This window comes from Serinus canaria, chromosome 3, assembly GCF_022539315.1.
Source record: "Serinus canaria isolate serCan28SL12 chromosome 3, serCan2020, whole genome shotgun sequence".
Classification (NCBI taxonomy): domain Eukaryota; kingdom Metazoa; phylum Chordata; class Aves; order Passeriformes; family Fringillidae; genus Serinus; species Serinus canaria.
In genome coordinates, this window is record NC_066316.1 from 40,844,574 (window position 1) to 41,132,931 (window position 288,358).

Here is a 288,358-nt window from a genome sequence, read left to right on the forward strand (position 1 = left end):
CCAATGAAAACACCCAGGAATTCCTTCATGTCAAACATTTGCCCACATGTTGGATCATCAGGTACAGACTTCTGACAAAAATTGCAGATACTAAAGAGTGGGAAAAGCAGTGGTTGAGTAATGATGTAGGCTTTGGATGAGGATAGTCCTACCCTTTCCTGCAGGTTTCACACAGATATTTCTTGGGAGTCATGAACTCAAACTCCTAAAAGTTCAGTTCTGCAGTGAGAGTGATAAAACGATATATAAGAATTCTCTATCAAGCCAGTGTCTCTCTTGGACATCATTTCTTATTCTGTTGCTACTATACTCCAATGTCTTTCTCTTAAAGAAATGCCATTATCTGTCCCCCACGTGTGACACCTATCACATGATGTCCTTCCTGCCTTCATCTCTTGTCTAGTACCCAAATGTCCTTCTATCTCCTGACCAGCACAACTTTCCCCTACTCCTGACTCCCCTGACCTGATCTTCAAAGTAACTCCCAAATTACTTTCTCAGCATTTCCAAGTAAAACTGCTTGCTCTTTAAATTGAATTTTGATATTTTATTCTAAAAATGGAGATGCAAAACTGCTTCTAAATTATAGTTTTTTGTATGAGTTGAGGATATAATATGCAAGATGTGCTCTTTCCAACTTTATAAACAACCTTCCCAAGTTTTTTCTCTCAACATTTCAAAGAATATATCTCTGGGACAACCTTAAAACCAGAAAATTTGAATTGAGAGTATTAGCTTAGGAAAAACTTAAAAGCTAACAAAAAGACAGTCAAATGGCCTCAGTGCTGAAAAGTTGATATCTACACTGCCTGTGACATTTCTATCACGTATATAGCAGTTGTTACTGGATCCCTTGGGATAATCCACAAGTATCAGATTATCTACACTACCAAATATTAAGCAAACAGAAGAGATTTATGTCAGTAGGAAATAGAAGTTGACACTCACTGTGTAGGAATGTTCCTAGGAAGGGAGGATCAAGGAATTTTTCCTAGTCAGACCATGATCTGTTGAGTGATTATTCTAATAAGAAATTTCTCTCTAAATCTTTGCCTGGTCCAAAAGGTTGAAGTTAAGAATGGCTGGGGCAAAAAGACCTGACAGAACCAACCCAAAAAACTGATAAAAACATCCTTGCATTCTGTACTGATTAAAAATTAATTTGGACTTTATTTTAGACACAAACTGAACTGGCATCAATACAAGTCTTAAAGCATGAAAGAAAATCCAAGGTAAATACACTGCTCATATTTCAAGCAGGCAACATGAAGAGAAAAAGTTATCCTCATTGTATTCACCTCCAGAAGTAGAAGGAGTCTTGCAGGAAAACTTAGATATCCGAGAAAATTGGCATTCACATTTCACAAAGTCACAGAAAACTGCTCACTAAGTGAAGCTGATCCTTTATATTGTTCAGGAACATTTTGCATGCCTGACATTTTTTTCTTGTCAGTTCTATGTATTCAGTTTACATAAAAATGCTCAGCTACAAGTAAAATCTCCAGGTGAAATGTCTGATGTTTCTTGCACCACAACCAGAAGATTTTGTTTTGTTGGTTCTTTCACCCATGAGACTTGGGAAGTCTCAAATGGTCGCTACTAAATTGTATCCTAGACACCAACACGAAAAGAATTTCTCAACTTAAATGGACAGCCATAAGTAACTCCTCATTAGAACTGCTTTTGGCAGGGAGTGGGAAGAGGTCACTAAGCTCTACATCAAACTGGGAAGTCATGCCAGGAAAACATGCATTTCTGTAGTTGACACAGCAGTGTGCACTGTCTCAGCATTATGGTGTATGGAATAAATTCTGATGTCCCTACTCAGTTTTAATAATTCTTTAGTCAAAAATGTCACAGAATGAAACAGGAACAGTGCCAGAATAAAGACTGAGTTACAGCTGGGATTGACAGTGGTTTACTGTTTCAAAGATGACTATTCCAAATACTCCAAAATTCACATATAACCCTGGCTCTTTGGAAAATTGTTGGACTCCTGAGGCTGAAAGTAGGGTTTGTGTCCCAGGTCCAAGGTTATTTAAGCAACTGATTCCAAAGTGCCCCCCTCCTGTACCCATGGAACAGCACACAAAGCCACATGATCCTTCATTTTCTATGTACAACTGAGCCTCAAACTTTGGCTCAACCTTTCTCAAAAAAGAACCAAGACCTTTTGGATATGTGTCAAGCACATAATAGCCATGGCCTTTTAGGCAAAGAGGCAGTGGGAAGGAGTTCACATAAAAAATTTCTCAAGGTTTAAGGTGGAAGTTCAAAGCCAGCCAGGCAAATGAGCCGAAAGAAGCTACACATTAATGTCGAGGCTTTGTTTGTCTTGAGTAGCAAAGGAGCTCCACACATGGACTGACTCAGTGTCTGTGGGGCTCAAAGAAACAGGTAACCTAACTTCGGGTTTGGTGTCTCTGGAGAGCCTGCAGGATTCCTGCTACCTGCCAATGGGTGCGTTCTGGGAAGTTTCCCATGGTCACATACAACTGTACAGAATGTGCATGCATCTGTCCACTGAGCCATGGGATATCCAGTCTAGGCAATGACAGAAATGAGTCATTGCCATTGCCTGCTTTCTGGCCCGCAAGCTTTAGTTCTTTTCCAAGAAAATGAAAAACTGAGAATACATGAGGTCATAAGGAAGGGCCTAGAATTTGCATGGATGCTGTTTGAAACATGAATTACATTAAATCATATTTTGAGTTTGAAGGGACCCACTCAGATCATCAAAGTTCAACTCCTGGCCCTGCACAGGACAGCCCCAAGAATCACTCCATGTCCTCGAGAGCACTGCCCAAACAGTTCTTGAGTTCTGTCAAGCTGATGCTGTGACCACTTCCCTGGGGAGCTGTTCCACTGCCCAACCACCCTCTGGGTGAAGAACATTTTCCTAACAGCCATCCTAAACCTTCTCTGAAACAACTTCAGGCCATTCCTTTGGGTCCTGTCACTTGTCACCACAGAGAAAAGATCAGTGTCTGCCCCTCCCCTTCCCCTCACAAGGGAGTTCTGCAAAGAGGTCTCCCCTCGGTCTCTTCTTCTCCAGGCTGAAAAGACCAAGTGACGTCAGTCACTCCTCAAGGCCCTTCACCATCTTCATTGCCCTCTTTGAGACACTGAAATAGTTTAATGTCTTTCTTACATTGTGGTGCCCAAAACTGCACAAAATATTCGAGGTGAGACTGCCCCAGTGCAGGGCAGAGCAGAGCAGGACAATCCCCTCTCTTGCCCAGCTGCTGATGCTGTGCCTGATGTCCCCCAGGTCAGGGTTGGCCCTGCTGGCTGCCAGGGCACTGCTGGCTCATGTCCAACTTGCCATCAACCAGAACCCCCAGGGCCCTGCAGGTACCCTTCAGGATTGTGCAGGGTTGCTCTCCAACCTCTCATTCCCCAGTCTGCACATACGGCTAGGATTGCCCCATTCCAGGTGCAGAATCCATCACTTCCCCTGTTAAAATGCATACATCTGGTATGTGCATGCAGAGCTGAAAGCTTGGAGCACACAAAGATGTCAGAATGTAGCTATAACCCAATGCATATAAAATCAATTTTGCATTTCTGGGCATAAAACACTTTTTCAAAGTGTTTGAAGATCTATATATAGTTTCTAGTTTTAGAATTGCTTTCCAAGGAAATTAACACTGATGTACTAGCTAGGATTATCCTGGCACACTTCCTGACAAACAGAACTGAATATAAACAAGGCACAAGTCACTAAGTTGCGTGGTCAAGGGATCCATCATACAGATCCTGTAGAAAACACTCTTCATAACTCTTCCAGATGCTTCTCAGATGTTTTCTTGGGTTGTACAGTGAAAGAGGGTGCTACAGAGACAAAGAGAATAGAGTAGGTACATTAATTACATTTCTTTGTTTTCTAGAGTTGAAGTTTCTGTTACATAGGGTATCTTTTGTGCTCTAAGCTCTTTAATAACAAAGCTCAGAGAATTTTTATTTAATATAGTTAAGATCACAAAATTTTGATACTATATCTGTTCTGAGTGTTTTTAGAAGTGTCTTAAAGGAAATTTGATATTCTAAGAAAACATATCATTTGTCTCTGAGTTCTAACCAGTCAGACAGCCACTGAGGAACTCCCATGGCTTTTTCAAGTCCATGTAATTTAAAAATGACAAACCATGGAAAGTCAAAAGTCCGCAAATAGTGTGAGTACATCAGTCACCTGGTTGTTATGTAATGCATATTTTAATTGAGAAAAAATGTTATTGATATTTATCATAAATATATGTTTAAACATTGTGGTTAGCCAACTGTGAAAAATATCTCCATCAGCTATTTCCTTTCTCTGTCATGGTTTGCAAAAAGTCTTCTGGAATATTTTAGACGAGAAATATGAAACTACTTTTTTGCATATTCCATTAGGACTATTTCCTCAGTCCAAGAAAGTGATGGACGATAACTTGAGCAGGGAGTAGACTCATCTAGTCAAATGTTCATTGGCTTGTGTCAGAAATCTTGAGCAAAATCTTGAAAATTCTGCAGAAAAAAATACAGATGCATATCTGAAAAAAATCTACTGGGGAAGGAATTAAAGGTGTGAAGCATTCTCTTTGTATATAGGGGTTCTTTGGCTGATGTAACAGTACAAGCAATTTTTTTCCTTGACTAGCTTTTTGGATTTGGCCCAAAGAAGTCTTTACTGACATGCAGTGATTGATGCTGTACATGGCAAGAGTAAAATTCCCTTCACTTTCTCTTCTCTGTCTGCATGAGTGATGACTGTAATGACTCTCTCTGTTCTTTTGTTCCCTCCTTGAATTGCTCCTTGCCGTTGCTGTTGCTTTGCACCTGATTTTTCAAAATAAAATCTTCTCTTTAGCACTCAAAACTAGCAAAAGAAATCATCTGAGGTTGGCTTAGTGGTTTCCAGAACAAACCAGTCCTCATAGGCTGTGTGTTGTTGGCTTGCTTTATTCTCTTACTTGTTTAATGTATTCAATTACTTCTGATTCCTTTTCTTCTCTCAGTTCTACATCTCATGGTGGTGGATCTAATAAAACTTTGAAGTTAAATAAAATAATGCTTTTGGACCTGTTCAGCTTCTTCTTATTCTCATTAAACACCTCTGGGAAGAGTCTGAGAAGTTAGTTGTTTGACGATAAGAGGAATTTCCTTCTGGAAAAATGACAGTATGCAGAAATGACACTTGCAGCTTCTTAGTTCTCCCCAGATGAGATCCTTCTCACAGTAACGTGAAGGGCAGGGTTTCCAGATGTCACTGTCTCCAAGGGAAATGAGAACTTCCGTTTACATGACCCATAAAATATGTTTCACTTCAGTGCACTCTACTATGCCAGGAGTGCAGTACGGCAGCAGTCCTGTATCCCATAGCCTTAGGGGATGACAAAATATAGGACTACAAAGGAAATCTGTGGTGGGTGAAGTACAGTTCAGTGGTTCAATTCATGTTATGTTGAATCTCAGCATTTGAAATCAATTGAGGAGAGACTGATTATATTTAAACCCTGGATGCCCTTTCCAAGAAGAAAACAAAATGGTTCATTAGAAAAAAAAGCCAAACAAACACCTGTGCTCTCTGAATCTAGCAAATAAGTGCTCCTTCATATCCTTAATACAGCCAATGAAAGATATGTGACTGCCATCTACTACATGACCTGAAAAAAGCACCACTTGTGTTCTGGATAAGTTCAGCTAAAGCTGTCTACACTAACTTAAATGTCAAGTGAGGCAAATGCACATTCAAGTGCTATATTTTGCTGAAAAAAATATTGTAAATACAAGCCAGCATTTTTTGTTCTATTCACTGAATTTGCAAACAGGAGAAGGAGAATTTTCCCATTTAAAACCTTGAGTACAACATAATTTGTCTTTTCTCTAGTGACTGTGTCAAGGCTGGGTCAGTTTACTACAACTGAGGAATGAACCTGATGTGCATTACAGAAAAATTACAGAAAGATTTCTTTTTTAAAAGCAGTACACATTTTCAGTTGATGCCATTGGATCTCCATATTCCACTTAGAACGATGGATTTATTCAGCAAACCCCTCTGAGCCCATTTTGAGAGTTAGCTCACAAATGTGGTCTTTAGAGGGCAGATTTTCTTTGCTTCCTGCCCAGATTCAGGAGTCGTTTGGTCACTTAACAAAAGGCTTCCTGGCTTTTGAAAAGTCTGGGGGTTTAGATGTGTCCAAAACTAATTTTGCTTTCTTTTTGGTTCAGACACTGAAATTAGATTGAAACCATGATGCTGGCATGCACTTTCATAATGAATCTTGAGACCCCTCAGGGACACGAACAGGAACCAACAGTTATTGATGTATGAACCAGCATGCTGTAGGTGCAGGGCCTGGGTAACTGTAGTGCTTTCTATGATACTGGATACAGTTACCTCTGTTATTTCCAGCTGTTTGTCCAAGTTTTGTGCACAGAATAATTTTAAAGGCTATATGGAGCTGTGGAAAGTACATTAAGAAAGCAGCAACTCCTTAAGTACCTTCCCTGCCTATGCATTAATACAAAGACCACTGCAATACCTTCCTCCATTTCCCTTCCTTCATTTGCTCTTAGTTCTATCTGTATTTGCCACATTGCCCTGTGCATGATTAACATCCAAATCTTATTTTTTCTAAACATAACAAGGGAAAATGTTATAGGTTGGGGCTGCTATTTGAGGAAGAATTAAAGAAGCTTGCTGAGAATTGCATCAGTTTTCAGAAGCTTGCAAAGGGGGAGGAATATGCAGGAGAGATGCAAGGATCGAAGTTATGAGTGAGAGACCAAACATGAGACCAAACCAAACATGAGACCAAACATGTGAGGAAGGTACGGAGTCTAGGTCATTCTTCACTAGCAACAGAAATTTCCCTGTTTTTTTCCCTGAAGAAGCTGTTCTGTTAGTGCAGCGCTAAGATTCAGCTGTTTGTGATCTAGGACCCTTGGCAGCCAGTTAGAGAGGCTGATGCTGGCATTCCTCAGTAGCGATGATGGTGACTGAAAGGAAAGGTGAGTTACAAACTTCTCCTTATATAATTGCAAGATTTGCAGCACAAAAGCCATCAGGTCATCTCTTCAGATTGAATTCAGCACAAACAGCATGTGATGCTTGCTTAAAGTGATGATCTACAGAAGAAATAAAATAAAATATAGGCAGAAAAGGAAAGGTTGAGAAGTTGGAGAGCCAAAATTGCAGAGAGGAGAAAAAAAAAGTAAGGCACTAGAAATGGGAAAAACCCATAAATAAAATAGGTGCTATTGAAAGATTTATTTACTATGCATTATTCAAGACATATTTCTCTGGCCTACTGGAAAAGCAATGTCATTTTTGGATGGCAGTGATGTTCTACCTGAGTCAACCTGGTATGTACCATAACCCATATTTTGAGAAATGCCATGTCAGGAAGTAAAGACTTCATTTATGTAGACATGGAAAGTAAACCCCATAAACCCCATTCTTTCCACTCATATTTTTGCAGAGTGGAATAAGGCTCCCTGTATCTTACCATCTCAGCCAGATAAACATTCATGTTATTTCAGAGACCTAAACAGAACGCAATCTCCTTATGGGCTATTTGCCATACTGTCTGACCATACAATCCAAATAAGCCACAAACCCCAAACAGTGTAAAAATAGAGAAAAGGATTCAGTGGAAGAGAGTGAAATAAGTAACTGTATTCTATTGTGAAGAATTATCAGAGTTTCTAATTACTTAGTTTCTCAGCATGGTGCTAGTGATTTTATTATGCTACAAAAGAAACATTCTGCCAGTTGAAGAACCTGGCTGATGTTTTAATAATAACATGGTAGCAGCATTTTCTATAAATTTTAGTGGAAAGACAGAGGAAAAATGTAAATCAATCTTTCCACTTAGATCTAGAAAGGTGCACTTACAGAGGTCTTCCAGTTCTAGGTATGACAACAGACAGACATAGTCGTTACTGTCATAATAGCAAATGTGACTAGGGCTAAAAAAGTTTTTTAAGCAAATTAAGTAGTCATTATAAACCACCTTAAATTTCCCCACAGATAAAAGTAACACACCAGTTTGGTTTTTCCAGACAAAAGAGATTCAGTTTCTGAGGCTCTGAGTAAGAGGGGAGAGAGACTCTTATCTCTTCTTTTCCTTCTGCTCTTCAGTGGTTTGTGGGGGAACAGAAAATAGCAGCATCAATGGGAAGGGAGTAGTAGCTCTTTCTGAGAACATTTCCATACTGTACATGGCCAATGAATGAAGCAACTCAATAGAATGAATCAAAATGCTTTAAAGAGATGCAGGACTCTCCCCCACAACTACTCTAGATTATGCTGAGTAGCAGTTATGCAGAGGGTAAGTACTTTGTCTTCTATAAAATATTTTTTCTTAAAAATGTTTGCCCAGCCCGAAAATGAGACAGAGCATGAGTGATAGAGTTTTTGTGTCTGTATGCATGCATGCATGCATATAGAATGAAAAACAAATAAATAAAAATTAATTGAGGCCTACTTGTGGGATTTGTTATTGGTTAGGAAAAAAAAAAGGAGTAAAAAATGCATTCCCTATGCTTGGAAAAGATAATTTAATGCATCTTTTCACAGCAATAACTGCATAGATCAAATACCCACATAGATCAGGGGCATTACACATTGTTAAAATGTCAGATGTACCATGCCTGTGGCTTCCCTCATGTGTCTACCAAGAAATAGCAGGAACATGAATGGTGTCAAGTATTTCCATTTTGAAAACTAAATTTTGGAGAGAAAAAAAATAAAGATTTCTTGCACAACTTTAATATGTCTTAGGGAAAAAATTCTCTTGAAACCACAGGCTTTTTTCCTCTCAGAAACCTTTTACTAAAAGTAATAATGATGAAAAAAAGAACATTCCTAAGTCTGGAAAAAAACATTTAACCTTTCTAAACATAAATCATCGTGTCCCCCCGTTTCATTTCTCTAGCACAGAGCACCTGCTTTTGCTTCATCCGGCTCTGGCTGCATATTAAATCTCCTAACTTTTCCTAGAGAAGGAATGTGTCTTCTCTGCAAACTGCCCTGCAGTCAGCACTTGGTTTGCAAGAGAAACCTAATCTCTGAGAGCCCTCAGAGAGCAAACCAATTTCCCAAATCACATAGGTCTAAGTAGTGGAATTGCTTTAAAATCCAAGTTATTTTTGTGTTTGATTTGACTGGGCTTCTTACTCTAAGTTGCATTGAGGAGCCTCCTCACCCCCTCACTGTGAGCTTGCTTTTAAATAATTTGCAAAATGGGAACATGCTGATATCATCAATAACATATTTGTGTTGCCCATAAGTTTGATAAATCTTGTTATACCTGTAGCTCTGTGCCATCTATAAAATGTCTGCATGCAGGTTAAAGGTGCTTTTTTTTTGAGTTACTCCTCCAAAATAGCTGAATATGTCTTCTGCTTGAACATCACAAATGTTCTCACCTTCCATACTCGGCAGATAAGCTGCAGACCCCACACCTTTCCAGTCCATATGTTTTCCAGAGAGGAAGATATGGCAACAAACACAGCGCCTGGAAAGTAGAATTTGCTCTTTTTTCCTTGTTCTTCATGAAAATCTCCTCATGCATTTCTCCAGTGCTTCTTTTTTTTTTTTTTTTTTTAAGTATTTAATTACAGAAAGGTGGCACACACCAGCTGTATTTGTGTACCCTTGTGTACACACAATTTCATTGTTAAAAGCAAGGGCAGACAGCACAACTGTCTCCCTCCTCCTTCAGTTTTGTAATGGACATTTTTCTTTTGTACTGTCCACTTCTCCAGCCACTCTTCAACATGACTGCAGTGCTCCATCCCAGCATGGCATGCTAGCAAAACATGGAGTGCAGATGCCCCAGCATGAACAATATTTCATGTTCTTGGGTATAAAGTTAGTATTAGTGACACAGTAGACTGCAATAACTTTGAGTGATGTTTCTGTATGTTTAATTCTACTACATCTCCGTCTTCTGCCCCATTTTTTCCTCCCACGTTATATTCCATTTCAGGAAAGCATATAAGCCAATAAATAAAAAAACTTAATAGATTTTTTGTTTTCAACAAGTTTACCCATGTGCAGGAAACTTAACATGTGCCCAAGCACTTAGGTAAAGCTGCCTTAATGGCAAAATCATAATTACTGTCAAAAGCTCTGTGTTCAACTTAGAAGTGTGTAGTTTTAATTGTGATTCTTTTACTTGAGGATTAACATTTTATAGGGAAAAAGACAAATATCTGTGAAATCTCTAAATACACTTCACGTCTGCCCACCAATAGAAAACCAGAGTTTGATTGAGAAAATTCTGTGAAGTGGGTTTTTCTTTGCTTCTAACCTATCAAATTACTGCTATATAAGGTAGGCAAGCCCTGGCAGCTCAGCACATCCATCCGTCAACTTTTGTCCACTGCTCTGTAGCATTAAGATACATTTTCCTGTCAGATTTGCATCTGCTGAGTCAGATGCATCATGCCAATGCCAAATGATACTGAGGTCAGGGGAAGGCCTGTAGAAAATGCAAACTGATCAAAAATACCAAGAACATATAGTGACTGATATCTTTGAGCAGGTAAAGGAGCACACACTCCTGTAGGTCACTACTGTTTACTCGAAATTAAAGTTCCAAGAAAACTCCTTGTTCTGTTTGTCATTTTGTTTGTGACACTGTTCAGTGTGTTGGTGCTAAAGTTTCCTGATGTATATAAAAAGGGGAGAAACTGGACCAGCTAAAGTTAATAAGAGAGCTGCCAAGCTGCTTTGCATTTTAGTACAGCTAGGAATTCAAGGTATGTTCATAATGTGAAAGCAAAATAACTTCCAAAGCTGATAGTGCTCTTCTAATGTTACAATTTAAAAGGCATAAGCCAAATCACATGTTCTTTGTTGCTTTTTATCAGTAGTGTGAAAAAAGAAATGGCTAAAATCAAAAAGAAGATTAAAGGCATCTGACTGAATTCTTTTGTCATTTGCTTTCTGTAATGTGTGTGCTTCATCAAGCCTCAGGCTCAAGGGTGTTCATTTAGATCATACTGTATATTGTTCTTTATTCTGTCTGAACTTTAGTTCTCATTTTCTGCAAACTAGTAACAATGATGTTATTACACATTTTCTTGTGCTTTTATGTACAGATTGCATAAAATTTTCTGATATATTCCTCTATTTCAGTTGGTGACATAATAATCTCATCCCATACTCACTTTATAGGCCTAGTAGTTGAAACAGCAGATTAAGATTTTTCATACTGTAAGGTCTTCTCAGTCTTATTTATCATGAGCGTTTTCAAGGAAAGAAAGAAGGAGAAAACAAGCTTCTGTTTGATCTTTTCCCCAGACATACTTTTTTCCCAAATGGACTTGAAATGTTTTATGACCATTGTGTCAGCCCATCACTTTGCTTAGTGGGTAATTAAGTCATTACAATGACACATTATTTTACCATACAACAGGCAAAAATGCCTGCCTTCTGTCAGGAAACTGTGAAAGGCCAGATGTTTCTAAGAGTTCAAGCAGAATCACAGAGTTATCACTAATCACAGGGCTTCTTTGTGTAGAAAGTGAACCCATGAAGTCAATGTTAAACTTCCTACACAGTTAACACAAATCCATAAAGTAAACTATGGCTTATCTTTTGAACTTAAACTGACAGAACTTAAAGCTAGGCAGAGATCAGAAGTATCTGTGGCTTTCATGTCTCTCCCATCAGGTCTGTGTACTGCTATTTCCCTGAAACATACATATCCAATGAAAAATCAATTCTGGGTACACAATTTCAGCCCAAGGACTGAGGACACAGGATACAGTTTGCATGCCAGCTTTATGCTTTTAAGCCAACAGTGTGCCAGCTGTGGGAGACAGATGATATTCATGTTGGCATAAAGCTTGAATGACTTAGACAGAAACAGTTGATTCAATGTTAAACTTGGAAGGACAAAATTAACAGACTGGAAGTTTTTTGATTAATTTAAATCAGAAAAATGAACACATACTAGGTTATTGCTTTGTGTCCTGTGGTCTCAGCACTTATTAATTAGAAACCCCAGAGGCAGCTTATTGCTGGCCAGAAAGCTTGTGAATTCTAAAGAGAGCAAGGAACATCTGAGCTTTGGAGCAGTGATTGCTTACCACCTAGGATTCCAACACTGATCTACCCTTCGTGCTCCTATTTAATTAATTTTTACTGTAAGTGGTTCATTATGATGTTGGGCAAAGAACATCGAGGATGCATCATAGTGAAATATCATTAAAAGGATTGGTTTCTACCTAGTTAACAGATATATGCCTTTACACTAGGAAAACAATTCACTCTAGATCTTCAAGTGATTTGGTTTGAATTCTGCAGAATTTATAAAGCAAACTAACAACTACATTGTGATAAGCAAATATTTTCAATATATGTATGTATCAGGAGAAGAGGAGAGAAGGGATGCTTTTAAAACATCTGCTTCTCGAAAAGGTTCAAAGTTCCAAGCCAGAGCACAAAAATAGTTGCTCAGAAACCATTTCTCTTCAAACATGCTTATGTAGTTACAAATGTACAGTATTTCCATATGATGAAAAAATATTTATTGCTTTGTTTTATGCAGTAAATATTTCCATGTGGACCAAAATATTAAATTTCCAAACATACAAATGAGTCAATCAGCTGTAATTAATTAAAAAAAAATGCAGGATGTTAAAGTTATTTTTCTCAATTGTGTTGTTTCTGTTGCTTAGCAGAAGGAAGAGATATTTTGCTTTCACTTGGGTAATGTGAAAATTACAGTGGCATCTGGTTTGCAGTAACTTCTCTAATTTAAGGTTGAAGAGTGTTTTTCAGTATATCAATTGCTGGCCTTAGTTGCAAAGTAAGGTATGTTGGTAGGCAAGAGCTTTTGGATGACAGCTGCCTTTGGGTATGAACGCAGCAAGAACTGCTAGTCAGTGCTACCCACAGGGAAAATGTCTTTTCCCTAGCAGCTGGATTACTGTTTCTGATTTCTGACCAAATCTTAGAGTCCTGTAATCTAGCAGTAGGTGCCTGTGGGGGAGCTCAGATTTTGTCTTCTCATGTGGTAGGACGTGCCCCGGTGACAGACATTAGATAGGAGCAGGAGCTGTGAATTCTGAGTGCTCCTAGGGAGCTCAGAAACTTACCTTCACTTCTTTCCTTTTACGTGTTATACACTGGACACAACAGCAAGGCAGTGAATTTTGCTTTCCCCACAGATGATTTCACTGGTGACATCTCCGTCTTGTTGCTCCTTCATCTACATTGTCATCTTCCTGTTAGTATCAGCAATGGGTGGCTGGTTCTGCAAGGCTTTTAGCAAGGCTGGAGCGGGAAGCTGAGGATGAAGCAGGGCCTGCACTGCACAGGGGCCAGAAGCTTTGGGCAGCGCTTAGAAAGAAAACAGAAAGATGCACAGGTTTGTCACCTCCAGGCTCCTCTGTCCCTCAGAACGAGATGCCAGGTTTTCCTTCATGTACACATAGCCTGGCTGAAGGTGGTGTCTTAACAGTGGAAAGACAAAGTCAGCAAATCAGTAGCAGATTTAGATGAGCCAAGAGCGCAGGAACTTTGCATGGCTGGTGACCTTTTCCTTTCCATGCCCACTTGGCGGCAACTTGGCAAGGCCTTGCAGATGGAGCTTGGCCACAGACCACTGCCTGAGGAACTGTGCCCACAGCACTCAGCTTCAAGAAATGGCCTGCCTTGCCCCTCGTACCAAAATTTGTCTCACTCTTGGCCAAGAAAATGCCTCACATATCTAATGGAATTCTAGAAGCAGTGATACCATACATGTTCTTGTTGATAGAGGCACTGCTAGACTGTCTCTATCAAGAGTTCAAGGAGTCCTTCTCAGGACTTGTCCTGAGTACACCCCTACCCCTTTGTTCTGTTGCAAAGGAAGAGCTGGAGAGCAGGGGCTGGCCCCCTTTCCTTGGGGCTGCCTTGGATGTGGCTCCCATCCTCCTGCTTAGTTTTCCAGCATGCAGCCATGTCTGTCTCTCATCTCCCTCACTGAGCCCAATCTCAATCATGACTGGCAGGCCCTGTCCTGGCCCATCCTCAGCCCACCACCATCCCCAGAGAGGCATCAATGCCCCCAGCTCTCCTGCTCCTTGCTGGGGGGAAAGATGGGCTCTGGCTGCTAAGCCCTGCCCCAGAGGTCTCCCATGGGGAGTCCCCCCCCTTCCCAGGAAGTCCCTGCCCCAGTTGTCCTCTCTTACTCAGCTGTGCTTCTGCTTTGGCTCCAGCACTTATCTAGTCTCTTACTGTTGATTTTCAGAGCATTTTTCCTGGCAACCATTATCATTCTGCCATGCAGTATCAATTAGTGCATTACCATTGTTCTAAAGAAAACAACAGCAATATGTATTCATCTTTGTAAGGATATACCTGTAAGGAAAGATATACAAACCCAAAAATGATCACAGATTACATTGACAGTGCCACAGATAACACTGTGGTTGCCAGAGAGTATTTTTGAGGTGTGATTTCTCATGGTTCTCAGCAGATAAATGACAAGTGGATCTTGACTGGGCTGAGAAAAGGAAGAGTGTTTCTCACTCAGAAAAGGAAGAGTGTTTACTGCTTACAAAGCACACTTTGTTCACTGTGTCCATTGCACTGGGTCATTGTTCGAATTAGGTGAGCAGGAATGTAAGACTGGCCTAAAAGCTGTTTAGTCAGATTGGAAAAAATGCACATAATGATGAATATTAACCACACATATCTGGGAAGTTTTTTCAGCATCTGCAGGCTACTTGAATTACAGGCTTTTGAGAAACTTGTGGTCCTCCCGTGATGCTTCCAAAACATTCCAGGCAATGTTTGTGTTTATAATTTATTGCAAGATTTAAAAGCAGCTACAGATTCAGGTCAACTATCTTGGAATCCTATAACAGCACAGAAGGACTTAGGAAAGCATAATTGATGTCCCACCATCAGCATCACGAGTTTCAATGTTGTTCAAGGACTTTGCAGGCCTAACATGGGACATAGTTCCAAGATTGTATCCCTGAAGGTTTTTGCTCCTGCTGCTACACAAACCTGTGGACAGTTAAACCTGACTCTCCAAAACTCCCTAGGTATGTCACATTCTCCTGAGGAAGTGTGGAAGGTTGTCAAGGTGCATCAGTGCCTAAATCAGGGGGACCAGAATTAAAGTAATAGAAGTTTCTTTGTCTAAAAATATTAAGAACCATAAGGACTCAACTCTGTTGCACACATCACAAATACCTGGAAGCTACTTGAAATAGCCAAAACTGTGACTATTTTAAAACCAAACCCTTTTATATAATGCCATGGGTATTAAAAAAAAGAGGAAACAAATGAAAAACAATTAAAAAGCCAAGGCACAGTATGTAAAAGCTATGGTTTTACTCTCTTCCAATATATATAAGGACGGAAATCCTACACCAAGCAATGTTTGGAACTGTTATTTTCTATGTAAAATAAAAAGAAAGAAAAAAAAATTGAAAATAATATTAAACAACAGAAAGCAGAGAGAATAAAGCAAAGGAACTTTTTGTCCTGTCTCACAGAACATGTCACAAAAACAGTTGTAATGTCTCATGCAGCACATAAAAGGGAGTTGTATTTTAGAGTTCAAGAAAACAAGGGTAATGGTTTTCTTTGTATAAGATTCTTGCATAGAATGTATGTGAATAAAAAAAAATTATAAAATTGAATTCTTATCCTACTTGCTCAACTGATCTGAAGACAGTGTGGAAGTTCTTTCTAATGAAGCTAGTGACTTTATTAGAAAGCTGAGTAATTTCCCAACATTCCTTTTTATTGCTGCTAATGAACTATTCACAAAATAGAAGACAAAATACATTGTATTTTCTCTATGACCTTAACAAATTCTGAACAGGTATTGACAACCACACAAATCTTTCACTTAGGAAAAGATGATTGTTTTAATGCCAGTTAATGTAGACTGAGAAAGTGAAATTTATCTCCTGACTTAACTGTAAAAGTGAATGCTTACACCACTTACATTCAGGAGATAAGGAGTGACACCTCCAAATGGTAACTGATCTCACTTATTTTGGGCATCAAACTCGGGACAGAATGAATCATACTCTGGAGTTATTTGTCTGCTGCACTGACCGTATGGACAGCCTATACAAGTAGATTTGGGTAGATATTTATTTTCAAATGGCTAAAGTCACATTCAACTAATCCCATCCCAAATCAATCCTATCAATTTTATTTGGCATCAAATTAGGATCATGCAAGTGATCCTAAAACAGGATCTATATAAAGTTTCAATATACTTAGAACACACATTTTTTTCTTTACCAAAACTGAAATGAAAGGCTTCTCTAAGTTGCTACCAAGACAAAGTCAAAGAAAATAAGTTATGAGAGGTCTTTGTTGATTTCAGACTAATTTTATTCAAATGCTATTTCAAGCTTTTCATGCTGTTCTGAATTTTTCCCCTTGTAATTTTTTGTCTTAACTTCTTCTACCCTCTCTGAGTACCATCCTTTCATACATTCCTTTCTGGGCTGTCCTTTCTAGTTGAATCATATTTGAATGTCTGCCCCCTCTTCAGCTACTCCTCTCTTCAAGGATCTTAAATTCTACTTAAAGTCACTCCAGTGGCTTCTAACCTAACAGCTCTGAGTCCTATGTGTGTCCCATATTATATTTGCTTACTGTACTGAAAAATACATGTTTTACCACCCTGGGAAAGATTACTGAAAGAGTTTATAAGTCTATAAGAGTAGTGAACTGATTTTCCAGTAGCAATCCATGGAGTTTCTATAAAAGAGAGTATGAAAAGAGTTCTTTTAAGATTTATTTTTCTTTAGGAACTATGAAATAGAAATTAAAAGAAGCCAAACCCAAATGAAAAGACATAACATAGAAATTTGAAATGCATTTTTCCTCTTAGGTCTAGCTCAGGAAAAGGAACAAACTGGGGTTCTTCAATATTGTACACACATTTTCTGTTATGCAGACATCAGTGTGAATTTGAATGTCTTTAGGAACCTGCAAACCCTCCTTGAGGTCAATAAATGATTCATGTCCTGCATTTACATACTGCATGTCCCTGCACATCCATACATTTACAGTGGAGTGAATGCTTTCATCTGTGTTTTTATTAATGCTAAGCACAAGTTGCTCTGACCTCTTCAGGGATTGCCATGTGATTAAGATAATGAATGTATCATTCACAATTATTTTTTGGTTAGAAGGAGAAGAAATTTTGTTCCACAATAACTGGTTGATAGATTTGATTTGCATGTTTGACTTGTGGTCATTTTAGAAAACATTACAGACATATGAAGGCTCCTGGTAGTTGCTAGTTAGCTGGAAAGCCTTAGGCACAAGTGAGCTGGTGTCACAAAGAACTGGAAAGACATCTCAAATGGTACTAGGCACAGATAACCAAATTTGTTTCTTGTAATTTTTCAATCCACTAATCTGTGACAGATGTCAGCTACACTGCTTCATTTTGCTGTCAGCCAAGATAAATATTTTTGGGATGAGCTTCACAGAACAGGGTAATGGAAAATTGTTTGGAGATATTATGAAACTAAAGAATAAAAGATGATTAAACAAATCCCGAGCCTTTGTAATGTGTTCAAGGATAAGATCCAAAAAAAAAGTATGTAAGCATACAAATTATCATTGATGTTCCTAACTCCAAGATAAAGAAACAAACACCCTCTCTAGCTTCCTGAGGTTCCTAAAGGCCAGAAATGCCTATGTTTTCTTCACAGATTTTCCTTAAGTACCTCAATTAGTGCTGCTTTCCCTGTGCAAAAGGGATGCCCTCTTTGCCTGGGCTGAGCATGGAAGCAGCTGTCCCATGGCAGGGAGTATGGCACACTGGCAAAGTGACCTTGTGCACCCAACATGCAAGGACTCAAAGAAATCTGGGGATAAAGATAGGGGACTGGAGGGAGGAGCTGTAGCCATGGTCATTTTGACCAAAAAACATGACTGCACTTAGTCCAGCTGATCATTTTTAAAGTGGAACAGCATAAACAAGTAAAATTAATGTAATCATAAAGTAACATCTCATGACTGCCATGTGAAGAATGGGAGGAAGCTGATAATGTGTGGATCTTCTTTTAATGTGCAGTGACGCAAAGCAAATACTTACTTGACATGTTACTAATAATGATTGCATTTTGCAATACTGATCTGGCTTTGAAGAATTTTTCCTGAATATATTTTGGCCTAAGCGTATCAGCTGGTATATCATTTATTTTCTTTGGCTCTCTAGTGATGCTGTCAATTACATCATTGTGGAGCTTGGACTATATTATGCTGATGAAATTGAATATTAGGGCACTAAGTGCATTGGCTTAGTATTTGATGTGCCCACCCCCTCATCTGCTCTTAGGGAAATGGTTATGAGGCATGACAGAAGTACCAGCAGTAAATAAAAAACAATGGTGATTTATCTGACCCCTTTAATGCTAAAGAAATTGAAAAAATAAAACCTTATTATTAAAATGAAGGTATTCTCATACCTGCATAGAACTTTTCTTTTGCTTTAATCATTAGTTTTTGCATTTGTCCTGCTTCCATTTGATAGGATGTGGCACTTTTTGCATTTACAAATGGAAATAATTTAAATCATGGTTTTGCAAACCTTCCTTTTCAAAGCAGAAGAGCAGATATTTCTGGTGATATCCTCGGCACTGATATTTTCTCATGCCATGTTCAAAATGACACTTCCAAGACTTCCAGAAATGTTGATAATTCCTATGTGAAAAAAAGTATGTTTGTGTTTCAGTATTTAATTCCTTTTATTTTCTAATTTTCTTGCTTATGTCTGTCTACTTTTGAAATTTTAGTCTTGATCATAGCCAGTTAACCAGGAACAACAAGAAGAATTCTATGCCAAAGAAAGATAAATTAGATATAGAAGAGTTTAATGAACAAAATCATATTAATCACCCTGTTGGCTGAGGAGGTGTCGGATTTTCTGCAGGTATTAGCACAGAGGAGAATCCCAAGGAGAAATTTACAGGAAAGCAATGATTTGACTTTTAGGGAGGTCCTTCCATAGAAAAGCAGTAACATGAAAAAGCAGGAAGAATTAACACAGTGTTGGAAATAGCAGGTGACAAGGCCGGGGCTCATTAGAAGCAGGAATAAAATTTTCCAGCAACAAATCAAAAATGGCAAGAGGTTATTTTGACAGTGTCAAAAATGACATCCAAAATAGAGATTGGCTGTGAAGGGCCTGAAAAGGGAATATGCTTGGGCTACAGCTGTTGGAATGCAGAAACAGAAACCAGTAAAGGGATTCCAACAGAAAGAGAACTTTCAGTGTTTAAGAAAATGTGGATTTGCAATAGTTGTCCTGGAGCAGCATTAATAAGAAAAAATTCTATTTGTCGAGATGGGAAAAAAAAAAAGATGTATTAGTTTAGGTGGGAAATAAAGTTTTTATTTGAGGGGAGGAAAGCTTGTAAAAGAGACATATCTTTGAAAAGCAGAAAGAAACTGCAAAGTTTAGATACAGTGTGGGTAGAAGGAACCAAGAAACAGTCTGAATAACAATAGCACACTATCTGCATGCCCCAGTAACCAGCAGTTTCCCCATGGTGTCCACAGGCTGTGCAAGAGCCAGAGGGAGAGGTTGGAGTGTAGAGGGAGAGGTTGGAGTGTCTGACTGGCTCCCTGCTTCTTTAACACTTTTATTCTTGTCCACTCTTCTATTTTAAGAACTTGACAGAATTTATTAGATTAAAATCTGATGTTTGAGAGACAGCAAGAAAGGTATAGCTTTATAAGAATTATATAAGTTAAATGGTTTTACTTCTATTTTCTGAAAACCCAAAGGTATATGTTTAATGAAAGTTAGAAAATATATTACCCTGGAAATACTTTTATACTAAAACAATAAATGGCAAGGAAATAGAAGAGTTATTTTATGGCAATATTCATCAAAATAAAATGTTACATAATTTTGGTTTTATTGTCTGATCATTCCAAACCCATTAATCTCCTGTTCTGCTGCTAAATACAATTACTGTCTGACTAGAAGTAATTCGAACAAAATGTTCTGATAAATGTCTACTAATCATGTCCAGAAATCCCACAACATTCCAGAGAGTTATTTTCATAATGTAGGTGAAAATGTCATGTGTTCTTCAGTGTATTCTTATCATCTTGTCTCACACAGTCACCTCCTCCATTTGTGGCCTGCAGGAGAACTCTTTTGTGCCAGATCTCACCTGCTTTCCTGTGCAGGTGTCCTTTAACCTGGTAAGCCCATTGCCAATGCTCAGATCATGAACATAGAGTGCTATACCTAAATTTAAAGCTATGTCTTGTGGTGCAGGACATTTCAGAACATGTGTTAAGCCTACTTATAAACCTGAATCTCCAAGCTCCTGGAAAGGCTTTTGAGTTTAAGTCCAGTATTTTAGCTCACTTTCTAAGTCAGTGTAAGAAAAATATCACCCATTACTGCTTTCCTCTTTCAGTAGCATCTTTTCAATAGTTTATCAAGATAAAACATAAAAGACTGATTTATTTGACAATGAAAATTATTTTCCCCAGAGCTGCTTTGGAGTGCCAGACAGCTGCAACCTTGGAGCTACATCCTAGCCCCAAATGTTGCCTATGAAGAAGAAAAATTGGCCTCCTGAACCAGCCTAAGCCTGAAACAAATTTATGCCAGGACAATCAGCATAATATCCTTTACAATGTTCAGATTCAGTGCTTTGAATACCACTTGCCACATTTCTATCACTATATAAAAAATAAAATGAAAAAGTCAAAAAGGACACATCAGGGAATACCTCTAATTCAGGCATGGAATATTCAGAGGCATCCATGTGTCTTCTGTGTCCAGCCAAACTGCAACTGTACATAGGGATCAGGAATGCCCCTGGATAACTTAAAGCTTAAGAAATCAATCTATAGTTGCTTCTTACATTGATTTGTGAATTTACTTGTGAACAAACTGTTCTGAGACTGCTATTATTTTGAAGGAATGTAGAAAACATTTATGTGATTTCTATTCCTTAAGGGTGATACTGAGTGAGATTCTAAAGCTAAGGACAAAAATTAGTTTGAGTAATTTTGAGTTCTACATGTATTAAGTCTTTTTTACTTTAATATATATTATATACAGAATTTTGGGGTATTTACACTCTTAAATATTAAAGTCTACTATGGATTCCCATTTCAATTAGCCAAGCAGCAGTGAATCTAAATCTAAAGACTAACATATTTGGGTGGCTGATGCCAACCATAATGAAATAAAAGTCATTTTGCCAGGAAGGGATAAAAATCAAGGACTCCTTGGTCCAAAACAATGCCAGAATGACACTTTTGCTTTAAACCAAGGGTAGTTCAGCCCACAGTCCTGTCTCCAGCAATGGCCATCAGCCAGCAAGCAGGCAAGAGTAAGAACAAGCCAACCATATTTTCCAGCTCCCTCTGATACTTTCCAGGCCACCAGCGAGGGTCACATCATTGGCTTCTTTACCCAAATGTCAAGGTGCATGTTTAGGAACTGTCAGTGGATATATCTCTCAAATATGTATTCTGTGTCCCCCCTGGTCTCAGGTAACTTTTTCACAAAGGCTGTGTGATTTAGCAGGGTTCCACAGGTCTGTTGTCTGCTCTGTGAAGAAGACCTGTCCCCTCCTATTCATTTTAGATCAGCAGCATGCACGTAGTTTCAGATCTCCCCCCTTGGAGTGGAAAAGGGACACAGTTGTCTGTCCATCCACGCTCTATAAAGCTGTTCATGGTTTTTTAAATCACAGTTTCTCCCAAATTTGCCAGATTTGAAGAGACTGAACTTAAATTTTTTATCCTCAAACAGTTGCTATCCCTTACCTTTCATCATAGCATAATTCAAGTTGCAGGTGACTTTTAGATGTCTTTGGGTGCAAAATCCTGCTCAAGAGAGTCACCTTCAGTGTTAGGCTCAAGTTGTCCTTTTGGTACCTCCAGCAGTGGAGTTTCCACAGTTTCTCTGTGCAACCTTGTGACCCTATTACAACATTCCCCACTCTGTCATACCCACTTCGAGGAGAGCACTGAAACCTCACAGCGAGTTCAGGATGCACTGTAAAATTACAGTAGCACAATGAGATTCTTTACCTTGTTCTTTTTTCCCCTGCTGAGTACTCACAACAGCTGAGGTACTTCTCTCTTTGTTTCTGCTACTCCAGAGAGCTGCTTTGACACTTCCATTATACCACATTCTGAAGAAGGAAGTTCAAGTCTGTCAGAGCCTACTTGTGGCTGCTGCAAGGGGCAAGTTCTGACCTGGTACTTAACATGTGGGATTGACCTAAACAGCTGTGTCTGCCCAAAGTTGTGGTGACCTCTCAGAGTTCTCAAGCATTACCCTGCACTCAGGAGAGAGATTAGCTCCTCAGCAAGTGATTTACTCTACCTGCACCATTGACAGATCTCTCGTCACACATGTTCAATTGCTTTCTGGGCCTCCCTGTTGATTTCTAGGAGATCCTGGTCACACCATTTTTTAAAACAAAATAGCAGGTGGGGAAAAAAAAAAAAAAAAAAACCCAATCAAAAATAATTCCTAAACTAGGACCACCTACTTAATTGTGGATAAATCCAAGGCAGCATACAACTACTGAAAAATTCCCAACAATCTCTTACTCAGAAACTTTACTTTCACCATGTTTAGTGTGGACCCACTAACAAAGATGTACAGGCATTGTGAGAAGAAGCTGTGATTAAAATTGTGTAATGATGTGGTATGTCTAGCATGAGGGAGGGAAAAATATGGCATAGGAAAGTTACAGAAGCCATAGTCTCCAAGCATCTGGCCAGTTTGCTATTCTGCATTCTCTAAGAATGAGCTGAGTATTTTCCATTTTTAAAATGTTAAGTCTACAAGTTAATTGAGTCAGCTACTTTCAAGTACCGTAAAGAAAAATTAATAATTTTGCTTTACGGTACTTGAAAGTAGCTTCATATTTCAACTCACAGTAGAAATCAGGGTGTTAAATATCCATGTAAGCTTAAGTGTCATTCAGCTACTAAAAGTTTCAACCAACTTGCTGCCACTTACTTCACAAAAAATTTACAGTTAATAATAACATGGTATGTAGATTTATGGTGTGATAATTTATCTAGGTCTCAACTCCCAAATAACTAGCAGCTATTGTCAACTGTGCACAAAGGAAAATTCTCCATACAAGTATTTTTAATGCAATTTCACAGACTGAATCATCTGTTTTACAACCTCAGCTTTCTATGGCTGGAAATCTGTTCTACAATTGGCTTTTCTTAATTATTCTGTTGTTTAAAATGCTGAATCTTGTATAATTGCATGTTCACTCATATGTGGATGCCTAGTAGGAAAACAGTGACTAGTTCTGAATTTGATCACAGTCTTGACTCATTAAGGTTGTTCCAGCTCTCAGCCATCATTTTGTTTACATTGCAGACACAAGCTGAATCTGGTAGACCAAGTCTTTGGACAACTTTTCAACTGGAATGCATTTGGATGCTTCACCAACCAAACACAGCATATCCTGCAAATCCCACAGTGGGCATTTATTAAGGGATTTACTTAATTCACTAATCATTTTCTGCTATAAAGTCGCTTTGTGTCAGCTCTAATGAATGCTTTTAAGAAACTGCTATTTTAGCAAAGCAGAAACAGAATTAAAAGGACTTAGTTTCTGTGTTAAAAGTAGGTTAAAAAAAGGAATTGACTAATTTTACTAAAAGCATCAAGCTGGAGGCTCTGGGAAGGAATTCCAGAAATATTTTTACCGTGCTGCATTCATTATTAAAAATCCTTAATTAAGAATTTCTAGCCTTGGTTAGAAATTGGTTATTTCTCATTTGCAAATCTTTTGGGGTGCCAATTTTCAGATGGTACTTTCATTAAATAGCTCTAGACCCTATGGTATGTTTCCCTATAGGCTTTTTTAAAATTTATTTGTTATGGAAATATTTTGGGGATAGTTTACTTAAGGTTTTGTGGATAATCATTGGTGAGTTGCAGTAGTGCCACCTATGGAAAATCAGGAAAATATCAGAAGAAAGCTATAGTGACTAAGCTTAAGCATGTCCATTCAGGACAATGACATTTTAGACACCTTGAGAGACAGTATTTGGATTTGTGTAAGAAAACAGAAAATAAAGCTCTACTCTCTTCCAGCGAGGGAAAAAGAAAAGGGGAGAATAGAGTCAAAAATATTCAAAGCTAAGTACAAGGAAGAACTAATAATGCTCTTCAACTGAGATGCAAGAAAAAGACTAAACTGCACTCAATCAGTATTGTCAGTATTGTGTAGGGACTGTGCTTCTGGGAATGACACCTGGATCCAGCCCCTGGGCTTCAGTGACTTGGTTGGGTGAGTCTGTGCATTTGTGTTGAGAATGCACAAATGTCCTTCACCACTTCAAAGTAAAAGAGCTTCCTCCAAAGTTTTTTTTCTTTGTCCAGTTAATTACAATTAGCTAGGAAAAACACTCCTTCATCAAGCTAGGAGAATGAAGAGTGCTGCAAACGAGTGGTGTCAAGTTATATTTGCATGAGGCCCAGGAAAAGTCAAGCACACAGAAATGAGCATGAGCTCTCCTAGCATTAAGATCTGGCATGCTCAGTCTGCTTTTGTTTTTAAAAACAGAGCTCAACTAATAAATGCCATGGGAAGTTGCTTTCTTTGCAGCCACTAAATACATATTGGGAACTGAGCTTCATCTTTCAGAGAAGACAGCATTGCTTTGAAAAAAGAAGAAGGAACACCTAATCCTTAGTGGTCTAGACAACAGCATCTTTACACATATGCTGCGCTTTATTCGCAGCATTCCCTGGTCTTCTTCCAAGAAATGTAATTTCATGAAGATTCATCTCAGAAGACTAGCTACCCCCTTCCCCCATGCTTTCCATATGGCATTTTCTGGGCTGCCTGGGATATGTAAGTGCAAACAAAACACAAATATAAAGCTCTGTGTGGCCTCACTGGCATTTTTCTTCGCTCTTAGTTGAAAGTGCTCATAGGTGCAGCTAGCTGAAATAATATTCTTACAGGATGAGCATTTACTTTGGGGGAATAACAGTGAAATTGTGGCAAAAGTTAACTTATTCAGCTTTCAATTTAGAAGCTTTTCCAAAGAAAGTATGAAAAATCTCTGCATACTCAAATACTGTCATAAAAAGAAGGTTGAAAGGGACCCCTAAGCATTATCTTTTCCAATTCTTCCTGCTAAAGCAGAGCTTCCTACAACCAGTTGCCCAGCACCAAGGATGAAGACTGTACCACCTCTCTGGGCAGCCTGTGTCAGCACTCAGTCACACCTAAAGTGAAAAAGTTTTTCCTGACATTCTCCTTTTTCTTAATCTTATTTTTCTCCTAAGAAGAGGCCATTACTGATACTGAGCTAATTTTTGTGGCCAAAAATCCTAAATCCTAATCCTAACTCTGTAGGATCAAAGTCTTCACAGTAGGCGGAATTTAAAAGTGCTTATGGATTTCTAACAAATTTGAGGTCAATTAAAGTCACAAGTTAAACATATTATCTGGATCTTGAAGATATATTGTCTCTGACAGGGCAATTAATAATTTTTTCTTTACTGTATTTTTCCAGGGAAGTAGAATTTATTGCTTTATTTGCATAAATGTTGGAGGAAACCACCAAAAATGACAAAGGCGCTACAGAGAATCTCTTCCTGGATCCCCAGGTAAAGTTAACAAAGTTTTCTCAGTGTATTTTGGTGCATTTCAATTTATGTAAGTAAGTAAGTAAACTATTTAATCAGTTTTTCTAATCTCAATAAATTTGTCTCTAAGAAGAATGGGAATTTGGGGGCATTTTTAGGTAAGCTAGGGTTTCATAGTCCTAGATGCATGTGGAAGTCAAGGCATGCAGTGTACTGTAATCCTTCAAGAAACTTCTTATTTAAGAAGACATTTTATTATTAACAAAATGTGTTTGATTTGTGGACCTTGAACAGATGCACACTTTTCAGAACTTAATAAATGATACAGACTCTGGTTTTTTTAAATGCTCTTCCACCCACTGTCATGTTCAGAGAAGACTGCAACAAATGACATACCTTTCCTTTATGGTTCCCTGAGTCATGGTCTGTCAAAACAAAGGCTAAAAACATTCCTCAGCTGAAGATTTTTTTTTTTTTTTGAGACTGCTGAAGTCCCTCTGATTTTCCTTAAGACTCAAATGTAGTAATGTAGGAAGAAAGAAGTGCACATTCAGCAAGGAGTAGATTCTCTAGGCCAGCATCAACTCCTTGATTTGGATGTAGAAATGAAGGAAATGGCATACAGCTAGCAAGGCAATTGACTAAAAATTAACCACAAGTTTACTGGAAGATCTTCTTCTTTAGAGAAGCTGAAGCCATTGAACATTTTCCTCAGGAAATGAAAAGTTGATGCCTTTGCTTTAGCAAATATGCTATTTGTAGGCATGAAACTATGAGTGTGTACAGGAACTATGGCAAAGACATCTGGCATAAAAGATTTTCTAGGACTAGTCATATACATATCCTGTAGCATGGGCAACTAGTGCAATTAATTTTAACCAAATGTTAATGAATGACTCTGACTGACAGGTGCACACAGCTGGGATAAAACTGGCTGGATGGCTGGGCCCAGAGAGTGGTGCTGAATGGTGCCTCGTGGAGTTGGTGGGCAGTCTCCAGCAGGGTTAGGCAGGGCTCAGTACTGAGCCAGTCCTTTTCAGTATATTCATTGATGACCTGGATGAGGACATCCAGTGCACCCCATAACTTTGCAGACAACACTAAATTAGGTGGGAGTGTTGATCTGCAGGACAGTAGGAAGGCTCTGCAGAGGGATCTGGGATTGATGGGCTGAGGAGAATTGTATGATGTTTAACAAGGTAGGTGTTGAGTCCTACACTTTGGCCACAACAACCCCAGGCAGTGCTACAGGCTTGGGACAGAATGGCTAAAAAGCTGTCTGGTGGAAAAGGACCTGGTGGTGCTGGTTGACAGAAGCTGAGCATGAGCCAGCATGTGCCCAGATGGCCAAGAAGGCCATTGGTATCCTGGCTTCTATCAAAAATAGAGTCCAGCAGGACCAGGGCAGTGATTGCTCCCTTTACTGAGCACTGGTGAGGCCACACTTTAAGTATTTTGTGTCCACCTCTGAGCCCCTCAGTTCAGGAAGGACACTGAAGGAGGTGCTGGAGCGTGTCCAGAGAAGGGCAAGAGAGCTGGTGAAGCATTTAGAGAGGGAGTCATCTGAGGAGTGGCTGAGGGAGCTGGGGTTGTTTAGAGCTTCAGGAGGCTCAGGGGAGATCTTGTCACTCTCTACAATGGCCTGAAAGGTCGTAGGGGGCTGCCCTTTTCTACCAGGCACAAAAAGGTAGGACAAGCTCAGCCTCAAGCTAAGCCAGGGGAGGGTCAAGCTGAGAAGAAATTCAGGAAGAGTTTCTTCATGGAAGGGGTGAAGTCCATTTTAAGCATTGGAACAGGCTGCCCAGTGAAGTGGTGGAGTCACCATCCCTGGAAGTGTCCAAGAAACAGCTGAACGTGGCGCTGTGGTTTAGTTGACAAGGTGGTGATTGGATTGAAAGGATGGAATCGATGGCCTCTTTTCTAACTTAAATGATTCTGTGGTTCAGATGTTTCACCACAGTTTTGAGCATCTTAGAAGACTGAATGATTAGAGCAGGGTAAACCTGAGGGCTAAAGAAGGCTGCTAAAAGCCTTCAAAGCCTATAGCTTCAGTTTCTGATTCATCTGTATCACTTGGTGGGGAAAATACTGCTGCTACCTGTCCTGAGCATAGCTCCCACCTGCATCCTGCCCTCACTCATTTTTGGGTCTTTGATCCAGCATTTCTAGATGCATTAGAAGAAAATAGTATTGCTGCTGAGTATGAACCCTGAATTCTCCAGAACCTCTGCGTCACAATCATTTAAGAATGCTAAGTGGCAATCAAGGGGAAAAAAAAAAAAATCAGTGCTACAGGTCAAAAAAAGCATTTGGAAAAGCGTGCTATGTAGTGTTCTAAAATGATTAACTTTAGGTTTCTCGTTTTTCAATTAAATGTTTGCACTGATATTGCTGCTGAGAGCATCAACAAAGCTTTAGCCTTTTAAATCTGTTCTTCTTTAAATCTGTTGTTTAATTTGTGGAACAGAATCTTCCTCAGCCTTAATGAATCACCCTGATATGGGGAGCAACTTTGTCATTTTGGATCACTATAATTTAACTCACTCCAGAATGTGGCAGATAATATGAAGACGTAACCCAGTCCAAACCAAGATACCTTTAAACAGTCTCAAAATCACAGAATCACAGAATCAACTGTGTTGGAAAAGACCTTTGAGATCATCGAGTCCAACCTGTGACCTACCATTACTTTATAAGCCAAACCATGGCACTGAGCACCTCACCAAGTCTTTTTTTAAACACCTCCAGGGACAGTGACTCAACTACCTCTCTGGGCAGCCAATTCCAATGCTGGGCCACTCTTTCTATGAAGAATGTTTTTCTAATATCCAGCCTGACTTTCCTCTGGTGCAGCTTGAGGCTGTGTCCTCCTGTCCTGTCACTGGTCACCTGGGAGAAGGCACCAACCCCCACCTGACTACAGCCACATCTCAGGCAGCTGTGGAGAGTGACAAGGTCTCCTCTGAGTCTCCTTTTGTCCAGGCTAAACAACCCCAGCTCCCTCACTCCCAGCCCCAGTCACTTTGTAGGGCTTGCCTGTAAATACCAAAAAACGGTAAGTTTTGGGAGAAACATAATTCATAACTCACTTCAAGTGTCATTCTTTGCAGAAAATATTACTAGGAGAGGCCAAGGCCAGGAGATCTGTGCCTGGTGCACAGTCCTGGGCTGTCCTAACATAAGCACAGAGAGCAGAGGGAGTCACATTCCCTGCAGTACCCCAAAAGTGAGTGTCCTTTGAACAGCCCAGCCTTATCATGAAGTGAGACCTAAATGTGTTTAAAACATAAAAGCCTAGCAAAGCAGGTAATGAAAGAGAGACTAGTGAAGGAACAGGCAAGGGCTGTTATCACAGGGAATGAGTGTCTAGGAAGTGAGGAGCCAGCAAAAAGTATTCTGCTTGAATCCAAATTTCAATAGAGGACATGATTCAAGTACCAAAGGTTCTCAATATGCAGGACTTGTTTTTATTAGGATCAGGGTCTCTATACTACTCCAATTTGGCTGCCTCAACACTGCCTTTGATTTTGTGTCAGAAAAGCAGTTTCCCTCCAAACATTTTTTTCTCCAGCTGCAAACTAAGGCTGCTGATTTAATTTTTCCAGAGGTGGCATATCTTCTTAGTCAATCATATGAACTGCTATTTCAACAGATATTTTTGAGGACAAAATGCACCCTGTACTGCCTGTCTGTAGGAAAATGTCAAAATATCATGGAAAAAATTAAAGTTAAATCATAGAGCTTATAAAATCAAAGTCCAAAGACTTATACAGGGGAAGGGGGTGGAGGGGGGAAGAGAAGGGGGAGACAAGGGAGTAGGGGAGTGAACTCACAGGATTTTTGTGTCTGCTGAGCTACAGAAGCAGAAAACATGAAAAGGAGCTTTATCATGCTGCACAAAACAGACAGTTCCTAAAGCAGTGTAAGATGAGAACAAAGGTAGCAGCAGCCTCATGGCCCTGCACTTCAGACAGAAGTGCAATGAAGTTTGGCAGGAAACTGAGGCACTTTCCTCTTAATGCCTAACAGAAGTGATCTCTGGCTGCTTCCAGAAAGCCTTCTGAGGGACTCTCAGTAGCTTCATGAAATGCATCAACAGCTTTCAATGTTGGACTGCACTGCAAGTCCAATTTATTTTTAGCTAGTAGTTACTTTCTTTGCCTTACATTCTTTTTATAAATGAAGTTACATGGAGGTACAGTCACTGACACCCTTTTGAGTGTTAGTGCTACTACAGAAACCAGCCCATATATTTCTAATCATATAACTGCTTTACATTAAATGGATGTGTACTTTTAACACCAGACTTCCCTAGCATCTAAAAAAATAAAATTCTATAGTAACGAACAAAAGAAAAGACCAGAATTCAAAAATTTCCTTGTTTTAATATTTTGGTTTTAATCTTATTTATAAAAATGAAACTAGAAAAAAATCTAAATTCCACCACATGAAGAAATAATCTAGATTTATTAATACACAGGCAGGTATAGACACAACTGTGCAATTCTTGACTATAAACTTCTCCTTTGCAAACATGTGCAATTGCTAATGTGCATATAAGCAAGTGGCTGCATATTTTCCCATCTGTTTCCAAGCAAAATGAATATCTCCTAATAGTACATGCTGTGCAAGTTTTGCAACCTCTATACAATTTTAATTTCCCTCACTTACACACAGTAAACATAATTACTGTCAACACATGTGGATTTGCCAGTATATATTATGCATCTACCTGAAAATTCTAAGAAAAATTTTCTTATAAATGTCATGAATCTCAAAGCAAAAACCAATAAAAGCTGGATACAAAAAAACCTTAAAAAATAAGTTGTTGCTTCTAAATAAGCAAATCTAACCAGTACACTTTTAAAGTATAAGAACAATCCTGTGATACCAAAATAGCATATATTTAATCTGTCAGACACTGATGGAGACTGCTGACACAATACTTAGATTATGGCTATGGACAGTTTCTTTTTTATTTCCTGTAGACTATGCAATTATGAAGATATTAAATTTCAAAAATATTTGCTGCCATGAGGATGTCTCTCTCCCACTGTTCCTTTGGCAAACCAGAAGTGGCAGAAAGAAAAGAGCTTGCTGGCAGTATAAGTGCAATCTTCATTTGTAGAAGAATAATTTGGAACATTTGCCACATGTGAAAGGCAACACTTAGAGGCGAATCAGTGATGAGTTGAATCATGTTCTTCATTGGACTGATTTAAACCAGCAGAATTTCTGTTTGCTGTAATGAAGCTACTCCCTCCTCACACCAGTGGGGTTGATTGCTGCAGTGGATGTAGATGTGTAGATGTAGTGGGTGCAAAGTGTAGATAAAGTAGCAGTCAGTAGTCTCTGCATCAGCCCAACATTTCTCTTTGGGATAGGGCACATGGAAACCTGGCTAGTTTTGATTATGAGACTTCATCTACTAAGTCATGGCAAAGGTTCAGAGCATGGCTGTGCTGCCTGGCAGCAAAGGGAAAAAGGAAAAAAGGAGTAATCATGCCAAAGTAAAGAGTAATTACTCACAACTTTTTAGTTTCTAATGCAAGGCTCAGCTTCTGCAGCTGTCTCTTAAGCAGCCCTCTCTATTGTCAGAAAACCTTAATAAGCAACTGAGAGCAGCAGATTTTATCAGTTTCTACCATTTTGCTAAGGATATGTTAAAACCCCAAATATACAATTTGAATGCTTCCAGCGGATATATTCATCCAAATGTTAATCTTAACTGGTTATAGTCAAGAAACTGCTGAAATCTAGATAAATAACGAAAGGACAGATAATTCCAGTACCGTAACTGTTCTGATTCAAGAAGAATTCTTCTTGTATTTTCTTTAGCCAGAAAAGTCTCCATTTGAAAATTTATAACCTTCTTTCTCTCTTTCTTTCACTGCATTCACTGCATGTGGCCAATCCCTTATTCATCAGAATATCCAACAGACTGCAAGAGTGCCAACACTTGGCCAGTACTTACAGAGAGGCAAAAATATGATCAGCTAGTGTGACAACAATTGTAGACACACACACAAAAAAAAAAAAAAAAAAAAAAAAGAAGAATCTTGTAAAACACAATGAAAAGGACCTCAGGCTTTCTATTCCTCTGCCTTGAGGCAGGATGAACAATTTAGCAACAAGGCTATAGTGTAGTACCAACTTTCATACACAAGGCTTAATGCATCAAAAGTGTGTGCAAAGGTCTGGGGTTTTGCTGAATTTTTTAAGTTTAAGGCTAGGAAACCAACTGAGCAGTTTTAAAAAGGTATTTGGTGGCAGTACAATTCCAAAAGAACCAAAGGACAGGAATTGAATCAACACTGTGGTCAGAACTGAAAAGAGGCAGTTCAGTTAAAAATCACAGGAAAAGGTTAAGGGATAAAAGAACTGATTGTGAGAGATAAGAAACATCCAATAAATTTGTCTTGCAGAAGGAAAATTGACAAATGCCTTGTTTGTAGCAGGTGTGGAATCCTGTATGAAGCGAGCATATGAAGCAGAAGAATATAGTGTAGGAGAGGAGGCAGTGACAGAAAAACAATGTCTGATGACTGAGGTCAGCCAAGTGCAATTGAGAAAGAAGCTGCAGCAGCTCTGGTTTTAGCAACTAGAACAAAGCACCAAGGAATTCTCAACTCTTCTTGCTTTCAGCTTCAAACTTTCCATCTTTTAAAAGCTGCTTTCACCAAACATTAGACTCAGCTCAAGGCCAGCAGAAAGTGATACAATGAAATTTGATACGCTCTGATTTTATGCCTAAGACTGAACTGCTCAATTTCCCTTGAATTTTGTGACTCTCAAACATGATATAAGGAATGGATAGTGTTTAGACTGAGTGTCTGCAAAGGAAACTAGATGCCATAGACAATATTGCTGGTAATGCTTTCTGGTGCTAAAACAACTCCTCCTGCACACCCTGCTCTCCTGGGATATGCTATCCCCAAGAATGGAATTTTATAAAACAGAACTTTGATCTATGTTGTATCTGACATTATTCCAATTACCTTGCCAAGTTCCAAGTGTGGGTAAACACAGTGTTGACCTTTACCCTCAGAGCTTCTGCTGGAATAAGATTTCTTTACTTCTTGTCATATGAAGTATTTTATGAGGAAATGCATATGTAAAACAGTAGAAATGATAAGTTTTATATAGCATATATTTATCCAGAGCAGGAGAGATATAATTCTGACCCTAAAGTATTTTTTTAAATACAAATATTCCCTTTAAATAGATAGTCAGACATTAAATTAAAAACAGTGTAAAGATTTCCACTAACTTTCCTGAGCACAGGATCAAACTTAAATACTGGCCATGTGGCAAATAACATGCTGAACATGCTATGTACTCACTACTTAAGATTTAATTGGATTTTAGTTTTCTATTCAACTATTATCTGGAGATTTCCTCCACAACTGAGTCATACTGATAAAAAGCTGTCTACTGGATTTAAGGGCAGTCATCCGTTGCTGTTTATGCACAGTGCTTTAATTTTATGTGGATGTTTTATGGATTACAGAAACACAAATAACACTTGATTAAACAAATTCAAATAATATGGAGGGTCAATGGATAACGACAGTTGAAATAATATGCAACCTCATATGCTGAGTGAGGATATGACAGTGAGAATCAGAAACAGTTACTGTAATGTGTATAATGAAAGAATCAACTTAGAGACCACTTGGATATAGGCTTGTTTTCCACTTCACACCAGTGAAATATTTCCTGAGAGGAGGAGTGGGAGAGGAGTGGGAGGAGAAGCTAATATGTCAGCAGTTCAATTCACTCAGTTTCGAACACTACCACCACTGCCACACCATATGCTACAGTCCAAAATCAGAGTGAATTTTGCTACTCTGTACTGGTAAACCACTGAAAGAAATGGGAACCCAGAGAGTGCTGTGAAATTTGTCACATCTCCCAGGTCTCACACAGCAGTGTGTTAATATTATTCTTGATTGTTACTAACCCCCTCTACAAAACTTTCAGCTCTCTCATCCTACCCTACTTCCAGTATCAATATGAACACATTAAGGAGGCTGCATGGATGTAGGAAAAGGTTAAGCTGGAGGAACAGACAAGTGAGAGTAGTCAGTGCCTTTGGGAGAAGAAGTGGAATTGGTATAACTTTTGGTCACTTAAATATTCAAGCACTGTAATGCTAACTACCAGATAGCTCTTGTGTCCCCAACATAAGAAGAGCATGGAACTGCTGGAGCAGCTCCAGAGGAGGCCACGAAGTTGATAAGAGGGCTGAAGCACCTCCCCTGAAAAGACAGGCTGAGTAAGTTGGGTCTGTACAGCCTGGAGAAGGGAAGGTTGTGTCGAGACCTCACTGCAGCCCTCCAGGATCTGATGGGAGATAGAGGGAAGCTGCAGAGGCACTCTTCATCATAAACCAGAGGGACAAGGAGTAATGGGTATAAGATGAGTGAGGGGAAATTTAGGCACCAGAACAGGATGCCCAGGGAAGCTGAAGATGCCCCAGCCCTGGCAGTGTTGAAGGCGAGGTTGGGTGAGGCCTTGAGCAACCTGGTCTAATGGGAGGTGTCCCTGCCCATCAGAGGAGGGGTTGGGACCAAGTGATCTTTATGGTCCATTCCAGCCCCTTAGCATTCTCTGATTCTGTCACAAGATGTGGTGATTCCCTACTCACCTACAGTTGTAACACATGAGAAACATTTTTTCTCCACACTGACACTAAGAGCTGTGCTGGCCATGAGGCTCCAGAGGCAGGAGTAACTCTGATTACCGATGTAGTTATAGCCAGGTGCCACAGACATGCCCCCAGCAAGATACTTACTTGGGTTTGAATTTTTGGGATTCTTTTTTGTTAATATACATACAGCCTCCTACCCTGAGCCTCATCCCAGAGAGGAAATAATTGACATTCTCTTGCCAATGGTGGCCGATTTTCAAAAGCATGAGCGAGGGAGAGGGAGTGTTTTGAAGCTGTCTTCAATTGTGGTGCTTGATCCAGTTGCTTCTGTTCAAAGAACTATAAAAAGAATAACATAAGATGTTCCAGAATTTTTCCAGGCTAGACATTGCAATAAAAGGCAATTTCACAGGTAATAGAAATATCAGCCAGGGGATTTCAGAGCTGGAGTACCCATATTTCCCTTCCCTCTGTTTAGCTGCATAGAGCAAACCTTTCTTCTCTTGAAACTCAGGGATAAAGTATGAAAATCTTCATAACCACTGGTAACAATGGTTTACAGAGCTGCTTACATTAAAAAAAAAAAAAAATAAAGGAGCAAATTATTCAGCAAACCCTTCAGGACAGCCTTGAATATTGCCTTCTCCAGATTTCAGGGCTGGTTGAACTTAGGAGCTGTTCTTTCCTTCAAACACTGCTAGTGAAACTCCTTGCCTAAGGGCGGGGAAAAGTTTTCACTTATTTTTACAATAGGGATTTAGAGGTGTGCCTGATGTGATGAAACTGCCAATTTTAGGCAGAAGTGCCCTTAATCTGGCAAGAATTGTGCAAAATTTCTCTGCATGAAGCAGAAACCTAACACCTCTCTCCTGACCTCTTCAATGCCCCTCTGACCCTGTTCCCCAGGCGTTCCTGAGGAGACAGCCAGCCATGATGTATTATGTGCCTTTGCAAAGGACCAGATTGATGTGACCACCAAAGGAATGTTTCCTCTGCTGGAAGAACTGTGTTTCACTAGAGATTTTGTGTTCTTTTTCAAGTAGTTTTTCAGGCATTATTATCATCATTAGCATTTCATGAATGTTCTACATGTTCAAATATGCACCATATTTATTACTTTCTGGCTGAGGTTATTTTGAATTCTTTGAATTTCCTGCAGTATTTCATCTACTCATTATAAAAAGGCAGATACATGTTTCCCCTGTCTAGTATGTATAGGAAAATCCTAAAGTTATTTCCCCAGAGCAAAAGATTCTTCATTCATGGGATAAAACACCGGTAGAAAAGTGTAAGTGTTTGTTCAGTCTGTCAAAAACTTGTAAAATATGCTCACTAGAAACTGTGTTATTCTTACATTAAGATATATGCCACTGTCATTACTCTGGAGAAACCAACTCATGAGACTCACTCTGTTCCATTCCTCCACATAAACATCTAAAAATTTAAGTAACTAAAAATGTTTCAAATTATTTTTTAAGCAAAAGTTTTCAGGGTTTCTCTTTACAAAAAAAAAAAAAAAAAAAAAAAGGTAAAAAAAAAGAGCACAAACTCAATTTTCATCTGTGCGTACATTAAGGATTAGCACAGGCATACTCCACCCTCATCTGGCTCACACACGAGTGCTTTGATTCTCAGTTTACATTAGATATAGCTAGAATTGAAGGTGGGGCTGCAAATCTGGCCCCAGCCAGCAGCACAAATCTTTCTTCTTGTGCTTTTCTAACTTTGAAATTTGAACAACTTCATGTATTTTTCCTTTACTTTTACATACATGCAGTTTTGTGCTTAAAGGAAGAAAAGAAGCTTGTGCAATTAAGGTGTGTTTGAGGAGAACTTGATACTTTCCATCAGTACTAAAGATCTGGCAAAGATGGCATCCTTCAGCCAATTTGTAAGTCATTGCAGCTGGTTTGATTTAGAGCCCTCCAGAGGAAGACTCTAAAGACTTACAAGGAGATTCTGCCTCCTTGAAAGAGGGCATGGGAACAAACTGAAGGAACTGGAACACACTGACCTCCACAAATATCCATTCCTATTCAAGAACAAAAGAAAAAGGAATTATGACAGCCACTCTCTGAAGCTAGCAACTGAGCATTAAGAAGAATTAATTCTTGACTTTATTTTTTTGACAAAGAATCTGTAAATCTCAAAGAGGAAAGGAAACCCATAAATAAGAAACAAAGGTGTCACCAGAGTAACCTTCCCATAATTGTCCTGTTGCTGGAGAAAAAAAATGCAAACTTAGAAGTTAAGCTAGGAAAGAAAAAAAGAGTCTTAAGTGAATACTGTGAACCTGGGGTTTTATCCACTTACTTCTAACATTTTTTAAGTGTTTTAAAATGTTATTCTCTGTGCCTACAGCGTGGTCTGTCAGGTGGAATACATGCACATTAGCATTTTGTTTTTGTGCACTCCTGTAAGATTTCTAGGTGCCATAGATAGAAAGAACAGGCACAAAGCCTTTCAATTTCCTCCGTTGCAGCCTTTTCCCCAGCTCCACCATATAAATGACCAGCACCATAAGTAGAAATGGTCATAAATTGGAAGTGATGGCATATGAATATTTCAGGGAAAGCTGATTGGAAAAGGACGTTTTCCTTCTAAAAATGTGCATACCTTTGGTCGTTTGGAACAACACTTTTTTTTGGCATACCACATTAGACATTTTGGTTTTCATTATACTTTTCACTGAAACTAGAAACAGCTGCTGTCTGATGTCAGCTGGTATATGTGGTAGTAGTGTGGGTGGAGAAAGAGATTTCTTTTTCCTTACAAGAAAGACACAACTATGGAAAGTATGAGGTTAAGGAAAAGTGTTAGCAGGTGATATAAAACATTTACATAGAGAACATAGATCCAAATTGCCTCTGAATGATTGCAGTTATCACATCTTTAAAGTACAAGGGTTAGATAACCACAACAGTGATTAGTAGAGAAAAAGAATCTATTTTCTTTGAAATAATAATCCCCAGGGAAGGATGCTTGGCAAACATTCTTTTGGGCTGTGACAACCAACACTTGCCCCTCTGAGACATTCCTAAGCCACTGTGTGGAATAGGAGAATAAAAGCAGCAAGGGCCTAGCTGTCCATTACTCCCTTGTAATTATACCTTTGGCTTTTTCATTTCTCTTCTCAAACCAGGACTATTTTTAGAAGTGCCACTTAGTTATTTTGAAGCATTTTTGAGCACAGCACCACAACACAAGACTACCTTGAGTTAGTTAATCCTATATAATGTTTCTCCAGAGGCTTCCTGAAATTCATAAGTGGAAGTTCACCAATCTAAGCAGAAGCAGGCAGGATGCCTTCCAAACACCTACTCCTCAGTTCCTATGTCCACATGTGCAAGTTCACTGCTTACTCTTGCTCCCACTACAAGAACTCTAAGGGACAGTGCAGTAAAACCAAAGAAAGGGTGGCCTTTTTTCACACAATGTTTAATTATTCTGTGGAACTGTTGCAAAGGTTACATGAGTTCAAAGTTGACTAAACTAATGAAAGAAAAAACTGAAATACAAAGGCTCCATGTACAAGGAGAAAGTTTGTAAGCCATAAGCTCTTAGGTCCTATAAGAAGGACATGGGATATAAAGGAAAGGTATGACTATATTTATTTTTATACTCTTCACTGCACATTCCTCCTTATGGTCTTATGTTATTGAACATAGACACAGGTTCTGAAAAGGTCTGTGTAGACCAGCACAGGAACAGGCAACTGGGACAGCTGCTCTAACAACGTCTAAGAACCCAAATTTTCAACCACACTTTTTAAAGAAGGGTGAATGTTTGAGATGAGAGAGCTGATGGATACTCTTTCTTTCTTTGCCTTTGGAAGGGTAGGCTGCCTTTTCACTTCTCCATGGCCTTGGCAGGCAGACCTCGGTCCCTTTATGCAAGGCAGCCTTGCAGGACAGACTAGTCTGGGGCTTTTTTAATGCTAATTGGAATCAAATGTTACATGGATGGAGACACAGGAAATTTACAGCTCTTCTATGGAAGTGTCAGCATAGTTTTTTTGATGTTGTCTGTTCTTTTGCTGAGTCCATCCAAGGATTGAAGCAGACTGGCTCTAACTCCCAGTCTCAGAGCACCTGGTTTCAGAGCATTTAAAGCTGGTCAAAAGAGGTTTCCTGCAGTGACTCCTGGATACTTTACAAGACACAAGAGTGCTGCTCTCTGGATTGGCTATGAGGACATGTTCCTCTCACGAGAACCTAAAGAAAACAAGTTGCTATTTCTCTGTTTTGAACAGCAGAAGAAGTCCAGCTCCTGCTGGGACCGGAGTCGTGCATTCCAGGCTGTTACAATCCCTGTAGGATCATTCATTCCTCTAAAGTACTTAGCCCTTGGGTACCTGCACCATGGTCCCACGGAGATCCACAAGAGCCTTGACATGAAATGGCATTATTCCCATTGGGGGTAGCTGAGTTCAACCAGGATCACCCCAGGCTTGTGGCCTCTCTCTCTCTGTTGTTTCAGTGCCAGGAGACAATGTAAGGAGAGCAGGGACATGATGCTCTGTCCCAGCCTGCAGGCAGCCATGCACCACAAGGTGGGCAGTGAAATACATTGGGTAGCCCAGATTGGCCTTGGGGAAAGAGCATGAAGGACTGCAGACACCCAGCCCCTGGGCAACCTTGCCTCCTGCATTTTGCCAAGAGCTATGAAAATCATAAGGCAGGACATTGACTTTGTGTAGAGCTACCAACATGGCTATGAGGTCTGTGGGAAGCAAGCAAATGGCATCTCCATGAGCTCTTAAGAAAATCTAGGTGATTGTACAGCCTCAGTTCAACAGCTGTATATCTCACAAATATTTGTATATTTATTCTAGTTCACTTTCCATTAAGGAAAAGCAGCCTTCCTTTAATCTGTAGCCTATGATTTCTCTTGCTGTGCCCTCCTGAAGTTAACATACAACTGCAAGCCAGTGACTAAAGACTAAGTAGAAACTAATTTCAGGGTTTGGCTCATGATGGTTTAAAGAAGTCACACCTGGAGTGGGACTTTGGGTGCCAAAATTTTATCCTAGAGAAAATTTTTACAGCCAAGAATGAAACCCTTGAAAATGAGAAGAGAGGGGAATGTTATAATGGAAATGCTGGCATAACTTCAACTACTGTGGAGCAGCCCAAGAAGCTGATGAGGCCGAGAGTTAAAAGAAAATCTGCCAACTTTCACTCTGCTCAAATAAGGTAAGCCATGCTAAAACGTTTGACTGCTTCAAAAAAAGAAAAAAAGAAGTTGCCTTCACCTCTTCAGAAAACTGCCAGCTGTAAAAAAACAATCCAAAATAATGCAAATACACTTTCAATTAAACTCTGCTTTGTTTTCTTTGCACCACATGATTTTTCTGCTTGGTAAAACGGGATGTGGGAAACTACCTTAAAAATGAATTTGACTAATCCGGGCTTGAAATTTGGGCTCTACCTATCCAGAAAAAGGCAGCACAGTCTGGACCAGTCCCCAACAATAGAGTGGCGACAGGCTAAATATAACCACACTCAGAGCCCCAGAACTGGCACCTAACACCAGGGGCTTACAATAACACTGAAGCTGCTGCTGCTCCAGCAACAGCCGAGGCAAGGGCAGGGAAAGCTCTATTTGTTTTTCAGCCGGGACTTCATTCTTCACTCAGCTGTTTGCTATTAGGACTGGAGCAGTAGCAGTGAGAAATTCATTGCTGCTTGCTCTCTGAATCCCGACACAGTAACAGCACAGATCCAGCTAGCCAAATCCACAAAGGATCAAGGGAAGGGGAAAAAGAGAGCAACAAACTGCTGTGTGCTTGTCGTCGCGCTTTTACAGCACCTTTCATCCCCAAGGAACCCATTTATTGAGGGCCAGACTCTGCCCCATTCCTGCAGAGATGGGTATTAGCAAGTGCTGGAAGCGGGACAAGGAATTTCCTCTCACTCTTCTCCTCCACCCTGCTGGAGGAACCGATGTGACAGAGAGGTATTCTCACCAGCACGGGAGCTGCTTTGTGCCTGCAGCTGCACTTGTGCTCTGCCTCTTGCCAGAGTCTCTCCCCTGCCTGTCTGGGGTTAAATGGTAGGGAAACAAGGGTGTTCCTGGCACGGTGTTGCACCTCTCTGCTGCTTAGAAGGGCACAAAATCAAGCACTAACTTGGTTAAACTTATCCTGACGCTCTGGGCTCTATCAGACAAATTTCTGCTTGTACTGAGAGAGGTGTAAATTGAGGTGGATATCACTGTAGACATTTTTGATATCTTGTTTTGGAGGAATAAAAGAAAAATTGGGTTCATCTTACCAAAACATCTCTATAATTATCAGTGCAGTGATTAACACCACTCCCCAGTGCTGTGGTTGGAGGCTCTGCTGTGCTGTTATTTAGTGAAGAGCACAGACTCCAAAAGGCTTACACAGGCTGGGTGAAAAACAGAGACTCCTTTCCAACGCAACTGCTCCAAAGTTTTTGCTGCTTGGGAAAGCTGCAATTGCTGTCTGGGACAATGCTTTGGTGCAGTAGGTGAGAGCTACCAAAGTGAATTGCTGTTTTTCAGAGCTGGCTGTCTGGCAGCTGCAGAGAGCAGAGCTCTCAGCTTTCCGCAGAGAGTTCTGGAGGAGGAGCCTTGCCTTGGGGTCCCTGGGTACAAAGGGTGATTTCTGCTAGTCCTGCTGTAAAGCACTGCAGCTGAAGGACGGCTGCTGGATGCAGACAGTGCGGGTGAGAGTTCATGCCTAGAAGCTGGTCACAGCAGTGGAGCTGATTGCTTTCATTCTTCTGCAGTCTATTTATGTTTGAAAATAAAAATGGTATGTAAGAACACAGGCTCTTTTCTGCCAGTATAGCTGCTTCCCCCTTCTGGGGACTCCATGAGGTCTGGCTTGTGAGCTAAGTGATAAGATTCCCAGGACTGGGAATTTTGTTTTGCATTGTCCTGTTGATAATGATCTCATGTGCAACAACAAATCACTCCCTGACCTCAGCATAACAAACTGAATGCTGAACTTGAGACGTGGGTTCTGAGACTGTCTGCCTGCTTTCTCCTGCTGCCCTGAAGTAAAAGGGTGTTTCCTGGGCAGCCTGCAAACTCCAGTATCTGCTGCCAATGGTCACCTGTGAGCCCATCCCTCCCAGCCATGCTTTCTGATTAGAGGGAGAGAGTCAAGCACATCCCCGTAGACTGACAAACTTGATATGAACGAATTCTTGAGTACCTTAAAAAGCAGAAGCCACAAGAACCCAGGCAGTAAATGACTGCTTCTATTAAGAGAAAATCTGTATTGCTCACTAAGAAACAAAGTCATCACTAGATCTGTGTCAGTATACACAACCAGGGCTTACTGTAAAGAGCACACATGCAGTTTAAGGAGTATTAACAGAATATTGATATTCATATTCAACACACATGGGAGAGAACTCCATGTGCTCTGCCACATTACCTTAAGACAGGTCTTATGCTTGCACTGAAATCTGAACTGCCCACGAAATCAAACTGTGCATGCTACATGTTGGCTTGCATCCTAGCCCAGTTCTGGATGGATCTAGCTGTTTTAGCCGGTGAGGAGAATCAGGTGGGGACCAGCTTCAGCTTGAGCTTTTCCTTAAGAGGCAAGAGAGATTTTTCATTGATACAAAAGAGTCAGGGAAAAAAAAAACAGATTCACAGCTGTGAAAACATGAGTCAGACACCTCTCAGGAGGTGGGGTGTTCCTCTTTGTTTCTAACCTTTGGAACACCATGTTTACTTCTTCTTCTTCTTCTTCCTCCTCTTCTTTGTAAGCATCTGCCAACGATGTAGCTGTTCAGGGCTGGCTGTTCTCAGAAGCACACCCAGTGCGTACAGGAAAACTACTACACCCCACTAGACTAATTGAAACCATTTGCAAGGAGTATCTGGAAAGTAATTAAGAAATGCATGGCTGTTCACAGGCTGATACTACATTGCATTGGCAGACAGGGACTCCACTTGCACCAGAAAACTCCAGTTGCACATGTGCTGAAGAGCCAGGGCTGCTCTCCTGACCTGCCAACAAACAAGCCCTGAGCTGTGTCTAACCCCTGAAGCTCCCCGGTGGAAAGGACTCGTGTCAGCCTGGGTTGTGACACCCTTATTCCCTGCAAAGAAAAAAATGACCTGAGCAGTGAGGAAGAGGAGCAGAAGAGAGCCCACAGCCTGTGTCACACTCCATGTACAGCATTACTGCAATAACACAGTGAACAGGAGCCCTAAGTAATTGGTTTTTCCATCACTATCAAAAACAGTTCCATTTTAATTTCTGCTGACAAGCCCACCGTGCCTCTGCCAGCTCTGTGGAGTTCAGACCATCCGACACTCTTTTAATGCTAACACCTGCCCCAAGACCTGTGTGAATTTTTGGCAGGTATGAAAACTCACAACAATGGATGATGGCCAGATGACCTAGAACTTTCTTCATGTGGAGTCACCTTTTTTTTACCCTGAACACCTGAATTTCTCAATACTGAATTAGCCTTTCAGCAGACTTTTATTCTCTTTTATTCCAAAAGTATCCATTTCACCCCAGAGAAATAACTGGAGGTTACTGTGCTGAGAAGGCACAGCTGGTATGATCCTCATTAATCTTGAGGCAGTGTGGTGTATGCCTAGCATAATTTTGGCACTGTGAAAGAAGGAAATAAAATCCTTTCTTCAGAAGCTGTGAACACCTGGGGCTCTCCACGGGTTGCTATAGAAGCACAGCCCACCTTAGCTGTACAGTTACAGACAGAGCATCATGTAAGTCATCTGGACTTTCTGCAGGGAATAAATTGAGAATATTGATTGATCTGCTGGCTGGTATGTCTTCCCTGGTCCTCAGCTGGTTCTGTATGGCACCTAAAAGTCTTCCATGAAGGATCTGCCTAGCTTAAAAATTATTTACCCCATGAAATGAGCTGCAAACATGGAAGACAGAGCTGTGCTTTGGCAATCAGGTAACAGAGTTCTTGTTCAATCCTCTGAGCTAGGGAGGTTTATTTGCTTACTCTTCCAGTGTGCCTCTTCAAGAGCAGGAGCACACAATGCAAATAATGCTAACTATAGCAGTCAAAATGCTGCTAGACTGGTTTAGCCCTCAAGGTGAAATCCAGCAGCAGCCCCCCGGAGTGTGCTACTCTGTGTTGTACAGACATTACCTCAAAAAATGTTAGAAAATTGATGGCCCATGGGGAAATAAAAAGTAAAGCTGATAAATTAATGTATAATTTGAACTAAGGTAATGAATTTCAACAAAACAAAAAGGAAAAACTCCAGAGCAGCCTTATCTGCATCACTCTGAGACTCTTTCAATTGTTCCAGGCCTCAGGCACGTATTCCTTGGCCACACTACAAAGGGTCAGCAATGTTTTGGCTCCCAAAACAAATCAGCTGATGTATCCATAGCATAGAATGATGTCTTAGCATCCGAAAATCTGCACAGCTTTGGGTATGCTTAGCTTGCTGGGCACCAGGATCCTTGCTTCTGAATGAGAAGAGCCACATGTTATTCTTGCTGTGACAGTTCTACCAGATCATAGCCTTTTATTCTGAATTAAGGAACATTCCTTTCATGTCACAAATCTTGGTGCTTATTTCAAGCCTTACAGACAGAGGGTATAAATTTATTTTATCCACAAAGCTTCTTGTCCTAATAGTTGCAGAGAAAGGCTGAAGAATTTGATGTAGTTAAAACTTAAAGTTCAAAAGACAAAAGGGCAGTAAGCAAACCCAAGGGAGTTTATTTGAAGTTTAAGGTTTTTAGGCCACTGATGTCATTCTGGGGAAGCTCCACTTGAACCAGGGAAAGCAGGATGTGTGCATGTCTGGGATTGGAGGTCATGAAGCAGCAATCCACAGCAGAGCATCACTCTCAAGATGCCCCTCCCTGCTGCCAGGGACTCCCATGGCAGCACAGCAACCACACACAGCCCAGGCAAGGCTTGTCAGGGCCAGCAAACAGCCCAGCAGCAGGGCTCCCCTCTGCCTCCTGCTGCTAGAGCACAGACAGAGGAGCAAGAAGGAACCACCTCCCCCTGAAGGAAGCAGCTGCAATGCCTACAGAGGTGTGAACAGGGTTTGGGGAATGAGTGCTCACTCCCCAGGCCAGGTACACTTCCAGGAAAAGCTGCATCTGGAAAAGTCTTTACTAGCACGGCGTGTTTGTTCACAGCATTATTAAGACTGAAGGCCAGATGAAGTCTCTAGTTCTGGGGGCATTAGCTTGAATTCAGTTAAGGGAAAAAGCTGTCCTTTCCATTCTGAAAAGAAACTGATGCCAGCTCTGCTGTAGCACTAGGGGAAGGTAATTTACAGTGTTCTTCCCTGCATGGCACTGTCAGCAAGAGAGGGCATCTTAGAGGGTCCCTAAGGAAAGCTGCTGCATGAGGAATCCCAACCAGCAGAAGAAAAACAGGACACAGATAGTGCTTTATTCCAGGGTAGCACCCACCTGGTTCCTACTGCTGGGGAAGCCACCTCATCCACCTGAAACCTGCCCAGCCCACAGGCTGTGTTGAATGCAGGTCACTTCAAGTATTGCTAGGCCATGATGTCAGCTCCCCTAAATATGGGTCTCTTCATGTAGTGCTCTCTGTGCTTGGACTGAGAATGGCCATGGATTCACAGCCATGGAGCTAAAATATGAGCCTGACTGAGGAAGAAGAATAAATGCAGTTTTTTGCATTTATTCTTCTTCCTCAGTCAGGCTCATATTTTAGCTCCATGGCTGTGGAGCATGCTGATAGATGAGCAAGACGACCAGGCCACCAAGGAGGGAGCTGATGCTCATTCCTTGGTTTCCAACAAAGGATCAATAGGAAAAAAAAAAAAATTACCTCTCTCCATTGTCTCCTTTGTTCCCCTATCTGGATCCTATGGAGACCCAGGTTTTCTCACTTGCTAAGGGCTTAAAAAGATGCTGCAGATCCAGTGCCTTGAGTTATATGTTTGGAGTGTTTGGAGGGGGAAATACTTCATGCTCCCTTTCAGTCCTTGGGGACAGATGTTTCCTATTTGATGGTTCCCTTTTAGTCTACACATATGTAATGTCTCCAGCTCTCTCTCTTCTAAGTTGAATTCATTCTCAGTTCCACAAAGAAAATCTGGGAGAAGTCCTTGGCTCACCGACCTCTCAACAGGAGAATGTGGAATTAGAAGACATCTAATAAGTGCTTGTAAGAGCCCATACTGCATTATTTCCTGTAGCCAGAATGTGAGGATTATATCAGGGTTCTCAGCACCTTTCTTGGCCACAAACACCCTCAGATGCTTGTTTGTCCTCTTTTAGAGTTGTCAGATCTTAAAGTTGGAAAACCTTTTGGAAATTTCTCTTTCAAATTTCAGTCTGGGATGACAGAAACCTACTCCCTTCTCCCAGACTCCTCCATCCATGCAGAGAGAACGTTTAAGCTGCTCAGACTCCAGCCAGACCCTTTTGTGGATTCAGCTGTGTGCTGCCCCACCACAGGCAAAGCCTTCCTGGAGCCTGTCTCCATCCAAGCCCCCAGGAGCCTCTGCCAGGCTATTCTGCAGTGCCATCTAGTGAGGCAGGCACGGTTCCACAAAGCTCCCCGCTGAGCCCAGGCACGTCAATCACTCCTACACTTTTTAGTTTTTCACTAAGGATTCTCTTCAGGCCATGATACAAGCTGAGGTTGCAGAGAGGATGGATCTGAGGAGCAAGAGGACTGGAGGCATGGCGGGAAAGGACATGGAAACACAGCTAAGAACGGTGTGGGGACCATGTTATGGGTCTGTGCTCTGGGAGGGAGGATGAAGAGAAAGGGATTAAATTAGCAGAAAGGCTGAATGAAGGAAAGTAAAACTGAAAATGGCGGTGATAGATGATACAGTGAGGAAACAGGAGATAAAAACAGTGTAAACACTTATATCTGCTGTGGCTGCCCTGGGAAGTTATGATGGGAAAATGGGAATGACCAGACCTGAACAGAGCACTGAGAAGCTGGGAGAAGCTGGTATCAGACTGGGACAGGTGGAGATTTGTGGAGATTTACCGAGGATGGAGCAAGTGACAAAGGTAAGTGACAAATGATGACCATGCATGTGTGTCCATGTTCTGGTTTTCCATTTGATTATTTAAAGATTCAGGAAACTGAATGTATAGGTGCAAAGTGCAAGCATGCAGAAACCTTACATTACTTTATTAATCTGTAATCTAAACCCTATCTTATACTGTAGATCCAGCTCCAAGCTCTCCAAAATTGGTAACAGTTGGAGAGGGTTACCCATGCCTCCTAATTCCCAACATGCCCTTAAATGAAGAGATATTCTCCTTTGAGAGAAGGCAAGAGGGTGCAGTAGGGGAATTGTCTGTAGAGGACTAAGCCTGCCTTTTTTGATAGTCAGGAGATGTAAGGAGACAGTGAGCTCATGGCCAGGGCAGATGAATGATGCCACAGAGCCAGACTCATCTCTTCCTTTCCCCAGTGTGCCTGGGGGACACATCCAGACTTTTCAGCCAGACTTTTCTCAGGTGGGGCTCAATGTGTGATCTTTGCTTTGGGGTTCCAGACTGGAGGTCTGTGGATGTGGTTTGCAGGAAGGCAGAGACATAGAGCTATAAATAACGTCATGAAGAATTCCCACGCTGAATCACTGCTCGAGACTACACCATAAAGCCATCCTCTCTGGAGGGCACCCATGTGCCAAGAAAACCAGCAGCTGCACAATGGCAGTTTCTGGCTTTCTTATGTTGCCAAACAATTTCCACACACCCAAGCACAGCTCTACTTTTTCAGAAGGTAGATGTGCCTGTGGTCTGACTGCCATGGTTTTTCGTGTAGTTTTATGGGGCTAGGAGTCAAAGTACTAATAAATGTAGCAGCATGTAAACTGATCTTTTAATAAAACTGCAGTTATTGGGAGGAAAAAAAAATCTTTTTCAGATTTCAGAGCAGTCTGTGTTGCATTTTCCATTTTGCTTGGACAGAAATTTGAGGTGGTGGCTGCACTGAGGAAGAAGAAAACAGCCCCTTACAGCCCTTAACTCTATCTCCAAACACCTGAAAGAATACCACAATCACTCTCTGTTTTCAGTTCAGTAAGGAAAGGAACTTCATGTACTTCTAAGCAGCAAAAGGAAAAACAAATGTGAAAGGGAGAAAAGCCACAATAAACTCATGGGGTATTTTCCATCCTGTGGGGCTGGCTTTTCAGTATTTGCATTACATAATATACAGCTACTAGAATTACTGTGTCCTAATCCAGAGAAGCTTCCGGAAACAAAATTATTTAGTGGCCAGGCATGCATTCTGACCCTACCATTTGAAACACAAGCTAATAATATAGAAGTTTATTCTACCCAAGGGTATGTTTATCCATCCTACTTGAAATTTATTCTCCTGTGTGATAGATTTCATCTTGATGGGCATGTTTGGAGAGCCTTTCTTCCTAGGATAATTGGACAATTTTGGTTGGGGGGAATAGAGACATTTGAAAAGAATCCTAACATAGTATAAAAAAACTCCAGAGATCTGGCTACAAAAAGTTGAGGCCTAAGGAAATGAGCAAAACTCAGAAAGAAGAGATGAAATCATCAGTCTGCAGCGAGCGAGAGGCCAGGCTGTGTAGGCTGTGGTTGCCACTGAGAGAGCCATGGTCGATGTAGCTGCCCCTTGCTCCTGAAACACACAAGGCTCAACAGCACTGGCCATTTGTGATGCTGGAGCTCACCACACTTCCCTCCCATTTTCCCAAGGAACTCTTCCCATGGAGCTTTAAAGACCTTCCCATGAAACCTCTAGGGCTTGCAATGCCTTTCCAGCTGACACAGCATCCAGCACAGCTTGAAACACACGGCCAGTGGCCTTTGCTATTGCAACTTAACTCCTGAGCCTCAGACATCACTCCCCACCCACGCCCGAGGCCAAGCTGGGACAGCTAGGGCAGCCAGGGCAGCTAGGTTTACACAACAGTGGAGATTCCCTGCTGCCTTCACATTCCTCTCTCCTGACTGCCTGCAATGAAGGTCCAAGGCGACATATTTACCACTTCCCAAATATCAAACCAATTTGTCCACAATTTATAGCAATGAAAAGATGCATTCATTTACCCTATTTGGCCATACAAATGTACATTTTTTTTCTCAGAAATGTCTTGGGGTCTTTTTCTCACAAATTACTAGTAAACTGTTATGTACTACGGGCCAAAACCCGAGGCATTATGTGGACAAATTCTACCAGAAAATCAGGGATCAGGCTGGACTGCATCACCAAGCTGCTACATTGTTGTGAAAACCTATTTTAAAATGTCCGTATTAAGAAGCCCATGTTCAGAAGAGGAGAGGAGTCCTTCATTTTAAGAAGCCCATGTTCAGAAGAGGACAACTCAGCAAGAGTTTCCTTTTATGCTGAGTCTGATTCAGACTGACTCTTCATGGCAGCACAGGGAATGTCAGAGTGCCTATTCACACACATCTCTTGCTGATCCATAAAGGATTGGGTCCCCAAATCACAGTGATCAGAGCCAAGTCACAAGAAAAAAAAGCACCATTACAGTGGGGGAAGACAGAGAGGAAGCAGGGAGAGGTAATGGGCAGCTCAAGGTGGAGTGTATGGGGGGTCAGTTCCTCCTTGCTTTGTAGAAACAATGCAGGAAGGAAGCTGGAGGCGATATTGGAGCTCTTTCTGTGCCAAAGTGACGAGCTTCCTTAGCCTGGTATAAGGGCCTGTAATAACAGTGCTTCCCAGCTATTGATGGGTTATGGCTTTGGGGATCTGAAACTAAAAACCAATTTTTTCTTGGTGTAAAAACTATCAGTGGCTCTCTGCTTTTTCCTGAAAAGTTCAAAGAAAAATCCCTGTTTGCAAGATTTAAAATAGGTGGTCTTTACCCAGACATCTGTTTCTACTTATGACAAAATGACATCAGGGGAAAGGATACTTTCTTTGCACATTCTTTAAATCTAACCCCCATTCCTCCTACCCCAAAGCCCACTTGGGCTGGTTTCAGCCTTGCAAAGAGATTTCCTGACTGTCTCAGGAGCAGACAGCTACTACAGAGCAACTAATAAAGTGTGTAAGGCTCAAGTTTGGGAATTTCATGTTTGTGGTGCCAGCAGCCCAAAACATCCCTAGACTAGGAGGTCACCTGGTCTCTGTGTATCCAAGTAATGTCCTTCTTGACGGCTTTGTCTGTTTATCAGGAAGAAATGCGACCTGGCCTCTGATTTATCTTTCCAGAGCACCAAAGCACGGCTCAGAAGCCAGCAGAATTGCAAGAGGATGGTATTCAAACCTTTATTCACCACAAACTGCCCACAAGCAAAGTTAGAAACCCTCAAGTGTCAAAATCTACAGCTGAAGAGTAACTTAGCTCTCTTAGTTGAGTAACTTAGTTGGATTCAAAGATTCCCAGAACCAGTTTAGCACCAAGAATAAAAATAGCAGTTTTAAATTCAATAAAAAAGAAAATCTGATCACAAAGTGGGATTTTATCAAGCTAATCTCATATCAATAAAAAGCTTTTTGCTAAGATCACCTGTTGCACAAGGAGTCAAATCCCTCAAAGTCTGAGAACATTAGCTGACAAAAGCAGTATCAGTGCAAGAATTTTATCAACTACATAGAAAAGAAAATTTGAGACAGACAGTAGTTTTATTACATGATGATTTGTATCTCAGCATCACGTTGCTATTTTCTGGATGATTTATACTGTCCTAGGAAAACTCTGGTGTGCAAAGTGTTCAATCAGAAGACAGGACTGCAGTCATTTCTCTGAGCCTAGCATAAACAAAGGTGTTCTCTGCCAAGTGGACATAACCAGGCAAGGTCTTTGACATTCCTACTGCAACAAGTAATTATTATTTCAGCTTTAGATATGACAATAGCTGTCTTGTCTCCTTACACAAGAAAGAGCCATCACTGACTTTGTTAGGTATGGAAGGGAGCACTTCATCCTTCAGAGAAGAACAACTTACTAGATGTGGTTTAGCCCACATGCCTCAGAGTTTGGCCAGCACAACAGCGTGTTCATGTTTAACCCCATGATGAGAATGGGGTTAAACATGATCCTCAATGCAATAAATTTGTTTTAAAGCAAAATTTTCTACCTACTGAAGCCTCACCTTGGGTTCCTACTCTCAGGGAAGTAAGGGGGAATTCATCCTAACATCATTGGAGCAGGAAAGCTCTGTTTCTGTCCAAGAACCACTATGTGTTTTCTGGGAATAGAAAAATGTACCACAGTTTGTATTTTGCCTGATCTACAACTTGAAATATTGTCAAATATTGAGAATTATTTCAAGTTACTAGGACAGATAAAAGATAAAAGTTAAAATGTGTTTTAGGTCTTAGCCAGCTTTTAACTGCTGGCTATGACACTTGTCTTCCCCAAAGCTATTTATGCCCCCTATGGAGAACTTGGTGCTGCCCATGAACTGAAAATATATGGAGGGTCACATGGATTTGGGATGTAGTTCAATTAGGCATCTTTCACATTTCATTAGAAATGTCATTAGTTTATTCAGCAGGTATTTGTTAATCAAAGAAAGGAGATCACCCTCCAAAAGAAATAGAGCAATCTCCATTTTCTTACACCCATTTTTAACATTCCCCAGGTTAGAAAGCAGAACATCACAATACTGCTGCTATTAAAAGAAGAAACATCAGGTCACCAAGTTATCTAATAACCAGAGGCACTGATAACTGTTCCTCACTGAGACATTCTGCATATCTGACCAACTGGTGCTCTGATCCCAGCTTCAAAAAGCATCCTTTGACAACAGCAGATCCTTAACCCATCCCATCTCTATGCAATGCAGAAGTTTGAGCCTCAGCAAAGTAAAAAAAGCTGGTCTACCAAAAAAGTCCCTCTTGCAATATGAAAAATAGATAACAATTCTTGGGAATAAAATGTTTCCTTTCAACAGATGTGGGCAAAACTATCCAAGCATGTTTTCCTGGAAAGATAGAATTTGCATCAGCCCAATGGCATGGTATTCTGCAATTTGCCAAAGAAAAGATGTTTCATCAGAAACAAACCATCTTCACCCTCCACATGCCAGGTATTACTCATATCTTGAAAACTCACACTTCTCTTTCTTTTCTCCTTTCAGGGAAAAAGAAAAAAAAAAAAAAAGCAAAACCAGGAGCCCAGACCCAAGAAGAAAATATGGCAGAAAGCAGCAGCCATGTGCACGATGAATGATGAAGAAGATCACCCCCTTCAAAGAGGCGTGAGCGAGCAAGTGCTGCTGTGCCTGCTTTGACAGCTCACTTGCGAGGCTCCTCAGTGTTCCTCTTCCCTCCCAGCAGCCAGTGCATGGCCTGGGCCCAGGACCTCCCCCAGGAAGAAGAGATAAGAAGAAGTGCAAAAAGGGAGGAGGAGGCTGTTCCTTTGCTGAGGGCAGAGAGATTTGTCTGACAGCGCTGCAGCCCAGCCGGCTCAGTGGGCCAGCAGGAAGCTCCCACAAGTAGCCCATGGTCCTGCATGCCCAGGGGAGTGCAGGACAGCCTGTGTCCTCCTGCCATGCAGAGAAGCAACAACCTCATTTTATGAATGCCACCACTGCTATGAAGACAGGGTCTGCCTCTGAAGTGCAGATTTATCCCTGCCTGTAAAGTTGCATGGCATAATTACAATTTCTAGACTAGGTGTGAATTTAAATATTTACCTATTACCATGGTAAAACTATCACTCTGGAGGATCTTCTTCACTTTTTCTCACATGTATGATCACTTGTCACAAATGTGAATGTCAGTGTGTCAGAGGGACTTGAGCATGGAGAAGAAATTCAAAGCCAGAATACTTTAAATTCACACACCTCTCTCTAGCAAAATGCAAACCCTGGTGAATGCACAGCTCCAAGTCCCTTATACTTAGTCCTGCACTGTTACACCCAAAAAAACCCCACACCTCAGTGGGTGCTCTGCAAATGTCACCTGTGAAGGGAACACCACAAGTCCGACTGCAGAACGCAGGATTTTTGCTACTTACCTGCTACAACTCACTTTTCTGTGCCAGTCTGCCTGAGATTTAGACCCAGGCATCTGCTGTGTGTTTCCCTGGTAAGGACTGAGTTTGATCTCTCTGGGGCAGAGATGTGGTGCACAAAGGAGCCACTGCCTCGTTGCTTGGTGATAATTTTTCATGAGATTTTTCGTGTGTATGTGTGAGTGTGTGTGAGAGAGAGAGAAAGTGTGTGTATGAGTGTGTGTGAGCGTGTATGAGTGTGTGTGTGTGAGTGTGTGAGTGTGTGTGAGAGAGAGAGAAAGTGTAAGTGTGTATGAGTGTGTGTGTGTGAGTGTGTCTGTTTCTCTTTGAATCCTTTCAACTGGTGTTTCTTACATCACCCCCCTGGGATGACAGCAAACATTCTTCTCACATGACTGGTGCCTTGTACTTTCTGCAGCTCTCTGGTGCCATATTTTTTTTTTTTTTTTAGGACTTTAGCCCTTCCCCATCCTTTTCCATCCCATTACAAAGGAGAGTAAAGGTTCACTGGCTGGATTTCCAAAAGGGCGGACAAATTTATTACCACTAATAATATTTTCAGCTACAAAATTAAATCAGCTGAGCAGCCAAAGCTTCTGACTGAGGTAGGAGGATCCCACGTTTGGGACTGTGCTTTTGCTCTGTGTAACACATCAGCAGTCCCCAGTCAGAGCTCAGTCTCCTCTGGCCAAGAACTCGGGAGGAGGAGCATGCAGATGGCTCTGCAGGCTGGCTCCTCGCAGGCATTTAGGGCTCCCCTGACACCTGAGAGCCCAGAAGGGACAGGGAGGGCAAGGCAAGAGGGAAAGAACAGTGTGGGAGAAACAAATCTCAGTTCCCTCGACACAATGAGCAACAAGGATGGAGGAAAGTTGGAGCATCTGAAGGAACGAGCAGCTGTGTTGGCTCAGGGTGCGAACAGGCTGACACTTGTGGCAGGAATGGTTTCCAGAGTGACACGTGGCTGTGGTGTCACAGCATGCTGCTGCCCTGCTTTGTTCATCACGTCTTTCTTTGCTCCCCCTGCAACACTGAGTACTGGCAGCTGCTGACAGATGAGGAAGGTTTCCTGCAATGGCAAAAATGTCTTATGTTCCTCTCCCACTCTCCCTCATCCATCACACCCACTTTTCCTCAGGGTGCAGCTCACCAACACTCAAGTTTCCCTGATCTCCGTCTGCTCCCAAAAAAGTTTCTTGTTTTTGGGAGCAAGTCAGTGGTCACAACCAGTCCCACAGACAGCTCCAGCTGTGAAGTTGTGGCACAGGAGCGATGGGGTAGTGCCAAGGGATCATCTTATGTTGTCTCTATATCAGAGGAAAACTTAACACATGACAACAGCTGAGGTGTGAATTTCTGGCCAAGCATGCCTTGTCTTGCCACACCATTGATTCTGGCAGGATTTTAACCTTATGGAAAATGTTTTAATAAATGTCATTCATTGGATTTTTTTAATGTATTTTTTTTTAAATTATGCTTATTCTATGGGCACACAAAATTTTTAAATAAAACCTTTGCAAAGTTAGGCAGCACCTTACTGGTCCATTACAGAATGTAGGGTATTGTTGCTGTCTAATGAAATGTACCCTGCAATGGTTCATCTCTTAGGTGAAAAAGAAGATTTAAGCCAAAGCACATTCACAGTGAGATTCAGGGTTATATTAATTTCTTTCTTGCCAGATTTTGAAAGTATTTAAAGCCAGCTATAGATCAAAATTTTTAATGGCAACACTATAGTTTCTTTAATGCTCCTGGAAGAAGATAGGAGTTATGCTAAATCCAGAGTATCTGTACCAATTTTGAATTGATTCCAACTTCTGCACATCTTGAGAGTCTATCTATTTAGAGATGAGTAACATTCATAGTTTAATTGTAGACATTTGCTATTAATGTTAGTCTGTTTCTGCTTATGACTCAGGGTACTTTGCTGCCAGAACAGAGTGAAACACCCCAAAAGGCAGTGACAATGAGAGCATTTATTGCATTGAGAAGGTAAGGGAGGGGAGGGAAATGGTAAACTCATTTTGTGAAGTTATGGCTATTGATTATGAGTAACTTTATTGTTTGTCTCACTGCATCACCTTGCTGGAATCTCTGCTGAGCTCCATGTGAGAGATGGCCCATGACCTTGGGAGCCTTCCCACCCCAGGCAGGCACAGAGTTCCGCTAGGGGAGACATGCAAGCCCTGGGAAGGACTGAGCTCCTGTGGGGCTCAGCCAGGACAGTGGGGTCTAGTCAGGAGCCCCAGCTCACTCCAGGGGCACACAGACACTGCTCACAGTGATGAGTCTCTGTGATCTCCCACAGGCTGCTTCAGGGGAAAGTGGCCCTGAAAGGAAGAGGAGCTCCTCCCACCCAGGCTGATACATCTCAGAAGCAAAAGAAGGTAAAAAGAATGGAGCCTCCTGTTCCTGCTGTAAGCCTAATCACCCTCCTTAAAAGACTCTCATTCTCTCATTTCCTTGTTGGGGACAATTGCAGATCTGTGTCTGCAGTTAAGCATGAATGAAAAATGAAAATAAAACTGTTGAAAATAAAACATCAACAAGTAATGTCTCCTTTTCTGGCCACACCTCATTTCCAGGAGTAGGATCTCTCTAGCAAGCAGCAAAACATTACAGAAATCAGGAGGAGCAAAGGAAACTCAATTCTACCTTTTAGCATCAGTGTGGATGGCCTGACACTCTGTTCCCTCTTCCTCTGAGGCAGGATTTGTTTTATTCATCCCTAGGGCAAGGGCACAGCACAGCCAAGTGCAGCAAGAGAGCTATTGGATGTTGAGTCCTAGCAGGATTTCTACAGTGTCTACAGTCTGTTTTCCCCATCACAAACAGTGATTTCTTCCTTCACGTCCTGAAATAAAAAATCTGCCCCCAAACCTACACAACAAAAGCTGCCTTCTGTGCCTTCTTTCTCATTTGCTTTCCACACTGGCCTTTATAGACTTGGAACCTCGATCTCTCCTTCAAGCCTCATGGAATGCCAGGTAGTGACTCAGAGGAATTTCTTCAGCTCAAGTAATTCTAATCTTAATATATATATATATATATATATATATATATATATATATATATATAAAAGATAAACTATATATATATATATATATAAAAGATAAACTAATAGGTTCAAAGAAATGCCAAAATATAGCAGAGAATCATTCTGATATTACTGAAATATAGGCAAATAAAGCAAGTAAATGTGTCCATTTGACTGGAATGGCTTGTGGGTTACACAACCTCCAAAGGATTGGCCTGAGGATTTCCACGTGTTTGTTTCACTGAGTCATGAGTGTATCAGGCTCCCTGGGAAAGGCCAGCCAAAGGAGATTGCTCCTGTCTTCCCTTCTTCTTCATTCCATCGATCACAAACAATTCCCGTATGTGTTCTTAAATGGTACAAAACAACAGGAATTGGATCAGGTTCACAGGGCGAGCACCAACATCCCATAATTCTCACTGCTGTCTTTCCTGTCAAGTTCATTGTCTTCTGTTTCTATTTATATGACTTTTTTTTTTTTTTTTTTTGCCTGAATCACTCCTTGCATTGATCCAGAGATTTGGTACATATAAATTAGAGGCCTCAGAGACAGAAGGAAATACAAAATATATTTTTATATTTTATTTTTTTTCTGCAGAATATTAAAAAACAACAACAAAAACCCCAAACGAACACAAAACCAAAACAAAACAAAATTTTAAAAACCTCCTTTTCAAAAGAGTGGTAAATTTACAAATAAATCCTGTCCACATCTTTTACATGATTTGTGTTCTCAGAGTGCACCAGGAAAGGCAAGGCTGCGTACTGTAACACTGTCATCCTTGAAGTTAGGTTTTGCACATGTCAGACCCTTATGGTTGCTGGGACAGAGGGCATCTTGCAACCAAACTGCAGCTCATGGCTCAATATGCCTTCACCAAAATCCTGCTGAAAATTATTTGGTCACAGAGATCATGTGAACATCTCTTTCCTTCCAACTTCTAGATCTCACTGAGAGAAACAGCATTATTTATTAAATGCTTATGTTATATGGATTATCTAGAACACCTGTTAGTTGAGGTTTTATTAAAAAAAAAAAAAAACAACAAAAAAAACCCAGTTAAAAAAAAAAAAACCTTCACGTTGCAATCTGCCTGCAGTTCAAAATTTAGGCCTGCAAGTCTATGCTTGAAACCTGTGAGCATGAGAACACAATGTTTGGGTACTTCTACAGGTAAAGAACTAAAGGCTGACAGGTGAACAGAAATAAGCAGTTGAGAACATCCTCTGCACATGTTTTTAAATAGATATAACAACAGTTCATAGGCTGTAAATTACTTTATGCTACAAAATGCACATGCACATGATTTATTTGCTTTATGATCAGCACTGTTTTTAATTGGAAATTTACAGTACAAAATTAGAGTGGCTAAAAAGATATCATAGAAATTTTTGTGAAAGACTCAATCTTTCCTGATCAAAAACCTTTTCTACTGAAACTTCATTAACTGGTCTCAGCCTTTGACCCAACTTAGTCTTAACTCTCTGTCTGATGTGCCTTAAATTTGGAAGAGGCTGCAAAGAACTCAATATAGCTGCTTTCTCCGTTTCTACTCTGGAAGAAAATAAAATAGCATGTAAGGTGTTTACACCGTGTGATGCCAACACAATGCTGCACTTGTCAGCTCCTCTCAGAAGAGCACAGCCAGCCTCCTTTAGTGCCAAGGCTGTCAGCAGCAGCAGCACGGAGAGTCTGGCTGTGCTGTGACTCCCACAAGGCTCATGGCAAGGCTCACCTGTGGTCTCCACCCTCTGACATGCCAGGACTCACACCTGGACAGTGGTTCTCCTGCAGAAAATGAATTACATCTTTCCCAAACCTCCTGTTGCAAAGTCAGCCAGGGCAAGATTGAACACTCAGTCCAGCCTTGGGAATGCAAGTCCTTTTGCTTTCAGTCCCAGTAAGGGACTGTAAGTTCAGTAAGGTAGGAGGTGACATGCCTGTCTATATCCCCCATTCTAAAGCAGATGACACCTCCCACTTTGAGGATGTGAGGCTGGAATTTTGAGGACAATTGACTCTGTTGCACACCATCATTGCAGGCATTGCATGGCTCTTGTGATTCAGTGGGAGAGTTTCTTAAGCCACTGCTGAGAGTGGAGGTTGGTCCCTGTGTCTCTGCACAGCAAACAATGTGGGCTGTCCAAAGTAACAGCACTGTTCAGTCCTGTCCTAAAGATTTTTCTACACTGCTTTGTTTCAACTCTCCTTGAGCTGCAGCAGCTGCATTTGCCTCATCACAACATGCTTTTTCACTTCATGTGGTGAATCCTAAAATCTGCAGGGTCAGGGTACACACCATAAAGACAGACACATCCATCTGTCCTGCATAAATAATTCCCAATTCAGATGCAACTCCTTATTCGAGGAGTTCAGCTCTATTTCCACTTCCACAGAGCATCTCCTGGTGGAAAAAAAGCAACCACCCCAGACCCACTTGATTTATTTTTATCACAGCTTGTACAGAGCCACAGATCTGTCAGGTATCCCTTTTCTGAGGAGAGAATAGAGATGGCACAAGCCCACAGTTTTTACAGCAACAAACCCTAAGCCCACAAAGTCTGGATGAGAAAGAACTCTTGTTTTCTAGCAAGAGTTCCAGAGACAGGCTTGCAAGCTGAATGATCAGCTTGCAAGCCTGTCTCTGGTTATCTGGTTACTTTTCTGGTTATCTCCACAGCAAAAAAAAAAAAAAAAGTAGAAATAATCTTCATTCTTCATTGCACACATGCATGCAATGCAAGCAGAGGTCAGCTCTGGCACCTGATGTGTTTTCAGAACTGCAGAAGCAGTCCCTCAGGACCTCTTCTACTTGGCAGGCAATATCTTTTTCCTGCATGAATAAAACCAGATACAAACATGGGACTTGTGGTTATTGCAAAGGAGAAACCATGTACCACATAGGTTGGTCAAGATCCACTCACCTGGGGTTCTGACTTAGCTTCAAATGGGTTTTCCCCTTCTTGACTGGGAAAATGAAACATCATAAATCACTCCTGAAATACTCTTCTCACAAGATTTCTGACCCATTCCTGAAAGCTCCAGAAATTGGATGGTTCAAATAAAGCTGAGCATTCAATTTTGTACCTCCCAGTCATGGAATTTTGCCCCTCCAGCACTGACCATTGTATGGTCACATTAAATTAACTCCACTTCAGTGGTGGTATTTGCAAGCTGAGCAGTAAAAATGAGGTTTTAGGTTGGAAACAACAGGAAATTTCCCTCCAACCATATGCAGATGAAACCTGATTATTTTGTACAAACTCTCTTGAAGGCTTTAAAAGTGCTTTTCCACTTTTTATTTTAGAAAATATTTCTTCTACTCATAAAAAAGAAATTATTTTAATTAATTTTTCAGCAAACTCTGGATTCAAAGATATTAGAATGGAATTAGGCAGTATGAAAGAAATCTGTACTATGCTCATTTCAGAAATGTACAATGATAGAGTAAAAAATGGCAATATTTTTAATGTGGAGCATTTGGACAATTAGCCAAAGGAAGCACTACAATACTATGTTTGACAGAAGGCACTAAACTTCTGTGCCACTTCTAGGTCTTCAAATGCTTTCTTTAGATGCAGAACAGCTTCCAAATATAGATTTAAAGTGTTCATCCCAGATTAACTGAGAAGGAAAATGTGAACAGTAGATATCCCTCCTGAGACTGCCCTAACCTACTCAGCAATCTGTAGCACAGAAAGAAGCTCGTGCTGGTCTCTGAGCAGCCTTTGGCACATTCCCTGCAGAGAGCCTCTGTACCAGCTACACTCACATTGCCCAAGGCAGGAGAGCTTCAAGGGACAGGATCTTCCAGCTTTGCTATTTTCCTGGAAAACACAAACTGCTATTTTTACTTTTACCATAGATGAACAAACAAAACAAGTTGCATCCCACATTGAACTAAAACCAACCTATGGTTTCTTCCTGAATTTCTTCAGCTGAATCTGATTTGTGTCCTGCTAATATTATGAAATCTTTTTGATTTTGGATGTCCTAATATTATGAAATCTTTTTGATTTTGGATGTCCAGGATGCCTTTCATCCCATAACCTGTGGTTGTGTGCTGTGGAGGATCAGCCAACAGCAATAGCCATAATGTCTCACTCTTCAAGGAACAGCACAAACATACCCAAACCCCCTCCCCCCAAATTCTCCTTGCAGAAGATGCAGCTGGACATTCCTGATGCATATGATTTGTCAGGAAGACTGAGGTATCTAGAAAAATAAGCCAAAGCTTGGATATTTCAGAAATATTTCAGAAAAAAAAATCTCTTTTGACATTATTTCATTATGTTCTGCAAATGGGAGATTTAAGGATGCAGGAAACTTAAATTTTGCCTTTTCTTCTTCCATCTCTTACAAAACCAAAGCAAACAAATATAGGAAGGGCTCTGTGACCCAGGAAGGGTTAGGATGTAAACATCCACAGGTTCTGTACTGTGAAGTGTATTCTAGCTCGTTCATGGCCTGGAAAACAAACACACTTGACCACAGTAGTGCTCAGCAGCTGGTTGTTGGATTAGAGCTGCACAGCTGAAAGCCTACAGTTAAAAAAGTGTTATCTATAACACAGTGGTAAACAGAAGGATTTGCTATAAATTTCTGAGTAGCTGAAAGGTCAAGGAGGAAATACAGGAACAATGGGAGACAATAAAAATGTTAACTTGGTTATTTACTTTGTTAAGTCAGCTAGGAAAGTTTGAACTAGACATGTTGGTCATTTCTCACTATAAGGCACATCCGATTGTGTTAAGGAGTTCTCAGTTTTAAAAGCACAATATGTATGAGAAAAAATGCTTCCTTAGATTTTCTAGAGAGAATTCCTCCTGAGGAACCCTCTAGAACTGGTGACCATGTCCAGTGCATTTGTGTCTGCTTAGGGTTGGGCTCACCTCAAAACCATGGGTATCCAAGCGAAGTTATTTAGTTATCGATACAACTCCCACGGGCAATAGAGACTGCTAGACATCTTCCCAGAATAATTAATTTCACTGCTTTTAGGCATCTATCTCTGTCCAAAAAACTCACAAGATGATTTTGAGAGCCATCAATATAATCAGGTGCTCAACATCTGCTTCAGGGCACGGAGCCCTTAAATATTCACTAGTCCCAGCCTGGATGCCCTGCACACTCCCTTTGAGCAGGGTGGAGGGAAATAGCAGAAGGCTTGGTGCAGAGTGAACATGAAGTCTAAGAGAACTTATATGACAGACTAATATGAGTGTTTGTAGAGGTTTTTCTGTAAGCTTAAATAGCATTTTTTTATACAAAGCAATCTCATTGCAATCCACACAAACTGATCATGTTGTTTGTGTTGTCCCCATAAGAGAGCCAAAAACCACCCCTCTCTAACACAAAAAAAAACAAAATAGAAAAAGCATAGGATTATTATTATTATTATTATTATCTGATTTGCTGATTTGTTTGGCTGTTTCAAATTAAAAGATCATGAAAATACACTACAAGAAAACTGTACAAGAACTGACACATCAACATCATAGAAATATGTAAAAGTGAATGCACATTGTATACCTACAGACTTTTAAAGACTCTCTGTGTTTGTAAAGCTCACTCAGAGGTATTTCAGTAGGTGAAATGTAGAGGCATCCAGTACACTATATTCAGCTTAACTCACTTATGGAAAAATCCTTTGGAATGTAATGAGTGAAGCCCAAAAAGTGCAATAGAAATATTATCCAACATCCCTCCTATACAATTATTCAAATTGACTTTTGAATTCTGTAGGAAGACTATCACTCCATTAAAATCTATCATATTTTTTTCCATAAGGACCACGTGCCAAAGTCCTTATAGCTATTCCTGCCTTCTCCTCCAGAAAAAAAATAAACCCTCTCCAACAAAACCTGTTACCCTCTATATATCCACTTTCTAATAATTGATTGGTACTAGGAAAGAGAGAGCTTTCCTTTTCTTTGGACTTAAAGGGGTTTGGAAAGAGACCCCCTGCCATCCATCCAAGAGGGCTCAGTGATGTGAGGAAGGAGACCACTAACACACGAGTGCTCTGTAACACTGGAAGGGAGACCCCCTTTTACACTGAATTAACGCCTGGAAAATCTGCTCCCCTTATGCTTTTTCCATGTGATTTGCTGGAGCTCATTCTTGCTCCATTGCTGTGAAGGCCAGGACATATCCCCTGGCAGTTTTTAAAACTTTTATAAACTGGAAAGTATTTTGCTGGCTTGAACTTAGCTTGACTAGAATCTGTGAAAGATGCTGCTGTTATTGTTGGGGTTTTAGTTGAGTTTGGACATGTTATTCATTCCTGTTAAATGGGCTGATTGAGTTTCTCTTAAAGCTTTGTTATTTACCTCAGGATGCCAATTAATTAATTTCCCAAGTGCTTTCTTTTACTTCATGCCTTTGCTTCATTCCTGCGTGTGCAGAAACTTTCTGTGGGGAACAGGGGAAAAATTTATTGTTCCAGCTTGGTTTCCAATTTGTTATTTTAGTCGAGGTGAGAAGGCAAATCTATAGTGTTTCAAATGCCTGCAAGGTGAGAGGGAGATGGGTGTTCTGGTGCCAAGAGAGCAAGACTTTTTGCTGAGGAGAGTCTAATGTGTCTTAACTACAGCTGCATTTTCAGCATCCTTGAAATCTGAGGAAGCCAGTTGGGGATCCTCAATGTTTCAGGTGGAAAAAACCCTCTTGGTTTGGGATTAGAATTTTCATGTTTTAAATGTTAGTCCAGTGGCACATCAAAGTGTTTTTTCCTAACATGAAAATCTGTGCCTCCCGGCAGTTTCATTGGCTGAAACACTGACTTGAAATCCTGGAAATGGCTGTGTGTGTATGTGTCTGTACAGAGAGCACAGGTGAAGATGAGACATTCTAAACAATCCTTCCATTTTGCATAAAAATCGTGTAGAGTTCTAAAAATGGGAAAAAAGTTGAGATCATTTACCATTCAGTGCAGTCAAAAGTTTGCTAGCAATTCATTCACTTACTTACTTGGCTCCTTGCCTACAAAATTCACTGTGGAATGACTTAAACAAAGAATTTCATGGAAATAGGAACCCAAGTCAAGACTATATTCCTGTGCTGCTGAGGAAATATATCTTGAGTGAAGTGAACATAATATTTAGTGTGCCTGGAATGGAGTTTTAGAGCTATAGTTTTAAACTGGTGATTTGTGTACTTTGAACTATACACTGGAAATAATACCAACTGCTGGCTTGGGTGAGATCAAATCTTGGGATGGCTTTTGTCTCAATGGCTTGTTCTCATAATAGAGGGAAAATTATCAAGTCTAAAGGCAATAACAGTGGAAAACCATTTGGGGATCATAAGTAAGTCTCCTTAAACCAAATCCAAAGTTTACTGAAAGCCATAAAAGATTGGAAAACCTCTGCTTGGGGATTTGTATTTATCTGCCTGCTTATATTCTTATCATAAATGCCCCATTTCACTTTAGATACAAGAATGTGAAATACCATGGCTAGACCCTATCATCAGCATTAATAAAGACTTGATGGCATGAAAAAAGTGAACAAACATGTAACACACAATATGTAAATGTTATCAGTGCTGAATTTACTTTAAATCAGCTAAGGAAGGGTCACTGGGACCTCAGGAGGTCATCACACGGCAGAGCAAACAGAGGGGTGCAGCCCCCATCCCAGGGCACCCTTGGTCCCTGTCAGAGTGGAAATACCAACCTGCTCTTGAGCAACCCCAATGTGATTGTCAGCCACCCCGTGGTCTTCTGCTGGCTCTTCAGAGCATCCAGGAAGTGTTCCAGGCTCCATACTGATGATCAAGTGCTCTCCCACTGTCTTCCATCCTCTGCTGTCCAGCACAAAGGCGCAATATGCACATGGCATCAGCAAAGGACCTCAGGAATGATGCATGCAGGAAGAAGTTTTGGGGAGGTCATTTTAGTCTGTGTCAAAAAGTAGAGGGTGTGAAGGAGCCACGGCTTGGAGAAAAAGAGATTGCAACCATACTCTTCAAATGTGACATTTCAAAACAATCCTGGACCCGAGTTCCATGATTCTGATCTCTGGTCTCATAAAAACATAGAAAAGGTAATGTGAATCATGATGGAATATTTTCAGGCCTGGCCTGAAATAGCTCATATGATTCCAGTGTAGCTGGAATCCTTCTCAAATAAGCAAATGTGCTCAGCTCTGCATACAGCACACAGGTGGCCAACCCACAGGGCATGGTCAGATAGGCAGGAATACTGGGGTGTCTGTGAGGAGAGAAGGGACTCCTTGTATCAGCTGAATTTCTGTATGGGTAAACAGACCTTGCCAAGCAACATAAAGTAACTAATGAGCCATAGTTCAGTGAGAATCTGTGGCAAAATGACATTACCTCTGGCTTCAGTTTTTGTTGTGAAATTATAAAAAGTAAATGAATTTGTGTAGTTTAATTTCAGTACCTTTGCTCTGGGCAGAAATTAACTCCTCCTCTGCTGCATAGACTTTGCTCCCCTTTGATAGTGCAATTCTCACTCATTTTTTATCCTGTCTATAACTGGAATTAACTAACACAGTGCTCCTGACAACTGTCTCACCACATTGAAAAGAGAGCAGAAATTCAGGTGGAGGTGGAGAACAGAGTTCAGTATTGGCACCAAAATATGCTGCAGAGTTGGTGCAGTAGTTGTTTATGGTTGGCTTTTGGCACAGAGGGCAGGACAGAGGGTTGGTCTTCGTCTGTTCTCTTCACCAGGAATCACCCTGGGAATTGTAGGTACAGCACACTGCCTTAAAATGGTCTGTGCATCCTATTGGCAATAAAACAATCTGTGCTTCACAGTCAGTGTATTTATTTATTGCAAGGAAAAGTGCAGCCATGTGCAGCATTCCCTGATGCTGGCGCACGGGCTCTGGCAGACCGCTCACGTTCTCTCTGTGCTATGTCATCCACAGGACAGAAGAGAAGCCCTGCTGAGATCTGAGGTTATTGATAGACATCTCAGAGATCATTTTTTGGAGAGTGACTAGATTCTCAGCCAGAAAAAGGGTGAATCATGTCTTCACTAACATAATTCTGAGTAACAGAACAAATTCCTCAAGGACGAGCTTCATTTTTCACAGAAGCAACTAAAAACAGCAGCATGTACCTGGTATTTAACAGTTTCTTAAAATAACCCTGCCATAAGGAGGTGGCAAACACAGTCTGGTTCTCAGTGTTTACTCCCAGTTCTGACCAAAAATGCCTCTATAGGCAAGCTGCACAGAGACCAAAACCCATGAAGAGCCTGTAAATTGTTATAACAGGGGAAAAGTGGCAGCTAACACTAAGATTCTATTTTAAATAACAGCACTTCAAGAAAAAATGTTTTTAAAGTGGCTTTTAAAATTCTGATCCTTTTCCATGGTCAAGAAAGCTGTAAAAGTGAAATTTACTTTTCAGGCACCCTAAATAAAAGAATAAAGCAGATGGCATTAGTGAGTCACAGGTGCTAGAAAAGAAAAAGGAGCAGACTCCATGAACAGAGTAACCCAGCTAAATCCCAGCATGAGGACTATTCAAAAACTTGCCATCCTCCTGTGATGGCTCTGCTCAAAAGAGGACCACAAAGCAGTGGTCATATAATGTTCCCATGACATCATGGATTGCAACACCAAATTTAAGTTTGCATTTCCTCAACACCGGAGGGATATGTTGCACAGCAACTCCAAAACACACACTTGACTATTCAAAGATGCTTTGCATCAAGGCAAAGCTACCCCAGACCCAGGGCTTCACAGCAGGTCTCCAGCCTCCCAGGCCCTCAGCACAGTCACCTTCAAATCTGTGCACAACCTCCTCTAAAGGGCTTGAAACATTGGCCATTCCAAACACACATTTTTTCCAGCTTCCTCTGGGTTCTGAATCCCTCTCTTATGAAATCACCCATCCATGAATGGAGCCCATTCTCATCACAACCTTAGTGATGGGCTCCTATTAGCATTCATCTCCCAAATCCAATTAACATTGCTTGTCCAGGTGAAAACCCCAGACCTACAATTTCCCCATAAGTCTAAATTGGCTGTCAGACACAACTTTGTCAACTGCCTCTCTATTTAAAAGAAAATAATAGCATTTATTCATCAGTTACCCAACACTCAATAAATACTCTGCTGCTTGATTTATTTTTAAGAATAAATTGAGGGGAGTTATGAGGCAATTGACTGCCAAATGCAAAATACCCATCCCAAGGGCACCTCCTGAGTTTGAAACACTAGCTAGCACTCAATTCAAGCAAAATTTCGTTATGTTTCTGAGCTCCTAACTGATTCCCACAACTCTGTCACTTTAGGAAATAATCACCTCTGCACCTAAATCAACATTTTTAGACACACCAGTCAAGATGGCAGTGTTGAAAGGGAGGAAGCAAGGACCATCTAGAGCTTTTTCTGGTCTCCTGCAGAGTTGCAGAAGATGCTGTTGGCCTTGTAACTCCTTCCAGATGACAAAAAGATTAGAGTAGAGTCAGATGGCTCACAGTTCCATTGTCTCTCTTATCCACTGTGCTGGATTGTTCTGCAGACATGGAGTTAAGTGTTGGTGATGGATGTCACCAGCACCAAGATCCTTGTCTTCTCAAATATAAGCATTTTGTTAATGAAAACCAGCAGCTAGAGAGCCAAGGATGAGGGAACAGATATAAGGTTTCTTGCTCGAAACTTTGTTGCTAATCTACCACTTTTCCTATAATTTGCAGAAAAATTAAGGTTGACTTTGAGGTCGTTGTTTAAGGTTTTTCCAGGGTTCACTAACTGCCTCCTAGAAAGGATCTGAGTGAAGCAATATGGCCAAGCACCTTTCCTGTCAACACTGGGTTAGGCCGGATTTAAAGGCATTCAGGCCCCATGGCTGTGTTCTGGAGAAGCTCCTTTTTCCCCATTCTTGTCACTTCATTCATTCTCAAAGGCACCCTGTGACTGCCTGAGATGAAGAACTCACCCCTTCCCTTGGTGGTTTTCCTTGGGTACTGATAAAAACATATGACTACAGATTCCTGTTATCTTTTGTTGTATGGATTAAATACAAATGCAATATTTGCTTTGCCCCAGACATGAAGGTATTCAAATTATGCAACCAAGACCCATTTTTTGATGATCTAAACAGCTAAAGTAGTTTAAATGATGCCATATGAATAATTTCTCTATCTCTTCAGTTGTTTCTGGTATTCTCTTTTACCTGTGCTCTCTAATGTTTTTCATCTTTTTTTGGTTGACAGCAGCATTGAATCTTCAGTATCTGACAAGTTCAAAGTAAAATCCCTGTGCTACACTTCTAGGTCTCCCCAGCTGTGTTCCTGTTTCACGTTGCAAGTTAATCATTAGCTGTAAGCCTGCTGTGTGTTCTGCAACTTCCAAGTTCTCCTTTTTGCACAAGACCACCAGTTTTGATCCACCGGCAGATTTTATCCACTTTATATTTTCTCCTCCATGTTATGGAGACACTGAAGATTGCCAGCCAAACAATGGCTCAATGCAGAGTGCCTTCTTAAATAATTAATTTGACAATAATTCTCCAGTGATTGATTTTTCAATGATTTTTATGAGATTCATCTCACACACAGTCCTGAATCTATTTAAAACGCATTCCATCTTGCACAGTTAACTTCAAATACCTTGCCAGACTCAGCAAATTACTTTACAAAATCTAAATACGCTCCATCATGCAAATATTTTGCTTTGGTCATTAGCAACTGTATCAAAGATGTATGTAACTTCTGTTTAATAATAACATTCCATGCATTCAGAATCATGCTATCACAATTTATAGCTTTGTATTTTTAACCATCATTTGATACCTGTATCAATTTCACTATTATTTTATCCAAGACCTAATTTAGATCAAGTATTTTGTTTGTCTGAACACTGTGTAGCACTTTTCTGAAATATTGGCAGAACATTAGCACACTTCAGTTTTCTGAAATGTTCTCAGTTTTCAAAGATTTATTTAAAATTAGTATCAGAAGGACAAAGACATTCTCAGCTTTAGAATTTCAGGACAGAAATCAGCTGTGTCTGGTGGTATAAGAATGCAATGGAAATATCTTGAATTCTTTCTATTTTCTCCTCTTACAATTCCACTTAATGATACTGTTCATCTTTAATTGATTCTGTAAGTTTGCTACCACGGGTTTAAACCAGAGACATCCTTTCTTTTCTGACAGGCCAAGTAAGCCATGTAATCAACACAAATCTCTTCAGGGACTACATCTCATTTCTAATGGTACCCTCCTGCTCACCAACATTGAGCTCATCTCCCAGGGGAGCTGTGTACAGGAGAATGTTCCACTGTTTTCACGGTCTTAAGGGTTCAAAGTGAAGGGCTTCAGGATGGCAAAGTTGCATTTTTACTTCTCGCTCTGTCAACATGGAAGCTCTTTGTACATAATTGTTAATGCAAGTCCTCATCATGATCCAGATGAGGCACAAGTCCAACGTGAGCTGTTCACCCTCTGCAGCTCTTGTATTTCCCTGGCTGACCTATTTTTGTTGAGGGCTTTATAGAAAGGAGGATTTCTTTCAAGCTCTGAAATTCTTCATCTAATAGTGATAGGAAAGAATGGCTCTGAGGATCAGAGTACCAGTCTACTTATTTTATTTATGTTTTCCTGTATTCTTTTTGAATGCAACATAAGATTTTAAGCAACATCAGTCTGGCTTTTAAGCCTAATTTTAAGCCTAAATTGTTGGTTATATAGTATGGCTCATCCAAGAGCATTAAATAGACCTTGGTTCAAAACTCAGACCTCTAAAAATCATCATTTTTATCAGTATAATTTTGTTAACTTAAAAGGTGCTGCTCCACACAGGACTTGGCATGTGAGATCTGCATATGCTTTCAGTCACTAAAGCAAAACAATAAAACCCAACCTCCTCCTGAAAGCAAGCATGCATTTCCAACTGTCTAGATGGAGAGAAAGAGCAAAGATGTTTCAGAATGGAAAGAAAATTTCCAAAGAGGAGGGAATCCTCTCAGATGTCTGTTACAGAGAAATCCACTAACCAGCACCAACTGTGTCCCTGTAAGGAAAGAGCCAGCTGCTCCAAGGGAATACAACAATATGTGAGCAGAGGGTGCTGGGCAGCCAGCTTGTCTGGAAGCACTTGGAAAAATGCAGGGAGGAAACCAAGAGAGACAAAATAATAATCATGATGAAAAAGTGATAAAAGATGGGGGGAAATTATTCACACTGTAAACTGCTGTAATTCAAAGCAGCATTTGCAAAGCCAAATGGTGAGGGTGGTGATTACCACAGTAAAGATCCTGTCTTGTACTGACTGGATCCCTGCTGCCCTTTCCCTTGAGTGTCTCCATTTGGCTCTGCAATGGTCCCACCCAGCTATGAAAAAAACTGATGCCATCTTCTTTTAGCCCCAAAACAAGTTGTCCTTAATGCAAATGCATACCCCTACAGGAAACTTGGGTGTTACCAATGACCTGCAAACTTCAACCTCTGGATTAAATAGCCAGTCAGTGCAGGTCTGCCTAATTTAATACAGTGGCCAAACAAGCCCAAAGCATGCCTTCACAGATCTCATTTAGCTCTCTTGGAAGTCGTATGGCCTCACAAACCCCCCTCCACCTACAGCTGCCTGTCCTATGCTTTGAAAAAACCAACATTTCTCTGTCTCCCTTGCCTTTTTGCCCCTCTTTGGGTCCCCTTGGATTTCTCTTCTCAATTCCCACTCCTGTTCTTGCATGTCCCAAGCAGAATTGGCCTTTCTTCTAAGAAAGCAGCCCCTGGAGACTAGTGGGGATGACACCTTCACCCCCTCCATCACCTCTGGTACTGCTGCTTGCCAGTGGCCCCTTCCCTTCTCTCAGTGCCCTTTTTCCTGGCTCCGAGCCTGTGCGTGGCTCTGGGAAGGATCTGGTAGGCACAGAGAGCAGCTTGACAGAGCAAAGTCAGTCACCTCTAGCTTTTGGCTGTAGATGCTCTGCATGAGCAAAGACAGAGTTTCTTTGTTTCAGGAGCTGAGGACTTGGCAGACAAGATAAAACGTCTCAGATAAAGGACTTGTGTCAGTCCCCATTTGGCTGTTTATGGTACTTCTGAATGTTTTGGCAAACATAAGCCCTCTCCTCAGGACCTGGAAAGCAGCTCCTTTACTTTGTAGTACAACCTGCTTTGTTTCCACAGGTTGCCAGTGACCTAATCAGGGTGCAGGCTAGTATAAATCTCTGACCTGGCCAGCACATCACTGCAGCCTGCCAGGTAGATGTCTTCACTTCATACGCAGCTTTCTGTCTTAGCAGCAGAGCATTTTACCCTGAAATGAGATTTTACCCGGTGAGCTGGAAAGTTCTGGGCAAATTGATCTGCTGCTTCACCTGCAGCCTTGCTTTTAGTGTCAGAGCCAAAACTCTGAGCTGGATTTCTGTCTATCTGATAGCTCTTAATTCAGATGATAGCCCAGAAGACATATTGCAATGCTCTGGTGGGTCAGCATGATTGATTTCCACTGAGAACAAAGCATACCTTTCCATACTTTCTAGATGATCAAATGTTTGCATTTACTCAGTTTGATTAACAGCTGCAGCCACGCTCAGCCAAGCTCAGCTTAGAAAAATGACACAACGTGTCCTGTTTACAGCTTTAGCTGAACGGGGGCAGGAAAGATAAAAGATTTCATTTATGAACTACTGATACGTTGCCTAAACCTGGCTCAGGAAGCAAAATATCAACAGCTGTGGAGCATGGGATTTTTAATTCCTGGACAAACCGTCCTGGTTGTTTTCCCAATGACATGGCCAGCTCACAGCCCTGCAGCTGAGAAAGCTCTGAAGTGAGGCAGCTCTGACTCGGGAGTCGGTTGGAGGGAGAATAATGAATCCAAGATTCTCCCCAGCCTCTAATACAGGTGTGTTATGTAAATGAAACAGCTCTGCACCTCCACTTACACCTCTGTGGAGGGAGTTGACTGCTGCACTGAGGGAAAGTAAAGCATTTCATTCATTCTCCAGAGCATTCTGAAGGCAGGTAACTTGAAGCATCAGATTAACAGGAACATCCTTAGAGCTTAAGAACAAGATTTGAAAAAAATAAGGCCTTAATCAGAAACTGTTGAGCATAACTGTTGAGCTAAAATATTGATTTTGTAAACTCTGGGATTTTTAATACTGATGTTTCTTCCTGTACAGTTAGCAACAGACTAACATGGAAGCATGACACTTATTGATTCCAGCTAAAATCCAAATGTAAATCAGACAGGAAGACCTCTAAGACAGAACAATTATCTGCTAAGAGTTAAACTTACTGAAATTTAATTTTTCAACCAATCTAAGGACTAGGTTGTATCAAACAGCTGCAGGTGGCTCAATTTAAAAGTATCTGTACCATTCACATATTCAAACATACTGTTTATTTACACACATCAGTAGTGCAAAATAAAAAAAAAATATTACAATTCCTATGTTTAGATAGAATTAACAATTAACAAAACAGAGACAAGACTTGCATACAAATTATTGTGCAAATCTTGCTAATCCAACTTTGATTTGAAAAAATGCAGCGCTGATTTCACACTGTGCTGCAGCTGTTAAACATGCCTGGAGAGATGGCAATCTGCAGTGGGAAGGAGAAAGGTGACTCCAGGAATTGGGTACAGTGTCCTGCAGCCAGGACTCTGGTACAGCCACCCAGGCAGTGATTTCTGCCCTAAGGGGGAGCTTGGCACACTGCTCCCTCTTGGCAGGAGATTTCAGTACCTCTGTGCTCTAAGAGCAGGTTTGCCAGACCCTGGCTGCCATCACTCCCATCCAGGAGAGACATTCCTCCTTCTCTGCCCCCAAGGGCCTCAGAGGACCTGCCTGCACTTCTGTATCAACCATATCACTGCTCCCTCTGTGCCCCTCCACTCTGGTGGAAAACAGCAGAGCCCACACATCTGCACCAGGGGCCAGGCCCCTACAGAGCTGCCAAAGGAAGAGGAAGCACGGAAGGAGAACTGTGGGGACCATCAGCAGCCTTCGTAGCTCAGCAAATCAAAGGTTTCCAGGTTGCCAAGCAGGTCTAACAGGAATTATTAAAAAACGTCATGACACACAACAAAGGTAGCAAGAAGAGAGGAGAGTCCAAGAAAAGTGAAATAAAAAAGTCCTTGAGAAGAAGCCAAAACAGTAAGAGGATGGAGGTTCAAACAGTCTGTGTCTGACACCAACAGTATTTCTGAGGATTTGTACAAATCAAGGCAAGATATAATTGCCCCATCTTTTATTTATTATCTTATGAGGGAATTAAATATCAGAAGAAAAGCACCATGCAAAACAGGATGAAAAAAAATTCATTTTCAACATTGCTGCAATATGTCATTATTTCATCCTTCTATTTGGCTTCTTAGATTATCAATGCAACCCAGAGTTCAAAGTTACCAATATGTGTAATTTTGCTAATAAAAATCCTAAACACAGCTGGCAGTAATGCCTTCAGATGAAGGGGGGAAAAAATCCCATTAGAGTCCTCATATTTACGCATGTGTCTCTGTTCTTGAAGAGATGTTGCCAGAGAACGCAACCGGGGCATGGTGAGTCAATAATCTTTTATATTCACATGGTGTCCTTTGGGACTGTGTACGTTCTAGCACAAAGCCATATGTGATGTGATCCTGGAGAATGAGCATTTAATCGTTACTATTATATATGGCCATGATTTTGTTTTGATAGATCAACTGAGCATTGTTTGCATAGCAAGCACCATGGAGTCTACATTCCAAGCCAAGTGGCTAAACAGAGCAGTACTGTTTCCCATATGCTACATGAACTTCATTATCACCCTCCACATTTGGAACTGGAAGTTACATTCTTTTTTTTTTTTTTTTTTTTGTATGCATTATGCTTTTTTGGCATTTCATATTTAAATCTTCACAAAGAACGTCATGGCGAAAAACTTTAGGAGGGTGTCTTCTTTTGAGGACAGAGTCTTTAGAAACAAAATATTCTCCCAAGCAGAGCCCCACTGCTCCAGCAAGGAACAAGACAAGAATTTCCAGATTGCAAGACCAATCCATTGTGCTTTGCCTGTACTTTAGGGCAAATCTCACGTGACTTGGGATATCCAACAGACATCCCACAAATCTGTCACAGCCTTATCCCAACTAACATTGCAGACAGAGACCCTGCAGGCCAGCAGGGCAATGTGTCAGTGCTGTGGCTGGTTTGTCCCAAAGGCTTTGGCTCTCTGTTGCATGGAGCACGGCAATGGGCTGAGCAAGCCCTGTGAATCCCCTGTGGTCTGTGATCCCTGGGGAGAAAACAGGGAGAGGATTCCAGAATAACATAAGAGACAGGTTTTGAATTGCAAGCAATTGACTTTAAAACTGCAGTTGGGTTCAGGGAAAGCCTCTCCCACTTCCAGCTTCATTCAGTGAAACCAAGTCCATACAATTTGAAGCTGTGGTTCTGCTATTGAATTTAAGCCACTGGAATACAAAGTGATCTGCCAGGTCTAGCAGCTGTGCAGGGGGTTTCACTGAGAAATTATAATTCTCATAGCCTGGAGATCCCATGCAGTTGCTGTGCATTAGGATGCATCTTCAATTTACTACTTTCACTGGGATTTTGCCAGTCAGTCCAGTCGTAACCGCATCTTCTAACTGAAACCTTCATCAAAATGATAAATGGTTTAACAGAAAATGATTTATGGGACAAAAATATAAAAACCAAAATCTCTTATTCTTCTGGAAATACGCATTGGAAGTGAGAATGAGCTGATGAGTGTAGTCTATTCCCAGCCTAGAAATCCAGGATTTCAGACTATCAAAGAGAACTCTAGTAGATAGAAAAGCAAATAACTTTTTTTTTCTTAAACTGCATAAGGGCCAGCAGATTTTTATTCTTTGAAAGAGTGGAATAGTAAGACATTTTTCTAGGCAGGATTTGTAAACACATCCTGTCAGAGCAAATAAGCACTCTAGTTCTTAGCCCCTTCAAATCCTGTACATTTCTGGAGTTTGCTGATACAGGAGGGTGAACTAGCTCCTGTGGAAATTTTTCATGGAGACAATTTCCCATGAGAAAAGGAAGAGGACTGGCTGTTGTTCTGTCATTTCAGCCCAGCTATACTTTGGACTCCTGGTTTCTCTCTACATGTCCTGGCAAAGGATGTATTTGAGGTCTTCAACCTTTCTCTTTTTGCTCAGGCTCTCCAAGTAGGTGCCAGGGATCTGGAGGCCTTTGGATTTTGCAGGTGGCAGAGGCTACTCCAAGGTGAGTAAGCAGCCTCAGCAGGTCTCCAAGCTTTTCTCCCTGACCACAAGGGCCAGCCCCAGGGCCAAGCAGTGGACTCCCTGGTGAGCTCCTTCCCCATGCAGTAGTTTTGATTTTCAGACTTCCAGGCTCTGCTGTCCTTGCACTGCTCAGGAATAAGAGTAGTTGTTCACTGTCTCCTAGGGCTTACCTGGGACTGTGGGGATCCCCTTCCCAGGCATCTGTCTGGTCATCTAACCATCTTCCTATGATCCCTCCTGTTATGAACAGCAAGGATATGGAGGCAGCCAGCCTGTCTGCCTACAAACCAGACAGGAGGAGCAAGTAGAGCAGAACTTCATTTTTTTCTTTCATGAAGCAAAATTTCCTGGAAATCCCCTCATGTTTGGAAATAAACCCCAAAGTCTGCCCTTTGACATTTTGTCCCCATTTAGAACAAAGCCCTTTTAACAATACAAGCCCTTTTCCTGAGAAGAGCTTCTCATTTTGTCAGCATCATGGATGGAGCTATTTGTTAATTCAGTTTCAGATGGGAGCCAGAGATATATTCGCTCTCCCTCTGAAATGTGCACACAAAGGAAGGGCAAGGGAAACAGGAGCTAAATGTGACTGGAGCTTTGAATTTCTGCTCTTTTCCTTAAGGAAAAAATCCCAAGGATAAGTTTTGAAGCCACAGGCATTGCATTTGAGTCTTTTTTTACTCAAAGTAAAGGACTCTAGAAGAGGTTTTTTTGCAGTGAATGGCAAATTGCAAAAGCAGAGGCAGACAAGCATCTAGCTTATTAAGGGTCAAGAGAACCAGGAAACCTCAGAATGTCTTTTTCTAACATTGCATTTGAATCCAAAATTTTATATTAGGAAGTTTTTCCAACTGAATATCAGCAAAGGAGTTAGAATAGGGAGGAAATGTCTGTAACAACTAATTTCATTTTGTTTATCATTTTTATAGAAATATCTGTTTCCTATTACACTGAAGGTCAATTTCATGGGGAGAACTCTGCAGTGTGTTACCTGATGCCAGGGTCCTATGAGCCTGGATTCAGTAACATCAGCAAAAAATCCTTTCTGTTTTGCCAATAGCTTTTGCTATCACATTTGGCCTTGATAGCATTTGGCCTTGATAAAATTAGTCACTTAACGAGGTTTATTTTCTAAATATTATTTCTTCTGCTCCATTTAGAGAAGATACAGGCAGTTTATGTACGTAGGGAATCTTTTAGAAAGTTGGCAATTGAAGCTCTTGTATCTTTCACATAATTTGCAACCTACTGGAAAAAGGAATTTGGAAAAAGCATTACAGGAGGAAACCTCACCCTTCTTACAGGTTTCCCTTTGGGAGAAAGTTATTTCCCTTCCTAATTATATTTTATATGTGTCTTCTTAAGTAATGTATTACCTACACAATAAATATGAAATTCATAGGGCTATTGCTAGGTGTTAGCTACCGTTGTCATTTATTAAGTTTAAAATGTTTTTCCAGTCTGTCTGCCAAAAGACTGTGAAGGATGATGATGGTCTGTGTATATTATGGCATATATAATGGGTGTGCAACTTCATTATCCTTAGTGGATGTACCCACTTGGAAGAAAAATGTCTTAAATCTCCAGTCTCCTCCACCCAAACTATGTTTCTTTCACATCATCTTTACAGTTTTTATTATAATCACTGGATGTTAGATTATTCTGCCTTTTCTTAGCATGCAAAACATTTTAAAAGGTGCTTAAAAGTGAGATGATAAAGATGATTTGTATTAAGTTATCAACTGTCAATCTGGAAAGTACAAATACATAAATAATTCTATAGAAGAATAATAAAAGTGCTTGTCTCTTGAATGAAACATGAAATTACTTTTTTACCAGTGTCTTATTACACAATTTTGTTTCCTTTCAGTGCAGCTTACTATCCTGAGATTAAAAAGCAAACAATCAAACAAAAAATGCAGTGAATGAAAAACCCTTTGGATGTGTGAACTATAAAGGTAATTTTCATTTACTGAATACCATAGCTACACATCATTCTTCACTTGAATATATTCACTGTTATGACTTCATGGGTGGGAGCAAAAAAAGGATAATGGGTAAAATTAAATGTTCCACTGTGACAGACCACTGATCACAATGGTTTCAACTAGAGAAGGGGAAAAAAAGCTCCTTGCAAATGTGTTTTTCACAGCCCAGGATCACACAGGGTGGAAGGCCTTTCATTCATTTTTTTTCAGCTATTATTTCCTTTCCTCAAGATGTCTTTTTCTCTACGATTGTGGAGAGTGTGTTTTATATTCATCAGGTCAAGTTCGCCCCTGGTGCAACCCTAGCCGAATGTGTGGCATTGGGCCAGGAACAATTTCAGCCTCTGGTGTCCTTTTCTGGGGGATTGTTTCTACCTGAAACCAGCATCCTCCCCCGAGGCCTGGCTTTGGGGTTGGTTATTCAGCGTGCACAGACGTGAGGCAATGCCTCCTGCCAGGGATTGGCAGCTGCCTGCGAGCCCTGTCTGCAGGCGGGTAAAACGAGACACTTCTGGGCGCTGTGGGAGAGTAAACTGCACACAGACATCACTCTCTGCCTAAATGAGAGCTTAAATGGTAAATTTAGGAGCAGGTGTTGCTCTGGGAAAGTAAAAAGCAGTTCATCCAGGCGTTTTGGCAGATCTCTGAGCAGCAGCATGGAAGCAGAGCAGCAACTACACTACTCTGTGGTTACTTTTCACAGCTCACATTACAAGACATCTCTAGGATAAGTTTGCCCTTACAGACCCCACAGACAAATGGGAAGTACTCAAACAATATCCCAGTGAACCCTTAATTTGAGCCTGTATTTATGGTCTTGCTGTCTTTTCTTATTTACTGGGTCCCTGAGGCTTGAAACAACGGAATGCATCAGGAAGATCTGTGCCTAAGTTTGCTCCCTGTAATTGTCCCAAGCAGAAAGATGCTGGGTGATGCTGGTAGATGACTAGAAGTCTTCTTTCATGTAGAGACTTAAAAAATGTTGGATTAGGACTTTAAGCCTAATGAGACTCAGACCTTTGAACTCCTGAAGGTGCAGAAAAATCAGGTTAACTTTGCTTTGTTTTTATTCCTATTAATTGCCACATGAAGAACCTGAAACATTGCAGAAATTGCTTACCTCACATAGCTCTCATTTCTCCTTTGCTTCAAGAAAATTGCATAATTCTTTTATTCTCCTAATTCAACTGCTCAGAGACATATTATGCAATAATATCTAAGCTCCCTATCCTTGACACAGCTGATAAGAAAAACAGGAGCCAGGAACCTCCAGTAGATCCAGTAGGCTCCTGCAGTGGCACAATGTAACCTTTACATGGAAGCTGCATAAAACATCAGAAAATGTTGTCTTGAAGATGGTAATAGTAATAGTTTGGGGTTTTTTTGCTATTCCTCCTAAAAGATCATAATTTGCTGAGGCTGAATCAACACAGCCAAGCAGAAGCAGTTATTGCTGCCTCACAACAATGACTTTGGAGGGAAGTAAAGTCAGAGATTTAATTCACCTTAATTCTATCAGTGCTAATGAGGAACCTCTCTTTGAAAATGTCTGGAGAGATTCAGAGTAAAACAATCATGAAGGCATTTTGGCCAATGTAGCTGGTCCTTTTCCAGCTGTGTTGCCTTTCTCACAGTAGGAATGCTGTAACTGGTTGTCCTGAGAGGTGATAAATGCCCCAACCCTGGAAACACCCAAGATGAGGCTGTGTGGGGCTCTGAAAAACCTAATACAGTTGAAGATATTCTTGCTCATGGTTGGAGGGCTGGTCAAAGTGCCCTTTAAAGGTTCTCTTCAATACTAACCATTCTATGATTTGTATGAAACTCCTAGAACCTAAAAGGAGAGTGAGACCAACAGTTTCAAAGCCCATGCCTTCAGATAAAACCAAAGTGTCAGCACATAAATGTGTGAAGGTTGTTTTTTTAACAGCACAGGGCTAATGCCTCTACACAAAGTCCAGATGAGTGAAGGAAGAGGAGATTTGCACCATGAAATAATAAAGCAACAATGACACACGTTGTTGTCCTCAGCAACATCAATAGAGCTGAAGTGCCCTGCCTTCACTTTGGGGACAGTAATTTCAGGTAATTATTCACTAAATATCTTCTCTCATGAGAATGAGCCATGTAGAGCGGGTGAAATAAAAAGAATACCTTCTCTGGCAGTGAATATATAACCTAGGAGCCAAATCAGCAGGCAATCCACTTTCTCTATCCTCTGGAATCATTACTGACCTGATTAACAGAAAATAGTAATATAAAAACCGAAAGGCTGGAGGCAGTTTGGAGGGCAGGATCAGAATGCAATGTGATGGTGGCCAGTTGGAAAATTTAGCTGAAATGAAGGATTCAGCAAACCCAGGGCATGGATGTGAGTCAGTCATGCCACATATCTGTGGACAAACTCAATAGCACAGTGGAATGCCAAATTATGAGTGCCATATTTAAGAGGCACCAAGCCATGCCTTTGCTCTACACTGCACTGGCTCAGCACAAACTGGTGTAAACTTCTGAGAGCACTGCTCTGCCAGAAAGAGGGACATGGGACTATTAGGTGTTCAAAATACAGCAAAAATTAACAGAAGTCTAGAGAACATGACCTTTGAAGACAGATTGAATGACCTGGCTTTGTCTAAAGTAGAAAAGGGAAGTCTGAGGGGAGACATGATAACAACTGTCAAGTATGTAGAGAGTTGCTAAAACAAGAAGGTAATGAATTATCCTCTCTACTTAATGGATTAAGACAGAGAAAAAGGGGTTTAAATTGCACCAAGGGGATTTCTCCCCTGGGGAGTCTGTGAAATCTCGGTCACCAGAGGTTTTGAGGAGCAGTTTAGACAAACATCTTTTGTGAATGATTCAGAAGTAAATGCTTTGGGCCATTGGGTTGGTCTTTGGAGATGACTTCCCAGGGTGCCTTCTGTGACTGGATGACAGAAACAAACTAATTGTCACATTATTTTACAACACCTTTGTACTTAGGAATATATTTTCATCCAGCAAAACTAAACCAAAGAAGTCAAAAACTCTCTCTTGTTTGGACAGAAGGGAATGTGAGCTCATTTGTATACATTACCTAAGACAGAAGAAATGTTTCATTGTGGTTCATTTCATTTCAGACACAACATAAAACTAATCTGGAAGGTCTTAATCTGGGAATGGAATGTATATTGCTTTGCTAATTCAAATTCATCATAGCTATAAATCTAATTTATGCCTCATCACTTACTCTGGTTCAGTATCTTCCTTTAACAACATTTAGTTTTCATGAAAATATATACATGAAAGACATTCAGTTTAACACCGATTTTTGAATGAAGGTGGGTTTTTAGTTAAAGACACTATACTCACATCAAACATAAAGATTTATCATAAACCAGCTAACACAGGACATCAGTGACTTCTGCAGGTCTTCACAGGTATATTCAGCTTTTAGACTCTATACCATTTTGTCACCAAAAATTTGTAATTAACGCAAGCATACTGTTCCCCCTTCAAAGTTATTAAAATACCTGAGACAGAGTCCACTCCTAGCCACACCTTTTTCACAAAAAAAGAATAATTACTCTGGCTTTAACAAAGTGCAGGATTCTGACGAGCAGAATTTGGCTTAAGTAATCATGGGAATGCTGGTGTGTAAAAGTTCAATGTAGACAATAGGATGAAAAGCAGTATCTCCCAGAACAACAACTTACATTGTCCTTAAAAGAAATTTCACTTTCAAACCTGCAAGGATTTCAGGGAAAATCTTATTTTAGTCTTTCATTTCTGTTGCTCTATGCTTTTGGACGGCCACTCATGCATTGAAGCAAGGCATTCTAAATTAGATTTTAACAGAAACTACCTACCACTTCATTTTTAGTTATTAGGCATGTGCCAATTTTTTTAAAACGGTTTTATGGATTTTTATTGATATTTTCTCTTTCTGCAATAAAATAACATGAGACAAATATATCTATTAATTTTTTTAAAGGGAAAATAAAAGCAACAACACAGTTCTGAAAAGATAACTTGGTATGATTAAATGAAAAAATAATGGAAGAAAGACTACAATAAGTGCTGCCGACTACCTCCAGATATTCCAGGGTTATATAACTTTGTATCTAAATGCAAACATCATGTATAATGGAAAGCAATATAATCTTGGAGAATACATCCAAAAAAGCACTTCTTGCATGGTGAAATAGAAAAGTCCAAGAGAAAACAAAGTTCATGGGCTTGCTCTTCCCCTCCTCCTGACGGTGCAACCCAAGCTTGCTTGTATATTTGAGTTATACAGAATACTCAGTAGTACCTGATGTTTTGCAAACTTCTTAATCCCAAACAGTTTTTTACAGCATCTGCTTTAGAACAGTCCTGGCCACCCTGCTGTGCCTTCTGACCTTTGCAGCACCAGGAAAAAAAACTGCTGTGCATTTTAAGAATTCTGTGGCATTTGGTAGATGTTCAGTTGGGAATGTCCCCCACATAACAGCACACAGAAAGTCACAAAAACACCACTCCTTTCCCCAGCATATAGGACATTCAAGGACAGATGACACAGCAGACATTTAATGAAACTAGACTATTCTTCTGCCAGCTGTTTTCTTCACATATTGCTACATATTCCTTCAAAGCAAGACTTTCCATTTTCTTAAGCTGTTTGGGAATTATATTATAATCACTTTTTTCCCCTAAAAGCAGTCTGAAAGCATACTCAAAATTCCTTGAAATTACATATTAATTATTTACACTTGCAGCTGTTTGTGTCAAGGTCTTTAGCTGGAACATGCTATGCACCTTAGCTAACCAGGAATCTTTCCTATGTGCTCTTGGGACTTTCTAATTTCAAATAGCTTTGTCTTTAGAACAGAAAAGGAACATGTAAACTGTCAGGTGTGCCTGTAAAAAAAACCAAAAATACAGATGGTGCTTCTCTGGATACACCCTCATGACTTTAGCTCTTTACTAATTAAATACACCCTCCTGTGTTCTTCTATCAAAGATCTCTCAGAAGGATTATGATTATGAAAATTCTAGTGATTATGAAAATTCTAAATATTATAAAATGGTAACACCATCCACAACAGTTTTTTTCTCCTGCCATTAGAAGATCTTCTTTCAAGCACTTAACTTTGCCAGACATGAAGTGTGTCAGCTAAAGTTTTCCATTCTCAAAACCACAAGCATTCAAGCATTTATGAAGAGTCCGGGGGGGATTTTTTTTCTTTCTTAAGATGGAAAAAAATGACAGTGAATTTCCATTTGAAAAATTCTAGTGCCTGTGTGGTAGGACAGATTCTCTGTCTAACCTGAGGGAAAAAGGGGTTAACAAATTCCTGGGCTGTGGAAGAGCTGCACATCTGTAAGGCCTGAACAGATGAATGTCTCTATTCAGCATGGATTGATGATGCTGTGGCCACAGCCAAAATGCCCCAAAGAGTTTTATATCCAGAAAAAGTCCTTGATTGATAAAAGTAACCAGAAAGCAGCATACAGCTGAGTCTCACTATAAGGAAAGAGAGGTAATACCATACATTCGGAAGAAGAGTTCCTCCTTCAGAGATCAAACTAGCCCAAAGATCAAGAGGGGTTTTGAGGATACACACTGTCTGACTGGGTAATAACAGCAGTTAGTTCTGGAAGGTAAGAGATCTGGAAAATGGAAGTATTTCCCTTTTATTTCAGTCCAGTGGGGATTGCGAGTGCCTCCATGCTTGCAGCAAGAATTTCTGTGTGTCCTCTACCTTAAACCTGAGAATCATTCTTCTGTCAATAAAATGTGGTGCTTTTAAAAAAAATAGTCATAATTACAAGTCACACCTCTAGGAGACATTTCAACCTTGCTGAAGAGTCAGTCACTACTGAGTAGTGACCCATGGCTCAGAAACACTTAACTGGCAAATACAGCTATGGGCTATCTTCTGTATTTGATAGTGACTCTTGATGTGGAATCCACAGAATGCTGATGAGAAAATTAGCTAAATTAAATTTGAAAAAGACTATCCTGAGGATTCCTTTGGTGAAAATTAAAATTAAAATCTTGCAGATAATTTGTGAGTGCAGCATACCAACATTTAGCCACAACACAGAGGATGATTTCTTGCTTAATCTGATTTTGAACTAAAAAAGTATTTAAAAGTATTGAAGTGGGTTATTTCATGTTTTCTTTGATCATACAAAACCTGATTCTGATATTCAGAGTTCTTCTGAGTATGATCTGGGTGCACTACACTCCTATAGTCCTTGATGAGACCACTGTGTTCTAGAGAATAGGAGAATACCTGGATACAGTGTATCCTACCACTGTATGGCTTTGCTTGGCAAAAAATTATTAAATACTTTACAAAATAATGCTTGATGGAAACTAAACAGATTCTAGAAATAACATGATCTACTTATACTTAATATTATATGCATAAATTAAGGACAGCTAATAAAACATTCTTTACAGTACTGAAAATGATCTGGCTTTACAGATTGGTGTTAAAGTGGAGGTAGGGTAATAACTCCAAATTTTCTTCTTTTTTTTTTTTAAGTAATCTGATTAATAAAATCTATTCTGGGAAATTTAACTTTGAAAAGGCAGCACAATTTTGAAAGGAAAATAAAAACTCCATCTCCTTTCACCAGTCACTTACAGGCTCTCTACTCTTATCCAAACTCAATGAAGAGTGAGACTGGCCAACCCAAAGAAAAAAAAAAGTTATCTAAAAACTGTTTTCTAAGAGCAAGACAAGTAACTTAGGAAGAAAACAAGAAATGAACTTTTTTTACTGATAATTTTATTTTCATATTATTTTAACATTTTTGAAAATATTTAACAGTTATTTAAAAGACAGAAATAATTTCTTTTAAAGAGAAGATATTTGTAACATATTCCCTAAAAAATTTACAGCATGTGGTATAAATAGTAAACCAGCAAAATTCTAATGCCAAACAACAACCATGCTGATTCCAGTAACCCCAAAGAAGTATAACAGAAGGACTCTCATGGCATTTCAGAAAGACACACAATCCTTCTTTCCGTCAGGTTAATTTAAAAATTTGTCACAAACAGATCTAGCTTTAAAAATGGAACACTTGTTATTTTTCTTGAATTTTCAGTCTAGACTAAAGTGGTCCTTGTCTAGCAAAGCACTACAGAATGCACCTAACTATAAGAACCCGAGAAGACCTTTGAAAGCCACCTCTGTGGTGATTTTCTGGAATGAAGTCAGAATGAGTAGTCCCCTCCTTTTTGTGATCCTTCACCCTTATTTTTGCAACAAAGGTAACCGACTGTACAGCAAAAAAACCTTTGAGAACAGCTTGAGGAACTTCCTGAAAATAATATCAGAAGAAAACTGTAGTTTAAAAGGGAATATTATGCCACTTGCTTCTGGCCAGTTAGCAGTCTCCTTTCTCTCAGCAAGTCATTATTCTCAGAGTACCACGGCCAAAGCTCCACAGGCTGGCGAGTATCAGGGTAGGAACAATCGCAGTTTGCCATCCAAGGTGGCTGTGGTGAGCTGCAGTTCAAAAGAAAAGAACATGTGGCTTTAATGAAGATCATTCCAGTAAGCAGTTTGCTTTAGAGCAACAAACCAAATGAAGATCATTAAGATGATATTTAAATTACTTCTTTGTTAAGAGGTCCAGGATTCATTTAAAAAAAAATAAAACCACCATAGACTCTTCTCAACCAAGCTAATCTGAAAATTCCATTTCACTTAGATTTTTCTTTTCCAACTATTTTCAAATTAGTGTCAACATCCGCTAACACATCAACAGTCTGTAAAACTGAAGCATATGTTAAAACCACATAGAAAGTCAAACAGACTTCACTGTGTATGACTCAAGAAGAGAATATGGAAGAAATAAGAAAACGAGCTGGAATAAATGAAGATGGAAAATACTGTGAATTAAATCAGGCATACCAACAAATACAGTGTTCTGATTTTTATTGGTGTTAAGTGTAGAGTAATAATTTCCTTTGTAAGAAAGTATGTTGAAAAATTTTATGAAGAGGCAAGTCTTGAAAATACTCATAAAGAGCCTTCAGCTGCATTAGCTTTCTTTCACCAGGCTGAGATCTTAATTATAAAATAAGAGGCAATACTATTTTCTGCACTTGCACCTACAAACAAGCACTTGAAAACCTGGTGTATCTCAGAAAAAAAGGGACAATCAACAAATTACACCACTTATTAGTCATTAAAAATTCAAGGTGTTTAGGCCTTGCATATTAGTATTTACAGTTATTTCTCACTAGTGATAAAAAGTCTGAAGGGTGGGAACCAAACAGGCCACTCATGCTCTGACCAGTTCATTTGGTTGACTTTTTGCATCCTCATTTTTCTTGATCTGCTCTTTCATTGATACATTGACTCATTTGTTTTATTCCTCTGCATAAAGGAACTCTGGGGTCAATAAATTATCTTATTGGATTTGCATTCCCTCCTTCAATATCTCCAATGATCAATTTTTCCAGTCTCTCATAACCGGTATATCCCAAAGCAATGACTTATATTCCCTTATTTTTCTTTTTCTAGTTCTCACTTAAGTAACCTGAAAGTACAGAATATCCAGAACCATCCAATCTAATTTCTCCAACTCTACTTTTTACAGCTAAGATAACAACATACTTCCAAAGACTTCTAATATATCTGTATCTACCTCTGCAACTTACTATTGTGGGGTTTTTTAACCCCAGACAGCAACTAAGCACCACACAGCTGCTTGCTTACTCACTCCAGCTCAAGGGGGCCGGGGCAGAGAATCAGAAGAATAAAAGTGAGAAAGTTTATGGGTTGAAATAAAGACAGTTTAATGGGACAGATAAGGAAGAAAATGAGAATGATGTTAATGATAACAATAGCGATGAAAGAATTATAATGTACAACACAAGTGATCACAACCCTCACCACTCACTGACCAATGGCTAGATACTTTGCAAGCAGATGCACTAAGCCAGCCTTCCCTTCAGTTTATATACACTGAGCATGACATCATATGGTATAGAATAAGCCTTTGGCCACTTTGAGTCATCTGTCCTGGCTGTGTCCCTCACAACTTCCTCTGCCCTTCCAGCCTTCTTGCTGGCAGTGCAGGAGAGGCTGAAAAAATCCTTGACTTGGTGTAAACATTACTTGGCAACAACTAAAACATCAGTGTGTTATCAACATTATTCTCATACTAAATCCAAAACACATCACCTACTAGGAAGAAAATTAACTCTTTCTCTGCCAAAACCAGGACATACTGGAAAGATGATATAAATGTAAAATACCTAAGTAATGTGTCCTTTCTAAATTTTTGTAGCCATTTGTTGTGTGCATGAAAAAAAAAAAAAAGAAAATGGTTTTATTATTATTTATTGTTATCAAAAGAAAACTAACGTAACCTGAAAAAATCAGAGATAATTCTATTCTATAAGAGGAGATAATATAGAAACCCTGTTTAGCTTTCCGTTTAAAATAAAATAATTTTAAATGAAATGAAATTTTACAAGACCTACGGAGGTCATCTTGTCTACCTTTCTGCTATAGGTGCAACTACTTAAAACATTAGATGAGCTTAGCTATGGCTTTGTCTGGCTAAATCTTGAAAAATTTCAATGAAATTTTACAATTCGTTCCAGTGTTTCAGTAGCTTCTTATTTGTCTTTCAATTTTTTTTCCCTAATGTCCAACCTCAACCTCAAAAACTGCAATGCGTGGTCAATCCTTCTGGGATGTCCTCTGACAGTACTGAAACACAGCTTGGCTTTCACCTGCTAAATGTACTCTCTACACTGCTATTACATTCTGCTTCCAGGGACCTTCTGTTTTCATTTACCATAAAAAATTGTCACCCTGATTTTGTAAAACTTTGTAAGCCTTCTGATGTTTATATTCTCTCAACAAACTTTCTCACACACAATTCTGTAAATAACCTATGTTTTGCATTCTTTCATGGAGGTGGAGAGAATTGATGGACCCTTGGTCTGTCCAGTGGCATTGGAGAGGTGGCACTGTCACCCTCCAATCCACTGTCACCTTTGGAAAACTATAAATGTTGGAGTCAGAAAATAAAGGTGCTCTTTTTTGTTCCCCTCAAGAGCAGCAGTGTCTGTGTCATCATTTCGTGCCTTATCGTGACAAAAAATTATCTATTTACTCCAATTAGCCACCTCCACACTTTTGGTAGCACCAAATCCATCACTGAATTGTTGGCTGAACTAAAAATGCCCACCTCCTGGCTTTAAGATCCCTTGTTGTTGGTCATATGCTCTAAACTGCTGTCTCTCAAGTCCTTCTCCTTCCTTTCCCCTTTCTCTTACTTTTTAATCCTGTTTTCCTTGGCTGTTGATAAAATGAAGTCAGTCTTTGACTGCACCATTCTCCTGAAAAGTGTTACACTCAATATCTTGCCATGAACAAAAGAAATATACCTATATACAGAGCCAGTAGTCTTTATTTAGCTCAACCAATGGTTCAAAAGCCTAACAAAAATAAACCAATTATTCGACAGTTAACACTCATAAAACAAAAAAAAAGCCTAATCATTGAAGAAAGACTTCATAAGAAATAGAGGGTTTGATGGGGTCAATTAGTCATTAGCATCCTGAATTCTTTCAGTGTTATTGATTATTTTTGTCCTTAGAATGAGTTTTTTATTGGGTTATATGTTTAGACATTATATGAGTTAATTTAAACTAGCTCTGCTCTACTTCAATAGAATGAAAGTCTGTTTGCACACTGAGTTCATTTTCTAGTTTGATGTCAGAGACAGGCCCAAAATGCATCCTCACTAAGGATACAGCAATGAGAAGTGAAGTGGGATAAGTAGGGACAACTGAGAGATTCAAAAGCACATCTCTGATTCAAACTAAATTGCTAATACACTCTCACAGGGCATCCAGTTTAGCCTTCAGATATTAGAATAAATCCCTATGCCTGACTGCTGAAAAAGCATATTCACTTATGTAAGTGGCATACTTCATAGAATCACAGAATATGCTGAGTTGGAAGGGTCTCACATGGGTAATTGAGTTCAGCTCCTGGTCCTGCACTATCCCCAAGAGTCAAACTATGTGTCCAAGAGCATTGTCCAAATGCCTCTTGAACTCTGCCAGATTTGTGTTCAAGCAATATAGAAATTTTAGTTAATTGTGTAATAGCAATATAATAACAGGAGAAAGCTAATTGCAATTTGTACTAACACGGATAATAAGTTACTAAAAATCTAGCTTGTAGGACTCTTGAAATTCCTGACTTATCACACTTATGAGCTATTAAAATTGATTAATACTGTACTCAACTGTATTTAGAATCCATAAAAATCTCAATAAGATTCCTTTTAAAAGTTTAACTCATGCCAATATTACATTTCCAAATAATGCAAGCATGTTACTTCATTCAAACCCCTCAGCTCCCAAACATGCTGCTCCAAAACTGTGTTTTACGTTATACTTGAAATCTCTGTAGTAGTTAAGTCAATATACTACCCATCATTAAAAAGGAACAAAAAAAATAAAACCAAACCAAACTCCCAAACTAATTATGTCTTTCTATTATGTATTCAAATCTTGGCATCAGTCCTGTGAATAATTTGACACCTATGTAAAGGCTTCCTATGGGACAAACACTAGAACATGATGGAATATTATGAAAGTGTAGACTATTTTCTATATCAATAGACATATATGAGGGAAGAAAAGACCTTCAAGAAAGACAGAGGACAAGACTGAAGTTCTGTGCATTTTGAGCTTTTAACAAAAAAAATTCAAGCTTTTAAAATTACCTATGACATTTGGCACCAGAATGGGGAGGAAAACAAGTACTTGAACACAGTTCTCTTTTACTTCATGGTCTGTACAACATATAAAAGTTTATTGGATATTTAAGCTCAACCAGTGACATGCAGTGTTAGAAAGCTGTGAGTTAACAGTATGATTTTCAAGACATTGTCTACTGCATTACCTTTCATATTAACACAACTACCTTTGGTTGGAGGGAAATTTGTTTCTGTAGTGATACCACACCAAAAAACCCCAAAGACCATGCTGCAAATTAGATACCTGGATTTTCGTCAGCCACAACACAAACAGTTGAATTTGTATAGAAATTCATTAAACTAATAATTTGTTTTAATATTTCACACAACACACATATGTATATATGTGTATGTATACAGGGAAGGCTTCAAGACATTCCATACTTCAGGAAATAACAAGAATCAAAGCAAAGAATCAAAGATGGGAATATAGTTTTTAGGAGGTTAGTATTTTCAGCTTTCATTATTCAAACTATTTTGTGGAAATAAGAGGCCACAAATAGAACCAATGCTCTTGAATTTTGCAATTGTTTCACAACCAGCAACAAGCAAGAGCAACAGGAAAAGGGGACATTATGGAATTGGATTTCACTATATTTTTCCTGTTCAGAAAGTGGAGTCTAAAGCAACACAGAATTCATCACTTTTACTCCTGAAGATCTATAGTGCATGAAGGCTTTACCAACTCTGATTTTGTAGTTTAAGCCAAGAACAGAAGACATGTAAGTAGCACTTTGGAAAGGTTTGTTTTCTTGAAAGATGAGTGTTTAATTTGACAGCTGCACTCTTAAGCATTCAATCAGCTAGATCCAAGCCACGTTTTTGCAGACAGAAGACAGAAACATTTTTTCTTAAGATAACTCTCCTACTGCAGAAATGAGAATTGAGGAGAAAATAGAAAAAACAGGTTGAGAGCTTCTTACCATAATTCCTTGAGGTGTATCACACACACATAACAATACAGGGGTAAGTGCAGGTAGTGTCACTCAAGCTGAGAACTTCAGTTTTTATAGCACCTGTAGACAACATGCTCACATTTTCCCTCCCATTATGCTCAGTGCATGGATAGGGTTGATCAGTTTTAGTGTCTCTAGTTCCTGAATTTGATGTGCTTTGCATATCTGAGGTGGCTTGCCTATCCAGAGGGACTCAGTATCTGAGGCCACCATGAATAAGACATTAAACAGCTGATAAAGGACCCACTGATGATGTTTATATAGAGATGCTCTAGGTAGGCTTTTTGCCCTAAAGAGGGGAAAGTTTTTTCTAGAATTGATAGGAAGGAGAGTTTAATGGAAAGACAAATTATTCAACAGATTTTAGTTCTAAGAGGAAAACAATGACTCAAAGTTAGTAAGCTGAGGCTGTAGGAAAGATAAGGAATAAAAACATTTTTCCCGACAACCTATATGTGCAGAACCCCATCAAAAGAATTATGAAAATGTAAATGATCCACCATATCCAGTATTGTCACTAGTCACACAAAAAAAATGAACAGATACATTTAAAGATAACTAGGCATAAAAATATTCGATTCTTCCCATACAGGACTGGAATTTCAGCCTCTTCAGGACCCATTATTGTTGAGGTTTATTCATTTGCCTCTCTTCTATGCTGTCTTTATGGAAAAGCATAACTCCACTGCCAGCAAGGTGCAGTCTGTGTTGCTTGTACACTTTGTAGGCATGTACTGCAGTGCCTCCCCTGATTACCCTTCTGCCACCAAGTCTGTGATAAGCCTGACCGGTCACCCAGGGCCACCTTCACTCAGTGCTGTCCACACTGTTTTCCCACTTTAGTTTTGAAACCTTTTGTCTTCCCTTAAGACTCAGATTAAGTTCATCTCTTCTGGACACATATTCCTAGAACCTCCTGGGAAGTTTCGCTAATGCATAATACTTTTAAAAGTATTACCTACTTCAGCACCTGCATTTCTTTGCTCTCAGACTTTAATAAATATTATTTATGTGCTTATTAAAGCAAAATTCGCATCTATTTCATTTAACGTGACATTTTTATAGGCAAGTAAAACTAGTAACTCCCAATAATTCTTTTGATGTGTTAAAATTACTCGATGAACTTGTTCTTGGACTCTTCACTACATCTACGTAAGATCCATTTCAAATAATGTTCACAAATCTGGAAATACTGAGTTTGGTTGTGGAGGGTGTTTTTTGGGTTTTCTGGGTTTTGTTTTGGTTTGGTTTTGGGGGTTTTTTGTTTTGTTTTGTTTTTTTGTTGCTGATGTTTTTTTGCTTGCTTTTTTCTTTTCTTAATCCCTAAGCACTCTAGATTTCCTCCATGTTATCATATTGGGTTTTTTTCTTAACCTAAATAACTAGGAAAAAAAATTACCAGTAAAATACTTTTTCTTTCTAGTAGATAAACTGAGTTGCCTGCTGAACATTTGTTTAAAAGGCAGTAAATGTCTTACTGCATTTCTCAGGTCTAAAACTAAGAAACTACAGACATAAAAGTTCATGAGGAAGAACTGTAACTGGGAAGATCAAAACCCAGTAAGATGGAATAACTTTTTAAATCTTTTCCTAGGCTGAAGTACAGAGAAGAGGAAAAAAACCACATCAATATTGATAAAAGTATTCAAGACAAAAAAGGAGAAGAAACTTCAAAACAAGACCGAGCCATTTATGTCTAATTCCTGCTCCCATCTGAGGTTCAGGCAACTTCTGTCTTTTTCATTCATAAATGCATTCAGCTTTATTTAAATTAATAAACAGGCCCCCATATCTAAAGTAGGGATTTTTTTCCCTTGGCAAAACTCCAACTGATTTCTTGGGGGCCAGGACTGTAATTAAGATCTTTAGTTTACAGTATGCATATGTAAGCCACTTCATCAGTTCTGACTTCTCTTATCAGATGCACAGAAGTCTGACACTTACTTCAGATTACTTAATTATACTTCTACTAAATTAATTCACAAATTTACTATCAAATAGGAGTTTTGAGGTATTTTGACTTGTTTGAAAAACAGAGCTGATGTGGGTCCAGAACACAAAGGAAACATATCTCAGACACCAAAATCTTACAGCAAGGACATTCCTAGTTTCTGCAGTCTTCAATATTTTATTCCAGAATTCTACACAGTCCCCACACCCTGAGGACGCACACCAAGGGAGAACCCATCTTGTGTCCAGTCCCAAATTACAAAATAATCCACACTGGTTCTTACATCAGAAGTAAAATGTCAATGTGTCTGACTGTAGCACAGCAATACTTCCTGCCCTGGGAATCCACACACAGCTAATTCATGGACAAGGGAAAAACTTAGTCTAGAGCAAGGGCTTCTGAAGGCCACTGACAAAGTAGCACATTACTACCAATGCTTGAGACACAGTTGCTGCGGACAACATAAGAATAATCAAAATTGCTTCACTCATCATGTAATAACTGATGAGTGATTTTGAGGTTTTGCTCATCCATGATGCAATTTGTGACATACTATTCTTCACGTATTATTTCTCAAATTGACAAATACCTGGCTGCCTTGTACATAGAAGTTTGGCCTTCCTTGGCAAAGGCTAAATTGTGCTTGCATCAAGCTTACTGGAGTCAATAAGAAATACCATTTCTTGAGGCCAGTAGAGCATTTCTTGAAATGCAATGTTCAAAACTTATTACAGTGTCCCATGCAGTGATTCAGCGCGATTGATGTAGATTGAATAAACTACAAAAATTGATTGATGTCTGACATTTATATGTTCCCATCCCTCATTCAATGCACTTAGTGAAAAACTTGGCAACAAATAGTATGACTTCATGTGCCAATTATGCCTGTATTCCAAGAAATGGGTTTCTAATTTACCTTAATTAGAGGCATCATGCTGATCACCTGAAGCTATTCCAATCTTATTTCAGATAAAAAAATTTCTATTCCTAGGTCTCATTACCACTGCTAATTCTTCTTTGGCTTCCAATTTTCTTTTCCTTACATCAACATCAATAAGCAATTAAAAACATATCATGAACATTTCTTTTGCTTATAGGTAAAATCATGCCATAAATTACCAATGCATGTTTATATAGGCATTTACATATGAGTTCAAATCCATACACATACATAGAGTTTATTGTTGCTTTCTTCAAGCTTTAAAAGTTGGCCATGTATTAGTTGTGTTTCAGTTAAAGAACTGGTTGTGCTTCAGATAAAAAGTACCTCAGAGCCTTTCTTACTGAACCCAAAAAGGTTCAGAAATATGCATTAAACAAGAGTGATATGTTAATATTACTATGTCTTTATAAATACACATCAATTTACATATAAAAACACACAACACCATTTAAAATACAGCTGGCTTGCCTCAGGATATTACACTGAGGAAGCTTAAAATGTCTTACTTCACTGATTCATATACATATAAACTGTAGAAGAAATAAACCTATTCATTGTTAGTCTAACCCAACCTAAAATTTTACAATTTGCTATAAATTTACAGTATCTAAACAGCCTGTAAGCACTCATATCTGGAATTTATTTCCTTTGAGAGTTCATACTCAGAGTCGGCACTTCTTTGTTTTCTGATAAAAAAGCTGAACTGTTTCAATGTTCCTGGATGAAGCCATGCTCCCACTGGAATTGACAGGAAAGTCACCAGCAACTACAAAGAACTGGAAATGATTTCTAGGGTTTTGTGGTTTATACCACCAACAAAGATTATGACTTCTGCTTTAGGTATTCATCTTGACTGCTTCTTCTGTTTTGTAGCCATAAAAAGAGACTCACGGAGCTTTAAAATCCTGTGGAGATAGAGATGTGAAATAGGAATCCCACAAGAATATTTTCAATTGTAAGAATAAAGAAAGACTAAGGAGCAGATTCTCATCCCTAACCAGATTTAAACTGGATAATTCTACCAGTTTCCATGTTGTAACTCCTCTTTTTCATTGCTTTGATTTGTATCATAGTCAGTTACATCTCAGCTGCAAATGGTCCTTCTACCAAAAAATTCCCCCATGGAATTCATTCTTTAGATGGTCACCTCAGCTGTCCATAAAACAGCATAAGAAAAGTAAGCACCCCAAAAAGGAATCCAGACCAGCACACAGAGTAGGAAAATGTTTGCCAACAGAGACAATAGAGGAATAATGAAATGAAAGAAATGTCTTAACTTCCATCCTTTCCCAGACATTTGGCTCTCTACCCAGGATGAGGCAGTGGGAGGCTCACTTTGCTCAGGATTCATGGTCTAGAATATGTTCCTGAAAATGGTTTTTATGGCCTGCGTTGCTGTATCTATTGCCTGATTACTGCAATTCATATCGCATTTTTTTTTCCTTTTAGCTTCTGAAGGTTTTATTTAATATTCACTTCATATATATAGATATTTATGAGTGTGTCTGTGTCTGTGTATGCCTATACATTTCAAACTGCTAACACTTTTAGACCAGGACATGCATGGTTTTGGGTACTACTAAAGAACTGATGCTTCACAAGAGGAGCTGACACTAGGAAGGAACCCTCCAGGATAGGTTATGGCATGTAGCCACAGTTATGTGCAGGAGTTGGCAGCATCATTCATTTCCAGATGAACTAAATAAAAACCTGCACTGACATTTCACCATGAAGTAAGCATAGGACATGGAATGGAAAGAGTACCCTAAATCAAGAAATGTTTATCTGTTTCATATATAATCAAGATCCATTCTGCAATTAAAAGTCTTTCTATTCCAAAACTTCCAACTAGAAGTCTGTTCCAGGTCCTAACTCATTGATTACTAAGCAGGAAATTAGCAAAGAGATTTTAAGTTTTTCCATCGTTGTTGTTTGTCTAGGAATACTTTTTGAAAGTTTCATGCATGAACTAGAGAATTCTACTGAGAATTCCACATTATTTCAGGATTTCGGGCAATTCTCTTTTCTCCATATTTCTCTATCTCAGGTTCTGTGCAGCAGATACAACTTTGCACAGTCAAAAAGTTGCTAATCTGGCTTCTGATTTTTTCAGTCACATATCCACTTTTAACGTGGGTCATTGTAATAAAAGGGTTGTCATAATTACAGCTTATTGAAGGCCATCTTGCAGTCAGATTGCTGTCCATTTGCCCAGAGAGATTGTGGAGCCTCCATTCTGGCAGATATACAAAAGCTGACTGGACGTGGGTCTGAACAACCTGCTGCAGATGGCTCAGCTTGAGCAGAGGGGTTGGACTGGAGGGCCAACAGCAGCCTCTTCCAGTCTCAACCTTTCTGTGATTTTGTGATATTAGATTGGTGAAGCAGGGATCTGAAGATACTGCATGATGAAAAACAACAAAGAGCACTGTGCAGTTATTTGGTTCAATCATTACATGAGAAACAAAGTGGCAGAACAAGCCAAACTTGCATAGATTAAAGAAAAATCCAATTAAATTTACAATATGCATAATTAGTGGTACTTTTAATGTAGAAAACACTTGTACTCTATCATTACAATGGCAACTTTTGAAAGTCTGCAAAAAATACTCTTGGAAATCATATGGCTGGACAAATGATCAGGAACATTTTCCAGATCATTTGTTTTACTGATGGGTTTGAAACAACTTAAATGCAATCTCAGACATTCTTCAAAAGCCTGCCATAATCTCTGAGGCTACTAATGTTTGCATGACATCATTGACATTACAATCCTGTCTCTTCACTCAGTAACTAAATAAACTGAGGAAAACATGAAAAAGAGTTTTTACTAGCATCCCACTCAGGTGTATAATTTCAAATTCCACTTCAAAATCAGGACATTAGCTCACAGGAAAATACACTAAAATCCAAAATTCTTCCATGCAAACCTAGCCACACAAGCATAATCAGGAATTCCTCTTCAAAGAAGTAGTTTTACATCCCTAATTACCCTTGAAACACCAAATGAATAGATTTTTCTTTCTAAAACCGAAGCTTGTATCAGAATTTAACAGCCTCACATTTCTTCTTTTATTATTCCACACTCAAATGACTGAACATGTTTACTCAGAGTATACTGTGGGTTTTTTTTACCAAAACCCAGATATTCTCATGGAATTTCCATATTTAAAATAGTCACTTCATTATGAAATGACGTATCACAAAAGACAGACAATTATAAAAGGAGTAAGCCTTTTGTATGAAAGTATTTCTATTACTTCTTGCTTTCAACATTTTCGAAACAAAATGCAAGAGCAAAAGGAAATTCTCAATATTATTTATCTTGAATAGTGTTGTTTCTATCCCCATATGATATTGACAAAATTTCTCCAGGTGGCATAAAGTCTGTGTAACAAAAGCTTTGAGAAATAACAACTTATTTTTTTTTAATTAGGTGTTAAGTACTGATCACAGAGCCCAAAGCAGCATAATGAAGTCATTTGTGCCTGGCAGATCTAGACCCAGTTTAAAGTAACTGCAGGTGGATGTATTTCTTCAGTGTACCTACATATACAGTTTAAATTGACACCATCATTTGAAATATTTTGAAATAAAATGTATCAGATTGGTTGCTAAAAGAAAGGGGTAGAAAATCAGACATATCATTAAAACATTTAGCAATTACCACAGTGGCTAGAGGCATCCTAAATTTTGCTCAGTTTTAGTTTACTTCTCAGTTAACAATTTAAATAAAGAAAATAAACAATTAGTTACAAATCTTTTTTTATGCTTATACTGAAAAATTTACCACTGAGATGTAGTGAGTTTATCTAAATACATTTTTTTAAAATACCATAAATGCAAATTTTTAAAGAACATTAAATTAATGGAAATGCTAAAAACACTCAGTTCTGCCCTACCCTAAAAATTATAGTATGATCATTTTATGTAAGTTAAATTCTATAAAGCCTCCTAATATTTACTAATGACATTTAGGAAATGTATTCTGAAACTTATTAAAGCAAAAATACAATGACTGAATAAAAATAATTCCAGATGTCTATTAATATTGCCTAAAATGGTAGAAAACAACGAAATTTGTATTTACATCTTCCATAAATATATGTATGAAACAAAGTTTACCTGAGATTAAAATTCAATTCTTATACATGAACCTCAGAATTCTACCTTCGTAAGCACAGTAATAGAAATGTAACTTCACAAAAGATCATTGCACTAGTATTATATTATCACTTTCCCAAAGAATAAAACAGATCCCACTTTGTCAAAAATACTTCTGGAAACAACTACTGAAAGTAATTCTTAAGATGAACTTTGAAGAAGAGGGGAAGCCAAATGTGTTTTCCATATATAATGAACTACAGTTGCTGGCAGCCAAACCCCATAAAACATAATAAGATGTCACCACCAGAAGTACCTTCCCACTGCTTAGTGACACATTACAACTGTCTGTGCATGAAGGAGACCAGGTGACTCATTAGCAGCAGTGTCAGTGTGCCCTTATAGCCCCCACAGGCTCTATTCTGACTCATGGGCTATTGTCACTTGAAATCCAACACACGAAAAAGCTTGGCTAAGTCCTAAATCTGAGTGCTTTCCTGCCTTAAAATGGGAAAGCTCTCTCGTCAAAAAGTGGAAGATGATTTGTAACAGTGCAGGCAGCTAAAAAGCATCTACAAGTGTCTACAGCAGGATCAGCTGCATGACATGAATTTTCCATTCATGATCACCACAGCACATAAAATCATCTTGAGGAGAAGGCCGTAATTCATTTCACTTTAGCCATTCAGCAGATGGTTATTTTAAAATTTTTCAGAGTCTTAATATTTTGAGATTATAATTGTTGACATTAGTAATTACAAGAAGTGGGCCAAGATGCAAAGTTTTAATGGCAAAATAAGGCTCAACTGTGGACATATAAATGTAGATGCCTTGCTAAATGGAACTTCTCAAAGAGAATAAAAGATCTGGTAAAGCACTCAGGATATCACAAGAGAGAAAGACAGAGAATTTACATGTGTTATGCAGGCAAGATATTTTTAAAAGTATTCTTTTCTTGAACTCATAAATATATACCAAATTTCATAATATAATACAGAATATGAAAAAAATTATCTCTAGTCCTGTTTTGATCATATTTAATTTCATAAAGAAACTTTTAAGATTATTGAAATTTTGTGCAGCTTCACCTTTAAATCTTTTGAATCTCTATTTAAGTCTCATTAAATCATTATTTAAATCTGTATTTAAGTCTCATCTGTATTTAAATTTCATTAAGTCTTAATGACTAAGACTTAAATATGTCTCTCCAATAGTATCGTGTTCCTGTGAAAAATATTTGATGAGGGTGTACATATTTTTTCATCTTGCAGTTTTACAAAGAGTATGTCATCGCATCTGGAATACTCTTCATTTCTCCACCAACAGATACAAGGAACAAGAGAGGGAAAATGTGAACTGATTTCACTTTTCACTTTCCATATTAACTTTATTTAATTAGGAAGTTTAATCTTTAAGGTAGCTGAAATAAACTTGGCAGAGGTGCAATTTTAAGATTCTTCACCATTGCAATTTTATCATGCAACAGTAGGCTCTACATGTGGAATTATTTATTTCATAATACAAAGATTATTTATAAACAATTATTTAGTGTTGCTTGATGCCATTTGGGAAATGAGGATCATATCTGAAATTCCTACAAATGATAAAATTTGATTTTTATCAGTTCCTCATTAAGCTGGAACTTTTTGGACAGCATATATAATTCATCACAACGAAAAGTTGAAATGAAAAATTTTTTGTAACATTGCAAAACATTTTTTAAAAAATCATGTTTTAATTTATTTTCTAGTATGTCATTTCTAGTATGCAGATTCCTATTTATGTTTTTGACTATAATCCTATAAAATATGGAAAGCACTAAATATGCACCAATATAAATATTTCCCCTAGCTAGCAAGTCACACAGAGAACACACATTTTCAATAATCTAATTTCCAGAGCATTGAATATTTACCAATTTCTGTTAACTTTTCAAAATTGCAAATATGGAGAAATGTTCTGCAGGAAAAAATGCAACACCACATTGCAATTTGGAACAAAACCAACCACTAAAATAATATACACTCACAAAACACTCAGAACACGAACAGAAAACTAACCAGAATTAGTTTCCTCGAACTTCTTAGCTCACAAAGGAAAAACAGTAGAGAATTAATAGCTGTCTTAAAATGTGCTTTTCCTAAGTGCATGATTTGTACAGCCAAATGAGAACTTTAAATGTAGCAAGTCAAGTAACAAGCTCATATAGCGTTCTCTACCTCAAATATACATTTAAAAACATTTGCATTAGTAACCCAGGGGTGATTAGACTGTATACATCAAATTTAACCAATTTTTTAAAACAACTGTAAGTCTTCTAAGGAGAAGTCTGCTATTTATATCATCATAGAAACAAAAATGAAGAACTTGAAGGCATGAAATTTAGGGTTATCCCTCAGTCAACAGAGAAACAAGGCAGGTTCATAGAGTTTAGCATAGAGCAGGAGTCTCACTTATGTGAGCTCAGAAGCAATGTAGCCAGGTTAGTCTGGTGTGACCTTCCAGGGAGTTAGTAAGGTTGACAAGCGGCATTAACTCATTTACAGTGCTGGAATAAAAGTTTAACTGTCCCAGACCACAAGCCTGATGAGAATGATCAGCATTCTATCATTCTCTGATGAGAATGTTAGAATGCTGATGAGTTTAAGCCTAGTGTGACTAAAGCAAGGCTGGATCCTTTGTGCACACCTACATAAATATTACAGAGCCACACAATCACAGAATGGGTCAGGCAGGAAATGACCACAATAGGACATCTGGTCCAACCTCCCTGCTCAAGCAGTGTCATCCTAGAGCACGTGGCACAGACTGTGTCCAGATGGTTCTTGAACATCTCCAGTGAGGGAGACTCCACAACTTCTCTGGACAATCTGTTCCAGTGCTTGGTCATCTGCACAGTAATTAAGTTCTTTGTCATGTCCAGGTGTAATTTCCTGTGCATTCAGTTTCTGACCATTGCCTCTTGATCTGTTGGTTGGCACCAGCAAGCAGAGCCTGGTTCCATCCTCTTGCCACCCTCCCTTCAGATACTTATAGACGCTAATGGGGTCCCCTCTGAGTCCTCTCTTCTCAAGGCTGAACAGGCCCAGGTGTCTCAGCCTTTCCCCATAAGTGGATGCTCCAATCCCTTAATCATCTCTGTAGTCCTCTGCTGCATCTGTTCCAGGAGCTCCATGTCTCTCCTGTCCTGAGAAGCCCAGAACAGGACACAGCACTCCAGATGTGCCCCAACAGGGCTGAGTAGAGGGGCAGGATCGACTTGGTGGCAATGCTCTTCCTAGTGCATCCCAGGATAGCACTGGCCTTCTTGGCCACAAGGCCACTGCTGGTTCATGGACAGCATGATTGCACCAGGAGCCCTTCTCCACAGAGCTGCTTCCCAGCGGGCTGGCCCCAGCCTGTGCTGGTGCAAGTGGTTACGCCTCTTGAGGTGCAGGACCAGGACCCTGCACTTGCCCTGGTTTAATTTCGGAAGGTTCCTCTCTGCCCATCTCTCCAAACTGTTGAGGTCCTTCTGAAGGTCTGCACAGCCCTCTGGGGTATTGGTCACTCCTCCCTACTTTGTGTCATCAGTGAACTTTCTGAGGAGGCATCTGCTCCTCCATCCAAGTCATTAATCCAAGAGTGGACCCAGTATTGAATCTTGGGGGACACCAATAGTGACAGGCCTTCAGCTACAGCCTGTGCTGGCGATTATGACACTTTGGGATCTGCCATTCAGCCAGCTTTCAATCCACCTCACTATCCACTCATCCAGGCCACAATTTCTGAGTTTGCTTACAAGGATGTTTTTAGACACAGCGTCAAAGCCTTGCTGAAGTCAAGGTAGACAATATCTACCACTGCTCTCCACTCATACATCCAGGTCGGTGTTTAATCACAGAATCACATGCAGGTCAAGCATGATCTACCTTTAACAAATCCATGATCTACCTTTAACAAATCCATGCGGACGGCTCCTGATCATCTTCTTGTCATCAATGTGGGCAGAGATGGCCTCCAGAATGAGGTGTTTCAGCACCTTTTAAGGGATTGAGCTGTGGTTGGCTGGCTGGTACTTCCCTGGGTTCTCCTTCTCTCCGTTTTTGAACACTTGGGTGATGCTTTCTTCCACTCCTCAAGAAGTGCTCCTCTCCTGACCTCCATGACCTCTCAAAAATGTTTGTGAGTAGCCTTGCTATGGCGTTCACCAGGTCTCTCAGCACTTGTGGATGCATCCTGCCAGGGCCCATGGACTTGAGGATGTTAAATTTACCTAGCTGTTCTCTAATCCAATCTTCCTTGATCGAGGAAAAGTTTTCAAACATTCCTTTACCCCAAACTCCTGAGTCAGGAGGGATGGGGTTGGGGTGTCTCTCCCTACTCTAGTACTGAGGCTAAAGGGAAGTCATATATCAGTAATTTTAAAGTGGAGCAGTCTGCACAGACATTCAGCCTGAGCACACATGTGCCATCAAGCATCGAAGACTACAGATATCCATGAGGTTTCCCTGTCCAACTATTTCAATATAAACGAAAAGATGAAGAGAGGGCCCCACCTTCTTGGTTACAAACCCAACTTTTCTCTTTCAACAAGGGCCAAAGAATAGGAATGCAGCTGTGAATACAGATAACAATTTCCTAAGAATTTCTCTCCCACCATCCCTCTGGTTTTTGGAGAAATAATCTTTTCAACCAGGAGATTTTCACTGCATACTCATCCTCTGGATGGCCTAAGGCTTTATCATTCCTAGCCTATACAATTACACAAATTCAGAGATATTAGAAAAACATATTCACTTCAGCAGTTGCATAATTTTCTATAAAAGCACCTATCTATCTTCAGACTGTATATACACACATCACTAGCTTAGACACACTTCCAGAATTTACTTGGGAGTTCCTTTGGATTGAGCTGATCTCTTGCTGCTGAAAATTCTCTCCAGCACCTTCACAGCAGATATGCACAAAGCTGGCACTACTTTGGAGAGGGATATAGTGAAAGACTCAAGAGCAATCATTTCAGGAAAAGTAAAAAATATGCAGCAGATCTTTTTAAAAAACCTGAGTCTATGTATTTTTCTAGGAAAGATGATGATTACCAAAAGGTCATTTTTATTAAAAGAAGATACTACAGACATAAAAGGTTCACAGCAAGTTGATACCCCTTGCTGTGATACAGTCTCTAGAGGGAGAAAGCAGCAATTGCTCAAAATTACAGATGTCACTATATGAAAAAAATCGATAATCTTCCACAAGACACTGATGCCAAGAGCATCTTCACACAGTTTACAGAATTCCTCGTGTCAAATGGGGAACAAATGGTTCTTCTGGGATTGAAATGCATCTGATTACATTCAGCATTGGAATGCCAGTCCTCTTTACTATGTATTTTCAGTTTCCTTCACATTATTAATTATGTGTCAAGTAAACTTGCTTTAACCCTCAGAGTCATACAATATTTCTTTGAGCAGATTTCCAAAGTTTGCATCAAATTCATTCCAATCCATGAAACAGATAAGCAGCCCTGAAATCATGACATCTCAACCACGCTGATGAGGTAATTTTCTTCAAAAAATAATGCCTTGCTTTCCTCTAGATTTACTGAAGGAAACATCTTGACAAAACAGAAACAAAAGGACTGTATTAGAGCTTCAGATAATGACAAAAGATAGAACCAAAAAGGAATCCTAAACTGGTTCTGGAGAAGAAAAAGTAGCATCTTCCTATAAGTGCTCCTGTTAGCAGAAGAGATAACAATAGAGGAAAAATGCAAAAGGGTTGATTATGGTTGAAGCCATGGCTAGCAGCAGAAGCTCCTGGCATCAGATGTTTCAGGGGAAGCAGAGCTCTGTACTTTTTCTTTCCTTTATACTCCTCTGAATGGTTGACACATAATATACAGAAGCACTGGGGTTCCATCCAAGCTATTAAGAACTTCCTGAGCAGCCATGCAGAAGGTGAGAATGCCTGGACCAACTAATCCTTGAAATCTAAAACCAAACTTTCTACTAAAACCACCCACATTTTTCTCAGTAACTAAATAAGAATCCAAAAAATGAACATACATGAGCTCCTAAAGAGACAAACAGTAGAGAGAATGTAATTTTTTCCTGATACTTCTGCCTAATTCTGATTATGAATACCCAAATGCTGAGCTGTGTGTGTTCCTTCTTTAAAGAGTGGAAGTAGGCTCCCAAACCAGAAGTACAGGTGAAGCTCAGTCCATTCATTTAGGAGACAACAGGAGATCAACAGTGAAATGTCAAGACAGGCAACAAAATCAAGACCCAGGAACTAATGTGGAAGATTAACATGCAGAATATGAATAAGATACTACATCAAAAGAAATTTGCCTCTGATGGAGAGTTAAGAAGAGATGTGGTACATTCTCTAAGACTTTCAAAAAGTAAACAATGGAAAATTAGGGACATACCCTGTGCTATTGCAGAGATTATAAAAGCCTGGGGTCTTATTTGCTGCCAAAGTTTGCAGGTCAGTTTTTAATTTTATCCTTACATATCTAAACCTGTCAAGTGAGTTGGCAGATACAAAAATGTGCATGAAAACTTACGAAAATCAGTTCCACTCCCCTATATGAAATATTTGTACAGAAAATAACTTCAAAAATCTTTCTTCAGACTTTCAAGATGTTAACATTTGCTTGCATAGGTTCTGAGAAAAATCCTATTATATATGCACCTTTCCACAAGAAGCTGTTAGTGTATTTGTGTTACCCATTTATTATGTTATATAACGTCCTGACTGTGGCTTTAGGTATTACTCCAGTAGGCTTTGCTACTTTTTGTTATCATTTCATGACAGCCTCCAGACACGACACTGCTCCAAATAAAACAGATGGCTGTTTCCACTAATGTCAGTCAGAGCAAGGTCCATTGTTTCAGTCCTGCACTTTGAGCACACAAAACACAAAACCACACTTGCTTGTATTTTAAAATCACTGTCAAATTAAGTACAACTACAATGACTAACCTTTAAACAAAGTTCTGTATTTAGAAGTAGATCCTGTCTCCAAATATCAAAGTTTTTCAGCATACTATATAATATCCTAGTTAGGCCAATCAAACCCCAAGTTCTTGGCCTGAAAAGCAGACTCCATAGCCAAATAAAATAGCACTCAGGATCTGTTACAAACATTTCATGAAAAATTGTCAAACCCAGCATTTTCAGTCCTGTGACTATATTTTATATCATAAAGGACTAAAATTCTAATTAATTTGGCTATTTTCCAGTTTTTCTCTAAATTTTAACAAGTATTTTAAAATGGTTCTGGTATAAATTAACAATATGCTATATCTTTTAAAAATAAAATACTTACTAAAACTATTTCCTTCCCAGAATAATGGGATTTAAAAATATATTTCCATAAGCCTGGAAAACTGCATCCACTCACAAAAGTATGTGTGACCCTACAATCACTATTAGTCCATCCTTATGTGCAGTGATCAAGAAAATTCTTTGTATCTTACATGCAAACAACAACAGGAGAATCCACTGATGCATAAGAGAAATTTTCTCCCACACAACTATCTGAGTACATTTTTTTTCTGTTTAATTAATTTTCTATTTCTTATTTTTATATCATTATTGTTATCATGTTAATATTCAATTTTTAATCAAATATTATTTATTATTCTTTTGAAATGTATTAAGTTTCTACTGTCATTGTCTTGCAAATACAAGGCATATCTCTTTTTATTCACCTCATATTTACTGATTTTTTAAAATATTTTTTCATTACCCTTTCTTGTGTTAAGAATTTTTCATCTTATAAAAGTAAATGTTCATTCTACCCTTTCCCGCAACTTTAAAGCTTTGCACTAGAATTGTGTAGGAATACACAATTTTTTCTTGGTTTTTTCTTTCCTTCTGGATTCTATTCCACTTCAACTTCTTTTTTGTTATGTTTTGTGAGTTTAATTGTATATAACTATTTTACATAATGGTTTAGTTGTCTGGTGGGATAAATTTCTATTACTTCTTTTGAAGATTAATTTTTACTCAAGTCCCTGTCCAACATAAAAGCTTGTGATCTTGGTATTTTTTTCTCTGTAAGAAATCTTACTCTTTTGCCTGAGTAAGATTTCTCCTTTAGGTCATAGACCCATCAAAAACAGAGAGAAATCTTATTATATTTTTACCTAGTAGATGTATTTCCTTCAGGAAAAAAAGAATTTTCAAAATGGAAAAAAATAGTCTCCTCTTCTTTTTTTCAAGTGCCAATACAAAGTCAAGACCATGAAACTGTCAAGGTTTGACAGGCATGCCAGTGCTAATGTGTCACCTTCCAAAGGTACCTTTTGAATAAGCACAAGCAACCAGATTAATAATATGTTCCATATATAAATACAGGGCAGGATGGTGCAATTAGTCTTCTGGAAATCTACTATTCCATATGGGAGAACATAAAGTATAACTGTTTTCTCATGTAAAAATCTAAACACCAATGGCATAAGTTCAAACTAGTAAGAATTGTATACATAAATAAAATCCTTTGCCTTGGTTCTTATTTCATTTGAAAAAGTCAGAACTTTAAGTAGTTGTAAGACTGATGGGTCGCTTTGAAACAGCATATCCTTGGGCTGCCATCATGCCTATAAAATTTAGTCCGTAAGGAATATTATATTGCCCTACACAGCTGATATAGAATTCTTTTTGAGAGACTCAAACTGAGGTATGTTAAAATTGAGAGGAAAGCATTCTAAAGACTCAAAGAAGACAACTCTCCTCTATTCTCATCTCCAAAAGCATGTTTTACAGCACTTTGCAAGAAGATATGCACTACCCACGATTAAATAAAAAAATTTGCAAAGATCTATCTGCATTTTTTCATAAAAGGTTATCTTTTACACATTTATGAGTACAGATCTCAGAGACAAGTTCTACAGAAGATAAAATATGGGCTAACAAGAATTGCAGTTGAAGTACCCTTGCCATAATGACAGTTCAGGTTTGTTTATTATGTATGTAGATGAAGGAGTGACCTGGCTAACTGTGCTGCTTCAGCCGAGCAGATGAATTGAAAGGGCTTACCTATAGGAATGGTCAGCAAGCACTTCAGTAAAGAATATGAGAATTTTCTTTCTTTGCTTTTGGTGAGGTTACTACCTTGGTTAAATAATGCTTCTTTTCTAGCATGAAATTTCATGGTTTAAATCACTACAGTTTCTTTCCTAATCATCCCTATTTCTCCACAGTATTTTCTACTTTCCTCTTAGTTTTCTTTTCCTCTACTGCAGTGCTTCCTTGCCAGTTGAGATATTCTTCTTCTCCTTCCCTTGCCTCAGAGGCCCAGTCTCACACATTAACTTACTTCCTTTATTGTCTCCATTACTTATTAACATATCAATGTCATCTGACTCTTCCTAGCTCCAGTGTAAACACTCTTTAGTTTCTGTGTCCCTGAAAGTCCTCCTGTTGTCCACATTTGTTTCTCCAGTTACAGATCATCTCTCATTTACTTAATAAAAAACCATGAACTGTTTAGAGTCAGGTTTGGTAAGGATTTTTTTGCAGTCCTCTTGTCTAACATACCTTTTGCCCTTGAATTTCACTGAAACAATTCCTGATATTCTTTCCAATGATCTATTCCTAGACATAACTGACAGTAAATGTGTCATCTGTACTTGCTTCCATCTATCAAGCTGCCTTCAATACAGCTAGATCTCTCTTGGATTCCATGTTTCTTCTCTGTCCTGATTATCTTTTATCAGTCCCTCAGAAGAGCATTCTTATCTCCCAGTAAGTTCCCCAATCACATTTCACAGGGGTCTTCTTATGTTTCTTTTTCCCCTACTTACATATTAATTTTAAATAAGGTCAAGCCACTATTTCTCTAAGCAGAACTCAGAGTTAAACCTCTCTTCCAGACCAATTTCCATGCCAGTCTAATGATTCATCAGTATTTCAACTCCAACAAGATTAGAACAAGGATCCTTATTTCTCTTTCACTGCAATTTTTGCTCAAACTTTCTCCATCATTGTAGACAGTAACTTGTCACTGGGACAGGTAACTTGGTATCTGCAACTTAAATGCCCTTTTACATCATCACCTCTAGACCATATCTCAAGGATATGGTCTTCCACATTATTTTAATCAGCTAAAACATTTATCTAGATCTAGGACTCATTGCAACCATGTCATTTTACCTCATCTGGTTAATTGCTTGAATCCTTCATTTTTTTCACCATTGTCACTGCTTGATTCAAAACAAAACTGACAATGCACAACCTTCCCTTCCTTTTTTTCACTGCAAGCTAAGAATTTTCACTACTAAATTTTCAAAGTTTGTTCCTGCATCAAGCTTTGAGCACCTTGCTTACAGGAGCACAAATCATCTGTGTCAGATATAAATGCAACAAATCATTCCTTAGCCTGCCATTACATTCAAAACAAACAGCTGTGGAATGCTGCAAAGTGTTAATTAGTACTACATAATGTATTTTTACTTGCATAGATAGATATCTGAAATTCAAAACGCAATTAATAGGTATCATGGTAAAACTAAAAAGATGATGCTTGAGTGCAAAAGAAAATTTCTTCCAAAGAGTTTATAAATGTAATAGTCTTTGGGGTTACCTGTCAGGGCAGTATAAAGTAGGAGAACATGAGGTATACTGTTAGTCTTTGAAAGTATTAAATCTTGAAGGTTATTAGGAGAAAATGTCCATGTTTGATAAAGTTTTTTTTCACAGAATGACCAAAGCCTCCATACAAACTTACAGAGAAATTCTTACATATTTACTCTGAGCAACATAAAGTAGAATCAATTGGAGGCAAGTGGAGGAAAATAACTGCGATTTAAAAATTTAAAGAGACAAATATTATTCTTTCATAATAATACAATTCTTAAAATTGAAAATATTTATTATCTTCAAGACATTTAATGTATAGTTATATATAATCCATAGTCTTTATATCTCTCAGTTAAAAAAAGAGGACCATATTGCATCAGCAATAATAATATTACTTGCATACCTTCAAAAAATAGCCCAAAATGGGCATTCAATAACAATTGCTAATGCCAAACACAGATTAAGGTTCTTTGGAATGTGAAGATTTAGCTTTGGGCATGCTGAGTATGGGACAGATGTGAAATTCCAATACTCACAATTGCCCACACATTGACCATAGAATTACTCCACAGCAGGAGACCATCTATAACAAGTGAGGGTAAGCAATCTCTGAGTGCTGTCACAAGCAGACACACAAAGAATGTTCATGAATTAATTTTTTAAAAAAATGTATATATTCTTACCTTGTTGCAAATTCTCTGGCTCATCTGCTGGAGGTTTAGAAAATTTCCTAGTGCTTGTCCAAAAGAAATACATCCTTAAAAAATGTCTAGAATTCTGCAAAAATAGATATTTCTGTCCGCTTTATTTTCCTTCTGGGTTCATGTGGGTTTTTTTTTTTCCCTTGCTACATCTTTCTTACCTACATTTATTCACTGTCATCCTTCCTTTCCACTTCCATCCTGTTCCACTTCTGACTCTGCACCATGCAGTTTCCAACAGTTTCCATGCACAGTTTCCTTACAGATCCAAAGCTATGCAGAAGCCTAGATGGTGGCTGTATTTCTGGCAACATCAGTGCTCTGTCAATAATCCTGACAAGCATGCAACACTTGACAAAGATCAATTTCTTAAGAAAGCTGGCAACTCAAAAGTTTTCCATTATCATAATTTCTGCATAGAAAATCATTAAAAAACAAACTAGCAAAGATGGAAGTAGCAGTTTGGTTTTGCTGCAAATACTTTTCTGATTGATCTTGTTCTGTTACTTGATATAAGGCAAGGAACAAAATTAGACAGTGCTCATAACATCGGGCTACCACTCATTATTCATTCTCAGAATCCACAGTCCTTTAATATGAGACAGGGACACATGAGTTACTCTGCAAATATTTCACTTTCTGAAATTTTAGTTTGCATGAAATATTTTGAAAACCAACTACTGAGCTGGCAGATGTCATCAACAGACCCTGAAAGAGTTACAATATTGCAGATTTGTATCACTGGCAAGTGATTTTCAATATGGACAGTTATAATCAGGAGCTGTATTGTTAACTAAGTCAATATATACTTTTCTTTTTAAACTGTATTTGGGAGCATTTGTATTGACTTACAAAGGTAAGCCAAAAATGACATTTCATCATTGCTGAATTTCCAATGCAAAGTAATATTACACAGTGTCCAGCTGAGACACTCACCAATAAGAAACTCCTTGAAATTGCAGTAGGGAAGCTTGGATAAGGACACATGGATATTAAAAAGGGTTGTCAACAGCCCCACAAGATTTAGTTATCCACACATGGTATCAGATCTAGCTGTGCAAAAAATATTTTTTCAGCTGTACTGAGAGGAAAAGACTGCTGCCTAATTTGACTCTCATTTAGAAATGTGAAAGCACAAAAAGATCATTAATTTGCTTTCATTTACTTATATTCCACAAAAGAATTCTTTGCCATTATCTATCAGAAAAAAAAAGGGGTTTATTTTGCTGGAAAATTTAATAACTAATTTAAAATATCTGCATTTCTTTAATAGTATGAGGAAATCAATGTCTTCAATGACAAGTGATGATATTTATAGTGTAACAATTATAAGCAGACTATAATAGCAGACACAAATGGTTCAAGGTACTGAATACTAGTTAGACCTGAAGCTTTCTTCAGAATAAGATGGCAAATTATAGATTTTTCTGATGATCTCTACAAGTGTGTGTGCATATAGAAAGTCTTACTTGCTCATGTACCAAACAACAGTGATGTGGATTCAAAATCAAAAAGGGATAGTTTACTCTTTCATCAGCACTAATATACCATCCAAGAAATCAACCTCAGCACTAATATACCATCCAAGAAATCAACCTCCTGCAAGGTAATAGTTGGTTTCAGATTCACACTATGAATTTTGGAAATTAATTAAACAAAGAACTGATTTTTCTAAATTCTTTATCAAGCAAACTTGCAATAAAATCAAATACGCTTTCAAATTTTAGCTTGAAAATTCAATGATCAATGTTGACCTAGAAACAACCTTTCAGATTGTAGCCTCATCAACTACAGTTTTCTGAACAGCAAATGACAGCAAAAAAAAAAAAAAAAAGAACCCTACTTGCAGCTAAAAGAAAGACTTAAGAAAAAATGGAAGCATGTTACAGATTTCAATAACTAAATAGGCTAGTATATATTCTTGCATAACTAACTTTAAAAATTACCACTAGCTCCCTTCTAACTGCCTTAAGGCCACTTTGTGTTTCAGAATTAATCAATAATAATGCAGTGTACTTTCTTGTTTCTTACTTTGTGATCCCTTTTTCCCCCACCAAAAAATTGAGCAGTGTAGACTCTTGTCAGGTTTACTGAAAATATACAGCATAATGCAGTAGAGAATTGCAACAGTGTCTTCTCATAAACCAATAAAAGATACTTCATGAAAACACTAGATCCTTGCTAAGATTGTAGCAGATATTTAATATTACTGAAACATTTTTCAAGACAGACAAGAGCAAGCACACAAAAAGTGCAAATAATGTATTTTTGTTCAGTTATTACTTTAAAAATATGAAAACACTTTTTCTTGAAAGCTGAGAAAACGTGTTAATAATTTGCCCAAAAAGAAAAAAGTCAGAAATTAGTAAACAAATGACACTGTAAAATGAAAACATCCACAAAACTCTAGTATGATTCAGCCCTAATAGCTGTTTATAGCAACATGTTTTTCTGTTTTTTCTTCATTTGTTTTCACTTAAAACTTTTTTTTTTTCTGTTTCTGGATTGACATTTTATAAAAAGAAAGACATAGACTGCATTTAATGAAGAATAAACATATAGCACCCAGACTAATGAAAAGAAAAAAAAATGGCTACTTTGCTCATTTATCATGGCTAGATTTCAATTTGCCATCTCTGACATAAATATATTAACATAAACCACTAAGAACTGATCAGTGCACTGGCACACGAGGAATACATTGAAATCACGAGGAATAGAAGAGATTTTTAAACAAAGGAGCTGCACTACTGGAAGAGTCCTTCTTAAGAAAGAGTCAACTAAAAGAAACTCTCTTCTAATGAGAAGGTAACCAAGGTGATGCACTTCCATACTAGAAAAACATAATTCAAATCAACAGTTCCATGCAGCCTTTTGGCACACAAATTTCTTTCAACTTCAAAGTCTGGAAAAATTCTGAGGTTTGTCAATAGAGAAGCACAAGGGTGCAACTGTATACAGTATTGTGAAGTAAAACTGCGTTCTTTCAGTAGAATACAACTATACCAATTAATGTAAAGAGTTTATCTATTTCTAAAGATATTGCAAGATGTGAAATCAAATATTCAGATCTTTCACTACTTTATCATAATCCATGAGCCACACCTGCCTCCATAATTATAAACCAAGTTGTAAACTCTGATTTTCTTCACTAAAATATAAAAACCCAGTTTATGAAAGTATGCCTAAAAGTGAGACTGTGACCCATGAGTCTGTTTCATGTGGAGTTATTACGTATGCAGTATCTTCTTTTGTTATAATATCTCCTTCCCAAATGAGTGGCTGTCACAAGGCTAGCCGTGCTTAGCAGAGTTAAGAATACACCTGAGCACGAGCTCACACATGAGCAGTACACTCATTCAAGCTATGGTATCTTCCAGAAACTGTCCCTTGCAGGAAACTCTTGGTCCACCCATGACACATCCTATTTAGGAGCTATTTGTTACTGATGGACTCTCCCAGACTGCAAATGTATTATGACCACCCATTGGTGGTTTGCTTGAGGAATACAACTCAAGCCATTCAACAACAGTGAGAGTCTCCATAAGTTGACTTGAAGCTAAAATACTGAATAAAAGTTCATTCTAACAAATGGTAACTAAATAACTGACTTAAGAGCAGCTTCCAATTCCATCTTCAGAAAGGATCTGTAAGCTAGAAGCCTAAATCACTTGAGTGTTTTTATATCCTGCTATTTAGTCCATGAGCCAACATCCATTGCAGATACCTTACACTCTTTGTTTGAAGGCCTGGAAAAGTACAAAAACTTCTGATTCATTAATATGGGCCGCATGTTTTTGCAATCTACTTGCATTTCCAGACTCCAATATCTCTATTAATAAAGAGCCACCATTGTCTTTGGAGCATCTGTCATGAGCATTGCTGTAAGGTCCAACTACACTGCAACAGAATATTGTTCCCACCAAATACTGTATAACTCTCAGTCTACTTTGCTGTTCTCTTAGTTTTAACTGTAGCAGAATTTATGTTTACTTTTAGATCTTTCCAATTCTTAAATCTAGAAGCTTGTAACTTAGAAGCATGGTGGAAAAGAAAATGAAAGGATGCACATTGGACATGGTTTGAATATCATCCACTAATGACCTGTAACTTAAATTCAGCTCTTAGGAAGCCATACATTCTACATCTTGACTATAACTGATGGACCCTCTCATTTGTTCTCCTTCTGAACCATGAAGGCCTTACTTTGTGTCCATCAGGCACAAAATATAAAGCATTTAACAAATCAAATCATGTCAGAAATAAAGGTATACATGGCTAAGTTGAAAGGCACTTTTCCATCTAATATATAATTCCCTACTAAATTAAATTAAGTGATTTTCAATACTGTTTTTTATACTCAACTTATTGGCACAACTTCTTTGAAACCATTGCATGTTAAAACTCCCAAAATAACTCAATGGAACAGGAAGGGTTTACAGAAGTGGGACCTTTAAAACTATGACAGTTTTTCACTTCAGCTGTAAGCACTAAGGCAGGCTGGCCAGCTGTACTGATGTCAATCAAATGGACTTCAGATCTGATATAATATAGTTTGTTTACAAAACTTTTCATTGAAATAAATTAAAATCTCTGTCTTCTTTAAAGTTTCCCACATAGCATTATAAGTTAACAGAAAACCTCTTCCTCTTCTAGCATAAGTCTTATCTATATAATTTAACAAATATTTAACAATTGTTTTCTTTAACTTGCTCCTGGAGATCAGTCTTTTCTCCTTCAGACTTCATCACTTTCTCTTTTTTTTTTTTTGCATTTCTTTCTTAAATAGAGGCCAAAAATGCTAGCTCTAGGTAATTGTATTACCTCTCTTGACATGCCAACAGAAGATAATATGACTCATTTCACTGTACAAAACTCCATCACGTCAGTCAATTTTAATACAGTGGTTACATATTAAGGATATTTTCCTTGAAGTTTAATAATTATTTTTCTTTTTAAAATAACATATGTGTAAGATTTTAGCCATTCTAATACACATCACAGCTCCATAAGACACAACCTGATTTAGACAACAAGGAGTTTTATTAATCCAGCATTACTTCCTTTTCATAAAGGTTTTATTTTCCTCTGGATGGTACTCATACTCTGTGGCTGAGAGATTTATAATATCTATATGTGCCTGGATAATACAGCCTGGTACTCAAAACGTATTTTGTTTATTAATTATTCCACCCTATATCTGTATGTCTACAGAAAGCAAGTTCATTTTATTCCTCGGTAATCCACCTTTTCTGGAAAATATTTTTCAGATAGCCAATTCAAAAGACAAACCATGGTCTTACATGACATATTGCATACTTAAATATTTTCAAGGGAAAATTATATGCTGTTTAAAAATAATAAAGGTCCATAACTCACACTTGAAGAAAAAGGGGAATCATATTTACCTTTGTGTCTTGAAATATAGCACTTAACTTTCATGAAGGACCTTATTATTTATAAGATATTTTAAAACTCTGCATCCATATTTAAAGTAAAAGTAACAGGAGCTGTTCAAGTCATGGGATAGCAATGCTTGCATAACACTTGGTAAGTCAGCAGGAAAACTAGCTAAACATGCCAGGCTAGCAGCTTCCCAATGGAGAGTGTATCATATTCTGCAGTGCAAACAAAACATTTTGAAGTTGAGTCATTCATGGACAGAATTTGTTCCAACCTTGAAATACAGCGTAAGTCTGAAGTTTGGAAAGAGAAGGCACTTGAAGTAAAAAACACTTCTTTCAGTAAGTATCATAGCTGCTTACATAAATTATTGATGGAAAAAACTACATTTCGGAGGAGATGCCTCTAGCTGGAACATAAGCAAAACTTTTAGATCACATCTAGATTACAAGCAAAATAAAAGATAGCCCATGTTCTTATTTCATCTTAAAAAAACATTATTCTGCAAGACAAATAAGGGATTTCAGAAATCCTTATGAATTCTGTAATGAACTACAGCTTGGGTGTCCCTCATTAGGTACTTTTTTATCCTTATGATGAGGACTAAAGGTATTTCTCTAAAACCACCCTATGAAAAAATGATTTTTCAATACTTTGTTTGTAACTATACCTTTTTGGCATGACAGGCATTTATAGGAATCTATTGTTATAACTGATGTATTCCTTTGGACTTTTGGACTGCTTCTCAAACAAAACAAAAAAATTTCTCAATTTTGTATCAAACTTCATATTAAAACAGTCATGAAGATAGAATGGAAGGAATTCAACTTCTAGTTAGAATCACAGGAGAAAATGTAACATGCTCCAGATACAATAAAATGCTGCCATGTATAGTGTGAATTTTAGTTTAAAGTACATCTTCTTGGAAGTTCTCAAGATTTTCCTGATGGTTCTGTGTATTACTCCTAAGGAATTCTAACTCTTATTCTAATTCTAACTCCTAAGGATTTTCTAATTCTAAGAAATATGTACCCTTGAAAGGGTAGCATTTATGACATACTCTTTGTATAAATTGTAATCTTGCTCTATGCCTTTTCTTAGAATAATAGCTCTACAATTTCTGTTTCATTTTTTTATTATCATACTATTTATTATATTTGGCATCATATACTTATTTGAAAAATTCTTTAATATAGAAAGGTTAGCTAAAATCTGATAACTGGAATCAGATGTTGCTTTTAACTACTAGAGACTTCTCATCCTCAGTGTTCTGTCCAAAGTCAAAGTGGGTTATTACATTTCAATTACTCTGCTCTACAAAGTCTCCTATCCTACACTCATCATGCTATCTCAAACCTAGAATTTTAATTGTAAAAAGCAACATCTCACCTTGCAATGGCATGTGTCACATTTCAGTGTGATCTATTTTAAACCAGTGAAGACCATCTGGTTTCTTTGCAGGCCAGCTTCTGAGACAGAGTTAATGAAGGACTCAAACTGCCTACACAGGATCAGCATCTGTACAAGGAATCCCTTGCCTAAAACAAAAGGTTTAATACCATACATAATTTTTCACTGCCTCCAGTAGGCTAGACTGTACAGAACTAGGGAAAAAAATGGTATGAAAAGGCTGGCCTTCAAAACTTTTGAACTGCCATAGATAATAAGGAATAATTGTCCCCATGGAGTCCATTGCTCATCCTGGGAAATATGGTATCAGCATATCAATAATTTTTCTTTCAACATTTTTATTGATGAGGAACATTTTCATATTGATAGTAGATCTACTAATTTTCACCTTATCTATGAAGTTTCTGAACACTAAAATATCTCCAGCAAATTTCAACATTCTGAAAGGCTCCCCATTTTTTTTTTCAAATGCTTAAAATGATAAAAAGCCCAAAACACAAACAGACAAAACACTTAAAGATGAGTGAAAACAGAACGACATAATGGAAGATAAAGAAGAAAGAAGTTCCTTAAATCTTTAGATGATCCATAGAGTTTATGTCTGAGAAAGCCATACTTGACAAACTTGTGTTACAACTCAGGATACTTCCTATCTCCTAATTAAAATGCAAGGTCTAGTCCTAATAAATACTGTTGAATTTATGGCCATGAGTTTTGAATATATACTGTGCGACCATAGCTGACTCTTTCTTGACTGTAAACAAGGAGAAAAAATCTATTTCTGCTGAATGTACACATTTATAATTTGAGATTTAAAACTTCATCAGCTTTTGGATACACTAATAAAAAGTCTTTGCCAGAAATTTATCTTGGCATAGCAGTGAGAAATAAGATTCAGATTTCACTAGCCAGTTTTTAAGACCTGTGTTAGTAAAACTTGCACAACAAAGTAATTTTATTTTCCACTTGCTTCAAAATTTCATATTTAATTAAATTGCTAAATTTGAAAGTAGAGAAAACCATGTGTTATAAATGTATTAAAAAAACTGTTTTCTTTAATCAGAGTCAAATGTCTGTAGAAGTAAAACAGCCAGCTTTTTTAAAAACATTTTCCTTGCACTATTAATTCAATGTAGAATTTCACAGATTTCACATTTTATCAGAAAAGTGCTTCTTTCATTAATTTTAAGTGCATTTTTCATTTGTCTAGGTTTAATGAATATGGTACACATAGATGACGAATATATACACCTATTCCGACAAATCTGGGTAGAGCACAATTCCAGATATTTCTTTAGGATTTAGCTATCCTTATCATTTCTCAAAGTCTCTGAATCAGAGCAATTGTATTTCCCTTGACCAAGTTAAGTAATTTTCTAAATGGATGCTTGAGTTTCAACTTGTTAATAAGCAGAAGGCTTCACTTTGTCCCAAAAATTCTAGATAAAAAGATAGTCCTATCTTTAAGCATTTTTGATACAAAAATAATTCCTTCACTAGAAAGACACAAGATAGAGACCTCATGAGAGCAAAGTCTATAGAGTCATGCCAAAAGAAAAACTGGCTTGAGAAATAATTTTTATCTTATATAAAGTTTTACTCAGTAATCCATAATAATGAATAAATAGATTTTAACACATTATTGGGATTCAGAAAAGACTATTAAATGATGGGATTTGACATGTTTGCATTAGCTGTAAGAAAACTTGAATAATCTGAATATTGTGAGACAGTTTTAATTCTCATGAGCATTGGCTCTGAAACAGATTCAGAAAGACAAAAGAAAATAAATAAAAATCTTGTTTACACTTGTAATCTTTGTGATGTGTCCTTGAAAGTGGTTTTGGAGCTGAAAACCCCAGGCATTTCAGGAAAATGATAGCCTCATCTTTATTCAGCTCATGTTTAGTACAGGAAATAGAATAAAATTGAATAATTATGTTATGTTATGCCTGGAGTTATGCCTAAGAAGCTCTGACCCAGTTTGAGGCATCCATAGAGCAGCTATCTGCAGTGTGGGTCCCAGGCCCACCAAGCAAACGAGGCCAAGAGTGGGCACACCCACAGCATTGCTCAGACAGGACTGCAGGGCCCAGGATGAGCTAAGACACATCCCCTGGGTCCTTGGCAGGGCATTGTGTGGTTAGAGGCTCCAGAGAATGCCAGTTCCAGCCAAAGGAGGCCTACACTCTCTCAATCCTGGCTGGAGCAGCCCTGTACCACTCATGAGCTTTCCTTTAGACAATGATGGCTGATCACTTTGAAGAAGAGCATTGGGCCAATGCTCTGATGAGCACTGCTGTTCTCAAGCTCTCTTGTTTTAGCTTTTTTTACCCCAGAGAACAGGTCAGGCATTTCTAAAACTGATTACAAGGAAAAAAAAAATTCCACAGGGAAATGAACAGGTATTGGTATTGCTCACCTCAAAAACATTTGAAACCATTTCATTCAGGACTACACCCTACGTCAGACTGAGCACTTTGTCTTTGAGCCTTGCAAGTGTCAGAGATGCAGGGGTTTGACACCCCATGGAAACCCAGCTGAACTTGATGAACACAAATTTTAAAAAACCACACTTCCCACATGCTTTTTGCAAATTTTTTCAGTCCTTCAAATCATCACACAACATCTCATGCCCATCAGAAGGTTCATGCCTTCTTCCTACAAAGGGACACAGCCAACGCCTAAGCTGGAACATGATTAGCTATCCAGTCCGTTCTACTACTGCAGGGCTGGCAAGAAATACGAGAGATTTCCTCAGAATGTACTGCTAGGGAAAGGAGGAGATAGAAACAATGAAATTCAAATTTAAATTTGAATTAGAAATTGAATTAGAATTAGAATTAGAATAATTAGAATTAGAATTAGAATTAGAATTAGAATTAGAATTAGAATTAGAATTAGAATTAGAATTAGAATTAGAATTAGAATTAGAATTAGAATTAGAATTAGAATTAAATAGAACAGAACAGAATTAAAATGGAAGAGACTCACAAGGATCATCTAATCCAATTTCCTGATCACTTCAGGGCTGACCAAAAATTAAAGCATGATATTCAAGCTTGATATTCAAGCATGGTGTGTTGACAGTTGTTCCTGTGTTTTACCACTCTCTCTGTAAAGAAATGTTTCATCACATCAACTCTAAACCTCCTCTAATGGATGTATCCTTGAGCCGTTCCCACACGTCCTGTCACTGGACACTAGGGAAAAGAGATCAGCACCTTCATGTTCCCTCCTCATGAAGCTGTTGAGAGCAATGAGGTCACTGCTCAGCCTCTTTTCTCCAAACTAAACAAGCTCAAAGTCCTTAGGTGCTCCTCAGAGGGTTTGAAGACCTGTTATGATGGAGTGACTGCAATGGTCCACAAGGGAAAACTGACTGTTGTCATCTACCTGGGCTTGTGTCAAGGCCTTTGACATCCTTTGACACTGATGGCATCCTTATCTCTCAACTAGAGAGATATGGATTTGAAGGGTGGATTTGAAGGTTGGATAAGGATTTGGCTGGATGCTAGCAGGTCAAGGAATGTGATTCTTCACCTTCACTCTGCTCTCAAGGAAGCCTAACCTGAGATAATGCATCAAGCTCTTGGGTCCTCAGCAGAAGAAAGATGTGGACCTGTTGGAGTACGTCTGCAAAATGATCAGAGGACTGGAGCACCTCTAACCTGGTCTTATTGTTGGCAACCCTGTCCATGGCAGAGTGATTGGGAATAAGTTGTATTTAATGTACCTTCTACCCCAGGACATTCTATGATTCAGGTTAAAGAATCACAGGCATATTATGTTGACATTTTAAAAGAGTCTTCATAATTGTTGCTTTTCTTTCACCAGATCTAGCTTCTCTCTGCAATGAACAGTTTTGATCATTCCTTACCTGGTCACAGAAGAAAAAGGCAGTGGCAGAGTCAATGTGATTTGCCCCAGATGTTAGCAGAGGAGCAGAAACAAAGGCATTAACTGTTGGAATAAGTCCAAGATTTGTGTTTGTTTCTCATATGGCATGGCATGGCATAGCATTGTATGATATATCAGCAGGGAAGTTATCAATTTCTTTCAAGAAATCTTCTTACATGAGCAAGTGACTAGGTGGAGAGAATACAAGTACAATTCTGCAGAAAAACCATGTCACAGTGTCTCAGCACGTACAGTATTCCAGACAGAAACATTGTGAAAGATTTATGAAAAAGCATCAATTAACCAGTCCCTTGAGGTGACAAAATTATCATTTTAATGCATGTATTACCATAATTTTTAAATATTTCAAACACTACTCTTCAGAAGCAGAGCAACTAGTGGTGATTGCAGATGTTGAATATTTCTATGAGATAAGAGAAAGGGGCACAGAATCCCATTATCAACATGTATATTCCCTGCCTACCCCACCACACAGCACAGCCCTGAAAGCAAGAAGGCAAAGCAAAAGTCCCCCCAGTTGCCAGATCAGCTCACAGGGAAAACTTGTTAAGGAATGCAGAATCAAGCACTTCTGAGTCTGCTGTACTTTATGAAGTGGACTGGAAGAAGAGAGGCACAAAAGGCAGCTTTAGAGAATTTCTGCTTCGTACTCTTCTCCCTTTATGCTGAACACAATTCAGATAGAGCCAGGAGCTGGGCCAAGATATTTGGTGTGGCTATATCATCAGTCAGCTGGAATCATTTTATGTTGCTATTTTAATTTAAGACAGAAGTTGAGTCTGTTTTTCTTTTCATATTTAATCTGTTAGCTAAGACTTAGCTCTTCCTTTTCCAAATGCTCATTTAGAATGCAGCTCATTCCACATTTCATTTTGGTTGTACTATATCTAAATATATTTTAATGGCTGCTCTCTGATTTGTTATATATCCATTATACATTTGTATCATGACTGCCAATTAATTTGGCTTTAAATTTCTCAAAGACTGTAAGAAGGGAGAATCTTCCTGGAATGCACATGCCTGAATTGTAATTGAAATGGAGGAAGAAGCTTTGTACCTGTTCTACATGAAAAGCCCATGAAACTTTAGAACTGGAACTTCCCGCAAAATGGTTTCTAGTATCCACAAATGCTCAACTGCATTCTATGAATACTGTCTGTTGAGTGAGTTAAATACATCACTTTTCAAGAAAGAGAAAGAAGATACCTTGACAGCTTCCTAAAGTGACAGCTTCCATAAGATAATTAAATTGCAAATTCTATTTCTTTATGAAAAATGTAGCTGAACACACTCCTAACCATTAGTCCTTTAGTTCTTCCTGTCTGGCAAATCTTCCCCGCTTCATCTCCTCCAGACAGAGGAGGAGACTGTATTCAAAGTATACTTCACAGAATACTTTTTTACATGCCCCTTCATGGAGTGTGAAAAGCAGATGCTCACTTGCTCATCCCCTTTCAATATTGTATTATTTGCTCTTACAAGACAGTTGTGTAGTGTATAAAGGGAGCAAGTGAGGTTTATCTCATCTGGAAGCTTCCCTTTATTTCCTTTGAAAAGATGGGTTTTTTTCTGAGACACTGAACTCACCAATTCTCAGAACTGTTAAGAGCAACCTCCAGTTCCCAGCAGCTCTGAAAACCAGGTCACAGGCATCTCACTTTTCCTATCTCTTTCTGAAACAAGGCTTAACTAGAAGTTCAGAAACTATAATTCTTAACCTTGCAGCTTTCATCTCTTACTTAGGGCTTTCATTCCCTCCCTCTAGGCACTCTCTTCATCTCTCCAACATCATCACTTCACTCCACACATATGTTCTTCTCCTCCAGTTCTTAGTCTCCACCATTCTCTCTTCACTCTCTATCTGACAGTTTCCAAGAAGCTGTCTGTTCTCCAAATTATCCTTATGACTACAATTAGTGCCTTTCCCTCCTGCTCCCAGCCAATCCTCTCTCTTTCCAGTCCATAGGGAAGCCTGTCTAGATACTTGGTAAAAAAAACTCACACTGAACAGCAGAGTAACCAATTGTTCCCTACCAGCCCTTTCAGCCTAGCAGTGCCATTCAATAAAGTATCGACCCTTGTAAGAAGTACCATAAATATTTTATAACAAATATGCTATGAATTGAGATGCTTGCCTCTGCAAGCATATTTATCTAAAATCATGTGGTGTACAGCTGTTTTTTACTGGCAACACACTTAAAATGCATGGAGTATTCAATGATTGAATTGAATTATATTATCCTTTCTAGCTTATAGAAAGCTCTTTCTTTCTCTTTAAAAATCTGTCATGCTTCTTCATACGTTTTTCATATTTATTTGCAAGAATTTTTTGATATAAACAAATTTTTGCACTAAACAACATAAACTCATATTTTAATATATTGATACACAACATTATTGGAGTTTGTTAGAAACTTCTAAAGAAATTATCTTTCTGCTGTAAACAGTGACATACATGTTCAGTGATAAATCAATTTTGAATTCTCAGGTATTGGAATAAATTCAGTCAGACTATCTGCTGTGTCACAGTAGTAGCCTAGTCATCCTCAGGCTCAACAACCCTTGTAGCAGGAGAATGGAACAGCCCAAAGCTCTGTGCTCTTTTCTGTCAAAGGAGATTCAGGATGGCAAGGGCCAAGATCTGCAAATATAACCACTGGCTTAAAGGCAGCAGCCAAACAGGACACTGTAGGAAACCAAATCACTGAGAATTTTCCAAAGCTGGGTAGAGCTGAAGATCCTCTTTTCCCCCAAGGTACTTAGACTGGCACTTATCTGCTTTGACTCAATTTCTAAATCCATTTAACTGCTGAAAGTTTGAAAGTTGAATGGTTATGCATTTCTCCAAACCTGAAGACTATCTCAAGATTTTTAACATGTGGTAGGCTTGTATACAACACAGTTGTATCAGTCACTGACTGCTAATAACTTTTTAAAGCATCATCTTACATTAAAAAAAACCCAAGTTTAATTCATGTCACAATGATTTGCTTTGTTTGCTCAACAATACTCCAGGTAATTGCTATATATATACTGTTACTTTTTGAAAATATTTTTTACCCCAGTTTCTATGTCTCAAAAGCCTTAGAGTATTTCAGAATAAGAAAGGGCACATGCAGCTGCCTTGAACTGCTTTACATGAGTATCTTGGTACCATTTACAACTTGATCTGTAAAAACCAATGAAAGATTAGGACAAATTGCCTTAACTGCTATCCCTTCCTTTTTTTAATAATTCCATCACAATAAATTTGTACATTTGAGGATTAAAAAGAGAGGAACATTTTAATGATGGTGAATAAAAATAAAATATTTATCAAATTTAATCAGACTGATACTTCAGTAATTTGAACAAAAAATTAAACAGGTATGTTTGGTAAATTTAGGAAATTTCCACTCCCTGTCTTCATTCACTTCACTGAGATTAACCAAATGTGAGTACACAGATTTGGCTAACAGTTCAAGAAGACAAGGACAGAAAGACATTCATCCTCAGAAAAAGTCAGCAGGAGGCTCTATTTTTTTTTTTCTTTTTTTAATGCAACTGTCTCCTTTGGCTGAATGTTGGTAAAGGAAATATCTTCTCATGACTGCAGACATAAACTGCAGTACAGTCTTTATCAAAGACAGTCTTCCTACAAAGACTGCATTACTCCTAAACTGTATAAGAAATATTTAACAAAAGAGAACAGGTTTGTGAAATGAGCAGAGAGTTTGAGAATTGGTATCAAGACTCATGAGAACATGCTGGCTTCTCTTTAAATAGGAAGAACATTAAATAGTCTCTCTCTTTCTTGGTCATCTCTGATTTGCCCCTCAATTTTAATTATACTCTGTTTCAGAAGGTTCTTAGTGAGGCCAGTTTACCAGCTGTGTGGACTCAGCTCATCAAAAGCATGAAACTGCCTCCAAATTTATCATTGTGGTGCTAGCAATGCACACTGATCTCAAAGTCCTGGTTCAGTCATGAAAAAATAACTTCCATTACAGCATATACCAATATTCAACTTCACAAAACCAGCAGATGAGAATAGTGTCCCCATTTGCTTTTATCCTGCTTCAAAATCACAGAGATTACTTATTGTTTCCATATTTGGAACATAAGACTCAGGCCTTTTTTAATTTAGACTAAGTGTGTTATAGTTAATAACTACAGTTACTATAGTTAAACACTACAATAACTCTTAATGTATACTCTCTAAAATAGATTGAAATGCTACTAATGGTTCTGGTAAGATAAATATTCTTCCCTACATAAGTTTTGAACAATGAGTGAAAACCAGGAATTGACAATAAGGAGCCAAAACTGAGAAATCATCTTGAAAATTAAGATAAATGCAAATTTTCTAGCTTATTCCCCTTCTCCAGCTTTCATAGCAATAATTTTATAATTATTTCAGAGTACCATATGATGAAAGCAACAATGCCTCCTATAATAATATCATATCCATCCAGGGTTTTTCCATCTTTTCTGGAAGAACACTTATGCAAGTGAGAGTTATAAGAATGGTTGGAATAAGCTACCTCATGGACAGGTGCTGGGCAAGCAACAACTGAACTGGAGCACTGACAGAACACCACACTTTTGGCTGCATGTTTCCACAGCAAAAGACTTAGTTATAATGTCTGAATTTCACTCATCAGCCACTTTCTTTTTTCATCCATTTTGTTTTCTCCTGCTATTTCATTTCCTTTGAATGCAATGGGGCTTTATCCAGTGGCTGTTCAGAATCCAATATAAATCTTAATTCCGTTAATTCAAACATCAGATGAAACAACAATAGATTCAATTTTAAATCCCTAAGCAGTAGTAGAAGTGTATACAAAAATCTTCCAGTATTGGAAACTCTGACTGCCTAAAACAAAGTCTTTCTTTCAAGGCATGGAATTATTCTTTTCTGATTAATTTATGGTTTTCTTATTTTCTACTCTACAGGCTTATCATTTCATTGCTTATCATTGCATTCCTAGTGCCTTGGAATGGAATTTCATGCTAAATTCTAATTTTTTGGTTTGGCTTTTGTTTCTGTAACTCCCCCAAAAATAATTACTTAGAAAGCATTTTGGAGTGCATATCATGCAGAATTATTTGGGTAATCAAATTTACATTTCATCTTTATATTTGTAGCAGTTTAACACATTCCTTGCTATTTAGTAAAGTGTTTCTGATAAAACTATCTTCAAAATCTTTCCCCACAAGAATATCTATGGGGAAAGCCATCAGCTGGTTCAAGACCACAGGCCTGGTTTCTCAGGAAAGAGCTCTTCAAGAAAATGGTTTGTGGCTCTTGAACTTCAGATTTGGCTCTAGCTATAGCACTTAATTGACTGTGTAATGTTTGAGAAAATTCAGTATTAAAGAGTTTGTGCCCCAAGGCACACTCTCATACCAGTCTGGCTTGGCGCCACAGCCAAAGCTTATTTTACACCATGTGTAGATTCTGTCCCCCTGATTAACAAATTATTTTCCTGTACTTAATTATTTCCAAGGCTTGATTCACACTACTACTGCAGTTGAGCCTCTGGACTTTTGAAAATTGAACTCTAATCAGACATTTTCCATCAAAATGCATTCCAGCAGCTGGACCATAGATCAGAATTCTGCAAGACTACAGTCAGCTCTATTCTTATAGTATACCTTTTTTGCAGAAATGTGTTCAGTGCTAAACCTTGTACTACTCTTAATTTGGGTGTAAAGTTTAATAAATCATACCATTTGGTTGAATATAACATTGCTGAATCCAAAGACCAGAAATATTTAATGTTCACCCTAAGACAGCAATCAACAATTTTTCAGTTCAAACAATATATATATATAAGGAAGAAAACTTACAGAAATTCTAAAATCACAGAAGTGCTAGCATCTATATTTACAAATGGAAGGAGATATATAAATGTTACAATACTCCTACAAGTAAAGGAATTATATTTACTCCATAAGTATCTTTAATAACAAGTACAGTCAGAGGTGAGGAGGCAGTGAAGCAAACAGAAGCTACTGTCCACTCTTACATAAATATATATAGTGACCATTGTTGTGTCTCTAAAGTAAGGAACAAAAAAGTAGAAAGCATAAGGCTCCAATGCAAATTCACTATATGAAAACAAAGAGGGTAAATCCATAGGATTTACCTTCTGTAAAAACAGCATACAATGAATTCACATGTTAAACTAGCTGCAGGGAAGCTTGGGTGTCAAAATAAAACTTAGAAAACAAACCTCTTTCTATATATTGCTGCACGGCAATTAAACCATTACACTGAAATGTAATGAAACATAATACAATGACCACTAAACAAATAAAAATTGTTACTGCATAATGCCTAACTTCTTTGAAGTACTTTTCACCTATAGATATCTAAAAGGCAAAGCACAACAGTAATATTTTTTCAAAATATTGTGATAAAGCTATTTCAATAGTTATTCTGACACAGCAGACTTGAAATAATGTTGCTTTTTAAATCTTTCAGGCCTTTGAGTCATTTTATATGCTTTCATTACAAAGAGGAAAAAAAGCAATGGCTTACCTGTGGAGATGAGGGATTAAAACTGACGTTGATTACAGATTCTGTGTGTCTCCCCAGTTTTTGTAAAAAAGTGCTTGAACGCATTTCATATATGTAAGCCTAAAAAACAATGAGTTGGTATTTTCAGTATCAAAAAAAACCCCACATTCTTGAAGCATTAAGTTATAGTATAGGGACACTAAATATATAGCCTACAAAGAAGTTAGAAAATTTTAATTATTTGAGTTATCTAATTTAGAAAGGTATTAGATTCCACTTAAAAGAAAGGATTTAAATTCCAAAGAACAAAATTTAAAATGTGTTTTTAAAGGGTAATTTTTTTACCTGCTTTCTGAAGTACACCTAATGTTTTGTTATTTATTGGGGAAAGAGTGCATTATTCTTTCTAAATACTTTTTTTTTTTACTTAATTTAAGCATTTGCTAAGTTATCACCCAAATTATAGAAATCAAATCTAAGATAGTGATGATTTTCATGTCTGTTTAGGTCTTATACTGCCCAGCGTGTATCCTTGGAAAGCCAAGGATACACGCTGGGCAGTATAAGATAATAATAAATACCTACTTTATTCCTTTAACTCTGCCTAGTCATTGTTCCAGGTCAGTTTTTTAGGCTTCAGTTCCCTTTTATGGAAGGAGGAACAGAGAAGAGGCAAAGTCAATGACAGCAAGAATCAAGAGCACAAAATGCTCTGATTCAGAAAGAAACATGTTCCATCTTTTAACCAAGAGAACATATCACAGAGAGGCACGGTTAGTGAAGTTGAAATTTTTCCATCATAATCTAGTGGTTTACAGAACTTTGCCAGAATTATCCAGTAAAAATTAGTTTTCCATTCCAGGTCCTCAGTTTAATTTGGGAAGGACCATGTTCATTTTTGGCTTAATCTTTATGTCCCTGTTCCACTCTGTAAAATAGATGTGATAATATTTCATTATTTTTTGAACAAAACTCCAAAGTTTGTTAAACCTAGGTATTCTGGTAATTTATTCTCTTCCACACAGTTTCTAAATCAACCATTTGGCTCATTCCTTTCTTTCAAAAATGCTGTGAAGCAGTCGTGCAGCTTAATTATAATCTAGCGAGAGTGTATTTGGTGCTGTAGTCACACTTCTCAGCCTAAAAAGCATCCAAACCTTGCCTTCTACCTTTCAAGAGATATGGGAAAGCCCTTTCCTCTGACCTTTACCACAAAGACTCTATGCTCAAATTGAACAGCTGCTAGGCAAAACACGCAGAACGCGGCAGGGAACACGCCCTGCCCATTGCACGTCACTCTTACAAACCCATCCTAATGGAGCTACTGCTGAACGTCTTTCCAATAGTGTATTCCTAGCCCCGTAAATCTTAAATATTTAGGTGTTATGGTTCAACAGCAAAAGGGGCAGAGTCTCTAGCTACATGCAAAAATAGTTTATTACTTTGTGGTAGGTATCATCTCTTCCAATAACTGAAGGGAAAAGTAATGTTAATTTTCTGAGTAATTTTGACATGCAAGACAATAAAATCTGATTTAAAGAAAATCATCATATAAAAATGAATAAAGCCAGCTTCTGTTTAAGTAGCTGTAGCCATAGATATTTAAACTAGCCAGTGAAAGTCTAAATTCTGAGAATAAAAATTAGCTTGGTTAAAGATTGAAAGTACATTTATTTTTAACTTCAAAAGTTTAAAAACAAAATAAAATATAAACCCCAAAGAGAACTGTATTTTAACAGAACTAACACTCATAATAAGAGAAGTAACTCCAGTATAAACATTCTTCTGCTACAGTCTGCCATCATTTTAGTTTTGCTGTTATTTTCTGATGTAATCCAAATGGTTTTTCTATTCTATACTTACTAGATTATTTTAGCATAGTCTTCTCTACAGAAAAAGAGGAAATAACAGTAACTGAATAATAAATGATACCATTAACACTAGCCACAGAAGAATAAAAAAAGCTTGAAAATATGAAATCAATGACAGAGGAAGAACAGATTTTCAGCAAACCAAATGGAATGAAAAAGAAAACAAAACAGTCTAGGAAGCACTCAGCAATACCCAAAATGAACATGTGCATATAGTGTTTTAGACTTTAGCCAAAGTCAATCCCCTTTTTTTATATTAAGACGAATTTTGTCTAATAAAAATACTGATTCAGTAGATATTGGTATTTCCTTTCCAATTCTTGCTGAGGGTCAGCCAAAAGTAAAAATAATTTACCTGTACCAACAGCTTCCAAAGAAGTTTCCTGGACCCATAACCACATACTTACTTGTATTTCCTTTCACTAGACATTTGAAGAACATTTGGAGTAGTCAGTTTTCAGTAACCCAGAGTGTGACAGTGTATTTAGTGCCTTACAAGTATACACAAGCTTCTGCTTCCTTCCCTAGACTTGTACCAAGAGACAGAGAAGAAGGGCAAAGGCCCTTTCTTGAGTGGAGGAATTTGTATCCAAATGGAAAATTACTTAATTCTACTGCTTTGGTAGACAGAGTGTGCTAGATAAATTGATGCTTTATCTGCAGACTTTCACTGTAAATTCTTTCCTCTGTTTTCTCACACCCTAACTTCAAAGGAAACTTGTTCCCATCTCTTTCCCATTGCCCTCTAGTCCAACCCATGGCCATAAACACTTGTGTCAAACTACTTAGATTCCTACAGTGTCCTGGGGTAGGAAAGAGGGGGAAGCAAATCATAAGCACTTGACTAATAACAGAAGAATTCTCCTTGTTATCAGCTTTTGTACAGGGATCAGAAAAGCAACACCAGTTTCAAGGAAAACGCTTTGTTCCTGCTGTGGCTTTAAGCTGAAGCATGTATTTTACAAACAGATCCCAGGAAAAGAACACAGCTAACAAACAAACAGAAAGACATTGATATCTAAGATACCTAATTTGGCCCTACACAAATAGAGATATTTTCCTCACATGTTTTGCATGGATTGGCCAATGCCATCACTTTTCTGTGACTATTTTTCCTAATATTTCAAATGAGCTACAGAAGACAGAAATGTTAAAATCCCTTGATAGAGGGATAGAGTCCCTTGATCATCTAACATGTTTTTGTAAAAGACATCTGCCTTATTAATAGTGCATTATTGGCCATTTGCTTCCATCAGTGCCAAACTTGATGCATAATCCCACAGTACATGATAAAAGTGTTTGACTTGCACTCAATCACTCCCTATTTACACTGGGGCACATATTCCACTGAACCATGCATTCTTCCTCAATTTCAAGCTAAAAAAGCTCCTGAACTACTTACACTAAAGAAAAATAACAATTAACCTGAAGCAGACACCAAGCATGGAATTTTTCAGCCCAAAATGTTCTTACTTATAAGCAACTGAAAACAGAATTATAGTGGAAAGTGTTAGACTACTTAACTGTAGGGATTGGTGCCAAATCCACACATAATAAAATAGATTTCCCAAGTATCCTAAGCATTGATTAATGCTCTTCAGTTCCAAGATATCTTATACACTTACCACATGGTAGCATGGAAAGTCTAATCAAGCCTGGCACCAAAATGCTGAGTACAGTACACCCTCTCAGGGTCCCTTTCCCTTTTAATGACTTGTATGGAGGCTGTCTTTCTGGTAGTCACAGGAAACTTCCCACTACTGCAAGATCCCAGTTTCCATATGATTTCCTTTGACATAACTAAAAAAATGAGTGACAGTGAACATTATTAATGTTCTTTATTATTAAAATAGTTAATATTACACCCATCAGTCATCTTTCAAAATGCATGGGATATTTTTCAAATGTATCAATCTTCTGCCAGTTATAGCTAACACATTTAAATTTTCCTTGCTAAAAAAAATTACATAAACCATATCTGACTTCCCTCTCTAAGCCACCCTTCTATGAAGCTTCCAAATTGTAATTTTTGCCAATTCAGTTCCTATTTAATTTGCTAATTTTAAGGCCGCATGTAAATTATTGTCTTTATTTGTTTTAATATGAAATTTATGTAGAACCATGCAGCATGGAATTTAGTTTCCCTTTACTTTTATAACATACATAGTGTTGTCAGAGTACAGAATTACAATTTGAAGATTTTATTCTAAGAATTCATGTCTCACTGTGAAGCAGCATAGCTGTATCACACCCACTTTGGCTCTTTTCTGACTTTTCTGTGCTATGATTCTCCTCCATATTAACAGTACAGAGGAGTTGCAGGAATTGCATTTCCTGTTTGTGTGTTGGTGTTGACTGTTTGACAGATGCTGCACAGGATCTTCAACCAGATTCTTGTACCAGATGTACCACTGATACCAAAAATTCGACTACTGTCAAGAATTGAGACCAAGAGGTACACATATAGAAAACACAAGCCCTGAGGATATAAAACTATATATATCCACTTTTAGCACCTCACTGCTGTATGCATTCCAAAATTAACATTGGGTATTCATATCTACTTCAGCTTCCTGTTTTGTCTACAGTTGAACATGGGGTATTATCTTTTATAAAATTAGTTTTCTTTAGCAAAAAGGCTAATTTCTCACACTTCCTCCTATCTCTCAAAAGCATTAGCAAAATTCAATGTTAACACAGTAACAAATTACAGAATCATGAAATACAGTTTGAAAAAAAAAATTGTTCAGTAGTAGTTAAATAACAATACATCTATAGCCATCAGAAAATCATCCTCCACCTCCCTCAGCTGCTAATCTGGTTTTGTGGTGGTCAGGTCTGAGGTGTACTGGCCTAGATAAGCAATAGCCTGAAATGTCCATAAAGCACACAAGAACAATTAATGTGCTACAAAGGCCAAGATTTCCAGTCATCTTCAGAGATACACCCAAAGAGACACTGAAGTAACAGCATACCCGAAGTCATGACTGTAATGTCAAGAAAGCAATATTTATCTGTTCTCTTCTAGGATAATGGGCCTAACAGCCAACCATGTTACCAAGGAATCCAAAACACCTCAGGTTCAAGACTAAAACAAAACTGTGCGCCTCTTTGGAAAGGGGCAGATTTTCTCCATCAACAGCTGGCAGAGAGGCTTTTTCAGCCTGTCATTCATTCTCTGCTATGGATTTTGTTCTGCCAAGCCATGTCAGTCCTGCCTTCTCTACAGTAAACACTACTAATGCTGCTTTCTCCAGATGTTTCCTGTTAAAGCCTATCTTAGTTAAACAGTATGGACACATAAGATAAAACTTGAGTAATATATAATTGGAATACCAGTCACACTGAAAACCAAAATACTTCAGATAGTTGCTACCACTGCTTCATACAATACATTCTGTTCTGCAAGCCCTGTGCTATGAAGTGTACACCAAGACAACAAATACAATACAAAACCAATAGCATACATAATTTTCCGGTAAATAAAATATCCTCTTTTCTCCAAATAAAGTAATAAAGAATACTTTATCATGTATCAAATATACCTAATTTAAACCTTAGTGATGCCTCCAAGATACACTCCCAAGAGATGGAACAAAGCATTCTAGACTATTAACTAGTCCTATCTCATCCATTTACATACAACTACATCAGAATATTTTTGCCAACTCCCTCATTAGTACTCTTTTACCTAACATTATTAATACCTAAAAAGTTCTAATGAAATGGGCTATTAAAGGGAGAAAATTGACCACACAATTTTATCATTCACATTTGGAGTTTCTTAAGGTGTTTCTTCTTTGGTATCTAGATAATTTTACGTCATTTTTAACCTAATCAATGCAATTTTAAAGCTTATCACACCACATACACATAAGGATGGAAGTATTTTATATAAAGAAGATCAAAGCAGCTGGTCACAACAGTAACAAACTGAGACAGGCCTCATCTAAAGTCCTAAAGACAAGAGGAGAGAAGAAAGATACCATTGCTAATCTTGATTTTATAAGTCAGAACTGAGCCACAGAAAGACTAAGGTTGCTAATAACATATTTATGGGGGTTGAGAAATACAATCTTCTTGGCAATGATTACATTAGGAAGTAGTGCGGTGCAAGAGGAGTAGATGTACAGAATAAAAGAGTGCTGGCAGCCCAATTCCCAAATGTATTTTTCCGGTAATAAAGCATTATAGTATATTGCTCAGCAGCACTGCTATTTTATTTGGAATATCAATCTCTGTAGCTACTTAAGGTGTCAACTATAAACAAATTCTACAGTTTGTGTTATGCCTGATGCAGAATCTTGTATGTGAAAATAACTCAGTCTGCAAAGAATATCAGGTCTGGGTTTACATCCAGCCACCACTCACAGGTTTGCAAAACTCTTTGGATTGGCCCCCAGACCAGCATCACTTTCCAGCATCAGTTGCATAATGAGAACTTACTCTAAAACCAATTTTGCATGAAGGTTAATATTCAGGGACTCACAAGTGGTTATTAAATTGATGTTCTGTATAAGAACCAAATTGCTTTAGCCTGTCTCCTGCTACTCCATTCAATGAAGATGCCCTAAGGGCTACTGCTTCAAGCTTTAGTGCCTTCACAGTTGGAAGGCATAAATTTAATCTTGGATTTAGAATGTGTTTCAACGACAGTGTTGTAAGCAAAATCCTAGGCTTTGTTGAAAAGTGTAAAAAAAACAAAAGGGAAGAGAATGTTATACATTGCCATTTATTTTTTGTTATTCATGCAGCAACCTGCTATGCTGAAAAACTTCTGGGTTTGTCATATGGGTCAGTCTGTGTGAGCTGTGAACACAGGCTTTGAGATTTGGCATGGACAGAGAGTTTTATGTTAGAAAATCCAATTGCAGCACTGGGGTCAAAATGCGCCTCATAGAGTCTACAGTTCAAAGAGAGCTAGCAAGAATGAGTCTGAAAGCAATTAAAGAGACAAATATTTATTTCTTCATTCCCTATTTCATTTCTGGAAACTTGGAATTTATTCAGAGAGCCCTAAGGTCTTCAAAGACAAAAAATTAAGTGGTTAATTAGACATAAAGTAAAACAGCTAACTAGAACTACATAACACAGAAAGAAAATGAGTTCTTTTTACTTGTCTTTTTACATTAAGATTGCTTTAGTCAACAAATTTTTAGGTAAACAGTTTTGTATGCAGTCATGCAAAATGGAAATCTAAATCCAATTAAGGTATATTAAGGTCCAGCTCCCTTGATAATATTAATATTCAGAAACCTGAGACTGTCCACTTGTAAAATGGTTAGAAATTACAATAATATGCATATTCAGTTAAGCAAAAGTCAACTTAATTCACTTGTAACCTTAGGCTATTTAGGATGCAGAGAAGATTTGACATTTAAAGTGTTAACATTTTATATTTTCTAGTCACAACTAATTACAGACAGCACAATCACAGTCCAAAACAAGGATTCTGGTTACCTGCTTATAAGACTCTCAGATCCTACACAGGTCTTTGTAAAGGTTCTCTTAAGGAAGCTGGAGTAATCAATTAGGGAAACACTCTCAACCCCAATTTACAGTATCTACAAATCTCACACTAACATGTGCTAGAGCAATTCAAATAAAACCATGTGGCTACTTCAGCCACACAGAAGCTACACTAAGCTCTTATATAAAACAGGTCATACACCCTCAAAGGAGAAAAAAAGGCAGACACAATTTTCATCTCTTTTTTTACAGTAACATATTTTGGGTCACTGTTTCTATGTCCTGTAGGAATGTGATTTTGCTATAAATCACTGTAGACAAAATATTTCTCTTTGTCAAATACTTCAGATATTATGAAATACAAAAAGCACTTTAGGGTCAATGTCTCCCAATTGTATTTCAATTATGCCTCTTTTGGTTTTAAAATCAATCACATTTGTTATCCACGGTGCAAGAATTGCACTTGATAAAGTAAATTCCAAGATGACTGAAGATGTAGTTGCTTCTCAATGGAAAGATACATAACCTATTTCCAGAATGCTATTTTTGAAGATAACACTTTGTATCCACACTACTGATTTTTTTATGCAGCTTATTCCAATAGACATTCATTCATATAACCCTCAGAAATATGTGACTCCTTGACACTATTAAAACTGTCCCAGTCGCACATTAAGCCTTCTGTCAGGATGCTATTAGTTGAAAAATATGAATGGACTATTCAGTGCAGTATTCAATTTACTGTTTCAAAGGAAAGCACAAAAGTATTTCCAGCCTCAACACTTCAAAGGGAAGCTTCCTAAAAAATGCCCCAAAACTGCATTTTGTCCTAACAGTACAGTATAAGCAAGAGTCCAAAACTTGACTCAGTTTTCCTGAGGGGACAAGAAGAACAATGAAAATTCTCTACAAACATAGGATGGAAATTATGCAAAATTCCAACCCAGGAGCCACACTAAAAAGTATTGACTGGCACTGTGCCCACCAGGGACCACATGTCAACTGGAGCAGGATGCATGCCAGCTATTCAGCTTCCTTTGATGACCCACCACGTGCCAAGAATTTGGAGTTAGGACAAAATCAAGTTGTCTTTCTTTTCTTGAATCAGCACTAATTCCAAACAAGTACTTTAGTGCAAAAGAGAAGACAAAAAGGTTTTGTGAGTGCATCTATTTTTATACAATTCAAAAGCAACTTAAATTAGTAGCCTCAAATAAATATATATCATATATATCATGATCTGAGATGAGTATTAGATGCATTTCATCACAGGCAAAGCAAAAAGTCCTTCTTTTGTATTGCAAGTTACATTTTGAAATGCTTTTTACCAGAAACTTGAAAAATATGTTTTATCATGAAAATGTCAAGAACACAACACCTATTGCCAAACATCCAGCAATCTGCCAATAAAATCTCTAACCTTCACACATTATTTGAGCCAGTATTTCAAAACTAGCCAGAAGAGTAAATTCCTCTTCTGAATTTGAAGTTGACCAGAAATTCTGTGTCATGTTCTGATGATTAACCTAGAAATACCTAAAATAAATTTCAACAGCATTTCTACCCAGCTGTTTTGAAAGGATGTGTTTGCAATGAACCCAACCTCGGTCCAGTTTCAAAGGCCTATAGTACAAGTTAGCAATCTTCCATCTCTTCACAAACAGCAAGAGAAACATTCTGCTAACATTGCAGGCATCACTGAATTAAAATTAGTTAAAACTCAAATAGGTATTTATGCATGTTTACTCAGGATTCATCCCTAAATAATTAAACTTTATTGACATTGATTCAGAAGAGAACCTGTCTGGGGAGAAAACACACACACAAAGGGCGCCGAAAGTACTAATTCCAGTTGAATGACTTCTCATTTTTTATTCAGCTGATTGGCTCATTGGTTCATGGCTTTCTAGCCATACTAAAAGATTCATCACCCTGTATTTGGGAGCTTCAGTAAATTAATTTCTATTTGCTGCAGAGTTCCTACTGGTCAGATATATACACAACACATAAAGCTGTGCTACAGGGAACAACATTCTCCTCATCTTTGATGGCACATGACAATTCAGAGTCAAATATTGTGGAAACTTATAGAAACAATCTTTTAACAATTACTTTGAGTGCTAAGATTTAGCTGCTCTGGGATTTTTCACAGACAAAATAATCATGAATCATATGTAACTGCTACATGTAAATGAACTATATAGAAGTATTATAGATTCCAGTAATACACATTGAGATGAATCCTAGAATCCTCTGAAAAGACTCATAGATACAATATGAGTCATTCCTGTAGTTTAAAAGGAAAAATAAGCAAAAACTACTTACGTATTTGTCATCTGACCCACTGGCTATAAAGCGTCCACAGGGAGACACTGCAATTCCACACGGATAGCAGCGGCTACTGTGCCCTTCAAAACGACGTTCACACCTACAGAGAAGTTTCAGTGTTATTAACACCACCTAAAAATTACCTCTTTTACTGCCATTTTCATGAAATCCTCCTGGTATCATGTTTTTCTTAGTCTACAAATTAACTATGGCAAATCCCCAAATAACATTTTAAATATATCGGCAATAGGATTGTGTCAAAACTGGAAGACACTAAAGAAAGAACATTAATGTCTAAAAATCAAATAAACAGACAAAACTGCCCCAGGACAATGACCAAACCTATGCTTTGGCCTGTTTTTGTTTACAGATTTAGAAACAACATTTCTAATTGGAAAGAAGGAGCTGTGATGCCTATCGGTTAGCTAAGGGGAAGGCATTGTGAAAGTCTGCTCCATGAAGATTTATAAATCTCCCTCAAGTTATTTATATCAAATGATGTCGCAGTATGTGGAATAAATAATTATTGCTTGCTTTTCTCACACCCAAATCTGAATATTTCACCTTTGTTGCCTATTTATATTTCTATTCCATACATTAATTTATTGGTATATGGTAAGTCAAGAAAGACAATATCCAGTCATTCCAAATGGAAAAATCTCTCTCTCTCTAGCTCTCTCTCTCTGTGTTCTATAACTGTAGATAACTTCTTACCTATCTGTAGGAATGGATTTAAAATTAATGCAAGGAATTCATTTCTTACTTTTCATGGTAATATTGCAAGAAGCATTGTAGAGTAAGTTTTAAATAGCTGAGAACACTTGTGCCATTTGCAAATAATAATGTTTTTCATGAGTTGAAGAATAATATCCACCTAAAAACACCACATGGTTGTAAAGAACCATGATAGCTTTGCAGTCAGCACAAAACTGTTCAAAAATATTATTTAGTGTTTTCCTTAATATTAAAGGAAATTTAAAACAAGTTTCAACACCATTCAGACCTGTGATTTACATATGCATACCTCATTTCAGAAGTTTATTTTTATACCTTTGAGGATTAATTTTAAAACAGACTTATAATTACCTATATTCTTCTTTTTTCTGTATTATGAATACTGTCAACCTACCCTTCTGACAAAACAAATTCACATACTTCACCATAATGCAGATGTCTTTTATTCTTTTTTTTAAATTATGCTAGGTCCAGGAACAAATTTGAAATAGTAAAATCTCCTGCCAGCTCCTGTGATATATATGTTTTCCTGGCCAGTGAAATCACAGAAACTAAGTAAATTTAGTTGATGGAACCTATGTGCAGAAATCTCTAAATTTTTATACCACATTGTTCTGTTGTTGACACACATGTATGTGTAAGAATGCACTAAATGCCAAGCTGGTTTCATTTACCCAGGTGAAACAGACATACTTAAACAAAAACACTACTTGGTGACTGATCTAATTGTTAATCACTTCTTTAAGCATAAAAGAGACACGTTTGAATGCATGAAAATACATCATTTATAGAGCCTAACTCTGAACTTTACTGTATTCTGTATAACAAAACAATTGATATTAACAGACCTTTTGAGCATATAGTAACCAGACACTTAATTTCAGACAAATTCTATCCTGAAACTGCTAAAATAACCCAACTGAAGAGAACACTATTGTTCAAGAGAAGCAACTTATGAAGATAGCCAATTACTGTGACTAAGATGTAAGAACATTTTTCAACTTCTTTTTTCACAAGAATATTCCGAGACTTTCAGTATGTGTTTTTTTCACATATGGTCTATTGAATAACCTGCCTCTGTTCAAGCTTCCTATTTACAGCAAAGGAAAATACTAACCACCTCAGTCTCCTCAGCATTTCCCTCCTCAGTTAGGCATTCACATACCATTATTCATTGTGTAGAGTAAACTTCTCCTACAACTTAGCCTCGAGTCCCAGTTGTACTGTTTTCAAATTTCAGGGAGATGGGTTTTTTTCTGAGTGCCTTTTCATAAAGAATTTGAGGAAAAAATTGTCTTTAACCTTATACTTGTGAGATAAAACAGTATAATGTGAAAGAAATTTCTTCATGAGAAAAATAAACAAAATTCGTATCCATTGTCCCTTCCAAAGGTGTCTCCAGGTTCACCATTCTTCCTTAAGTAGAGCACTGGTCATCAGGACTACTTTTAAATGTTTAAGACCTCATTGTCAGGGCCTGTAAAAGGTAATTTCCTCAATGGGGTCTTCACAGAAGAGACTCCTAATAAAACACTGCAAAAGACATCCTTCCAAAAGAAACATCTCTGTGACCAATAACTCTAATATTTCACCTATAAATAAATAGATGCATTAAAGAAGCAACAGGATTCCAAGGTTTTCACTGATCTTTTCTCTGCTATACCACAGCAGTATAAAGCAATGTCTCAGTCATAGGATAGTGCCCTTTTCCTTGTGCTAGTGCAGCCACAGTAATAACCATTATCCTGGATTCTATTTTCTTAATTGTTTTCTTGCTCAACTTTTCCGTTATACCAGGATATATGTTCCATTACAAGTTCAGCTACTTCCCCAACCTCTTAAAATCCTACACACATTTAAAAAAAAAATGATTGCAATTAAACTTTCCACAGAATTAAGTGGAAATTTTATTACTCAATCTATTAATTCCAGATATCTACAGGTATCACAGCAATGGGAAAAAAAGTGGACAAAAAAACCATAGCATAATTAGATAGATACTATATGTATGATTTTAACATTTTACAGATTGTCTTCTTTCAGGCTTTTTTTTTTGCTTTTTTTTTTTTTTAAGCAGCAACAGGTGGTGATCCAAATTATTTTGGATATTGCAGGCTTTACGTGGCCAGCTGGCATGCTCTCCAGCCTCCAAAGAGTGCTTTTCTGGTCAGAGCTTTTCAGGAGTTACCATGACAAACATCTGGTAATTGCATGGGACAGCAAACAGCCAAGTTTTCCCTATGTTCTTGATTGTACATCTTTTAGTCTACATTCCAAAATATGTATCTTTTTATGTTGCAAAAAAAAATTGAATAGTATTAGAAAAAAAGTACAATTTTTTTTTTCTGTCTTTGGAAGAGAAAGATAGTGTGATGTGTGTTTCTTTATAAATAAGATAATACTCTCAAAAAGAAGTCTATTTCATTCTACTTGATGCATTAGAAAAAACCCAAAACTGCAAAGAAAAGTTTGTGTTTTGGGTTTTTTTTAAACCACTTTAATTTGTATCATCACTTTGTGCCAGTGCTCTGGTATTTGTTCACAGACTCTTCAGTACCAGCAAATCTACTGAGGCTCTGCAAAATGTGAGTATAACTTGACAGCAGGAGTAGCAGCTACCTTAGATGTATTGAACACGTGGGTTTCATTTCAGTGAAACACCAAACCCTTCACATAGGAGCTCACAAAGTTTTCAACATAGCATGCAGCAGGGACCACATCCCTGTGTTCCCCATCCTCTATACTTTCATGTATCTCCAGTCTCAGTCTTGGAGGAACTCCAGACACTCTTTTATCCCTCAAAATCTGGATAACTAGACTCAAAAGCTACAAGGGAAAAAAAAAATATGACAAATCGTGGGATCCTCATGTTCAGAAGAAACCAAGAAGTAACCAAATTCTGAGTATGTATATAATTGTATCTTGCTTAGGATTATGTCAAGCAGCTAGTTCACAGTGAAGATGCAAACTGAAAAGTATCTCAAAATTCAAATTACATGTCTGACTCTAAGGTCTCAAAGTGCAAATGTGAGAAAAAGTATGAGATAAATTCCCTGTGGCTGTGGGAATTCTGCTAAAATGTGTTGCCAGAAGAGGTTATGATCTAGTGGCACAGCATCATAACACTATTTGGAGATTTTGCCTTAATGTCTAATACTATCTTCATACAACTGGTAGATTCTTTCAGAGGCTGAAGGAAGGTGAAACTGATTTTCTGTGGGATAATACATCAAAGCATTATTGTGCAGCTGAGTATTCTGCTGAAGCAATTCAGTATGTGCAAATAGTTCAATATTCCTCAAGTCTTCACTGTGGTCCAATAAGCACCCACTGCCTTTTTTTGGTTTTTTTTTCAGGAGGTGAAAAATGGCTGTTTCAGCAGCAACCAGCATAGTTCTACAGCTGAACTTCCATTTCTCAGCTGATCAGAGTGAGTCAGGCAGCTCCTGCCACCATAGGTGTTAGTGGATTGGGTGTTGGGAGCTCTTCCTAATACCTTGTCCCTGCTTTTCTTATTACCTACAACAGTAATCTAGCACCTACTAAATCTACCTCCTCACACTACCATAGCAGCATCCCAAACTTCCAAATTGGGCTGTATTGACTTTTCCCTGCTCCCTACATTTCTGGGTAGGTAATAAGCATAGCACATCTGACAGCATAGCACAACTGTCCCTGTACTGCCTTCAAAATTAATTTTCAATTTCAGCTGTGATTGTACATCTTGCTCTCTTAGTCAATATCACATCAGCTCCCCCAGCAAACTTCCCCTACCCTACCTTTTCTGTGGAAAGTAAAGAAAATATGCTATTTTCATAGAATCACAAAGTGACATTATGGTTGGGATTGTTAAACAACTTTGGAGGTCATCTTATCCAACCTCACTGCTCATACAGAGCAAGTGAGGCTTCACCAATGCTAAACAGAGGGGAGGTATCACCTCCCACAACCTGCTGGCAACACTGTTCCTGATACAGGATAAGCCTTTTTTGCCTCAAGGCAAATTTCTGGCTCATTCATGTTCACCATGGTCTCCTTTTCTGCAAATCTGTTTTCCACCTAGTTGCCCCCCTCAGCATATATTGGTGCCTAGGGGTTGTATTTGGTGCCAAGAGGACTTCGCACTTCCCCTTGCTGAACTTCATATGGCTTCTGCCAGATCATTTCTACAGACTTCTACAGCCTGAAGCAAAGAGCAGAGTTCGTGGGTGGGATTCCAAGGCTGGTCAGGGCAATTAAGGCAGTGAGGGTCCTCACAGTGCAGCTGGTAACTTGATTAAAAATGCATTTGAAAATCTGATGTCAAGCCAGGTCACACGATTATTGACACAAAGAAGGATGAAACTTCATTGCATGATGACTTTAGCCATTATTTACTGATGAGCAGGGAAGGTCCACATCAGTGCCTAAAAGCTTTATAGGGGATCTGAAATCTGCCTCAGGGAAGAAAATTTTACACTCCTTCACATTCTAAAACCTCTCTTGAGGATGAGGATTCCTTGGAATGACCCATACAAGAGAAGCTGCAGAAAACTGGATACACCATTTTTCTCATTATCATCCAGTCATAAAGAAATCTGTTTCCACATAACTTTGCTAGTGAATGTGAGCTAGTGCTACTAAGTGTTTAGTAAATATTCTGAATGCATTTAATGAAGTGAAGGGTGCAACTCTATGAATTTATAGTTTTCTCCTAACAGAACGATGAAAGAAATTTCCTTTCTTCTGGACATTTCAAGCACAGAATTATCTAATCTACAAGTGGTAGGAAGTGAGAAATTGAAAGGATTCAGACTGGTAAAGAAGAATTAAAAACTGTCATATAAAATTTAATTGATGTATGAACATATTAAAGCAGCTGGTATTTAGTCTAGTCTGATACTTCCTGTTGTTATGAGTTTACTGTGTAAGGGAATTGAATGTTCATTAATTCCTAAGTTTCTACATTCTTTCTATGCATTGGTTTTACAGCACTAGGATATCTAAGTACATCTCACTGCCCTATATGTTCATGAGCATAACCACTAAACACAGACGGGACTGGCAGACAAGGAGGTTTAGTGTATTGGAATTATCTGATATATCTGGTGTCTGCGGCTTAAAGGACTCAGCAATTGTGGCATTCTAATCCAGACTTTTCTGAGATATTAAATTTAATTGGTGGAGATAACAGGTGTGGCTGAGTATAAATCAATGCTAGATTCCTGACTTCAATAAGAGTAGCAATGTCTCCAAAATACATTCAATACACAGAGCAGTGTGAGAAAAGATGGTAAAATTTCTTGTGTCTAACAGATGAATGAGTCTACAAGGTTTCATCACAAAGAACTCAACTCCTTCAAAAATGTTAGAATGTATTAATTTTTTGTACCTCCTGATCATTAAATGCTTTTTTGAGCCTTTTTTGGGAATCCTGAACCCGGTGCCTATAATGTCCATCCAATTCAGATTTCCACAGCATCTCAGCCTAACTCTTGTGTTTACTGCTTTCATCTTGGACACAAGAGAAAGTAGTTTTACTTGTTTTTCAATAAGTCATTCTTTTAGACAATATAGACTTAAATTGCTCTTCAAAATATATTGGAAGTTGGTCAAAGGTCATTATCTTACTCTAAATCATGTATTCATATGGTCTCATAGTTCATTATTCTAACCTGGAAGAAGAGTAGCAATAATTTTCTTCCTCCAAGAAAAACTATTTTCCTTGCTTCTTTATTCCTAAGTCTGTTTTGTAGATCATCTGGAGCTTTTCTTAGCTTTAGTTATAAATGAGGAGAATGCAGGAGAATTATAAAAAATATTCAAAATCTTCAGATGAAACTTTACAAATCCATGCATTTCAAAGCAAATGGAGCAGGAATCTGAGTAAATCCAAAAGCCACTAGCAGTGTCCAAGATTCCCTCATTTATTGGCAAGATGACCTGGCTGTGTGAGGTTGGCTGACAACATCAGAAAGTTAAAATGTCTCTTCTTGTACCACCTTCAGAGGAACCCATGAGACGTTCTGGCACTCTCTGAAGGAATCTTGGAATGCCTCCAGATCATCAATAGTGAAAGAGACAGACAAATTCACAGCTTTATCCAGAAAAGATGATGAAAATTGAAGTTGCAAAATAATTTCACCAAATTCAAGAACATAAGAAAAGTTAAGTGAATTTTAACTGGAAAAATTGTAGTTTGATAACAGAGGCTGGATAGCAAAATTCTTGTTGAACTCAAAGCAAAAATACCAATATATTCAAAACTTATAAAGCTGTAGGCCAGGCTAACCTGTTTGAAGGTTTAATCTCTGCAGATCAAAAAAGAACCAGAGCATCCTGCTATGATTCCTCAGCCAATTGTGAGAAAAGGAATGCATATCATATGAAAAGGAACCATCATCAAAGAAACTGAATAAAAAACACCTAACAGTCCAAGGGAATTGTGCAGTTATTCTGCAAATTATTTCCCATGCTTTCAACAGCAGCTTTGAAGAGCACTGTGCTGAAGGGATTTTTCCCCCTTATTTAATCAAAATGTTGTACTTTACAGAATTTTTAATAAAGTAACAATGGACAGATTCTCAAGGGCAACAAACAGATTAAAGAAAAACAAAACAGTTTTCACTGTGGACATCTAGGGAAAATATTTAGAACAAAATCAGCAAACAATAAAGTGGAGATCTTGGACTTAGTGTTACTATCCACAACACTGCAAACAATATAAATGAGAAGGTGGACTTACCTTTGCTATATTGCAAGAACACTGGACAAAGATTTCACTAAACAAACCCTATTCTGACAAACCCAAAGGAAAAACAAAGGCAGGTCATTCCAGAGAGACTGGAAACAGTTGTTGATGCACCAACTTTACAAATCAACAACTTTAAGAGATTAAAGGTACTGGCCCACCATAAGGTTGTGTAGGAACTAATCTCTCCTGTAAGTACTCAAGAGTGCAAGGGATGGAGTGGATTTGATTGGACAAAACCTATGAACAAAAAAAAAAGCAAAAGTGTTCAGTCTGTGTAACTATAGTAGACCTAACACTTCAGCAGAGACTTGTTCCAAGTTCAAACAGACCTTTCCAAACCTAGACATTTAAAATTTATTTATGTGAAAAACACCTGGTGAACACATAGGAAAAATTGAACAGTTTTACTCCTTTTGAGAACTCAGGAACCAATTTTAAAATATAGAAGACTCAGTCATTGGTCTGAGCAATGGCAGAAAATTTAATTTTAAAAAATGTCATTTGTTTTTCTTTTTTTTCTTAAAAATTGCTAACAAGTGAAAAACAATTATTTATATTTTTCTATTTCTTCTCCACAAGCGTTAATACCACTATCACTGTGTAATGTGTAAAAAAACACAAACATATGCATAGTACCTCACAAGCACCCTTAAAATATCTGTCATTAAGGACGTGAATACTTTTTTGAAGCTTGGCTAATAGAACACAGTGGACACTAGAATACACTGACCTAGCCAAATTAAATATACAGCAAGAACATACATAAATTTGCTCCTTCTACTCAAGACATATTCATTTAATTGATTGCCCAGATTTTACACTTTAACTATTTTACCATTCACTGACTTTTCTTATATTAGTATTTAGAAACAAAGAGACAGATAAGTGATCTGTGAAAAGCTTTCTACTTTTTCATTACTCTTCAGCAACACTGAGCAGCTTATTAGAAAAACATAAGAAGGTAACATATTCCAACCCAGCAGTCTCTAGTTTCATTACTTTCTGGCACTGAGTGAAAGTAAAACAGCAATGATTTTGAAAAGAACACATATGCCCCCTATAGATTCAATGTAGTCTACCACAGAAAGATGGAAATAAATGAAAGGCTCATTAAGCATTGCCCAAATAGAAAATTCAGTACTAGAAAAATGATATGACATCTTTCCATAGATATGTTTACATACACAGAAAGCAAATAGAAAATTATTCTTTGAAGCTTAAACATCCTCCTGCCCAATCCCCTTTTCTTTTAAACATAATTCTTTTGGCCTCCACAACAGAGCTTGCCCAGGTATTACTTTTCCTGAGCAATGTTCCTTCCTTGATGTTCTATTCATTTGTCCCAAGGCTTTCCCAAAATTGAAAGGTGTTTAGAAACAGTGTAGCATTTAATTCTGAGTTTATGGTAATGTATCATGAAAAATTACAGCACTACATACATGATTTTAAAAATATTGTTGCAATTGGCTTATATTTTAAAAGACAGATCATAGATTTTACTTCTTTTAGCAGTAATGGCATGCTCTTTTGGAAATACCATTAGCATTCAGTTCATGGCAGCATTTTATATATATATATATATATATATATATATATATATATATGATTAGATCTACAAATGTGGATAAACATAGGTGATAAATCCCGAATATTTAATGGCTTCCACATAACTAACTATAATTGAGGAATGAGCACTTTGTTTGGTCTCTAAAAACTAGTAAACTTCAATTAACCTGTAGTTCAGATTCCATATCAAAATTTCTACTGGTATATGAGAGCAAGTATGAATTCTGAATAAAGATAAAGCATAGCTTTTTATTCCAAGGTACCTAATGCATTCTTACCTCAGTGTTCTTAAATCCCACAGTTTGATGCCATCACCTGCAGCTGTGGTCAGGAAAAAGTTGTAAGCTTCAGGTTGTTGAGTGCTGAAGGATGATCCCTGTAAAACAATAAATCAGTTTCAGGTAACTATTCTCATGGCATTAATTATTTATAGAGTCATAGAATATCCTGAGATGGAAGAGATCCATAGGAATCATTGAGTCCAACTCCCTGCTCCTTGCAGAATTATACCACGTGATTAGGAGCATTGTGCAGATGCTCCTTGAACTCTGACAAGCTTGGTGTGGGGACCACTTCCCTGGGTAATCCAGTCCAGTGCCCAACCACCTTCTCAGTGAATAATTTAGTCCATCTAAGAAATAGACAATAAATATTTGTTAAATTATGTGAAAAAAGCTTGTCTGCACACATGCAAAGGAGCAAAGAGGAAGAGCAGGCAAAGAGCATGTAGAGGAAGTCCAATAACCCAGTCAGAGAAATGGAGCTCGGCCTTGGCTCCTCCTAGTGCTGTCCCAGGACAGCCATGAGCCCTTTGGTCCAGGGGTGATACCCACCAGGACAGTCAGTGAGACAGATTATCTCACAGACTGAGGGGGATTACTAAAATCAGGGTATGGGATCCATCATGTGAAGCAGGAGATCTTTTTGAGATTGCACAAGACATTAGAGGATATTTAGGGAAGAAAACAAGGGCAGTGAAAGGGAGGGAGCAAAGGTTACTTCAACAATTAATTATAAGACATTGTTAGCCCTGGGCTAAGTCTCCAATTTCCATTTACTTCAGTAGCAATTGCATTCATTCATCACAAGACTAATTTTGGCTTCAGACTTTTAAATAATTAAATCCAGTTTTAAACCTCTGATATTTTAACATCCACATTGGCAAATCCCAGCCTTTTTGCTGGCTAAAAACTTCTTTCTCCAGGGAACCAAATTGAAACAGTTAAAACACTTTCTTTTCTTTCTTCACCATTCACTTTCTTGATTTGGCTGAATACATCACAGAAACCTCAAGGTAATTTCCTGCAATCAGTATTTGACTGCCAGGAATCTCCTATTCATTATGAGAGCTGGTGCATAGCTTGCTCTAAGAGATGAATTAAAATGTACTATACAACACATTTCTCAACAAAGTCTACACATTCACACATTAGTTCTGTATAAAAGAAGAGTAATGCAAAAGACAAAGACAGCAGTAGTCGAAAGGACAGTATTAATTAAAAGTTACTGAGCACCCTTTTTTGTGCTTTTGAAATATTCACTCAACAACCCTTGATTCAGCTGGCACTGGTCACAAGAGTCCAAAACAAAAAGTTCTACATACACATACACATTTACTTTGTGTATTACTCCTTTACTATAGAATACACAGAATACAGGAAAAAACTAAATGTAAGAAGTGCAATCCATTTGTTCCTTCTCTGCCCTGAAATTTGTCAGCAATATACTTTATTAATACATATGCTTGTATCTTCAAACTACATTTGCTACTGAATATTGATATAAAAGAAAATAAAATATATACTAGTTGGGATAATATGCAAGCTGAATTTTATTTATCACTTTGTGTCTTTATAGCCCATCAATTTATGATAATCTATCATTTATGAGAATCTGATGCAAAAAGTAGCAAAATTCCACACACTCTTGAAACTATGCTTTCATTCTAATGGACAAATCCCTTTCTTCTGCCCCATCAGCCTCCTCATTCACCACTCTAATCCCTTCTCAGCTTCTCTCAAGATTAACTTACAATTACATTGCAACCTTCACATAAGATTTGGCCTCAAGGAGGATATGGGTCTACAGAATCTCGCTTTCCTTCACTAATTCCTTGTGAGCACCATTGATGTCATCCAAGGAGTGCAGGCGGCTTATGCTAAAGGCATTGATCAATAGACGTATCAGAAAGCACTCAGTACCTTCTGGGGATCTCATACTTTTGCCAACATTGTAACTATGTTTAGGAAAAAGTTAACTGACTGAATCTTCAGAGTTACCCATTTCATTTCTCAGTCTTCACATCAAGTAGACTTCCTAACTAATGGACCAATGGAATTTTGAAACAAAAGGGTCTGAACAGAAAATTAAAAATTTTGCTGTTTCTGTGAAAATGAGTGTACTCTATAACTGTGCTAGCAGAACATAATACCCTCCAAATATTTGTGGGTCACAATAACAGTTTTCTGTTCAAAGAATTTGTTTTGCACCAATACAAATATATATACTGCAATCACAAATAAGTATTTAGTCCACACAATGAGACAAGGAATAGTCCAAAGGAAAGCCTTCCTAAATTTTGGGGTGTAGGCACTGGATCTTCAGCATGAACTGTTTCTTTCCACAGGTTTGTTTCCATTGAATCATGTCTCATCATTAGAGAATCTTAGATTCCAGTGTGTTCCATACTTAAAGGAAGTAAGTCTTACTTACATTTTTGTAAGTCTAATTTGCTCTAATAACTTTAAACTATCCAATGCAATAAAATAGTTGAGGTGTAATTTTCCTATTGAATTATCTAAAGTACTAGTTTTATTTAACTGAAAAAAAATAGAGAACCTTGATGTACAATTGTCCCCCAAAATGGTCAGTTTTCTTTACTACATACCACATACATCTAGGGTATTTTCCCAAGTGAGTACTTGCCCACAGCTTTTGAGTTTTCTTGATTAAATAACCTGAAGGCACTAAGCTGACCCAGCAAAAAGAAAAGCCAGAACTTTAAGCCTATATGTATTACAAACAGTACTGAAATAGTTAGCACAATTTTAAGTGTTTTACCAGATCACATCTATAAGGAAAACCCACAAAGAGTTCTATGACAGTAATAACAAGGACTGTTTTAAACCCACAGAAGCAAGGACTTTCCAACTGGGAATGAAGCGTCACACTCAACCAGATCTAACACAGCAGGCATTCCAGAACATATGCTACCATAAAAACTACAAACACTCAAATCAGTCTTCAAGGAAAAAAAATGAAGAGCAAGGATGAGGGGTTTTAAGTCATCTATTCTATTGCAGTACTGAGAAACATTTTTTTTTTGGTTGCTGTTTCCAAATTTTCAGAATAAATCACACAGTGTCAGACTGAGCTTCAGAAGAGAACACTTACATAAGGAAAAATTCCTGTTGAACTACAGTATTACAGTCTAGCACAAGTAAGGCAAAAGATAATAAACACTTCTCTAATAGCAAGATCATTCAATCAGTCTTACTGCTCCGTCCTTTACACTGGAGAACAAATGAAATCTGTATGGACCTATCACACAGACTCATGTTCTTACCCATCCTCCCTAACATATAAAAATTTACCAATTACTAGAAATGCTAATTTTAGCCTCTGATTTCTGTGTTGATGACGCTGTAGTGGTACTACAAATAAAATTCAATAAAGTATATACCTTATTTTGGCAGATCTGATGGACTGATCTAACATGAGCTTCCTGTATCACTGCTGTGCTGCAGCCTGCATTGAGGTCAAAAACTTCCAATGCTCGGTTGCTGCCAGCTGTAAGTACAATATCTGTACAGTTCTCTGTGTTAAAGTTAAACTTATCAAAAGGAACAAAAGCATATAGACAGATAAAAATACAGATAAATAAACATAAATATAAACTCTGTTGTATTTATTGCTCTATGAGCAACACAAAAAATCTTACAGCACTAAAAATTTATGTCTAAGGATGAAGTTCAACATCACAAAAAATTACAAGTTTTTTACTGCAATAGAAAAGGAGTAGTAAATCATCAAACGCTACTTACTTTAGCTGATGTTCATGTCATTAAATCCAAAGAACTACAAAGAAAATAAGAAATACAAAGGATACAAGAATAGAATTCATTTACTGCTGAAAGGCTGGTAATCTCCATTGCTGAAGTCATGGGAAATTTCTGTACCAGTTTGCAAACACTCCTCTGTTTGTATCTGCAAAGAATATCAAATCAACACTTGTGTTAATGAAATTAGTTATGGTTTGTAAACTCCCACTGGAACCACAAATCAAAATGCTTTCTTTCAATATTAAAAATTAAAGTGACAGATCTTTTGCCTTATTGTTGAACTCTGTTAAAAACTTGGTAACCAAACTCATTTGGATGAAAAAAACCCATGATATTCATATACAGAAGACTGATTTTCCATCAACATGAAACACTAAAATAATCCTTATGCATACTGAAAATGTTGAAGAGATTAAAGTCTGTCAAGTATCTATGTTCGGAAAGCAGATATGCCACTGGTTTCAGTGTAGCATTTAATGTGCTGATGATAGGGCAATCAGGAAGAAAATGAGGAAAAAACAGTGAGGAAAGAATGAAAATAGTGAGGAAAGAATAATTTCCATTTAGACAGGAGGAGATCTAGGGACTGATCACACAGTACCAAAGAAATTTTGCTTCCCAACAAACACAAAACTATTTAGGTTCCTGTGGGTTACCTGCCAGCTCCATGCAGAGGTGGCAAACATGCCAAAACTTCTAAAATGGCTTCAGACTTTTTTATTAGACAACACAAAACTGTATAGTCATTCAATATAATTAGAAATTTCTGTTTACTGAAATATGACCGCATAGGCAACATGGATCTATTCTTACAGTAAACAGAAAACAAAACTCCATGGATATGGCTATGTGGGGCAAGAAGAGTGTGATTTTCATAGAAGTCACCTAAGGAATACAGAGTCAATAACAACTGTACTGGGTCTGGTTGGGGTGGAGTTAATTTTCTTCATATGGCTTGTATGGCGCTTTGGACTTGAGATCAAAACAGTATTGATAACACACCAGGTTTTTAGCCATTGCTGGACACTGTCTGCACAGTGTTAAAGTAATTCCTATGTAACTGTTAATATTATACTTGCATTTTAGCACATCTGTCTAATGAAAGCGCAAAAGTCCATGCATGACGTGCTGTAGGAATCCTTACTGTTTCTTTCCAACAATGCTAAAAGTTTGCAAAACTGAGATCATTTGACAAAAGCAATATGGTTATCAGCCAGATCTGTTCAAAAGGAAAATGCTTAGTGACTTGGTTTTTGCCTTTCATTGTTATTCTCTAACAATGATCTGCTGATCTTTTCAGATGGACATCAGAACCACTTTATTAGTGATGGTGAAGCAGAAGATAATGTACAATGAATTGCTATTTAATCCAAGAATCTTTTGTAGTTTCCACAAGTACTTTATTCAAATAAACCAAAAAAATAAACTGCCCTAGACTTCAAGGGCAAATTATTTATCTCTATTTTTGGGTAAATCTACCCAAGCTAACTTTTAATAAGCTGACTGATAAAATAGGTTCAATTTATGAAGGCAGTATGAAGTTTCCTCTGGTCCAATTTACCCTACTGAAAGAAGTTGATTAAAACAGTTAAGTTTTTCCCAAATGCAAGAACAATTGTTTGAATTGGCTGAAGTACCTTGCTTCTACACTGCAGACTGCTACACAGACAAATACCTCACAGGGCATGGAACGGGTAAAATTTCACATAGAAAGCAAATCAACCAACAGTAAACTGAAATTCATGAAATACAAGTTATGAGAAAAGTGAACCAAAGTAACGGAGGGAGGGGGATATAGAAGAGTACCCATTATTAAAAAAAAAAAAAAGTAATTTTATCATGTTAAAGAAAATTTTTGACACAATGCATTTGGTGCTTGTCCTATATATCTTCAATTCAAAGTGCAACTCATTTAAAATTCAGGCAGGTATTATGGACACACTGAGCTGGACACTACATTCATTCTGGTCTCTTAGAAATTGAAGTTTATGTTTTAGCAATTTGGGTTACCTTTTTACTGGTTTATTAATATCCCCATAAACTAAGAATTAACAAGTAAAACAAACTAGGTAAGCAGATTATGGAAGAAAACTATTACATAATTCTGTCTGACCATTAAACATTTCAGTGAAGTTCCACATACCAGGTTCAGGCCTCAATCCAGGAAAGCACTCCTATTCCTAAACATATTTAAGCTTGTGCTTAGTACATTTTTCTGTGCAGCAGCAAAACTATAAAGGAAATAGAGGAAGAAAATAGACCAGCTTTTCCCATCTAAGGATGCAATCCAATACTGTCTAATATCATCAACAGACAGAACACACCATTCACAATATCAAGACTTCAGTGTTGTAGCCCTAATCCTTTTTGTTCTTCCATTCAAAACAAAGATCTTTTGGAAGTAGCTTTTACTATTTATTCAGCTTTTTATCTTCTGTACATTTTTTCCCCCTCAGCTCACCTCACCACACACAAAATCCCAGATCAAGCTTTACAAGAACTTTCACTGGCCTGGTAATGAACTCACCGTTTTAGGTCATCCTTGGTCGTGTCTAGATGGAAACTTAAGAGATGAAATTCAGCTCCACAACACAATAATATAAATGTATCTATAAAATAAAACTGTGCAAAGCATACAGTCTTCTGGAACTTCTCTTTACCCTAAAACATAATGGAATTTGTTAAGAATGGATTCAAACATAAATATTTTTTGTCTGAGATTCCTCATGTTAAGGCAGAATCTCCTTCTCATCCTGATCATGGGCCAGGAGGTTAAACTCTACATAGTGGCCCTTCCTATTTTTGACATATATTACTTTCAAAAAAAATATTTCATTCTGCTTAAATTAGCTGGCAGTATATCTGTAGTCAATTGAATCTAATACAATCTAGCTTCATACTCTGAACTTCTTTTTGAATTAGGGAATGGACTAAAGTCAAGCAAAGCTGAGCCAATAAAAATACTACAAACAGATCAGACAATAAAACCCAGACTTCCAGACATGTCCACTAGGATTTTTTTTTAACAAGGTTGATTTTTTCTTTTCCTAAATTATCATGAGAAAAACCTAATTTGGAGTCAATGGAGATCACCCAGATCATTATATGGGAGTGGGAGTCACCACTCAGTAGCTCTAGAAATTGGTTCTTTCTACAAAGCTTTTAAAACAGAAATAGATGAAAGTGCAAAACAGTGTTCTCTGTGTCCAAATGAATGGAAGTTTCCAGTTACCAGAATTAGGGCAGGTTCCTTATTGCAGACTGACCAGACCCTTAAAGTTCTGTCTTCTGATGCAGAAACTAACCACTTCCTGTCATGACTCCAGCCAACAGAGTTAACTGCACCATCATGACCTAATAAAGTAATAATGTCTTGCATTAATAAATTTCTCGAGAGTTACTTGTATTGTTTTAATATAATTATACACATTTAAATACATTCTAAGCACAGTTTTCAAATGGTTGGGTTAAAACTGGCAACAGTAAACCAGTTATTGAAATTTTCTTCCACCAAAAAACACAGGAAAATATCTCTCATTAATCAACAGACAAAGATAATTCCAACTCTAATTTTTCAAAGTTATTGGGAGAGCACTTTCAAGAAATATCCTTGAAATTAAATTTCAGCAAAGATTCAGTATTGGAAAAAAAATCTGAGTATTATATTATAATGAAATTTTATATTAAACCTGGTCTGGAAACCCCTTAAGACATAAAAAACAGTTGAAATAGTTTGGGGTTTTTTTATTAACCTTTTATTACTGAGCTAGCTATTTTTGGCATATAAATAAAATGAGCATGCCACTTCAATGGCTTGTTAAAAACAAGATTGTAAAGTTACAAAGAAAGAACTTTAAAAGCCAGAAACAATAGTCAAAAGCTAAAATTATTAATTTGATCCAACATTATGTTGAAGCTGATTAAAAAGATCAAAAAAGAACATGTCAATCAAGTTTTACAGACTTTGATGCATGTTATTGCAATTTGTCAGATGAAGTCTGATGAATTTCATCTAGCCTTAAAACATTCCAAGTTCTTATGCTGCCCTCTTGTGCACATTTTATCTTTACTCAACGTAAATTTTATATTAAAAAATATTTTCCTTGAAATTACAGGAAGGCTATTAAATATATCACAGCAATTGAGATATTTCATTCTGTATACATATGTCTACAAAAAGTCTTATAAATTATATATTTTAATTCCCAGTTACCAAACAGCTGTAGAGTTTTCACCAGAATACTGCACAGGTACTGCACAAATACAGATGTAAGTATTATTCTTATTTTGTTCACAACAGAAAGATTTGTTAAAAGGCTTTGATTTTCTAAAAATATTTGGAAGCCTTGAATAATCTGCATTAAAGAAAAAAAACACACAAAACCAATCAAACAAACAAAAAAGCAAAAAAAAAAAAAGAAAAGAAAACCACAACAGAATATACAAAACATTTTTCCAAAGTAGTAAGGAACCTGAGAAACTTTAGGAAAATGTGAGGTTTGGAAAATTGGAAGAGCCACGCAAAAAGCCTAAGAATCTCTGCTCTCCAGGCCCCACAGTCCCAAAGCACAATGAAGAAGATGCCAGCTGGCTTGAAAGAGCCCAGTAAAATTCAAAACAGGCATTACTCAGGGTTCCCCAGCCCTGGAGCACATTGAGAAGAATAGCAGCTGGTTTTGTAAAAAGACTTCTTCAGAAAGGCCATGTTGGTTGTAACTCTTTACAGCTGCACTTCACTACAGGACACAGACACCTGAAGAAGAATGCAGAACCACTTAAAACTGTAACTGAACCCTTCAGGGAACAAGACTGAATAAATTAGGCTAACAGCAAAACTGCTGTTATACCATTCCTCTGATGCTGCCTTGCCATGACTTTTGATAGGCAGCAATATTCAGATGTTAATACTGCCTTGAAAATGAAATTTTTTAGTAGAATAGATACAATTTTCATTCTTGATAAAAAGAAAATTTTACATTGCCATTGATTGCAGCTCTAAGTAAGAATAATGCATCATGGTTATCACATATGTTATGACAGTACTAAAACAAGAACATCAAAAGCAGAAAGTAAACAGGGGACTGCACGGTAACCTGAACAACACAGAAAAACAACGTGAATGAAACAAACAATGGTTTGTGGTTCCTAATCCCATGCATTACTTTACTTGGCAGTTCAACATTTATGTTGCTTTTGGAAAGAACTGCATACATGTTAGAATGTGGTTTACAGAGCTTTTCAGAGTTGTGCATTATTAAAAAAAAAAAAAAAAGACATAAAGGATTAAAGGCATCAATGAAGTAAGTCAGTGAAAAACTTAAGAACTTGCTAATGTAGGAAAAAAGACTCTGTCCACAAGGCATATTTTCATCAATTTCCTCACACAAGAAGGATAATGTCAGTAATGTTGCCTCCTTAATGTCACTTCTTACACTAAATATAAAGAAACTTACTCAAAAAGAAAAACTGTTTCCACAAATCAGTTTTCAGAGTTATTTACTGAGAAATAATTCTCTAAATTATCTTTAAGAAATCTGGTTTTAATACTTGTTTAGGTCAAATAGTAAAAAACATTTATTTTCCAATATGAGCTTTCAGATAAAATTCACGTAGCAGGACAGATTTAAAGTCATACCATTTACAGGTATTAAAAATTTAATAGCTTGTTCCTGTAGAAATTTAGACATAATCTGGTGTTGAAGACTCCTTTAAAAGCATACATGTTTACACATGCATACACTTCTGTAGTTTTGGATTTCTTCTTAGGAATAGTCCCTCTTTGTTTAAATGGTTACTCTCCAGAAGTCTGGAGTTGCAAAGCAAATACATCTTTTTCCAAGTCATCACAGTCAATTTTTAGCTAATAAGATATCAGAACATACTGCTACAATATACACACACATTATTATTGCAATATATTGCCTTTATTTTTTTCTCTTTTATCATTGTTTTACATATTATACATCATTATGAAGATTTAAGTATATATCATCATAGATTGCTTTTTACCCCACAAAAAATTGAGAAATGGGAACACCTGGTAGTCACTTTAATTCTAAGACAAAATTAAGCAATCAGAGAAATAAATTTTACATCTTGAACCATCAGTATTTCCTCTCTCTTGCTATCAGGGTGATGTAAGTGGAATCCATGCCATTTTAGATCAAAGTCAACCATCAACTCAACTGACATCTTTTATAATATAATTCATAAATTTACCTGAAAAAACATTATGCACATCAGTGAGATTGGAATTGAATATCAGCACAGTTTTGTCAGCCTGGCCACAAGCCAGCAGCTCTCCATCCCCTACAAAGAAGAGTATTTAATGATTTACATCTGAAAGCAAAAAGCAGCTAATATGCTGCCTCTTTTAATCATAAAAATCATGTATGTCACTACAACAAAACAAAACCCAGATATTCATTTCATATGTTTAACACTAATTTTTATGAACATCACAAATTAGTGTTGCAGAATTTGGTAGGATTTTGTAGGCAAATTCATTTCTTGTCCTGACATATTCTCTAAATAACGAAATTTTTTAACTCAGAAAAAAATCTGAAATTTTTGCTAAACTGGGGTTATTTAAGCCTGTGTGTGCATGCATGGGTGTGGGAGAGACAAAGAGAAAAAGAGAGAAAGATGTTTCTTCCTCAAACTAAAAGAAGATTTATACTTAAAACGTACTAGCAAAACTCTCTCTGGAACAGAGATGGCTGGAATATATTTTAGCAAAGTTACTGATTGCATCTAATTGCTTTTATTTCCTGAGGATGAAAGTTGTTCTTGTCCTCAAAACACTTACATATATTTAAGTTTTTAAATATTTTGAAAATATTTTGCCTTGCAGGGTGTACATTGACATAATTATATATGTGGTAGAATGCTGGATTGCTAATCTAGGAAGTGCTTTCTGCTTAATCATATTTACATTGGAACTGACTAAACCTACTGCAAGAGTCATTTATCCAAAGCAGTTAGGAAAAATTCCTCTTTGGATCACACAGGAGAATTCCTTTTTTAATATTTCAATTTACATTAATTGAATAATAGTTATATGAGAAATATGAGTATTTTGAAACAGAACTTCAGTATCTAATACACCCTAATGAAACTAAGTAAATGTGATAGAAAATAAATTCCTTAGTGAAAGAACTCTTAATTTTCAAGTAGTAGTGGGAAAGTCAAAGAATAAATTCAAAAGAAAACAAGACACAAAATCAGAAATGGAATCCTGTTGCATATGTAGCAATGGTTTGCATGGTTTTGCAAGATAAAAAATTATGATCAAACATAATTTGATGTGGTGTTGCCAGAAAGTTTTCTTTGAATTTATCCACACTAAATCCCCAATCTTTAGAAGCTATGCTACACAAATTTCAGATTTCGTTCTGCACACTGACACGGCTGCACTTTTTATAAAGCCTGTACTTACCAGAATATTGAACACAAAAAATTGAGGTTGGTTTACAAGTAACAGATATCTCTTTCTCATATTTGATTGGAGGATAACTTTCCAATGGATACTCTTTATTTTTACTTCAAAAAAGGAAAAAAAAGAAACAATTACATCTTCATTTCAGTTATTAAATAAATGTGCCTTTGAAATTATTATAAACATCTTTATATAAATATTTGCTGGAAAAAATATGTCAAATCCAATGTGAGAGCCAGATTAATTTTAAATTGTTATATTTAAGCTACTCCTACCAGTAAGAGTTGTGAATTCACAAGATCAAGAATTAGCATAAAAAATAATTTCTTAAGTTACAAAAGTATTTAAAGAATGTAAACTCTACCTTGTTTACAAAGACCTTGCAGCAAAATGCAATATTAACTTTAAAAAAAGCAATTTGAATAAAAACCCACACAAAATTTAAAATACTAAGTAGCTTAACCTATGTAAAACAGTGCTAAACCAAAGTTGAAATTATCTGAAGTATTCACTTAAAGACTTCCTATGTGTGCAATGTTTACAAAAACTTAGTCTTGAGCTATTAAGTGGGTTTCTTAAAACTTTACAGCTCTTTTTAAATGAGAAAAATTATGGCATCAATCACTCTTTACCTTCAGGTTTGTATTAAAGCAAAGACTATATAATAGTAAATAAAAAAAATGTGTGCAATATTGAACATTTCATTCCTCAATTAACATGAAAATCCCAGCTTTAGAAAAACATTTGCTCTTTGTGACCAGTGATAAAAATTCTACTGGTCAGTTTGTATTATTACATATTCTCTGTTTAAATCCATTGGAGTAAGTTTGCATTGACTTTAGGTAACAAGATTTTAGGGGCAAATGAGGGACATGATCTGAAATCACTTCTCCTGGTGCCACATTCAGTTATTTATTGGACTAGAACTGCAGCTTAAGAACATGTTGGGACTTAGCTTCCAACCATATTTAGCACCTGTTCTTCCTACCAACACAAATCCAAGAAAACAGATATGCATATTTTCTTTTATATGAAGCACTCAAGTCTAATTCACAGTCTGCTAAACTAAATCACTTGCTGAAGTGATAAATTTTATATCAAAATTACCAAGCCTTAGTTCTAGTTGCAACCCTCACTAAAAATGACAGAAGCGTTTTAAATTTGTTTAATTTGGTTTAATTTGTCCCTCTTTTAACAGTCATTAGATGACCTACCATTTACAACTGGTCTTCCACTTTGATGCCTCTTTTTTTTTCAGGTTAGCATTTGGAGCAAACATGGCCATTCTATGAGAGACAAAACATACACTTTCATATGAAATACTAAACCTTGCATGGGAGAAACAGCTTTTTCAAACAAAAGCAATCCTATTTCCTTCTTACTATTCATGTCTGTGGGTAACGTCAATAGATAAGAGAATGTAGACTTTGATGACAATATAAGTGTCAAATATTCTAATGCCTGAGTTTGAACATTGATTTCTGTGAGTTTTTTGTTGAATAGCACATTCTGAAGGTCAAAATTCATACAAATAAAGTTCTCAAACAATACTTTCTGCAAGCTGAAAAAACAAGAGTCTAGTCAGATGAAAGAATCAGGATGCCAAATATGGATTTCAAAAGGAAGCTGGACAAGGACCAGAAGCTGTGAAGATTTTGGTTTACAATATGTTTTTTAAATTCTTTTGTTTGATAGCATCATAGCTATTTTTCATGGGTGATTAATTTCACAATCATGAGACTACATAGTTATGTGAAAAAGTATCACCCACCAATAAGACAGGGAAAGTAGTAATATTTCAACTGACCGTGGTGCTGCTGTATATCCTGATGACTTAATTTTACTATGGAAAACCAATGGTTTATCCTTCACTGTGTTCTTCACTCCTGTAGGAAAATAATTTAATTTACCTTAAAAATTTTTTAACATTATACTTTTACAGTGAAAGTAGATAGTTTTGCACAATATAAATACTTGATGTTTCCTTATGTTACAAAACACATAAATGACCAATCACCCTAAAATAATGGTTACTGAGAAAAGGAGAGATAAATGAACTGTTACATTGTACAACAACCCAATTCCAATTACATGAATAAGTAGGAACTTCTTCAAACTTTGAGGTTGCAAGAATACTGTTCTGAATCACTTTTTTCACCATTCATTTCAGTTAGAAAATGTGTCTTCTAACTGCCTCTGCTTCGACTTTGTATGCATTAGCTATAATGCATTCACAGCCTATATTTGGAATAAGGAATGGATCTAAAGATCCTTAACCAGCTGACTGGTGGGTACCTATAAGTATTTGTGTTCCTACACAGCTCAGGTGATGGGTAATGTCTACATGCCCAGTGCTGTACTAGGAAGCCCAGTGGGCACCCCTCACCTCCAAACTGAGTATTTAATACCAATAGAAACAAACTAAACAAATAAATGTTGTAATGGGGGAAATTTTGTTGATATTCAAAGGAAAAAACCCAGATACATTGGGACACATTTACCTATGTGAGGGTAGAAGTCCCATCAAATGCCACTAACTATCCTTTATCTTAATGCAGCAATGAGGCACAAAAAAGGCCCTTCCTTAGAAGCCCCCAGTACCACACACCTTAAGAGACCAAAGAATTTTATTACAGCACTTTTCTATCTGATCATGAGATGTCAACAAAGGCAGCACAACTGTCAATGCTGGCTGTCCAAGGCAGCCTGGAATTCTAGATAACACTCTGTAGATGCATTCTGAAAATACCAGAAAACCTTAGAGATATAACCTTTGACATTCTAACAGGCACAATACATGCAAATGGTAAGGATGAAAACACTTTTTTTTGATATTTTTTGAGCTTTATTGTTGTTCACAAAAAAAAAAGTTACAAGTTCATCAATGGCAACTGGACGTCAGATCCCTTTTTTTAAGCGGTAGAATATTGAGACAAAAATTAACTTCCTAAACATCCAGTATTGGCAGAAGATTATTCAGAATAACAAAATATAGCAAAACATCTGTTTGGTATATTTCATAACTAAAGTTAAGTAAGAAATGACAAATTATACAGAAAAAAATTGTTGCATGCTATGGAAAAAGAACGTCTTACAAAAATGTAAACCTTTGACACTCTAACACTTTTAAAATTCACAGAATATTATCAGACAATGGTTTTTGAAAAGAGAAAAATGCTTAGAACTAAAATTTTAACTTTTAATAATTACTTGTGTACAATTTGAAATTTTAACAGAAGTCTAAAATTCTTCCTACTGAAGTAAAAATATAATGCAATATATATTTAAAATAAAAATTAATTTACTGATTGTATTAGGCCAGCTGGAAGTCAGCTACTGTTATTAAAAATATAACTTTATTAATTAATTTCAGAATTGGTTTATACTTACCAAGTGTTTTACTGGAAGGTTCTTTCATGCTCTTCTTTAAACCTTTACACAATGGAGAATTTGCCAATAAAGTACCCCTTTAAAATGATGCACAAAAAAAATTGATCAATGCAATGAACAAAAATGTCAGATTAGAAAAAGGTGCCAAAACTCCTTTTTAGTTATTTGCCTGCACGTGTGTGTGTACACGTGCAACAGCAATGAGATTTTAACAAAAACAAGTTTGGCACAGTGGATCAGCTAACATCTCAGAAACCCAGCAGCACAGACAAGTCTTGGCCCTGACTCAATTCACAGACCATTGCTTTTACGTGCTGGATTCCAGTTTTGTGAATATTAATTGCAGATTTTATTTTAAGCACTGAAATGTGCATTTCAGTGTATATTTCAGGGTTTTTTTCATCTTCAAAATGACAGCATTTTCTCATAAATCATTTCTAGGGACATTAAGGACAAGAAAGTAATAACCAGCAGGGATTAACCAAGGGGAAGTCATGCTTGATCAGTTTGATAAACTTCTGTGATAAAATGAGTGGCTTGGCAGGTGGGGGGAGAGCAGATGAGGATATTGTCGACTTTGACTTCAGTAAGATTTTCCACATTGTCTCCCATAAGAACCTCACAGAAAAGCTGATGAACTGTGGTCTGGAGGAGAACACACTGAGCTGGATTGAAAACCAGATGAACAACCAGGCCCAGACTGTGATGATCAATGTCTAGTTGGAAAGCAGTAACTAGTGGAGTAACCCAGAGGCTATAACTCCATTCCATATGATTCCATGGGTATAATAATTCCATTGAGCATCTGCATTAATAATCTGGATAAGAGAGCAGAGTGACTCTCACCACGTTTGCTGATGACTCAAAGCTGAGAGGAGTGTCTTAAAGAGAAGGTTGTGCTGTAATCAAGGGAGACATTTCTTGTCTGTATAAATGGGCTGACAGCAACCTTGTGGAGCTCAACAATGTGAAAAGCAAAGTCCTGCAGCACAGGAGGAACAAGCCCATGCAGTACAGGCTGTAAAACAGACTCTAGAGCCAGGCTCTGTACCCCAAATCCAGCAGCAGGACAAGAGGCAATACACAAAAAAATGAAACACGGGAGGTTCTCTCTGATCGCTAGGAAACATTTATTTACTGTGAAGGTGACTGAGCACTGGCACAGGCTGCCAAGAAAGGTTGTGGCAACTCCCCCCATTGACATATTCTAAAGCTGTTTGGACATTGTGATGGGCAAATGACTCCAACTGGCTCTGCTTGAGTGGGGTGGTTGGACAAGATGACCCGAAGAGATGCCTTCCAAACTCAACCATTCTGTGATTCTGTGATTTCTCCCTCTCAATACAAGTAAAGCAGGATAAGAAAAGAAGTAAAATCAAACCATGTCAACAAGCAGCGCTGCAGAAAACCATGTGACACACTGTAGTGCCAGATAAACAAATCCATCATCCAACATGGAGAGAAAACATTTAATAATTCTCTACCTGGCAATAACGGATAGATTTTTCTCATTTCCACATGGGAAAAAATCACTGTGCTGAGTTCTCATCAATGCAGCAAGGTTAACTTCCAACACAGCAATCATATCTTCAAACATCGAGGCAATCAAGCATAAAACCTGCAGCAATCACTGTAAATTAACACTCCATTTCCTTAATAATTTAAGTTCCAAACATAATACATTTATAATGAAAAATAAAATCAATTTCTTAAATTTATAAAAATTAATCAAAAATATCCATGGGTTTAGTCATGAATAGCATTAAGTGGTAGAGTGCTTAAAGCTATCCTTCAAAAATATGCCTATGCTGCTTAAATGTGTTTTAACAAACTTACATATGTAACAGTGATAGAAATTCCAACACCACCTACACTGGAGACAATTCTGCAGTAAGAGTTGTGAGAAGAAGTACACATGGAAGAAAGATTGGCTTCAACATGATAAGAACGTGCTAAGAGCTTACTTTAAACAAAATCCTCTTCTAAAGCAGAAGACTTCTATGTTAAATACGTAGCCTAGATTGAGCTTACATCTGTAGGAAAACTGCAATATCAAAAATGGAGTATACAGATAAGAATGCCTTCAATTTTCTTGAAATCACTTTTAGTGACTTTCAGCAGTAATTTTCTCTCAACCCAAATACTTTTGACAGCTCCTTTAGAAGGATTCAGAAGTAGCATATCCTAATTTTTTTTTTAGAAACAAGTTATAACAATGTTTATATGTTTTTTCCCCTTAGAAGATTTCCTCTGCTTCTTCAGTGGTGATTCTTCACATTCAGGGTACACCCTGAACACTGTAAAAATTCACCTTGTCCTCATTAATCACTTTAGACTGCATATAACCCATGATAGCTTCAAAATAGCAGATTCCATAATGAAGAATCAACCCTCTTCAAAGAAATTACTGTGCAAATCATATTAAATAACACACCTGTTAGAAAAATGTGTAACTATTTATTGAAAATAACTGTAACTGTTAATATTTATTAAAGCAACATTTACTGTATACTCACCTTTCCATTAGCTGCCTTCCTTGTTAATGCACATGATCTGGCAATCCGAATGCTGAGGTCACTGTAATCTTTACCAAGAAGATCAAAAGTGCTATAAAATAATACCTGCATTTCACAAGAAAAAACCCTATCTCTAAGACACACACAAAAAAATCACTCATACTAATTTGACATGACCCTAATCCATTGTCTTCAGAGTATATACTTCTATTTTACCCTCAAATTATAATGGAGTAGAATTACTTGTATTTAACACTTGTATTTAACACTTATGAACTGCAAAATTGAATAAAAATTCATGGCTACCAACTACACAGATCTAGCACCAATGTGTCTTCTGAGAAAAGCCACCAGGGCCAGGAAAACATACAAAAACTATTAGGAAAAAAACATTTTTAAAAAACATTTGGTTTCTATTGTATTCTGCTATTTCACAACCTAATTCTTACATTATTTATGTCAGATAACAAAAGCAATCACATTACCATGTAATCATGTATCTTTTAAACATACCTTTGTAAGATAAAAGAGCTTCTAACTCAAAGTTTGCCAAATTAATTATTAACAAGCCAGTAGAGGTTCCAATCCAAAAATATCTAGTATTCTGGGAAGAATATCTATTAAAACAAGGAGAAAAATATCTCTGAGTAGGATAAAGAAACTTTTCTTACTACCATAAAACAAACAAAATCAGGTTTTTTAATTCTCATTGCCCAGTCCCTGTTCAGCAATAATAAAGCGCACATAGAAAAAACACACTAAATTTAAAGCTTTTTTTTCCCCCAATTTGTGTCTCAAAGTTTCAAGCAAAATTGGTGAAGTTTTGAAAACTGGAGAGCAGTTTTCACAATCCTTGAGCAGAACACAATCCTTGATTCATGTCAGTGCTTCTTGGCACATCCAAAACTGCACAGGAAATACTTTTCTTCAAAAAAAAGAAGAAACTTCAGACGTTTACTGTGGTTTGTAAGAGTTGGGAGATGCTGTGAAAGCATTGCATACACAAAAAGAAAATTCAAACCAAGAGACAAATCCACTCATAGTTTACTTTAACCTCTCTTATAGGAACACCCAAAACACAGGGAAATTCACTGTATGTTTTTACATAATTAAAGTACAAGAAAAAAGGCAGCACAAACTGAAGGGGAAAAAAACTCAGGCAAGTCTGGAATGTCTGTCTCAGCCGGTGCTTAGTGGCAACACTATTGCATCTGGGTAATGAAATCCAGCTTCTGCAAGCACCACAGAGTAAACCAAGGGATTTGTTAATTTCAGTTAGCAGCCTCACAGAAGAAATATATTATCAAGTGTAAGATAAAATTATAACAAAATAACAGTTGTCATTCTCAAAAAAAAAAAAAAAAAACAAAAAAATTTTTAATGTCACAATAAACAAAAATTGGCATCAAAATTTTAATAATTTTTTCAAATAGGAGTCAGTAGACTTATTAGTTTGATTTAAAATCAGACCACAAGAGTTGAAGTAAGGATATGGAAAAAATATGAAGCTGTAATTTTATTTAAAAAAAAATACTAAATGTATACAGTAAATCTATACAGTAAAATCTCCTAAGAAGCAGGCTGGAATAGACAGTTTCATTTCTGGTTTATGATACTTTTACATGATATGAATAAATTTATTTGTGGTTTGCACTACTTTCATTACAGCAGTAACAGACTGATTTATTTTGTAAATTCTTTGAATTATGTACAAAGTGTCACCATCAAGTTATTATGAACACTACAAAGTAATATATCCAGGAAGCTTAACTCACTCCAACTTTAAAATAATAGAATCCATTGTGATGAGATTGTTCAGTGTCAAAAAGGTTAGGAAAGTGGGAGATGCCTAATTCTGGACATTAGTGTTCCAAAAATGTTTCATTGTTGCTTTTCATTGCAGGCAGGAAAAGCAGTGCATCAGGGATTGCTCAATTGTTCAGACAAATCTGAAGCACCTTCTAAAACCAACACACTCTTTTTAAAAAATAAACAAAAAAGAATTTTTATAAACACAAACCTCTCAACCCAAAATACAATGGAACTTAATTAATAGTAAGAATTTAATGGCCATGGTTGTTTATAAGCAGAACAAAACCTTCAACTGTGATATCTGAAAGAACAAATAGACCTTAGATTTACATTGTGTAGCAGTAACAGGTGGGAATGGAAAAGAGATGTTATCTCAATCCAGAAAATTATTTCAGATAATCTATTACTGTGGATCCATTTCAGGCAACCATGTCCCAAAAGGGGATTGAAAAATAAATGAGATTGAGTTTCAGAAATTTCCAAAGGCAAATGTTAAAAATGTTACACAAAACAGACTTCCACAAGGTACAATCTATTTTATCCAGAAGGGCAGAGGTAACTTGTTCATGAGCTGTAATTTTCTGTCCAAGGAGAGACAGGAGAGTGGCTGGTACTGGATTATCAGAGTGAAAAACATACTAAAATCCTGTATATGAAAAGGGAGCAATTCAGACTAGAAGCAGAATTGAATGAGTCAGTTCCTGGAACACCTTCACTAGGGACATGGTGGATTCTTTATTGCCAGAAAACTTGCCATCTTTAAAGACGTGCTGTTGTTCAAATCAAACTTACAACTGTGATGAAGGCAAAGCTTTGATGCTTTGAGAGTGGTATTATACAAGCAATAAGACAGACTGTAATAATTCATCATCTGATCTTCAAGTGCTGTCACTGCACTAAAATATGGCTGATATTTTAGTGCATCTTAAATATCACTACTGCCCTTCTATCAATGGTGGTACTTCTAAATATGCAGACATCATGAAAATAACTGTCAATAATTACTTAAATTAACGTAAAGACAACCAAAATTGTCCAGTACTGCTGGATACTTTTCTTCTTTGTTCATCAAAAGTTATTTATAAATCTAACAAGAGATTAATCAGTTCCATCTGAATAATCAACCACAGAGCAAAGGTTAGGACAAGAGTTTTCTAAAACATGGTGTGGCTGAGAAATTTATACAGGTGACAATCACAAATTACAACATAAACAGGTTGTGTTTTGAGACAGATCTTGTGGGAGTGTCCTGAACAGATCTCAAGGTGCCTGATAATATGGTTAAACTTCTCTTCAGAAAAGAAATTGAATGTAAGAATTAGTTCTACCTGGCTAACCAATTCCATGGGAATGAGTAAAAACATCATATTCTGAAACATCCGTCTCTCTGACAGAAGTTTGAGTGGAGCAGGTTATGTAGTTCAAATATTATTCAAACTTGGAAGACATACTGACAGTCACACAGTGGCTGCATCAGATATTTCTTTAGGAAAGCAAACTCAAAAAAATTTTGATTTATTAATTTCTTTTTAACTCATCTTCCCTGATCAGCTGGTATCAATAGATGTTACATGGATATTCTCAATGACATTTTTATAGAATTATTTTTCAGAATAAAACCCAGTTTTAACTTTGTATCTGCTTGTGCACATTATCATCCTAAGAGTAGGCCACTAAAACTTGAAGATCACTAAAAATGTTATTTGATTTTCCTATTGCATTTTTCATAAAATACAAATCTGCAGTGAAAATAATCCAAGAACCAATAAGAACTCCAAGAAATAAATTTGACTCAAATACTAGGTGATATTTCAAAGGACTTACATGTTTTCTTCATGATGGAAACACAAAAATACAAATCTGCAGTGAAAATAATCCAAGAACCAATAAGAACTCCAAGAAATAAATTTGACTCAAATACTAGGTGATATTTCAAAGGACTTACATGTTTTCTTCATGATGGAAACACACAAAAAAGTCACAATGCTCAATTAAGAGGATAGGCAATGATGTTTCCACTGATCCTTCTGGTCTCGTGGTGTCTGTTTTGCAAAGCTTGGAACTATTTTGCCCTTCACCTAAGAAAGTCAACAATACCAGCTATCAAAATACTATGAAAAAAGGGAAACAGAGAGGATTCAAGAAAGAATTTGTAGTAGTCATGAAAAACTAAGACCACACTCAAGAAACTTCTATTTCAAAATATGGATAGTTCCTAAGAGCCAGTTTTCGTCATTATTATGTGAGGTTTTTTCACATACCTAGAGACAAAATCCAAAGATCCTACTAATGAACTGAAAATGAGTTTGCAGATTTTAGGTGTTTTCATCTCAAGAAGTGACACTGAAAGTCATATTCCAACAATCCTTAAATATGCTGCAACAATCCTAAATATGCTGAGTACGTTTCCACTTAGCCTAAAAATTGTCTTTAGACTAAAGTTACAACATAATCCAAAAGCAAGATGAAAATCCACCTCAGTTCCCTGTTCCCAAGAAGTCTTCAATCCATTCTGCATGTATAATTCACACTCAGAAACTACCAGCATCAAATTCAGCATTAGATACAGATACTACATCACTCTCTTTCAAACATAAAAGTTAGGTCCATAGATTTAAAATAATAACAAGAAATGTAGCAGTCTTTCTCATTAGGGTAGGACTTCAGGATTATTAGGACTTCAGGAAGCTGGACCACTAAGCAGATAAGAATACAACAGTCATTGATCCAGAAGACCAAGTAAGGAAAACCAGATTTCCTTTTCCCTAGGAAAGCCACAGCAGTGCTGAGGGGAAAGGAGTCTGCACCTCACCAGGGAGAGGTGATCTCTCATTGTACCAAGACTGTCACCTACTCATGGCCATCCCTAGGCACAGCAAGGGAATGATCAAACCAGTCTGATACCAGGGAATCACCCTGCTGGGGTTACCAGGACAGTCTTCATAGACTTTTATGTACTCCATGTTACACCACTAGAAATATCACAGCCAGAGAAATATCAAATTATGAAGGCACTGACATAGATTAAAAAAAAAAAAAAAAGAAAAAGCAAAAAGAGAATCATAGGAACTTCAAAGGTAAAGGTAACTGAGAAACAGTACTCTGTTTTGACAAGGGATTAATTTTTAGGCACTGATTCTGTTCTCACTGAGGCCTTGGACAATGAATTCAATTAAAAGAAATACTTAATAGTGCACATGATGCAATGTTTCATGAACAAATGCACTGGCCAGGAATTTATTACATACATACATGCATTATTCCTTCTAGGTACAATACCCAACTACATATCAGCTTCAGTAAGAATTCCATGCCACAGTCTAAGACTCATAAGTCTACCACTTACAATAAATCATCATGGTAAAAAAAGCACACACTCAGTAGCCAGTAACAGCAAGACTATACCATAAAGAGCATTCTAGGAGCATTGTGCTACCTATCTCTTTGCCAGATTTCCACAATTTATTACAGAATTTCTCTTGCTCTTTCTTTAGGTCGATATGTGCTACACAACGGTAATTATGATCACTGATTAAACTGAAGATCCAAAGCTGCAAGAAAAAGAAAAAGCAATTGCAATCACCTTTTGACACTAAAGATAAAGCTTACATGAATACAAACTAAAGATCCAATATTTAAAACCACAGATGTAATTAGTGAACTTTTGTATATGGCATCTCACCATGGACAAGAATTCCAATTAAATGTATCCCTAAGATTGTTAAAGATAATCAAAGATAATAAATTCAAAAGCAGCAAAAGCAGCAATGATTAGTTTGAGCTGTGCATCAAATTCCCACATGTTTATGTGTTTTGAAAAAGGCTCCTTATAGACTACTTCCCACCATTAAAAATCACAGCTAACATGCATGTAATTGCTCACTGGGTCATGTGGGTCATTAATTTCATTTATACCTTTCTCATTTTAGACACCACTACATTTAAAGCTTTAATTTTCTTCAGAATTATTGAACAGTAAGACTGAAGAAAAACATCTGGAAATTATCATGTAAATATATTCTTACCATTAAAGAAGTGGTGAAATGGATATTCATATTTACCACATTTTTATTAGAATTCTCACATGTTGAAATCATAGCCTCTTCCGTTTAATTGCTGTGCATTTCTTTTTCTGGCCAAAATAGGAGAATCTTATTTTTCACCTTTTTTCTTTCAAAACAGATATATTTATAGCCTCTCAGAGTGCTCTTCTTACATAATCATTTATTGTGCTCTTAAAAGTTTACCTGGTTTTCAGGAAAAAGTTTCTGTGTTGTAATAAAGGCCTTATTTACCATTTATGGTTTACACTAAAAGCACTGAATTATGCTTACTAAAATAACTCTTTTAACAATTCAAAAAACTTAGGCAGCTTGTGAATGTTTTTTATACACAGAAGCATCAATTATAGTTGATTCTTGACATAGAGACTGAATTTAATGAACAATTCTTACCTGTCCCTCAGCACATCCCGTGATAATCTGTTTGTTTTCTTCATCAATTAGCAGACTTAGCAAAGGAAATGCTGCTCAAAAAAGAAAGATAAAGGCATTTCTAGAGTAGACAAAAAACAGATATTTAATAGAAATACATGATTCAAAACTGAATCTTCTTTATAAAGACAGGCGAAAAAAGCCCTTACTGCAGTTCTCATGGTTGCACAGAGCTCTGTGTGCCTCAGCCTTTGTGCTGCTGAGTGCTTTCTGTTTGAAGGTCTCTGGACTGCCCATCATCTGTGCTGCTACTGCAGTGGTTTCATGCACCCTGTCACCCAAGCTGCTGTGGCATGGTTTGGAGATTTGTTTATGAAAGTACACTAAAACTGGGAAGCAGACTTTAAAGGAAAAACTATTTACTGTTGGCTTTAAAGGATAGTATGTTTACTGCTACCTTGTCTACAAGAATTATTTTCACTAAACCAACCCAAAACTTCTATAATAATCATAGATTATTATTTAGAGAGGAGGTTTTTTCTATGCAAAAATACATTTAAAAATAGCAAAATTACCTGTTATTATTCCTGACTGATATATTAACTGGCTGGTAGAATAGTCCCACACCTTTGGATTAAAAAAATTAAAAATATATAAAGACAGGTATCTACTTAGATATCTACTGAAAACACAACTTTTAACAACCAACACATGGTGAAAACAGAGAAATGCAAGCACTGAAAGGGATGTTCTTAGAAAAGATTTTTTTTTTCAGCACCTGTTTCCATTTATAAAGGGTTTTGTCCAACTGATAATCATCCCAGGTGAAAAAGGGCAAACTCACATGATATGGGTACACGAAGTATCAGTTTTTCTTAGGTTGATCTCTCAGTGATTTTAGCTAAATTTATGAAAAGGCATACACAAAAAAGAAAACAAAAGAGGAGAGGGGTGCATTGCACACAGTATCCCAGTCCAATAATCCCAAAAGGGAAAATTCAAATTTATATCAGCAGAATCAAAGGGAAATGTTTTCCTTCAGCTCAACATACCTGAAACACTTCAGTTACAGCCAAGCTGATCACAATATTTTATTTCTATTTGCCAGATGATAATAATCACTGAAATTAATACTTCAGTGTGGAAAGTTTTGAATATACAAAACCTGCATTGTTCTTTTTAAAAAGAGTAATTATTTTTTGTTATAATTTCCCAAGCTATTCAAAGAACAATGTCCTTATCTCCATAAAGTCAAAGATACTTTTTACTTACTCTTCAGAGCATATTTAAAGGGGAATAAATAAGAATACTTCCCATATTCACTAAATTATTCTTTTTAAAGTTCATTTCTACAGTTTCCTTGCCTTAAAGGTTCTGTCTTCTGACACTGATATGAGCATACTTTTTTCCCAGGTGCAAAACTCAGCAGCAGTCACCGGAGCCAGGTGTCCATCCAATTCAGCTAGTACAGCTTCATTCTGTGATTAATCAAGTCAAAAATAAAAACAGAATGGACTTCAACATAAAATTGACAATTAAGTGTTTTAATAATGAATAAATCTTGCTAAACATTGTCAAATTTGTTTTTAAAATATAATTCAGTAAGATTTCTCTTATTGAAACTGAAGCTCTGTATACCATCCTGCTGGCAAAGCCACTGCACATTACTTTTGCTTCTTCGGACTGAATGATACAGGAACAGTTTTTCAGATGACCTAAGAATATTTTCTACTTTTAAGTTATTGAGATACTGTTTCATTTCAGCTCTTTAAACTTAGCCTTCTATCTGATATATGATGCCTTATCAAGTTCTAGTTCCTACTTTTTATGACACAAAATTAAAGTTTTTGTTTAATTTTACTAACATTTTTGTATCATAATTTAATTTGAAAGTGAATAAGTAAAAGAAACACCAGTACCATGGCTACAAAGAATGCTATCTCACCTTTGCACTTAACATGTAGATCTGATTTCCAGCACATACGGCCACTTGTTGATCATCTGGACTAAATCTTATATGAAGCACCATTCCCAAAAGAGTTCCTATAACAATTCCTCGAGGTGTAAACCCTGCAGCAATTATATTGTTAATGAGACTCAATGAAATATAAAAATCTGGTGCAGTGAGATTCTTAGAAACTTTGCATAGCAGTTACTAACCGCAGAGCTGTTCCAGTTTCTGTCAGGAATATGTACAGAAAAACACACTGTTTACATACACCAGGGTACTGGGGAAAAAAGCAGAGAACTATGGACCATCAGAATTCCTCCATCTGTCCTGTTGCCTAGACGTGTCTGTCACTCCTTATGATATTAATAATTCCCATCAAATCATGCTTTCTTGCTTCCATTGAATATTGCAAAGGAAAGGATTTTTGGAGTAGGGTGATGTGCCTATGGAACTCACTAGTGCCACGTCCATTTTGGAGGTAAGAAATCCTAACTGAAGCCCAGCAAAACACTGCTTTGAAAAAATACTTCTGGGAGAATATGCCAGTCACTCAGCCAAAAAGTAAAGAGGATTTTCCTTCTCTGCTTTTAATTTTTCTGTGGGAAAAGGCTGAAAGAGAAAGTACACCACTAAATATCATTACAGAGTCAGATAAAACTAGATCTGAAAACAGGTCATGTTTCTATCCTGTCTTCATGATTTTATTATGGTCATCTCACTGGTTCAAGCAGATTGGTTTCTGCTGATCCCTATTTTATAGTGCTGCCTTTACTGATGTGAGGATACTTTGGATATGTCATTAAATTATAGGATTTCATAGGGAACAAATTACCTAGAATACAAGCACAAATACAGGTGTGCTTTCAGGCTTTCATATTAGATGCTGTGGAGTCTTTTCATAATTGATTAACAGGTCAAGGTCACACAAAGAATTCCTTAACTACTTTGACACAGTTTATAAGAAATAATATGAGAAAACATGCCAAGAATGTGCAGAGGATAGTCTGTGGAGACAAAGTCTCTACAGTTCAAGAGCCTGTAGATGGAGAGAAAATGAAAGAATCAAGCAGCAGACAATCTGGATGCTGAATGCCTTTGTATCAAAACCACACACACTCTTTATCTCTCTGCTACTTTCTATTCCTATCTTCCAATTTCCTCCAAATTCATAGTCCCATTTTATTCCCAGTTCCTGAAGTATCCTTTGATTGTCTATGTTACTCTTACATGGATTAAAATTTAATACTGACCTTTATTTATAAAAAGCACTGATATTGTTAAACTTTTCTTCACAACATTAGTTTTCATATTATATAGATTTGAAAATTCAAACTGGAGCAGAGTACAAGAGAACTCCCTCACATTAAGTCATCAGCAAATCTCTATATATAGATAACAAGGAGGAAACTTTTTATAGTGTGGGACAATGCCATGCAACTTTAAATATTGTCACCAAAAGGGGACAGACTGCCACTGGGAATCCAGTGAATCATGACTCTGGGGATCTTGCTTTTTTTTTCTTTTTTTTTTTTTTTTTTTCCTTTCATTATTATTCTACTTTAAAATGAATTTAAGCTTGCAGAGAGGTTAGTACTGTTCCCTAGAATTCAATGCCATTGGCTGAGGCTCCAAACCAAGATGGTGGTCAGGACACTAAAATTCCTATTTTCTGTGCGCTATGTCACCACAATGCTCTTTCACTCATGCACTCTTCTCCCAAATCAGATACTTGCATTGGTCTCACGCACACACACACGCAAAAACGGATACAAAACACTAGTTCAACAAGTATGCCAGAAAAGGAAGTACTTTGGCATTGCATGTTTAATTATGTAGTACTACTATGATTAATTTTTCTTCTGTCCATTTTATTCCGCAGTGGCAGAGCGTCACTGCCTCTGCAGGTCTTCTCTGCTCGCTTCGAGGCGAACAGCACAGCACCTCGGCCAGCTCCGGACGCAGCTCAGCATCGCCGCGGGGCCGCCGCCTCCCGGTGCCGGTGGCTGTGACAATGACAGGACGGGCTGCGCTACAACTCGGCATCGCCGAAGTAGAGCAAGAGAGAAGCACAGCATTAATATGGCCGTTCCTGCTGCTGAATTTGAGTGTCTGAGGAGTGCTTCTCAAAAATAAAACAGTCTTATTATAGAAGGAGCAGAGGGAGAAAAGGAGGTGTTGGGGTGGCCTTTCAAGTTTGTTGCTGCTCAGAAAGTGGCTGGACACTGGTCTGAGTGATTGGTGGTGAATGGCTGCCTTTGCATCACTTCTTTGTTCATACAGATGACACATATATATTATATAAACAATACTCTACCTTCTTGCACTTTCTGCGTACATTCATCAAGATTCCACACTATCACACGTTCATGAGAGGCAGAGCAGACAAGAAGTGGATTGATTTTGCTTCCAAATGACAGTGCAGAAATTGAGTAATGATGCCCTGACAAATATAATGGCTGAAAAATGTAGATAAAGAAGAGTTAAATTAATAACTTCAAACAAAGATTATGAATCATATAAAATTACAAATGGGACAATTATTAATTTTTATTTACAGCTCCAAAATCACCTAAATTACAATACAACTGTATTGGTTTGGCTCTGATGGAGTTAACTTTTTTCATAGCAGCTTGCATGGCACAATGCTTTGAATTTTGTGACAAAAACAGTGATGATAACACAGCAATGCTTTGGCTGTTGCCAAATGCTGTTTGCACAGCATTGAGGCCTTCTCTTTTTTCCCACTTTTTCTCAGTTTCCCCATCCCAATAATAAGCTGAAGATGCTTAAGAGGTTGGGAGGGGACATAGCTGGAACAAATATCTCCGTTTGCTGAACTGGCAAGGGGATATTCCCTACTATATGATGTTATGCTCAGCAATAGAATGGGGCTATTGCATGCAAGAAGGTGTTGAGGGCTTGGGACATGGACTCTAAGGTGGCTGTTGCTCAAAGCCTCTGCTGGGATTAGTCTGGTTGTTCGGGGTGCCTTGGTACAGCTTTTTTCCCTCTCTTCCCTTCACTCATTAAACTACCTTTGAATCTACCTGTGACTTCTCACTTTTTCCACCCCTATGCTCTGCTCTACCCTGCTGGGAAGGAGTCAGCAGGAGACTGGGTAATGGTTTTGCTGCCAGCCAGGGCCAACCCACCACAACAGCTTATTTTATTCTTATCAGAATAAAAAAGTTCATAAAAATGCTAGTACCCTTCCAGCATTGAAGTGAAACCTAACACTTCTACATTAACCTCAAATATTTTATTTATAAATTAGCTTAAAGTAGCAGCCTACCAAGGGCTCTATTCTAGCTTTACCTGAGCAGTGGCTGTGTTCCAGACGCACAACCCATTGCGACTCACAGGGAAAGCGCAGTGATGGTGTCTGCACGCCAGCTGAAAGAGCGGCTCCGGCAGTTTGCCTTTAAACAAATGTTTCTCGCAGACAACGTCGGGATGGCGGCTTCCTCCAGAGGCGCAGCAGCCGGCCCCGGAGCGCTCCATCCTGCGGCTGTGAGCGGCCCCGCGGCGGAGCCCGACCGCCGGGGCCGCCTTCCCCCGCCGGCTGCGTCCTGCCCGCGGGGGCCCACGGCTCACGGCCCCGCCAGAGCTCACTCCCGCTGGAAGGCGGAGAGCCCCGGCCCCGGCCCCAGCCCCGGCGCGCCTGGCCCGGCCCGGCCCGTAACCAGGGCAGCGCCGCCGCTGACGGGAGGCCGGGCGGGACAGCCCTCGGTCGCCCGCAGAGCGCGGCGGGCCGGCGGCGGCAGCCGCTGTCCCCTCACCTGGGCAACGGGACCGGAGACCTCCACCCGGGGCTGCTTCCTGGCTTTCCACAGCGATGTCGTGGGCTGCACAGAAAGCAGCATGGCCAGAAGGTCCAGAAGTGTCCCACTGGTGTCCCACTCGTGAGATGCCAGCTGGAGCACTGCGCCCAGCGCTGGGGATCCCAGGGCAGCACTGACATTGGAGCGGGACCTTAAGGAAGAGGTGAACACCTCTCCTGTAAAGACACGAAGAGAGATTTGCCTTCTTCACAGAATCACAGAGTCAGAATGGGTCAGATTGGAAGAGACCGTGGTGCATCATTTGGGTCAATTTCCTTGCTCAAGCAGAGTCATTCTAAAGCACATGGCACAGGATTGCATCCAGACACATTCTTATCTTGAGAGTTTCCACAACCTCTCTGGGCAATCTGTTCCAGCGGATGGTCACCTGCACGGTTCTTCCTCATATTCAGGTGGAACTTCTTCAGAATGGAAAAGAGAAGGCTCTAGGGGCACCTTACAGTACCCTGTGAATATATAAAGTGAACATATAAGATGGAAAGAAACTTTTTACCAAGATCTGTAGTGTCAGGATAAGGGGCAAAAATATTAAAGTAAGAGGGGGTTGATTTGGATTGAACAGAGGGGGCATATTTTTTACAATGCAGGTGGTGAGGCACCAAGCAAAACAAACCTTCTATTTTCCCCAAGTTTGTGGATGATGCCAAATTGGAGGGAGCAGTCAGAAACAGGCTGATGAGAATTTCATGGAGTCCAACAAGAGTCAGTGGAATCCCACAGAGTAACTCCATGCAAGATGAAATGCTGAAGGATGAAGGGGCTCCCCAGAAAAGGAGACAGACATCCATCTGGACAAGCTGAATATGAGCCACCACGCTGCCCTTGCAGCAGAGGCAGCTAACTGCATCCTGGGCTGTGTTAGTAATAGAGAGTAGCCAGCAAGTTGTGGGAGTGATCCTTCCCCTCTATTTGGCACTTGTAAGGCCATGCCTGCAGTGCTGTGCCCAGTTTTGGGGATTTTGGTACAAGAAAGATCCTGATATACTGAAGCAGTTTTAGTACAGAGCAAGAAAGATGGTCAGGGAGCTGGAGAAAATGATGTACACAGAGAGGCTGAGAGAGCTGGGTCTCTTCAGTCTGGAGAAGAGACAGCTGAGACTTGATTGTTGCCTACAACTACATAATTGGAGGATACAGGAAAGACAGACTTTTCTCAGAGGCACTCAGTGATAAACTGGATCTTGGGGAAACCCAATTAGGGTCATACCAAATCAGTATCTAATTTTTTAAAATATCATGACAGTGGTTGAATATCAGAAAAGGTTTCTGAAGAGAGGTTGTGGATCTCTATATCTGGTGTTGTCCAGGAGTCAAATGGACATGACCCTGAGGAACCCAATTTAATTAGAACTGTTTTGAACAGGAAGGTGGACAAGAGGAGTCCAGAAGTCCCTTTCAATCTTATGATTTTATAACCAAGTTTTTGATCTGCAACAACTTAAACCGTTTTGATGAAGATCAGTCAATATCAACCTCAGCTTCTTTTCAAACAGATACTTTCTATAGGGATGTCTTAATTGTGTCTGTCTGTAATCAGCACTACAAGCATTTTTGCCCTATATAAGCATCAGATATATTATCACTGACAACTTAGTCCCCCTGTGCTTGCTAGTTTTGCCTGGAGAAAGTACCAGCCCTAATTCCCTTTACTGTGTGCATGTGAATTTGGATAAAGCCGCTATATTGAGAACCACCTGCACAGAGGCAACTCAGTGCATTGCACGTGACACTGTTTTTCTGAACTGTGACTCATGGCTGGGAATATTAGAGAAAATTTTATTCTTAATATGATGGTGACAATTTTCATGAGAAATAAAGTGATGAATGTGTTTATGACAGTTTAGTCATTGAGAAAGAAAAATAAATGCTGACACAGCAAAAAGGGTGCTGTTCTGACATGCAAACAATGCCTGGGAATCTTAAAGAACTTGTTCTGAAACAAGTTGTGTCTCTGTAACTGGTTCTAGGCAGTTAAGTACTCTTTTTAACAATTTTTTCCTGACTTTATTTTCACCTTTCAGTGTTTGTACCTAGGATACTGTCAACAATCTACTATCCATAACAACTAGTAGCAATCCAAAGAAGTATCAGACATCTTGGACTGATTTCTTGACTGATCATTATTGACATGTAAATGTGCAGAAGGAATTTTATACCTCACCACACCCCCATGGAACACCTCTGACTATTATTTTTTATTTTTATTAATATATTATTGCATAGAAACTCCTGTTTCTACTATGCAACACAATGCTAAAAGACCTTGGCTCCACATATTCCCACACCCTGGGTACTGACCTTTCTCAAATCACAGAATCACAGAGCCAATTACCTTGGAAAAGACTTCTGAAATTACTGAGTCCAATCTATGACCAAACAGCACCATGTCAACTAGACCATGGCAGTAAGTGCCATATCCAGCCTTTCATGATACAGTATATACTATATATATACACACATACAAGGGACAAGTAACTCCAGCACCTCCCTAGGCAGCCCATTCCAGTGTCTAATCACCCTTTCTGTGAAGAATTTTTCCTGGTGTACAACCTATATCTCTCATGGCAAACCTTGAGGCCACTGCCTCTAGTCTGGCCGTTTGTTGGCTTGGAGAAAATACTCCAGACTGGCTTCCACCTAGTTGTAGAGAGTGATAAGGTCTCCCCTGAGCCTCTTCTTCTCCAGGATAAACAACCCCAGCTCTCCCAACTGCTCCCTATAGGACAAGTGTTCCAGACCCTTCACCAGCTCCACCGCCCTTCTCTGGACTCATGCCAGCACTTCCAGTGAAATTGACATCTGTGAGGAAGATGAAAGACTGCTGGAAATAACAGTTCCTTATATCATGCTTTTGTGTCCAACAGTATATTTGTAGTAGTCTCAATACTCAATCATAAGAAGACCTTTAAAAATGAGGTCTAGCAACTATAATATTTTAATGTTTTAAGCAGAATAAAAGTCCTAATACAAACAAAACTGATTTCAAAAAAGGCAAAATTTATCAGAATCTGCATTTGGCAGTCTTATGCAGCCAGTCTGTTTGAGCTAGTAACGATATAACAAGTTACATGGGTTGATGAAATTAGAGGGCTTTGAAGATAGACCATTAGCTCAGTTAGCACAGGGCCCTTGGGGTACATACACAGGCTCTCTTGAATCTCTCAGTACACAAGGCACTCCATGTAGATTTTTGTTTCACTTTTAAACTTTCACTCTTGCTTATGATTTTAAGCAGCTCAGCCAAGTCAAGGTAATTTTTCAAATCAATGGGTATTCAAAAACGGTGTTGGGTTTATTTTCTCTCTGTCATACTGCTTTTCTGTTCTGTGATCTTAGGTCAGGTTTATGCCGACAGCCAAATAAACTGTCAATGACGCACGGAGGCACACCTATCCTCCAACAAACATCTTACACCCAATCTCAGCGAAGCTAAGGACGCCGCCTCTAATTTCAGGGGTTCGTGATGAAAAGCGCTTTCTACGATCTGGGCGTACCAAGCCCTTCCCGTCCCGCCCTCCCCCAGGCCCTCCCCCAGGCCCTCCCCCAGGCCCTCCCCTCAGCCCGCCCGCCCCGCTCTCGCGATATCGGGGGCGCGGCCGTGCCCGGGGCGGGGCGGGAGCGCCCGGCAATGACACGGCGCTCAGGGGCGGTGCATCGCCTCCACCCGCCCCCAGCCCCTCCCTCCGCGGGCCGGGCTCTGTCGGGCGCACCGAGCGGCTCCCGGGGCGCGCAGGGGGAGAGGCGTTCCGCCCCACGCGCCGGCTCCTCGGCGCCGGCCTCCTCTCGGCCTCCGCGCTGCTCCGGGGCCCGCCCCGGGGAGGGGCTTTCCCGCGGCGCCCCGGCCGCGCTGCGCTGCCGCACGTCCGCGAGTCCCCGCTGCTCTTCCTCGCCGTGGCTGCGGCCTTGCCGGAGCCGGAGCCCCGCGGCAGGTCGGAGGTGAGCCGAGCCCCAGCCCCCGGCCGGCGGGGCGACGCCGGCCCGACGCGGCCAGCCGGCGGGAGCGGCGAGGAGCCGCCCGCTTCCCCCGGAGCCGCCGCCGCCCCCGGCGGGGGGCCCGCCCGCGGGGAGGCGGGGGCGAACTGGGGCGGGCAGAGCTCCTCGTTCGTGACTCTGTCCAAGGTCTCTTGGAATCGCTTCTCCTCCCGAGCGCTGTGCCAGCGCCACGACGCTTTCGTTTTTTCCTAGATAACTTTAATTATTTTGTGGTCAGATGTGGAGCTCCTCTTGTGGCTCCGCGCGGCTTTTTCATCACTACTTCGATGGACAAGTGACAGAGTCAGCTCCCCACTACGGTCGAGACAAAGACTGGTTTTTTCCTGTGGTTGTTGAGGGAGTTCTGTCAGTCTGGCAGGTTCAGCACATGCTGCACCTCGTTCTTTTATGCAGTCTTTGCAGAATTGTGATCTTTCAGTAGAGAGGCCTCTAAGACAGAAAACGTCAAACTACGGAAACAGTTGGGCATTTTTTTTTCTAATTTTTTTCTGCCCTGGATCCGTTCAGTTGTAGAACTTCTAACATTTAAGTGTCATCCCAGTGAAGGTAATGCAGTTTGTTTTGATGCTAGCAGGGTACAAAACGAGTTACAGGCAGCTTTCTGGTTTCAGATAACTAGTCCTTATGGAAGAATTAGGGGATGAGAATCTTCCTCTTAAACATAAGTTGTTCAGGCTTGTGGCTCCTGTGATTTGCATGTCAAATTCAGTCAGCTGTATGCTCTGGAAGCCTTCAGCAAGGTTTGGAAGTTGCTGCTTTGCACACAGAGACTTAGTGCAGCTGTTCAGAGGGCTGGAGTGTGGCAGGCATGCTCAGGCTGCTCGACTGGGAGTGTGCAGCGAGGAGGGAATAGGCTGTAATAGCCTTGATCTTGCAGCAGTCCTTTCCATCTTCTCCTTGTCCCGGTACCCTCAGCTTTATCTTCTGTACCCAAGTGCTGTAAAGAGCTGAGCGTTTGTACTGTAACAAAACCTTCTTGAAAGTAAATGCATTTTTTTCAGGGAAAATGTGCTCAATTTGGTCATAGAAACAAGCCATACATCAGGATCATGAATTAATGTATTACCTCATTAGATAATTTGTTTTTATTTCTAACTCCATCGCAATGCAAGCTGGAATGCCTACTGCTTCAAGTCCACATCCAGATTTGCACCTTTACTGTCTTTTGAAGTTGAGAGGATGAGGATGGGAGAACAAACAGGATGCTTTAAGCACCTCATATAAAGTTAAGCCTCTTCAAGCAAAAGCCTTCCTCTCCTTAATTGTTTTTTTGGTTTTTTAAAGTGAAGCTAATAGCATTATTGGGTTTCATCCCCCCTGGCTATCTGTCAAGTTTGGCATGCATGCAGGAAGAATGAAACTTAAGTCTCTATGTCAGTTCTGTTGAAAGAATACTGGTTTGATTAATTTCTGTTTAACTTTTGAAAATGTAAGCCATTTTATTCTGACAAAGTTCTGAATCTCAGAAGTGGTTTCTGTGACTATTAAAAGATACAAGTTAATGAACACAACTGAAGTTAAATATGTATGGACTAGAGACGATTTATAAAAATTACCAAATTAAAAAATAGATTACTTCCAAGAAGGGAATATACTAAAATCTGAATTTTGCTTTAAATTCATAAGGTAACACACGGACACAGGAAGAATCCAAATACAACTGAAGATCATGGCAACACACTGGAGAAGAATCCTGACAGTATTTGTGACAGCTCAAGTACTATTTGTGGTGAATGCCTTTGAGGAAGAGGACGTACCAGAGGAATGGATTCTTCTTCACGTTGTCCAAGGTCAGATTGGAGCAGGAAACTACAGCTATTTGAGACTAAATCACGAGGGAAAGATTGTTCTTCAGATGCGGAGTTTAAAAGGTGACGCAGACTTGTACGTGTCTGATGTGACACTGCACCCCAGCTTTGACGAGTACGAGTTACAGTCTGTGACTTGTGGCCAGGACATCGTCCACGTGCCCGCACACTTCCGCCGCCCTGTAGGAATAGGGATTTACGGCCACCCCTCTCACCTGGAGAGCGAGTTTGAAATGAAAGTGTACTATGATCGAACAGTTGTACAGTACCCGTTTGGTGAGGCTTCTTACAACCCTGAGGAGATGGAGGCAAACCAGAAATACTCACAGTCTACAGAAGATGAATCTCAGGATGAGGAGTCTGTTTTCTGGACTATACTTATTGGAATCTTGAAATTAATACTTGAAATCCTTTTTTAAATTGATACACACTGGACTTAAGTCACACTTCATCCTGTTAAATTGGTATGAATGACATGCTGTAATACCTAATACTCACTATGTTTCCTGAAGAGATATTCGGGTTACATTTCCAAAACCAGAAAGGAAGTGGGGAGAAAAAGCCATATTTAATTTTATATTGTAAATCCTCCCCAGTATGTAAAATGAGCAGCCAGGACAGTGTTTGCAGTGCTCTTCAGAGATCAGGGCTTAAAAATGAATGTATAGTTGGGATCTTGTTAAATTCACTTATAAAATAGGTGCTTAGGAAAATCAATTCCAATTCAGTATTTTCTATTGTTTTTATAAAAAAAATGAATAAACTACTGTACTTCAGCCCCCCTCTCAATTTAGAGCATATTTAAAAATAAAACCTGCTTCTTTTCTGAGCAAGCATCTCCAGTAAAACTGATCTGCAGCATGTTTGAGTGTATTCATGAAGCTGCGGAGCTTAGGGTGAAGGAAGGAGAAAACAATCACCAAAGGGAATAGATGGTCTGTATTTTGACTGCATGTGCTCTACATCACATCAGCCATCTGTCAAACAGAGGTTGGTCCAGTCACTCACCACCACTACAAGTCCATGACCTGAATCAAGTGCATGTTGCTTCTTTGCCGTTACTGCAGGGAGAGGGAGCCTTCAGCTGTTGTTACTTGTCAATATGACATTTTCGTCTCATTAAAAACAACACAGCCTATAGGTATCTCAAACTTGAGAGGTGCTTTCTTACACTTCCCTTGATAGCTTTTTGTGATTTTTTTTCCAAGCACATATTTATGAATAAGTCATTAGCTTGCACAGATTTCTGCTGAAAGGGATTTGCAGTATATTGTAAGAAGGTTATCTCCTGCCTACTCTTCCTTAGAAGTTACTTTTACCAGGAATACTTTTTGCTTTGGTTGAGTATTTCAGAATAACCAGTTGCTATGCAAATAAAGTACATTAAATTGCTCTGTAATTTTCTTTTCACAGGGCTTACTGATAAGTGCACTGAAATAAACAAGTACGTTGCTATAATTTTATACAAATGCATGTGTAATTTAAATTTCATTATTGAAAACTTCTCTTTTTTGAGTGGTAATTTGGCTTGCCTCTCTCAACACCTGACAAGACAGTAGTGACTTGTATCACAAAAAATCACTATATAGACAAAGTTTATTTAGTAAAAAGAAAAAAAAAAGTGGTATTGCTCCTCTTATAGAGTGGTTGATTAAATAGCACCAGAGTATCACTTTAATTTGTGCAGTTAAGTTTTGGATAGCAAGTTTTTAGGGCTTTCTTAGCCCTCCTTGCTGTTTTTCCCCCTTCTTCCTCCTCTTCTGGGTACAGGAGGGTCTTTCTGACAACAATCACAAATCCAGCGACCTAAGAAAAGAAAGTTATCAATTATTGGGAAACTAAGTTTGTTACTCTCTTACCTATTTAGGCAGCCCTTCACCTCTCTGTTAGGTGTTTATCTATTTGCAGTATTTCCTTTAATGCAAACAACAAATGCTTTTAAAATTGAGCATCTTCTCTATAAAGCAGCATACACAATTCACACTCCTTGCAGACTCATTATGTGTAACCACTGGCTACACCAATCTTCATGTACCTCAGGAAGTGCCAAGCACTCCAAAGAGGTGGTTATTAGGTAAGAGCTTTACAAACACTGCTGGAGTTTGCAGATCATATTTTCAGGTGAATGACTACAGTTCAAGGTTGTGAAGTTACCCAGGGCAGAAATCAATGGCAGCTGGGGAAGCATTTAACTTTTTATTACAGCAGCTGGAATCAAAGGCTGTTTTGGTAATTTTGTAGTTTTGTAGACATATAATCTATTTTGATTATATTCTTAGGTCAGCCTCAAAGTGAAATCAGTCACAGAACCTGCACAAAAATGTCAGCTAGCTTCAGTGCTTCCCAAAATGGGGCAGTACAGCGTGTTTTAAGTACTGTCCAGGGAATACTGTCACTGCCACTGAATGTGGCATTCATGAACTTACCGTGGATGTAGAACTACATGTAAAGCAACAGTACCACCTGTTATTTTCTTTCTACTGCCCTGAGTTGGCCACATGATATGACTGACTTGGCAATTTAAAGCCACTGGCTTGCCTGCCTACCTATGTAGGTACTTCTGTTGCAGTTTTGATGTTTAAGAATAAAAAAGAGACTGAAAGGGTTTAAAGAGATATTTACAAATATTAAATTGAGATAACTATTTAATTTAGAAGCTAAAACAGCACAATTAATGCGAAAGCTATACTCTAGCAATATGCATCAAGAGAGTTTCTTTTACAGGTTTCTTCAATGAAAAGAGGTAATTATTGTCAATATTCTGTGGAAATGGAAAAAACATAGTTCTGAGTGAGCCTGTTTGGGTTATGCTGTAAAAGCCAATTATATTTCCTGCACAGGAATTGGGAGGTTTAATTGTGCACAACCCAATATACAGAAATAAAGCTTAGTAAAAAAATTGGGTCCTTTAGTGTGAATGCTTTCCTATAGTGTTTCTTACTCTTACCCTTCACACTTGTTTTAAACTATTCTTTCAAAAGAATATGTATTAATTCATTAGTTCATGTATTAATTCTGAGAATGAGCCCAGGACTCAGAGGAAGTGGGAAGGGAACAAGTAACTCTTACTTTATTACCTGAAGGGATAGCATCAAGCCCCACACAAAAAGTGTGATAACCACGGTCACATACATCACAGAACATCATTTCTTCTTCATGGTGAGGCTGCCCACATATAATGCACGTTTTACACTCCATACATTGCCAAGGATAAGTCTTAATCATAGCAACAAGCTCCGGGGTCATATCAAGGCAAGAAGGGTGGCCTAGATTAAAACCAGTATTATTACTTTTATGCCTGAAATGAAATTTAAAATTAGTTAGACTGTTTGCTTTTACCAAACATGAAGTTTAGCTCACCTCCTGGTGAGACCCCACAGTGTGAGCACAGAGAACATGAAAGAGAGATGGGGTCATAACAAAGGACAGAAAAGGCAACTGAACTCCTGCTACACACGAAGTACACTAAATATGTCCACAAACAGATCTGGATCCTTAGGAATCGACTTAGTGGATTGTAGATACTCACCACTGTTGTCACACTGGGAGCAATGTATAAGAGCTTCAGGTTTTCCTTTCTTGTTGGACTCCTTACCCTTCAGACAAATTCCACATATAGCATTTGGAATGACCTTTGGCTGGAAGGGTAGAAGAGGGCTATAAATTCATTCCAGAAGAATTTACAGATTCAACAGGAAATGTCATCTATCTCCTTAACTATTAAAATCAATAAACTATCTGTCAGGATGTGTGAACCCTGAAACATGTGACAATCACTGACAAGCAGCAGCACTGAAAAAAATCATAGATTATACTACATAAAATTTTGCATTTGTCATACATAGTGAGTTATATGTAAATCCAATTGGATCAAAAGCACGTACTTGGCTCTTCCTATCAATTCATCAGCTAACATTCTCCTCATGGTAAACTAAATGTGACATAGGGTGAAAAATTTCAGCAATATTCTTCCAATATAGAATACTCTTTATGAACTTCTGTGTGGATTTCCTGTATATGAAGGAAGTATCTAGGTGGGGCTTTTTTCATTACATTTGTCCCTACATATAGAAAATTAATTATAAAAGCAATAAACTTGATTTTTTTAATCTTCTGTTTCAAATTATATGGTTAGCTATGCTGTGTACAGGGCTGTATTCCTTTTATCATTCCTTCTTGTATCCAGTCATAATCATTTAACAAAAGCCTTGCATTTGACTAGATTTTTACATTTATAATTTTTCTAAGTTCTCATCTAGAGTGTGTCTGGGTCCATGAGATCTATTTAAAGGGTAAGAGAAATAGGAGGCTGTTAAAATGTGGAACATCTACCTAGGTATTCTTTACATCAACTCTGTAGATACAACAAGAGTGTCATCCTGATGAGGACTTGGGAAGAATTAAACCATTCTGAATTCCAGAAACATGGCATTAGTTACATTGTTGAGCTCTGACTGCTGCACAATGAACTCAGTGAGAAATGTAAGCTACAAATTATGTAGTACTCACTGATGTTTAACTGACTAGCACCAGTTTAAAAACAATGCTGCTGGAAAGACCCAACTAGCAGAGGGAGCTGAAGGCTCTAAACAGCTTGTCAGTAAGAAGAATCACAGTCAACTACCAACCACTCGTGGGGAGAAGAATGAGGTTTAATTTTAAAACATATTTAAAAAGTGAAAACACAAAATAAATAAATAAATAAACAAATAAAAGTACAAAGATCTTTTGCAATACAACTTATCTTCAAGTGTGTTTATTTCCCCAGCCAGTTTTTGACAGTACCTAGCAAGGTAATTAGTCTCTTGACTTATTTCTAAAACCAGGATGCATTGCTTTAAATTTTCTGAAGTCTTCAATGTGCTTTTTATGTCAAAACATGGCTACAGCCTGCATCAAATTGTTTGGTCTAAGGAGTTTTATTCAAGAAAGCAAAACACCACACCAAATGTTTATAGGTAACTTCCTTCAAAAGATGACAGAGGCATTCATAGACATTTTTTTGCTTATTTATTTTAAAAAAGCAAAGTCAACCTGTTATATACATAAATATAATAAAACAGTAAAAGAAGTCTAACACACAAACATCTCTACAAATAATAAATATAATGGAAGGAAAACCATGCATAAATTCTTTTACTGTTAACTATACTACGTGTCCTACATGTATACCTTTATACCCTGCTCCTCCCAACAAAAGTGGCACATGCTTAAACCTTGTCAGTGTGGCAGCATTTACCCTTCCATTGTTTAGGCTATTTTTCATTTTTAAATTGTATTGTAATCTAAGAAACCAAGCATTTCCAAAATAACAAGCAAACTTTTCTAATCAGACTTCTGGCTTGTTACAGATTTGTATTTTACTGCCTTTAATATACAACAGTATACTCCCCAGTACTCCAGCCAAGTGAGCTGCTTTTTGGACACAGCCAAGTGTTACAGGTGTGTGCAGTTCACATTCTGATACATGTAACTCTCAAGGTAGATATTGCTACAGATGCATTTATTAACAATGCTTCCATCTAGTCTTAGTTCACTAACCTTTATTCATTTGAAACTGTGCATATTAAGGGGGGGTGAGAATCACAGCCTTTTAAGAATGAAGTTCCAACAGTATGGAAGTATTTTTACAAAAAAAACAACAACAACAAAAAAAAAAATTTAAAAAAAATCAAGACTGTTCACATTTTAATCCAGTTCCATTCTACCACCATAAATGGCTTTCAGAAATGCTATTAAAAACATCTGTCAATTCCAGAGGGGAAGTCACAATATCCCATCTCATTAGGAGTAAATTTTGCTTTCGATATCCCCATCTTATTGGGATACGATACAAAAGAAAATGAATGCAGGGTCAAAATGATGACTGCGATGTGTAGGTTTTCACTTCCATGCTGCTGTGCTGCAGCTCTCAAAAGTAAGCTTTCCAACTACACCATTTTTATAACATCCTATTCTGAATGCAAAGCATTACATTTTCATATACAGTGACCCAAAAGAGAAGTGTTGCAAAATAAAGATATTCAATACATTTCAGTTTTATGTGCAAAAACATCTCTTGTACTTTTAACAGTACCCTGTGTGTGCAATTGTAGCAGTCAGTCCTGCAGCAACAGACTCACTACTTGTAACATGACAAAATGTAAAACACATGCTAATCGTTCTTTGTTAAAGAACTGACAATAAAAAAAGACTCCATATAAAATACAGTATTTCTTTTACTTGAAAATAACTCAGTGGAAATGTATGGAATCCTGTAATACTCATAATGTGGCTATACATATACATGCTGATGCCATAGCAATTATCCCTCAACTTTAACTACACGTAACCAAAAGATTAGTGTCCTACAAAAATAGTCCAATATTAGAGAACAATATAGAACAAAAGTATTATAAAGATTTCACAGGGAAAACATTTTGAGTCAGTTAAGCCTTCGGCTCAAAGTGCCTTAATATGCAGGCACATATGGTAGGTATATTGTTATCTGGTGTTTTCATAAACTCACAAACAAGAATCATTCTGTCTTGCCAGTTAAAACAGCTCATGTAATTTGTCTTATTGCAGTATTTCAAATGTTCCCACAAACAAGAAAGCCAATCTTCTCACCCTCCTAACACATCATCACCACCCCTGACTTAACAACAGCCGGACGGTTAACGCAGGCAATGTATGCTGACACTGTAAAGATGAGGCACTGTAAGTTATAGTAAGACCTTGTTAGTGAAAGAATCAGTGACTTTGACTCAGTAAGTAATTGCTGTGGGAACCCATTTTCAAAATGCAGTGCCGTATACTACTACTACCCTTCTACAATTTTAGGTCAAATCAAAGTTCTGCTCCACCAGTTCTCTCTCTATGCATTCATAAGGCCATTAAATAGATTCAACTAATCAAACACTTGGGCATCTCGCAGCTAAGTGAAGCTTCTGTAAACTAGTGGCACACAATTTCTAATGTCAAGTTAAACAAAGCTAAAGCAAAATTTCAGCCTTCATCTTTGGATTTCGTGTTCATGGGAATACTGAAATGCATTCTATGTCTACAACTTCTTGCAAAGTTACATATAAAAATATATATATATATATATATGTGGTAACCACATTCTAAATCTACACAGTTCACACATTTCTTAATAAGTTCCTGAAAACAGAAAATGCAACTGGAGCTTGCTGTCTGTTATGAACTTGTACAGATTTCCTCTACTGTATGTAGAGGAAATTTATCAAAGCAGTCCAATTGTTGCTGGAAATTAGCTTCTTATTTTAAGTTATAGTTTATTTACTATTAACTTGGTAAACACAGATAGTAAATATTTATAAACATAAAATGCAAGCCATCAACAGCTCACTTTTGAGACAGACAACTGTCTCACATACTGAGACAGATTCTCAGTATGTACAAACTTGTCACTGACAAAAATGTTCCCTGTCCCATAACTGTCAATAAGCATTCCTCACTGGTAAACACCCAACCCTATCTTAACTTAGTGTTTTCCCTCTTTATGGATCTATTCCTGCTCCCATTTAAGTCAATGGAAAATTCTCATTCCTCTCAGTGGAACAGGACTAGACAATTACCTGCTTTAAATGTGTCACAGTTTACTCAGATTCTCTCTCAGTATGCAGAATAGTAACATATAAACAATGCATGTCAATTCCCACTTCTTCTGAAAAGTATTTTTATCATAATTCCTAAATTATTATATAGAAATACTGAAGACTGGGGTCTTAGGTTCAGCAATCACTGCATGATACCTGAAATGTCTTAACATCCTCACCAAGTTTCTAGTTTAGATAAAAGCATATTGCCCACAAACTTTACTACACAGTATGAACTACATAAAAAGCTATTTTCCAAATAGTATTACAGGGGTTACATAGTGTGGCCTACAGAGCTGTAGCAAGCTTTTTGCTTTTCATGTTATACATCATAATATCGCAGGATAAAAGGCTGTATTTAAAATTCATGTTGTAACAATATGCTCAGCCATACAGCTGCACTTTATAGGACTGATCTCTTGGTATGCTGCCATACAAAATAGGAAAAAAAGTAAGAGAGTGAATGCTAGCTTCAAACTGGCACATATTTCTGACTGCTATGTTAAAGCAGACAGAAAGATGTTGAGTTCCAATGGTAAATCCACAATGGATTTTTCTAGCATTACTGCTATGAATCTAAGAAGTTAACCCAATAGGAGGCCACTGTACAGCTAGGGTAAAGAAAAGCCCCACACGAAATATAAGCAAAAAGGAAATAAGGAAGCAAACAGATGGAGCACACAACAGGAGAACAGCTAGTGAAGTACAGCAAGCAGAAGTTCCACATTATTAAAAAAACCAAATACTTCAGGAAGAAGCTGGTGAGTAAAATTCAATCAGGGGCTTTTTTCTTCTACCTTGTACCCAGGAACTGATTTGGGTAATACAGAACGTTTGGAACCATCTTTTCTTGGAGTAGCACTTTTGTCTCTTGTTTTTTGTCTTCCCTGAAAAGAATCCTCCTGGTTGTCTGTGGCGCAATCACCTTCAGATACATTGCCAGACGAATTGTCCTATAATAAAAATACCATAGCTATATTTTTTTTTTTTGGATAGACAAACAAGTCTTTCCTATGCCCCTTAGAACTAAGGTAAGAGAAGGATATGTCATTCCTTCTGTAAAAGCACAGGGTTAATCACAATCTAGAACACCTTTGTTCAAAACATTCATTATCTGTTTTTTTCTGGTTTAAGTGACTGGCATCAGCAGTCATGTTTTTGCAGTTGATTTTGGTACCAGTGTGGGGAGCACAACAGTGTAATGCTCTGAGGTGTTTTCATTAGAAATCAGCAAGAAATCAACAAATCAGCAATACGCTGTTTAAAACGTAAAGGGCCAGCAAAAAGTTAAAAGTGCCCTTGTCATGCATTTAAAGCATACAGGGACTGCCACAAATTAAACACATGAAGGTTTTTTTTTCTGCCACTGTCACCTACTGTTTTCACCAGGAGCAATCTAAGTATTTAATTTGGACAGCAGCAGAAGAATGCCATCAATGGCAAAACACATTTCCATACTTAATACAGAGCCAAACAACAGATTTTTTTTTGTAGTACAAGATTTTTTTTTTTTGAGGAATAAGGAGGCAAGAAAGAGGGGAAGAGGTTCAAAGATGGTGAGAGATCAATGTAGGCATAATTAAGAGCAGCAGCACAAGACTTTTCTCAGAGAAGTGTTAATAAAGGCTTCCAAAAAGCTCCAGAAGGAAGCAGTGTGATTACTCACATTTATTACAATAAAACCCAAGAGGCCAAATAACAATGGTGCCCTACATTAAAACACACTCTGTAAAAACACAATAGTAATCAGGCTGTGCCCTAGCCCCTAAAATCAAAACAGACAAAACAGGCACAGAGCAAATGGCGAAGTGTAACACAAAAGCAGATGGAGCTATATGGCAACAAGAAATGGTACCTTTCACCAGTATTCCAGGGGAAGGGTTATTTAGGTCAGACCCATTAAAACACTACAGAAAAGAAAACTGCTACCAACTCCAACAATGGAGCAAGGGGAGGTGCGAAAAAGGAGAAGTTATAAAGTGTATTGTGGCACTCATCAGGGAGATCTGACAAATTTTAGATAATCCAAATCTGACCAGTCCCACCTCTGGTTTTTTTCTGAACTATATGCCCCCCTCAATGACTAACTAGCTAAGAATCCCTGCTCCCACAGCCAAAACTACTTCACAGGAATCTGATTATCAATCTTCCACACTTCTCTACAGTATTCAAACTCAGGGACATTTTTTCTTCTGCATTCTGTCACAAAAAAAAGGATTTCTGAGCCTCTGTGAAAAATCAAAGGGATAGTCAGCTTGGTCCAGTTACTTTTCTTTACCATTAATGAAAATGGAAGTCAATGAAAAAGGAAACTAGGAAAAAATGGTTAAACACCAAATGACCAACTGTAAAAAAGCTGGAGTGTGATTAAATCAAAAATTTGAATTGACATTCAGGATGCTATGTTTCTATGATTTCTTCTTCTCAAAAAAAGTGCAAGTAGAAACAGTGTATTAAACACCTCTTTCTCTTTTTGTTAACCTACAAGTTGACCTCTTCCTTTCTTCAATTATAAGTATCTTACAAAATTCAAAGAAGATAAATATTTACATTACAAAATTTAGAATTGTACATACCCAACATCAAACATGTTCATCAATCATACCAGAAATTGCTAAATGCACTGTGACATTCCACTGCTGTTAAAATTAGGGTTAAGCTTCTGGAAAGAGATTGTCCCCAACATACAAACTGCAACAGTACACCAATGGTTCTGTTGTACTCAGCTAATCTGAATCTAAGCTGGCTCTTGAGCATTTAAAGCACTATCAAGGTACATATGTGAAAGTTTCCCTTAAGAGTCAGCTAGCAGGTAATTTTGCATTTGCGTAAGCGGAGAGAACATAAATATCTTTTAAAAGATGTATTTTAAAGTAAAAAACCACAATGTTTTTTACCTTCTTTTTAAATTGGAATTAAGTTACTGTTTATATACTTAGTACTTGCTGCTTCCACATCACAAAACAAAAAAGTTATGAGGTTATCAACACCTCTGCTTTGGGGACAGATTCTGCGAGACTTCCAACAGCAAAATACACTGTGACCTGAACTATAATATTCATTCTCTTCAGAAATACCAGCAACTTGCCCTTGGGAAAAAGGCTATAATGGAGAGCTGCACTGGGAAGTTTCTTCAAAATTTCTTTAAACAAAACAAAACAAACAAAAGAAAATTTATAAAAAGGAAGAAAAGGCCTGAAATATTTGCTCCATTTACTCTGAAAATGGACCAAAACCAAAAAGCAATGGAGAGCAATGTCATGAAATAAACAGAAGTACTAAAAAAGGTCTTCCCTTCATTTTGCAGATGTTAAAGATTCTAAGAAACTAATTACACTAACAAAAGTCAAGGAAAAGCATTTTTTTGTTCAAGAATACTTTCAATATGTCTCACCGAATTGCCTTTGGTTTTCCTTTTTTCATCACCTCGCCCTTCCTCTGCATCATCTGAATCTCCATCACTGTCCAGTGTAAGCAGCTCTGGATCCAAAGGAGGTTCATAGAGGGCTGTGTTTAACGGCAAGTAACGAAGTTCATCTGGAGAGTATCTGAAGTTAAAAAAATAAAATGCATTCATTCATGTGTACTTTATGCATAAGTATTAACTCATACAGTACACAGGAACTTTGATAAGAAACAGTCTCCTTTTTTCCAGGAAGGCACATAAAACCATGCAGTCCTGAAAACAAAGGAAACACACTAATTTTGCCTCTCCAACATGATGCCATGTATACTACTTGTCTTCACTGTAGAGAAGATATTCATGGAACACAATTTACAAAGTTTACCCAATCCATGTTACTATGCCCAACAGACCATATACTTTTTTAATCCATGTACAGTGCCCCATAACGTGTACAATTCTAACCCAGGGCACACAAACATGTCCAAAGCAAAGGAAACAACAGAGCGAACAAAAAAATGCAAGAAAACAAGAAAATGTAATTTCAGATGAATGTAAAGGTATAATCTCACTTGCTTATGGCCAGATACAGCTCAACATGCATAATCCACCCGTTTAACCTTAAAGACTAAGAAAAAAGGGGAAGTCCTCCTACTGCTGAGGACAAGCATTGTAAGGAACAGGATACTATTTTGCTGCATATTATAAAAGGTCATGTCCTTCACTAAGATGGAAAAGCAGTTTCACTAACAGCTTACTAGGGCAAAATAAAAATAACATGAAGTAATTTTAATTCAATTGATTTAATAAAATTGAAGTCCTTCAGGAACATCCTGTAACATGCAAATTTGGGGTGGGCTGTATGAACACTGGAAGGAGCAAGGCACATGCAGACAAAGAGCTTCTCTACAGAAAACCAAGCACATGTAGCATGAGTACCATCTGTATTGTACAATAATAAGACTTCAGCAAAATCTTCAAATCTGTATGGATTTGTTCAACAGTAGCACACTGCTAGTAAAATCTTAAATTTATGTCAACAGTCAAGTAACACATTTTTCATAAAATGTTAAGGTCCAGTTTGCAATGTCTTTCTCACTTACAAATCCAACATCAAACTTAAACCACAAGACCAAACTTTTCTAAAAAGAGTTTCTAAAAATTCAAAACAGAACAGCAAGACTCATGATCAGAAGCCAGCATAACAACACTTTGATACAAAAACATTAATTTTAGCACACATGCAGAGGCAAATGATAAGTAAACAGGAGGGTGGCAGAAGTGAAATCAATGTCCCTTTTTACCATGGTAAATACCTGAGCAGGCTAAATCTCAGGCACTGCAATACATCAGCAAAGACAGTGCTCTTGCAGTCAGTACTGTTTTCTTAACAACAGCTGTCATACTATGCATCTTTGAAGACTATCAAGTGTCTAAAACTAAAATTAATTTGAAACGTTAAAGACAGCGGAATCTTTTCCACCTGCTAGATGGAGACAAAAGAGATCAGTGCAACAGATCAGAATTGGCAGCTGGAATGCTTTTAAAATACCTTTTGTAGTACTCCTGGAACTGGCCGGGTATGAGAGCCACTGGATAAGGACTAACCTTTGTTCTCTCTGTAGGCAAGACTTTGTATTTTCCTTGAGGCACCTGGATAATCTGCATTGTTTAATATAAAACAATGACATTTTTTTTTCACATACACACAGTTGAGCCTTCCTCACCAAATACTTCTCCAAGTATTATTTTAACTTGCCAGTTTTACTGAATTGGAACAGCTACCTGAGTTCTCCCATGAGAAATTCAATGCATTAAAATTCTAAGAGATCCCAAAACAGTATAATGGATTAAATCCAATACCTAAGTATCTTTTGGATTGAATAAAGATTAGGTAAGACCCCTTTAAACAGTACACTATCAAAAATAATATTGAAATTAAAATCTAGCAATTGAAACAGTAAACATTAACCTTTGTGACTGGCATCTTTAGCAAGAATTATCACTGTTGTTCCATATTATTTTAGAGTAGAAAGAACCTGTCCATCTAATTCTGAAACCAGACTGTACTATTAAAAAAATCCATTAATAAAATAAATACATAACACAATGGAAAGGAGAAGCTTACACAATAAGCCTTCCTTCTCTTAGAAGGAAATAGAAGTAATTAACCACTATCTTGCCTCTAACATGGTCAATACCAGGAAAATTAAAACTTTCCGTAATTGTCTGCCACGTAACGATTTGCAAAGAAAATTTTTGATTTACTGCCTCTACAGAAGCAGAACTGCACTGCTTCAAAATGCCAGATAATTTTTTTTTTAATCAAGCACAGAGGCATGCAACATATGTAACACAAAAATAATATAACACCTAACAAAAAACAAGGGCATAATATTGACAAGAACACTTTTACGCGTAAAATAGTTTTCTTTTGTACTTCAGGTATTGTCACACAAAATTCTGGAGGTATTCAAAAGAAGAATTAGCCATTTATATGAAGAAACAACAGTCTTAGTTTTATGCTACTACTACCAAGAATAAAGACATGATACCAAAGTAACACTGAGATTTTTAGAGCTTTCTGAGACGTGTATTTTCAAGTTTAAAAAGTCTGCAGGTTAAATATATTTAGATTATTATTTTTAGCAGTATTACAAAATAATCACCCTCCCTCCCCCCGAAAATAGCTAAAATGGCAACAAAACAAACTTCACTAAAACAAGCAAGGAGCTCCTTCATCACAATTGGTAAGAAATTCAAATCTACCTACATGTGTCTGTAAATCAAAATAGGCTCTTCTTTCCTCCATCCGCTCTCGGTTTAAATTGCTGTTGAATTCTGCAGCTTTCTTGGCAGCTTTTTTAATATATTCTGGAACTTTACTGGCTTCTACTTTCTGTGTGTTCTGCTGCTGCATTTGCTGGAATAAAAATAATTACATTAATTCACATACATTTCACTATCAGTTCGAGAAGAACCTTTTCTCACACTCCCATTGCAGATTTAGTTCACTTAAGTAGTAATTACTTACAGAATACTCTTTGTAATGATCTGTTATTCGCTGCCGTTCTTTCTCTTGCAGTATAACAGAATACTCCGCATGTTTGGCAGGGTATTCTTTAATCATAAGATCAATTACTTCATCACTACGCAAAGCTGTTAGACCTAAAATAAATAAAGGAATAATGATGCTATCTGGCAGAAGTAACTGTAGGTTATTTATATCTCACAATGACAGACTCAAAGTTTTTGAGTAGCTAAAATCAACAACCTGCTATGCACAATGCTTTTCCTTCTCAAGTAGCAGCAAACTTGTGCCATTTAGCTTTCAAGGCTGACTGGGAGTTTGCTTGTACCCAAGGTTCCTGTCATTACTTACAGTTACAGACCCCTTCACACTGACTCAATCACCTACTTAAACTCACTCGTGAGGCAGAACCTTTGTTCTAGATGGGATCTTGCGTACTGTTAGTAGTCTCAGTTTCCAGTGCTGATGAAGTTTCATTACCCTGCAGAACCTTTACTGAAATTAAGAGGTTTACATAAAGTCTCTATACAAATCAGGGAAGAATTGTTAGGAGAGCAATTCAGAGCAGCAAACTGCACACAGACTCCTGACTCCCAATTAAAGCATTTCAAACACAGAAGTCAGAATGCCTCAGTTTGCAGCTACATTGCAGATCTTCTCCCCTGAAGGTTCCAACACAATTAATCTCCTGACATGGACAATAGCATGGAATGATTTATGTCACTACCACTGATTATAACTACAATTTTAAAAACAGAGGTAGTTAGCACACATCTCTATTGGATATATGAGGCAGAATGAAACATTTTACCTCAATAAATAAAAATTGGATAGTTCTCTTATGCATAGTTAAGTTAAAAAAATAGCTCACAGGTGAGAAATAAAGGTGGTATACTAAAGATTGTTTGCAGATAAAATGACATTACATTTTCACAGACCCTGATATACAGAAAAAAACCCATGGCACCATAATTTAAACTCTACATGTCCAAATCACATATATCAGAAGAGTAAGAAAATAGCCCTTTCAATAAAAGCCTAAGAAATTACATCAATCCATTTCAAGTATAGTCAAGTGATTTAAAACACACTGTTCTAATTTCTAACATAGAAGCTGAACCATTTAAGATACACTGATTTCTGCAGGCCTCCAATGTAATGCAGCAAAGTAAGACTAACATATATAAAAACACTCTGATACATATATATGCAATATATACCACCTTGTATGTATGTATATATAATGTATATGAATGAGACCACACTATTATGGTGGTCTGTTTTCTAAGAGAAAAAGGTTCTACAAGTTAATTTAGAATATAGAAAAATCCCCTCTAAGTAATTAGAAGAGATCCAAAATATATTGGTAATAATAAATCTGGAATACTGATACAAGGCCAAGTTATTAAGCCAAAAATAAACCAGTTTTAATTTCAGAATTTGTTTGCAGTTCAGAGGGATGCAATTCTTCTCTACCAACTGAACCTCTTTTTCAGAGTGCCGTACTTTTTATACTGTAATAAGAAGTCTAACAACTTGTTTTCTTACCTAGGGTGCATTGAGTCTCTGTGATAACATTTAGTTCTCTGAGGTAGAGTTTCTCCTTGTGAGATAAATCTCGCCTTTCTAAATCTCAAAAAAAACCCAAAAAAAAGAAATAAAAATGGGTGCAGTAACTGAAACTCCCCCATAAACACTGCCAAAGTATTTCAACAGTTTTGTTTCCAGGCAGCTAGAGCTTGTATTTTACTGCTATTTCAAGAAACATGACAACTTCTTAAATAAATTTTAAATTTAACAAACAATGTAGGAACATGACAAATTTTCTTGACTTATAGTAGATCAAGACCCTGCCTCTAGTTATGATTACATATAAACTAAAGAAACCTGATGTATAGGTTCAGATGCAGAAAATTTTACCAAGCACTGAAAGTGCAGTACTTTTTCTTTTACCATAACTTTCAAAAATAAATTCCCCAAAGAGCCAGAAGTGACAATTCTGGATAATGGAGGCTCAAATACTATAATCTTCACAAACATATTTTAAAATATTTTTCCACAGTGTAGAAATGTTGCCACAATTCAGGAAACAGAATACAGAGATCCAGTGATAGTAAGAAATCATCAACAAATCACTAAAAATAAAATTGACATCAGTTTTCAAACAGTACTTGTTGATCTAAGCCTCAAATCAGACTTGTTTGCAAATTTTCAGTGGCAATACCACAAAATCTTATATTACTTTGAAAACCAGTGGATACATTATAGTTCCAGCAATGAAAATATGAAGTATAAGTATAATCTAAGTCTATTTTTCCTGGGTCTTTTTTATTAACAGTTAGTTCATCCTATAACCAAAGAAGCACAGACTACATCCAAATTGTTTAAGAATTCAAATTTTTAGAAGAAAGACTTTAAAAATAATTACCTGGATATTTTCTTTTAAAGGAAGTCACACCCAAATATTCACTGACTTGTTCCTGAAGCATATAGTATTCTCCTGTTTCATCAGGTGGCCATTTGTATTCTATCAAATTTTCAGCAGGAAAATAACTATACCTAAACATAAGAATAATGTTACAATAAATCACAACAATCCTTAAGAATACTACCTACATTCTAGAAATTCAGTAATTCCCATTTATATGTCAATGAACAGTAACTACAAAGTTGGACAAGCACTTTAAAACATTGCATCCTGTTAACCCATTTCAAGAGTCACTTTGTTCTACCCAACCTCACATATATTTCTCTAAATCTCCATTTATCAACATGCTAAGGGACAGAATTTGAAGAAACTGATATCCATCATAATGCAGAGGACACCAGGAAAAGCAACTACTACAGAGTCAAAATTCATTCAAGTATGCAATGTCCTAAAAACATGTAAACTGTGCTTCTGATTGTAAATCAGAAACACTTTTTGTGGCACTTTAAAACGAAATGCCTTAAAATATGCTGGGAGCAATAGACATCCAGCTAGTCATAGGACATCACCTCAATTTGTAAAGATGCATGAAGAATACACAAATAATGAATAAAGAGCTAATACTTCAGCATGCTGAACAATAAAGTCAGACTTACAATAAAAAGTGGGAATTGTAAAAAACAGTATTACCCAAGGTCTTGACTGGAAGTTTCACAGCTTCGAGAACTGTCCCCTGAGCCCATACGTCGTCTTTTGGATGGCTGGCTGCCATCATTGGAATTCTCTTCTGTGTCATCCTGAAATGAAAATAAATATTAAAAAAATTAGACTACTCCAAAGATAAAGTAAAACACAAAAAACATTGCAAGTCAATCCACAATTTAAATATACTTGAACTGCTAAGCTATTCTATGACAGTCCTAAACAACTCACAGGACAGTCTACATAACAACTTATTCTTTGTTATAAACTATGGTAGCCCAACTACCTGCATGACACATGGTAGCACAGAAGAACTGGGTGGCTTCTCACTTGTGGTGCAATTAGAGTTCTGAATAGACTGAGCTGTAGCTCTGACCACCAAGTTCATAATTCCTGATGTAAACTACTTCTGGCACTTGACCAGACTAGCACTCCACCCGAAAAGCAAGTGCAAAACAAAAACCCCAACTCCTTGCTAAGAGCTGATGCTTACAAAATCAGGGAACATATTACTGAAAGCAACAAAGGAGTTTATAGGTATACAGTTTACAAAAACTATCATTGCTAGCAAGTAGCAAAGACTTGTGTCTTGAGATGAAAAAATGTATGGAAGAAAAAACCTAACTTTGTATTACAACAGGTACAGAAGACAACAAGGCTCTTACAGAGGAACATCCAGACAGGTGTCACAATTCAGACGTCAAGTGATCAATACCACAAAAGGGAATAAAGAATGAAGAGGAGGAAAAAAAGACCAAAGCAAAACAAAGAGCTCTGTAAAATCTAGAAGACAGTGACTCAGTTGATGTGTTTTTCACTGCTTTGTTGTCCCATAATGTCGTGCAACTCCTACCTGTATAATCAACAATCTCAAAGCATTTAGTGACCAACCCTGTCTGATCATAACTGAGATACAGAAAGCAGAAATTTTTAACAGTTACTTAAGTATTTGAATTTCTAAAGTGGAGCAGAGCGACAGAAGCAATTACCTAACTGCTGTGAAAAGTTTAAGCAAGAGGAATTAACCTGTAAGAAACAAATGGATCAAGCCCAACTATACTTACTTATTTAGAAATGACAACAATGATAATTGCTAATTGATAATTGACATTTGCTAATGTCTTTCATTCTAGTATTTTTTACTTAACATATGACTTGAAATATCAATTTAAAAATATTCCAGCAAAAAAAGAATGCATTACTTTTACTAAGTAACATTTCACAACGTTATAATCAAGACAGGCCATAGACAAAAAGCATTTGTCTCCTGGATTTTTGGCTTATTTCTTCTTTTCTGCAGCTTTTTACAAATATTCTTCTTCCTCTTTAAGGAGCAAAACCATCTTTCACACATTTATAAAAACTGTAAAGCAAATTTTAATGGAACTGTTTTCTTAGTGCAGCCATCCTTAAAAAAAGCAGTGTGCAGCATCTCCGCTCACATTAGCAGTAATGCCACTTCTTAGTATTACTGAGAATATCCTGTGTGAACTGAGACGAATGAAGCAGCAGCCCCCAATCAAATCAACACGGCATTAGAGTATTTTATGACACAGCTGTCTCATCGGTAGTTCACTTCTACTTCCCACAAGAATATTAATGCACTCGAAATCCTTTTAACTGCTAGACAAAGACCTGAACAGGGCCAAAGCAACCCTCTAGTATACCAAAACTTCCAAGACTTCAAAACGTCATTAAAAGATAGATCTCAACTTGACAGTTTGGTGGAAGTGCCTGGTATCAGTTTCTCCCTTGGCTTTGTAATTTTTCATTGATTATATTCGGTACTGTTACAAAGTATGAGTATCCATAACATAGAGAGATCCATTTCCATAGTTGCTCCCTTCTTTGCTTAAAAGTTCATGAAATTCAATCACACAAGTTGAGTTTGTTGCAGACGACTTAGTATATGAAGAGAAAACATCTGCAATCTAAAGGCACAATGCTGCTCAACCACCTTTACTGTTCAAAAACAAAAACAAAAAAAGGGATAGCTCTATGGCTCTCTTTACATGAAAAGTCAAGCACTGTCCAAAAAAGCCCCTTTTTCCCCTCAGGGAAAAAGGGGCATGCTTCTGTAAAAAGCTTGTTAGTCCTTCCGAAACATAGTGACGTTACAAACTTCTGGTACGTCTGTCACTGTAAGATCGACGTAACGCTGCTTTATTAAGCGATCGAGAAGCCTGAACTGCCCGAGACGTGTTTCAAAGGGCGACTGCCGATCTGCGCCGGCCGTCTTTGGCGCCACAAGTGCCCGCGGTGCCCGGGACGCGCGGGAGCAGCCGGCAGGGCCAACGCGGAACTGCCCGCGGCCCGACCCAAACTTTCCCGGCTGCGGAGCTGCCGCGGTGAGCACTCAGCTGCCGCGCCGCCCCCGGGAAGACGCCGAGGGACTTTTGGGAAGGAGGACGGCCCCGAGCACCCAGCTCCAGACCCGTGCTCAAAGTTCGGCCCAGGGCGCGGGAGGCCGCCCACCGCCGCCCGGCTCCCCCAGCGGGCGTGAGGTGAGCCCGGGGCGAGCGGGTCGGGTGTGAGGCGCGGGTCGGGGCGCCCAGGCGCGGGGGCCGCGCGAGGCCTCCCGCCAAGGCGGCTGTTGCGCCGCAGCTCTGTGGCCGCCGCCGCCACCCGTTCTCACCTTGAGGGACTGCGCGCCGGGCGTGGCCGGGTCGCTGTCGCAGAGGCGCGGGGACAGCACGGCCGCCATGGCCGCCGCCGGCTGGGCCAACAGGAGCGACGCCGCCGCCGCCGCCGCGCGACCGGGCCTCGCGCCGCGCCCGCCGGCCCCGCCCCCCCGCGCCCTGCGGGGAGCGGCAGCGGCCCCTACCGGCCAGCGCGCGCACGGGCGCGGCGGCTCCTGCTCCGCCCCCCTCCGGGCAGCCCGCGGCGACCCCGGCCCGCGCCGCCGGACCGGCACCCGCACCGACCCGGCGCCGCCCCGCGGGACCGGCGCGGGGGATCCGTCGCCGCCGGTGCTGCCGCCGCCGCCGCGCCCTTCTCCTCCTCCTGCCGCCGTCGCTCGGGCGGCCGCGCGGCCCGGCCGCGAGCGCGGAGCCGAGCCGCCGCGGTAGCGCTTGGGCAGCAGCGCGGGACGGAGGGGCAGCATCCCCCCGGCGGGGTGGTCAGCGCCGAGCGCGGGAGCTGGCACCCAGCAGGGCCGGGCTGCTCCGCTCCGCCGGCAGGCTCCCGTCTCCGGGAACGTCAGCCGGGGACGAGCTACGTTTGTGAACCATCAGCCCCCGCAGGAGGGGGGTTCGGGGGGCGGGGGGCGCACTCGGAGGAGCCGCTACGAGCGCGCTCGCCCCTGCGACGGAGGGAGGGCGCGTGCGGCCGCTCCCTGCCGCTGCGCGGTCGCGCCGAGCCCGCTGCGCGCCGTGGCCGCGCCGCCTCCCGGTGCCGGTACCGGTCCCGCCGGTACGAGCGGGCGGAGCTGAGGCGCAGCCCTCCCTGCCCGCCACGGGAACGACCCTCGTCCCGGCGACCGGGGCGGCGCGCGCACCCGCCCGCACGCAGTCGCGCCCCGTGGGCGCGCACGGCCCCGCGCCGGCGAACAAAGCGCTCGGCCGCGCCCCAGCCACGGCGCCGCCCCTGGCCGGGGGCTCCGCCGGCCTCGTGTGTGCGCCCACCCACGGCCCGGGCTGCTCACCTCCCCCGAGGTGTGCCCGGCCGCGGCTCCAAAGGCGCTCGGACCCAAGCTGCCCACGGGGCGTTGGGAAATACCCCCGCCCCGTCTGCGGTTTTCAGCTCCCAACAATAGAACGGACGCGGCAAAGGCACCAGAGCTAGATTTCCACGCACGGCAGATCCAAAAGCTCATGCCTACACACTTCACATTCTCATTTAAAAAAATACCATCGGTGCTGCCCCTTGCCAGTTACAGACCAATTCTCAATAGCCTTGCGATTGATCCTATCGTCCTCCAGAAGCCCCTAGATCAAAGTGACCTAACTCGCTCAATTCAGTATTTGTCCACCCACCAGACCCGAGGCAATACTTAACCAAAGGTCATGACCCGGGGAACCTAATAACTAAACTTACACTTCGTTCAAGGCAAACGGCTGGAAATGTGCACAAGTTTCTAGGACTGCAAAACACAGCTTCCCTCGCAGCCAAGTTTCTAGGCAGACCAGCATTTTATCATAGATACCAACTACGAAAATTAAAAATGAACACTACTTTTCTTACAAAAAGCATGCTTTTAAGAAAACTGATACCTGCAACTGCATATAAGCATTGGTGAACAGTCCTAGGCACTCAAGAGACAAGCAACATTCAAAATTTTGCAATGTTTGGCCTTACACCAGCTGCTCCCACTTCCACAGCAGAGCATTACAACAGATGAAGCCCATATGTACTCAACCATAAACATTTCCAAAGCAGTTTTGTTTGGGTTTTTTTTTTAAACAGAGCAAAACCGAGCAAAATTATCTCAACTGTATGTCAGTTTGAATGTGCCAACACCAATAGGACAAATATAAATACTAAAATAATGATGTTTTGAAAATTTTCAAATATACCATGTATTGTGATGCACGAATGCAGCTGTGACTTTCAGAGTTTTAGTCATAATAACAAGCCATTACCAAAGCCAGTGCAATAAATGTATCAGTTTCACATTTAGCTGAAACCCAAGTGTCTCTTTCAGCATCCCAGAGGCATCTGCTGGCAACCTAAAGGGATAAAAGATAAAAAGTTACAAGTGAACCTATATACAGCAGTTTTATTATTTATTTTTAAAGAACACCCAGCATTATCTAAATGCTAATTAATCATATTAGGAGAGTTACAACTATTAAAAACAATGCAAAAGTTAAATAAAATTAACAATTCTTATTCAATGTTAAATACATGTTCTTGCATCACAGTAAAGCTCCCACACAGATAGATCCAAAAATCTCAGCACCAAACCCCCAATTCTCTCTTGTGTTCACTTGTTACAATTTAACACACAGTAAAAGCATCCCTTCAAAAGCAATTGAATGTCAGTATGAATAGACATCAGTTTTGGTAACACATACAAGCAAGCAGTCACATCCCCCACTCTTCCACCTCCAGCTTACTACAGCCTACTTGTAAATTTATTGGGCTCTCAGCCTTTTTGATAAAATTGTTTTCAAAGCTAAACTGTGTGAATTGATGGCTGAAATAAACATATTCCTTGGGAGAAAAAAGTTAACTTGGACCACTTCACTAATCTGTTTGCACCTACAGCTCCTCAGTCAAAACACCCCTTAAGAGGCAGCGTACTGTGGCATGGCACCAGAAAAGCAGGTAGATGCAGGCACCTCACAAACTGGATTTGGTACTGAAGCGGAACCCTTCAAACGTTGTTTTATGTAACTCACGAAACACAGGTTGGTTTCAATCAGGTTTTAAGAACTGATGATGAACACTCCAAAGCAGAAGTGTTCTTTGGCACTCTACTAGACAGATAAAAGCATTCTGAATGCCAATGGGAGCTCCAAGCTAGCTGGAATTCTAAATTTATATACCAACACAGCACAATCTAGAATCCTTTTAATTTAGGTGTTCCAAGTTCAGATGACTGGTGTTAATTTGAAGTCCCAGGAGCATGTCTGATGGCAGCTGCAGTTACCATCCACCCTGCAGTTCCCTGCCACCCTTCTGTTCCATGACACCCCACACTAGAACTGCATAGCATCTTGCGTGGAATGCCAGAACCCAAATGGAGATCCAATTACACCGGACAAAGAAAATCAAAATTCACTGAAGTCATGGAATTGTATTGGCACAGCAGGCAGCAGAAACAAGTGGATGACAGGAAAGTGCAGCTGGGGCTGTTTACCACTTACTGAACACATGCTGAACTTCAGAGAGTTAGGCAGAATCACAGCAGCATCTTGAGTTGTCACCTGGGATACTACTACCCATAAAGAATGTAAAAGCTTCAGGACCACCTCAAACAAGTTAAGCTGCTGAAAGAACATCTAGGAGATAACACACAGTTCTAAAAGTTGTTTTTAATTTTCAAAAGGTGTAACAAATAATATATTTGCTTACAATCATTGCCTGATTTGCCTTTTCCACAATTAGCACTGATACCACATACTTATATCGGTCATAGTCCAATTCCTTCACAGCATTTAATATTTCTTCTGATATTGAAGCACACAAGAAGGGACTAGAAGCTCCATCGTATGTGGCTTCTTGTAGTTTATTCTATCAAAAACAATTTTGAAAGATCTTAGTTTTCATTCTAGTAGTCTTTTGCAAAAAACACCCTTTACAATCATTTTCATTACAAGAACATGAGAAGAACTAATGAATTGAATAGTCAGTACAGATGATGGTCTCAAATAGCAAAGGATGCACTCCTTTTACCCTGAAATGTTTTACCTGTTTTTTTAAAGGTGACACACATTCCCAGCCAATTTCCATTTAACAATCAGGAGAGTACTCTTCATTTTTTGGGCTCAGTTCACTGGAAAGCAGTGCTACAAATATCTGTTCCAAATACACAAGATATGTCTTCCAGACAGTGGAATTAAAAAGATCTGGTTATAATTGTTCAAAATACCACTAACACTTTGGATTATCTCAACATATTTGCTTAATTTGTGTATGTACCAGTCTGACTGTCAAGGATACCAAGTAATTTTATGCAGGTCTTGTGATATTAGAAAATTAATAGAAATCCACAGATTTGATGTCATGATCCTTTGCTAACTGGACATTTTGTGGATTATGGTACTTTGAACTGTGCTGTAGCTCAATATGATTTAAAAAAATGCAAGAGTTTATGAAGCTTCAGCTTCACTTAAGAGCACATGCTCAGTAGTGACCTCACAGAGGCCCTTCTGCACTTTGCAAAACGGAGTACATTCACATTACATTCATGTGCCAAAACTCAAAATACTGCAGAGATTTATGCATGTTTAAGTTTATGCAATATTCACTGTTCTGTAAATACTTCTGCAAGACAAGCTGCTATTGCAAAGAGACAAGTAATTTAAATAATACCATACTGTTAGTATTGCTTGAGCTTTGTCTCTCAATAAGTCATCCTGAACTTTAGTACGTGGCTCCAGTCTGTATGTGTTACGGCTTTTTGACTTTGCCTTTCCTTCTGTTGGAGCCGTGCCTGAAGCATCCTGAGGTGGCTTTTTTCCTTTTGACTGTACAAAATAATAAGAAAAAATTCACATCACATGTCAATATTTTAAGTTTTAAGACTCTAAATAATACTTTATGGTGTACAACTAAGAGAAAAAAAACTCCAACAATTAGTCTAGGAATATGTTAACAAAACCCACAGAAAGCTAGAAGCTGGTTATCATCTTCTGGCTGTTTTAACTACTGTTCTGCCTGAAACAAAAGACGTGGTTGACTTCCACTGAATTTTAAATTCTTTTCCAGCAAAATCCAACTGAACTTTGCATTTAAACTCATCAATCAGATACAGCATATTACCACCCTGAATCCACTCCCTTTTCCAAGGAAAAATACACAGATATTAATGTACCCATCCAAGACTGTTAGCCACAAGTTCAAGCTTCTCATTCAAATAGCCTACACAATACCCAAAATACAGACCTGGTTCATTTACTACTTCATTTTGCTCGTCCTTATTCCTTGTTACTAAAATAGAAGTTTATGTAATGATGATTTAATTTGCTCATTTAAAAAAAAATAAAGGAAAAATTAAACTCCGGTGTGCAAAGCTTTGTAATTTTGCTTGGAACTTAAAACCAGATCCCTGAAGATCATGTTTTCTCCCCATCCAGCTGTATACTCTGTCTTTTCAACACACATAACATAACTTGTCCCTCTATGAATGCAAGAAGTAAGTCTGATGTTGTGATAAAAATGTCACCTGCTGTCCACCACGGTGGCTTAAAATAGAACTGTAAAATAGTAACAAAGAAAGAGACAGAAAAGCACAAGGAACCAATCAGATTATAACAAATTCACAGGCAATGGTCTTCCATACCTGCTACTTCCTAACAAACCACTACCACATTTCACTGAATCTTCAGTCTCAGCTCCATTTCCTGACTACTGCTAGAACCTAACATTGAGAGAAAATCATCAGTTCCTTTTCAGGAGAGTAGAAAAGAACTCAAAGGTGAAATAACATCACAATGCAAGGCTTATGCTAAGAAGTACAGAAAAAAAGTCACCTATGGATAATATAAAAGTCTAATGAGAATTATTTTAGAAGATGTGCTACTCAGGGGCTCACAACTCTTTCCATCTGAAGAGTTTTAAGAATCAGGGAAGAAATGCAGTTTCTTCTCTATGAAATCACTTGCACATTCATTCTGTCAACAACTGTGGACATGACCCTAAAGTGTCCTCTAGTTACTTAAAAGCAGTGATGTTGGCACTCTTAGTTTAAATTGCCGGCTGGTGTTTGTTGAACTCTGAATAGCATTTACTCTAAAAACACAAGCCTCAAGTCTTGCAGCTGAAGTCTTCAAATGAGCATCCCCCTCCATGTGAGTAACAATGAACATGTGAAAAAGGGTGCAGTCCAAGCAGTGATTCTTGGCTGATGTCATTCAGCTTGAGCTACACCACCTTCAACCTCTATCATTAATGATGGAAGAAAATTCAAGTCTATAGCACACCACTTCTAACAAGTTTACCGGCCATTATTAGTGACAGTAGTTTCCATAATCACTTGCAAAAAGTCATTGCATTTACTAGTGAGGCAATCAAAAACCTTGATTTCTCTACAGATGTGGCTAGTAAATAAACCTTCTTCTGTATATCACTGTATAAAATACTCAGTAAACCCCCAAGTTTTAGCACAATGTTTCAATTACATTTCGGTAAATTATTTGCACCTTCTGTGAATAAAATTCTCAGAAGTTCGAGAACTGACTGCATTTGAGCACTTGACCAAAAAACACCTGTTGTTTAGGCTACTCAACTCGAGTACATTGGCTTAACTTTGGACATATGGAAGGAAATATGCTAAGAGAAAAAAAAAGTTTTTGCTATTTACGTGAAATTCTGTTTGTTAGTAAGTTCATTTTAACAACCAATAGGTTTTAGTTGTTAAACCAAACAGGGAAAAGTTATTGTTTATTCCTTCAGAAGAGGGTACGGCTTCTAGCTTAGAGCAGCACCCCGAGCTGGAGAGAGTGCCCCACCAAAGGCAGGACGCCTTTACCTTCTCTTTACCATCACAGCACCTCGGGCTCCCAGCGCCGGAGGCAGCACGCCCGCCGCAGGGCACGAGCCAACATCACACCGGAGCAAGCAGAAAGAGCACGAGCTATCCCAAACCGGGCGCGAACCAAGAGGGAACAGCATTCCTGGTACCAGTTTTGACAAGATCACACGCACCTTTTATCCCGCCTTCTCCACGCCCCATCCTTCCTTGCCAACTGAAGCGCCGCAGGCCCGGACCGCCACCCCCGCCTCAGTCGGGCATCACATCCCCCGCGCCTGGGCCGCTGCCCTCGCTCCCGGCGGTGCCTCATCCCCGGCCAGCTCAGACCCCAGGAGCCGCCCCTCTCCCTGGCGGCTGCTCACCGTGTCTTTATCCTGGCGCTTTTTCCCTGCCTCCATGGCTGTGGTCCCGCTGGGCGGCGTGCGGCGGCCCGGGCCCTGCCCGCGAGCCGGCCGTGACGCGACGCGCGCGGGCAGCGGTAACGGAGCCGGCGGCGGCCATGGCGGGAGCGGGGCGCCGGGCCGGGCCCGGGAAAGGGCCGGGGTGGGGACAGCCCTGCCCTGCCCTGCCCTGCCCTGCCCTGCCCTGCCCCGCTTCTGCCAGTGCCAGCCCGCTCTCCCTGCGAAGGTCACCGCCCCACCCCGAGCCTGGCCCGTTTTACAGAAGTGATGGCAGTAAAAGGTGGCGGCGGTGGTGCAGGTTTTGCTCTGGCCTTCTGTCTCTGACAGTGAAACGGCGAGCGGGAAGGGGAAGAGGCACAAATTAACACGGACTGAATGATAGATCCTAAGATATGGTCTTAGGAACATTGTAGATTTTTAAATTTCTTTTTCTTTAGATAGCAGGTAGGTACTCCAGATGGCAGCTAGTAGCGGTTTCCGATGGGAACTGTTACCCTTGCTCAGTGCTGACAGCTATAGATATATTTCTTCTCTCCTGGAAGCCATGAATTCAGAAATTGCATATGTGAAGGTCAATTCTGCCACCCAATTAGAGAGGAAAAATGTTTTTAATTTAACGGCATATTTTTCATTATTATTAGTTGTGGTACTTCATTATCAAACAATTTCTTGTCTGCCTAATGAATGAAGTGTGAGTCTTTTAACTAAATCAGAAGCATTTTCATGCTTGTTAACATGGGCGGATTTATCTGTGCAGTTTTTAAAATTTAAATGTGTGCTTCTGAATCAGTCCATTTTTGTGTTTAGACTAATGTGAAAATGGCATGAATGGTTAAATTGCACTAACATTGCTACGGAATTCACGTGTTACTCCCCTGCCTCCCTCCAAGGATCTTGTTGGTTTTCAGGACTGATGCTCTTGGTTTACTTGAAGTAGCATCAGTTTCTCTGCAAGCTCAGAGAAACGCAGAACATTTTTATATAAACTGGGATATTTTGCTTCAGTCTATCTTACCATGGTTTCAGTAGATACAACCATTCTGAAATTCACCCTCCTGACCTTGTGAAAACAGAGCAATGCTTTCCCTCAGTTTTATGAAGGTGGTTCTGGTTGAGAGTTCCTTTCATCACGTATGTGAATGAAACTTGCATTGCAAACCCAAGCAGCTTGTTTACAGGCACTGTATTACTGTCTGTGTAGCAGTGCTGATGGGTATGTTTTAATAATGTCTTTTGTTCTCATGTGCTTTCTTGTTAGAAGGATTCTTTCTCTGTGTTTCTTCTAGATGGAGTTGCCAGACTCAATCACTACTTGCCTTTCTCAACCTGTGCACTATGTGATTTGCAAACTTGGATTTGAGAAGAAAGACACCTATGATATTAATAATATTTTATCTGGAAACGGGGAAGTTTGTTGGCGGGCTGTTTCAGAGCATGTGTGTTACCTTGAATCAGGTTGGTGTTTACCTGCTGTAGTAGTGATGCATGTAAGACTGATGCAGAATTTCAGTACAGCTCATAGCAATCCTAGCTGAGTTGTGACACTTTGTTACAGTACACTATTAGCTCTGCTGCAGTTTAGACTATGTAGACTTCATATCTACAAAGAGCTTTAAATTTTTCATCTGCTTTTGGTATTTGGCTTTTGCTGGCTCCTAAGGTTTGGGTAATCTGTGCTACCTAAGTAGCTCCTACTTTGCCTTCATCTTGGTTCCCAGCTTAATGTGCCTGTAACATAAGGGGTTCAGTTCTGCTTCTCTCCAACCCCATAATTGTCTTGTTCTGTGTTCTTTATATTACTTTTGTGCTAAATTTAAAAGGCTGGGGCCAGCAGTATTGCTGCTGTTGCTTCTGTTGGTGTTTCCCAGCTTTCCGTTGTACAGAAGTACAGTCCCTTTTATGTGGGACAGTTTGTAGCTGTTTTTTAACCAAAACAAAGTATTTATGTCCTGATGAATTAATTGAATTTTAATTTGCCAGATTACATCATGAAAGCTCTGTTATTAGTTTCCAGAGGTGGTAGAAATATCTTTCAGTAAACCAGAAGAATTTATTTTCCTATTAAAAGTGTTCCACGAAAAAGAGGCAGTGATACCACACTCTAAGGTACCACATCCATTTGCCTTCTTTAAAGGCTGTAAGTGATGCAATTTGACTCTCGCTGAGCCTGCACTAGCTTCCAGCTTGATGTATGGAATTTCTGTATAAATTCTAGTAGGTTCTTCACGTTTCAACAAAAGCAGAACATAGTGATCCTCTTTACTTCCATATTTTGTTGTGTTAAGTTTTTATTGGGGTAGAATTTTTGGGATTGTTTTTTGTTCTATTCAGAGAAGGTGCTTGATCTTACCTGGTTTTGCATTGCAGTTTTACTTTTCAATACCTTTTTTGTGTGGTGTTTTGGACAGTAAATTGTATTGCATTGGTTGTGCTAAAATAGTCGGGATAAAACTGTCCGTACTAAATATGTACACAAACTGTAGCAGGTTTTGTCCCTAGTGAGTTTTAAAATATTAGACCTTCAGGAGGGTTGGTACCCTAATCACCTTCTGTTTTTCAATTTAAGGTCAAAGCGTGGATTATATCAAAAGCATACGATCATTAGGACCTGTCTGTGAATCTGTTAATTCATACTTCAAATCTTTGACCAAGGAGCAGTTTGTAATTCAGTATGCCTCGTGGTTCCACTGGACAAACTGCACAGAGGTATGAAAATTTCTGTTAAGTTTGTATTTTGGCACCTGAACTCTTTGTGGAAGTTTAATGTGAGAACATAGAAGAGACATCCATGACCCAAAATGCTTAGAATTTGTAACTGATCGTCCTTCTCTTATATATGGTTGCTTGTAATTTTTCTGACTTTGTAATTAGATTTTGTGTTAGACAACATGAGGAGCTTTAGGCTTATTCTAACATTAGTTTATACGATTTTGTTTTTCTAATAATCTGTGCCTAATGCCAAGTTTTACCTTGTAAAGTTATTATGGGTAATTTTAGATATGTCAGGCACTAAATATCAAGAGGTACTCTGGGGAAATTTCTCTCCAGGTAGCTACACTTTCATTTCTTTGGCATGGTTTTCTTTCTACATTTGCATAGCAACTATCACAGAGGAATATTCAGCTTTTTCTGTGATATTGGCTATGTGATCTTTCCTCTTGAATATTGAACACAACATTCTTCGTCTCCCCCATTGTGCAGGTATTTCTGGAAGTGTTTGATGTTTTGCAATCTACACAAGCTACAGAAGTTGCTCTTGGCCTAATGAAACTAACATCATGCTTGGAGCGAGCCTTGGGTGACGTAAGTGCCAGCATGAGGAATCTATCTTGGCTTTATAAGATGGGAATGAGCTCTTGGATTTAATTGTACATTGAAAAAATTGATATTACCCTGTTCTGTAGTAGTACACTAATAGCCCACACGCATTTTGAGTTGGACAGAGGTTCTTTCCTGGATCCAGTTGTGCTGATGGAAACATATGTGGGGCTCCTTCACCAGTGCTTGTAGAGTTGCTTGTGTGAGTGCTGTTACTAATTTAATTAGGAAAGAGAAGTGTTTGATTGATCACTGCACACAGTAGATCTTTATTAGTTTGATCTCCTTAACTGAAGTAGGGTAGTATAGCTTCCACAGAAGATCTGATGGTTTATTAACTTCTGTGAGGGGTGGCATGCAGTTGGAAAAACAGGCTACTGGGTAACTTCTTCCCTAGGGAGAAGGGAGAAACAGCTACTTAAACAGTTTTTGCTGCTGGGCTGTTTTACAGCCAGGTAAGTTAAAATGGCTAGCTGTTCAATATCTATGAGGAATTCTGGAGAAGGAAATGACAGAGAAAGAGCAGTGGGCTAACTCACAGGCCGGTTTGCCCAATTGTGGGGCATGGTATTTTTTTCAATAAAAAAAAATCACCAAAGATTGGAGAAAAATGTCAGGGAGAGTACAAAGAATGGAAGGTGTGATAGCAGTTGAAAATTGAGATGCCATCACTGTCCAACAAGGATAAAGTCTAGTTTATAGAACAGTCTGAATCTGAAGACGAACCACAATTCTCCTCCCTTTCACAATGACAGACTCTATAAATTTCTATTGTAGAAACAAAATACATTGTCCTTGGTAGAGCTTATTCCCTTAATTGGGTGTTCTTGTTGTGCCTTATTGGTTTTTGTGGGATTTTTTGGAAGAGAAGCAGTGTATGTGCAGACCTTGTGAAAAGCCTAACTATGGTCACATTAAATATCCACTCTCTCCTGATATGTTGTCTAAATTTTAATTTGTTATGAAATTACAAAATTTAAAGCCTTTTTAAGGATTTGGTGGGTTTTGTTTGGTTAGTGTTTTTACAATAATGCAAATGATTATTGGATAAAATAGTCAAGGTATAGGTTTGAAATACAAAGGAGTATAATAAATTATTTATTATCTGTTCTACTCTTTTTTTTTTTAATAGGTGTATTTGCTTAAGGGTAATGATTGTCCTTTCCTTCTAAGAGACTTGCTTGCATCTGAGCAGCTTGCAGATGTCTTTGGACAAGCTGTAGTAAGTACATAGTTTTGAAACAAGGAATAACTACTGAGCTGGTTTTCTTCCTACCCAATGTACCTTGTGTTTATTTGCATTAAATTACACTGGATTTATACTACAAGAAGTAAGAACTAAACTTGATCTCATTTGTTTGCCTGTCATAACTGTTTGGGATGTCTAATAACTAGTTTGATTCTTCCCATATTATATTACATATCCTGTACAAATAAGCTGAGAGATTCTCCTTCGGAGAATACTGGGAATTGCAAGTAAAGAGTTTCTGTCACTGTGACAAGTGGTGGCCAGTCATCTTGACAGTAGACGTAGCTTCTTAATAACTTCTGAACTTTTCTGCCAGGTAAAGGTAATAAAAGTAAGAAGGGTAAAAAAGGTGAAAAATAATAGATTTCTTCATGCAGTATTGCTTTATTTATTAATTAGATGAATGTACTGAAGGTATTCATTGGATCTCCACATGGTCTGAACCTTCGTAATGTTTTGTGGCATGGATTTGCATCACCACAGGAAATTCCTGCCAAGTAAGTTACCAGGAAAAGAACACTCCTTTTCTTACCAGTCAGACTTGTGGGTTCTTGGAAAGTGGTTAGTAACCCCCTACTTCTCTAATGGGAAAGAAAATAAATTTCCATTGCAGCTTCTGCTTCTTTTGGAAATGGATTTCCATAGAATACTTCAGCTGTTACAAAGATGTCCGGTATTAGGTCCAGCGGGTTTTGTGCTGTTAGGGAAAACAATAAAGTTTTGGGTTTTTTTCAAAGTCAGGGCAGTGAGGAGTAACTTGGATCAAAAGACAGAGTAATGGGGTAGAAGGAGAAGCAACAGCAGCCAATGTAGAATACAGTGATGCTTTTTATCTAATCTTACTCTTTTTTTCACACTTATGAATGCAATTAACTATTAAGTGCTCCTGCTTAGATGGGGAGAGTACATTCCGAGTATTTTTTAGAAGTGGAAAAACCCCTTTGTTCCTAACTCACAAATGTTGGTTCTTTGCAGAAAAATTTCTTTGTATAAGCTTTCCTAATATATTGTGGTATTCTCCCTAGGTACTGTGCTATGCTGCTCTTTTTAACTGCAGGATTGGGTCAGTTGTTACAGACTTATCTTCTGCAAACTAAAGGTGTTTTAGTACATAGACCTTATGTGATCTTCATTAGCTTAGAGGAGCTTGATGCATTTCCAGGCAAGTATTTAACCACTAGCAAATTTTTTATTATCCTGTATTTGCTGTTGTTTCCTTGTCCAAAAGTGCTGTTGAAAATAATGCATTTCCCAGAGTTCCAAGATTAAATCTTAACTAAGATACCTGTATACACTGTCATTAGATGAACAATCATGCTTGTAGGACAACTTCTTAGTATGTAGACAGACAGTTCACTGACTATTGAGTAAAAAACTGCTGCATTCTAAAATAATTGGAAGACGTTGAAACGTGAAATATGACTGCTTCTAAAAGACTTCAACTGTATGTTACATTTTTTAGATTATGAGAATTAATTTCATGTAACAGTCATCCAGTTTGTCTTTATGAAATCTAACTCTTTTCAGAATCAATGGGTTCCAGTTGCAAGGGTCCCAGCAGGAGTGCCCTGAGTCTTACAGGGGAGGTAGTGTTGAAACAGAATAAAAGATGGTGACACATCTTTACTACACTAATGCATTTCTCAGGGAAGGATTTTAAGTGCCAGATTAAATGCTTCTTCCTGTCCACAGACCTTGTTAGGTTTATTCCTACTATTTTAAGGCAATAACAGCACTTATTGACCATGATCACCACTGACACCAAGATCCAAGGGGATCTTGGTGTCAGTGGTGATCATGGTCAATTTGTGCTTTATAATCAGTAGAACAACTGTCCAAGAAATTGAGACAGGGCTTTTGGGAACCAAATCAAGCTGATAACATTCCAATAATTATGTCGTGTAAATCTTATGGCAGTTGATTGGCTTTGAAAAAACACTTACTGCAATCAAGTTACACTTATCATCTTAAGCTTTCTTGTCAATAAGACATTTATAATATGAACTTATAAGTGTGGGTTTCATTACATGGTAGCATTGAAGTATGAAGTGTTAGTTTATAGTGCTGTACTTTCAACACAGAAAATTGATAAAATAGTAACAACGTGCTCATGTTCAAATGTTCATACTACTGTATTGATTCTGGCTGAATAAAAATGATTCATAAATATTATACTTTTTTAAAGTAACTGACGTAGGTAGAGAACAACTCAACAGAAGCTGGGTCCAGTTGCTATGTAGTCGTTCAATGAAAAGCAAACATGACTTTTTAAACTGGTTTTACTCTATGATTTTATATAATCACCACAAATGCAATCTTACATATTTAAATTCTGATCTTAAATATGGCTACTGTTGTACTTGCATAGTTAAAATAAATTGGATAACTTTTAAATTTCCCTTTACAAATGTTGAAATAACATCATATTTTCAGTGAAATATTTAAGATTCATTAGTAAAGTGTAGACTATATGCAATTTTTCAATGTTGTTTTTTTAACTTGCAGATCTTAATAGTGAAATACTTTCCATAGCTGAAGAACTTGTAAAACTGTCCAGTTTTGTATTAAAAATTATGTTACCATTTTGGATTGCTGCTTTAACAGCTTTCAAGCAAAGCAGGTAAGATTTTATCTTTTTTTTTTTTAAATAGGAACTAAAAAGAATATATTCTGTATTTTTATAACTGCATTTGCAGATTCCAAGGCTCCATATTAAATTACTTCACAGCATATAGTTATGCTTTGTTATGGTGATCTCTTGGAAAGTTTGCTGAGTTATGGCTTTGTTTTGTGCCAACTAAGATTATAAACTATATTTTGAAGCCCAAAAAGAGCTGTTGGAGATGTAGCAAAAAAGGAGAGGTTTACAAAGCTAGTGGAAATAAACCTTCATGTGTTAAATCACACATATTTTGAATTTAAAAAAAAAGGATATTGTTTTGTTTTCCTCTCCCATGCTCCATATTTTTGTCAGTTATTCTCATCTCTGAGCTTGAGTTCAGTGGTCAGTTCCTGTTTGGCACAGGTAGTCATTTATTGTTTGTTTACAAAGTGCATTACAAAAGAATTTTGTCAGGGTTGTTTGGCTCGAGACTGTAACGCTGAAATGGTTTATATTTATAAGGAAGAAAAACACCCTTTGGATATCTCTGTTACTTTTTCAGGTATGCTGACAGTGTGATTCTCTTACTTCCTCAGCTGGAAACTGGACTTAGATTGCTCTTCACTACAACTAATAAGTGTCCAAATCGATTGCTAACGGCTGAGGTAAACTTTTGTCTAAAGTCAATTATCATTTAGTGCTTACAATATTTACAAAAGAGTTACTCTAGAAGTCCAGTGTCTATAACCATTTACAGATTTACCCCACAAAATTTCAATCAATTTTGGAACATTATTTACAGATCTCCAGTTGAGATTTGTGAATGCCTTTAATGTTTTTTTAAATGTCTGCCTCTATAAAGGACTGAAAAAGTAGTGGAAGATTAAAGTTCAGAAACAGTAGTTTAGGGTGAAAAGCAGGACATGATATATTTGCTTTAAAAAACTCTGCACAAGATCTCAAAGTGCCTTTTTTCATGCATAAGGGGACTTTTTTGCTATTCATGCACCTCTGGTATCACATCCAAATGAATAAACTAAACTTTTATATACATGACTAGTTAATTGATTTTGTTTGAAAACCAAATAATATTATTTGTGTTTTGTTCTAGTCTTCTGCTCTCTATACCACTTTTGATGAGGTACTGTGATTTTTTTCTTAATATATATCAGTGTCAGAATTTAAACCATGCATGTTTCCCATTACTAGAGTAAAGAATGCACTTTCTTTTGTTGAATATGTCATTATTTCTAACTTGTTTCCCAAATAAAAGATGGTGGACAGTAAACACTTTTAATTTTGAATGCTTCAGCAAATATCAAAATGAATGCAAATTGTAATAAACAGACTATTTTTTTTCTAAATGTTTTTAGCTTGAAATTCATCACTCCACAGAAACAAACATTCTGCTATTTTTCCTAGGTTCAGTTATTCAAAATAAATACAAATAAATCTTGCCAGCATAAATCCTCAGTTTTAGAAGTTGATTGGATTATTTCAAGTTGTTTGTCAGTAATTAGGCATCTTGATTCTAGAGCAGCAGAATTAGGAAAACTATTCAGAAAACACATCAGATTAGGAAAACTATTTTAGTTGGTGCTTCTTTGATTATATGGTCTTCAATAATTCAATAAGTGTCTATTCAAATTATTTTTTTTCCTAGATGCTCTCAAAGCATTTGGATAATGAAGAAGTCAACCAGCTACCTGTAGTTCTTGAAGAGCCTGCCATGGAAAGTGTTTTGGAAGTGCTCTAGTCATCATTGTCTTTTGTTTGTTTGTTTCACGAAGTAATAATCTTTATGATATGCCTAATACTCAGTTATTTCATATGGCTTATGTCCAGCAGCTTAGAACCTTAGAACTTTAGAAGCGTGTTAGCCTTTTTTATTGTGGAGGATACAAAGTCACAGCTGACAAGCCATATTGCATTGGGATGTGGGACTAGCTTTCTTTCTGAAATATAAGCATCTCAGAGATATTTGTCTTTAGACTCCTGAAGTTCAGCAGAATGGAGCAAAAGAAGAACTGAAACCTCATACAGGGAAATCTCAAAACTTATTCCTGATTGCTTGTGAGATATGCCTTAAACTGTCTGGGTAAATAGCACAAAAATGTGGCTCAAACCTACCAGAGCACATTCTGCATCTTACTACCCAAACAGATCGTGAACAGGAAAACTAGAGGAGTTGAGTTTAGAGTTTTTTTGAGAGTATAGGGGACATCTGAGGTTACTGTCCTGTTGCCAAAGGCAGTGAGGCTGTGAAGGGCCTGGGACAAAAAGCTGATGGAAATCTGTTAACTGTCACAATTAACAGAATGTATGTTGCAGGTATAGTTTGCACTGGGTTTTTTCTGAATATCTGGACGTTCCTATAATATAGACATGGTCACATACTTGTCTTTCAGAGATATTCTATACACACAATTCTGTATGAATACAGATAGAATAGAATTCTGTATTGTTGGTGTGTGTTTCCACAGGACTTCCTTTGGGATTTCTTGAACCACCAGGAGGGCCCACGTATAAGAGATCGTTTAAGCCATGGAGAGATCAATCTAGAAACATTTCCCAGAGAAATAGCTAACCAAATAGTTGGATTTGCTATTACAATTCTCTGCAGATTCTCAGATGAGGATGTGTTTTCTCTTAAGGTAAGGACCATTATTTTGTTCTCAGAAATTTTTTTTTGTTATTTTGGATACCAAATATAATTTTAGATAGAGTTTTATGACTGAATCTTTCCTGACAACTGCTTTTTGTGCAAATGAAATATTCCTCCAAGTAAAAAAAAAGTCAGAGTATGTTTTTGCCTAGTTTTGTGGTGAAATAAGTAGAGAAAGTTTTCCAAAATGTTACCCTTTCCTGCTGTACCTTAATTTGTTGGCTAAACCAGTCCTTATTCAAATGGTTGATCTGTAAATTATAATTATTCCACTTAATTTTGTCAAATTGTATTGATGAACTAGCCTGTTTATCTGCAGAATTATCTGAAAGGTATGTAGAACATCTGTGGCTCACCCACTGAGGTGTGGGTATAGCTATGTAGTGTATAGCTGTCGAGATTTTCTTTTCCTGAGACACTGTAAATAATAGTGCCTTGCTAATGGAAGTGTTATTTGTATCTATACTTACACTATGAATTTTTAAACACTTTTTGCTTAGCACTATGTTTCTCAACATCAGCAATTATTGTGTTTGCTCTCCCCAGTTTCCTGTTTATATGTGAGATTGCTTCTTTCAATATTTTGCAGCAACCTATGAGATAAATCTTCCATTTATTAGTTGCAGCTCTTGTTTGGTTTCTCAAGATGTATTGTGTGCTGCTGCATTAAGAGAATACTTTGTTGCTTTTCTGTCAGCTGCTGTCAGGCTTCATAGTTAAAATATGTGAAATTAGGCTTTAACCACTCATTGTGCTGATTACTTCTTTCAGCCCTTAGACATTTGGAAGTGTTTATTGAAATCAGTGCTATAGGTGGCATGCATAAAATGAAGTCTAAGCCTAAGTCTGCATATGATTAGGACAGCTTAGAGAAACTGTTGTGTATTGTCTGTGATCTTGTAAATCAGGAACACATGCTCATGAAACCACTGATGAACTGTGCAAGTTGCTACCAATCCCGATTTCATCCAATTTCCCGACTCAAGAAACAGGTAGGTACTTCCATCTGTGACGGCATTGTGGTCCTTAAAATTGTGAATCCTCAAAATTATCTAATTCTTTTCTTCATGCTTTGATTGTCTAAAAAAAGTTCAAACCTTACATAGTTTTTATTATTTCTTTTGGTTTATTTTGAAAAATAAAAAAAAATGGAAATCACAGATGCTAAAATGAGGTATAATTATGCACACTCCTGTTAATGCAATTAATACATATTTGTGTTCTAGATCACTAAATAGCTTTATTCTTACCTGAGTGTTTGCTTTTCTGTAGTTTTCTTAATCTCCATATGCTTTTTTAGATCAGGAACACTGCTAGGTCCTGTCTCCAGGATTAGGCTATTACTAAGTTTTTTACTGTATGAAGGCCAGCTGATTAAGATTCCGTCATGGTAGTTGTCTGCCAAGCAGTTTAATGAACTGCTTGAGGATGTTTCTCTATTGATTTGAGATTGCAGTAGACATACCTAATTCTTTTACTTTTCAACAGCATGCAAACAGTGTGTTGCAGAAGTCATGCTAGTTAATTTTTTATTTTTAAAAAAACCATAGAATATTAAATTAGCTTGTTCAGATAATGTTTTAGCATGGACATGTACACCCAGACTTTTTGCTCTAACCTAAACCTTAACAAATTAAGTTGGCTTACACAGTTATGACTTGTGAACAAATAACTTACTGCCTGTTGCAGTTTTTTTTCTAAATGGGCCACTAAGAAAAGCAAGTCTGTACTGTACAAAACATTTTTCATGACATGTTTTTGAGGTGCTGGAATGTATGAAGAGCATCCATTTATGGCCTGAGTTGGCAACATTGCCTGAGGAACAAGTACAAAAGATTAAAGGGTATGTATGTGCTGTATAAGATCACCAGATATAAAAAAACTTATTCTGAAAAGGACTTGGTAACCAGTGGGAAACTTTATACAAGATATTAGTTAGAAAAAGCATATAGCATTCTATCATCATTTGAAAAGGAGGAAGTCATTAATAGTATCACTGGAAGATATTGTACTTGTTTAGAGCTGAGAGAAGAAAATTTAATACATCTATCATATAATCAGTATACTGTAGGCTTTTTATGAATGGAGAATTAAGAGGGATTCTGAATATTGCTAACAAGGAGAAAAGGTTGCTTTAGTTGGAGAAAGAAAATCGTGCTTGTAAGGTAGAGGGAAAAGAAATCATATGAGAGAATAAGAGTGTATGCTGAATACACTGCTATCCGAAAAAACCTGCATCTTGATCTATGCCATTTAAGAAATAATGAGTACTTAACCATTTTATAGTGTCAAATATTATTTTTTTCTCCCTTGTTTTTAAGGTTGGAAGGAAATGCTGAAACTAATACTTTAATTTTGATGGTATCTGAAATTATATCTCAGTTGCAGCATTATATGCCCCAGAACTGCTGTAGTTCAGACGATCCTATCAATAGTGTCCTAACAGAGAGGTGAGTTTGATGCCCTCTTGGTTCCTGTTGTCAGCTTCTACTTGCAGCCCAGTGTAAGAATTCTCAAACCTAAATTATGCTGTCCCTGTTTGCAGATAAATACTTGAAATGTTGTATGCATTTTTCTAGTGTTGCTGCTGATTTATTCTGAAAATTTTAGGATTGCAGCTTAACATCATCTTCAAAATAAGGATGAGGCATTTTGGATTTACAGTAGAGATTTTACTTGGAAATTAGACTGAAAAAAATAACCTTTTTTTTTCAGACCACAAAAGCAAAATACTTTAAATATTTGTGTACTTACTAGATTAGGTTGGTTTTTAGTATGGCTTTTGTTAAAACTGCATCAGAAAATCATTTTAGTGTGCTTGGTGTCACAGCTGTGTGTGGTGTTCAAAATGGCAATACACAGCTATGTAATTCTATTCTTCATGCTTTAATACCATGATTTGGAAAGAGAAAATGTCTGGTTATACTTGGTGTCAGACTTGGAGGTGTGTTAGTTCCAATCTCCAGTTTGGAATGGTAATCAAAATAGTTTGACTTTTAATTGCCCCTCTTAGAGCAGCCTTAAGATTCTCACAACTGAATGAATATGTTGGAGCAAAACACCCCTAATCAAACCCATTAGGCATGGGTGGCGTAGAGCAAAGAGGATTCTTCCCATTGCTTTACTTATATAACATGTGGGTCTTCTGCCTCATACCCACCAATCTGCAAATTTATTATTTGGAGGAAAGAAGCCTAATTATTGAAATATTAGACCTTTAGAGTTTTCTGCCTTTATCACTTCAAGTCATTAATGTTTTGCTATCTCAGGGATAAACTGAGCATGAGGGAGATGAAGAAATACTTCTATAAGAACAGAGTGTTTAAAGTAATATGTGACACATTAGTGTAGCAGATATGACAGCAGAAATATATTTGTGAGCTTTAAAAAAAGCATGATCTGGTGTGGTGTTGATAAAAAAAATGGCCTCACCACCTGCATTTTATGCAATGTTGAGTCTGCTTCTTGTTCTGCCCAGAAGAAAGACCACACACTAATGGGAGTACTAATTATGAGCATTTGTTGTAGTGAGTTTTTTTTTGGTGGAGGTTAATTCATTGTGAGTTGAGCTATGGTGGGAGGCTTCAACCACAGCCCTGCTGTGATTTGATGCGTTAAGTGTATAATTTCAGCCAGGCAGTTTTGTTTATTGTGGTTGTGTTTCTTTGATCTGAAATGGGAAACATATTTATCATAATCAGTTTTGCATTTATATTCAATAAAGTGATAGAAAACACAATCACTGCTCCTACTACACAGATCCTTGCCTTTTTTCAGTCATGAGGTAAGGGCAGTTTGTTTCCAGGTTTTCTGAATTAAAACATTATGAGTCAAACCGCACTTAATATGAAATGTATCTGATGTTTAATCCAGCTAACAAAAGATTGACGTTAAAAAAAATCCCTTTCCGTTTTGGAGGCTGCTGGTGGAACTTAGTGATACACGCATTTGCACGCTGTATTCCCCACGACCTGTCCTGGAAGCAGTGGTGGTACTCCGCAAAATAAGCGCGCAGTGCCATCAAGTGTCCCAACAGGTTATTGCCGGCGCTGGGCTGAGATACGCGCAGTGGCTTAACAAGAGTCTGCGCTCTCGCCAGAGGCACAACTATGGGCGGATGCTGAACAGGTGGGCAGCTGGTTTTGCTTTACTCTGTGGTTAGGTTTATGAGAGAGTGGCTGCACGCTGCTGTTGCTGCCTTTCAGTGGTTCACTTGGAAGTTTAAAGTCCACAGTGTTCACGTGTTCTTGTTCACCATTTCAGAGTCGTGTCAACCAGGTTGTTATTAAGTAGCAATACTGAAATAACAAGAAAATCTCAAATTGGAGAACAATTTAAGGGTCATTGCTAGATTATGTCAGTGCAAATCACAAGCTTTCAAATTCAGTACTGCTTGGATGTTAGATTGTTTGTTTTTTTAATTTCTGGATTTTCCTATTTAGGTATATAAATGCCATTCAATTTTTATCTGACTGCTATAGGTTTAACTGATTTGAAGATTTTATCTACTTTATTTTACTGCTTTTTATCATTACACCTGAATCAGGCTTTTTATAGATAGAAGAGATTTTAACATTCCATTAATTTTTTAGTAATCATGGGAGCTCTCCAGAGTTTTATAAGTATTGTGTTACTGGCAAGGTAAAGTTCCTAAAAATGTTAACCATATTATTTAAGAAATATAGCTTAAACTGACACCTGATGATACACATTTGTGATTCAGTTGAACTGTAGTTTATTATCTATGGATTAATGGGAGGTCACAAGTTTTTCTTTAGAATCTTAGATATTTGCCTTGTCTTCCCCCTTATTTTCAGTTTATAGTCTTTGTTTACTTTTCTGGGATTTGCTCTGCTCTTTGCTTAGGGATATTTCATAGTCTTTTTTTTCCCCCAATTCTGCAATATCCAGCAATTTAGATTGGGTGCAGAAGTCTTATTATTTTTTTAAATATTATTGATTTATTTTTAATTTGGTTTTAGTTTGTTTATTTAAGTATTTTTATTTTATTTCTAGCATTAAATTTTTGTCTCCAGTGTTGCGGCTCATCTTACTAATGATTACTCTGGAACTAGTCAGTGTTCATTCAGTTTCTAAGAAGAATCCTTTTGATTATCAGCAGTATCTAAAGTGAGTATTTAAATTTACTTTATGAAAATAGGAATTGCCCCAGAATTCCATTTTGATCTGTACTGTAGAGATTTTTCATCATTATAGTCATAATTTTACCTTGGACAATGTTCACTCAGGAGCTAAAATAACTTTCTTGAAGTGTAGATAGGGAATATTAATACATAAAAGTTGCATTCAATATGTTGCTGACTTTACTCCTTGTGTGTTAATTAACAGCTGGTTGGGTATCACGTACATTGTGAAACATTTGACCAAGAGAGCAAAGGAAGCTCTTTGGGGAAAACTCTGGTCACACATTTGGTCACTGTATTCTTTCTATGGTGGTGTTAATTGCAGTTCTGAAGATCTTCCCATCTTTGTGTGAGAAGGAGGGAGTGGTTCTCCAAAAGTAGAGGAAACCTTGATGTAATGAATATCCAATCCTCCTGAGGGAGATTTGGAAACCTGAAGATGTTTGCAGCTTTAAGTCAGGCATTGCAATATTCTTGTCTTTTTTTTTTTTAATTTTTCTTTTTAAATCCTTAAAGGAGTTTTTTCTCTAACATTATTTCTCATAGGTTTTTGAAGTCAGTCTTGCAATACACGGAGAACTTGGTCACATACACGAGCCCTGACAAAAACAAGTGGGATGAAACCATGGAACTTACAAAGAAGACTTTGATAAAAATAAAGAAAATCAGTGACAGAAAGCTAATGTTAATGCATCTACCTACGTGAATGAAATGGGCTTATGATTGTCAGGACATTGTTATAGCTAAACAGTTACAGAGACCTCATATTTGATAAGTCTAATTCAAAGACAAATTTCATAAGTCATTTTCAAATTTTGGATGCAAAATTTACTCTTTTTATCAGAAGGTAGCTGCTGATGCTGGAGATGAATGAGCAGAGTTCCAGAGAAAATGTTGTTTGTCATATCCACTGAAAAAGATTTACTGTGAACTAAATCAGGATGATACAAGCTCTATTGTAAATATATCTTGTGTATTGTACATTGATTGTTCTTATATTTTTTGTAATTTTTTTTTTTTGTTTCCTACTGTACTGAAAAATACCTAAGAAAAAAGTGTGAATAAAAAGCTCTGGAAATTTTTAAACCCTAAAAGTAATTTTTTACTTTGGAATACATCAGATATTATGTCAGAAACTGTGATCAACAGGTTAAGAAATGATGAATTTTAATCCTAAAATAGTGCTCATTGGCATCTTTGGTTGTTATTAGTTGTAAACAGTGTGTTCTTGCTCTGAACTCTGAGGCAGAGCTGGTAATACAGTAACCAGTTGTTTATAGATGAGGATTTAAAGGAACAGGATGGATACTTCTGCAGAAGGATACTTCTGCAGGGTATGTGTTTGTTTTGTTAAATTTCATCTTCTCATTTCAAAACATATTTAGTTAATTAATTTCATACAGAATAAATGTGAAAATGCACATGCACATGCTAACAGACACATATTTACTGTGTCTTAGAAAGTTATCCTCTTATATCACACAGTATTAATTTGAATATTTTAGTTTTTCAAAATAAATTCTCCCCCTTTTTCATCATGAAAGAGTAGAACTTCAAATGAATGCATAGGTTGAAGAACAGATTCACAGAAGATCACCAATGTCTCTCCATTTGCTTTCTCCTATGGAGAGTAAAATTAGAGGGTAATGTCTGGAGAATGTTTGGCTCTACAAAGGATTAAAGATTCAAGTTACATTTTAATAAGCTTCTTTGCAGTGTTTCTTGACTGGAAATCACAGCTAGAGAATTACTAGTTTGGTTTATTCATTGTGGGGGATGGATATAAACTAAGATCATATTGCTTCCTTTGTGCTGCTCTTGAAATATATTGTGTGTGTTTGAAATTTAGCTTTGTCACTTCCCAAAAATTCTTTTGTTGCCATGAAAATAAACTATGTGAAGAAGTTTGAAATAGATAAAATAGATTGAATCTAGAAATTGAGAATAATTAGTTTAATGTAGTGTATAAGCCTAAAAGTTCAGCTTTTTTTAAAGCCTGAGTCTGCTGATCCTAATTATATTTTTGGAGCTAATTTTGTACCCACTGACTTTGCTCGGATATATTAACTTCTGCTAAGTGTGTCTTGGTAGTGACATTTATGGTGACATTTGCTTTGCTGGTGATAAGTATTCTAAGACAAAAATCATTTAAGTTTTACGGATTCATTGTAGGAACAAGAGCAAGAAATCAGCACACAGTCATGTTTTGAAAGTACATAAATGGCTGGCACACTTTTTCCTTTTGAAAGTGCATTCATGTACTAAAAGGCACCTAATAGACTGCAGAAGTGTATTTTCAACAACAAAAGTTCTCCTTTTGTTGCTATTTTTAAACTTCGGTAAAATAATCTTGCATTCAGTTCACTGCATTTGCTTTACCTAAGATGAAGCACACTGACAGTTTCTTCTTACCTAATTAGTGCCACAGATGTGATTTGCTGCTCTAAGTTTGTGGTAAGAAGCATGAAGGATTTCTGGCAATTCTGTCAAAGATGCTTTTTCAGTTTGTTTTCCTACCTCTGAAGCTCTCTGATGGGAACACTGCTACCATCTATTGTTAAACAAATCTGGAACAGGCTGGGACAATCCAGTTAGTTATTCTGACTCAATGCTGTCATTTACCAGAAGGGCTTATGCATGCAGAGCTTATGGCTTATGACAGCCCTGCATGTCATTTGCATGCAGGGCTTACGGATTTTTCCTGCTGTTAAAAGACTTGTGGAATAGAGCTGTACAATAAGTGTATATCCTACAATGCACATTGAAGAACAAATGGCAAGAAATGTGGTAGAGGTCATTTAGTTTGTCCTTTATCAGTTACTTACTTTTCCATTTCAGTTACTCATCTTTGCTGTCTCTTTGGGATCACTTTTAAGGTATGAGAAAGAGTCTAAACTCCAAACATTCAGCATTCCTAAGAACAAAAGAAGCTTGGAATAACTATGTATCTAGATACATCTAGAATTGTACCAAAAAATGTTTTCTTCCAAGTGTGGTATTTCATCCAAGCATAACTTGGATCTGATTTAATTGTTGGCCTTGCTCCCCGGGGTCTATGTTTTCCTTGAGATATTCACACAGTAAATCTGTATATCTATAAATCTATATACAGATATGGAAGCTGCAGCATCCCATGAGGAAAAATGTTGAATTATTTTGTTTACCTGGATAATGCTAATGAGGGAGTGATGATTCTTAAGTCAGTTAGTCCAAGCTCAGTTAGTCAATTTATCACAGAATCAGAGAATATGCCAAGCTGGAAGGGACCCACAGTGATAACTGAGTCCGACTCCAGGCCTTGCACAGAACCATCTCCAAGAGTTACACCACGTGCCTGAGAACACTGTCCAAAAGATTCTTAAACTCTGTTAGGCTGGTGCTGTGACCACTTCCCTGGAGAGCCCAAAAACCTTCTGGATGGAGAACGTTTTTCTAATATCCAGCCTACACCTCTCCTGACAGAGCTTCAAGCCTTTTCAAAGTTTGTGATTTTTGGTACCTTTTAGGGAGCATCAGGATCAGCTGCAAGTTCGCTAAGGTAGGCATTGCACAAGTACAGAGAAATATCTTTTATGGTTAGGCATCTGTGTGTCGAAACAAAGCTTGTTCTTTACATTGTTTGAGTCATTCTGTAGTTTGTGCTCTCCTCAATGGCAATAGGACAGGTTAGAAAAAGAACCATGTGCTCTTATTCAAACATAACACCAGCAACTAAAAGTAATTAAAACCTTATTAGGGTTGTCATCACTACTGCATTATACAGAAACGTTTACGTAAGAGATAGAGCAACAAATTTGATTTACTTCATCTTTTAATAAATCCCATCTAGAGGTTTTCAAGCAGCATGATGGCCTTTGAAGTGAACACATGGTGGCAGTGTTTGGTAATTCAAAATAGCACTCCATGCTGACATCCACTTTCTTATCTCTTTTCTTAGGATGTGTATGAAAAAAATCAAGTTTTCTTCTGATTTCATTAGTTTTGTTTATATGTGTCTCTGATTGTGATCAGACATTTGTTTCTGATCACTTTCAGAGAAATTGAACGCATCCAAAAAAATTTTTTTTGCAGACATTTTAGTAGTTAAGTAGAGGTTTATCACATTTTTCACGCTACTTGCTGAGGACTTTTGGAATGTGTCAGAAGTCCATCAGCTTCCCCTCTCCTTATGTAGTTTAAAAGAATGAGTTCTCTAAATTTAATAAATAATTTAATAAAATATTTTTTTTTACAAAACCTAAGTATTGATATTCCTAAAAGAAAAAAATTCAGATTGTCATTTATTAATTGCTCTGAGAACACCAAAAAAAGGGTTTTTTTCAAAAGCAATATATATATATATTTCGAGCAAAAAAATATAATTGTCAAGAAATATGTTTGTTTCACCAAGGTCTCAGCCTTATTGCTGTGGTAATGATTTTTCAGTCTGTTGAAACTGAAATGTGCTACTCATATGCTGCTCTGTGAAGAAGAGCCAGTTGAGCATTGCTTGTTGGGTGGGCTTTGAAAAACCTTGTCCACAGTAGCAATTTCAAACCATGCAGAGAGGTTGCAGTTAGAAAAGATTTTCATTCAAATGATGTGATTTTTGTACACTGTGAAATCTTGTGTGGAAATCTGGAGCACCCCCAACAGAGCTCATTTTTGCCTATATTACATGAGTGCATCTGGTCCATGTGTAGTGTATCACCTTTTTTTCATAAATCAGTCTGCAGATGCAGAGCAAATTCCTGGCTGGTGTGAACTAATCCTGTTCCATCTTCTTTGGGGCAGATCCTTTACTCTGGTAAGGATCCTCCCCACACTGTTTCAGTTTCCCATGAAGGGGGTTGGTTTCTAGCTTCTAGCTGTACATCTTTTTCAGCTTGTGTATTTTCAGGGGACTGGAAGAAAGAGCCACGTAGTTCAAATAAATTTGCTGTATAGCAAAACCTCATTAATTTAGTGGCTTGCATTGCAGGGAAGAGAGGATCATGTGTGGGACCTCACAGCTACAAAGCAAATACTAGATTCTTGAATATCTTTGTGTTTCTGGAAGAACTTGGCCTAGAGTAGTAATGAGCTTTCTTTTTGAGGCTTTTTCAGGGCAGCACTATAACTTAGAACACCTGATATTTGCTTTTTAAAAATTTTCAAAGATCAATGGAGATCTCTTAAAGAAGTCTTTTAAGCCATATAGATTTTGGCTTAAAAGATAGAAGATAGAAATTGAAAGGAAAATGCCTGTTGTTTGTCTTCACTGGGCCTCAGGCAAAAGGATGTAAATATGGGTAGTGAATACTGTGTGAGCTCAAACTGGCATTTTTTTCTGAAGGTGAGAATCCAAGACAATAAATACAATTAAAGCCAACAGCCTTGCCTACCAAAAGGAGTCGATGCCTTCTGGCATTCGCCACTGAATACCTCCTCTGTTCCTCTCCCATGTATATGCATCTCACAGTTTCTCAAAAAAAAAAAAAAAAAAAAAAAAGCATAGTAGAACCAGCCAGTGCCAGTTTGTTTTCCATGTTTTCTTTTCTCTGTAAGGGATTAGTTGTAGTAACAGATTTCATGTGCCAGAAAGTGGGTGAACATTAACTATTTTGTCATGCACTGATCCTTCCCACAGCCCTGCAAAATTTGAAATACAGGAATGGTTATTCATTAACATTTCTTTGTGTCTACAGGAAGTACATTTACTATGTAAACATGTTTTATATAGAACATACAGCTGTTTTGAACGAGCACTCAATGAAACATAAGAGTACAGTGCCTACACTGCCACTTCAGAAACTCTGAGATACCACGGTATTGTGTTTTGCAAGAGTGAACACACAAAGACTTGGTGGAAGTTTCTTAACAAAAACCAAAAATCTTTAATTTGGTTGATTGTTTTTGTATCTAAAATGTATCTGCACACTGAACTATTAATGTGCAATTTTTAAAAGTGGGGGGCAGGGTTGGTGGGGAATGTGTGTCTTTGTGCTGATTTTAGTAGAGATCACATTAAAGAAAAAATAGTCAAGCACCATCAGATAGTCCATTTTTCATAGACTGTGGAGAACACTGCCACCAGAAAAAACCAAACTTATAGCATGCAGAAAATGTGTCTAGAATATCTAGAAGAATCACAGACCGTTTGTTCTGAGAATGCTGGTCGTAAATCTGTGAGGAACTTCACTAGTAAAGATACGTCCTTGGGTAATAGGTGCAATTGTCCCAGATACACCTCTCTGCAAGCAACTCCACTGGCTGAACTTCACTTTGAGAGCATTTTATTGAATTGGGATGTTTTCTGAAATGGTGAGGAATGGTTCTGTTTTCCAAGCAGTTAGAGTAGCAGTCAGAGTTGTTTTGGCTGTGCTACTGCCTCTAGGTGGCTGAAGCTGTTTTGCCCCTTCAGAGCTGCAGGATGGCGCATCGACCAAGGTACTTTTCAAGCCGTACATTGTATCCACACATTTTATTTTAACAATTCCAGGTATGGTGAATCTATCACTTCCCTGGACAGCCTGTTACAATGCCTGACCACCATTTTGGTGAACAAATCTTTCCTAATATCCAGCCTAAGCCTTTCCTTGTACATCTTCAGGCCAATTTCTTCTTATCTAAGTGCTTGTTACTTGGGAGAGAAGATCAAGTCCTATCTGGTTACAATCTCCTTTCAGGTAGGTACAGAGAGCACTAAGGTTCCTCCTAATCCTTGCTCAGAAAAGCACAAGATGGAAGAATGGAGTCCTGGTTTTCTAGCCAGTCCTACGTGCACCTTCTATTAAATATAAAGGAAGGGGAGGGTTTCTAGTCATATTAATGGGAAAATACTGCCCTTTAACTGGCAGGATAGTACAGTGATAGAAGATGGCAATTACATGAGCTCATAAATTTTGAACTTATGGCATCTGTGCAAAAGCAGAAGGTTAATTCTTTGCAGTTGATAAAAAAGAAGTGTAACAAAAAAAAAAAAAAAAAGGCAAAAAGCTGCAGTTGACCCTTCAGGATGTAATGCACTTGTGTCAACATGGACTCTGCCCAAACATTGTTCTGCTGTGGAAGCAGCTGGATGCCCTGCCCTCTGGTTTATATAGAGCCAAAAGGAAGGGGTAGGGAGAGATGATGTGAGGGAAGAGGGAGGAGAAAAAGAGGCAGGAGGGAAGATAAAGCAAACCCAGCTCACATCTTCAACACCATGCTCTCTCCAGCTGATCCACCCAGCACTCATTTCTTGATATTTAGGAACATGCATCAGCAGAGAGGCTGCCACAAAGTCACAGATGCTGTGACAAGCTGCTTCCTTTACAAATATTTTTCTCTGGGAGGGTAGGCAGTGATGGAGAAAGGAGCAGGGGAAGAGAGTAATGGCTATTCCTGTCTGGCCTCTAATATTCAAGGTCTAATTTATAGTATCCCATGTAACATCATGGTGTCATTTTCATGGCATATTAACACTGAAGTCTGGACTATTTATTTGGTAGAAAATGCATCTGATACTAAATATACCTCTGGGGACATGGCTGTGGGATGATTATAGAACTGACGCCCATCAAATTGATAGCATTTCTCGGCCCTCCTGAGTCTTCTGCGGTAAAAGTGAGGCAGGGTGTTTTCTGGTTAAGAATAATGGTCTCTGTGCTACCCTTGGGGGCAGATGTGTCCCAGCACCTGTGCTCTGGTTCTAGGATACAGAGCTTCTACACAATTATCTTCCAGTTTGCTGTTAATTTCTATTCAAATTTATCAGTAGTTACTTGACATGAGGAATCACATTGTGAGCTTTAAAGCTTTATCACACACCATTATTGTTTATTTATTTATAGTCTATTATTCATGCTAGAAATACTGAACAATTTAACCTGATTTTTTTTTTCTTTAGTCTCCCATGTGACTTGCATACGTATAATGAGGCGGGGTGGGGGGGAGCAGGGAGGTTACTGTGGGTCTGGATTTTTTTTTTTTTTTGTTCATTATCTATACTAGCTAATATGAGATAGTGCCCAACAGAGTTTCTTAGCATCCCTTACTTTTAAACAGGTGAATGTGCTTAAGCAAGAGAGACACTGATCTCAGGAAAGAGCAACCACATATGCAAATACTTTCACTTGATTAATGGAGTTTAATTTAACATGAACTGTGTCAAACCTATGCTGTGGATATTTTGAGAGTTTGTTTTCATTAACATTCAAGCAAGGTGCTGTCCTGTCTGTGGGAAAGACAGGATGTGTGATGGAGAGAGCCCTGCAGCCCAGCATCTGCAGCCTGGTGACCTATAGCCATGGCTTCTGCAGGCTCCGAGCAAAAAGGGTGTGAGCCTGAGTGCCCCGGCTGTGTACGTCGGTGGGTAGGTGACAGTGGGGATTCTCTTGCCAACAGCCTTGCTGGATGGCAGGGATTGCAGCTGTTAGCAATCAAAAGGAAACTTTCATTTCCTTTTGACTTTTACAAACTGGCTTAATATGAGTTCTATTTATTCAGGTGTTTTTATACAAATTTTCCAAAGATATCAAGCTTGACCTTTGTGGACGTAGTTTTCCCCTCCAATTAGTGAAAACCATTTAGAAATGTCAAGGATGGGACTAGAAGGGACCTTCTAAGTGCTGTGTGCTGCTGGTTCAGTCAACCAGATTGCACATGTTCTTTTTCAGCTCTGTCAAATACCAGAAATAATCTGTCTCTCCTACTCATCTGTTTTCTGTACTGCTGTACCAGAACCTTGTCCATGTTGCTTAGAAACCCTCTTCTAGTATCCAAGTTTCTTTTCACAGCCCATTCATATTAATTTGTTCTTGTGCCAATATTGTCCCCTAGTTGGGTGGCTCTTCTCTCTGTCTAATGTTTGCATATCACTTCAATGTATTTATAATAAGGAACCATATCCTTTGTCAGACTTCATTTTTTATGTTAAACAAGCACAGTTTTTTTAGCATCCACTCATAAAATAGGTTTGTTATTTCATGGATATGCCCTGTAACATTTCCCTGCACCTGCTCTTGTTTTAGTTCCTCATCTATAGGACCAGACTTGTCTAGGATTGAGGTCACATTAACTGAAATAATTCCCGCTTTGGTGGCACATGCTCTCAATTCTAACATGACTTTTTCAGATCCCAGTCCCAGTTTCTAGTATTTATGTGATCTTTGCTTAACTCAATACACTTTTTTGAGGTGATCATTCATCCACATGGGTTTGGTGCCACCCTCATAGAGTTGTCACTTTGGCCAGAGGTTTGACATTTTATGTCTATTTTATCTTGAAAGACATTACAGGTTTCATTTTAAATCCCAGTTAATGAGATTTTGAACCCAGTTCACTAGACTACCACAACCCAATGAAACTCTCAAATTTCATCAGATTCTCAAATTTAATTCCTATTGCTTTATTCCATAAGCAGAAGCACAAAACGAGGAGTTTGTGTTGTTTCTCTAAATGCCTGTAGAGTGTTTTTGATCTCAGCCCAGCACCCTGCTCATGGGTGACGTGAATGGGCAATGGTGCCTCTGTGCTGCTGCCAAGGGCTGGTGTCCCAGGATGGGCAGGTGTTCCCACCTGAGACAGGGTGTGCAGATGCAGAGATGAGAGCTCGCTCCAGGAGAGATGGACACCCACCCTAGGCTCCATCCCACTCCCGCAGCGGCGTGTTTGAACAAGAAGAAAGAACGCGGTTGGCAATGGAATGAGTAAAGTTTTACAAGGAGAGCAGGTGTGCCTGCTCGAAAGATAAACTCTTCCCCCATGCGACGATAAGATAAATGATCCAAACTTGTGATTTAGTTAATGTTTCTGTCTTTAGCCTGCTGTGTACACAGCACCCTGCTGGATAAGCTGCCCAGAACTGCATGCCTCTGTATGCACAGAGCTACAATAGTCAGCAATATCATTCTCTCACCCCGTGTCCTTAACTAAACAGCCTTTAATCATTATACATAGTTATTATATGTTCCTTATTATACAATGCAGCAGCTACCTTGCATTAAAAAAAGCCAGTGCCTACATTAAATATCATTGACTGTGTCCTGAGGATCTTGTTTCACTGCTATTTCAGGCTGTCACGGTTCTCCGGAGCAGTATTTAAACTATGTCTGAATTTAGGCAAATGCTTTTTGTTCATGTGCCTTGAGAATTAGAGTTAATCCATCTTTCTCACCAAGGGAAAATTCCTCCAGAGGCATCTTGCTCTTGTTTCACTGCTTATTGATTATCACTCCCAGTTTGCACGTTACTGGCTGTGGTGTTCCAGCTGCATTTGAATGAGCAAAAGAAAAGCCAGCTGGTGCTCTGTTGTTCTGATTTTTATATCAGCATTTTGGTTTCAAAGACATTTATCTAATCTTATTAACTGGCTTTACCAAGAGGATTTCCTCACAGACTTAACTGGGAGAAAACAAATAGGCAGAGAGGAGGGGGTTGTGGAGCATGTCTTCTGTTATTCTGCACAGAAGCACATTCTTACCTACTGGGAGAAAAAATAAATCAGGTTTGCCATTGACTCAAATGCTGACATGTTCTGACTAAGGCAAAGCCCTTTATTTTCCTTGTGTGAATGGCCTGTAAGAAGACAAGGCAATGGGCATTTTCTTTCCATGCAAGTGCAGAGAACAGACCAGAAGGCACAACCTGCTCCAGGAAAAAAGGCAGGCAATGAGCCCATGGTCCCACTCAGAGGAATGAGGCTGGGGGACTGGAGACTGGGGACTGTGGCCATGTCCCTGGCATCTCTCTGTTCTCCTTTTGGGGTGAGACATCACTTGTTTTGTATGGAGCTTTCTTGCATGAAAAGCATGACTAAAAACCATGTGAGCAGAGTGCAAAAATGGAACAGATTTGGGGAAATTAGTTCTAATGGTGCCTACACATTTGGAATCTCTAAGTTTGAGGGTAGCAAGAATGCAGCCTAAAGTCCAAATTCCCAGTGAGACACATAGACAAGCAATAGTATTCATAAATTCAGAGTCATATTCAACATAAGGTAAAATACAGTGAATGTACAAGCATTACGACAGTGCATAGCAACAGGACAAGGGGGAATGGCTACCAGCTGAAACAGAGTAGATTTAGAAGACAAAAATAAAGAATATGTGAGGGAGAGAGAGCTTCACTTTCTCATTATTAAAATGCAAGCAATTGTACCTGTCCTTATGTTTTGTAATCAGTATAGTCAAGGCTCCTGGTGTTGGGCATGGGCTTGCTTGCTTTCTTTCCTTCCTTCTTTTCCTTATCACTCCCTCTTTTGCTGTGTACAGATCCCATGTTTACATTAAAAACTTCTGTTGATTCCTAAGGAATCTTTTTAGATTTACATGTGGTAGCTTTTAACTTAAAAGCTCTGTTTGGGTTAGCGCTGGTGGAGAATAAAGGATGGTCCTGGGCTGAGTCAAGAGAGTTGTCAATGGCTTTTCTCCTGGGAAAAAAAGGAGTGTCCAGGGAGTTATTGCCCTAAAGTCCCATGCAGAGCAAGACTGACAAGAGCTACTAGCTTTCTCTAGCTCTCTCTACATGCTGGGAATTATCCACAAAGGGACTATATTATCCTTTCTAGAGGGAGAGCTGCGCAATGATGGATTCACATCTCATGCCCATCATAGGTCTTGCCATCCATGAGCAGGCACAAAAGCCTGTCCAATCAATTCAGAAGTATTTGACATCACCTGAAAATCAAGCCCATTCACTCATCCTCACTGCTTAGAGTGTCTGCCTAGCTCACATTTAGGAATGGCTGGGCAAATCTTATTGCAGCTTCCAGTCTGCTCCAGCCACTTTCAGCTTCCAGCCACCAAGGCTGTGAGGCAGTGGATTGCACAGGCATAAACTGGGAGTTCTGAATTTCACACTGTATTCTCTCTGGGAGCTGAAGGATGGCATGCTGGAGGGCACCCACCTCCTTCCAATCTGAAAAGCCATCCTGCCTTGACTGTCACAGTAAGCTTGCCCTGCCTCTTGCTCAAGGGTATTTTGTAGAATAACATATAGCAAGGAGTTCTGTGTGAGGGCACATGGGATAAAATTTCCTCAGTGAAGGAGCAAAATAGAGGGCATCAGTGCATCTACCATGATGAAAAGCTACATGATTTTCCCAGTGAACATATTTCTAATAGCACCTACATTTCTGTAGGCTCAGCATCTGTCCTCATGGGGAGGCAAAATAAGTGGGTGTGTGCAAGAGGGTGAATTTAAAACAATGGTCTTAATCATCTCCTTAAACAGAGACTTTGTTTGTCACAAAAGAACATCTATTGGTTGCTCCACTTAATTCACCTCCAGAGCCAGCTAAATGTAGGCAGCATTCTGCAGAAAATAAGTCCAAGCTGGAAGTTAACAAAGTAGCCTTTCTAGATTATGTCCCTATTGCAGCTGTGTTCTGAGATGAGAACAGCTTCTTGGTACTGCAAATCTTGCATTGTGCATCCCAAGTGGAGGATTTTTTTTATTACGTGAACAGATTTGTTTCCTTCTCTACTCTAATTTAAAACACATTTAATCAAACAGGGACCCTTTGAAAATCTGGATGCTCAGTGTATTGATGACTTTTAATTTTAAGATGTGAGTCATTGTCCCCATGGTCTGAACCCCAACTATCAGAAAGAGCCTACCTGGATAAAAGAGCCAGTAGTCTTCTTTTCCCAACAAACTTGAGTTCCCTAGGCTAATAACAGAGCTTGATTGTTCAGCAAGCGAAGTTTTGTTGGGGCATCCTCCAAGGATGTGATAAAAGTCCATGTCAAATTTTTAGTTCACCACCAAGTAAGAAGCAATGTTTCCCACCTGTGAGAAATGTTTTTGTTTGTTCAGTGTCAGTCAAAAGTGAGCCAAAATTGTCTTTAACCAGAACTTTCTTCATGGGATCTCTCATAGCCCAGTGTGAGATCTCAGAAAAGGGTCTTGGCTTTGTGCAGTGAGCTTCCAACTCCTGCTGCTGCACATCCAGCCCTTTCCAAAACTGTGTCCTCTGGGGTTCTCTGGAGCTGCAGACCCAGTGCAAGCATACAAAGGCACAGACAGGCTTTGTGCCAGACTCTAACATAATGTTACAAACTGCTTAGAAGAACATGAGAGAAAGATCTGAAGAAATAATAAGCATGCATATACACATACACACACATATATGTCTTAATTTTATTTCTTATCCTTCAGAAGAGTTGGGAAGGGGTAAAACTCTCTAAGTTTTTCAACTTCTTTTCCATTTGGTAGCTTTCAATCAAGATCATGGCTAGGTAGATTTGTTCTTTCTGTCCCCAGGGGGTCCCCTGATTCAACTGAAAGTCCTGCAGGAATGTATCCCTCCTATTTCCTCTTTTTCACCTGAAGCTTATTATTTAGTCCTTCTTAAAGTAGTTTTGCATCCTCCTTCTTACTGACAGTAGCACTGCTGTAAATTTGCCTCAGTATAGCTGTTGAAATGTTTCCTTGCCTAAGCAATCTCTAGTCACACTTTTGGATCAGTGCATATTTAGTAAGTGACTGACAACAGCAGAGAAATGCTTTGGTTTCCACAAGAAAAGAGAGGTTTCATTCCATCACAATATTTTATGGCTTGAGAGGACCATATGAACTGCCTAACTCCTACCATAACTCTTGAATTACACATAGATAAATAGAAGTGTTATCTTGTGCCACCTGCAATGCTAAAACTTTTTTCCCCTACTGATAAAAATAGATATAAATATATGTTATATATATAAAAGTTACACACACTTAGTGGAGATTGGAGCCCACAAGAAAGATTTCCCACTTCAAATTGCACTTTGAGAAATATCAGTTAATTTTTATTACATTAAAAAAACTTAAATTCAAAGAGCTTTTATCTTGAAGTGTCCTAGTTTCTTAATTAATTGCCATATGGTACCAGGTGAAATGCTTTGTGGAAGAAATCTAAGTCTCCTGTGTCATTATTTTGCTCTTATTAATCAAACGTACTGCCCAACAGCTGTTGAGCATTCTGTGTGCAATACTTCTTCTATATTTCATCACGGCAATGTACCCACCTCCAGGCTTGGAACAACTACAGGAATCAGAGCTTAGAAGGCATTTTCTAAGTTTGCACATTAGGTATATTTCTGTTCTCACTTTTTGTGCACATTTAATCAATTTTGTGCAAGCCTCCAAGCAAGGTGAGTGTAATATATTTGTAAAGAATTCATCCAAACTTTGCCAATCCCTTAAGAAATAGTGACAAGATGACTTCGCTACCAAAGTTTACAGGGATCTGTCTCTGTAGTAGTTTGGAAGAAGCACATGGTCATGACTCTTCCCCTTTTTTTTTTTTTGACATGAATTATTATACAAAATGATGACTTGGTGTAGATGAATGCTTATGCTCTACAGCTGGGTTGTGACTGATTTAATGAAGTGTTTTAATTAGTTCAGGTTCTGTGGATTTGACTGTATATCTAGACCACATATTTCATCTCATCCAGCAAATAAGTAATGCCAGAATTCAGGTCCATTTTCACTTATGAATAAATCTACCTTTGGTTCCAACTTAAATATCAAGTGTTGACTCCCTTCTGAAGTTGGCTATTCCTGTGAGTTTCTCTCTAGGCTGTGGATATTTAGAGTGCCTTTCCTTTTTTGGAATACTTGTGTGTTAAAGAGACCCAAAGCCACCCTAGTTTCCCCTGTGTGTATTCCCTCCCTTTTTCCTCCCCTTGTTCCCTATTCCCAACCCTCCTGTCAAGCAGGTACCCCGGCAGCATGGGCTGTGCTCTCCACTGGAGGGAGCTGGAGGATGAGCTGGCTCCCACTCTGCAGCATCATCGTCCTTCCCCTGGGGCTGGATCAGTGGAACAGGGCCTTCCCCTGACTGCCCATGCTTCCTTTGGTTATTGGACTTGTGTGGAAGACAACACCTGAAAAAAACTGGCCAAAGAACATTGTTGGATCAAATATTAAAGAATAAGAAGAGTAAATCTTGCCAGAATTTTTTTTGGCTGTATCTCTCAATGCTTCTCTTCTCTGTATATCTCTAGAGATTTTCTTCATCTTTTAACCTTTTTTTTGATGCCAAGTAAATCATTGTCCCATCTCCTTCAGTTACTACTTTGAAATGCCATGTCTTGGGTTGGAAATGCAAGATGTGGCTGGAGGTGTGTATTCTATTGCCATCTATTAGAGGTGGGGCATATCTTCTGTTAATTAGGCTACCTGTTAAAACCAGGTGGGGCAGTTTTTCTTTATCTCTTCCACAACCAATCCTCCCTCCAGAAAATATTTTCTGTTAGTGGGCCATTGAGTCTCACTGCATACCTGATAAAATAACATCATCCCATTGTGAGATGCTCTGTCCAGGGGGAGGAGCCAAGCATTCCTACCTGGATATAATCTGTGATCTGGAACACCAAAGTGAGCCTTTTCTACTGGATTCATAGAGAAAGACCAGGCCCATCTACACTACCACTGAATCTTCAGAAGAAGATTACACCCTTCTACAGGATCACTACTTCAACAGAACCACACCTGTCACTCCAGGAGGACTGCAGCACCCATTCAATCTGACTGCTACCAATACCCTGACCCATAGGGTCTCAGGTTGTATTCTGACTATGTCAATGTTGTTTTGTATTACTGCATTCTATTTCACTTTTATTTTTTCCCTAATAAAGAACTGCTATTCCTACTCCCATATCTTTGCCTGAGAGCCCCTTAATTTCAAAATTATAACAATTTTGAGGGAGGGGGTTTACATTCTCCACTTCAAGGGAGACTCCTCCCTCCCTTAGCAGACACCTGTCTTTTCAAACCAAGATATGCCATCGTCTTGGGAGAGTCTGAGGACAGCTATTTGCCATAAGGTGAGACAAGGACCATCACATATGGATGAGTTAAGGTGAACTCAGATCAAAACCTACCCTTGAGATAGTACCAGTCTTCTCAGGTTAGAGCATCCTTCAGCTGTAATGCAGAAGCTGCAGTTCTAAGGTTTTTGTTGGAGCCAGTTTAGCCAGCTGCCCTTGGGTGATATTTTATACTCAAAGAGAAGTGGCTTTTACTTCTGTAGGCAACTCTTGTCCATCATCACTGTGTTATCTGAGCACGGCTACCACCCTGCATGAGCATTGAGAAATTTGAGCCTATTTTAGTGAAGTATTTGCCTCCTGCTCTATATTTCCCAGCAGGTGAAACTACAGATGCAGCTTTCTTGAAGAAAACATGCAGGAACAAGCAGCTGTTTTGCATAAAAAGGACCCATCATTTCTGGAAATGACTGGTCACCTGAACTTGGTTTTATAGGTCACTAAAAGATGATACAAGGTTTATGGGCAAGGATACACCTGGAACACAAGGGATTTTGAGTATGGTGGTGGATTTATGGCCTTCTGCATAGAAAAAGATTAAACTGCATCTATTTATAAATGTACACTCATAATTTGTATAAACCCAGATGTTAAAACACTTGCATATCGCTGCATAAATAAATAGCAAATAAGGACAAGATTTTTGAATTTAGGATGCCTTTTTAGTTCATCCTTTAGTTCTTGAAGGATTTTTCTGTTCTGAGTATAAAGCACAATTTCCTTTGAAAAAAAGAAAATCAACATGCACCATAAATGACAACTTGTTATGGATGTAAATATTAATTATACATTGAAATTCTGGAACTGTTTTTACTAGAAGCTTGTTAGCTTGTTAATTATCATAATTATCATACAAGGAGAAAGGGAAGAGAGGGAGAGACTGATTAGTGTTGGTAATTTGCCTCATCCTTTCTGTGCTGTTGCTTTTTTTTTTTTTTTCCATTTTGGGAAAATTAATTCTGTGAAATTATCACTAGGGTGCTGTGTGCTCCAGAATACATCTGCATGATGTGGCATTGTTCTGGCAGAATACAGATTTAATTCCTGCTTGGCACCTTTCCTGTCCCTCTCTTCCATGCCACGTTAGAGTCTGCCAGTCTTGGGCAGCACCATATCATGCACTGCTCTACCCTCAAAAGAAAACTGAAATAAAAATAGGGACGGACACTCAGTGATCCTAAAACTTCAGACAATAAGAGAACTAAAGGAAAATGGTGGTGTTTTAATCACAATATAATAGAGGAACATTTTTCCTGATAGGTACAAAGCTGTTAGTGGATACCAGTGTGTATCATAGTGTGTTCTCAGTGTTTTTGGAGTGGTCCAGGAGTGAGATTTCTCCTCTTGCTGACTTTTAATGGACTCTTTGTTTTTTCTGCTTGCACCTATATGGGTCAAACAGCCCTGGATACTGAGAGATGACAGCAAAAAAAGGAGAGAAAAAAAAATTCCCACATAATGTTTGCTCATGTGAGAGTTTTATTTAACTCTGAGGCAGGAAAAAAAGAAATTATGTTTAAATTTATATTTCATCATAGCAAAAATTTGCCTTTCAGTTTTTTTAAGGATCCATATGAGCTCCTGAGTTGCCCGGGATACTCAGGAAAGATCTGGAAAAAGGTGATTGTGAATCCACCAAATCTGCAAAGAATACAGAATTAGTCAAATTCTGAAAAGTCTGCAAGCAACTTCAGAGGCACCTTATCTGACTAGATGAATGGGTGACATGGTGTCATACAAGGTTCAGCTCTGTTCAGACAAAGTGTGGCACACTGAAGGGGAGAAAAAAAATGGATGTGCTCATATGCCTTACAGGGCTCTCAATTACCTGCAATGGCTTGGGAAAAGCAGCTGAGTGTCACGGTGGACGTCTCAGTAATCATTTGGATGCAGAGCACAGCTCTAATTTATTGGTCAGGCAAGATGTTAGACTGCAAAAGGAGCAGGATAGAGAATAATGTGTAAAATGCAAGCAATTAATTATGTACGTCGATGATGCATTCACATTTGGAATAAAATATGCAGGACTGGACACCCAATACTCCCAAGTTTCACAAGAAGCCTGCACCAGAGCAAGACAGAGTTCAGAGAAAGGTGACAGGAATGGAAAAGAGCGTGTGAAATTTCCCATCTGAGAAAAGACTGAAAAGACTGGACAGTTTTCATTTTTAAAAAGGTGAAAAAGTGCTGATGTTGTATAAATACCATAAAAGTAGGTTGTGATATACTGCTAGCGAACAGAAAACCTATTTGACCTGTGTTAAAATCCAGACACAAGAGAGGAGTGAGTGAATTGAAAAAATAGTAATTTCAGAGCTAATTTAGTACAGGAGTTTTAGCACATGTATCATTTGCCTCAATGCTGCCAGACATCAGTTGCTAAACCTTTAACAGCGAGTGGTTTGTCAGGAAAAGAGTGGGATTGTGGAGTGAACGGCAGGTGCTGGGGACACACCATCCATGCCATGTGCCCTTGGGACTGTTACATCTGCTCTGATCCCACAGAACAGACATTCAGTGGCAGCAGCTCAACCACTGCACTCCTGGTGTATGCACTGTGGTTTATATTCATCCACTGGAAGGGCACTGGTTAGAAATGGTCACTTCACCCCGTGAAGCAAAATGTGGTCCATGAGGACCACAGTGAGAAACTATTCAAAATCACATCTCAGATTCAAATTCAAATGGTAATGCAGATGCATCTTCTGAGCCCAAGATCAAACTGAGATTCAAAGTAAGGCTTTATACTATAAAGAGAATGTCAGAATTATACTAAAGAATCTTGGAAGCTGGTCATTTTTATTTTATTTTTATGCCTTTTTTTTTTTTTTCACTGAGTGACAATGAGGATGCAACATTTTGGGTTAAGGACCTAGGGAAACACCTATGACAGAAATCTCTGTTGTGTCTTCATAGTGAGGCAATTATGGCATGAAATTAAATATTCAAGTGGGTTTAATACAAAAAATTATAGACTTGGGCAGGCTTGACATGCATGTCTTAGATAAATGCTTGGGGTGTTTTTTGTGCTACTGTTTCTTTCCTGCTCCTACCCACAGCGCAGAGTCTGGAGTAGCCTTTGAAGTGAAAGCAGTCATATATTACACCGAATCCAATAGATCAATTTTTAAAAAATATATTTGCTGTTTTCAGGTTGTCAGAGAGATTCACAACTCTCAGAGAACAGCTAGATCCAGGCTGATGAGACCGTGCAGAAGCTGCAGGCAATATGGACACATGGGGTTTGAGATGACTGCTGTCACCTGATCTAGTCCATCAGGGCACAGACATAAGCGTCACTCATGAGATGTGGGTTGACCCTGGCTCAGGGCCAGGGTCAACCCACCAAAGGCACTCATCCCTACTAAGCCAGGCAGGGGACAGAAAATGTAACAAAAAGTTTGTGGGTCAAGGTAAGGGTGGGGAGAGATCACTAACCATTTATTGTCAGGGGCAAAACAGACACCACTGGGGGAAATTAATTTATTACCAAACAAATCAGAGTAGGATAAAGAGAAATAAAACAAAATATTAAAACCCCTTCTTCCCCATCCCTCTCTTCATCCCAGTCTCAACTTCACTCTTGATTTTTTTTCTACCTCCTCCATCCTAGTGGTGCAGCAGGAGGGGAATGGGGGCTCTGTTACCAGTACAACAAAAAGCAACTCAGCCCAGTTAACTGTGAGTTCAGGGAGGGCAAGTGAAGACCACTGGACTGTTTGGTCCCTGATGGGTCTCAGCAGCTCCCCCACAGCCCCTTCCTGCAGCCAGCACATCCCAACAAAAGGTCTTGGGAAATTGCCCTGTGGAGACCGCAGTGTGACATCTGGAAGACGCACCTATCTTTGGAGGAGAGTAGCTCTGCCATAATTATTCAGGTCTGATAATTAACTGGGATGTAATTAGATATAATCACCCTGACAACAGTGTGCACCTTTTTCAACAGACAAGGAGGAGGCCTTGTTGTCCACCTGTGTCTGATCAAAAGGGATAATAGAGGAGCAAGCCATTAGTGTGCACGTGGTAAGGGAGCTGGGCCAGTGCTCCCATTGAAGGCCTGATAAGTGATACAGCCGGGCATGGGAGAAAATAATTAATTCATGATATTTTTTTAAACTGTCTTTGCCATCATGATCTCAGTTGTCAGTAGCCAACCTGTTTGAATAATACCACGTTAAAGAAAAAAAAAAGGCCAAAAAAAAGAAAAAAAAAAAAAAGCCAGGCCAGCTAAAAGAGAAGAGAAACATTTTCTGCACTATCAGCAGGGTTCAGTGAAATTATTGTGTCCTTTTGTTGCACCAAACAACAAGGGAACAGCTGAAATGCTCTATATCCATCTGCACATGGCATCTACCCAAAACCTGCTTAACACAAATGTGCCAAGGCCCATGACAAGGGCCCTGTCCTCTGCTCATCCAGAATAGCCAGGGCTGTGCATGGAAATCCCCTACCCATGGAAGAAATGCTTAAAACTGTGAGCTGGAAGTGTCTGGTGCCTGCCTGAGTTTTGCTTTGAGGGTGGTGGAGGGACCAGGGGAGCTGCACATAGGGAAGAGCAGCAGCAGGGCCTTGAAGCTGTGTCGGGGATGCCTCCACACCCTGAGCAGCTTTAGATGCATTACCAAAAGCAGCAGTTGTCTGGAGCGTCACCACCAGCAGCTTTCTGCCCTCACCTGCTATTACGGCTGTGCCACCCCTGTCAAGGCAGAAACATGCAGCTTTCTCCCTTCCCATGGAATGGTGTCCTATCAGGCCCTGCTGGAGAGCAAAATGGGCACCTGCAGATATGTGCATGGGGATGCCCTGACACTCACAAATGCTGATTTACAGGGTTCCTCTCAGGAGATGCTGCTGTTGGTCTGCTTGCTGAGGCTCGTTCTACCCATTCACAGGGACCTGGAGAGAAAACATTTCCCAGAAGGAGACAGGCACACACCTTTGGTGTACTGGACCACGCAAACAAAAATTGTATCAGAATGGAACCTTTCTTTTGCAGGAGGAGAGGGACTAGATCCAACAACCAAATATCTCTGTAGTAAGATGAAGTTCATGCTTGGTTCCCAGATCTAAAGGCTGAGGAGCACTCTGTAAACCCAACATTTATAGCCTTCTGATTCACATCTGTGCATAGCAGAGGTTTTTCCCTTAGCAGCTTTGAATGATCTTTCAGGATGACAAAATATCAGTAGCATGTACTTGAACTGCAAGTCAGGACTTTCTAAAGAACAACAGATGTTCAAAGTCTCTTAAAGGAGAAATTTTTGCTATGCTGTATATCAGAAATAATTAGAAATTGATACATTGCTATAGAGAATGCTGTTAACCTGCTTTGTCATGGGTTCATTGCTATGTGCACATACAAAAAAGCCATGCTGGGGTCAGAGCCAGGGCCCTGATAACATCAATTTTTGAAGCCAAAGAAGTCTAGCCAGAAGTTAGACTCTGTTTAAACCACCCAGGCACTGCACTATAAGTTTTTTTCCTCCTCTAAGGGTTGAACATGTGGGTCTTAGGCTCAGTGATGTTATCTGCCCATGCTTGATTCACTCTCACAGGGCAAGTTCTGGATAACCACCAGCTTTCCCCATTTGTGCAGAGTGGCACAGAGACAAAGTGTCTATAGTTATCTGCCTTTAAACCAACTAGCTCAATGAACTTGGTGTTCACCCATTCCCCCTTGACAGAAATTTTATTTCTTTTTCTCATTTATTTATTATTTATTTATTTTTCTGTTACCTCTGGATTCTTGCCTTTTCCTCCAAGGCAGATGTGGGCAAATTACATTTTCATAAGTTCAAAGACAGTTGAGTATTTTTGTTGTTGATATCTTGAAAACATTTGATGAGATTATAAGCAAGTTTTTGTTACTTATAACCAAAGTTCCCTTGCCCCTTTGTGTTCCCAGATTCACCTGCTTCTTTCTATGTTTCCACTTTGCCTTTTCTAACTGTGGACCCACATGTACCACTGTGAAAATACTGCAGACCACTGGGGAGATTCCTCACCATATCACTCTATCAAAGGGTGCAATCAAAGTCTAGAATCTTGTTTTTTCTAGGTATTTCCTAGCATTTACTACATTTTGGCAACCAGTGCTGCATTCATAGAAAGCAGGTACTGGAACATCATGAAGACCATTGATGTCTGGATGCTTTAAAATACCATGAAGAAGTCTTCTGGAAGTATCCTGAGCTGCTAGGATTTTTTAATGTCAATACTTAGGAGTTTGGTTTAAGCCTTTCTGATACTGCTGGGGAGGAAGATTTGTGTGGTGAGAATAAGGCATCTGAGCTGGAGGGAAAAGCTGAGCTGTGCTTTGGGCACACTGCAGCATCCACCCTGCCCTGCTGTGACCCCCTGCTCCTTACTCCCACTTGCCACTCCCCTGCTGTGGCCTGTGCCCTTCCTGGCTCTTTAGAGCAGGAATTGTCTCCTGGCTCCTGGCTCACTGCCACAGCTCCAAGAGGAACAGACCCAAGAGGACCTGTAGGAGCTGTCTTAACACAAACATCAGTTTCTTTCCTTTCAGTAGCACTGAGTAGTTCAGCCAAGCCTCATTTGGTAGATTTGTGCTCACCAGAGAGTCTCCAGCTATGGTGCTTCCAAAGGGATCAGGTGCCCATACCATTTTGTATTTGTAAGATATCCTTGTCCCCTCCAAAAAAAAACGCCCAGCTATCGCTGCTTTGTGTCACTTTGGTCAGAATGCTGGAGGGGAGAGTAATTTCCACCACTACCTCAGACATGATACAGATGCCTGATGAAGCAGGGAAGAAAGCTGGGCTAACGATAGCAGGCCCAATTAGCGCAGCACCCTGGGCAGGGCATTTCATCTGGGCCCTCCGCACCGCCTGCCGGGAGGGGTGCAGATGTGCGAGCCGTGAGTGACAGGCAGAGGAGCTGGGACCTGACTACATTCAAAATCCTTCCCTGAGATTTTCCAGCTTCCTTTTTCTCTTTCTCCCTTTCACCACGTGAAACGCGCAGTGGGCTGTATATGCAAACACTGACAGATGGTGACACTCGGCTCCAGCTCAGGCAGATTAGAAAGGGAACTCAGTGTTCAAGGGACCAATTACCACTCTGTCCCCTCGGGGAAGAGCATATCAGATGTTTACTGGGGGTTAATAATAAATGAATTGAAAAAAAAATTGCTCTTCGAACACCATATTCTGTGTATTCATGTCAGCAGGTTGTAATTAGCTAATTAAATGCTTGGACTGACAGAACGGCCCCAGTGGGGGTTGCAACATCGCAGACCGCTCCTGAAATATGAGCAGGAAACATCTTGGAATATGTAGGCAGGAGAACAGTTAACACCTCACATTTAATGGGAAACTTCTTCCTGCAAAGGTTTCTGGCAGAGCTGGGAGGAGGACTTGGACAAGTCCTGTGTCTGCAGAGCTTGCTGCCAAACAAGCTGGGGACAGCATGCAATTGAGAGGGGCACGCTAGATAAGGAAACAAGCAATCATGGGCTCGAGGCAAGCAAAACATAGAGAGAAAAAGATGAAGCATTTGAAATTAGTATAAAATTCAATGTTAATTTCAACTAGCTGATAACTTCCAGCTCCTCCTTAAAAGGGTAGAAGGCTCCATGGTGGTGGGAGAGCTACCAGGAGGTACAATCTACTATAAATATAGGTGTTCAACCATGTGTGATTAGTTTGAGTCATCAAAACCAAAGCTACACTTAAGGAACATGAAAGGCCCACCTTTAACCTCCTGAAGCAGAGGAAATGAGAAGGCACATTCAACCTCTTGGCTGCCGTTCGGGTATTAGCTCATGCCTGCCCTCACTGCTGGCCTCCAGAGATGAGAGCGTTTTGTACCACTGGCATGTCACCACTGCTTGTTTGCTTTCCTGGCTCCTTAGTAGCAGTGGGGTTGGGTTCATGAACAGCAAGGCACCTGGCACACTATACAAATAGGGGAGCAAAATCCATGCCAAATTACAGCACAAATAATGCATCTGTCTGGAGAGTATCAAAGGAGGCATTTGCAGCACTGGCAGTGAAAATGATAGTGTCTCAGGATTTTGCAAGCCCCAGGTTTCTTTGGTGTTCTTTTCTAGGCGCAGTGCTTTGGAGGTAAAAAAATGCTTGAAAGGGATCAGCTTGGAAGTATTCAAGCCAGCCCCATAAGAATCCACGCTCACTCTCAGAAGCTACATTTTAGTTGTGCAAGATGACGCACAGCCTTTTGTGCCTGAACCTGCAGCCTGCCAGCATGATGTAGATACACAGGAGAGTGTCCATCTGCTCCTGGGGTCCTACCTCCTTGATGCTACAGGAGTTTATTACAGATGAAAGGTGTAAGGGGTGAGAAACATGCTAAAGATGCCTCTAAAATGTAAACCATTTCAGAACCTGAAAAATCAAGGGCAAACATGCCACTTTGCATCCCTCATTTATTACTGCATAGGAAGTTGGGGGTATACAAGGCATCTTGTTTGAAAAGTTTTTTGAGATGTGCATTAGACCATGTATCTAGACAGAAGACAGAAGAAGAGCCAGCAGATCAGGGGCTGCATGTTTGGTGGTGCTGGTGTACACAGGACACAGGGAGGACCACACTCTGCTATACCCTCTGTGTGCAAGGGGTTGCCTGCTGTAGATAGGTGTCATCTGCCTCCCAAAATCAGGAATGCTCTGATGAACTCAGGAGGTCTAACCAAACTTTTCTTTGCTGCAGCTGTGATGCTTTCCTCATGCCCCTGCTAGTGCTCTGTGCTCTGTGCTGTAAACATGCCCACCCAAAGAGCCTGAGAGAGAATGGCTGTGATGCATTGCTGCCAGACCAGGATGTATGTTTGCACTATGGATCTTCCCTTTTCTCTCTCCCCTAGTGCTTATTACAACTGCAAAGTACAATCACTGCTCTGCCATGTATGCCAACCTGAAATGTCCCTGCCCCATGCTCTCCCATTCTCCCAGGGTGTCATCCAACCCTGGGGGTCAATCTGAGGGGGAAACTGCAGGAATAACCAGTGTTCTTTGTCTCCTGCCCCATCTTGTGAAGCAATAAGGCAGGTTACTTTGCCATGTTTAATTTTAAAAGACTTTTCTTTGATGAGCCAGCCGCACAAAACTGCAGTTGTTTAAACTCTTCTAAGAGTTTTTAGCACTTACTTGTAATGCAAATTACTGAAATTGCCTTTTTAATAGTATTATGGCCATCTGGGACAAATTCATCCCTCCTTTCTAAGCCAGTAAGCTCATGGGTGACAGAACAGGTGTAATTTCATCAGGTGGAGGCACAATCTTGGTAACCTGAAGGCTATAGATAGGGTGTCTCTCCCACACCCATCATCTATAGGCAGCCTTTGCAGCACATGGATGCTTGGAGGCAGTGCGGTCTGAGTAAGACACTCCTTCATGGAGGTGCCTGTCCTGATGCCTGTCCTGATGGCTCTGGATGTGAGATTGTAGTAGTCTTCCCATGCTGCTACCCAAAACCTGGGGAAAAGCATGTGTCCAATACCATCTCTGAGCCTGCCTTGCCCTGGATGAGCTCTGCACCTCTCCAGCTGTACAGGCTTGACAGGATGCTCTGGTCCCCAGAGAAGCCAAAAGACCTGAAACTTGTGACATCAGGGTAGACCCAGCTGGTGACTGCTTTGCAAAGATCTCATGAGAGTGCCCTTACCAGAATAAGACTTGCCTTTTGGGTTTCAGTTCTCATGTAGTCACAGTCGGAATAACCCTTGGCACTTTCCACTGTGGAAGTTTAGGTTGAATTTTTAAAAAAGCTCCAGGAGCTACACCATGAGGGCAAGAAATGAACAGTGAGTAGACAACATCAGTAGGCTGGCTACCAAGCACAGGGAGCAGCCATCCTGCTGTCTGCCTCCTCCCTATCACCATACTCTTCCCTACTGAGGTACAGCATAATTATGTTATATTGTTTTTAGATCTTCCCTTCTTCAAGTTCCCTAGGTCCATTCCCTGAATAAGTAGCACCATCTTTGCATATCTATGTAAGGGTTCAGGACCATAATTTGTGCTTTGCAAAGTATTTCTGGACTATCAGACTATTCCACAAACACCTACACTCTACTAACTTCTATACCCATTCCAGTGGAGCAAGTGATGCTTACAATTCATCGTGCTTCTAAGAGCTTTCCCAGATCCTGGTCACATAGCTTGACTCTTTGCAGAAATTATTTTTACAGGTATATATTGGCACTGTTACAGGCAGGAAGATATTTTCTGCACAAATATGCATCAGAGAATATGCTCTTTATCACACCCACTGAGCTGCCTGAGAGAATGGAAGGAAAGCAGGCAGCATCCTCCAAGGGGCAGGAAGGCCTGGTCAGTCTGCCAGCTCCTTGTTACCAAGCTGTGACTAGCTGGTGCAATCCTGCCCAACCATAATATTTCAGAACTGAGTCATCCAACAACATCAGCTACACTTGTAACTGCCATCTCAAATAACCACAGATATTTATTATTTGCCAGCACATGCTTTATTGGTGCTCATTACAAGCCATTGATGAGGTGTCTGTTTTAATGGTAGTTGTGGAGCTAATAAGCAGGAGGTGGAAGAAGCCTGCCCTTTGCCAAAACATATGATTTCTTTGCTGGCTTTTAGGCTGCCATATATCCCACCCACAAATGACAAATACGGGATTGTGGGGTCTGCCTCAAGCACACCTGCTGTTGTCTCATTTTTGCAGGGTGTGGGGAAACAGGAGTGGGTAAACAGGAGGCTGCATGTGGCTGAGGAGGAGGTAAAGAGGTGAAAGGTTTGACCCATAGAGAGGACCAAGAGCAGTGATGGAGAGGAGTGATGCTCACCCAGCAGGTCCCCCAGCCTGTGCAGGCACACTGTGTCCCCCAGGAATGCCTGTGGCATGCTGCCCCTTCACTGGCAGCCATGGAGTTGTGTGGGGTTCAGCCAGCTGCTGGCAGCATGGCCGCCCCACACAGGCGGCACTCAGCTGTTTCGCATTTTGCAGCGTTTTAGGAGAAACACGTGTCTCCCCCGTGGGCCCCGTCCCACACAGGCACAACCACAGGGGTGTGGGACCCAGCTGCCTGGTGAGGGGCTGCTGCTGAGGAGCCCCTCTCGCCATGTCACCCATCTGGACTGCCCAGGTATCAGGGGTGCCTTGAGGGCCGCACTCATGAGGGCCGCACTCATGAGGGCCGCACTCATGAGGGCCGCAAACATGAGGCAAAGGTATGATGCTTTTCCAGCTCAAACTGTAGGCTTGAAGCAAGTCAAGAGAAAGTCTCGGTCTTTAAACTTTCAGGTGAACCCAGGCTGGGGAGGCTGAGCCCGTGCTGTGTGTGCAGCCCTGCACACACCCTTGCCACCTGCGCCAGCAGTGCAGCTCCTCTTCCTGCCCACACACCCCACCCATGGGGCAGGGCGTATGGGCTGCCCTCTGCGTCTCTCAGCTCCCATCCCTCAACCCCAAAGGGGGAAAGAAGGCATCCCAGCCATGCCCCTTCACTGCCCTCCCGCCCAGGTTTGCCTCCCCAGGACGGGAAGAGACGGCAGTGCTGGAGAGAGACGCTGTGCAGGATGAGACCACGCGAGGCACAGCTCACTCAAGGACACAGAGCAACAGATGCAAGGCCAGCACTAAGAGTGGAGGCTCCCATTATTTTGGCCTTGGGCACTTTCAGAGCTTGGCGGTCTCGAGAGTCACCCAGCGTTTGGCCAGATCCCCAGTGGCTTTGCACATTCCTTTTCTTTCCATGAATGAATGGTCTAATCTGGCTGGAGGGCATTGCAAGGCCCAATAGCCAGTTTGCTGCACCTGCTCATCAGGGATTGAAACACCTGCCGTAGCCGGGGCTTAGCATTTAAGTGCTGCTATTTGAAGACAAATCTCGTCTTTTGTCTCTGCCTGAGCCTTCTTGAAGCTACCCCCTCCCCTTAAAAGAAAACAAGGGAAAAAAAACCTGAAAAAAAAAAAAGGCTGTGATGGGTGTTTTTTTGGACAAGGCCTATTTTTCCTTCAATTTCCTAAAGAAGCCACCCTTGCTTTCCACATTAGGTGCATTGCTGGGAAATGTTATTCACACAGGGAAAGAGCACTTTTATTTTGCTCACAGCTGTTTAGGAGGCCTGTGCTGATGTTAGAATGTGGGAGCCTTGGGTGGTTTCACTCTGAAGCACTGCTGTACCGTCCTGGTACTGGCAATTAGTGCTATGCAATAAACAAATGCTTTTAGTGAGAACAGATGTTCTTCCACACAGCCTCCTACCTACATTAAACCTTCTTTTCTTTTTTTGAGTTCCTTTCTTGTGACAACAAATAAATAATGTTGGATCAATAGCTAATATGATATTTACTTAATGGGGAATTAGAAGGCAGTTGTATGGTTTCTGCCAGGTAATTAGGAAGTAAGGAAATAGATTTAATGCAAGCAATGTAATTTCTCTTTCTTTTTAGTAAATTTACATATTCGGGTGACTGAGACACTTGGACTCTGTATGGAAGCCTTGGTCTTTCAAGATTTGTTAATGAAGAGGCTAGAAAGATATAAAATACACTAGATGGATTGGACAGAAACCAACTGGTACATCTCCAAAGTTAACAGAAAGCAGAAAATATCTTTCTAGCGACTCTCAGCCAATGTCTTCTTGAACCAAGTTCACTAACACTTTTATTAGTGATCTGGAAGAAAAATAAAAGCCATGTTATATACAAAGATTGTCAGAGAGCAAAGCTTGCAAGGGAGAGCAGGCTTCAGGGCAGGGAGCTGGACAGAGCTACAGCCTTGAGTGAAAAACAAGGAAATGTCTATCTCCAGAGCAGCAGCAAGGGCTGCTGCTCTGCCCAAGCACCTTCCCTGGGAAAGGAAATCTGGCAATGCAGCAGCCTCAGTCTGCCAGAGGACAACAAAACCTAGAGCAAGGAATTGAAATTAGGCAGATGCAAGCTAAAGGGTAGATTTGCAACAGAGGACAATGAACCACTGAAATTACTTACTGAGAGTTGTGGTGGATTCTCTATTACCCGAGACTTTCAAAGCATGGGCTTTTCTCATCTCTTCCCCAACCTCCCCTCCCCCCCCCAAAAAAAAAAAAGAACAAAAAAAAAAAGAGATAATTTACTTGATTCGGAGGACTTTTAGGTACTGTGTTACAGGGAAGATCAGGCAGGATGATCACAGTGGTGTTGGCTTTATAATCTGTGAATATACTTGATCAGAAAAAAATTTTAAGAGAAGACAAAGTCCTAAAAATCTTGAGGTCATTTCATTTTGATTTATCATAAAATAATTATTGGATACCTAAAAATATGGAGAAAAAGCCAATTCACTCCTTTTAGAGATACTTCTTGGGCAATCATAACATCATGTCAAATAAATGAAGAGAAAAATTAGGCCAAATATAAGAAGAGGCTCATTAATATACTGATGGTCAACTTGCAAAATTCTCTAGATTGTGGGCAAAACAAGCAAATAGAGAGTCAACTTTTTGGGAATAGATCCTAATAAAAGAAGAGCAGAAGATCCTGTGTTCATCTGCACAATAAGCTGAACTTCCCTTAGGGAACAGATCAATTACTAGAAGGTTTAAAAGAAATTTTTCCCTTAGGTATCTTAGGAAGGATTAATGTGTGCTCCATTAATTCCTTGAGAAGCAGGAGAAGCCCACTTTGGGTCACTGGGAGCTTAGCCTAAGTCTGCTTTTTGAAAGACATCAAGAGTTTTGTTAAGAATTTCAATCAGCTGAGTCCTCATACAGTTTTATGTAGTGGTGCCCTTGATTTCTTTGTGATCCTGGTGTTTTTGCAGCTAAAGGACGAGGGACTGCCCACAGGGAGCAAGGTTTGGTTTGGCACTTTCTGTTGTTGTCTTTGCCCGGAGCATCTAGTGGGAGGCCGCTGCTGGAGGTACGATGTCAGCTGTGATGTGATCTGGCACAGGTTTCACTGCTATGAATTCCCTTGGCTGCTGCCTCTCAGAGGCTATACCAGAGGAAAAAAAAAAAAAACAACAAAAAAAACCCCAAAACCATAAAACAAAGTAAAGATCAGAGACAACTCTACTTACATGTTCTTAGCAGTACAGAGAGAATATCTTAATTTTCTTTTGCCTGTGAGATTAATCATACAGGACTGTCGTCCTTTCCAATTACTTGTGAATCTAAAATAGTGCTATCTCTTAGAAAATATTTCAAAGGAAAAGAAATTTTGCATTACTCTACCTAGTTGCGCCTGTATCTTTGTCCTCCATGTGTCATCACTCCTTCTTTTCCAGCAATGTGGCAAGAGAATGGGTTTTGTTCTAGACACACAGTTCACAAAGCAGTCCACAGTGCCAGAAGGACACAAGAATGAATTTCCAGTGTGGCTCAGGTGTGAATTCAAGTTACAATGTATTTTTTATAGTGTGAGTCTTGGGCTAATTTCTCAATTAACCGCTAAAAGCCAGCAAGAAAAGGTACCAGTATCTTTGAAGAAGATTGTGTCCTTGTAATATATCACAGGGAGCTACTGGTTCTGGTGAGGTGGGAGGAAGTAAAGCCACTGCAGGTGGGCTCCCTGTGAGGCCAGAATCAGACAGGTGGAGGTAAATAGAGGACAGAGGGCTTACCTGTTTTGGGGAGGGGAACGGGTTCTGTGCTGGGGAGGGGGGGGGCAGTGCTGCAGCTGAAAGAAAGATGTGTTGTTATCTTCATGCAATCAGCAGAACAAGGTTCTTGGCTTCAGCAATAAGGAAAGAAGTTAGTGTGCTTGAGGACTACACTGCATAGTGAAGATTTAGAGAGGGCAGAGTCTGTAGGACCTGAGTTTGCAAGCTTGCCAAGGAATAGAGTGAATTATTTGCAGGAATCTTGGGAACAAAAAAAAAAAAAAAAAGAAGTGAGTCTTAAAAGCAGAGTTTGTTTGGGTTTTGGAAGACGTTTTGGGGGTTTGTAGCATGGGCTGTCCTGACAGAGATAGCTCTGAGCCCACCAAATTAACTGGTTATTTCTCCCCTGAAATGGAAAGTGCATAAGATGAAAGGAACAGTGGAAAAGAGGGTGTTCTTTGAAAATGGAAAAGAGAGAACAGAAGGGACATACTTCTTGAAACTTTCAAATAATGCGTTCTCCCTTCTCCATACCCAGTGAAGGTGAGCCTGTTTAGCTTTTTAGCTCTTAGTGTTTCCCCACTGCTTACGGGTGAGAGCTATTGGCAAGATAAAATGAGTTGAGTGTGCTGTAATGCAGTCTATTTCCCTGTGTGCTCCTGGAGAGAGACTGATATAAATACTACACGGTATAAAAATTCTCCGTGTTGTCCATTGAAGCAATCCCTTTCCCATCCATTCCTCCTTGCTAGAAGTCTCACTGTGGTGGCTTTTTTTTCTATCTTAAGAAGCAATTTGTAATTAGCTTTCCTCTACCGCGCTCCCTCTCTGCCAAAACAAACTTGTCAATAAAAGCCTGATGTTTAGATGCAAAAAAGATGTACATTTAATTAAATGCAAAGTTGTTTTGTGAGAATGGAACATGTGAAGAAGCCACTAAAGAGCATCACACAGAGTGCAGAGCTGGAAGCAAATGTTTGAAGAAAAGGAACAGTGTGGATATTATGATTTCAAACCACAAACTTTGTAGCAGTGAAGCAAATTGTAAAGCAAGCAATTTCTGGATAGTTAAAAAAAAATAGCTGCTAGTTGCATCAAATTAAGCCCTGAGAAAAATCTTCATAAAACTTGAGGCACTGAGCTTGAGATGTATGTACAGTGAAGCAAACCCGGTGTGTGAGGTCCTGTGGGACTCCATGTGTGATGTGTGTTATGAGAAGGCTCAATTTCCAAGTCTTCATTAGCTTTGCTAAACAAACAGGCATTCTCGTTAAACATTTCTCCCGAGATGACAACTATTGACAATACATCTTCCTGAAGCATACAACAGTTATCAAGCAAATAGTTGACACTTAGCAAAGTTTCCATTATTCTCTGGTTGCTAAAGAATCTGGAGGGTAGAGCAGGACACTTGGCATTGGGAGCACTTTAGCAGTTAATGCTTTGCACAAAATTTGTTAAGTATAGAAGCTGCACTCAAATGCCTAAAGTGCTGATTCTGTGAAAACATCAGTTTGGGGCCTGCTGTTGAAATTTGGGGAGATACTGCTGCTGCTGTGCATGGCTCTCTGGGAAAGCCATGCACAGCAGCAGCAATTCAGTACTGTAACAGCTAATGTTAGGAGCCATGTTCATTTAAGCCTGTTGGGTCTTTCATGCACTTTTCATCTCATGGGGTTCTAAAGGCAGACAATGCAGACCGGGGGGGAGGAAAACAAGATTGCTCATTTCTGGACCATCTTCAAATGTGCAAACAAGAGACTCCATCTGGATCTCTAAATGGAGGAGGATGCTGTTGTGAAACTTGCACATGGTCTGAACCTAGCTCTGACATGGTGTTTCATTAACCTGAAATCAGCACAGCATGTGCACAACAGTGAGGGCAATAAAGCTGATTTTCTTACTTTGAGCGAATCATATAAAACATTTCAAAATTAAAGAAGCTTAAAATCCTCTTCAAAAATGTGAGAAAACATAAAACAGTCAACAACAAAAACAAATTGTTAAGAGACTTTATTTGCAAAACAAAAAAAAAACCCCAAAACCAAACTACAAACCAACTAACAGCCGCTATATTCGCTTAGCAAAACCATAGTCATCAATGTTGCTATGTGAGAATACATGTCCCTAATGTTGGGAAAAAACTTGTTTTCCAAGGAAGGCAGAATGAGAAGCACTGGAACAATTTCTCTTTGGTCATATCAGCTAAAAATGCTATTTATGGAGCAGAGAAATATGCTGAATCATTTACTTAACTTACAATCTTTTATACTCGATTGTCTAAGCTGATATAAAGCCTTGGGAACTCTTCCTTTTTGTTTCTTTTTAGGCTGAAAATCAGAGCTGAAGATAAACAGCCTTCAAATTGCCTACTGTAATTGCTAAACACAAGCAATTACAGTAAGATAGACAAAAACAGTGAATGCACAAAAGTAGTTTAATTTAAAACATGGTGGTATTCATAGTCTATTGAAGATGGCTGTCTCAGCACCATTTTCCATGACAACAAAAAACCTGAAAATGTTGTTGGTTCATTGCAGTTTTTCATCAGTGCTGTTGAAATGTTGGCTTGAAGGACCTCCAGAACCCCTGGAGGTCCCCTGAGGCTGTGGGTTTTCCTGACCCTGTTATTCAACATTAGTGGGTGGAATTTCAGTCTCACAAACTACCCTGCTCCAATGATGTATGCAATGACTGTACCAAACAAGTCTATTATACCTTTTTAGTTATTATGTTTTTCTCTCTGCATTGCTTTTATCTCCTTTGTTGCTTCATAATGTAGTTAATCTTGTCACAGTGCCAGAGGTGATGAGGAATGGCTGATCCTACTCATTAACACAACACTCCTATTACATACAGGGATGTTCTCCTTGTAGCACTTTTTATTCTCCCTCCTCCCTGGGAAGGCAAACCTATTTCTGTCAATCGCTGCTTGAAGCCTTTCGTAATGCCTTAACTTTGTAATTTTGGCCTGTCTTCTAGTATCAGGGCTCATAGCCAGGCTCACTACCCCAGCTGAGACCTCAGAAGCATTTGAAATAAACGTTTTCAATGGCCGTCATAGGACTAAAGTGTTGTCTATTCAAGGTTGTGGTTTTTCACTTTTTGAAAAAAATTGTGAGTGGTGACATGGTGCTGCTTGCTCAGTTTGAGGTGTGCTCTGATTACCAGGTGTTTTCAGCAATGCTACTGCTTACCCAGTCTGCACATTTGAATCATTTTCTTCCCCGTTTCCAACAGGCAATATGACAAGACTGTCATGGGAGGAGCTGACACGTGGTTCATGCAAGCTGAAGTGAACTGGCTCTCACCTCCTCTTAATCTGTGCATTTTGCATCCTGGTGTACAATAACACCAGCAGCAAAGGCACAGTGCAGGAGCACTGCTGTCTCTGGGAAATCAAGGCTGCCACACAGGGAGGGCTGTCTGGGCTGCCTGGCCTGTGCTGGTGGTTTCCAGCTCTTGCTGTCACTCAGTACAGCAGGAGCCATAAGATGAAGAAAGCCCTGTAGCACTGGAGTAGGGTGTTGCCCCCCTTGCTTCACCCTGCCCCCAGATCCTGTCCAGGAGCCCAAAGGCTGTGTGGGCACTGTGTGCAGTGGTACTCAGCTGTACTGGCCCTGTACTGCTTGGCTTTCTCCTTCTTGTGTGCTGTTGCTGTTTGCCTCCATTCCAAGGTGCTGCTGTGGACTTCACCTCTGTGTTTCCACACTGGTGGCTGCATCAACATGTGCAGGAAAGCCACATTCCTCTCTCCTTCTGTACCACAGACATGACACAATGTGTTAAAAGGCAGATATAACCACAAGAGAAATCTTTTCCTGTGGTCCAGAGATTAAACCACAGCTGCCAGTGGTTTTGCTGCAAGTACAGCATATGCCAGACAGGAGATTACACCACAATATTGGGCTTGCACCCCAGCCTCCACACTCAAGTTTTCGAGGAACATATTGCCAAGATTCCTTCAGTGTCACTCCCTCCCCAGTTCCGGACATCCTTGTGCCATGTCTGTCACTGCTGCAGAAGTTTCAGAGCCAGCCCTGTCCCAGCCAGTCAGTCCTGATGCAGCAATGGCTCAGTGTTTCAGGGCTGGGAGAAAGCTCTGGCTGCAGTTTCAGCCTGGCCAGGAACCCCAGAGGCACCTCATCAAGTGCACCATCAGACATGGTTGCTGCTGAGGACCAACCACTACCCTGTACAGAGTTATAGGCTGGCTTGTGTTGAAAGGGACCCTGAACACGACCTAGCTCCAAATCCCTTGCCATGGGCAAGGACACCTTCCAGGAGACCAAGTTTCTCAAGACCTCATCCAGCGTGGTTTCAACACTTCCAAGCATGGGGTAACCACAGCTTCTCTGGGCAACTTGTTCCAGTGCCACATCTCCCTGATAGTAAAGAATTTATTCCTAATATCCAATCTAAACTTATTCCCCTTACAGTTTAAATTCACTCCCTCTTGTCCTATCTCTTCATGCCCCTGAATAAATTCTCTCTCCTGCTTTCTTATAGACTTCCTTCAGGTACTGGAAGACTGCTGTAAGATCTCCCAGGAGGCTTCACTTGTTTTGGTTGAAAAATCCCAACTCTCTCAGCCTGTCTTAATAAGTGATGTGCTCCAGCCCTCTGATCATCTTTGTGGACCTCCTCTGGACTTGCTCCAGTAGTTCCATGTCCTTCCTATGCTGGGGAACCCAGAGCTGGACCCAGTACTTGAGGTAAATATGGTGTCCGTTCTCAGAAAAATGGAGTAGAGAAGTAGAATCACCTCTTTGAACCTGCTGGTCACACCTTTTTTAATGCAGCCCATGACAGGGTTGGCTCTCTGAATGCATTCTGCAGCTTCTCTTGACTCTCATCCTCATGCAATCCCCAGGACTGAATGTCTGCTTGCAGCCAGAGCAAATCAGGTTGGGCTCTTGCAGCATGTGCTTTAGCTTAGTTTTGCACAGAAAAAAATCCAGTTTGGGATTTTTGGTGCAAGCTGAAGCACAGTATGTGAGGACTAGGAAGACATCCAGAAGTGCACTGCAGAATGGAAACACAAATGCGAGCACTTTAGATTGGCTCTTTTATATATTTGCTTTGCCCAGGAGAAGCTGAGGCTTGGACAGGAGCTGGGAAACCTGACTCATTGCAGTTACCTTGGAAAAGTGTTAGGAGTGTGCTTCATCACTGCCTGTTAGCAAATGCCTTTTAAGAAACATGAAAAGTAGCCAAAGAAACACAAAGTGATGTGGAGTACAGGGTTTTGGAGAAGGCCAGTGGAAAATCAGGCATCCTATCTGTGGGATAAGGGAGACATAGAAATGCCAATCTCACTGCCATTTTCAATGAGAAACTAACTGCAGGTAAAATCACATGTCCCACAAAGTTTGTGATTTTTCACAACTGCTGATGTTTTCCTGAAAAATGAATCCTAAAATACATAATCTTGCTTGGAGCGTCAACATTAATCACCAGTTTTAGGTTCACCCAAGCACCAGCTTTGGACTCCTCACTTCCTTCAGAGGACCTGTCAGAAGCTTGTGCTCTCTTAAGGAGTTATTTCCAGAAATAATGCAAACATTTTATATACTTGTCTTTAGGGGGTCAGCATTAATTTGGACCCTGAAAACTTGTCAGTAATTAAAAGCTTCTAGCTCAGTTTATTGGGAAATGTGAATGGCAAGTCTAAGATGTGGTGTTTATCCTCTCACAGATTGACTTGCACTCAGGCAGCTAGGCAAACACTGCTTTCAAGTGGCTAGGTATTTGCAACTATAATCAAATTATTTTTAAAGAGACAGCATTTCACTGGCTACCAAGATAAAGCAGGTTTTGTTTTATGTCATTTGCTACCACAGGTGCCACCCCTGATCTTACTGCAATAGAGACAGAGAAAACTTATTTTGCTTTCTGCATGACCATACATAAAATTACATTATTTCTTTCAAAGACTGTTTTCCAGCAATTTCAGACATGCTGCTTCTCCACCCCTCCATCCCTTTTCATTCCTGCCTAAGCCAGCACAAGACATACTGCTCAAGTCAAAGGGAACCTCAGCATCACTACCATCCCAGAGCCCCCACAGGCAGGACAGGCAGCAGAGGTCTGATGGCATCCAGGGCAGGAAGCAGAAAGCAGAGCCAGCCTTTTCATTTGCCCATTGCTGAGGTGGTACCCAAGCCCCTCCCTGTCCTCTGTGACCCTGAGCCAAGCCTGCAGCCCTGAGCAGCTAGGAGATGCTGATGCTTGTCAGCTTAGGGTCTTTGATAACCAAAGCTATTTGGTAACCAATCTGCAATCTATTAGAACAAATGGGAAAATAAAAACAGAAGGCACCTGCTCCTGCTGTTCTCTCAGGAAGGCGCAGCAGATGAATGTGCCAGGTAGCATGAAGGGATGTCTCTATACTGACAAATTTATCCTGGGAAGCTCATCCTCAGGTCTCCACAGCACCCACCTGTTAAATACACACCCACTGTGTACCAGGTGTGCACCCCACAAAAATCCCCCCCCTGTTGTGGGGGCTGTTGCCCCTCATTCTTCCTGAATGTCACTAATTTCACCACCTGAGAAACCACAAATTCTAAGTACAAAGCAGGGCAGCACTGTGCCACGGGCTGGACCAACAGAGGACAAAAAGGCCACCTCTGCCCCCAGAAAACTAAACCTCCAATAGGGATTGTCACAAAAGGGACAGACACAGAGGGGCCAAAGATGGGCCATGTCCCCTGCTCTGTCTCCCCCTCCTCTGCCTCCTCCAAAACTTGCTGAATAATGTTCTAGTGAGAGTTTAAGGACCAGGGAAGGGATAGTTCCTCAGAGTCTTCAGCACCTCTCTGGATGGCAACCTTTATAAAGAAATGTTTTAATGCTAAAAAAGCAAACAAGCCAAAAAAACATGTCTTGTTTTCAGCATTTCATTATTGTAAAATTAAACATTATGAGCATGAGATTTGCCAAACACAGGTCTCAGCTTGAGTAGATTTTTTCCTGTTATGCAAAGAGAAATGTCTGGAATCTGGTAATCTTGCATTGAACTAATTAAAAAAATATATTTTAAAATTTATTTCAAATCCTTTTGTGCCATTTAAACTTGTTAAAGATAGCGGTGTTTTAAACAGAAAATTAAGTAAAAAATCAGCAGGAGTTTTAGTCTGATTGCTGTGCATGTTTAAAAGAAAATGCTCTGCCTGTTTAAAGGAAAAACACACTTAGGCACTGTGACATTCGGTTTTTAAGAAACCCAGTTTAATTATATTTTCCCTAATTAAGGATTTCATTATAGGGGATCACATGATTTAATTATATCAATACCCCAAAGACCTGATTGTGAACATAAAATGTGGATTAAAAGGATGCCTCATCACTTAATTACCTGCTAGATTGGAACAGATCCATGTTGTAGGTCAAAAGGGACATAAAATGCAGGCTTCTGCCTCCCTCTTTGTTGTGTGTGAAGGGCTCTGTGTATAGGGAGAGTAGGAGGGGGGAGCACTCATATCTGTACTGGGAGTTATAATTATCTGTGAGCAGATTTCCAAGCATATATTGAGATAGATAGATAGATAGATAGATAGATAGATAGATAGATAGATAGATAGATAGATAGATAGATAGATACATACATACATACATACATACATACATACATACATACATAGATTTAAAATTATTGCTATCTTTTAAATTTTCAGCAAGTCTATAATGGAGGTGAGCTGCATATTTCAGCTTACAGTCTAAATAGAAGCCTGTGTATTTCTTTTCAAAAGGTCTTGTCTTTCAGAAGTAAAATGTCAAGCAGCTGGAAATCTTAGGCTAGGTTTTAGACTGTCCCAAAGTGAGCAGATGGATACCCAGTGCTGTAGCAGGGACTGGGCCTGTCTCTTTCCTTGTCAGCATGGGGCCCCTGGAGTGGTTGCACTTCTGGAGGTTCCCCACCACAGATTAATGGGGCTGATCTGGGGGATGGAGGGGATGAAATCTTTTGGGACATCATCATAAAGCTGAGGGACAAATATGAACCTGCCCAAGCCTTGCTCTCCACACACCTCTCTTCCCCACCCTCTGACCTGCTCCAGCTGCTGCTGCCAGGAAGAGGCTTTGGCAGGGAGCAATGAGCAATGAGTGAAGGAGAAAAACCTGCACCAGTCAATATGATATAGCTTTTCTTCTGTCATTCAAAAGGCCTTCTCACTTCCCACAACTCTTACAAGCTCCTACCTAGCAAAGCTAGGAATCTGACCCTTGTACCCAATGCTCCCAAAGTACAAAGCAAATTCTGTCAGCAAGAAATAGTCCCATCAGTGCCAAGTGCAATTTTATCAGGGCCCATGGCAGCATTTCATGCTGTGGACTGAGCCTGCTGCAAACCCCCTACAACATAGCTCCCCACAGCTTTCTAAAGGGGCGTTGAAAGGTTGCAGGATATTCTCATGAGTTAGGGTTTTCTCCTCCAACATGCCATAAAAATGAGATTTCCCTGCAGTCCTACCCCAGCAGGTATCCTGCTTTTTCTCAGTACCCTCAGGGCCAGCAGACTCTGGCAGGTACAAATGGGGCAACAGATCCATGGTTACACTGCTGCTTCAAAAACTGCAGTGTCCCAAAAGCCAGTTTTGCCTGTGTCCAATCCCCACTGATGAGGAGAATGACTCTTGAAAGAAATACTTCAAGGCCACCAGGAGGGCTGGTCTGGAAACAGAGGGCAGAGTGCTCCTTTTCCTAGGAAAGGTATCTTTAGGCACATGGGAGCAGGCAATCCTTAAGCAAGGGGATGGCCTTCATTCAAAGTGTCCCTTTGCTCGCTGGGGACAGCCTGGTGGCTGAAGTTCATTCTCAGATGATGTCCTGCAAGTGCTGCTGCAGGAGTGGTGTTACTGCCTGGTACAAGACAAGAAACCAAATCCTGTGCCCAGTTTGGGTAGCAAGGCTAGGTAAGAAAAAGGTCTCTTGAAACTACTGCTAACAGCTGATGCTGATACATCCCAAGTCCTTTCTACAGCTTTCCCAAAGGCACCAGGGAGGATACAGACCTGGATGATCCAGCTGTTGAGGGCTATTCCCAACCAAGCAACTCTGACACCTCATGACAGGAATGACAAAGATCTGCACCCCACAGCAAGGCCAGCAGCCTGGATATTGCCAGCTCCATAGATAGTGCCAGCCTGTCCTGCCACTGCTGGGAACAGCCATCCTGCTCTGCCTGCCCCCTGAGCACAGCCGCACTGGACACGGCCACCATGACCTGCCTGCCTCTGGGCAGATCCTGGAGGAGGCTTTGTGCACACACTGTGGCAATGTGCCTGGGCCCTGAGAAGCACATCCAACTGCTAAATTATCATCTGCAAGTGGTACAGTGCTAAGGGATGAAGACCCATTTCTTTTGCTTTGATTTGATCTCATTTTCCTAGGCAGGGAAATGCCCCAGTGACAGTATTGCTGCAGATGGTATCACAAAGCCCCGGCTGGCACCAACTGAGTTGGCACAGTCAGATTATCATGTTAGAGTTTGTGTCTGTCTTTTCTTTTTACCCTGCTTTGCTGTGCTAATAGCATTTCTATTACCATATAGGCTTCAGTCAGCTCCTTCAAAAGGACAGAGACCAACATAAAAAGTAAATTTCATTATCACTGGCAAAAAGGATGGGTCACAGAAAAAGCTAAATGATGCTAGTCTATCTTTATAATTCTTCCTTTTTTTTTCTCCCTCCCTCTCTCTCTCTCTCATCTGGGCTTAAAGGGAGATTGGAATTGAAGTTGCAGGGTCTCCAGGGCAGTATTGCAGAGCAGTGCTGCTTAATGGGGCAGCTGGTGAAGAGAGCTGAGCACATGTTTCCTTTGCAGTTTTCATCTTCATACTTCACAGGGCCTAGGGACTGATTGATGGAATTCTTTTTTTTTTTTTTTTTTAAACATAGCTTTCTTGAGGCCTAGAGGCTGCCACACTGAACATATGTCCACATATTCCCTTGGGCAGTATTTAAATGTGTGCATCCATGTGACTGTATTTGTTTAGTGTGTGCTCCCACTGATCTAATGGGACCTTTCCCATGACCCATTGCTTCCCTAAGTTTGCCACTTGCTGCTGTCAGGCGAGAGAGGCTTTAACTTGGATGGCTGTAGCTGTAAATGAATGGGACTTTTTTTTCCCTTTCAGTCCTTTCGACTGAACCCTCTTGCTGATGGATCATCTAATGCAGTTTAGTTGAGAACCCTTCCTCGTGCTGTTAAAAAAAAAGCCAAACCTAAACAGACCCCCATCTGTTGCAATCCTATGTCTATTTATGTGAATGCAAAATTTGTCGGGCTGCTTTCTGCTTGTTAATAAGCCATCCTATGAGTACAAAATCCATTCTTGGAAGACTCCCAGTAAGATGTGCATTGCTTGCTACACTGGATACTTCTAATGTTAAAATTTCTTGGGATTCAGAAAAACAGTGGTTGCACTCTGCACTCACTTTCCTTTGAGGAAAATGTACAATTCTGCATGGTAGTTAGTGTCTCTCAGGGAGGCAGCTCACTGAGACACAAATTGGAATAAAACTATCTGTAAGACATTTCCAGCGTGCACAACCTGCTTGAGTAACACCCACACTGCTCAGAGGAGGAGACTAGAAGGAGATTATTTACATTTCCCACTGTTACAGCTTTGTGCAAAAGCCTGATTACCTCCTACCTTTGATCTGTCTTTCTTTTTCAGCAAAAAGCCTGCAAACCCCACAGAATGACGCAAGTACAGGAGGTGTTCAAATGGATTCAGGAACTGTGGCTGACTCAAAGAGTTAAAAACTATATAAATATTGCACAAGCAGCATTTGCACATATTTAAGGCAGTGCTAGGAAATACCGTAATGTATGCAAAATATATAGAGAATGTAAATCAAAACCAGGTAATTATATTGTCTGCTAGAGCTCTTGTTCAAGAGTGGAGCTTTCCAGCCCAGCACCATCCCTGCCCTAAAGAGCTTAAGGGAAACATCGGAGGGCTGAGAGCTGAGAGGGACTGTCCTCACTTCCCTGCTAAGCTGCACATGGAATACCACTCCTTCAGTCTTCTGGCAAATGCCCACAGGGTCACACCACACCAAATCCTGCTCAAGGTGGGGCTGAGGGCAAACCCTCCATCTCTGCATTGTAGGCTTGGCATAGGCATGGGCTGGGCTACGTTTTCCAGCACTTTCCACAAGAGGCATAGCAGGAAACAAGTACAGCATAAGGGAATTCACGCTGGACTTTCAAATGTCACTTGTGAATCTAAACTCAGCTATCTCTTTTAGCTTGATGTAGGCTGGGGGAAAATGATCAGTTGAAGTATAGTGGGAAATATACAAAATGCAGAGTGTTTGTTAAACATTGTATTTTCCATTAAATAAAGAATAGTTTTACCAGCTGTATCACTGGGAAATGTATCATGAACAGAGAAACAACACCAGAGAACTCAGTCATCCTAAGCCTAAACTGACTTTCCATAGAAAAAGTATTTACTAAACAAAAGTGCAGCCTTCAGGTTATCTCAGGGGCTGACAAATGACTACATGTTATTATACGTATGGTAAATGCTACTGTAAGAGATGCTGTCAAGTGAACTTGTGTTCAGTTATTAATCACAGGTGGTTTTGCCACTTTCAAAAGAAAGTGTAAAATGATGGATTACCTTATTTACCTCTTCCAAGAAAATACTTATTTTTAGGTTGATTTTTAGCCTTGCTTTCTTTAATCTCCTGAGCCATGATTCGGCTGGAAAATACCTTAGAAATGGGTGACTAGCTTAGCATTCTGGTTTTGCTAACATTTTATGGTCTGTTTTGGTATTTTTAATTCTTTGTCTCTAGGATACTGACCCCAGGAGTACAGCAGGCACTGTTGTATGCACAGGGTACATGTCACCACCTTCCCACATTGCTGTCTACAAGGAGTCAGGGCTGGCTGGAGATGCCAGTGGTGTGTGTACTTTGGAAGCTTTTACCCAGAAAACCTCAAAGGTACATTCCAAATAGAGCTATAATGTTGTCATGAGGCAGGAAGAAAAGTTTGAGCATCTATTTCCCAGCTGGATTTTCCAGTCTATAACTCAGCCAAAGAAACAAAGCAGGGCCTCCTGCTGGTTGTAAAATAAGATGAGTTGGTAGCATGAAAAAGGAAACAGACTTAAACCCTTCAGTATGTTCTGTGGTGCTTTTTTTCAGTCAAAATGACACCATAAAATAAGGAAATTAATTACTAATTTCATCCACACTTTAGCCCTTGTTGTTAAATCTGGATGGCTGCTTAAAAAGTTGGCTACCTAAACATTGATGTCTAAAAGCTGATTAGTTAGGTAAAACCTCCTATATATTGATTGTGTTAATGACAGTAACAAAATTTCAACTCTTGGTTGCATCTTATATGAACCACTCCAATATCTGGCACCAGGTTATCCAATTTAGATTTTTAATGTAGAAATAATGAAGAATAATGAAGAATTTAATAATGTGATGAAATTCTTTCCCAATTCATCAGAGCATCACCTGTGCATCAAGATTATTTTATAAAAGTCATGGTGAATGAAGTGATCTTGGGTCACTCCTTTGACAACCCTTGAATCTATCTGGGCTTCTTACTGTAGTATCTATTGCTGAATAGCTTTCATAATCACCTTTGAAACAGAAAAATTTTCTGGTTTAGACATTCATATTTCATCTGACTTTTTGCCTAAGTAATCCAATTTTTATTAATATAAGACAATGAAAAATGTTGCAATTAGGGCTCTAAATTTTAACAAGGGACCTGCTCAATTGCTTGGATCATGACAGAGAAAATACTTTTTTAGCAGCTGGAGAAACAGCTACCTTTTAAATTTTAAATAATATTCACTTCCTCATCTTTGCACCAAATTACTTCAGGTGCTTTTTCATTTGTAAAAAAAATAGCACTTTTCAAATGAAGCAACACCATATGTAGTGGATGTGGAGAGTTGCTGGGGATGATGTGGAAGGTGATTCTGAGATGAAGAACTGACCCACTTGTGAGTACCTACACCCTACACCTCGAGCCCCCACTGCTACTCACTGGGGACATTCAGGTCTTATGGCCCCCATGTTAACCTTGCCTTTCAAGGGTATTTTTGCATGGTCCCATGGTGATCATCAGTTTTCATTCACCTTTTCTGATCCATTAAAAAAGGTGGTTCCATCCCACTTTCTTTGACTGTACCTACATGCATTTCCCTAATTTTAAACACTTTTGTTAACCTGAAATCTATTCTGTGGAGTTGAACACAACTGGGATATGGGAGCACAAGGATCCATCAGTGCTGCTGGAGTCTACGTCAGTCTCTGATGGGGTGTTCCTGTAATTCTGCCATATTAATTTTGTGTGATGACATCTGTGCAATGCAAGGTCAGCTAGATCAGAAATAACCCTTTCTTAGGCATTTGTTTTGTTGCCAAGTGAATTTTATCTTTCCTCAAATCCATTTCTTTTGAGTCCATTTTCAGAAACTGGGTGTCCTTGGCTGGTAGCTGCTATGACTCCACTGTTCACTGCCCACAGCCATCTCCTTCCTCTCTGCTGAACTTGTCAGTCATTTTGGTAGCCTTGGTTTTACATCCCTGATCTATAATTGGTGTCCTTATCTAAACTGAGGGGGGATTCATAAACACTGCCTTGGTCACTGTGGAGCAGGATAGGACCCAACTGCCTAACTCAAATCCCAGTTTCACCAGAAAGCGACTTGCTAAGAGTTGTGAAGTTCTCAGAACTATGAAGTTAGCCATAGCAGAGCACTACAATTTAGTTCAGATGCAACTGGTGTGAGATTACTTCAGCTTTCTGTGAGGAAGTGGTTGTTTCTGACACAGAGAAAGCCTGCTTTCCCCTCAGTAGTGGATAACTTTGCTCTGTTTTTGTGAAGTGAAATACAAAGTATAATTGTAGTGCTGATCATAATAAGGCAAGAAAAGTAACTCCTCTGTGCTGAAGGTCTCAGCTGGAGTGCTGTATCCAGGCTGAGGCACCACACTTAAAGAGGGATGTGGACCAACTGGAATCAGTCCAGGAACAGAGATGAGAGAGCTTAAAAACATAACCTATGAAAGAAGGCTGAAAGAACTGAGGTTGTTTAGAATAAAGACTAGACTAAGAGGAGATGCAATAACATAAATGTAGTTATGTAAGTGGTTGCTGCAAAGAGGGAGATAAACTCTTCTCTCTTCTCTCGACTGTGGACTGGAAAAGAAAAAGGGGCTGTAGGGGAGAACTGTAGATGCATATAAAGTTGACTTTCTGGTGGAGCACTGAGCTGAATTTGTGGGAGACTGTCTGAGCAGTGGGGAAAGGGGAAATCCATGGCTTGAGTTGTGCCTCACCAGTCTAGTCCACACCTGTAAATGTAACATGTTTGACCGAGAGCAGAGAAGGAGCCTGAGGCTGGAAGGAATGATGACAATCAGGCCAGCTGTGGGGAGAAACAAAATGTTTGTTTGGACAATTTGCATCTGTTGCTTTTTTTAACCGGATAAGAGAGTACACTATGTAATATACACACACCAGCCTCACTTACCAACAGAGACTTAAAATATTTATACCACGGACAAACAATGCCAAGGAACTCCCCTACAAATGCAGTGATTTAATAAACACAGTACTGTAATGTAGCATTTATCTTTATTATATATAATCAGCTGTTGCTTTTACTTGGGTAGAAATAACATCAAACTGAGTCAAGGTAAGATGGGAAGGTTGGAAGGCTCCCACTTCCCTAGACCCAGACATACACACCTTTTTGGCTTTTTCAAGTACAAATGGGCCTTAAGGCTGTGTGAGGCACAGCAAAGAACTTCCTACTGTGGCCCCCCACAAAGGACTGTGCATCTCACGGACCTCTTGAGGTCTCACGTAGCAGATAGCTCCTCTCCTCAGTCTCCATCAATCTCATGGAATTCCATAACACCATTGAATAAACGCATATGTATGTATTTAGGCAAAAGACGTGCATTGCTTCCCAAGCAAAGGCCAGCAAGATATCTATCTGATAACACAGATTACATTCTACATAAACATTTTTGTACTGGGCTACAGGTACCAGATCCTCAGACAAACCCAACCCAGGGCTCAGGGTTCACTGCCATGCTCAATACAACATTAAAAAAATAAGTGAAGGTGATAAGGTGATATACTGTGACTTTAATGACAGTTCCTAATCACATGATAATCCTAATCCCATGCTAATATGATAGAATGATTGGCTAAGTGAACTGTCTATTGAAGGTGCTTTTTCTGCCTGATATAATATGCTATTAGTACATGTACACACGAAAAAACCCAAATGTAAGAGATGGAGAAGTGGCCATTTTTCAAGGGTATTTACATTCTTCTTAATGGAGGCATTTTTTCATATGCTCGTGAATGTGATCCAGCCTGAAACTTTATCTTTTTTCTGTAGCAATATTTCTGCATTCTTCTACCTTCATGTAAAATAGGGAATTGCTCCAAAGAGCATTTAATCAAGAAACCACAGTTTTAAGTGAAGCTTTGCTTCTGAAGAAAGAACTTCACAAATTGCTCAAAGGTCAGAGTAGGAGTTGGCCCATACTTTGCAGACTTGTGAAAACACGATGCCAGCAGGCTCTGAGAGCAGTATGAGCAGTGCTTGTGCAGTTTGGAGATGCAAATGGATGCAAACACACAAACATTACACATATGGAAAACTTTTTCCTTGGGCAAAGTAATGGCAGAGCTGGGGTCATTAGCAGATGTTGTTCCCTGCGGCTTTATCCAAGATCACAGTCAGCACAGTGAGACCTCATCACCAAATCCCTGTCACCTCCATACCCAACTGAGCCCCATATTAATACACCCAAATTAGACTGCCCCGCATGATCTTTAATTCTTTAAAAGACACGGTTGGGTTTTCCACTTCCCTTCTCAGTGAACGTTCACCTAGACAGCAACTATTTTTATGTCAAAGGAAGGATACAGTTGCCAAAATGGACATCACCAGGGATGACATCTGCTGAATAAGACTGAATGTTTCACAATCATAGGCGCCAGTGTAATTTCATCACAAATTTTCTTAACTGAAAGCAGAATAGCCTCCTCCTGAAGAGTCAATTACTTGCTCTTACCTGATCTGTTGGGAAAGTACCTGGCTGTGGTGTCTCCTAGTGTTGGGACAAACAGATCTCTTTGATCCAAAGAGAGAAGGAAGGGCTATTTTGGGTGGTACATGGGTTATCTGCATTTACAAATCATTCAGGAATAAGTGAGCTTCTTGAGGAGAGCACTAATAAGCACTAACAAGTCAAGGTTTCCAGAACTTTCCCTGGGGAAAGTTCTTTCTGGAACAGGGCATTTGACTCCCATTTATCACTATCAGTAAATATCTGGTTCCTCAGATACTGTGTGGTGAGAAGAGGCACAGCCACTGATTATGGGGCAGTAATTCCATAGAAGAGGTGTCTTGGAAGCCAGGACACTGCACAAGTGCTCTTAGGTGCTAGGTAGTTCCCACAGACTAATGAATTAGTCATCTTCTGTTCTGCAGACATTAAATAGTGTGTCTACAGGCATTAGATAGTGCTGCAGTGGGATTGTAGCTCCTTAAATCTGTGTTGTGATCATAGGCGTCAACGAAGGTGTTAGAATGGAGAGGAGAGAACTGCATGATAGAGGACAGGGATGTGGAGGCAGTAAGGAGTGCAACAGGAGCAGAGACAGCTGTCCAAAAGCTTGGAGCCCCCAAGGCACATTTACACAGTGGCAGAGCACAGGCAGGCAATTACACTCCCCCAGAAAAACCTTCATCTGCTCTTTGGTGTTTTTACTAGAAGTCCATTGTCATGTCTCAGCAAATCGTGGGCTGTGCCTCATCAAGGCAAAAATGTGTTTCTTCCTCCTTTCTTATTTTGATGTATTTCACTTCCATATAATGTCCAGAGGGATAATTTAGCGTGTTCAAACGCCTTATTGAGGAAGGACTGCATTGTTCTTCCAGCCTTTGCATCGCATCGGAATGTGCCTCTTCCTGAGCGCTCCTGCGCGTGGCCAGCCCGTGATAAAGCTGAGGCTCCTTTTCTCTCATTGTTTCTCCTTGCCTTTGCCTTTCTCTTCCCAGCTTCATTTGTCTGAATACTAATTTGTGTTTATAACAAGAAGTGGTTCCCGCACCTCCCCTTTGTTGCTTAATTGAAGGGAAACTGAGCAACAGGTGGATCTCAGGAAATATCATTAGTCTCTTTCAATTGTTTTTGGCACTTCTTTGAAAGAAAAGTTCAGCTCAATGCAACTGGCTGTTCGCTGTTTCCAGACTAATTACGGCAGGGCCCAAATGAGGAACATGTTTGAAAAAGTCTAATTTAAAGAACGTGAGCTGCTTATCCATCTTGGTATTATTTACAGGCTTAGAGTTGTACAAGTTAAGGACTTTGATGAAGCTGTGTCTTATAACCAAACCTCTGAAGGAAAATAAATCCCTTGAGTATTGCATAGCATAGAAGTACCATTGGAGCACAGAAACACAGCCAGCTACAACCCAGTGTGTTCATGTTTATGCAAGGGCTTCCCTTTAACCTATTCTTTTGTTCATAGAGAATAGAAACAGTGTACAAAGACAAAAGTATTGTTGTATGTTTGATTTTGAGAGGTGCTTGTCAGTGGAGCCTGTAACTGGAAAAGAAAAGCTAACCAGGGAGACTTCTTCCTCACCTCCTTGGCTCTGAAAAGTCACAGGCAAGGGGGAAAGATGCTAAAGAAAACAAGCAGCATGATCCTTCAGCGTGTGGTTTTAGCCCAGCAATTCCCAGTAGGACAAAAGAGGCAAGATCTCACAGTGGGCTCCTTCTATCCCTTTGTAGACAGAGCTCCGATTTCTGCTATTTTTAAAACCAGAACCCTGGGGGAATATTTCACCATTGAAAATCAGTCAAATGCATTAACAAAATGCTCCACCTGTTACAAGAATGCAGGCAAAGGGCTGGATGATGGCAGCTCTCACTTGATGGTCAGCAATCAGGATATTCCTTACATGTGATGTGCCATGATTATTGACCAGCTGAAAATCCTGCCATCTGCATTGTATTTCGAGGCTTGAACAACTAGGCAAGTCAGAGGAAAAGAGATGATCACACATATTCTTTAATTTCAAGGGTAATTAAAGGAGATGGTAGGTACACAGAACCTAAGAATGAAAAAAGCAATTTAAACATAACTGGCTTAGTGATACTGAGCTCTCACCATTGTCTGAAATGTAGCTGCTTCATGTTTCTTTCCACTGAGAAGCGGGGAAGCTCAGCATAGAAATCTTTTGACATGCAATGTGTCATGGGCTGTTTGGAGCAGGAGTAATCAGCGGGTGTTGACAGCAGTAGGGCATGAAGTGGTACAGCAAAAACACACACTCAACTACAAAACCTGGGAAAGCCAAGGACAGTGAAATCATGATTAAACAAGCATTTCTCCCCCTGACACGGGAACAGGGATGCAAGTAGAAAAGCCCTGGCTTTTCAAGCAATGCCTCTATGGATTTATAAGTGTAAATACCCCCTTTTATAAAGGATGTATTTAGGAAGCAAACCAGTTCCCATTTTGTGAATGATCTATTTTACAGGGCTTAAAAATATGTCAAGGTTTGCTGCAGTAAATCCTCCTCATGCTGTAACTGAGTAATGTAAGCAACTTGGGTTGCCTTTTAAACAATTCCCAGTGTGTGGCATGGCCAGTGCAGTTTGAAATGCCTCTGTCTATCTAAACAGAAACAGATGTTTGAACAGCAGAGCTGTGCAGAAGTAATTCTTCAAACAGTAGATTAAAACATCTGTCAGGACCATTGGATGGGACCAGACAAGCAGCAGCAGTGTCAGCTGGGACTGCCAGTCACTTCTACCTTCCCCTGGAGGTGGAAGGCAAAGGATGGGGAAATTCTGTCCGGTCTTTGAATGTGACACCCTCTTATTTTGCCATGTTTCTCCAGCGATTCAGAAGATTACAGACCCGGCTGTGCAGAAAAGCTCACAACCTCTCTCAGCATTGCCTACTGTAACAGAGGTCTTCTAGGTTTTCACTTTTCCCGTTAATGTCTTTTTCTGCCACTGCTGGCAGTCGGTATGAAAGCTGTGAAGTGTTGGTGACATGCCAGGTTACAGCATTTTACAGTTATTTCCATCTGTCCTTCATGTTTCATCATTTGACCGGTTTAGTGCCATTGCAAGCAAATTCTTCAGGCCTCATTGGGTCAAATAGATGACAGCCGACTAATCTCCTCCAACTTGCCCGCAGGAGCTCTGCCACAGGCAGTGTATTCATTTCCAGCTGAGCAAGAGGCCAAACCAAACCCTTGGATTAACACCTCTTTTGCACACAGCCCCACCCCAAAATCAGAGCCAAGAAAGTGATACAGAGTCAAGAAACTCTTCCAAAGTTTTTGGAGAATCAAGTCAAAGCTCTGAATCCTAACAGCCCCTGAAGGATACCATTTTTACAGTCTGGATCTGTAATCTTAGTCTTGAATCCACCCTCTGTTTCCAGCCTTGATTTTTTTCTTACTTCTTGTTTTAGCATCCAGAGGAATAAGGATGGGGGACAGCCCTACCCTCTGGACTGCTCATTTTGGGATGGAGCTGCTGTGGCTGCACTCCCAGCACCTTCCTCTTTCAAGCACACTCCTGCTGTGCACACCTGAATCAAGGCTGGGACCAGGCCTGCCACCCCAGCTCCTGGAATGTTCCCTGGGAAGTCCCTCACTACCATGAGGTGCTAGTGCTGGGACAGGCAGCACGAGGTCCCCTGTGAAACTGGTGGAGCTCTCCCTTCCCCACACACAAGTTGCTCTCCCATCCCATTTGTCCCCATTAATTGTGGGCTATAGCGGCAGCAGATTACCTCACGACAGCCTGGCAGATGTGCTCTTGCTGAATAAATAAACTCATTTATACGGCTGTAATGACTGTTGCTTCTGTGCTCTCATCATGAAAACTCCAGCCTATCTACAGCAGTTTATAAACAAAGCTGCTTTGCCTTTATGGAAAAGCAATTTGTGGCTGAGGAGCCTCAGCAGCGACTCGTGCCAAAGAGAGCTGAGGCCATTTCTCAGGGAACAGGTGTCCGCATCATTAAAGCCACCACCCCCCCAGCATTAATTGCCATCCCTGTTGGCACACTGAGAAAAGAAATTGGGGTTTGTCTGGGCCATGAAGATCAGCTTCCCCACTCCCTCCTTCAAGGTAGCTGCTCTGCCTGCGGCATTGCTGAGGCAGGGAGAAAGCTCAAGTGCTGTGTGGTGGATGGACTCACTCTCTGGTGGTGGGGGCAGGGAGCACTGGGAAACTGGCACAGACTGGTGAAACAAAAGCATTCATGGGGAGAGAGAAGGAAACTGTTTATTAGACGGAGCAAGTTCATTAACTTCCCCCTTCCCCTCTCTATTTATTTTAACTCTCTCCTTGCTTCATCTCTTCTCCTGTGTTTCTTCCCTTTCTTCCTTCCAAGCTGTGTTATTATTGCAGAAAGTAAAACAAGATTCACCCTGTAGTTTCCTAGGCTGCTTGCAGCTTTAGAGCAATAAACTGCAACTAAAAAACACACTGTGCCCCAAAACACAGCAAAGCACAGGCATGCACGCTGCAAAAATAGAGGGCTGCTGAGCAAAGTTCTCAGTGAGGCAGGAATGTCTCTCATCCACCTGAATCGCTGGAGGTGACCCCATCTGTCCCACTTGTGCTCCCACCTGGGTATTCTCTTCCACCTCTGTGGCCCAAGTAGCCATGTGAGCCATGAGGGAAGAGGGAAACTTGAATGAATGGCACATGTTCCCTACAGACAGCCATGATTAGCACCACACACATGGTGCCTGGGCAGGAGAGTCACACCACAGAACCGCCGTGTGGTTGCAGTGGCTTCACCCTGCTAATTAGGGCAAGGCAGGAAATATGCTGGCAGCATTTAGGGGTTTAGGTTACAGACACACTACAAAACAAGCATGCTGTGAGTGATGTTTTAGTCTATAACCAAAGACAGGATGACTGTCTTAGTTAAATGTGCTGGTAGTCTTGAGTTAGGGGATTTTGGGCATGGATGGGAGCTACATTGAAGTGAGTCAGGGTTTGTCCCGAAATATGCATCTCCAAGAGGATGCATTGCTCTCTGAGCAAGATTATTTTAAAATCCCTATTAAGCCACAAAAACAAATGTTTTCACAAGCAATCAGGACATTGCTCCTCCAGCAAACTTAGCCATGAGCATAAGGCCTGGGAAATGTGGCTGTGAAGACAAGGGAGCAGCAGGAAATGTTTCCAGGGCTGGAGCTAAGACAGCCATCCTCAGCAGCTGCTGGCCATCCGTCTGCCTTGCAGTCCCCGTGTCCCCACAGTCCCTGTGGGTCATCAGCTGGGCACTGCTGTTTGTCAGCCCAGCTCTGTGCAGTGGCTGCCCAGAGGAGGAGCAGCTCTGCTCACACACACCGGCGTGGGGCTGGGGCTTGTGGCCTCCTCCCTGCTCTTGCCTGCAGCCATGGCTGGCACCTGCCATGCCTATGGTGGGCATTTGAGCAGCTGCCTAAAGCATCAGGGATAATTGCCTCCCTCTCTCCATGGATTATCTTTAGTGCTGGGCAGCAGTGACAGGGCGAACACTGCCATGGGCTTGCAGTAAGCCCAACAGTGCCAACATGTACCCACCCAGGGCAAGGCTGCCCCAAGCCTCATTTTCAGCTCTTTGGCATTGCTGAAGGGGACAGAGAAAAAGAGTTAGGGGCTGGAAGAGTTTTTAGGGACAAACCCAGCAAGCAGCATTTTGCCTTCCATTAACTCTGCTGGTTTTACTCTCTGCAGAGTTAATTACAAATCAGTTTAATTGTTCTCTCGCTTGATAACTTTCTAATCTCTCAGAGACTTGCTGCACAGCAGGCTGTAAGGTTATATTTTATCACTTCTCTTTCCATTAACCCCACTGTGTTAGTCTGTGGTCCACTTCCTCCCTCTCTCCCCAGAACGTTAACCATTAAATTGATTAAAGCCAACTTGGGCAATGGCTCTGTTGAGAACCTTCCCTCTGCTCCCTGCCAGCTACAATGGCTGTCACACTGTCGGGTCACAAGCCGCAACTTCGCTGCCGCCCCTGCCTTCCCTCCGCATGACACCACCAAGCAAGGCAGAAAAATCGTGCAGTGATGCATGACTGTACAGAGAAGTGAGGGAGAGGAATGAAAAAATCACTCTCAGGAATGTGAATATAAAAATAAAAAAAAAATTTAAAAACGAAACAAACTCTGGCAACCTGCAAGTCAATTATAAAAACACACCAAGTCTGCCAGGAATTCAGTCTTGGATGCCTTCTTACAGTCAGCACTGTAATGACCGGCATTTTCCCATCACCTCTCCCTTTCTAATCAGACCACTCGGTATAGTATTAACAGCAGCTGCCTCTTTTAGCGCTGTTACATCTCTGGATGCTGGATGCAACACAGGGATGGGAGGGAAAGTGGTTTGGTCATTTTTTTATCTTTCCTGGGTTGCAACATGTAACAGCGTGCAGGCGACACATTCAGGATATAAAGGATCTGAGAGCGCTGCAAATGCTCCCAGGTATAGTTTGTTCTACCTCTGGCAGCAAAGGCTATTGGCTTGATGTAAGAAAGATTATTGTTTCTTTAAGAAAGCAAATAATGCCCAGTTGTCCCACAATGCCCTCAAACAGGAGAAATCCTGAAATACCTCAGAAATCATGTACACTAAAAGTACAATGTTTCAGAAATTTTCTGGTTCAACTGTTTGAACAGAATTTTTTTCTGGCTTATGTTCTTGTCTTTGATATGATGCGTTCTATATTCACTAGGTATGGTTTGTTTTCTTTGTTTCACTGAGCATATTCATCTCTTACTGAGATTGGTTCTGTTTCTGCAGTCAGGGACATCCTAGAATTAGGAATCTTGTCACAAAAATACTCCAAAGAACTCATGGTTTACATGTGTAATCTAACACTTGTCTGATGTCAAGCTCAGAAGAAATCTTGCCATGCAGTGCTATTAGTCTCAAGAGAGGACAAGGAGAGTTTGTTTTAAGCTCATCAAGGCTTTTCCAGGCAAGAGTGACACTCAGAAACCCCTTGATCAGATGATCTTGTAGGAGACCAAACCACCACCAACCTTCTTCTGACCAACCAGCCAAAACCAGGCTGGCTGAACAGCTCCAGGGTGGGGAATGCTGCATTGTCACCTGACCCGAGCTGCTCTGTCAGATGAGATCAAGGCTCCATTTATCAGCATTCAATAACAATAACTAATACCAGACATGCATTTGTTTCTCTTTCACCATCAATAATTTTATGATCACAGAAGAAGACTGCTGTGTGCTGCAAACATGGGATGGGAAGGCAGACCCTGCTACTTGGCATGTGGAAGGTGAGTGTGGGCAGTGCAAAGCAGAGAACCATAAAACCCTTGTCCATAAGGGCCTTGGTATGGCCATAAAATCACTTGATGACACACAGGCATCAGGAAACACAAGTACAACAGAAGCTGTGTGTCCAATGCAATAATGTAAAAACTTTTCACCCTGGAGAGCTCTCTAAAGTTTCTTACTAAATGAGCGTAAGAAATCCTTCAGACTGCCTTGTCAGTGAGTCTGAAAACATTTTGCTGTCTGGCAACTGCCTATGTATGTAGGCTGCAGTAACTTGCCAATGCCTTTTTCTTTAAAAGCTAGTATGTTATTTTAATCCATGCTTTCCAGTCAAGTCAGTAATTTACACGGGCACTTGACCCTAGAATATGCCAAATCAGAACTGTCACATGCATTCGGGAAATCTGGAAACAGATCCCAACCTCATAAGTCATCACAATAATTGTAAGGGATAAAAACCAGACCACCAGTGACTTAATCATTCCTGAAATTTGTAACTATGTTTGGATCTGAACTCTCACTGAGATTTTCAGCAGCATTAGATGACTTATTTTCTAAAGATGCATTTCTCAGCATTTCTGTAAATCAGGCCTAAAATCAGACACTAATTTAGCACACAGACACAATTCACCCCAAACCACCTGTACTTTTTGAAAATATAAATTTCTACTTCATTATCAAAGCATCAAAGAAGCATTTGCCAACCTCCTCAGAAACAGAACATTCCATATTAGTAAAAATTTCTTTCTTACATATGAATTGTATTTTTTACAATGGTACTTTCATTCTTTTAGTACCTCGAAGCTTTGGAGAAAATGCCTATGTAGTTAGTAAATCATGAGGGCATTAAAAATCTGTGGAAGTCACTGAACTAATTTGAAAACCTTTTCTTTTGTCAAAAAATAGTGCAGTGGGATTGGTTATCTATCAGCTTGCACTTAACTTCCGTATCACATCAAGCAGTGTATACATTATATCCTAGACCACATCTGTGTTTTCCTACCTGGGGGACAATCTCCCAGCCTCAGTGCAGCGCCAAATCCACTCAGTGCTTCTTTTCTGGTTGAGATTTGGGCACTAGCTGTCCTCCTCTGGCAGGTTTTTTTGGTCCTTTGCATAGCTGGAGATGGCCAAGACACCAGGACATATTGTGCTGCATATTGAGCAGTAGACCTGAATTGGACAATATAGATGAATCCATTGTAAATTACTCATATGTCTAGTCAATCTGATGGATTTCTATTTCACGGGCTTGTTCACAAAGAGGTTTGGGGAATTTTTTTGCCATACTGAATTTTGATTGGTCTCTGGCAACAGCTTCAGTGGCTATGAAAATGAAAACATCAACTTGAAGTTCTTGTGACTGTTCCAGACCACACCATGCTATATGCCAATATCAGCAAAGTAATCCTGGGAGCAGTGTGAGCCATATTCTGTCTCTCTGAACTCAGCATCACTTCACCTTGTAAACCACCACTTCTAATTAAAAACGAACCATGCAATGTCCAAAGTGACATTTAGAGTATCAGTTACCATTCATGAACAACTAAAGTGTAGTAACACATTTATCTGCTAAAAGATGTGTCTCTTTATTTAATGTTTAAAACTGCAGTTTCCATCCTAGCTTAGGGACCAATCTTTCTATCTCTTCTCTGACTGTAAAGGGTTGTGTTATTCTTAAAATAATCTTGATGCTATTTAAAGAATGGTGGTGTGTGAAAAATCAAAACCCAGAGGAACTTCTGCAGTGAAGGACATGGAAATGAGGTGAAGAGTGCTTGGAAAGGGAAGGTAAGGATGCAGACAATTGCAGGTACCTGGGAAGCTGACCATCAACAACAATTTCTTCATGCAGTTTGGACTAAGAGATCATTACAGTTGTTCTGCATCCCAGAAGAGTACATTAATCATCTCCATGTGGCAGCACACAGCTGAAACTGCTGTCTGACATCCCGAACTGTTAAAATTAAAACTGGTAAAATCCTCAGCTGTTAAAATTTTCTGCATTGCCTATATGCCATCCTGTGATTAAATATCAGAGATTTCATTGTATGGCATTAGCAGCCATGGCAGCCACCTTCAGCCTTGGCAGGACTACTTAAGGGAAAGAATCTGAAAAAAATGTCCCTGAAAATGTACCTTCATGGAATTGTTTTCTGAGAAAATATATTTTGGGCTGACTGGCCAATTCAAATGTCAAGGAGTAAATATTTCTCATGGTTTATATCAAGACAGGAGTATTTTTGTACTTTAACTATTTTTCATTTATTTTTTTTTCTGTCCACCTCTATTAAAAGATAATGGTCAAAGTCCAGAATAAATCCATGGATGTCTACTGCTGATTTAAAACTTAAGTAGCCAAAATGGCATGGTACTGAGCAGCACAGCCCTGAGGTGGTGAGATCTCACAGCCCTGTCAGCTACCAGAGACAAAATCTTTATTCACACCAGCACTTTTGGTGTAAACAAGGCATTTCCATGCCTCCCATGTCTATGGAGGGCAAACTCAGGCATGGCTCCCACTTTCATTACCTATCTCATGGCAAGACCTGAGAGAAGCACTTGAGTTAATGCAAAGCTGTTCTTCAAATCCTTCCTTGGCTGGTTGCAAGGTGTTTAACTCTGCTCCCACAGCTTTGCTGTGCCATGTCCTGGTGTGTCCATCCAGAGGCATTTCTGTTTAAGTGACTGCCAAAATGATCCTCATCTACATTTTTTAGCCCAAAAGCAATTTTGAGGGCAGAGGCTTTACATTAGCAACAGAGGACAACAAGTTAAATTGGTACCCCTTTATTTTCCTCGATTGTCAGTGTGGAGGGAGAGGACAAGACAGAAAAATGTTGCCTTCCCTTGTGGTTTGTCATGTTAAGTTTTACTTGTCTCTGAGGATTATGAACTGAGGATTGCCTCCTCTCTTTGTGCTTCACATGTGCCTGCTTTTACACAGGTCAGGTTTGTGAGTTCATTCCTTTGTAAGTACTCTGTGACGCACAAAAGCCAAAAGGGGAAAGAAAAAATCCCCACCCACTCTGAGACAGTCTATTGAACTTTGTTTTCCAATTACCTAACAAATTGCTGACTAAGGACAGGATAGGGCGGTGGAAATATAAGACCTAAAGGCACTGTACATTCCTCATCTGTAATGACCAGAAAAACTGGGTGTTTGTTGGTGGTTTTAGCCAATTTGCAATTTATCTTGGTTTTAGCCCAAGCAGGCTTGAAACCAAGACAAACATTCTTTGATGTAATCTAATTGTGACTAAGACCGTTTGCATAAAGGTTTCACAGCTAGGATAGGAAGAGGAAAAAGACCTTGAAAGCATTCCAGTGGAAAAGTCATGTGCACCAGGCTTTCAGCTGCACCAATGGCTCCCAGCAGCCCATTGTTTTAGTAGTGGCTTAAATTAATACCTGACAGCAAATGAATTAAGGCCCTGCTGAAGTCATGTGTTCATTTATTCTTGTTTTGTTTCCAATCATGTTTGCACAATGATAGCTTCAGGTGAAGAAGTAATGGGGAAAATGCTCTTCCCCTGCTCCTATTCCCACTCTCTTCCAAAAATATATTTAATGATTCAGCTTAAACTGTCTCCAAATACATTAGCCTGACTGGGCTAGCCTCACAAATTAGTGAAGCTTCACATGTTGGTAAGGCTGGAAAGAGTCTGTAGAGGACTGCTACAGGTCCTGAAGTTCTGCAATGCATTAGAAGCAGTGCCTAGTTTTTCTCATGACACAAATCTGTGGGTCTCAGTCTCCTGAGGTTATCCCAAAAGGAGGATCAATGATCCCAGCTGGATTTACCAGCAAGCTGTGCATTTTAAAGATACTGGAGGTTCTTCTTCACCAGTTGCCCTTGTCTTAGTGTGTGGAGAGACCAGGCTCTAAGTTCAGTGGGGAAAAGCAAAGCTGAGAGATATTCTGCTCTGGAGAACACCAAAGACAGAACAAAGTCATTACTCAAGCATAAACAGGAAATACACAGGAGATGGAAGCAGTTCAGACCACTTGGAACAAATATAGAGAAGTTGTCAGGGTAGGTAGAAATGTTCTTTCTCACAGTGTGGTAATACCAACAGTCCTTGCCTATTACCAATGACTTTTGGCTGTTATTACCAACAGTCCTTGGCTGGCTTCACACTAATCTGACTATCAGTGTTTGATACATACACACAAATACACATTATTTTATGGGTGTCTGCGGAGGAAAAGCTGAGACAGTTGGGTCTGTTCAGCCTCAAGAAGAGATGACTGAGAGGGAACCTCGTAGATGTGAATAATATCTAAAGGGTGGGTGTGAAGAGATTCATCCAGGCTCATCTTGGCCGTGCCAAGCAATAGGAGAAGAAACTGATACACAGGAAATTCCACCTGAATATGAGGAAGAAACTCTTCACTGTACAGGTGACTGACCACTGGAACAGATTGTCCTGAAAGGTTGTGGAGTCTCCTCACTGGAGGTGTTCAAGAACCATCTGGACACAGCCCAGGTGCTCTAGGACGGCCCTGCTTGAGCAGGGAGGTTGGACCAGATGACCCCGTGTGGTCCTTTTCAACCTCACCCATTCTGTGATGCTGTGAAAGGCATGTGCGCATCTATGTGATTCATAGCCTGCTTCTACAGGTGTCCGTGTATGCAGCAGGAAGGTCAGGTTTCGTTTTGATTCTTCTTTCCCATAAAACCTGTCATCTCTTAATTACGGCAGCATAACTTAAAAAAAAAATGTCAGAGCAAAGGATTTTATTTTTTTTGTGTCAGAGGATTGAGGACATGGTAGCAGATTACAATTGCGCTTGTTGCTGTAACATATTTGCTGTTAGTAATCCACTATGATTTATTTCCCAGTCTCTAAACACAGATACCTTCAAATTTTCACTAGGGACTCTGGCAGGTATGGTTCAATAAGCACTTTCTCAATTAGGTGTTTTAATTTAGCTTTCAAATTGGCCTGAAAATTTGCCAATTCAGGCATAAAATATCCTCTTCTGAGCTTTATGTTTAATGATAATGAAAAAAAATCCAGTGGTATTTTATACTCCTTTCAAAATACCCTTTCCTCCCAGTCTGTTCGCGTCATAATTTGCAAGACAGCAGCTATAATTTCCCTAGGAAAGCATCTATATGTACCTATTACTCCATAATGCTTGAAAAAAATCAAATTAAGACCAAATATTAAGAGTTTAAAACACATTCACACCATTTAGAGGTGGACAGCTCTGTAATGAACAGGTAGTCTTCTGTCTACAGGACAGAAATATGTCTTAACTAAGCTGCTAAATTTTACATTTCAATCTACAGCAAGAGATTTGAGTCTTGATGGCGCCACCTTTTTTTTAAATTTTATTTCTTCCATGTCCTAGGTAACAACCTGCTTTTGAATTTCATTCAGAAATTCATTCTCTTTGCCTTCTTTATGGGGACCTACAGATAGATGAATTATTTCCCTGGCAGTGGCTTGTTAACCAGATGGTAACGCAAGGAGGGCGTGTAACAGGATATCAAGATCTCCTCATTCTCAGTTCTTAAGTCATTGTGAGATAAGCCTATAACAGGCTCAGTGATTAGTTCAGGAGAATTCCTCTGGGGACCAGGAGATCGATTGTATATACACTGTCAAAGTGACTACTGAGAGACAGTATCTTACCAGCACTGAACATTGCAGCTCCAAAGAAACGCAACACTAATTAAATGCAAGGGATTTTCTATGTGTTACTGTTCTTGTAACATTCTCAGCAAATTCTGAAAAGCTGCTAGTTTTTGGAATAATGCCTTTATAGATTAATGCTGCTGATTAATAAGAGCTGTTATTTATGGTGAAAATCGCACAACTGCTGGGTCTAAAGGCTTCTTTGGGGCTGAAAGCTTTCTGTACAGAAAGTTGTTGTTGGGAAACAAGGGACTGGTGTGTTACTGTAAAGGATAGGTTGTAAAAGGGATGCTTAAAAGGGGCCCAATATGGTTTGGATCGCAGCCAAGGTCTTGCATAACAGGATGCCTCATAAAAGAAAGGCTTAGAGGGGTATGGTTAAAAGACAGACGTTTCTTTTGAGCAGAGATGTGCCAACGGGAGGATCACTGACAAATCTTTGTTCACTACTATGTGTGCATATAATTAAAAAATGTTGGGGTTTGCAGCAGTTCCCAGATGATGTTGACTGGTTTAGAGATTCACTATTTGAAAAAATTAAAATAGACAAGGACGCGACAAATGCAGCTCAGCCAGGGGTATCTTTTGTGGGTAAACAGGTCAGATTTTAATGCCCCTCAGGGAGCAGAAGGAGAAATGCCCCCAAACCTTGTGACCAGGTGTGCAGCATTTGCAGCTAGACAAGACTGGAAATCTGGGTCAGCTGTCTTGCAAAGGCACGTGGCAGCATGATCCCCAACCTGGGTATCACACTGGAGTTTGCATCTAACAGGCAAGCCAGGAAGCTGCTAGGTTGGTAACAGAGGCTACATTGAAAACTAGAGAAAATTATCTTTGCAATGACAACAGGGGGAAACTTTTAACTCCAACCTAATTGCCTGGCAAGTATTTGCATTTTCCTGCAGATTTAGAGTTCACTAGTAGTTCCTTAGAGCAAGCCCTGTCAAGACACCATATATGATGTCTTTTCTAGAGGAAATACTTAATGTTGTCCTCTTGTTCTCCAGAAACCACCCAACACACCCATGACAATAGTCCTAGCACCAGGACTCAGGAGCTGAGGGAAAGCTGCATCAGAGGAAAAGTTAACACAATCTCTTTATTTAATGGAATATATTCAGGCTTAGGGAAAGTTGTCCTGCCCATGGCAGGGGACTTAGAATGAGATGATCTTAGATGTCCTTTCCAACCCAAGGCAGTATATAGCTCTGTGATTCTGTGCACAGAGCAAAGGGCCTTCAGCACCAGCCAGCTGTGTCTGACAGTGCATTTGATGAAGTGCCTCTGGGATTCCTGATCTGGCTGAAACTGCCTTCAGCCTCAGTCTGGGATGTCTAAAGACTTGTGTCTTCCACACCAGAGGAGCCTGCAGAGCAAAGCAGGCAATGGCATCAACATTTTCCGTTACATTTCTGGCTTAATCCAGGTGGTGGGACAAATGACTGGGTAATGTGCCTTGCAGGTGGACAAGTTGTTTCTTTCACTGGCCAGGTCAGAGCTCAAGGGAAGTTCCATTGGAGGACCTGGGGAAGAGCAACACCTGCAGCAGATATACCCATGGTCAGCTCCTGTGCTCTGCCTCCCAGTGCTATGAATCACAGAATCAGAGGCAGAGAGTGATTTTTTTTCAGGAGGGACTTTAAAGATCACCTAGTTCTAAGTCTGCAGCAGTTGGCAGGGACACTTTCACTCTACCAGGTTGCTCAGAGCCCCATCCAACCTGGCCTTCAACACTTCCAGCGATGGGTCATCCAGAAATTCTTACAGCAATCTTTTGTTTCCTAAAAACTACTGAGAATGGTTTGACATCTCCTTGAGAGAAGCAAGTTATAATCTCATCAACATTCTGTTTACTTTTACTGCCTGACAATAAATCAGTAGTGAACCTAAGAAGAAGAAATTGTCATCCACATTCTAGGTTCATACACAGCAGGGTTCTTCTGTGTGTTAGTGTGACATGGAGACAGCACAAGACCTTCTCCAGGACAATTCCTCTCTCAATTTTAGTGTTGTAAATATAAACCCAAAGTAGATGTCCTTCCAGCATCTTGCTCCACATTTACACTGTCAAGAATGAGACAATGAGGTGGACCTGGGCAGACATGTCACCAGTTACCAGTGTGTTGTCATAAAATAAAAATGTAATTGCAGTTTTGCAGTATTTATCAGTTTTTCCTCTATGTGTGCCACTGGGTGCATCAAAGGAGATGAAAAGGCAGGGCTCCAGCTTTAGACTGAGAAGAGGTTTGCTGAGGCATTACAGACAAGCAGGTGGGTTAATAAATTCTCAGGTTCTCATTTTGGTTCTGAGAGCAGCAAAGGTTCCTCTGTGCTGCAGGAAGCAGTGGCAACCCTTTGTGAACCAATACTTGATAAGTAACAAAACATCATTGCCACATGCTGAGAATAGCATGAACCCAGATCTTTAGAAAGCTTTCCTACTTAATACCAGCTTTTTGATTTAACTATGGAAATGTTTATATCTAAGCAATTACCACAGAATGCAAAACATACTTTTTCTACGCAATATTCTTCCAAAATAGTGTGCTCCCATGCTGTAGATTCTGGGACAATATTTTTAATTGAAGAGCAAACCCGGTGTTAAAGTGCTTGATGAAAATACAGTGTGTGATGGGCATAAAGGGTTTATTGGGCTCTGCAGTAGGAAGGAAAAAGCACAATATCTGAATTGTCAGACCTGATAGAAAGACTGGAAGACAGACACCACTCAACATTTTCAGACCCAGCAATGAGTCCTTTCCAGTTAGACATCTGAACACCAATCTAAATGAGGCCTGGATCCACACATTGTAATTCCCTACCTTATGTAAAGTAATTGCACACTGCAATTACCCCACCTTTAATATACTGGGGCCTGGAGCTAATCTTACTGATGTGTCATTTCACTGCATGCAATAGGTTCAAATTCCAGATTAAAAGAAAGCAAAACAAAACAAAAAAAGACCAGTCCAACAAAACAAAAAGTGGAACTTGTAAAGAGCATTTTCGCAAAGGAGAAGGGGATCCACTACAAAGTTTATGTCAGTGGAATTAGAGACCAAAATGTTATCACTCAATATATCTGCCAATGTTTTGATGTAGGCATGCTATTGTATACCATCAGTTTCATTCCATTAGAGAGATTAAAAGTAAAATAAACTCAGAACTTGCCCCAACACAAAATGTAACTAAAATTCTGGCATCACCATATGCTTAGTTTTTGCTTTTTCATGTATATATTTGTGTATTGTTTGGAAAGTAACCATAGCATATTCTAGCAGGAGTCAGACAGGTCAGTCTCTGTGAATTCAAGATAAAGCTGCATGCCTTGAAAAAAAAGTCAGGTCTGGAGACCAGGCTTGAGATAAACAGCCATCTGAAAGATAATAGATTTGCCTGACATTGTTGTATCCAGTAAATCATAACAAAACTCCAGAATACTGGAGAAAGGCCAGGAATCGGTGACTTACATTATTGTTTTATTATCACATTTTGGAAAGGTAAAACTAATAGCCCTGTTTACTTAAACTAATATTAACTAATTCTTAACTCAGGGCTGCCCAAAAGCATCCTGCTTGAGTTCACAATTGAGTCACTTTCCAGCTGTGCTAAGAAAACAACCTTCCAGCTATGTCAAAGGAGAAGGGAATGGGAAAGAAGGGAAACAGCATTTGGGAGGGCAACATGCACCTGCTTGGGCTGCATTTCAATCTCACTCTTCTTTGTCCTTTTCTTTCCTTTCCACTCTTTCCTTTCCTTTTGTAATGGAATGATTCTTGTAGAAGCTTTTTGCCATGTTAAAAATAAACATAAATTATGCTGGAACGAAAATAAAAAAGGCAGTTTTTTTCATAGCTGTATTTCAGACCCTTTTCAATGACACAAAGCTGTGTTTCCCAGAGTCTTTTTCCCAGGAAGTGGGGATGATGAACACAGGCAGTAGTTAATGGAGTGAGAGCCTGGTGAACACACGCAGCGCTTAAAGGCAGCGAGTGCCTGCGCAGGAGTGAAGCACAGGCTGTGACACACAGTTCTTCTCTCTGGGGCAGAGGCAGAGAGAGGCTACCTGTGGCTTCTGGTTTGCTTGTTTGGTTTCTCCGAAGATGTTGAGCAGCCTGGAGAGCAGGCAGCTGACAGCATTTGGTGCCTACACAGATGAAATGGAGAACAGAGCCTAGAGCAAAGCAGGTGCCTATGTAGAAGGCCTCTGCCTGGTTTCTTGCTGTCAAACCAATTTAGCCACCTTTGAGAAGTAACCCCATAAAAAGGGGACCAAGGCAACTTACTAGGGTGTTTGGATGTTCTGCCACAGCCAGGCACTTTGAAGGTTTCAGTTCACTTAACACTGCCTTGGATGCTAGTGAGGTGGCACCTCCTCAGTGGGAACTCTGCATCTCTCGCCAAGCTGCCCTGGGGTTATATACACCTTCCCCACAGCAAACATCACAGAAGAAAACTCTTCTCTTGAGTTCATTGCATAATGGGAATAGGAAGAGTGACTAATTCTTGAGTGCTGATATTAGTGTGTATCTAAACTCCTAACTAGCAAACTGTAAATAGCTCCAGTAGGTTTGTGTCTAAGCTTCTAATGAGCAGACTGTAAATATTTACTTAGAGTTCCTTGTTTTTCAGGGGTAGACAAAACTCTCAGCTAACCACATAGCCTTTAACCACACTTTTGTTCTGATATTGTGTTTTAAGACTTTTTCATCAAGGAGATACTGGAAGAGTTGGAAGGAAGCTGCTGTGTTGGTTCACAGAGTCAAATTCAAAGGTGAGCTGTGAGTTAACTCACTGAAGCTCAGGCCTCACAGAGTTGTTACCAGCTGCTCTCCCCATGAAGAATGAGATTCCCTGTACAGGACCTCTGTAAAGAAGCAGGACTGAACTCTGCACAGCATCCTCACTGGTGAGATATGGATCAGCACTGACAGAGACCCAGACAGAACAGGGTTCTGAGAAAAACAAGCTGGTTCTGCCCATTTCATCAGCAAACTCATACCAAACCGTACCTTTTAGAAAGTTCCCATTTGATTCCCATTTTGCTGGAATTCTCCCTCTCATTTTGAGCCCTCTGTGTTTCTACTTTTCAGATAAAGCAAGAGCACCAAAATGCCAAGGGAAAAGGCTATTCTCATAAAATTCCAAACCTAAGAGCAGGTTTTTTTGAAATTTTACTTGGTAATATACTTGTGAAACTCCTGGCTGGCAAAATTACAGAAGTTCAAAATTTATGCTAATTCAATTAAGTAAATGTGTTTCTGTCAGCTTCATCCTTTGGAAGTAAAAAAGAAGGCAGTGTGTGTTGTATTTTAAGGGTCTTTTCAATCCTAAATGATTCTATTATTTTAAGTGTTTCTCCTCATAAAAATTCAGAGTGATAATACTTGGCTTTGCAATGGGCAATGACTCGTGGTTCTCAGTTTCTCACTTCTTTAGAAACTCAACCCTTTTTGAGGCAACTCCTTTCCCTACCGCACTCCGCTAAGGCTAGACTTGACCTCTAAGAGCAGCAGAAATCTCTGACCACAACTGTGGTGAACTTACTTGTCTATCTGCAACCTGTTGACAGCCCCAGACTTCCCACTCAAAGTACTTGCCTTGCTCACAACACTTACAACAACCAAGGGCAGACATGAATGCTGCCCAGCTTGGGGGAGCACAGAATCCAAAGCCTGGAGGCAGCACTTCAGAGTCACTTCTGTAGTCCCTTTGAACAATCCCTGCAAGAAAGATCAGGACAGGCTTTTCAGCACACTGTTGCAACATAGCATGGGGTAGTGGTTTCAAATTAAGGAGGGCAGATTTGGATTAGACACAAGGAAGAAATTTTTTTGGCAATTGGATGGTGATACACTGGAACAGGTAGCCGAGAGAGGTGGTAGATACCCCATCCCTGGAGTTAATCATAACCAATGACTCAAAAGGAGCTAAAATTATTTACAAGGTGCTCACAACAGGTTTTACTGCAGTTTTCCTGAAACAGTGCTGGATTAGTGGTGACTCAGGCACACACACTGTTATTTGCATTGCTAATGGCAATCAAAACTGATGTTTTAGTCTTTTATCTGTCTGGGTTAAAAAAAGAGCCCTGTGTACTCCTTGAACAGGTTCTCACTGAAGTAAATTATTTTCTAGCTCCTAAATGAGAAATCAAGCCTTTATCAAGGAGAGAGACACAGAGTAGTTGGTGTATTGAAATCCTGCTTTATAACTTTGGATAAATAGGGAAGCCGGGCTACACAGACACTTAGTCCAACAAGTTAATCTTTCAGAGATTTCATGTAGTGTGGCTTGGCAGATTTTCACTCTTCACCCCAAAATGTTCCTCTTGTCAGGAGTCAAACATGCATCCCTTTTAAGAGACCCAGACTTTTCAATTTCCAGATGAGATATTACTTGCAATAGGTAATTATTTACAAGATGATTGTGTCTGTTCTCTACAGCTCTGTTTCCATGAGCTGAAAGTGAGATTTTCTCCTTTTGACTTGGCAGTGAAGGACAGAGGGCAAGGGGCTCTCAGGACAGTCTGTCTCAGGCTTGTCCTCTTTCTAGGGGTGCTGGTGTCAGGCGTAGCCTGTGATGGGGGGTCAGACATTGTCCTGGCCCTTCCTTTGCACCCCAGACTTCTCAGACTGCTGTCTACCATTGAGATTCCATTCTGAGAAAAGAAACTTTCTTGGTGCTAAGGATAAGCTGTCTCTTAGGTATCCACACCTAGGGATTTTTAAAGCAAAATGCAGAAGATTTTTCTAAAATTCTCGCTGTGTTTTCTGCTCCTTATGGTGCCTATGTGTGTGCACACCTATGCACTTCTGTGTGCTCACGTGCACAGGCACCTGCGCAAGTGTCCTGCTTCTTTATAGGCTATGGTTGATGATATTCACATGCTGAAGTTATTGCCATCACCTGACCTGCTGAAGCAATCTGGCCCTCAGCACACATCTGCCCCAGTACAAGTAAGAAGGGCTATTTTTTGACATTTTATTTGTAGATTAAAGTAAAGCTGGAAAAGGAGGACATTCTAAGCAAATATTCAATGTTTGTCATCCAGGCATTTCAGATGTCATCTTACAGATGGAGACTGAAGTGTGTAATCTGATGCAAATCAAAATTGTACAAATGAAACTTCCAGACTTATTGCAAGGAATCCTTCACAACACACTGATGAGATCTCAGTGTTTATTACTGAAAGGTTCGTAGCAGTAATAGTATGGCAAAAGTGAAGTGGTGAGACACCATTGGCCCAAAATGACCCTCTAAACATTTCACGGAAAATGTAACATTTTGATAAACACCACCCACAAAAAAATAGATGCTACTGAGGCTCACTGTTGTCTTTTTAAACTGTGAGTTCTCTTCTGTGTGCTTGGCTGACCACAAGATAAACTCTTTCACCTCCATTCCCCAAATCTGTACTTCATGCAGATGATTTAAAATGAAAGTTTTCCTGTGAAGTGTTTAGACTGATTCAGACTAATCTCCATTACTGTGAAGGAAAATTAAGAAATAAAGATAGAAATTTATTCCATTTAGAAAATCAGGTACTTTGGTATGTTGATGCAGAAACCTTTTGTTGGTAAGAAACAACGGGCACATAAGTACAGTAAGGAAAGCAACTGTAGCTTCTGCTTTCCTTTTTGTCATGCTTGGTGATTTGGGATATGTGGCTGGGATTTACCACATCAATGGGATGGGTTAAAGGGTGTTAGGTAGTCTCAGTCATGATCATTGAGAAATGAGACCCAGGTATAATCTAATGTCAAGGCCAGCACTCCTCACTGGGCCACATTTTGGACCACAAAATCTCTGATTGCTCCAGGAGAAGACCCCGGCACATTGGGAAAGTGGCACATCAGAGTCAAGATCTTCCTTGCAGAACTTGGAGAAGAGTTTTAGTTCAAGGGATTTGCCTTCAAAGAAGGGAGTTAATGAAAGAAACAGTCTCTAGTGAGGTTTAAAAGATACACCTGTTTAACAGCAGGGCAGAACTTGGTCACCTTAATCAAAACTGGAAAGGCAATTGAAGGCAGCTTGGCCTCATTTACTACTTCCATGCCAATATTGTCATTAAATCAACTAAAAGACAAACATAAAGTAACAGCAGGAGGGAAAAGGGCTCTTTTCAGATGAAGTTTAGAAAAAGATGAGAAGTCAGCATGATCATGCAAAGGATATTAGGTGTGGCCCAGTGCTAAGTGTCCCTACCAGTTGCATGGTTGTATGAGGAGACATGGTGGGACAGGCTGAGCAGGAAGGCATGGATGCCTCTTCAGCCTCCAACGTCAGACCATAAGGACAGCCATGCCAGATAGGGTCAGAGGTCTATTTTCACAGCCTCTACTGAGCCACACCTTAGAGATTAACCAATGCAGAAACACTATTTTTGTGCTCCAGGTACAAATATATTCCTACAAGAACGAGTCTTTCAAAAATACCTGACAAAGTTAGGATGGATTTGGCCAGTCCTTTGTCCTAAAGTGACAGATTGTGCTCTAAACCTCGCCGCCTCCTCAGCTCCAAACTGGAGATATAAAAAGGTCTGCACAAACTCTGCACCCTCTCATTTCTAGAGATGGTGAGGGTCCACTGAGGAGGGTGTGTCAACAGTTGACTCCGCTGCACACACGGGTTTTTCTCGTTGATGTAAGTCATTGTGACACAGTTTTTGGTGTGAAAGTGATTGCTGAGGACAGAGCACTCCCATTCTGGGCATTCCTATTGGTGCCTGGGCAATGCTGGATTTGAGAATCAATTAGTCATAACATCTGTCCTGGTTTACAATTATATTCAGTGACTAACTGTGTGTGCTTTGGTCATCCTTCCTCTCCATTAAAGTGTTCCTGATAATTAAGGACCCTGAGAAGATCTCTTTGAGCCTATTATATGGAGGCAGGTGGGAAGGAAGGCGCTTGTACAGAAGTGAAGGTAGAGGGAATTAAGGGAGTTTGTAGCATAGCTAATTTTTACCATTTGTTTAATCTGTTACTAAGGGTCATTTGTCAAACTGTGGCTGCTGTTCCTGCCCCTCCTTCCCTTGTTCACAGTAATGAACAGCCTGGGAAAAATGATCCCCTTTCCAAAGGATCAGCAAAGAGGAAGAGTTGATGATAATGGTCCTGAGAAGTGAGGGAATTGTGCACGGATCACTTCCCAGGACACAAAGGCTGTCTGCACACTCTGCACCCAGGAAATGAGGTTAATCAACACCTGCTCACAAGGACAGCCAAAAGATCTTCCTCATGATGATGGTGAGACCAGGATCTTTGCTGCTTGTTTCCTGAGGAAAGTGGCTGGGCAATACTGAGCAATGTGATGGCTCCACAGGACTTCATCAGAAATTGGTGGGAGAGTTGTTCTTCCAAGGAATGAAGACTTGGGCCTTGTACAAAGCTGACATGTCACTCGGCCAAGGGACAGAAGAAAAGGCAAACGAAGTGACAACATCTCATACAACATTCTCAACGTGGCATCTTCAAGTGATGGGCAGCATGGTTTGTGGGACCTTTTGGTGAGAAAATTAATAAGCTGTCCAGATAGAAAATTGATGGTTGTTAAGTAAATGGTAGTATATGAGATATTTGAGACTTAGCAGTCTGTCTAGCAGTTTTGGGAAAAGCTAGAAAATAGCTTTGCATATTTAGTTTGATCTTCACATTTTAGATCTAATTATTTTATCAGTACAAGCAGGTGGGTCCATCATTTTGGAAAGAAAGGAGAGACATTGTTGCAGCTGAATAAGGGATGTGCCATATTAAATATCAATAGTCAAACTCT

At 39.2% G+C, this 288,358-nt stretch overlaps 5 protein-coding genes across 10 annotated transcripts; 2 read left to right on the forward strand and 3 right to left on the reverse strand.

Moving 5' to 3' along the window:
• Nucleotides 1–82,299: 82,299 nt before the first annotated feature.
• Nucleotides 82,300–171,450, reverse strand: WDR27 (WD repeat domain 27). The gene is made up of 24 exons (XM_050973060.1): nucleotides 171,265–171,450; nucleotides 170,264–170,405; nucleotides 167,944–168,068; nucleotides 167,363–167,476; nucleotides 166,574–166,625; nucleotides 166,020–166,090; nucleotides 165,002–165,116; nucleotides 163,511–163,643; nucleotides 160,267–160,370; nucleotides 159,754–159,821; nucleotides 158,722–158,855; nucleotides 157,238–157,314; nucleotides 155,655–155,733; nucleotides 155,062–155,133; nucleotides 153,848–153,951; nucleotides 152,629–152,718; nucleotides 149,642–149,763; nucleotides 148,937–149,070; nucleotides 146,457–146,554; nucleotides 146,031–146,152; nucleotides 142,627–142,724; nucleotides 133,312–133,414; nucleotides 123,668–123,766; nucleotides 82,300–82,889 (listed from the first exon to the last, which is right to left on the reverse strand). The coding sequence occupies exons 1-24, from the start codon at nucleotides 171,448–171,450 to the stop codon at nucleotides 82,842–82,844; spliced, it is 2,490 nt and encodes an 829-aa protein (XP_050829017.1). The 3' UTR covers nucleotides 82,300–82,841.
• A 4,029-nt stretch (nucleotides 171,451–175,479) lies between these two features.
• Nucleotides 175,480–178,370, forward strand: C3H6orf120 (chromosome 3 C6orf120 homolog). 3 transcript variants are annotated; one of them, XM_030236584.2, is made up of 2 exons: nucleotides 175,480–175,727; nucleotides 177,411–178,370. In XM_030236584.2, exon 2 carries the CDS (start codon nucleotides 177,454–177,456, stop codon nucleotides 178,009–178,011), a length of 558 nt encoding a protein of 185 aa, XP_030092444.1. In that variant the 5' UTR covers nucleotides 175,480–175,727; nucleotides 177,411–177,453; the 3' UTR covers nucleotides 178,012–178,370. The 3 variants fall into 3 exon arrangements, with proteins under 3 accessions (XP_030092444.1, XP_050828055.1, XP_018772585.1); XM_050972098.1 differs by lacking the exon at nucleotides 175,480–175,727 and adding an exon at nucleotides 175,762–176,251 and having other exon boundaries at nucleotides 177,417–178,370; XM_018917040.3 differs by lacking the exon at nucleotides 175,480–175,727 and adding an exon at nucleotides 175,769–176,330.
• An 800-nt stretch (nucleotides 178,371–179,170) lies between these two features.
• On the reverse strand, nucleotides 179,171–197,860 carry PHF10 (PHD finger protein 10). Of its 3 annotated transcripts, none has more exons than XM_030236582.2 (12): nucleotides 197,393–197,534; nucleotides 194,746–194,852; nucleotides 194,056–194,186; nucleotides 193,176–193,253; nucleotides 191,631–191,764; nucleotides 191,370–191,519; nucleotides 190,149–190,258; nucleotides 188,588–188,741; nucleotides 185,991–186,146; nucleotides 181,122–181,230; nucleotides 180,670–180,858; nucleotides 179,171–179,398 (listed from the first exon to the last, which is right to left on the reverse strand). In XM_030236582.2, exons 1-12 carry the CDS (start codon nucleotides 197,459–197,461, stop codon nucleotides 179,313–179,315), a joined length of 1,473 nt encoding a protein of 490 aa, XP_030092442.1. In that variant the 5' UTR covers nucleotides 197,462–197,534; the 3' UTR covers nucleotides 179,171–179,312. The 3 variants fall into 3 exon arrangements, with proteins under 3 accessions (XP_030092442.1, XP_030092441.1, XP_030092439.2); XM_030236581.2 differs by having other exon boundaries at nucleotides 193,176–193,259; XM_030236579.2 differs by lacking the exon at nucleotides 185,991–186,146 and having other exon boundaries at nucleotides 193,176–193,259; nucleotides 197,393–197,860.
• Nucleotides 194,861–221,045, forward strand: ERMARD (ER membrane associated RNA degradation). Of its 2 annotated transcripts, none has more exons than XM_050972095.1 (18): nucleotides 194,861–197,261; nucleotides 205,584–205,752; nucleotides 206,864–207,003; nucleotides 207,499–207,600; nucleotides 208,748–208,837; nucleotides 209,264–209,361; nucleotides 209,890–210,026; nucleotides 211,370–211,484; nucleotides 212,029–212,131; nucleotides 212,578–212,607; nucleotides 213,130–213,197; nucleotides 213,949–214,120; nucleotides 215,040–215,123; nucleotides 215,895–215,974; nucleotides 216,453–216,581; nucleotides 218,050–218,259; nucleotides 219,148–219,261; nucleotides 219,822–221,045. In XM_050972095.1, exons 2-18 carry the CDS (start codon nucleotides 205,584–205,586, stop codon nucleotides 219,979–219,981), a joined length of 2,001 nt encoding a protein of 666 aa, XP_050828052.1. In that variant the 5' UTR covers nucleotides 194,861–197,261; the 3' UTR covers nucleotides 219,982–221,045. The 2 variants fall into 2 exon arrangements, with proteins under 2 accessions (XP_050828052.1, XP_050828053.1); XM_050972096.1 differs by lacking the exon at nucleotides 194,861–197,261 and adding an exon at nucleotides 204,504–204,741.
• DYNLT2 (dynein light chain Tctex-type 2) lies at nucleotides 198,981–204,322 on the reverse strand. Its single transcript, XM_050972099.1, has 4 exons — nucleotides 204,259–204,322; nucleotides 201,741–201,890; nucleotides 200,776–200,934; nucleotides 198,981–199,424 (listed from the first exon to the last, which is right to left on the reverse strand). The coding sequence occupies exons 1-4, from the start codon at nucleotides 204,292–204,294 to the stop codon at nucleotides 199,314–199,316; spliced, it is 456 nt and encodes a 151-aa protein (XP_050828056.1). The 5' UTR covers nucleotides 204,295–204,322; the 3' UTR covers nucleotides 198,981–199,313.
• Nucleotides 221,046–288,358: the final 67,313 nt, after the last annotated feature.

Bases quoted from the DNA above. Each gene is read 5' to 3' on its own strand.
- WDR27 (XM_050973060.1), bottom strand. From the start codon at position 171,450: ATGGAGCGCTCCGGGGCCGGCTGCTGCGCCTCTGGAGGAAGCCGCCAT. The intron at 149,764-152,628 runs GTAAATTTATGA...TTACTTTATTAG, and splicing joins TGTGCATAATGTTTTTTCAG to GTCATGATGGTGCAGTTAAC. The intron at 82,890-123,667 runs GTAAGCCATTGC...TTTGAACTGCAG, and splicing joins TTAATCCCTCATCTCCACAG to CTCACCACAGCCACCTTGGA.
- C3H6orf120 (XM_050972098.1), top strand. From the start codon at position 176,172: ATGCAGTCTTTGCAGAATTGTGATCTTTCAGTAGAGAGGCCTCTAAGA. The intron at 176,252-177,416 runs ATTTTTTTTTCT...CATAAGGTAACA, and splicing joins AACTACGGAAACAGTTGGGC to CACGGACACAGGAAGAATCC.
- PHF10 (XM_030236579.2), bottom strand. From the start codon at position 197,860: ATGCTGCCCCTCCGTCCCGCGCTGCTGCCCAAGCGCTACCGCGGCGGC. The intron at 194,853-197,392 runs GTGAGAACGGGT...TTTTCATTTCAG, and splicing joins CCGGCGCGCAGTCCCTCAAG to GATGACACAGAAGAGAATTC. The intron at 191,765-193,175 runs GTAAGAAAACAA...TATTTATTTTAG, and splicing joins AGAGACTCAATGCACCCTAG to GTCTAACAGCTTTGCGTAGT.
- DYNLT2 (XM_050972099.1), bottom strand. From the start codon at position 204,294: ATGGAGGCAGGGAAAAAGCGCCAGGATAAAGACACG. The intron at 201,891-204,258 runs GTGAGCAGCCGC...TATTTTGTACAG, and splicing joins AGCGCCAGGATAAAGACACG to TCAAAAGGAAAAAAGCCACC. The intron at 200,935-201,740 runs GTATGGTATTAT...TGTTTTTGATAG, and splicing joins AAGCTCAAGCAATACTAACA to AATAAACTACAAGAAGCCAC.
- ERMARD (XM_050972095.1), top strand. From the start codon at position 205,584: ATGGAGTTGCCAGACTCAATCACTACTTGCCTTTCTCAACCTGTGCAC. The intron at 205,753-206,863 runs GTTGGTGTTTAC...TTTCAATTTAAG, and splicing joins TGTGTGTTACCTTGAATCAG to GTCAAAGCGTGGATTATATC. The intron at 215,124-215,894 runs GTAGGTACTTCC...CATGTTTTTGAG, and splicing joins TTTCCCGACTCAAGAAACAG to GTGCTGGAATGTATGAAGAG.